This window comes from Castor canadensis, chromosome 6 (assembly GCF_047511655.1).
Source record: "Castor canadensis chromosome 6, mCasCan1.hap1v2, whole genome shotgun sequence".
Classification (NCBI taxonomy): domain Eukaryota; kingdom Metazoa; phylum Chordata; class Mammalia; order Rodentia; family Castoridae; genus Castor; species Castor canadensis.
The window spans coordinates 11,365,152-11,647,613 of record NC_133391.1 but is presented as its reverse complement, the minus strand read 5'-3'; the positions used below and the strand labels follow the sequence as shown (position 1 = coordinate 11,647,613).

The window sequence follows — 282,462 nt, the reverse complement described above, 5'->3', positions numbered from 1 at the left end:
CCCAAAGATGGCAGGACAAGAAAGGGCTCAGGCTGGCTCCCCATGGAAATTCCCTCCTGAGGCTGGGTGGTCTCGTGGTTTGCCTCCCAGGGCCTGGAACTCCCATTAATATTGGGAAATTTTGTTTTGTTTTTTCCGACAGCATCTTCCGGCTAGCCCAGGCTGGCCTCAAACTCCCAATCCTCCTGCTTCAGCCTCCCAAGTGCTGGGATTACAGGTGTGTACCACCACACCCAGCACTGGGAAAGTTATTTGGTCTCGCCTGTATAATAAGCACAGTCAAGTAACCCCCCCTCCCCGCCCCGTGTTGGACTCACGTTTGCATGTGAAATGTGTTAGTCCGTTTTCTGTGGTTATTACAAAAAATATCCGAAACTGGGTACTTATTAAGAAAACATTATTTGGCACAGTTTTGGAGGCTGCTGAAAGTTCAAGGTCAGGCAGCCCCATGTGTTCAGTGTCTGGGGAGCAGCTTTTGGTGGAGGGCATCACAATGACTGTGCACGAGATGCCACGGCAAGACAGAAAGCTAGAGACCTGGGAGGGGCCAGTCTTCCTTTTTAAATTTACTTTTGGCAGTACTGGGGTTTGAAATAACACTTGCTAGGCAGGCGCTCTACCACTTGAGCTACTCCTCCAGTTCTCTCTTTTTGAGATCCAGTCTCATTTTACAGTCAGGGCTGGCCTAGACTGTGGTCCTCCCATGCTGAGGTGACAGGCACTCACCGCCACACCCAGCTATTGAGTGAGATGGGGTCTCTTGAACTTTTTGCCCTGCCTGGCCTTAAGCCGTGATCCTCGTGATCCCTGCCTTCCTAGGAGCTAGGATTACAGGTGTGAGCCACAGCACCTGGCCAATGGCCTCCTCCGCCTTGGGGTGGGAAGAGAGTAGCAGTGAGGTCCTGGGATTGCAAGGGAGGCAGCGGCCAAACTGACAGAACCTCTTCCTTCCAGGGAGTCTTGGAAGGTCCTCTCAATGATTAACCATCTGTTGGGGGCGGGGATGCAAGGCAAAACCTTAATGCCACCACACTGGGGACCAAGCTTGCAACGTATAAACCTTGTGGGGACAAATGACACCCAAAATATAGCAACAAGTAATAAGGACAGCTGCAGAGCCCACCCAAAGGGTGGATGGCCCTTTATGAACGGACATGGGTGAGCCTTGGCTAGCGCTTGTCTCTGGACACCATCCAGATTTGCCCTGGGCCTCCCTCTTCGAGCTCTTTTTAACTCTGAACTCAGGGTTTCCCACTTGAGCCACACCACCAGGCCATTTTACTCTGTTTATTTTGGAGATGGGGGGGGGGTCTCATGAACTATTTGCCTGAGCTGGCCTCAAAGTGCGATCCTCCCCAACTCAGCCTCCAAAGTAGCTAGGATTATAGACATGAGCCACAGGCGCCCAGCTGACAAAGTGTTTGTGAAGCTGCAGGAGGGGTGTGTGTGGGTGTGTTGCTGGGGATGGAAACCAGGGCCTCAGTATGTGAGGCAGGCCCTCTACCTCTGAGCCACACCCCAGTCTGAGAAGGAATCTTAGGAATAGATTGCTCAGAGGTGACAAAGATCTCAGAGGTCTATGGAAAAGCACTTCTTTCTAGAAGAAAGGAGTACTGGACAGTGAGTTAATGGGTCACTTAGGTCTGAGGTCAGTGTGTCCATGGCAGAGTGGTGCTGATGTCCATCAACGGCAAGAGCCACTTAACTGATGCAGAAATTGCCAATGGTGAGTGCAGGCAGCTCAGCCAATGGTCTGGCAAATAAGGGCTTATCAAAAAGGAGGAAGAGGAGCTGGGTGCAGTGGCTCATGCCTGTAATCCCAGCTACTGAGGAGGCAGAGATCAGGAGGATTGAGGTTCGAAGCCAGCCTGGGCAAACAGCTCACAATACCCTATCTCAAAAATATCCAACACAAAAAGAAAGGATGGTGGAGTGGTTCAAGGTGTAGGCCCTGAGTTCAAACTTCAGTACCTCAAAAAAAAAGGAGGAAGAGGGCACCTAACATGTGCGAGTCCCGGGGTTCCAACCCCAGCAACAAAGAGCCAAACAAAAATGAAGACAGAGTGCAAACTACAAAACACAGGAAGAGCTACAGAAGGCTTGTGCTTTAGAGGGTTCAGGTGGTAAAGTGCCTGCTTTGCGACTGTGAAGCCCTGAGTTCAAACCCTGGTCCCACCCCCAAAAATGAGAAAGAGTTTGTTGTACAAATGGGGCTGGGGAACACATACACATGCCAGAGTGAAGCTGGGTCCTTACTGAAGAGCACGCACAAAAATTAACTTGAGAGGCCCAGCAGCCTAAATATAAGAACTAACGTCATGTAACTCTTAGAAGCAAGCCCGGGGACAAAACTTGATGCTTTCTCAGATGTGATGCCAGAAGCAAGGGCAGTAAAAAATAAACTAATCTGGACTTTATCAAAATAGGAAACTTCAAGGCTGGAGTTGTGGCTCAAGTGGTAGAGCACCTGACTAAGCAAGAGTGAGGTCCTGAGTTCAAATCTCAGTACTGCCAAAAAAAAATGCCAGAACTAGATAATTAAAAAAATTTAAAAAAAAATTTGCAACAGTGAGAAGGGAGCAGAGTGGGGTGAGGGGTAAGGACCAAAGGGAGGTTATTTGCTGGACATCGACTTTGAGTCCTGCAAATGGATTACATTTCAAAAGTCAATCAACAAAATAAACTAAAGGGGGGGGGCACAGGCATTGGGAAGGACAGATGTCTCTTGGGTGAGGATGGGGATGGATCAAGAAGGTGGCGCCAGCATCCCTGGAGAACCCAGTGGAGAAGACACAAGCAGGAGAGAGGAAGCCGGCTTTGGCGGGCGGGACGGTCACTTCATGGGCGAAGGTATTGCTGTGCCTTGTGAAGGTGGAGAGGTGCAGCCTCTGGGCAGGCTGGAAGGGGACAGGCTGGAAGATCATGGGCCCGAAATCAAACACGCTGGTGATGCATGAAAGGGCGGCTGAGGACTCCTGAGCTGGGACGCACCATGGTGATGTGCCCATCTGTTCCTTGGAGGTTGAGTGAGGCTCTTTGTGGCTGGGGACATGGGTGCATGTGTGTGTGGGGGGGTTGCCACCAGAACCTATAGACTTGCTTGGAGTTCCATAGTGGGGATGACTTGGCACCACCCGTGGGCTCCAGTGATCTTGGTGGGATACTGTCCCCAGCCCACCCTGCTCTTCATCGCCCAGTCACCCTGTCCATGTGTCTTGCCCAGGGGGCCATGTGTGGACAAAGCTTTGCTGAGGCTCATTTAGGCCTCCAGTGAACCAGGGTGCTGGTCACACTGTGCATTTGCCTAGAGTCAAGGTGCAGTAAAGTATCACCACCACCTGTGAGAAGGGTTTGGCCTGGGGGGAGGGCCAGCCAGTCCATCTGGAACTCACAGTGGTATGGGAATGAGGGCTAAACACCCCAGAGGCTCCAGCATGGCCACAGCTGTGTGGCTGGGGACAGAGGCTACTGGGGGGACCAGGATGTCTGAGCAAAATCTCCAAGGCTTAAGGAGCTGCTAAAGACTGCTGGCCGAGCAGGATGGGGGTGGGGAGGAGCTGGGACAGTGTCGCAGTGGACCCAGGTAGGGCAGGGAGATGGGGAGAATGGGGCTGAGCATGGAGGGGCCAAGGCAGCAGCTGGTTTCGGGAAATGATGGTGCTAAGGTGTCCGTCATACGTGCAGGGTCTCATGAGTGACAGACATAGCATTCCTTCCCAGAAAAGCCAAACAAACAAGATGAGTTGGACAGGCCTATGTTTCAAGAACATTCACTGGCTCCAGCTGCTGACACTCACTGATTCATCTTCAGACTCACTTCAGAATGGTGTTAGAACCAACTTGAGGTAGCTGTGTGGCTTGCCCCTGTAATCCCAGCTACTTAGGAGATGGAGGTCAGGGGGATTGAGGTTTGAAGCCAGCCTGGGTGCAAAGTGCAAGCTCCTACCTGAAAAACGAACTAAAAGCAGGAGGACTGGGTGCCTGCTCAGTGGCAGAGCACCTGCCTGGCAAGTGTGAGGCCCTGAGTTCAAACCCCAGTGCTGCCAAAAAGAAAGAACCAATCAGAAGTTTAGCTTCAGGTATTGTGTACAGAGTTGATCAGGACTGTGTACTGAGCACTGAGTACCATGCCTTCCTGTCAGTAGCTCCTCCTGGCTCTGCCCTCCCCACCACCTCTGCAGAGACTCAGGCAGGGGCAGGAGGGAGCTGGGGTTGTTTCTGGCATGCCTTGAACCCCGCCTCCCAGACTCCATCTTTTCCAAAGGTGGCATTTATCTGGGGCCTGTCTCCTGGGGCTGCTCCTGCCTTCTGGGATTGCTCTGGGAGTTGCCACAAAGTCCCATTACCCCCAAGCTCACTTCCTGTTCAGATGGCGAAGTCCTGGGGCTGGGATCTTTTCCCAACCAGGCAGCTGTTCCTTGGTGCGAGCAGTTGGGGACCTAGCAGAAGGGCAGGATGGGAAGGTCTCAAGCTGACTTGAAGCCTTCCCCAAACCCATCTGCCCTTAACTTGAACAGTTGTGAATTAAGACTATCACATTTGGCTGGGCGTGGTGACCCCAGCCCTCCTGAGGCAGGAGAGCAAAAGTTCACGGCCAGCCTGAGGTGCACAGCAAGACCTTGTGTCAAGATAGCAAAAATCAAGGGACTGGGATGTGCTCACGCGGTAGAGCACTTGCCTAGCAAGCAAAAAAAAAAACCTCCAAAAACAAAAAGAACAAATACCATATGAAAGAAAAAAAGGAAACATTTCTTGGTTTATTATAATATTTATAGCATCTTGCATAATTATGTATTTAATGTCACTTGTTTTTTAACACGTTTGCCTCCTAGGTCAAAAATACATGTGACACACACACACACACACACACACACACACGCACACACGCGCGAGCCGTTTATTTTATGCTCAATCTGTGCTTGAGTTTAACTCTGACACTCGCTGTCACAGGACATTATCACTGAGGTGACCCAAGCAATCTGGGCGGCCAGGCAAACGTCTTAGGTCAGGAGAGAGCCGATGCCAAGGAAGGAAAGTGCTGGGCTCTTTTTGGCAACCATGACCCCCCTCAACCCCCTCTTCCCTAGCTGGGGAAGGAGAGCCACCAGGGCTGCAACCATCCAGAGTCCTGTCCTGTCCTCACCGGCTCTCAGCCTCTGACTCCCCACCACCACCACCACTAGAGTACAATCTTCAGGCCTCTGCTCAGGTACCCTACCGCCAGGCCCTTCCGCAGCTCTGTGCTGGGGACCTGTTCTCTTTGAGCCATCCCAACACCCTTTACTGGGCTGCTGTGTCCAGCAGTCAGTGGTGGCATGGCTGAGGGCTGTTCCCAGGCACAGTCCCCACTTTGGCCACCAGGCTTGCTAGAAAGCATGCAGTGGGTTCTATCGCCATCTGCTGCCTGCCTGCTCAGCAGGAGTCAGCCAGGTCCACATGGGCTGGGACCAAGGGGAAGAGAGCTGGGCCTGCCTAGGTGGAGAGCAAGCCTCATAAGCCGAATCTCCCTCAGTTCCACCTGAGTCACCTGGGGCAAGTCCCAAGCCTCAGCCATCTTCTCTGAAGTGACCACAGAGGTGGGGCTAGGGCAGGGCAGGCCCAGGGAGGGCCCTGTGCCAAGGAGGTCCTGCTGCCATCCAGGGGAGGCTAGAAAGGCAGCTACCAAATGGGCTGACCAGAAAGGAGGCTCTGGAAGTTTCTCTAAGTCAGCCTTTCCTGTCATTGGCTAGTTGGAGGCTTGTTGGTGCCCGTCCACCAGGAAGACTATGAAGGCCATGCGGAGTGAGGGCCCAGTCCCAGGGAGGCCTGAGGAGGGTGGGGAGCCTTGGGGTCCAGGTACAGGAGGGCTACCTAATTTAACTGGCTTTGCATTTCCACTGAGCTTGCCTGGCAACAGCTTCCAAGATGAAGCCCAAGTGCCCAAAACAAGCCTGAGGCCATTCCTTCTGGTCTCTGCAAACAGCTTCCATCCACCTCAACTGTGGCCTCAGAGCTCATCACAGCCGCTCTTGCTAAGACAAAGAAGTGTTTATTCACAACAGAAACATCTGTAACACAATCTGTCTTCAAAACACACAGTACAATCTCCATTTGTACTCACCCAGGGACACGAGGAGCGGGAAAAGTGTGTGGGGACACGGGATGGGGGTTGGGGGGTGACACGAACTGGGAGGAGAGTCAAGGACTAATTCCATCCACAAAACCAAGCTTTTCCAAAAGCTTCACTTTTTCCTGCCAGTGGCTGCCCTCTGCAGCTCCACAAAGGGCTGGGGGACAACACAGGTCAGGGTGGCGTGGGGCGGGGCCAGCTGGGGCAACGGTCCGCACTAGGCAGCCCCGTCAACCCCCACCCAGCAAGGATGCAGAGCCGCTCTTGTTGCAGTAACAGAAGAATCTAGAAGGCAAACAGAACAGTGAGAAGTACCAATGGATCCCAACAGCGTCAGTGCCGAGCACTCACTGGGAGCCACCATGGCGTGGTCACAGCCATGTGGAGAGGGAGCCAGGCCCTGGCTGGGTCTGCAGTCCAGGGGAAGGGCCTGGCCAACAGCTGACCAGAGGAGATGAGTCACACACTGTGCGGCCTACCTGATGGCTTCAGAAACAGTTACCAGTGAACATGGCTCTGAAACTTCAACTCAAGAACGAGGGACCCAATGTCAGAAAATCAGGCCAAGAGGACCCCAAGAGACCATCCTGGTCAACATCCTCACTCTTCAGTGAGGCCCCAAGGTCAGTGTCTGACTTTTGCTACAGTGGAACTCTCATCTGTTTGTCTTTCTCAAATGTTCAAGAAGGCCCATGTCCTTAACCCTCAAGGATGAACGACACCCCAAAGAACCACCCACATGCAGCTGCTGTCAGTGGGAGACCATGAATCTCCGGGTAGGGGCAGGGGTGGTCAGGCCCCTCAGGATGCAACCACACAGATGTCTGGACACTCCCTCTGGTTTGATCCACACCACACAGGTCATCAACATGTGCAGGCCAACCGTAGAAAGCCACACGGCAGAGCTGACCTAGAACCAGGAGGCCCGGCTTCCTCTCCTGGCTCCACTACTTCCTCCTGTCTGACCCCTCTATACAATGTGCACAACAACTACTGAGCTGTTGGGAGCCACGTGACAGCTACCTGAAGGAGGGTACAGGCATGGAAGCTAGAGTTCTGCAGGTACTGCCCGTCCAGTGCCCTCACTTCAACTGTGCTGGAGCACGCACTGGGACGGGAGCCCTGTGAGATGCTGGCATGCTAAGGGAGCAGGCAGATCCTCTGCCCCACACTATGCTCTAGGGTGCATGGCTGTCTGGGCTGTGGTTTGTTCTGGGGGTGATGGGGAGCTCTGAAGTAAGAACACTGCCTTCATTCCCTTCTCGCAAACACAACTGCTGAAGCCAGGAGTTGTGGCCCATCCCTGCGCCTTGGTGCCCAAGCATAAGTGAAGCCATCCTGGACTCTCAGACCAGTTCAGGTCAGCTGAACACACTGAGGTAACCTCAGTTAGTGCCATGGGGAGAACTGCTCACTGAGCTCCACGTGCATTCCTACCCTACAAAACCATGAGAGACAGTTGTTGTCTTAAGCCACTGAGGTGTGGGGTAGGTTACATGGCAATAGTTAATAGAATGGAGGAAATGGAAGTCAGAAGTGAAGTGGAATAACATCATTTGAAAGCAGACTTTATGAAATGAAAGCTGCATATTGTAAAAGTAAATAAATAAAAGCAAAATTAACAAAGATTGTTAATTACTAAATAATAGGAAAAATGAAATATTCAAAACAAAACACAAACCAAAACAACAGTTCAATCAATAATGAAGAAAGAAAAAAAGAATACAAAACACATGTAGACAAACTATAGTACACTAAAAGTAAATGGACTAACCATTTCTAAAAGGCAGAGACTGCCAGACCAGATTAGGAAAACAAGATGCACGTATTTACTGCTTACAAGAGATGCACACTGAAAGTAACATAGGTAGGTTAAAAGCAACTGGATGGCAGGAGATAGGCTACACAAACACCATAAAATGCTCAAGTGACTACTTCAACATCTGGCAAAGTATGACACTCAGGTCACATTTCTGGATAGTGGTATCTCTAGAGACAAAAGGGCATTTATAAAAGGCTCATTTGTTAAGGAGACATGTGTGCCTCTAACGGCAGAACTCCAAAGCTAACAGGACCGAAGGGAGCACAGATGAAATAAAAGCATAATTCCAGCTGACACTGAGCACTCCTCTCTCAGCTGGCAGCATGAGCAGACAGTCAGTGAGGACCAGGACGTGTGCACAGACACAGCCACCTCAGCCTGGCTGACATTACAAGACACACAGCCAGCAGCTACAGAGTACATGGTTTTCAAGTGCACGTGAGAAAACCACTAAGATTTTATGTTGAGACATATGACGAATCTCAGTAAATAAAAAAATTTCAAATCATACAGACTGTATGATCTGACTACGGTGGAATTAGCTATCTACAAAATCTCAAATATTTGGAAATGAAGCAATAAAATTTTAAGTAACCTATGGGAGGAAATTACAAGAGAAACAGTCACAATACAAGGAGAAGAGTCACAGTAAGACAGCAGGAAAAAATAAGTGGCTAGGTACTGTGGTCCACATCTGTAATCCCAGTTACTCAGGAGGCAGAGATCAGGAGGATCACAGTTCAAAGCCTGTCTGGGCAAACAGTTTGCAAGGTCCTATCTTGGAAAAAAAAATCACAAAAAAAGGGTGGTGGAGTGGCTCAAGGTGAAAGCCCTGAGTTCAAGCCTCAGTACCACAAAAAAAAAAAAAGTGTCTTGAATTATCACAAGACCATGCAGATTAACAGGAATTCCACCCATGAATGGTAAGTGGTGAAGATGGGAGAGAGCTCTCTGACATGGCAAAGATAGTGACTGCAATGAGTTACAAAGAAGGCTGCCAGGCAGAAGCACCTTGCCAATATCTGACACTCCCTGAAAATGGAGTAAGTACACCCTCCACCATGTACACCCTCCACCATGCTACCAAGAGTGCATTCACATGCCCCAAGAGAAACAAAGTGGACAGGAACTCATGGAAGGTGCCAGCCACAAGAGCCACTGTGACCAAGAGAGCACTGTGGCCTCACCTAATTGAGAGGGTCCCCTGTGCCCTATCTTCCTCCTCCTCCTATACAGCAGGGAACAGGTGTGGTGTACAGGACAGCCTCCCTCCAGTCAAATATCCAGAGCACTGACAGCGGGACTGAAACACGAAGAGCAGCCCTGAGGCTGAAGCTCTAAAGCCCTGGTTCTTCAGAGATAGAATGGCAGGGTTTAGAAGCCAAAGTGACCAGGATGGAACTTGGCTGAGGTGTCAAGAGTCTACTGCCTGGTGGAGGAGGGTCAACCCACCATGGCCGGGCATCTGTGATGGAAGAAGCACGACTCCATGAGCTGAGGCTTGCAAACTGCTTACAGAAGTACCTGGACCATCAAACTATGTACAGAAAGCTGCAGCCACAGGTGCAAATGTTACTTGCATTCCCAAGCCAGAGTTGGAATTACAACCTGCAATTATTGAAGCACTCTTATCTCTCTGCATGCAGCTTCCTGGAAAGGAAGGCATCAGTGTTCCAGGGATTGTGGAGGAGTGTGAGGGGCACAGGAGTGGCCGTGGCCTGGGGGGCAGTGGGGGGAGGGAATGAGGGCTCACATACAATTTGGAAGATGGGTGTCTAACAGTGCTGGAGACACCTGTAGCCATGTCAAAGGCACCCCACTGAGGCTCTAGGAGCTGGATGGATAACATCTGGGTTACAAAGGAGGCTAACCAAGTTCTGCAAGTACCTGAGATCAGGTCAGTGTAACTGAAGGGTAAGTGGCATCCAGGCCATCTTCAAAGCAGTGACATGTCATGAACTGTCGTAAGCTTCATAACAAGGTCCTGAATACATTTCTATAAACATAAAACTGCTGGATACTGGGTCCTACACCTGAACCACTTCAACACTGAGTCCACAAACGTCCCTGTGCCTTCTAAGAGCCGGGTTCCACCCTACATGCTAGTGATCCAGCAGTGAATAAAAACACAAGACTTCTGCCTGTGTACTTATAGTTCTGAGGAGGCACAGGACACACACACACACCCCCCCCCCCCCACACACACACGAAGCTCCTAAGGGCGAAGTGAAGTTTTCTTTCTCTGCTGGGCCTCCTCTCCTGCCCGACAGACCACACACACCACTCTCTCCCAGCCAAGTCTTTCTGAATGCTGTCTTGGGTTTGTCTGGTTGCTCCTGGTCCTTGATTCATTCATCAAGTCACAGGGGCTTTACTCCAGACCATGGTACTCTGGAGACAATGGCCTCTTCTTCCCTGAGGCCTCACAATCCTTCCTGGTTGACACTGAGAATAGCTGTGGGTCAGGGTTTCTGAGATGAGTAAGTTCTGGCAGAGGCCCTGTGGTGCCCATCAGCGAGGACTGGATGGGAGACAGCAAGAGCTGCCAGGCTCAGCACTTGTCAAGGGTAGGGCCACCCTGATCACAGAAGCTGGGCATAGTCACTGTGCTGCTGGGTGTCCCCAAGAGGATGGTACGTGCAGAGCCACAGTGGCAGGATGGGGATGGCCCACATAGGACACTGAGGGCAAAAACGTCAGCTCTTCCCTGTCTGACCCCCAAGCAGCGTCAGGACACACAGGCTGGCAGCACTCTCTTGACAATCTCTCCGATGCAATCATGCTGAGAACTGGTCAGAGTGAGAATGAATGGATCTATCTTAGGTTGGAGGCATGCCCCTCCAGGGGGTACTGGGACACTTCCCCAACCTTTCTCTCTGCTTCCTGGATGCTATGAAGTGAACAGGCGTCCTCCATCATGGTATATGCCTCATCACAGGCCCAAAAGCAAGGGGGACTTAATATTTCAGAACTGTGAGTCCAAATAAACCTTTCTTCCTTGTAACATGATGACTTCAGGCATTTTGTTACAGTAATGCAAAGCTAAAATACGTTATTACACAACGTATTTTAAGTCAGTAAATGGGATGTTTGGGTACAGTTATTTATATTTGAATAAAATAAAGTTAGACTGCTGCTTCAAATTAAGACTATAAATGAGCTGGGCATGGTGGTATATGTCTATAATTCCAGCTCAGGAAGCTGAGGCAGGAGGATGGTGAGTTCAAGGACAGGCTGGGCTACACAGTGAGACCCTGTATCAGAAAAATAAACAAAAGGCTGTAAATAAACTGATGGCTCAAAGACCTTAACAAAAAAATCAATTGTAAAAGTGTTAGAAGGCAGCAGAAAACACTGCTTTCTGGTGAAGAATGAAGATGAGAAAGATGCCTAGTCTGACCAAGCAAACACAAAGGAAAATTCCCGAAAGGTAGAGCCAGGTCTCTCACATTAGGGGTGTCCCCACCTAAACACTCAAGAGAAGTAGGAGTGCTGGCGAGTGACAGCCTGACCCTGCTAAGGCTCCTGTCCAGGTGCCCTTGGAACCCCAGCCTTGTCCTGCCCCTAGGACTCCCAGGGCACTCCTTTTGCTTTCTCCCCAAGTCTGACAGTCCTTGGAAGCTCTCTACTCTCAAGCACCAAACAGTCCGAGGAACAGAAATCCCTGTTCACATCTGAGGAACAGCCAATCTGCCTCGGTTTCCCCTTCCAGCCTTTCATCATGGAGCACAACATCAACCGTCTGCTTAGCTCTCCTCAGCAACCACATCAAGATGCCCAATATTTTATCCCTGCCACATGGAAGGCTCAAGAGCATAAGCCACAATAAGTCAAAGCACCCCCTTGTCTTTGTGACAAGAATGCATCTCACGATCACCGATATAAACCCTTAGTAAGACCCATTTCCTGGCTGGGATGAGACTCAGTGGTAGAGCACTTGCCTAGCATGTGTGAGGCTGCCCTGGGATCAATCTCCAGCTTACTACAAAGCAAAGCAATGCAAAACAAATACAGTTTAAAGAAAGAATGTATCTCAACCCTGAGCCAGCACCATGGTTAATACTGTGACAAGCAGCCCCTCTATTGCAGTCACCACTACTAATCAACAGAAGCTATGAAAGAGACAAAAGATGCAAACTGTGGGGAGGAGTTAACAAAATTACCCTCATCCAGGCAGGGCTTGGTGGCTCACACCTGTAATCCCAGCTACTCAGGAGGTAGAGATGGGGAGAATCTTGGTTTGAGGCCAGCCTGGGGTAAAAGTTAGCAAGACTCCATCACAACTGATAAGACTGGGCATGGTGGTGCCTGCCATCTCAATTACCTGCAGTTGTGAACAGAATGGAGGTCTGAAAAATCCTACAGCAAAAGTCACAGGGGGTGTGGCTCAGGTGGCAGAGTGCCTGCCTAGCAAGTACAAGGCCCCGAGTTCAAATTCCAGTACTGCCAAAAATAATAAATAAACAAATAAAACAACAAATAATAAAACAAATAAAAAAGGCCCTCATCAGATGCCTGGTGCAACTAGTAGAGCAACTGACACAACCATCAACCAATTAAGAAACAAAACTCAGAAAGGTGTTTAGTTACAGAGCAACAAACAGGCCACTGAGAGGACACTGCATTCTGGACACCATTTCCCACGTGCCAGAATGGTGATCATCACCAAACTGAACATCACAGATGACAGCAAGGCTAGGGGACGGGCTCTCTCAAGCACTACCAATGGGGTGGTGCACTTGTAAAGCCATTAGAGATCAATTTAGCAACACCTGGTTCAGGTACACACAACCCAGGCAGTCCTGTGACCTTTACATACGTGGCACAGGACACTTGGGTGTGGGGAAAGCAAGCACACAGTCTCCTATTATGACTATTAAAAGTATTTGAAGCCAGGTGTGGTGGTGCACACCTGCAGAGGCAGGACGACTGTGAGTCCCAGGTTAGTCTGGGCTACATAGTGAGACCCTGTCTCAGAAAGAAAAATGTCACAGTACTCTCACAGGATGCAACAGTACCTAGTCACTTCTTTGAAAAGTGAGGTAGGTTCTTGCCAGTGTGGTGGTTCATACCTATAATCCCAGATACTCGGGAGGGAGAGGCAGGTGATCACTAGTTCAAGTCCAACCCAGGCAAACAGTGCAAAATCTTCCCTGAAAAATATGCTAAAGCAACAAGGTCATGTGGTGCAGTGTCTGCCCAGCAAGCACAAGACTGAGTTAAATCCCCAGTACCACCAAAAAAGTTTTAAAAAAGAGGTAGCTCTTCTTGTGCCAACTTAGAAATATACAGAGAGCAATGAAGACATATTCTAGTATAGAACATTTAATTCTGTTTGTAGGGAAAATTAACTATACATTCAACATTCTTCAATATCTACCAATAAAACTTCAAAGGGATACACACAAAGCGCCAGCAGGGTGCCTCTGCAGAGCAGGTGTGGGGGCTGGGGAACTTACTGATTGTGTTTGCTGGTTTAAACTAGAAACGTAGCACCTTTATGATTTAATTTAAGTACCACCAAAAAAAAAAAAATCAGAGAATGGGCAGCAGAAACCTGGTAACTGTCAAACAGAGGTCCTGAGTACATGCGAGGCATTTGAAAACATACGCCAGGAAGATTTAGTGATAACCAAGTGACAAGAGAAAAGCAGTTCCAGGCTGGCTGGTGTCCCATGAAATGATCTCATAATAAGCCTTTGTAGTCAGTATGCTCTGAGCGCCAACGAAGGTGGGCAGAGATCACCTCCAGGGTCCCTGAAGACACCAGGCGGTTGAACTGACAAATTGCAAGGAGAATATGTCATAACAGAACAGTTCCCTTTTCACTTGGAAAGCCCAAAGCCTGTAGAGATGCAGAGAGAAAAGCTGCACGTATCTGAGGTTCGAGGAAAGATGAGCCCGAGAGCTCCGAAGATAATCAAGTGCAACTCAGGAGCGCAGGGTGGGGGGCAGGCTCAAGCCAAATGCATCAACATGAACCAAGCTGCTTCTCATGGCTTCAGGAAAAGGTACAGGCATCCAAGCTCAAGTGATGATCCGATCACTGCCCACAGCAATCACACAGAACAATGGGCGGTAACCAGAGAAGAGTGTGAAAATGGAACAGAGAAGGCAGAGCAGTGATGTCATCCTGGAGCCACGAGCTGAGGCTGCAGAGCACAGGGTATTTGTGTCAGAAACCGCAGGACAAAGAGCTGGGGATCAGAGCAGGAGGCAGTGCTGTGTTCCCACGGTGGCTGGGCCCACAACAGCCACTCAGAGTCCACAGTGACACATGAGCACCTGCAGTGAGAACCCTTTGGGACCTCTAAGGTCACATGGATGGCAGCTATGGATCCCTCTCCAAAATCTCCAACACTACAGAATAAATGTGGCAATGACACCATTGACTGGTCCCCTTTCTCACAATGACCTCCCTGGGCAACCCTAAGACCCTGGGCATCTCACATAATCCCAACTTAGGGACAAGAGATGGACCAGGACCTCAGCCCATTCTTGCTCTCTGATGTGATGCTCTGGCTACCCCAAGAGGCTGTGTTCCCAGCCTCTGATCCTGAAGCTGATGCTCACTGTTGGGCCCTCCTCACCCATCCTCCCCAGTATGCCTAACCCTGGTTTTCTGGTGGCTTGCTCTACTCTTACTGTTACAGCCCCCAGTCTCCCTGCTGGTTGTGTGGGGCAGTTCTGTCCCTCCCTTGGCTCCAAATGGATTGCATTGGTGCCCCTCCCTTGAGTCAGGCATCACACTTTGGGCACACGTACCCAGCTGAATGGTCTGCTTGAGCCACCCTTGCCAGGCTGCAGCTTCACAAGCCAGCACTTGCAAGGACTCCCTCCAGCACAGCCCTGCTACACTTCCTCCAGTAACTGCAGCTTCAGGGCAACTGCCACCTGCTTCACAAGGCTGACAAGGATGTTTTTAGTTGCCATTTGGCCATTCTCTCCAATTCCCATGGCATCTTGAGAAAACGGTCCACACTGCTGGCATCCATGGACCAGCTGCATCTGCAGCCAATGAATCAAAAGTGATTCAAGTCTTGTTAGAAATTCTCAATCACTATCCTTGGGGGCATCTTCTGGGACATTCTGCTACAGATGGAGGTCCAGAGGTCCTGCTTACATTCCCTACTTCCCCATGGCACCTAGGCAATGTGGCCTCTCTCCCTGTCACCCCATGGTTACAGTTACGTCCTTATCCCTAGTTGCTTCAAATGCAACTCTGCAAATATTTTTGTTTTTTGGTGGTACTTACACGAGGTAAAGTGTCCGAAAAAGATGAGACACACGAGCAGGAGCCAAGGAGGGGGGTGGAGACAGAGAGAGACTGACAGAAAGACATTTTGAAGACGTCATGGAGATTAGGGGACAGGGCAGTAGTACTCAGGTGGTAGAGCACTTGCCTAGAAAGTGTGAGGTCCTGGGTTCAATTTCCAGTACCAGAAATAATAAAAAAATATGAAGATGCCATGCATCTGTCTTTGACAATGGAGTAAGGGGCACTAGCCAAGGAACACAGGCAGCCTCTCCAGGCTGTGTATGACAAAAGCAATGGGAAACTGGTACAGAGTGATCTGCTCACATTCATGGCCAGCACATTCAGCTCACCAAAAACATGAAGCCCTCAGAAGCCAGGGTGGCAAAAGCATTGCACAGGAAGGCTGCCTTCATGGCTCTCCCTGCCTCTGTTGTTCACACTGCAATCTACACCAAGGCCGGTCACCTCCCTCCCGCCCGGTCAGCACAGTGTCCTCCGCCCCTGACCAAGCTTCTGCTTACACATCTTCATGCTGTTCACCCGCTACATCCAAAAGCCCTTCTGTGGGTCCTGATCCTGGCTCACCTCTGTGACGGCTCTGGGATGCAGAGGAGTGTCAAAAGTAAAAGTTGGGACTAGGGCTGTGGCTCAGCAGCAGAACATGTGCCTAGCATGTGGGAGGCCCTGCATCAGTCCCCAGCACTGCTGAAACAAAACAATCCCAAACAAGAAGCCACTGGACAAAGTTAGAAGGCTGGCTGGGTGCAGTGCTCGCACCTGTCATTCCAGCTAATCAGGAGCGGGAAGGCCAAGATTGCACTGTGAGGCCAGGATGGGTAAAAAGTGACTAAGGCTCCATCTAAACCAAGCTGGGCGGTAGTTGAGCACACCTGTCACCCCACTACAAAGGAGTCATAGGTAGGAGGACTGCAGCCCAAGGCTGGCACTGGGCCAAAACTCAAGACCCTATCTGAAAAATAATTAATGCAAAAAAGACTTCAATTATTGTGGTTTAAGTGGTAGAGCTCCTGCCTAGCAAGCATGAGACCCTGAATTCAAACCTTAGTGTCGACCCTTTCACAAAAAAAAAAAAAGTTAAAAGTCAGTAATAGCTATAACCTGAAGTCATGAGGGCACAATCCACACCCCAGGGAATGGGGGCAGTCAGGAAAACCTGGTGGGGTCTAGGCAGGGACTCCCCGCCAGCCCACTCAGACAGGCTCCCTCCTTCCACTATTCACCTGGATGCTTCTCCATTCAGAAGAAGCATCTGACCTGGTGTCCAGGTCAGTGGCTTGGAGAAAGGGCTTCTGCAGCTAAGAACAAAGCCAAGAAACGAAAACCAGACTAACCCAGTGTCTCATGGCCTCAGTGATGCACAACCTAAAACAGGCACGCATGAGCCTGAACACAGACAGATGCAGCCGAGGCTCAGAGAGCTGCACGACTTGGCCAACATCAGCCAGAGTGCTAAAACCCTGCAATGAATCATAAATTCTGAAGATCAGACAAGAGAGCCTCATCATGTTCTGAAATAACAGATCTCGTTGGTCCCTCGCCCACAAAGAGCACGAAATCACCAAAGCATCACAGTGGGAAGCAGGCTTGGGCCCATCACAGCTGCCAAGGGTGGATGTGCAGAGAGGTGAAGGGCCAAAGAAACCCCAGGGGAAGTGCTTTGTCAGGAAGAGTGTAATGAAAGGGAACAACCTGAGGGGAGGTATTTATAGTCAAACAACAAAGCGATGACTTCAGTGACACCTCCTGTGCCTGGAGGAAAGGCATCTCTTGGTTTTCCAGAAGATCAAGAGCTCTGTCTGGCAGTTTGGCTCAGTGAACACCAGCCTGGCCAGTTACCCTGGAGAAAGTGCAAGCCCAAGTTCTTCAGAGGAGACACAGTAGGGATGTGGAATAAATCAGATATCCTATTACAAAATGCATCCAAACAGTATTATTTGTTCAGGATGCAGATGGCCTAATTGGCTGCATGGACCACTCTCATGGAATCAATTCTAGATTGGGGGCTTCCTCATTTATCTCTGGGCAGAAGCAGATCAAACAGATTCCCTATGTAGATTCACTCACATACCATAAAAGATGATGATCTGCCCTAGGTTTCCTGGCCACAGCCCAGGAGCCTGGACACCGGAAGGCCATTCTGGAATGAGGGATCCCTGCCAAAGGCCTCCGCTGGCCCCAGTGCTGACCCCAGGTACCGAGGCTTTCTGCTCCTGTCATAGGGCCAACTGTGAGCCAGCCCTAAATTCCAGGATCTTGTGGCCTCTCCACGGCCCGGCCTCATTTCTACCTGGGCCTCCTGGGATCTGCTTTGACTTCCCAAAAAATACATTTTTTAAAACGCTCGTTAAGATAGTCTTCCCCCAAAGCCAGCTGAGTGACATGGCTGAGTTCAGAGGCTCCAGCTTCCCCAAAGTATGGGAAACAGAGGTGAGGGAATTCTAAAGATCCGGCCACTTGGTCAGGCTCCGGCGGATGCAGAGCTCAGTTTGTTCAAAGCTCCACATCCATCTCGGATCCAATGAAAACGCTCACTGTGGCTGACACGTATGCATGGACACCTCCACGGGAAGACACCACATCTCTGTGAAAACAATCATTGCTCCCCCACACGAGTGTTGGGTGGGTTAAACAGGTTTCCAGACCTAACATGACATGAAGTCTGGACCCTGGAAGAACTGTGAAGAAGCCTTTCCCTGAAGACAAACCCCAATTCCCTGCCCCAGGACCCCTACTTATTTCTCAGGTCAACCATCAGGAACCGTAGGGGAATCCACGAGAAGATACCTGAACGTTTGTAACTGGGATCCAATTCATACCCCTCACACAGAAGGGGTTCTTCCAACAGCAGACAAAAACAATACAAGAGGGCCAGAGGATTCCCCATGGGCAATCTGCATCAAGAGTACCGATGGCCAGTAAATTCTTGTGTTTATTTCATTAGAATGCGGCATAATAAAGACTAATTACACAGGACTTGCATCCACCCATCTGAAAGAACCTCAGGAAGCTAGACGGGGTTGGTATCCCTCTGGGCCCCGACTCAGGTGAGAAGCCTGCTCAGACCTACAGAGCGGCTAACCAACTTTTCTGATGGTGGATTTTTTTTTTTTTTTTTTTTTTTTTTTGGCAATAGAGGGGTTTGAACTCAGGGCCTCGTACTTGCTAGGCAGGAATTCTACCTCTTGAACCATGTCCCCTCAGCCTAGCCGGGGCCAGTCTCAAGAGCGCAACCCTCCTACCTGTGGCCTCTGGTGTAGCTGAGATCACAGATGTGAACTGCCACACTTGGCCTATTAAGAAAGATGAGGTCTTGATAACTTTTTGCCAAGGCAGTCAGAGATCTTCCCAACCTCTGCTTCCCAGGTAGCTGGGCTTACAGATGTGAGGCACCAAACACAGCTTGCTGATGCATTCTTAAGTATGAAATGGCAACTGAGAAACCAAGCACCCAGGAAAGTCTACTACACAGAGAAGCCAAAGTAAACAGGCAGAAAAATCAGCATTTTGGGCAACAGAAGAAAACACCTAACAATGATCTCTATTTTTCAGAAATGCCTAGGGAAGTACTTGTGGATGAAATGATGTGATTACTGAGATCTGCTTTAAATTCAGCCAGCAGTGGTGCCAGGGGTGGGGGAGTATGGCATAAGATTATGTGGAGTGTAGACAGCCTTTGTATAAAGAGCTGGAGTCTCTTTACCAAAATGTCTTATGGGAGTGGATCTTATGCCTGGCCTGGGATCCCTTCCTCTACCCCATATTATAAAACCAAAACCAAAACCTGCTGTTAAACCCTAAGGAGGACTAAGCTTAGGAATGTAAAGGTGGGTGGAGTTTAGGCAAAAGTTTGTAGAATTGTCTGTTGAGGGACTGGACATGCTGGTACACACCTGTAATCTCAGCTCTCCAGAGGCGGAGATTGGGAAGATGGCAGTTCAAGACCAGCCTGAGCAAAAAGTTAGTAAGACCCACGCCCCCATCTCAACAAGCTGGGTATGTTGCTATACTTCTGTTATCCCAGCTACTCAGGCAGACAAAGGTAGGAGAACTGTGATCCCAGGCTAGCCCCAGGCAAAAATGCCAGACCCTCTCTGGAAAATAAAGAAAAAAGGGCTGGGGATGTGGCTCAAGTGGTGGAGCACCTGCTCAGCAAGTGTGCGTTCAAACTCCAATATCTCTCCCAAAAATAACTCAAGTAAAAGAATTGGCCTGTTCAGCGGCTGAGTGTCTTTTACCTGTGTTGCAGGAATGGACACCAGGTCTGACCTCGGGATGTTTCACCTGCCTGGTACTAAGCCTGCCCTTCCAGGAGCATTAACTGGACACGACAAATGGGAGCTAGTAAGCTTGCCTGATGTCCCCCACAGTGTGGACAGAAGCCTGAGTGTTCATAGGTACAAATTCTCTGTGCAGTCGGTACCCCTACATGGAATGCAGGCTAGGCTAATAGCAAGAGACTGCTGTTTAAGTGGTTCCCAGTGACCACTTTGGGCTAGAGAATTTTACTTTTTTTTTTTGGAGGCACCAGAGTTTGAACTCAGGGCCTCACGCTTGCTAGGCAGGTGCTTTACCACTTGAGCCGCTCTGCCAGCCCTGGGCTAGAGAATTTTAATGACCTACACAGGATCACACTGCCCAGGGAAGGCAAGGAGAGACTCGTGAGCAGGGACCTCTTCTCCCCTAGAACTGGGCTATTGTTACTAGCATCCTGTGAACAGTTCCAGCTCTCACTGGTTGACATAAGACTACTGGTGCAGACACCAGCTCACAGGCAACTGAACATCCTGCTTAAAAGCCATTGCTTCATAAAGCAGGCAACACAAATTGGCCCTGTGGGCTGAGCTACCCTCTGCTTTCCTGGTGGGAATGGAAGACTGGACATGTGGGAAAGTCTAAGTGTGAACTTTTACTGACTTGGGGAGTGGCCAATGGCCTGGCCACATGGAGCGCAGCCCAAGGGAACTGCTAGGGAAGGACAGCACATTTAAACAGGGCGTGTAAGGTCCAGAACCTCTTCCAGGTATGCAGGGTGACTGGGCTCAGAAAGGATACCTCCCTGTGTACTTGCAGGTGGTGGCCAGCTGGCCATGAAATGAGTGGGCCTGGGGGAGCTGCAGCAATGCAGAGACGGGTTGAACCTAGACATACTCCTTCTACACCCACTGTGCCCCAAAACACCAGTAAGATCATTCTATCTGCCAGCAAAAGGACAGGAACTGCTGATGGCAGTAAGGCCCCCAAGCAGACTGATGCTGAGGACTACAAACGGGCCCCGACAGGAGCAGACACTGAGCCTGGACTAGGTTCTACTTACCTGGTGGAAGTTCTGGGTGCCTTAAAAGCAGAGGGAGAAAAAGACACTGTGCTAACCTGGCCACCTTTCATCTCACGACCGCGCGCATGCTGCACTGGTCACATCCAGCCCTGGGCAGACATCCTCCTCAGAGCAACAGTGCGCTGAGAACAGGACCAGCAGTCCAGCAATGGCTGTCTCAAGTGAGGGAGACGAGGCGGAGGGCTGGCTCATATGCCACACTCTGCTCTCCAGCAACCCTGGGCTCTTGGTGATCTGGGGATGAAGGGTGGGATGATGTGGTTTAGGTGTGACTATGCGGTCCTGGCCCAAGGAAGAGCATCTTGGTGTGATGACCATTTTCTTTGTGGCAGTACTGGGATTTGAATTCGAGGCCTTGTGCTTGCTAGGCAGGCGCTCTACCACTTGAGCAACGACCCCACACATTTTCCTCACGTTTGGACAGGGGCTCGTGCTTATGTCTGGGGTTGCCTGGATTGTGACCCTATTTATGCTTTCTGCATAGCTGAGATGACAAGGCACGTGCCACTTCACCCAGTTTTTTATTGGTCAAGTTGGGGTCTTGAGAACTTTTTACCCAGGCTGACCTCAAACCTCAATCCTCCTGAGTAACTAGGATTACAGGTGTGAGCCACTGCGCCCAGCTGTACTTTTTCCTTTCTTCCCCAGTCTCCTCAGCGCACTGACCTGGGGTCACAGGACAATGGCTTCAGCTATAGCATGGGGAGCAGGACGACTCCCCAGCAGGGTGCTGTACTTACATCTGACTCACATCTAAGGGCTGAGGGGGGGCTGGGCCTCTACCCCAACTAGCAGCCCCAAAGTCCAGTGTCAGAGACAGTGAGGCCACGTGAGGCAACACTAGCACTGTCTCCAACAGCAGGCTATGGGGCAGACCAAGCAGCGGTCTGATGAGCCCTGCTGCCAGTGGTGCAGACCCACACAGTGGCAGAACCTATTGCTCCTTCAAAGGTGCAGATGCTGGAGTCTGAAGGAAGAGAAAGACCAGTAGCTGAGGTGATGAAATGAATAAATGAGTTATATAATGAAAAAAATCACATAGCAGCTCAAAGACGCTGAAGGCAAGATATGACAGTGTTTCTTAGCTCAATTGTGCCAAATGTCTGAAAAGGTGACGCTATGTGTGCCAAGAACACTCCTGCTTTTGGAGCCTGACGAAGTGGGTGGCCTCGCCGCAGGAGACACTTTCAATGATGTGAGGACAGACTGGTCTGTCAGTAATAACCAAATGGGATTCTAACAACACTGGTGGGAATTTCATGCTAAGCGTGGGTCTCCATGTTCCTTCTCCACTGGAAGGATCAGAGCTGCTAACTCCGCCCTCAAGGTCCCACGCACCTGACAGCAACATATTTGAGTGGCAGGACCAAGAAGGCTATCCTATCTCAGGTCACACCTCCCAGGTGTCCTCTATCTAGTTCAGTTCAGACAGATGCTCACGAATGCACCAGCACCCCTGCGGAACACAGCAGCAGAGCCTTGGGCAGGTCCCTTCCCACAGCCGTTCTCCAAAAGCAGTCAGACCTGGTGCCCGTCCTCTGTGTTCCTGTGCTGGGAGGACTTGGTGTTACCTATGGTAGGGCATTTCATTAGCCAACCTCCATAGGAAGCTAAAGTCTGTCTTCCTACTATGTCTGCTCACTGGTCCCAGCCTTTTGAAACCACAGAAGCAATCTGCCTGTTTTATGTTATCTAGGAAGGTGACAAGAGCTATAGTGTGCCCCTGGCAAAGGCCTCAGACACTAGCATGTAAGGAAAGAAATGACACAGCATAAACTCCAAGTGAAGACAATGGAGGCTGTCAAGCACCCTTCAAAGAGTCTCCACTGTGAAAGCTCTCTGGCCCCGATCAAGTTAGTGCTGCTGTGTATGGAGCTCTGGGGAAGCATCACTGCTCAGGCAGTTAGCTGTCCACTTGTGAACGTCAATTCAGAACCAATAAGGAAACACTGCCTCTACCACTCTCTACCCACAGGAAACGCAGTTTCTAAACTCTGGCAAATATTCAGTTGGGTCAATGTGTAGGCCTTATGCTTCTAGGTCCTCTTAAGTCCTGAGAAAAATTCCTGGCCTCTGAACGTAACTTTTGCAATTATCCTGAAGTGTGCTCCATCAGGAGGAAAAGGACAAGTGGCAGAACCACAGATTATCTGTTCCTGTCACTGCTCGTCTCCAGCACCAGGAGCTGTATCACAGCCAGACAGTGGTCCCACCAGGAAGAAAAATAAGTCTGGGAACAGCTTAGCACCCTCCATGGGCATCTTTCTGTCCATCTGCTAATCATCTCCATCCTGTCCTACCCAACTCTACGTGGTACTGTGAAGGGTACCGTTTCTGGGGTTCCACGTGGCCCAAACCGGGCCAGAGTCCTGCCAAAGGGTTTTCCAGACAGAAGGGGAGGGAGGTGTGGCATGAAGGAAAGCTATCCATAACGAAGACATGTGGACAGGGTACCTCAGCCCTTCTTTCTGTAGAGAGTGAGGCAGGAAAGAGGCTGCCCCAGGCCCCGAGAATGGCTGCATCTCTACCCACCTGAAGAACGTACACCCTCCTGTGGCTCAGATTCTGAGCTCGTGCCAGGATCAGTCAACCTCTGTTCTGGCTCATGTTAAAGATGGGTTTCTGTCACTTGCGAGGGCACAAATCTTGACAGCCAGCACAGGAGCCTGGAGCCTGCTGCATATGTCTGAAAGAAGGTTGGCCTACTATCTTGGCTGTCTTGTATCTGACACAAACACTATTTACTATTTACTATTTATGTTTCCAGATGCCGGGAAACATAAAGATGAGAGACAGAGTCTCTGACCTCAACTACTCTCCTGTAATCCAAGCCTTAGAGAATATACATCCAAGAGGAGTAACCTTTCAAGTCAGTAGGATCTAACACCTAAGAAGAGAACACGACTGAAAACGGTCCACAGTAGACTGTTCATTCTTTTGAGTGAATGACCAGGCTACAAGCAGAGCAGGAAAAAAGAGAGGCCAGAAGAACCTCAAAGTACTGTACACGCACAACCTTAAGAGCAGTAGAATATGCCAACTGTCACTTTAAACCCAAACAAGTCATTGCTTACAAGCTGAGCACTTGAGCTGAGGCTCCAGTTCTCCCAACCTGGAGAGGCTGGCAGGCACAGGAGACTTTCTGGGCCCTGAAGGACTGAACCCTCAGTGATTTGTCCATCAAGTCCTGCAGTTCAGTTCAGTTCAGAAGGCCTGCAGGCTGGACCACAGTCACATCAGCAGGAAGACGACGTTTACTTCCCATTACTTCCCATACCACCCGGCAGCAAGTGACAGGCAGGCAGTGGTTTACAGAGCATGGGGAGAGCACCTGGGACAAATAAGCTTCTCACTGCCCCCTCCCCTCAAGCCACTTTGTAGTGACAGGGAGGTAGCAACAAAGGAGAGCTTTATTGCCAGGGTCCGGTCAGCAGCTGTTTCTGGTTCCTTGTTTAACTTCTCTCAAGAGAGAGGAGTTATCTGCCCAATGAAGCAGGTGTTTCAGGTGTTAATTTTCTTAATAACAAAGCAGACGGAAGGTTATCTCACGTACTCATGGGGACACCCTGCCCTGCCTGCTCAATCACAAGCTCTGTGTGCCGGGTGGGAATGTTAGATTCTGCTCCCAGTGCTTCCTGCACCTTTCTTCCTCCGATTCTGGGGTTTGGCAGAATTAAAGAGACCCAGCCTGACCCCACCCCTTGACACAGGGACTTTGTCTTCCCATCGATGTGGTGAGAGGTAAAGTAACATTGGAAGTTTTCAAGTTCTCAGGAAAAAACAGATTAATAAAAGCCTGATTCTTCACTTCAAAGTCCAGCTAAACTGTCTCACTAATGATGACAGATGTCCCAAGCTACTGCAAGGAGAGTTTAGTGTCCAACATGAAAATACGTTTTTAAAAATGTTAAAATTCAAGGCTTCCCAAATGTAAATTTAACCTCCAAATCTTTCCAACAGCGTCGTCCTCTGGGAGAAGGTCCTCAGCAGCGCATTTTGTATTACAGTTGTGTCATTAGCCTCAACCACAGAGCACTACAGTCTCTGGTAGCCAAGGGGCACAGCACACTTCTCTACTGGAAAGAATCCTCAAGCCTCCCATAGTACACCAGCCCTCCCGTTACCTTCAGTGTCCTCCCGCCACGGAGCCATTTTCGAAAGGAGCGAACATTCGTTGACACATCTCCTTCTCCTTATCCACGTAGTCCCTATAATAGCTGTGGAGAGAAAGGCGACCTGTAGCTGGTAGGGGTGACATCTGATGGCTGAATTCTCTGCTGGAAATTCAGCAAGAGGGTGGAGGTGGGGCTGGAGAGGCAGAGAGACAGGCAAGTCTCCTAAGCCTGTGCAGAAGGCTCTGGATACAGTGCCATAGTAAAAGATGGTGGCTATTAAGGCTGGGAGCACCATCTACAGGCCCCAGGCCAAGTCCTGCCCAGTGACACCATACACTCAGCAGCCTCTGGCTTCACTGCTAAGGAATGGTCTGATCCCAAAACTTCCACATCTAACTTGAGAGGACAATACTGTCCCACAGTGGAAAGAAAATTCCTGAAAAGCCACGAAAGGCCAGAACTGGATCCAAATAGAAGAGGTGGACATACCTAAGTGGGAAGACACCTTTAACTAGCAATCTGATCCAGTATTTAATGTTAAGGGGAGCAGAGATCACCAGCATGCAAAAACAAAAATATACCTTAAAAACGGTGGCTACCTTACTCCTTATTACTATTAATTTTGTGTGTGTGTGGCAGTACTGAAATCCAGGCCTCAGACTCTGCTAGACAGGCTTTCTATAATGTGAGCCATGCCTCCACAGCCCAAGTGACTCTTATTTATAGGATATTTTCAAAGTTTCCTACAATGAACACATAACCTCTCTGATCAGCGAGGTGAGTCAGACCTGGCAGGCCTGTCTTTGGTCCCAGCAGTACCTATGGGACACCACAGTCTGTGAGAGCAGCAGTAGGTTTTGGGTGGTGGGGTGGGCAAAGTCTGAAGCATAACACCCTTTTAGAGTAGCCTGGGCCTCATCCCCAGGGGCCACGGATCTGCAGGGTGTCGCAGCAGGGAGTGAGGAAATAGAGATGAAATGTGGCAGTCTGTCCCCTCTCCACTGAGAAGTGCTGGTCTAGGGCAGCCACCACTTCAGGAAACCAACTCCCAGCAGGTCTGGGCAGCATCCCAGGCAGCGCTCTACCCAGGTGGATGGACCTCTCAGAGCCTCTGGCCACATTACTGCTGCCAGGTCTCACCTGGCCAGTTTCCTTAGCTCGTTATTGATGTCGTGATTGAAGGGCTGCTCCTTCTGAGCTCGAACCAGAAAATCGCGGGCCTGCTCATACTCGGTGAGGAGGATGCTAGCCTGTCATGAAAAACAGGACTTTAGAGGCTTAGGAATATGGAAGCTGGGCAGTGGCTGAGCTGAGCCCTGCTGCTTCCTCTTTGTGGGGGACTGCCCTCCCCTCACCACCACCACTCACCTGTCCACACCTGAAGAGGGCCTTGGCATTCCTTTGGTCAATGATCAGAGCCTGCTCTCCAAAGCGCAGGGCCATGGCAGGTCGGTCAAGCTTCAGGTATGAAAAGGACAGGTTAAGGAGAACAAGAAGCTTGGCTGACTCCACCAGGTGCTGCTCCTCAGGGGGTGCTAACCGCCGATGGAGAAGCCTCAAGGCCTGAGGAGAGAGGAAAGGCAGAGGGTCAGAGTTACAATCCTACCCTCAGAGAAAGCCCCGAAGAATTCACACACACAACTATCAGAGCAAAAACCAAAGCAAAACAGAAAACAAAAACCAAGGTTACCAGCCGGGAGTTGTAGCACATGCCTATAACCCCAGCACTCAGGAGGCTGAGGCCTAAGGGCTTCAAGTTCCAGTCCAGCCCGGGCCACACAGCCTGACCTTGTCTCCATCAAGAAAAAAAAAAATTAAAAACAGAAAACCAAATTCAGCAGAGCTGCAGGACGCACAATCAATATGTCAAAGTGGTGTCTGACCGGAAGCGGCACACAAGACTCTGGCTGTGTGAGGCGACACTCAGCCTCTACTCCTTCCTGATGAAGGGATGAGGACAGGGGAAATCAGTAACAACTCAGTGTGTAGAGTGATGGCAGCATGACAACCAATGTGGCAGGGCAGAGCAAAGCGTCACAGCAAGCAGGCCTAACCCTAAGCTCAGAGCCCGACTGACCTGGAAGGGGCAGAACCAGGAATGAGTTATTAGCAGGTACAAGGGTGGGAAACTCAGAAGTCTATTTTCTGGAGAAGTGGAACCAAAGAGGCTCTTGACTCAGGGATGGGAGACAAGTGTGTATGATCAGACAGTCTCACCAGCACATAGTGAGACCACTGTCCTGTGTCCCAGCTCGCCACACATCACAGTAGTTAAGCACTGAGGCTGGGCAGAAGATGTGGGGCTATTATTCTACATAGGGAGCTTCACACTCACCAGCCTGGTGAGACCCGAACTGCCCAGAAAGTGAGACCCAACTGTGTCAGAGGGACACAAAAACCCTTCAGATGGCAAACAGGTGGAGAAATCAGGCTTGGAAGATTTTTAGAAAGTAATACTCATTTCTTTCTAGAGCAACGATGGGACAGTCTTAAACATCTAGGCTGGGTATGATGGCTCACACCTGTAATCCCAGGCATTTGGGAAGCAGATATAGGAGGACTGCAGTTCCAGGCCAGCCCAGGGGCGAAAGTTAGCAAAACCCAAAATCCCAACCATACCACAGCAGCGTAACGACATTTTTCTAAATGGGTGCCCACAGAGCGGGAAAGCGAGGAGTCACATCTTAAGCGGGGAATCTCAGGCTCTGCGCTTCCACCTGACCATCAAGCATCCTTACCCGCTTGTACCTCACTTTGGCATCATAGAAGCGGTTCTGGCGGAAAAGGTGGTTACCAAACTCCCTCTCAGTTGCTGCCACTTTGAGGACCTTCTGAAGTGGAAACTGGTCTTGTTGCTCCTGAAGGCCAAAGACAAAGACACCCAGAATGGAAGCCACAGGCACAGCAACGCCATAGCTGTCAATGTCCCCATGTAGACTAGCAGCTTCTGTATACTGCCTGTGCGCAGGGCCACCTGAGCCCCACAGAGGCCAAGGCAGGTTGGAGTTATAACTGGCTCCATTTTTACAGAGTGGGGCTGCTTTAGTCCTCCTGCGCTGTCCCCTGAAGTCTCAGCATCCATGGACTTGGCTAAAAACTGAGGGAGCTGGCCAAGCCCAGAACTCAGGGCTGGCTCACAACCGTTTATGCAACAGGCACTAACAGGCTGTTTGCTCAGAGCCTTAGCGCTCTCTATTGTCTTTGTGCTCTGCCCTGGCTTCACTTTGGAATCCTCTGTGGAACCCCAGGAGTGGGCCCCGAGGAGAAGGTGAGAGGCTCACTTGGGATACTGACAATGTAACTGGAGCGACACTGTGTCATATGGAGCACAACCTGGGACGGCCATCTACAGCACATTCACTCAGTGTGCAACATGACGAAGACAGTGCATATGACTGCTCAGGGTATGAGGGCCTCACGTCTATGGGATGGCACAAGCAAAAGGCCATGAAGATAAGGTAACAGACTCAGATTATGAGGACAGTGACTGCGGATCCCAGTTTTTCTGAGACTGCTCTGGTTTTTACATCAATGTCCTGGGTATCTCATCTGGTTAACAGCCCCTTCCAATCTCCAGGCCTGGGCTGGACCATCAGTTCCACAGTGGCCTTGGTTAAGAACTGTCTCAATGCCTAACTTGCAGGACAACGAATGTTAGCAGTCTTGCAGAGAGAGCTAGGCCAAGGGTGACTGAATACTCAAACTCAGACTGCTTATCTATAACCCACCCACAACCTTGCCTGCCCCTGCATATCTGCCTCAGACAAGACCAGGCCAGGGGGATGCCCCTCACCACCACATCACAGGAGACCTGTGATCATCAGTAAGGCAGGCCATCCAGGACCACCACCCCAAACACAAACCCATCCTCTCTGGAAAGTGCCATTGTCTGCGCTCTGGAACTTACAGCTGAGAGGGCACAGAACTTGTCTGACTCGGCAGAATCAAGGAAGTCAAGCAGCTCAATCTCGAACAGGACAGTGCTGTTGGGAGGGATGAGCGGGGGGCAGCCCAGGGTGCCATAGGCGTAGGTCGGCTTGAACAGGAACCTAGCCAGCTCCCCTCTGCGCATGCTCAGAAGGCCCAGCTCCATGCCCCACAGTGTGATATCTGGCAGGTGGACAGAGAACATGCTTGATGTGTGTCCAGCAGCCTGCTCAATGCTATCAAGGCTCTTCCCCTCCAGGTGCTACCACAGGCCTCCTGAACCGTGGTCCCAACCCTCTTCCCACAGCTCCACCATTCCCAGACTCCAGCTTCCCCAGTGTCTACAGTATAGATGGGCTTCCACATCTCCATCACAAAATCCCTTCCTCCTGCAAGGTCTTCCTCCTCACTCCATGCCTGCCCTCTACCTTGACTGAAATCTCACCTAAACTTCAGGGCTCATTTTGAACCCCGTCTTCCATGAAGCCTTCCATGACCCTCTGAGCTGTAATCAACTGTGACCTCCTTTGAGCGCTCACAACACTGCTTCCACTCCCTGAGTGCAGGCCTTAAAGGCAGGGATGTTCAAATTCCAAGTATTTCACTGTACTTCCTGTTATTTCACTATACATGATGGGGAAACAGCAATCGATCAATATTTACTTCATGAATGATCAGAACTGAGAGCCAGTAGCTCATGCCTGTAATCTCAGCTACTCAGGAGGCAGAGAGCAGAAGGATCGAGGTTTGAAGCCAGCCCCTACCTCAAAAAATACCCAACACAAAACCGGGATGGAGGGGTGGCTCAAGTGGTACAGTGCCTGCCTCGTAAGCCCTGAGTTCAAATTCCAGTGCTGCCAAAAAAAGAAAAATGCCCAAAGAGTAAGTTAGGATGATACCAGGCGGGCCATTTCCCAAACAACCAGGTCTCAAGGGGAAAAGAGAGAGAACACAGATGTGTCCCCAAAACCCAGCCTCAGAAACACCAACCCTGCTTGCTATTCAGGAGGTAAAAACAGGAAGTCTGAGTTCCAGACCCACTTACAGAGACGCTAGCTTAAAAACAAAAACCAAAAGCCCTGGTGGCCTGGCTCAAGTGGCCCTGGGTTCCACCCCAACTCTAAGGATCTGCCAATCTGAAAACACTGTGCCTTAGCAATCTGGCCCAAGCGAACTCTTCTTTTCCAGCTCAGTCTGCACTTACCCTCTCCCAGTTTCATCAGCCGAGGGGTTTTCCTATAGCAATTTGAATCAAAGGGCTTGTCCATGTGCTCCAGGTATCCAGAATATTTCACTAGAACAGAGGAAAGAGACCAGAGTGTGAGAAAAACGGACCCAAAACGCCCCGATTCCACGACACTGGGTCACTACCCAAATCCTACAGAAGCTCCTTGAGTTTAGGTGGCCTGACACCATAGCCACACGGAGACCCTTCTTTTTGTGGATGCCCGCCCTTGGGCCCCGAGGTTCAAGGGCTCTGCGATGCACCTTATATGCAAAAGTGAAGTGGGTCCTCATAAAAATTTTTTTTCTTTTTTCTAAAAAGTGGCCTCCATCACCCCGTGCTATTGCTTATATCCCCTAGGTCACAGGACAGTGAATCTGCGACCGTACCAAGCACCGATGCGTCAGGTGTCACCAAATCTCCAGCTCCCTCTCGGATGACATCCTTCAGCACGCCCCGGTCCCCGGAAATGTCCAGCATCCTCTGACTTAACCGCTCGTAGGGCGACTGGAGAGAAACACAGACCTCAGAACTCCGATTCGGTCACCCCGGCGTCAGCAGACCCCCCTCCCCCCACCCCGAGCCGGGGGTCCTCACCTGGCCGGGGGCGTCGTCCCCTTCCACGACTCTGGAGTTCCGGGCGCTCCCCAAGGCGCGCGCCTTGGGACCGCACAGACCCCCCCTGGGGCTGGGACTCCGGGTGGTTCCGAGACCGCGGCCCAACACCCTCGGCACCCACGAGTCCGCTCCGGACCACGGCATTTCGTTCCGGGGCCTCGAGGACGCACTCATGGTGGCGCTCCAACTGCCACCAACGAGCCCTCACGCTCTACAAACGTGCTCGCGACTCACGAGGACGTGGCAGGCACGTGACCACGGCGGCTGAGCATGGGTCACGTGATGGGGCGCGCTGAGCGGGAGGCACGCGATGGGGCGGGACTGAGCGTGATCACGTGATAGACACGCATGCGCCGTGTGACAGCGGAGGAAGCGCAGTGAGGCACTCGATGAGGGCTTGCTGAGTGTAGGATGCGTGATGGGGACAAGAGTGAGTGTGACCCATGTGTGGGAGAGCTGTTAAGGTGTTGGGGACGTGCTGAGCCCCGAGGGGCATGGGATGGGGGCTGGCCAAACATGGGCACTGTTAGAGTGAAGGAAGCTGGACGAGAGGTGAGGAGACAGCTCACTACATCAGCACAGGCTTTACTGGGAAGAAGAAACCTGCGCATGGGTCCTGAGCAAGAGAGCTAGAGTCCACTGCCACTTATAAACTGGGGCAGTTATAGGATTTTAGTGGGAGGTCACTGGGCAGGAAAATTCTCAATCATCCCTGCTCCTCCTGAGATGGATCAAGGGCGGGTGGGGAATTTCTACTAAAGGGTAAAAGGGGATGTTTGGTATTCTTTAGGGCTGGGTGGGGGGTTTCTAGTAAGGGTAGAAGGTCAGGTTCTAAGGTGGCTGCCCTGTACTCACCTTAACAGGCACATGATGGGGATAGGACTGAGCTGGGCCTGGGGCACATGACGGGGTACACCGAGCCCCCATGGCACACTTGAGGGCAGACTGAGGAGCCATGTGTGACGGGAGCAAGCTGAGCGTGGCGCGTGATATGATAGGCCAAGTAACAGAACCATAGGGGAAGTGACATCAGAACAGACCAAAGAGGGCCACGTGAGTGTGCTGGGCGTGATGGCGTGACGGAGTACAGTGAAGTAGGTTGAGGAAGCTCCAGTGCGGGAAGGTGGTGAGGCACGTGGGGAATCGCTGGCCACATGGCCAGGGAAGCTGGGGAGGACTGCAGAGCTGTGGCGACCCACAGGGTGGCCTCTCAGTGACTCGCATTTTCCCTCCTCCACTGGGCTGTGGAACAATTTAGCCCTGAGAACACTAACATCAATCTGGCCAGTTCTTGAGAGAAAAAGACATTTTTTGTGTTCTCATCAAATGCACCTGTGCTGCACTTCCTCCCACCCCCATCCTGGCACAAAGGAAGGACAGACCTTGATGTGACTGCCTCACTCCCATTCCTGGGGCCCCTTCCCTCCTGCCTGGGCATCAGCTGTATTAAAAGTTCTGGCCTGAAAGCCTCCGCGCCTCCCTTTAGCCCCATCTCCCTCCTGCTGCAGGTGCCCCTTGCTACTCTTCATTAAATAGCTTCTCCAAAGGTGCTTGCAAAACTGTTTTCTATTGTCTCACCCTGTGAGTCCTTTCTACCCCCTTCCCCAGCTCCGTGTCACCAAGAAAAAGAAACTGCTCTGCTGGGCACATCCACCCGCCATCTCTCTGTTCTCAGTTAACAGACTTGTCAGCAGTTGACAAAGCTGACCTCTCTGATCTCTTAAGAGCTTTTTTCTCTTGGCTTCTGTATCAGTGTTCTAGCACGGGTGTGACAAATGACCACAAACTTAGCAACTTGAAGCAACACCTTATCTCAAGGTTGAGGAGGTGAGAGGCTCAGTATTGTTTTCACTGGGCTAAGATCACTTAGTGGACGCCCTGAGAAGAGTCAACTTTGTAAGAAATATGTTCACCTCAAAGAATGGACTCGGAGACAGGTGGAGTACAGTGAAAGTGGGACTGTAATGGCAGTCTTGCAAGATCAGGTGCCCAAGGAACAGAGACCCCAGAAGCTGTTACAATAAGTACTTGTTGCTAGTGTGCAGGTCCCTCCCCCAGTTCCTCGTTGGCTGAGTACTATAGGGTGTACATTCTTTTTATGGACATTGCCTAATTCCTATTGTGTTATTTTAAAATATGCCTCTCTTGGGATTGGTCAAAATTTTAGAAGTGGGATCCATCTCTTCCTGTGGTGGGAAGGCCTCCCTGTGATACCTGCTTTTTTGGGACAGTTTTACCAATTTCCTCACTCCTGATTTACCCCTCCCTGTGTAAGTTCCATTATTAGTTGCCCAGCCCCCAATATCCGCAAGCTGATTCAGAAGTAAGCAGCTAGGCTTCAATGTCTTGAAAATGGAACACCACTGACTTTATTTCTAACAGATTTCATATTGTGGCAGAATTCAGAGCCCTGCAGCTCTAGGTCCGAGGTCCCCATCTCCTTGCTGGCTGCCAGCAACTGTGCAGCTTGGAACCCTCTTGTGTCTTGCATCTCTTCCTGAATAGCTAGAGGAAGTGCTGTGCCTGCTCAGAGCTCCTGTCATCACACTGGGTCCACTCAGATAATTCAGCACCATGACCCCCATTGTATCAAAAAAGTGATCTCTTTGTTAACAGCAGTGGTGCAGTCTGTGATCAGAAGTCTTACAGATTCTTTGTGTCCCACATGGAAGAATCCATGGCAGGACACGTGGGTGTAATGGAGTTTATTAAAAGTTAGGGAGGGGAATTACAAAAGGGGGCATGGTGGGACCAGGTGGAGGCTGGAAACAGAGCAAACCCGTACTGGGGCTTGAATTCAGGGCCTTCACCTTGAGCACTCCGTAGCCCTTTTTTGTGGTTGATTTTTCAAGATAGGGGTTTTTGAACTATTTGCCCAGTCTGGCTTAGAACTGCAGTCCTCCTGATCTCTGCCTCCTGAGTAGCTGGGATTACAGATGTGAGCCACCAGTGCCCAGCCTCCTTTCTTTTTTCCAGGTGCTTTGAAAACTTATGCTAACCTATGGGAAGGGAAGAACCTGGTGCTTCCCAACCAATAATCAGTGAGTGGGGAGGGGCATGGTTGGTCCCTGGGCCAGGTGAGGATGGACTGAGTTGTCCCTGAGCTAGGATGTGAGTAACCTGCACACATTTGCAGCTGAAAAGAAGGCTCAGAGAGAGAGAGGAATGTTCAATCTGAAATGCAATATTAAGTCATATATTTTCTAAGAATCCGGACTTTCCTAATTCTAGCCTGCCTCAACTTTTGCCATGTAGTGTAACCTTCATAGACAGATGAGATGTTTGGGGCCTTTTGCCTCCCACAGTGTTTGGGACGTCACTCTCAGGCTCTTTCTACTTCACTGGCTGGTGGTCCCGGGCATCTTCTTCCTGACCTCTAACCATTAGCAAACTTGCGCTTTGCCCTTGGAGCCTGGCCTCCACCTGCTGCCATCTCATTCCGTTTCGCAGTTCCGGAGAACTCAAAGGTGTAAGTGTGTGATGCACCTAGGAAGATACATTCCTGGCCAGCCGGTAGCCTCCCCTGAGCTCCAGAGCATTGTGGGTGAAGAAGCTAGGTGTGCACACTCTTGGGCCCATCACTGAATTCTTGGAACAGAAACTTGGAGGGAGAGGCCCACAAATCTGTGGGGTTTTAAAAAATATTTCAATGGGTTTCCTTATGATGGTGTCATACATGTATAATGAGCAAATCCATGGGATTTTTTTGGGGGGGTGCAGTAGGGTTTGAACTCAGGGCCTCATGCTTGCTAGAGGCAGGCACTCTACCACTTGAGCCACTCTGGGTTCGCAAGATAGGGTCTTTCAAAACTATTTGCCCTGGCTGGCTTTGAACCTCGATCCTCCCTATCTCTGCCTCCTAAGTAGCTAGGATTACAAATAGGAGCCTGGCCTAAATCTGTGTTTTAACAGGCCCTCCACGTGATTCTGGTGTTTGCTGAAGTCTACAGCCACTCCACCTGCACGTCCTCAGCTGTCTGACCCAGGTTCCTTCATCCAGACTTTTCACCTTGATCTTGATATCAATTGTTAGAGTCACTCTCCATCCACCCAGGAGTTCAAGCCACTATGATTTGTTAATTACTCAACAGCCAGAGTAATCTTTTAAAAAATATTTCTGTGGTTGGAATGTGGTTTGTCCCCATGAGTCATGTATTAGAAGCTCAGTCAGTCCCCAGCATGGGGACGTGAAGAAGTGATAAAACCTTTAAGTGGTGGACGGTCCTTGGGGGTGTGCCCTCAGAAGGGATTAGGTAATTGCTCATGATAGGATTATTATTCAGAAGAGCCAGAGGTGGGCGTGGTGGTGCATGCCTGTAATCCCAACTGCTCAGGAGGTAGAGGCAGGAGGATTAATGAGACTTTATCTCCAAAACAAAGGAAAAACGAACAAACAAGAAAAAGGGCTGAGGGCATGACTCAAGCGGTAGCATGCTTGCCTTGCCTGCCTGGGACCCTGAGGTTCAATCTTCTGTACCGAGGAGGGGTCGGGGGAGGGAAAGCTGGCCCCTCTCCCTGGCTTCCTGTCTTAACTACATTTTCCTTGCTCATAGAACACACTCCTGCCATAATGTTATTCATTTTCGTTCTAAATTATCCAGCCTCAGGTGTTTTGTTACAGGGGCTGAAAAGAAATTACACATTTAAGCTATCCTAGCTACTCAAGAGGCAGAGATCAGGAGGATCTTGGTTCAAGGCCAGTCCTGGGCAAGTTGTTCTTGAAAAAACCCATCACAAGAAAGGGCTGGTGGAGTGGCTCAAGTGGTAGAGCACCTGCCTAGCAAGCATGAGGCTCGGAATTTAAACCCCAGGGCTGCCAGAAAAAAAAAAAGCAAAAATATCAATCAGATGATAGTCCCTTGCACTGCCCTTGAAGTTAAATCCAAACCTTTACTTTGGCATTCAGAGCCATCCCCGCCAGCTCCTCTGCTCTCATCTCCTGAGGCTCCGGCTCCCTTACTATGCTCTTGCTACCCAAGTCCCCTGTCCTGAATATCTCACAGATATCAGCTCTTCCCAGCACAGGGGAAACTGGGAGCTGGAAATCTTCTCCAACTTGATCTTGAGAGCGAGTATACACGTGTAAGAAGTACACCAAACTGGTTAATATCTGCGAGCTTTCTTAAGTTGGACCTCCATCAGAAAATGTCAGTAACTTACAGTACCTTCAAAAGTCTAAAACAGAATTTCAAGAGCAGCGTGTCATAGCACATGTCTGCTCCTGTTTGGGGTTTGATAGGTGTGGAAGTGTCACCCCCTTCCCAGTCTCTGCTCCTCCCCCCATCCTGGCCAAGGCCACCGCCTGCATGCTGAGCTTATCAGAGGGGGCCCAGCCGAGGCTGCCTCCCAGTCTCGTGATGTGACCCAGTTTCCACCTGATTTCTGGATGACCTTGGGGACACAGGTGTTGCTGGGAAAGGGGAAGAAGGTGGGGCCACAGACCAGCAGTGGAGCCGGTGTCCAGTTGTGCTCTCTGGTCTCCCATGTTTGGTGTCCCGTCCTGGGAAGAGGAAAAGGCTGAGTGGTCTGAACAGTGAGGCTGGTTTGAGGCCCCAGTGGGAGGCTGGTGGGACCGTGAAAAACCAGGTAACAGGACGTTGTGGTGTCCCTGGGTCTGCTGCCTCAGTCACCTTGGGGCTGCCCCTTTCTCTGTCAGCTAGTTTCTGTAGAGGATTGGATAGAGCCCTTTTCTGTCCCAGACTTGGGAACGTTGTTCTGGGATATAGCCCTCTGCTTTAGAATTTCCTGGGGGTGTCTATCATAGATGCAGAATTCTGGGTGTCACTAGAGACCCCACCAAAGCAGAATTCCTGAAGGTGGGAAGGTGGAACTCTGGAGGCTTTGGGATTACTCAGCTTTCAACCATTGTCTGAAAGTTCCAGAAGCAACCAAGAGGGTGGAAAACAGCTTAGCTTGTTTTCGCTGTGCAGTTTGAGGTGGACACCTGCTGGGGCTGTGGCCTGCATTCTTAGTATCACTCCCGTGCATGGCCCCTTTCACGTTTATTCCAAATCTGAGCCAAAAATGTAGAGTCACCTTGGACACACTGGTGCACGTCTGTAATCCCAGCTATGTGGGAGATGTAGTTATGAAGATCTTTGTGCAAGGGCTGGGAGACCCCCTAAAAATAACTAAAACAAGAAGAGTGTGTGTGTGTGTGTGGGGGGGTGGCTCACGTAGCAGAGCACCTGCCTAGCAAGTGCAAGGCCCTGGATTCAAAGCCCAGTATTGTCTATCTATCTGTAAAACAAGTGACCTCTGTTTCATTTCTTTTCGTCATTGCTGGGGATCAATTCCAGGGCCACATGCATGCTAGGCAAGACCTCTACCACCAAGCCACATTCTTGAGCCCAAATTTTTACAGATGGGGAAACTGAGGCCAAGGCTACAGTGGGTTAAGACTGGAATCCAGAGCTGGCACCCTTCCCTCTAAGCCCTGAGATGGGGGCGATGGGCAGGTGGGGAACCGGGAGGGGCAGGAGGGGCGGGATCCAGAAGGGACACCCGTGTCGCATCTGTGTTCCAGCGCGCATGGCTTGGCAGGCGAGCGTGCCCGAGCTGCACGACCAGCTTCGGTGCCCCATCTGCCTGGAGGTCTTCCAGGAGCCCCTGATGTTGCAGTGCGGCCACTCCTACTGCAAGGGCTGCCTGCTGTCCCTGTCCCGCCACCTGGACTCGGAGCTGCGCTGCCCCGTGTGCCGCCGCGCGGTGGACGGCAGCAGCTCCCCGCCCAACGTCTCGCTGGCCCGCGTGATCGAAGCCCTGCAGCTCCCAGGGGACCCGGAGCCCACGGTCTGCGCGCATCACCGAAACCCCCTCAGTCTCTTCTGCGAGAAGGACCAGGAGCTCATCTGTGGCCTCTGCGGCCTGCTAGGCTCCCACCAGCACCACCAAGTCACGCCAGTGCCCACTGCCTACAGCCGCATGAAGGTGCGAAGGGAGGGCGGGCGGCTGCGGGAACGACCAGCAGGGGGCGCTGCTGCGGCTCGGCATCAGCTCCTGTGCTCTCTGGCGCCACCACCTGGCAACAAGGGTCCCACAGCTCCATTCCTCTCCAGCTTTGTCCTGGGAGCACTCTCTGGCTTGCTCGCTCAGTCACCCATCCGCCCATCCATCCATCCATCATCCATCTATCCGTCATCCATCCACTCACCCACCCACCCATTCACCCATCATCCCCCCATCTCCCCATCCATGCATCCATCCACCCATCCACTCTTACCACCCATCCCTGTCCATCCACCCATCTATCCATTTGTCATCTATCCGCTCACCCATTATCCATCCATCATCCATCCATCTCCTACCCATCCATCCATCCATCCATCATCCATCCATCCATCCATCCATCATCCATCCATTCCCCATCCATCCATCCATCCAACATTCTGAGCAGCTGCTCAAACCGCAGGGGCAGGCATGATGGGGGGGCCCCAGGTGTCATTGGCCAGCCCCTTCCTCTGCTTTTTCTTTACAGCCCTGGTTTGTTTCTTGTGTGCTCTCCCTGCATGCTCAGGAAAATGAGGGTGGGGACTTTGTTTTGCTCCCTGGTGTATTTCAGTGCCTTAGAGTCCTGCCTGGTATACAGCAAATGCACAGTGCATTTGTTGAATAAGTGAATTCCTGGCCCGCTGGACCCGTACCCTGGATGACCAGGTGGTCATTTAAGATGCACAATCATAATACCATCTAAGAGGCTACATCCATAGAGCAATTCTATTGTATTTTACAAGTGTGGAAACTGAGGCTCAGACAAAGGAAGCCAGAACTGAAAACTGAGGTCTTTGTTACCTTTCTTTCCCTGGCAGTGCTGAGATGGAACCCAGGACCTTGGACATGCTAGGCAAGTGCTCGACAACTAACCTACAGTCATAGCCCGGGAAGCCAGTTTTCTTCCCCCATCAATAGATCAAGAAAGGGCTCCAGGCAGGGAGTGGGGCTCAAGTGGTGGAGCCCCCACCTAGCAAGCTCGAAGCCAAGTTCAAACCCCAGGACTGTCGCCCCCCCCCCCCCCCCGCAAAGAAAAAGAGCAGGAAGGAGGGCACTTGGCAGTGGTACGGTGAGAGATGAAATTGAAGAATGACAAAAACACAGGTGGCAGGGCAGGACAAGTGAGAGCAGAAGGGCCCTTGTTGGTTGTTCCAAGGATGTACTTGCTGGTTGCTCTGGGCAGCCTTCAACCATGGGAGAGAAGTGGGAAGTGTGCACAGGGCTGCCTCTCCTCCCCCACACACTCCCTGGGTTTCTAATATGTGCTGGTCCCTGAGCTACAACAGTATGGCCTGGGGAGCGCACAGACTGGAGTCTAACCAGAGCTCCATGTGTCAGGTGCTGCTGTCAAGGTAACAGTGAGATGGTCTAGAACATAGATCCTGATGGTCTCAGGTGACCCAGGAAGACTTCCTGGAGGAAGTGGACCTTGAGGATAGACAATGACAAGGAAAAGCATTCCAGGAATAAAGGCAGCACATGCAAAAGACCACTGGCCAGACTGCACATTTGAAGACATAGAAGTCATTCCAAAGTGGTGGTTCATGCCTGTAATTGCAGCTACTCAGGAGGCAGAGGTAGGAGAATCTTGAGTTTGAAGCCAGCCCAGGCAAAGTTATCAAAACACTATCTCAAACAATAACAGAAAAACAGCAAAAGGACTGGGGTGTGGCTCAGTGGTAGAGCACCTGGTCCCCAGTACTGGAGTGGAGTGGGGGGAGTTCCATAACCCTGGAGAGAAAGTAAGGTGGGAACAAGAGGAGGAGGTGAGGTAAGCATGAGTGGGAGGCAAGAGAAAGAATCGACAGGGAATGCTGACTGAGTGTGGCCTCCTGAGAATGAGAGGGGCAGACCATCTCAAGGTCAGCTGCCTGAGCCTGGCGTAGTGGTACACACCTTTGGGCTGAGGCAGGAGAACTGTGAATTCCAGGCCAGCCTGGACTACAAAGCAAGACCTGTCTCAAAACTAACTAACTAACTAACTAACTAACTAACTAACTAACTAAGTTGATCACCTACCTTGTGAGATGTCTGGGAAAGCCAATCAGCTACAGGGGTAAGAATTGGCAATGGGGAGGGTTGGGGCATGTGGAAGGAGGAAGCCAGTGCAGGATGAAGACACAGCCTGCATCTTACAGGCACAAGGACTGAGAGAAGAGAACCAGCTGCGTCCTATCCGTGCTTTCTGGCTTGGGGCTGGGCCCAGCTTGGGATTTGGGATTTTCTGATGTCAAGGATCCCTGTGACCCTTGCCCCTTTGCCCTCTTCGGGTGCTCCCGTTTTCTCCTGTTTTTTTGAGCTCTTAAGACACTAGATGGATTGATGGATTTGCATAGCTTCCTTTCCAAGTGACACCTCTAATTGACAGTTGACAGGCTGTAGTCCCCTCTCTCACTACCACAAGAAGTGACCCTTGGGATGCTGTTTTGGGGCTGCTGACAGCTTTCCTGAGGCCTCATTGTCCACAACAAGGATGCTGGGTCTATTTCTCTCTGCACTTTCTTTCTTAAACCCCTTCCTGAAACTCCCACAGCTCTCTTTAGTGCTTGGGACTAGTGTAAGCCAAACAGGGGCTGTGGTCCAGCGGTGGCTGAAGACAGTGGGACAGGGGGTCCCAGTTGGCATCCCGAGGCTGGGTCCAATTTCAGGTCAGAACTGCCCAGAAGTGTGGTTACATCTACCTGGGGAGGCCTGTCTGGGTTCCAGCCTGCCAAGGATGCATGCAGGTTTATTTTTATGAACCAGGGTCAAGTTCATTCTGTGCCACCCTAGCCTCAGTGAGGTCACCCCTTTTTGTCATGACTCGTAACAAGTGCTTACTAATTTGGAACTTGCTTGTAACCAGAGAGTTTCCCTGTGGGTAACATTCAGTGCAAGAAATGTCGGCTTAAGCCCGGTCCCAGTGGCTCATGCCTGTAATCCCAGCTATTCAGGAGGCGGAGATCAGGAGGATCACAGTTCGAAGCCAGCCCTCGGCAAATAGTTCTTGAGAACCTGTCTTGAAAAAACCCATTTCACACACACACACACACACACACACACACACACACACACACACACACATGCAAAAAGGGCTGGTGGAGTGGCTCAAGTGGTAGAGCACCTGCCTAGAGAGCGTGAGGCTCTGAGTTCAAATCCCAGTGCCACCCCAAAAAAAATGTGAGTGTTGGCTTCAGGTTGACAATCAACATCAACATCCTCAGTTATTGTATGGTGGCTCTCACAGTACCTGGCATCTTTCTCCATGTCGTGGAAAGGAATGAATGACGTCAGGATGGATATTGCCATTGATATTAGAATCTAGGGTGGAATATTCTAGAATACTTGTAAGCTATCTAGGAGTCACAGGTACCTCAGAAGCTCTGGTCCCTCCCCCTGGTTACATAGCTTGTGGCCACTGGGATTTCCCAGAAGGGAGAGTCCAGGTCTGCCCATGGTACAGAAGGTGACAGGCCAGCTACTCATGGACGGCGGCATGTTTCCTCAGGAGGACCTTGCAGCCTTCATCTCTGACCTGAAGCAGGAGCAGAAGAAGGTGGACGAACACATGGCTAAGCTGGTGAACAACAGAACCCGAATTGTTGTGAGTGGCCTGCCCTTTGCCCCTCGCCTTGGGACTGGCCACCACCAATTTCCTGCAGAGCCCAGTTCCTTTTTTGATTTCAGTGTATATACATTTGCAGTGCCAGGGATGGAACCGGGGGCCTCATGCATGCTAGGCAAGTGTCTGCCACTCAGCAACTCCAATTCTAATTTGCCCTTTCCAGAGAACTGAGCCTTCCATTCAAAGGGAAGTTCAAAGCATTCCAGGGAGGGTGGGAACGAGCCGAGCCTCCTAGAGGAATTCAGCCCTGGCTCCAAGCTGCCTTTGGTCCTCTGTGTCCTTGGGGTGAGATAACCCACAGATAAACAGCCCAAAGTTTGGGCCTGACTCTCCCTCCCACTGGTGCCACCTGTGCCTGTGTGTGACCTTGACAGCCTGTCATGGTGCCCTCCCAGAACCGGGGAACAGAGGCCTGGAGAGGAAGCCCTCAGTTGTGTCATTTACTTAAATGAGAGGCCCAGTGGGGCTGGAGGTGGGGAGGGAGGGGCAGGAATGGTGCGCCCAGGCTTACTCAGTGGTGGCAGAGCTCTGGTCCTGCCAGGAATCCTGCACTGTCTCCTCCCAAACCTACTGTCCCAGGTCTTTCAGAGTTTTATTCAGTTGGCCACTGTGACAAAACAATACTGTATGTGCACATGGAATAGCCAAAAAAGGTGCTGGGCGTCGGTGGCTCACGCCTGTAATCCTAACTAGTCAGGAGTTGGAGATCAGAAGCACCAAGGTTCAAAGCCAGCCCAGGTAAATAGTTTGTAAGACCCTGTCTCAAACAAAACAAAACAAAAAAAATCACAAAAAAGGGCTGGTGGAGTGGCTCAAGGTGTAGGCCCTGATTCAAACCCCAGTACCACAAAAAATAAATAAATAAAATAATTTAAAAAGACAAAAGCGAGATGGGGTTGTGGCTCAGTGGCAGAGCACTTTCCTAGCATATGTGAAGCCCTGGGTTTCATCCCCAGCACCTTTCTTCAGGCAAAAACAGAGCCTGTTTGAAATGGGAGCTGGGAGGGTGGGCACAGTGGCTCACCCCTGTAATCCTGGCTACTCTGGAGATGGAGATTGGGGGATCACAGTTCGAGGTGAATCTAGGCAAAAAATTAATGAGACCCCATCTCAACAAACAAGCCGGGAATGGTGGCCCGAGTGGAAAGTGTAGGTAGGCGGGTCACAGTTTCCAAGACCAGCCCCAGGGCAAAAATCTGAAACCCTAGCTGAAAAATAACTAAAGCAAAGAAGGGCTGAGGGCGTGACCCAGTGGTAGAGCACCTGCCTGGTAAGTTCAAGGCCCCAAGTTTAAACCCCAGTGCCACCAGAAAGAAAGAAAGGAGGAGAGAGGAGAGAGAGGAGAGAGAGGAGAGAGAGGAGAGAGGAGAGAGGAGAGAGAGAGAGAGAGAGAGAGAGAGAGAGAGAGAGAGAGAGAGAGGAGAGAGAGAGAGAGAGAGAGAGAGAGAGAGAGAGAGAGAGAGAGAAAGAAAGAAAGAGAAAGAGAAAAAGAAAAAGAAATGGGAGCTGGGGGTCCTGTCACTTGCTGTCCACACCCGTGGCCACCCTTAGGGGACCTTCCCAGGGCACACTGTGAACTCCTTGACTGGTGTCAGTCCACATCATGGCCTCTGAGACAGCTCCTGTCAGGAAGGCTCTGGGGATGCTGAGGTCAGCCAGCCAGGCATCTTGGCTGTGACCCTATGACCAGCTCTCCCCCTTGTCCCAGAACGAATCGGATGTCTTCAGCTGGGTGATCCACCAAGAGTTCCAGGAGCTGCACCGCTTGGTGGACGAGGAGAAGGCCCGCTGCCTGGAGGGGGTGGAGGGCCACACCCGCGGCCTGGTGGCCTCCCTGGACATGCAGCTGGAGCAGGCCCAGGGCACTCGCGAGCGGCTGGCCCAGGCTGAGCGCATGCTGCAGCAGTTTGGGGATGAGAGTCACCATGAGTTCATCCGGGTGAGTGGACAGGGAGAGGACCCCGGCCCTCCCATCCCAACAGCATGCAGCTTCCTGAAGCCGTAACCCACCTCTCTCTCTCTTCCAGAAGTACCACTCCATGGCCTCAAGGTATCAACCGCCAACAGCTGCTGGGGGCGAGTAACAGGGCACGGGTAGCTCATCTCCACTGTGCCTTACCCCGGCCCAGGGCGGCCTCCCGGGTCTGGCTGTGGCTCTGTCCCTTCCTGCAGGGGTCTCACAGATTGCCCTGTTAGGAGAATTTCAGTTGTTGGGGAATGAAGTACAGCGTGGGGTGAGTGGGGATAGGAGGAAGGCCAGGCCAGCGATGGCCAGAGTGGCGGCCTTGGAACCGGCTGTGGACTGTGGGGAGATGACCCCACAGCTTCCCTCACACCTCATTTGTGGACTTTCCTGTTTTCTCAGGTTTCCTTTAGTCATAGGGACCATGTGGCTAAGAGGCATGGCTTTAAATGAATGCACAGAGAGCCAGACATGGTTGGGCATACTGTAATCCCAGCTACTTGGGAGGTGGAAGTAGGAGGATCTTGGTTTGAGGCCTGTCCCAGGCAAAAGCACAAGACCCTATGTGGAAAACAAGCTAAAGCAAAAAGGGCTGGCGGAGTGGCTCAAGTGGTAGAGCGCCTGCCTAGCAAGCGTGAGGCCCTGAGTTCAAACCCCAGCATCACTAAAAAAAAGTGGAACAAACAGAGAAGCCACAAGGCTCAGCTTGGAGCAGGAATCCACCCCGGCTGTGGCTGAGCGACAGGGTCACTTGACACAGGATGGGCCTCAGTTTCCACACTGGAGGGTGGGCTTTGCCCAGTGATGAGTTTTAGTTCAGCCCAAAATCTGCATCTCTAGCAAGTTCCCAGGCGATGTCTGGCTCCTGGCCCCTGAGCTCTTACTCTGAGGACAACTGCTGTGGAAGGGCCCCTCTCTAGGAAGGAGGCAGGTCCTCCAGCGGGGCAGCGTGCGGGAGCAGATGGATTTCGTGGCTGCCCACGTGGGCAGCAGGTGCAGCCGTGGGCACATGGTCCTCTCATCACTGTCACCCTCTGCATGCAGAGCAGAGCTCCAGCAGGCCCGGCCCTTGGAAGGTACATTCAGCCCCATCTCCTTCAAGCCAGGCCTCCACCAGGCCGACATCAAGCTGACCGTGTGGAAAAGGCTGTTCCGGAAAGTTCTGCCAGGTGAGGTCTCTTCCTCCCGAGCGCTGCTGCCAGGGCGGGCAGCAGCTCATGGGTCGCACCAGAGAGTGTTTAAGTTCCAAAGACTTGAGGACCCTCCCGGGGTTGTGGTAAGAGGGTGGCGCTGGTCTCCCCACACAGCAGCTCCGTCCGGGATGCTTCCGAGAATGGCCAAGTTGGGGTAAATTTCTGAGCCTCAGTTTCCTCATCTGTTGACATGCACCAGCCTGAGCTGCAGAGTCTGCATACGTACGTACATACGTTTGGCTTCCTGCTTACTGGATGGCAGCCATTTAATCCATCCTGTATTACGAGCATGCTGTTTAACTTGTACCTGGAGTTGAACAGCCAGTAGACTGAGTTCAGCTATCAAAGGCAAAGACATGGTTTCTGTTGGGTGCCACAGCTCACGCCTGTAATCCCAGCTACTCAGGAAGCAGAGATCAGGAGGATGGTGGTTTGAAGTCAGCCCAGGGAAATAGTTCATGAGACCCTATCCTGAAAAAAACCATCACAAAAAAGGGCTGGTGGAGTGGCTCAAGGTGTAGGCCCTGAGTTCAAACCCCAGTACTGCAAAAAAAAACAAAAAAAGGGATATCAACCAGTAGACTGAGTTCAGCCATCAAAGCAAAGAGACAGGGCTTCTGTTGGGTGGCAGAGGCTCACCCCTGTAATCCCAGCTACTACAGAGGCTGAGATTGGGAGGATACAGGTTTGAGGCCAGCCCAAGCAAATAGTTTGTGAGACCCGTTTCTAAAATGACCAGAGCAAAATTGACTGGAGGTGTGTGGCTCAAGCACCTGCTGTGCAATTTCTGGCTTTGCAAGCATGAATCCGAGTTCAAATCTCACTCCCACCAAAAAATGAAGGGGCTGGAGGCATGGTTCAAATAAGAGTGCCTGCCTAGCTTAGCAAGGACGAAACCCTTAGTGCAAACCCCAGTACCACCGAAAAAACAAACAAACAAAAAACCAAAACAAAACAAAAAAGAGACAGGCCAAAAAGAAACTGTAAACAGCAACTCTTGTTTACTCATTTGCACGCTTTGGAGCCGAGCTGTTAGCTTTTAGTTAGCAGAAAGGTAGGCCGGGGTACTTTTCCCATCAGCACACTACTGAGGCCTGCAAATCAGACAGTTGCTGTAGGGCCGGAAAGTGTGGCTCAGTGGTAGAGCCCTTGTCTAGCGTGTGCGAGGCCCTGGGTTCCATCCTGAGCACTGAAAACAACCCTAAAAAAAGTTGACACTATTAGGAATTTCCCAGAACCCCTGGCGGGCTGGGCTGTGCAGCACACCTTCCAGACAGCCTTCCAGCTCATTCCGTCAGCTCCCCACCTGCATCAGGTAGGCAGGCCCGCACCTGTCCCCTCCTAGAACCCCTCGGCTCACAGTGGCCCTGTCACACCCTTTAGGCACCATCCCTGCAATCATCACCCGTACACAGCCCTGTGCCTGCCCCTTCTAAGTCCTAGAGCTACAAAGCTTGGTGGCACAGACCCCCTGCTTCTGTGTGGCTTAACCACAGGCCCCTCTGATGTCCCTCCAGCCCCGGAGTCACTGAAACTGGACCCTGCCACAGCCCACCCCTTGCTGGAACTCTCCAAGGGCAACACGGTGGTGCAGTGTGGGCTCCTGGCTCAGCGCCATGCCAGCCAGCCCGAGCGCTTTGACTACAGCACCTGTGTCCTGGCCAGCCGGGGCTTCTCCTGTGGCCGCCACTACTGGGAGGTGGTGGTGGGCAGCAAGAGTGACTGGCGCCTGGGGGTCATCAAGGGCACGGCCAGCCGCAAGGGTAAGCTCAACAGGTCCCCAGAGCATGGCGTGTGGCTGATCGGCCTGAAGGAGGGCCGGGTGTATGAGGCCTTCAGCTGCCCACGGGTGCCACTGCCAGTGGCGGGCCACCCACACCGCATCGGGGTCTACTTGCACTACGAGCAGGGGGAACTCACTTTCTTCGACGCCGATCGCCCAGATGACCTGCGGCCACTCTACACCTTCCAGGCTGACTTCCAGGGCAAGCTGTACCCCATCCTGGACACGTGCTGGCACGAGAGAGGCAGCAACTCGCTGGCTATGGTGCTGCCACCACCCAGTGGGCCGGGCCACCTCCCACCCCTGCAGCCCACCAAGCTGTAGGCTGCCCATCCCACGGGCAGCGAGGTTTCTTACAGTACTGGAATATTTGTGACAGAGAGAAGGGTCTCAGTCCCTTCCCTACCAGCTAAAATCAGCAGAGCCAGGCCTGACATCCATAGGTCCCCCGTCCCTTTTTTTTTTTTTTTTTTTGCGGTACTGGGGTTTCAACTCAGGGCCTACACCTTGAGCCACTCCACCAGCAGATTTTTTGTGCTTTTTTTTTTTTCGAGATAGAGTCCCATGAACTATTTGCCCAGGATGGCTTCGAACTGCGATCCTCCTGATGTCTGCCTCCTGAGTAGCTGGGATTACAGGCGTGAGCCCCCGGCACCTGGCTAAGTCCTTTCCCTTCTGAACATTCTTTCTGTGCTCCAGCAGAGGGTGGAAACTCCTTATCACTGGGAATGTCAAACAACTATTAAGGATAATAAATTTGACACTTTTTCTCTTTAATGCTTAATGTAGGATCTTTTGTTGCAGCGCTGGGGTGGAACCCAGGGAGTTGCTCATGCTAGGCAAATGCTGTACTGCTAACTCCCAGTGCTAGCACCTGTGCTCAAGCATTTTTTATTTTTTATTGATACTGAGAATTGAACTCGGGGCCTTGAGCTTGCTAGGAAGGTGCTCTACCACTTGAACCACTCCTCTAGCCCTTTTTGCTTTAAGTTTGTTTTTTTCAGATAGGGTCTCATATTTTTGCCCAGGCCAGCCTCAGACCACAATCCTCCTACTTCTGCCTCCTGAGTGGTTGAGATTACAGACGTGAACCACCACACACGGCCCCTATGTCTGAGTTTTTAAAAGCAGCTCAACTGTCTGCTTGTCACTCCATCATTGTCCCATGCTTAAGACTTCTCAACTTCCCCACTCAGGTAGACGAGATGGAAATGATACTACTTCAAAGCCAAGCAGGGACCAGACACGGTATGACTAGATGACAACTGCTAAGCATGCGGAATGGGCCTGGAGGGCAAGGCTGGTTACAGTGACCTGCCCCAGGTTACAGCTGGTGGGCAGGTATCCACCCCAGACCACGGCTGGGACTACTGAATTCTCTTGTAAGAATCTGACAATTGGAAGAGAGAGAATAGCTGGAGCTTAGTCACCTGAGACCTGGTTCCGAGGGAACCCTGGCAGCCCTGAGCCACCCAGTCCCACGGAACAAGCCTGAGTGTCTCTGGGGAGCAGCTCCACCCTGTTGCCCTGGGATGATTCCACACAGACTCCAGGCCAGGGTTGCGAGCAGCCTGGCTCCCTTTTGGTGTGTGAAAAAAGAATCACACTTACCTTTTTCAGAGAGGGTAACATTTATAGGTTCCGGGAAATTAGGACCTGATATGTTTGGGTGACCAACACACTAGATTTTCCTATGGTACTAGAAAGGCATATTGCTGGGGCTGGAGGTCTGGCTAGAGCACCTGTCTAGAAACACAAAGCCCTGAGTTCAAATCTCAGTACCACCAAAAACAAGGCAAAAGGCATACTACCATTATGCTAGTTTCTCTAATCAAAACTTGTGTTACTCTTTTTTTTTTGTTTTTTTCCGGTACTGGGGCTTGAACTCAGGGCCTCTTGAGCCACTCCACCAGCCCTTTTTTTGTGTTGGGTTTTTTCAAGATAAGAGTCTTGTGAACTATTTGCCCAGGGCTGGCTTGGAACCTCGATCCTCCTGATCTCTGCCTCCTGAGTAGCTAGGATTACAGGTGGGAGCCCCTGCTGCCTGGCTCTTCTTGACTTGTCTCCCTCTTCCTTACCCAGTTCTGTGGACTTAATTTTTTTTGTTTTTAGTTTATTGAGACAGGGTCTCACTATGTAGCCCAGCTGGAAGTGAACTCACAATCCTCCTGCGTCAGTCTCTTGGTTGCTGGGATTACAGGTGTGTACCGCCATGCCTTGCTTGAATTTACCCCTTTAAACAGTATTGCCTACTTCAACCTGATCTCTTGCTACCAGCTCACCCCAGGCCACCACATCTGGGACCACTATACATGTGGTTCTTGCTGAGGTGACTGACCTGAGCCCGGAGGGTCCTAGCCCTGCGGCTATCACTGGTACTGGTGGAAAGTGTCACACTCTATGGACCACATCTTCCTGTGGCTGCTGGGGCCTGTCTGCAGCTACATGAAAAATGCTTGTCTGAGAATGGAGCCATCAGAGGACAGACACATGACAGAGGAAGTCAGTAAACAGACACTGATAAGTAAAATAAGTGCAGGTTTTAATTTGAAAGCTTGCTGGTAATGTGTGAACCCCTGGATCCAGCCATGCTTGAAATAAATGCCCTGGTTCTCCAAGTCTAGGATTTCCTGTTTGTGTGAGCAAACGGTAGTCATCCTTCCCTTTTTGTCTGCTTTCGTCAGCTGTGACTCTGTCCCAACCAAGTAGGTGATCACCTAATGCCTGGTGCCAGTGTCTCACACCTGCAATCCCCACTTCTCAGGAGGCAGAGATCAGGAGGATCGTGGTTCGAGGCCAGCCTGGGCAAACAGTATCTCGAAAATACCCAATACAAAGGGCTGGCGGAATGGCTCAGAGTGTAGACCCTAAGTCCAAGCCCCAGTACTACAAAACTCAATCTATCAATAAAGTAAGAGTTTGCCCTCATACAGTGAGCTGGAGAGTCAGACAAGCAAACAAGATAACCACGTATGAAATAGGTGCTAGGTCAAAAACAAAACAAAAAGACATGGGATGGGATTTGATGGGAGATGTCACTTAAAGAGCACCTAGAAGCCTAGCGATTTGGGAGGCTGGGATCAGGAGGATGGCGGATTGAGGCCAGCCCTTGAGACCCCCATCTCCAAAATAACCAGAGCAAAATGAAGTGGAGGTGTGGCGCAAGTGGTAGAGTGTCTGAGGTGCAAATGCAAAGCCCTGAGTTCAAACCCCAGTCCCACCAAAAATACAAAACAGTTATGCTACCAAGCTGGAATTGGTTAATACTTTAAACTACGCAGCCATTTTAATGTAGCCCAGAAGCAATCCTTTTGCAAAATGCCTGCTGACGTGCTGTTAACAACACGCAAAGCTCAGGCTACACGTTTCTTCACTTCTTTCCTTTCTTTTTTGGTGCTGGGGACGAAACCCAGGACCTCCACGATGCTAAGCAGGCTCCCCAACGCTGAGCAACCCGGAAGCCTCATACCCTTTGACCCCGGAAGTCCGGGCGTGCAGAGCGGGCGCAAAGCCGGCTGCGCTTTGCGACAGAGCCGTAAAGGCGCGCGGCAGCATAGGCATGGCGCTGTACATGGCCGCGGCATCCGTGCTGGCGGGCGTGGAGAGCCGCCAGGGTTCCCTCAAGGGGCTGGTGTACTCCAGCAGCTTCCAGGTAGCTGCGTCGGGTTGGAGAAAGGTGCGGGGTGGGGATCCGGGCTGGCGGGGGACGGGCTGCGGTCCGCCCCGGCCCCCCGCCCAGCGTGTGTCCCCCCTCGGTTGCGCAGAACGTGAAGCCACTGTACGCGCTGGTGTGCGAGACGCAGCGCTACGCCGCCGTGCTGGACGCCGTGATCGCCAGCGCCGGCCTCCTCCGCGCCGAGAAGAAGCTGCGGCCGCACCTGGCCCGGGTGAGGGGGGCGGGGCCGTCACCTGCTCCCAGGTGATGCAGTGACCCCGCTGGGGTGCACGTGCTTTGGCTTCAACCTTGCACGGGAGCAGCCTGGGGAAAGGTCCGGGTTTGGCAGCAAGGTAGCAGGTTCTGAACCTGAATCTGCCATTAATTCTTGTGTGATCTTGGCTAGGGAATCGAACTTGACCCATAACCACCTGGACAGTGGTGGTGATGTCATTTATATTATTTAACTCTTCCCGTTCCAGCAGATTTTGGGACGGGGATTGGAGGGCGCTCTTAACACTTGAGCCACACCTCCAGTCCATTTTGCTCTTGTTATTTTGGAGATGGGGGGGGTCTCGAAAACTATTTGCCAGGGCTGGCCTTGAACTGCTATTCTCCTGATCTCAGCCTCCCAAGTAGCTAGGATTTACAGGCATGAGCCACGGCGCCCGGCTCCAAGACTCTCATTCAGAGTTTTATGACTTTTTTTTTTTTTTTTTTCTTTCTCGGTCCCCAGGTGCTAGTTTATGAGCTGTTGCTGGGAAAGGGTTTCCGAGGGGGCGGGGGCCGGTGGAAGGCTCTGCTGGGCCGGCACCAGGCAAGGCTCAAGGCCGAGTTGGCCCGGCTCAAGGTTCAGCGGGGTGTGAGCCGGAATGAGGACCTGTTGGAAGAGGGATCGAGGCCTGGTGCAGGTGAGCCAGGGCAGAATTACGGGGTGGAGGAGGGTGATAGCCTGCAGGTGTCCTGCCCACTCACTGCTGGGGCGTCCTAGCCTCCCAGGTGCCTCGGTATGTGCGTGTGAACACCCTCAAGACCTGTCTTGAAGATGCAATTGACTATTTCAAGAGACAAGGCTTCTCCTACCAGGGCCGGGCTTCCAGGTGAGAGCTGAGCGTCCTGCCTGCTCCCCAGGATGTCAGGGCGTCCTGGGGAGCAGGGATCTGTGGGAAGAGGGGCTGACTACAGTCTTCCCATCTTTTTAGCAGTTTTTTCACTTCCTTCCAAGGCCTGCCTTCCTCCCACACCTTAAACGCCAAAACTGCTGTTAGTCATACCATATTTTGTCCTCCTCCTTAAAAGACGGTCTCACTGTTACTCAGGCTAGACTGGAACTCAGGACCCTGCTGTGTCTGCCTCCGAGCGCTGGAATTACAGGCGTGTGCTTCCTTGCCTGGATACTCTTTTGTCTTTTGGCAGCTCTGGAAGCTGCCTCTGCCTTTTCCCCCTCCCTCAGCCTTTTTAGATGTCTCGAGGCCTATTTTTGAGTTGGTCAAGAGGCGTGGACAGAACTTGCAGAGTTCAAGACACTGCCTCTTCAGTCCCTCATCCACGAGGCATCAGTGCAGCTGCTCCTTTGTCCCCCAAAAGTGACACCTGCCTAAGGTTTTGATAACAGTAGCAGCTAATGTGTAGCAAGTGCTTAATTTGTGCCAAGTGTTCTGAACCTTCTGACGTCTTCATGTTCACCATTATACACGTTATGCCTAAGTGCAAACTCAGGCTTAGATCGCCTCTGGTCGGTGGTAGAGGAGGGTGCCGAACCCAGGAGGCTGACTGCAGATTTAACTGTCCTAACTGCCGATTTGGCTTGCCTCTTATTCTCAATTCACAGCTGGCTTTTCTTTTGTTTCTTTTTTTTGGTGCTGGGGATAGAACCCAGGGCTCTGTGCATGCTAAGCAAGCGCTCTACCATAGGCTCCTCCCCCAGCCCTTCCGAGCTGTTCTATGTAAGTGGGGCCTGGCATGGAGAAGTCAGGCAATACTCAATTACTGGTTCTTCCCTGGAGCCTGGCGGACTTGCAGGCCCTCAAGGGGAAGCACTTCCTTCTGGACCCCCTGCTGCCCGACCTGCTGGTGTTTCCTGCCCAGACAGATCTGCACGAACACCCCTTGTACCACGCCGGCCACCTCGTCCTGCAGGACAAGGTGGGGAGGATGGGTGAGGGAAGGCAAGTGGGAGCGTGGCCTCCCAGGCTCTCTGCTCACAGGGCTGCTATTGTGTCTTCAGGCCAGCTGCCTGCCAGCCATGCTGCTGGCTCCCCCGCCCGGTTCCCAGGTCATCGACGCCTGTGCCGCCCCCGGCAACAAGACGAGTCACTTGGCAGCTCTTCTGAAGAACCAGGGGTGAGTGCAATGTGCTCAAGTGGACGGAGGGGAAGTGGGTCTGGTGCATCTTCATTGCAGTTGATAGTGAAAACTCAAGGACAGCCCCAAGCCATGCTGCCCGTGGGCACCTTGGGACACATCCCCAGGCCAGCTGCCTGTAGCATGCTCCCCCCTACCCCCTGGTGTGTGTCACTGATGGGTGCTCTAGTCTCCCCTCTTCCTAGGAAGATCTTTGCCTTTGACCTGGACGCCAAGCGCCTGGCGTCCATGGCTACGCTGCTAGCCCGGGCTGGAGTCTCCTGCTGCATGTTGGCCGAGCACGACTTCCTGGCGGTCTCTCCGGCAGACCAGCGTTATGCTCGGGTCCAGTACATCTTGCTGGATCCTTCCTGTAGTGGCTCTGGTGAGGGCAAATCCATGGGGCAGGGGGCGGGGTCTGGTAGGAAACACGCAGTCTGGAGCCTCACAGGTAAAATGCTCTCGTCTTCAGGTATGCCGAGCCGGCAGCTGGAGGAGCCCGAGGCAGGTCGGCCTAGCGAGGAGCGCCTGCGCGCCCTAGCGGGGTTCCAGCTGCGGGCTCTGTGCCATGCGCTCACCTTCCCCTCCCTACAGCGCCTCGTCTACTCCACGTGTTCCCTCTGCCAGGAGGAGAATGAAGATGTGGTGAGAGATGCCTTGCAGCAGAGTTCAGGGGCCTTCAGGTAATGGTGTCCCCATGTCCCCCCCCTTGGTCTCAGAGGGGCTGGGGACCCCAAGCTGCCCCCTCCCCAGTGTCTGAGCTCACTCTCCTTGCAGGCTAGCTCCTGTCCTCCCCTCCTGGCCCCACCGAGGCCTAAGCACATTTCCAGGGGCTGAACACTGCCTCCGGGCCTCCCCCGATACTACGCTTACTGGTGGCTTCTTCATTGCTGTAATTGAACGGGCAGAGGTGCCAAGGTGAGCGAGACAGGAGCCTGTTTGGAGGGGCTGCATATGTGGGACCTGCTTGTCACCTGTGTCCTTGTCTTCCAGCTCAGCCCCACAGGACAAAATTCCAGCACCAGATTGTGTTCCCAGCCTGGCCCCGAAGAGAAAGAGGCGACGAAAAGCAGCAGCAAGTCTGCCACCGTGCACCTAGCGGGTGACACCTTTCTCCCTGGGGCCAGCCGCAAACCCTGGCCAAAGCCCCCAGGCAGCAGCGTATGCTGTACAACGCTGTTTTGGTGCTGTAGGAAGCTGGGTGCCTCACTCCTCCAGCCCCAAGGATGGTGATGTCCTAGGCCTCTGGGTCCCTCCCCTGTGAGAAGTGTTGCCTGTACAAATAAAAAGGCAGAGTCTGACAGATCACAGTTTATTCTTAATGACATAAGCAAAGAGGAAAATCTCACATTCATACTAAAAATCCCAACTAGTCTCGACAGGAATGATGTCTGTAGTGGGAAGCCCCAGCGTCCCGCTGCTGTCCTGAGGGTACAATGGCACACACTCCACACACCTGGGCTGTGCCAGGACAAGTGCCAGCTTGTGGAGCTGAGGTAAGGTAGCTCACTGGGCTCAAGGCTCACCTGACCCCAGGTCCGAGTCCCACCCCACTCTCTGATGCCGGCAGCTCCACACAGCCAAGCTCCTGGGGTGGGAGAGGCAGGAGCTATGTCCTGCCAGACACTGCGCCCAAGTCACAGAGGGGCTGCTTACATCACATTGCTTAGAAAGAAAGATTACGCTTTTGTACAACGTGTCCAGAAGGTGCTCCGGCCCTCAGGAAAGCTGCTGGGACGCACTGAGCCCTTCTTTACACAGGCATAACTTAACTATACGGCTAACTCCTAGTCATGGCATTTATACTTAACCACCTCAGTGAACCAAGCTTGAAGGAATCTAAAAGGCAATTTAGCTTAAATACAAAAATAAATTTTTATTTTGTTAAAAAATGTTTAAATATTTTTCTTTTAATTTAGACACACGCATTCATACTTCTCCCAAAGAGGGGGGGCATGGCAGCAAGGCTCTGGGGCCTGGGGTGGTAGCTTAGGGAGAAGGGATGGGAAGGCTGGAGAGGGCCCTGCTTGGGGAAATGTAACTAAGGGACCTGTCTCCTAACACACACTGGGGCACTCGCCTGTAGCAAGGTCAGGTAACAGGTAAGGGGACAGGGTCAGCAGAGGAAGGTCTTTGCTTCCCCAGGGCCCATCCCTAGGCTGCCAGCCCTTAAGTCAAAACACCATTGGAAAATTCAGGAGTCAGCGCTGTGACCCTCAAGCGGTGCCACTTCCACACTCAGCTAGTCAGGCCCAGGAGACTGGAGACAGTGAAGTCCGGCACTAGCAACATGCCGCCACACATACAATTCAATTCTTCCTCCAAACTCGATTCAAAGAGAAACCCACACAAGCATCAGACAGAAACACAGGACACAGCGTGGAACGTATGATCCTGGAGAGGCAGATGTCCCGACCACAGGGTGCGGGCAGGTGAGAGGCAGCAGGAAGCAGCAGTGGGCACTGCCTGTCCCAAGAGCTGCTCTCCTGCAGTGAGGGCCTCGCTCTGGCTCAGCGCGGCTAACAGTCTTGAGCCACCGAGCTTTGAGGGGCCGCACTGGCAGAGGGCTGGAGATGAACCACTCAGACTAGGGAGGAGGAAGTGGGGCAGCACCCACTGGGGTCCAAGGCAAAGCAAGATTCGTGGTGATCTAAAGAGATCAGTCCCACAGAGGACCAGAGAGAGACAAAGCAGCAAGAAATGGGAGAGTCCCCAGAGGAGCCAGAGAGGACCACTTCTTACGGCCAGGCCAAGCGGGCAAGGCGTAGGGATGGGTAACCATTATGACCCCACCCAGTGCACACCAGAACCCATGGCGCACCCCGCCCTCCAGCAGGTGGCTCTTGGAAGGTGGGGAGGGTGCTGTCTGACCGAGTTCCGCACTACACAAGAGTAAGGGGAGCAAGGGCACAGTATGTACAGGTGGTTCTTTAGTTCTCCAGCTTCACCTGTGTGACTGTTCAAGTACAAGTATTGGGTTTCTGCCCCCCTCTCCTGAGACACCTGCCTCCTCCAGAGGGGACAGTGCAGACTGCCACGGCTGCCCAGGGCTGAGGCCAGAGATCTGGGCTAGGCTTGCTTTCTGGAACTCGAAGGGTCAGAGGCTCTTCCTAGCAGGTGCTGAGGTCCAGATTTGGGCAATGGGTGGGAGGGGACAGGACAGGGACAGAGATTATTTCTTGCGGGTGTGCTGCCTTCGAGCCTGCAGTCGCTGTCGAGCCCCTGGGGTCTTGGATCCCGCACCAATGGAAAATGAAGGGGCCGCTGATCCTGGAAAGATCCCACAAGAACGCATCAAGACAGCGGCTGGCACAGAAAATGTCTCTGGGTGCCTAGCTCTGGAGAGGTAAGCCAAAAGAGCAGGAGCTCCAACAGATTTCCCAGCTGCATCAGCAAAATCCAAGACCCCAGGAAAGCCTCAGAGTGGCCCAGGAGCCCACTGTGACTTGTTTAAAGTCTACGCTGAGGGGCAGACAACTCCACATTTGAGTTAGGCTGGACCCCATGAACCTGACCTTCACAGGGCTCACCACATCAGCAACCCCACCCCCACCCCTCCTCACAGAGGAGCTACGCCAGTTTGGCTCCAACAGAGGTGAGCTGCTTACCAAAAGGCCCGACTCCAACGAAGCCTTGGGTGGGTGTTGAGGAGGTGCCAAAGGAGAGGCTGCTGCCCGATGCACCCACTCCAGGGGTAAGGGTGCTCTGCCCAAAGGTGGGTGTGGAGGTGCCTAGAGCAAGAAAGCAGACTTGTAGAGACTGGGCCAGTGAGGGGGGTGGGAGGCACACAGCACACATGAGAACCTTGGTACTGAAGGAGTCGGCCTATGCACGCCCTTGGTCACATACACCACTGCTGCAGAGTCCTCAATGGCCTGAGCAGGGGACCTGTTTCCCATTAGGCTGCATCTCCCTGGCCTCCTGCCCTGCCCTGCCCTCTGGAAGCACCATGGCACACAGCTGGTGCTGATCCCAGTAGCCCCGCTGCTCTCCTGCCTCACCTCCTGTGGCTGCCCTGCATGATGCCCTCCCTCAGGTGGGCCCTTCCCTGCTTCCCAACCAAACCATTTCTCTTCCTCCTTCAAACACCTAACCACTTTGTCTTTTTTTTTTTTTTTTTTGACAGGGTTTCTATTTGTAGCCTCAAACTCATACTCCCACGTGCTGGGCTTACAGACTGCAGCACCATGCCTGGCCCAAGTTCAGATAATCAGACTGTTAGTCAGTCCTTGTCCTTGCCAGTGCTGCCTGTCAACTGTGAGTCATTCCCTTTTTTTGCTGTAGACCCCTGACCTACTGTCACCCATTCCTGGTGACTTCATCTGTGATGACACACAATGCTGACTGGCCTTGCTTGACATTCATGGCCACAATTTTGCAGTCCACAAACCACCTGGCAAACTCCACTTTCTCCTGTCATGCTCCCTTCTCACACCCCTGTCACCTTCACCAAGAGCTCAACCCTGACAGTTCAGAACCACAATTCACCCTCCACACAGCACCCGGAGGTCACTTCACTCTTCTGCTTGACATTCCGCAGGGATCTCCCTCCAGTCAACGAACACAGCCCCAGCCTGACTGTCCTCTCCATGCTGCCTCACGGCCTCCAGGCAGGCTTGCCTGTTTCCAGCTCTCGAGTACAAGCCTGCTCCTGCCTTTGGGCCCTGGGACCAGCCCCTCCCAGAGCCTGCAATGCCTGTGCACACCTGTGTCACCCTAGTACTCGGGAGGTGAGGCCGGAAGACCTCGAGGTCCAGGCTTGCCTGGGCTACATCTCAGGACCCTGTCTCAAAAACCCATCCCCCATCCCAAACTAGCCATGCTCGGCTTCTGTTTCTTCAGAAGGGTGCTCCTTGAAAGCTTCAATCCACAGCAGCTCCTCCTGTCCTCTACATTACTAACACGTTGCTGAGGCGGCAGCCCCAGCTCTTAATACCTCACCAGGCCCACTGGGCCATGCTGCTGCTAAACTCACCTCCAAACACAGGCTTGCTCTCAGGTGTGCTGGCCACGTTGAAGGCAAAGGGTGTGCTCTGGCCAGGTGTCCCCAGGGCATTCTGATTCAAGCCACCCCCAAATGGGGTGGTGGTGCCTGTGGTCCCACTCTGTCCAGCTCCAAAGCTAAACGCTCCAGAGGAACTGGTGCCTGGGGCTGCCACACTGAGCCCAAAGCCCCCACTGCTAGCTGGGGCTGCTGAGCCCCCAAATGTGAAAGGGGATGGAGTAGAGCTGCCAAACACGGAGCTGCTGGTCCCTGTGCTGGTGGTCTGCGTGGTGGCCCCGAAGCCAGAGGTGGTAGATGCCCCAAAGGAGAACACCGCTGTGGTGCTGCCAAAAGTAGGCTGTGTGCTGGCAGGCGTGCCAAAAGTGGAGGTGGTGCCTTTCAGGCCACCAAAAGCAGACTGCACATTGCCACCAAAGGCTGTCTGGGTTGGTGCTGGCACTGGCGCTGGCGCTGCAGATGGGGCTGGGGCTGCAGAGTTTCCAAAAGTGAAGGAGCCACCAAAGCTTGGGGCAAGGGCTGGCTTGCTGGCCCCCTGCGGCTGCCCCTCTGTGGCCCCAAATGTGGGCTGAGTGCCAGCTCCTGGGTAGGAGGGGAGGGTGGGCTTGGCACTGGAGCCAAGGGGAATGTTGAAGGCAGGGCTGGTGCTGAAGGTCAGTGTTGGGTGACTGGTGGTGGCCGTGGCTGTGACTGAGGTGGTAAGGGGGCGGCCAAAGCCACTGAAACCAGTGGTGCTGGTGCTGTTGCCGCTGGTGGCTGGCTGAGCAGCACTGGGAAGGGGCGGGCCAAAGGAGGTGACCGCTGTAGAGGTTGGCAGGGCTGCAGGCTTGCCAAACTGGAACACAGAGCCCACAGCTGTGGGGAAGGGGGTGGCAGAAGTAGAGGGAGCCCCAAAGAGGAAGGGCTGAGAGGTGGAAGTGGTGGTGCTGGCCACAGTGTTTACGCCAAAGCCAAACATGGGCTTTGGAGTGGAGTCTGTGGATGTACTGGTGTTGGTGACAGAAGCTGTTGTGGAGGTGGTGGTGGTCAAGCCAGTGAAGACAGGGGCAATAGTGGCTGCAGTGGTGACTGAAGTAGCTGTCTGCTTGAAGGAGAAGGGTGTCAAGGACAGAGAGGTAGGTGGCCCCATGCTGCCAAAGATGGGCTTGAAAGTCGGGGTGGTGGTGCTGGTCGTGGTGGGGAGGGTAGAGCTGGAAGAGGCTGGGGTTGTGGCTGAGGGGCTAGAAGGCAGGGAACTGTCGCTCTCACTTTTGGGTGGGACCAGAAAAATGGGTTTGAACATGGGAGAGGCAGAAGATACACCAGGAGCAGCGGGGGAGGAAGAAGCAGCGGGGGAGGAAGGGCGGGGAGGCTGGCTGCTGGGCATCCCAAACACCATGCTTGGCTTGGGGGTAGGGGCTAGGGCTGGAGGTTCTTGGGTTTTGTCGGATGTCTCAGTCTGCAGTGTTGGAGGTGACTTGGTGTCAGTGACTGTTGTCATGGAGGAAGCAGGGGCCAGTCCCAGGAAGGTGTCTGTGGACTTTGAGTCTGAAGAAGTGCCTGGCAGAGGTGCTGGCAGTGAAGAGCCAAGAGGGGCCGGAAGGCTGGGTGTCTTTGGAGGTGAAGGGGCTGAAGAGGTTGCCACCTCAGCAGACTCTGGAAGAAGAAAAAGAAAGGTGAGTCCCGCAGACTTCCACACGATGGTACTCAGCATGGGGGTCCTCTACGGTTCTTACTTAGACAGGCCTCATTCACAGAGCAAAGATGCACCATGTTTACTGGCCCAGCTACATGGAGAGCTGTGACCATGAGTTAGCGAGCGTCTGCCCTGGGCCCAAGGACAGGCTGAGTATTACACCCATACTCCTACCTGACCAAGCACAGTACCGCATGTGTGTCACACAGTGCCATGAAGGCAATGAAGCAACACTCACTGACCTTTCAGACCACCAAAGAAAAAAGGGATTCACACATTTCTGGGCCTGTGATCTGGGAAGCTCAGATGGCCACACTCACATGGCAGATACCTCATGAGGAAAGCACTACTGCATTTTACAGATGTCAAAGGCAAGGCTTGGAGCAAGCAGGGAACTGGGCTTCAGGCTTTCAGATCAGAGAACTGTGAAGCTTGGCCACCTGGGCCAGCTCAAATCCAGTAAGCCAGAGGGGTCTGACCTTCAGCCCCATTTCCGGTGACTGCCAGGCACGTTGCTTTCACCTCCTCCCGGGTTTGAGGTGCTACGTGCTCCCTCACAGTGAGGCTCCCACTCACCTGGGAAGGCTGGCGGGCCCGGGGGGCTCTGCATTTTCTTTAAGCTATCCAACAGTGGGTTCACACTGGGGGCCGGGAGGGAGGCTGGAGAGGAAGCAGGCTCTGAGGCAGGTGGGGTGAAAGTAAAGGAAGGCTGAGTTGTGGGTGGGTTCTCAGTGACAGAGCTCGAGGCTGCATCTAAGGAAGAAAGGTAACATCAAGTTTGGCACTCAGGGCCCAGAGAACTTGTCTAGAAACACTTCCTCTCTCACCTGCAACCATCGGCAGCAAAGACACAAGCAGACTTCTCAGAAGGGGACAACAAAGGAAAACAAGGGAGTCTTTTGCCGGGAATGCGTTTAAAATAGCTAAAAAGAGAGCGAAAGGACAAGCTGGGCCCTCCCTGGAGTATGCGCTGGTTTGCACCCCTTACCGGTCTTGTCCTCCAAGGCCTTATTAAACCACTGGAGTGACGCTTTCTTCTCCATGTCCAGGTCTTCGGCAGTGACAGAGTAACCAAGCTGGGGAGGCGGAGGCTGCCAGAAAGAATGAGAGTTCAGTCCAGTTAGAAGCAAAGAAGGAAACCATACCTAGCCTTCTCAAGATGTGGGGGACCTGGGGGGTAAGCAAGCCATACCAAAGTCAGCTGGTCTCCTCGCCTACAGGGCAGCAGCTGAATCTTTCGTTTCCGTTTCCCAGAGCTGCCAGATGTGGGCGAGGAAGTCCATGAACTCTGTTGCTTCCTTGTGGTAGTGTCTGCAACTAAAGAAACAGACTCACTGGCTTCCTTCCCTCTTCCAGGAAAGGACAGTTGTTTCTACCCACTGGGTGTAATACCGAGTTGTCACGGTTATCTTTGAAAACATTCTTCTGTGGTTGGGTGGAGTGAGATTTTTCTCGCTCCTAGTTATTACCGAACCTAACTGGGCCTAACTGGCAGCGACAGCAGATACAGAAAGGACACAGGATAGACAGACAAACAGAAAGTTGGGGCCAGGTGTGTTGGGCACTCGGTGGAGACGCCCAACAGCCTCATTGCTTTTTATTTCTATTAATCTTTTCTCTTTACTCTGCTTCTTTTGTCTGTTTTTTCTTTAAAGCCTTACTCCTTTACAATTCTTTAAAACCTTGCTTCTAAAAGTCTTTTTTCTATTCTTTAAAACCTCACTTCTGAAGTCTTCTTTTAAGACCTTGATTCACTATTCTTTAAAACCTCTCTTAGCTGTTCTTTAGCATAATCTCTTAAAGTCTTTGCCCCCAGACTTGCACTGTCCCATGTTCTCTCTTTAGCTTTCTTTCCCTCGCAAACTTCCAACCAATTCTATCAACCCCTCTTTAGCAAGTCTCCTTCAGCAATTCCTCTCCCTTCAGCCAAAAAACCCCCATCAAAAAGCCTCTTCCATTCAAAAGCCCTTCACCCAAAAGTCTTGCATCCTCTGAGTCTTTTATACCCAGTGGTAAACAAGGAGGTGGAGCAGCAGTTCTTGGGGAGTGGCATGACATTGTAACAAGAGGAACCTGGTTCCTGCTTCTCTGAACATAAACAACTTAGGAAAAGCAGCTGTGCTGCAGCTTGCCTTCTCACTCTTTTCTGCCACTGGGGCTGCGCCAAATTTCAGCCTACAGGTTATTTGACATAAACATCTTAGGAAAAGCAGCTGCTATGCATCTTACAACTGTGCTTATGTCCTCATAGGCTTCTCCTACTCCACTCCCCAGAGTTGGGTTGCCTGGATGGTGTCTGCAAGATTATTTCTAAGTCAAGAGGAAGCAAGAAGAGAACTGCTCCAAATGCAAACACACAACTGCTTTCTGACCGGTCACTACTGCACCTCTTACAGATCCTCAACTGAGCAGATCTCTGGCTACAGATATCACAGGTTACACCTAATGTGCTCGCACACTCTCTGTACCTACCACACCCTCTAGAGAGCAATGTTCAAGCCATCTGTTTCCAGTGGTATTACTCTGTGTTTCTTCTACAAACACTTCTCCAACCAGGCAAGCAGCAGCAGCAGCCACTCCTGCTCAGTCATCAACTTACCACTTTCTCCCTGGGACTCCTTGTCTGTGAGCAGTGGAGTGGAAGAACTGGATTGAAGGCACAGTTCCTCTTCTCTGTGAGGATTTTGAAAAAGCAAAACTTAAATTAGAAGGACTTCCTAAGAGCTGGATAATGCCTCATTCCCTCCTAACTACCAAGAGTGGCCAAAGCCTGGAATGACCATGACTTTAGTATAGCTGGGATTAAAAAATGTCAAAAGAAAAATGTTGTCGAAGTGAAGGGATGCAGCTCATGGAGGCCATGAGAAACCTGTCTTAAACCAACCACAAAACATTCTTTTTCAAAACCTTACTCGTGACCTGCCAAGTGGCGCTCTAGTGACTGCAGAATCTGGGCCGCTGGGGCCAGGGACACGAGGGCTCCCACCCACTGACATGACTGCTCTGCACTGTGCTCCAGTGAGCTCTATGACTGCTGGAGGATGAGGCAGAATGGCGGCCTCGACAGGCGATGTGATGGCCACAGGACAGGAGGGTGAGTCCAGTGGGCACTTTACTGCCACTCCTCTAACACTAGATTCTTTAACTTGCCAAATTGGAGTTGCACAAGGCCCAAGAGCTAAAGCCATTTCTGCCCCTTCCTTCCCTCTCATTTGTCCACAAAATAAATGGTAACTGGAAGACAATGACAATTACCTGGTTTTCTTTTGCAGTACTGAGGTTTGAACTCAAGGGTTACACTTTGAGCCACTCCACCAGTCTTTTTTTTTTTTTTTTGGATATAGGGTTTTGTGAACTATTTGCCCAGGCTGGCTTTGAATCACAATCCTCCTGATCTCTGCCTCCTGAATAGACAGGATTATAGGCATGAACCACTGGCACCCAGCTTACCTGGTTTTCTTAGCTGGCCTCTCTGGTGTCTGGGAACGGGAGGAGGCTGGGCTAGAGAAGGGGGATGAGGTGGGACCACTCTTCTTCCAAAGCTGAAAGTCAAGCAGAGCTATGTGACTGAGCCTACTTATAACATGACTGTACATGAGAAAGCCCTAAAGATTCAGATGAATATCTAAAATTTAGCAAATTTTCTGAATACAAAATTACACCACCAGGACACTCACGTTTAAAGATACAGCAAACACATATACCTAGGAGTAGTCTAACAAAAGAAAAATAAAACCTTTACATAAGATCAGAGGTAATTTAAGTAAATCAGAGGATATGCTACGTTCATTGGGAAGAACAACTAGGATGACTATTTTATTGGAGGACCTTGGCACAGGGATGGAAATATAGAACACCTGGGCAGAACAGGGTCTAGAAATGGATTCACGTTATCTGTGGACATTTATAGGATAACAATGTTGGTGCTTCACAGCAGGAAGAAAAGGATGGAGCTTTCAATAAAAAGATGCTAAGAGAAATGAACATTCCTAGGGTAAAAAATTTTGGACTTTATCATAGAGCTAAATGCAGAAGGCAAAACAATAAAGCTTCCAGAAGGTAGCACAGAAAATCATTGTAACCTTAAGGAGGCAAAGACTTCCTGAACAGTACACACCATATACCACTAGTCACGAGAGAGCAAGAAGGCAAACCACTGAGCAGGCTTGTTTATTGGCACATGGCAACTGATGGAGGGCTTGCATCTAGAAGCTGCAAGAGCAGTACTCTTTTTGCAGTACTCAAGAGTTGAGCGCGGGCCTTGTGCTGGCTAGGGAGGCGTTCTACCACTTCGGCCTTAAGCCACCCTGCCAGCCCTTGAACAGGACCTTTAGGACCTTTTTTTTTTTTTTTCTTTTATTATTCATATGTGCATACAAGGCTTGGGTCATTTCTCCCCCCTGCCCCCACCCCCTCCCTTACCACCCACTCCGCCCCCTCCCTCTCCCCCTACCCCCTCAATACCCAGCAGAAACTAATTTGCCCTTATTTCTAATTTTGTTGTAGAGAGAGTATAAGCTATAATAGGAAGAACAAGGGTTTTTGCTGGTTGAGATAAGGATAGCTATACAGGGCATTAACTCACATTGATTTCCTGTGCGTGTGTGTTACCTTCTAGGTTAATTCTTTTTGATCTCACCTTTTCTCTAGTTCCTGGTCCCCTTCTCCTATTGTCCTCAGTTGCTTTTATGGTATCTGCTTTAGTTTCTCTGCGTTAAGGGCAACAAATGCTAGCTAGTTTTTTGGGTGTCTTACCTATCCTCACCCCTCCCTTGTGTGCTCTCGCTTTTATCATGGGCTCAAAGTCCAATCCCATTGTTGTGTTTGCCCTTGATCTAATGGAACAGGACCTTCTTAAAAGAGGGTATACAAAGAGTCAATAAACAGCTCAAACCACAATAAAATGCTGCTTCGTACCCACCGACAACACTAAATGTTGGTGAGGATATGGAACAGGACAGAATCTTGTGCTGCTGAGAGTATAAATGGAAACACGAAGAAATGGCTCAGCAACATGTGCCTAAACTGAACACACATACTTTGCACGTACACCAAAGACTTGTAAGAATGTCCATAGCAGTACCCCAAATGGACAAAACACCCAAATGGACACAGAAGTGTTTGGTTAAATTGTCATAAACTCAGCTTATGGAGCAGTACAGAACAATGAAAACCATCCGCTGTAACACGCGACGACACTGATGAATCTCACAGGAAATGCTGACGGAAAGAAGTCAAACACAAAAGAATGCATGTTGTTATGTTTCTGTTTATACAAAATTCAGATATATAAAGTGTTAAGATTCAGAAAAGAAAAAAGGAAGGACTAGTGATAGGTGGGAAAGGGAGGCACTTGACTGTTGAAAAATCTTTTACTACTTGATCTGTGGGTGGTGTAGTTCAAATTATTGTATTTTTGTGTGTACTATACTATAATCTTGAGAAGTCATCAGCACTTAATTTTTGTGCTTTTCTTCGGTGGTACTGTAATTTGAACTTAGGGCTTTGTGCCTGCTTGGCACAAAGGTGCTCTACCATTGAGCTTAATGCCTTCAGTCCTTTTCGCCTTGGTTATTTTGGAGATGAGGGCTGCTTTTTGCCTTGGACAGCTTGGACCACAATCCTATTTTAAGCCACTGTCGCTGGGATGACAGGTGCACAACGCTGCACCCAGCTCCGGGCTGACATGGAGTATTATGAACTTTCTACCTAGCTGGCCCTGAACTGTGGTCCTCCCAGTTTCAGCCTCCAAGTAGCTAGGATTCCAGTTGTGAGCTACTGGCATCCAGCTCCTTACTGGAAGATTAAAGATGAGCAGGGGAGAAAGCACTGTGGAATAAAACCACACACAGACACTAAAGACACCAGCAGCTCTGCACCTTGTTTGTATGAATCGTTTTGGATTCACACGAGTCCCTCTCAAGCTGCCTAATGCTTTTGAACAGTTACATGGATTTTAGCTCGTAGAAACAATGAATGAGCCATCTGACCATCGTGCACAAAAGGTTCACTTACACCATTTCCCAAATTCTGCATTATCAGTCTCCTTGCACATGTCTCTGAGTGTGTGCAGGGTAACTTCTGAAAAGCAGAGCTGTTGGTGGACTTTGAACATGGACAATTCCTGCCACAAGCCTCTAAAGCTGGAGACCAACTGACTCCCACAAGCTATGCACAGGAAGCCAGCCTCCACTAATCCTGCTGAGTTTCTATTTTACACTTAAACATTTGCAATAGTTTCTCTAACTATTCCAAATACTCTAAAAAATGAGAAAAGGCCAATAGCCCTTCAGAAAAATAGGCAAAATACATGAACTAACAGTAATAAGAGAATGAAAAATAATCACCCTACATATGAAAACATAATCAAACTCACTTAGGAGAGGAAAATTAGTGTCAACTTGGTGATTAATCTCTCTGTTGGTGAGGCCAAAGGAAGATGGTCACTGTCCTGCAATGTAGCGGGAAAGCTAGCTGGTGTGCAGTCTCTGGAGGGGCCTTTAACAGTATGCAGCAAGATCACACAGGCATTTGACCTCTGACCGGGAGACTGATGACCATGTGGACAGAAGGATTCTTTGCAGCTCTTTAGCAGCAGAAGACTGAACAAACCAACATCTGCCAACAGGGGAAAAGAGTGACTGCACAGTTCTAAGAAAAAAGTGAGCTGCTTTACTCATTTTATTCTTTTTGAAGACAGGTTCTTGTTATGAAACCCAGGGTGGCCTCAAACTGTATCCTCCTGCCTCCACCTCCTGAGTTCTAGGACACACCAAGGTATCATTGCCTTTATTAACACAGGCTTCTGAGGTCAAAAAGACTTACTATGACTCATGTTTTCATCAGGTTTTAGGGATTTCTGTGTTTTCATTTTTGCTTTTGCAGTACTGGGGACTGAACCCACAGCCTCACACTTGCTAGACAAGAGCACTGCCACTGAACTACATCCAGCCCTTTTTTAAGATAGGATCTCGATATGTAGCCCAAACTGGCCTGGAGCTTGGGATCCTCCTGCCTCAATCTTCTTAGTACTAGGATTACAGGTGTGTACCACCATGTCTAGCATGTGTTTTTTGTTAAACCTAGTTTTGTTTTTTATAACGTAAGATACTTAAATTGTTCCAAAGAACATTCACTAGACAAGATACACTGAGAAGCAGTTTCTATCCCTTGTCATTTCCCATTGTTCCCTTCCTCTACAGTTTTATTACTCTTTGATTAACCTTCCAGTGTTGTTTTTTTAAACTTTATCCAAATCTGTACACCCTCACCTTACATTTCAGTTAAACAACATATACAGGTCTGAACTCGTGTATGTCACTTGTTTTGGACTTTTGTCTCAAAACCCAAAAAACACTGACACTGTTATTTTGAAATTGTGTGTGGGCTGGGGGCGTGGCTCAAGTGGCAGAGTCTGCCTACCAAGGGCAAGGCCCCGAGTAACCTACAGTGTCAGGGAGGAAGGAAAAAGAGAAAAAGAGAAGAGAAGCTGGCATGGTGGCTCATGCTTATAAGCTTAGCTACTCAAGAAACTGAGATTGAAGGGAGTGTGAATCAAGCCCAGTCTAGGAAAAGTTCATGATACCCCTCTTAACAATAGCTGGGTGTGGATGGTGCACACCTGGCATCCCCACTATGTGGGAGACACAAATAGGAGGATTGTGATCCAGACCAGTCCAGGCATAAACATGATACCCTATTGCAAAAATAGCTAAAGCAAAAAGGGCTGGGCTGTGGCTCAAGTGGCAGAGCAAGTGCAAGGTGCTGAGTTCAAACCCCAGGTCCACCAAGAAAAAAAGGGGCAGAGGGGATGACAGGGGAAAGGAACACACCATGACGATGTAAACTAAATCCAGACCACGGGAAATTCTGAAGAAAATGATCCATTTTTTTCAGTAGTAGGAAGAAAGGACAGTAGAAGCACAGATTAGTAGGTTATAGATTTATAGAACAGAAGAACCTAAGACACAAAGATAACAAATCAATTTCTTATTCAAAGTAACTGGAATAAGGTAGTTTTGGGGAAAGAGGGCAATGTGACCACTGAGTAACATTAACAACTGAAGAGTTATTATTAAGTGTTTAAGGATAATGGTATTGTGATTACTGATGTTGAAAGTTTTTAACAATCATCTACCTGGAGGTGAAATGACATGCTTGCAAGTAAAAACCCACAAGCAAAGCAAAGCAAACTGGGGGAGCTGAATGAACAGGACAGAAGCAGACAACTACTTCAGTGATGTGGAGGTGCATCATGGTGTTTTCTCCTCTGCACATACTGGAAATGTTGTGACACGGTACAAGGACGCATGCATACTCAGTAGGGCTGCTGCCGGGATTAACAAGGAAATACACACAGAGGGCTGAGGTCGGCCTCTCGGAGAACCAGAGAAACAGTGCTCAGTATAAAGGCCATGGAAGGGCCTCTCTGCTCCATGCACACAGCCACTCTGCCTCAGGCTGCTACCCTCAACTGTAGTACCCTAAGGCCTGCATGATGAACCTGTGGTAAACCAGTCTCCCCTCCACTTGTAGCTACTGACAGGCAGTGGGCGGGTGCTTTCAAACATTACCTTCCATCATCACACCATCCCTCAGAGAGGACAAAGAATACTTCAGTAATTTACCTACCCAAGTCCCTACAGCTACTGAGGGTCAGAGCCAAGATTTGAACCCAACCCTGTCTGCAGCAAAGCCTTCTCTCTCTCCTACACTACACAAATCTCCCGTCTAAACAAGAATGGCAACCACTTACTTAAAAATCTTGTGCCCACTTCTAAATGTCTAAATCCCTTTTATGACCCAGTGCAACCCAGACTCCATTAACCTTTTCCATTTAATTGGTACCATTTTTTGGAACTATTCTTCCTTTGCTCATCTACCTGCATCAATATCAGGTATCAGTTCTACTTTCTGGGTTTTTTGCTCGGTTCCACTGGTCTAGATTTTATTTCCTGTATTAGTTAGTAAGGCTTTATGTCTTCTGTTAGTTTAGAGACATACCAATGTGTGAGACACAGGAGGCCAGTGATCACTTGCTCATCAATTATGTGATGTGGGAAGCCCCACCCTGGCAGCAGAGCTGCCTCTGTACCTGTGAGATGCCCCGGGTAGAGCTGTAGGAACTGGTGATGGCATTGCGGCTGGAGCTAGGGATGCCACCTGTGCACGTGCTTGTCAGGGAGCTCACAGAAGAGGTGCGCGACCGCTTGTTCAAGTGGTCGTCTGAGCTCTGGGAAGTGAGACCTCTCTTCAGGGACCCAGGTCTAGTAAAAGAGAAAATGTTAGGCACATAATGAACGGCAGCATTTTCTAAGACACCTTTCTTAATAAATCTCAAGGGAAGATGATTATGCCCTGAATTTGCAATATTAATGACTTGGCTAAGTATAGCTGACAAAGTCAAGTAGGAGAAGCCATGTATTTAAAACCTTAAATGTGATCCCATTTATGTAATATTCTAGAAAATGAACACTAATTTACAGTAGCAGAACAGCGGCTGCCTGGGGCTGGGGTGGGCCTGGAGTGAAGGATTACAGTGAGGCTATGGGGAATGCTTGGAGGTGATCAATGTTCTCATTACCCTGTGATGGTTTCACAGAGGCAGACATGGCAAAACTTAACCCATCATACTTACACAGGTATAGCTTGTTACATGTCAATTACACCCACTAAATAAAGGTACTTTTAAAAATCAGAGTTCAACTGGGCATGGTGGTGCATGCCTGTAATTCCAGCACTCAAGGAGGAGGATCACGAGTGCTACACAGGGAGACTCTGTCTCAAAAAACAAAACAACACAAAAAATCAGAGTTAAGAGTAACCAACTATTTTTTCTTTGCCTCCAACCAAAACAGAAATTCACCCTCTAGCCTTCCTGTAGGTCAGCCATCTACGCTGTGCTGTCACAATAGTCACCTCACCACCCTACAGAGTAATCCACATCAACCCCCATGCCAGCTCATTCACGGTGCATTAAACTATGTTTCCTTTACCTTTTACCCAGGGATCCTATCTGGAGTCCAAACAGGCAGGCTGTTTGCCTCTTTCGAGGACCACCGGCCTTCCTCCCTGACTTCCTCATTTCCAGCCATCAAAACATCCTCATGCACAGCCACTGCCTTTGGCTGTTTCAGGTTGCCTAATGTCCACATTGCTTATAAAACTCTCTTGTAGTGCTATACTATGAACTAATACAGGCTCTGTGGACAGTCTGAGCAGAACTACAGGAAAATAAACTGCCATTTCCTGGCCCCGTTCCAGTTTCTCCTAACAGCACAGACAAGGAGCACAGGTGCTGTCATGGCAGCTGTATCACTCTGCTGACTCAAGTCAGCAGTCACCTGTCTTCTCATACATGTATGAGCCACTTTCTCTTGCACCCAATTCTTATTCTTCCTCTAACGTATTTTTCAACTCAAACGTAGAAACTTAATGATTACCTTGAATTTCACATTAGTGCGTCTCATCTATTGTACAAACTTTACATTTCTTGTTTGATGACCCAGTCATTAAATATGTTTTTTTTAAGTCTCGCACATTAATGCAAAAATGTGGACTGGAATTGGATAGAAGATTGTGGTAAGTTACTTGAAACTGATTTTAAAGACATGAACTTGGAGGAAAGCAAAGAGGAAAATCTATTGGGCAACAGTCTTGCTAATTATACCCTTCTCCCAAATAGCTGACTCTTGCTTACTTAGGCACAAAAGAAGCAGGGACTCCGTTGGCCACGAGGGGTTCAAATGCTGAATGTCCACTCCCACTGCTATCATGGCGCCTGTGATAAAAACCAAAAATTCTTAAAGAAATGTCACTTTTTTCCCCCTTAAAGCATATTTTCGTGTTCCTGGGACTTTGTGCTACCGCTGTGGTGTGTAAATGTCTAAGCTTCTGAAAGGCAAGTCTGCTCTAAGACTATCCTGGTGACAAAAGACAGCAGAAGGTACTTTAGGAGATTCTGAACTGCAGGTATATCAATTTTTGATTTGCTAACTTCGCAAAATATTACAAGTCATAAATTTAACGCCCCACCATCCATAACTATTAAAAAAAAAAAAGCAACAATATTTTAAGGACCAATTTGCATACCCCAGTGTCCAGTGGTAATACACCAAGTCTGTAAGGACGAACGACACAGCACACCTCAGAAGCATGTACACGTGGTGCACGAGCATGGAGAGAATGCTGAGTCCTCAGCTCTAGGAGCACCAGGGCCAAGAAGAATTGCCTCCTTGGAGACCAGAGAAGCCTATGCGCCCCCTCAGAACAGCTGTTACTTCCTCCCACCTTCGCTATTTCCGCTCAGCTAGCCAATGTGAGCAGACTGCACACTTGCCCTAAATTTGATTTCTACCTGTAGTCATCATCACCTATCTTCTGCATTACATAAACAAACATGCAGGACTAAAATTTCTCTCCCTAATTTTATGATCTAGTGTCAAAGACAGTCAATTTTGAAACTATAGTAGTGTAGGTTAACAGGGACAATGTGACACTTTCCAGGCAGAGGGTCCACTCTCCTCAGAGCTCTTCCTAGACTACTTTATATAAAGAAGCCCCTCACTGCCCTCTAGCACCCTATTTCTTATCCTCCTCTGCTTAGAATCAATTTGTTTATCATTAAAAAACAATTGCTTGTTTTCCTCAAAAAAGTCCCAAGAGGATGGGGATTGTTTTCTTCACCCCTCACCTGGAATAGGGTCTGGCAGAGTGGGTGCTTGCTAAGTATTTGTGGAATTAAAAATGTGATGTGGAGAACTGGGTGGACGCAGCTCAGTGGCAGAGTGTTGTGAGCATGCGTGAGGCCCCGTGGTTCTGCTCTCAGCACCAAGCTGGGGAAAAAGTGGAATCCTTAATTGACTTTCTGAATCCTAACCAACCACTTCAACCTCCTCTGTCCATACTTAGGAAAATGCAGCAGCTATTTTCATGAAGCTATCACGTACAGGAAATGAGATCATTTTACTCATCCCTGGTAAACCTGCTCTGCTCCAACTCTCACTTTTCTTTAATAAGTATTTCCTTCAGCACAGTTATGACATTTAAACTGGTGGTTACCCAAATAACTGAACAACACAAAACTGTGAAAAGACCGAGCAATGTCTCCTGAAAATAAAATTTAACTCCTCTATATTAAAAACTGGAGGCTAGAACAGGTAGGAGCTGTCAGCTTATCTCTATTAGTTATGGAAAATTGCAATTTATCTAATCTGTGCCTTAAGACATGAATCACACTGAAGAGTTATAAACAGTTCTATAAAAACCAAAGGAGGGATTTATTAAGGGTCAAACTGGAGTTGGCCTCTGCAATGTTATGGGAACCACCTATATTCCAGCAAATTCTCAGCAGCCCATGTGGGAGGCCTGGGCAGTATTCTCCTGGGACTACCTTCGCTTGTTTTCCTGGACATCATCTAGTACTTGGTCTTCTTCCTCCACTGCCCTTTTCTTCCTCTCTCTGAGGGCATTTAGCACAGTCTCTTTTGCACACGGGTCCCGGACATCACTTGATGACGAGGACAGTATCGACGTGGTTATCTGCTCTGATCTGTGACGAAAGTCAAAATTCTAGCATCAAGATATTTTAAATACCATGCCACACTGCAAAGACTTAAAGTCACTGGAAACCAAAAGCTGACCAACAAGCAAAGTATACGTTATACCCTCACAGAAACTGCCATTGGCAATGAAAAAAATAAAATCCAGGTTTCCGAGGTTTTCTTTCAAATAAGCAGCTACTTCGTTTGCTTTATCACTGTTTCATTAAAGTAACAGCCACAGAAAAAAAAAGTGAGCACAGAGGCACGTTATTCTTCCAACATTACTCACGCTGGAGAACGCATTGGTTTGCTGTTCGGAGGGGCAATTCTCACGGTCACAGGGCTGCAGACCATCCTCGAGTTACGTGCAGAGAGCACGGCCTTCTTGTGGCAACCATTCCAGCACACTGTGGGCAGCACCCCCAGTAAGGAATACTGGGCCTGCTGGATTGGGTAGCGTCTTCGAGGCGTTATGACAAACCGACTGGATAAAGTCCCAGTATTCCTGCAAAGAATGGAGATACAGCATGGAACCGAAGATTAAAAAAAGGTCAAAACATGTAAATGGATAAAGAATCGCCAGAGTCCAGACATCTTTCCAGAGAGCTAACTCAGAACACAGTATTTTAATAGCTACGTCCCATACTCCATCCAAGGACAGAAAGCGGCAGCTGCCGGACAGCTGTCTTCACCAGGGATTTCAACTATTTGAGAGGGTACTGAAAACCCTGCCCACAGATACTGTGGAAGAAAAACATGTGCTACTGGGGTGTGTTGGAAAGGAAGTTTTAATAATCTTTCAGTTGTTTATATGCTAAACCATCAGAAATACACGCCCAAAGCTGAACACTTTTTAACAGATAGCTTGTCTTTTTTGCAGTACCGGGGCTTGAACTCAGAGTAATACACCTTGAGCCACTCCTCCAGCTCTTTTTTGTGATGGGTTTTTTCAAGATAGGGTCTTGAGAACTATTTGCTCGGGCTGGCTTCAAATCTCAATCCTCCAGATCTCTGCCTCCTGAATAGCTAGAATTACAGGCGTGAGCTGTTGGTGCCCATCTCTGGCTCAGAGTTTTGACAGACATCTAATTAAGAAGACTAGGCCAGGGACCAGTAGCTTACGTCTGTAATCCTAGCTACTCAAGAGGAAGAGATCAGGAGGATCGTGGTTCTAGGCCAGCCCAGGCAAACAGTAAGACCCTATCTCGAAAAACCCTATCACACAAAAACGGGCTGGTAGAGTGGCTCAAGGTGAAGACCCTGAGTTCAAGCCCCAGTACCACAAAAAAAAAAAAAAAAAAAAATCTGAGCTGGGCATAGCAGTACCACCCACCTATGACCCAGATACTCATGATGCCGAAGTATTGCAAGTTCATGGCAAACCTGGGCAAGTTAGCAAGATCCTATCTCAGAAACAAAAACGACGAACAAAAGGGCTGGGGGCATAGGTCAAGCAGGCAAAGTCTTCGGTTTAATTCCTAATACCACAGGGGGAAAAAAAAAGAGAAATTACTTAACATTTTCACCAAAATTTCTTTTGGCAGCACTGGGGTTTGAACTCAGGGCCTCACGCTTTCTAGGCAGGTGCTCTACCTCTTGAGCCGGTCCACCAGCCCTCACCAAAAATTTGTAGCGTACTCTTGCATCGCTCGGCTATTGGGACTCAGCTTTATCAATCAAGTTGTCTGAGCTCTGCTCACACATTTCTCTGAACAGGTCCAAAGGCAAAACTGGAGCCGAACACTGCGACTAACCTGGAAGGAAAGCGCTTTCCACCCGAAGCAAAGCTATTGGGCGGCGCGCCGGAGCCGGCTGCGTCTAACCTGCCCTGACGCGGCCGGCATTGCGAACGGAAGGGAGGGAAGCGGCCGGGCAACGTCTCACCCCGGGCGTTGGGAGAGCTCGAGCCCGCACGCAGTGCCGCCCGGGCTTCTTACCGGCGCGGGGGCCTCCGGGCGGGTCGCAGCAGCGGAGTGGACAGCGAGGGGGGGACGTGATGGACGCGAGGAGCTACGGCGGGGGCGGGCGGGGAGCGCGCGGGCGCGCGGCGGGGCGGCGGCGGGCCAGGCTTGCCCAGGTAGCTGCCCATGAGGAGCAGCTCGGCGGGGTCGGGCCCTTCCAGCAGGGTCCGCGGCTCTAGGAGACTGCCGTTGGCCGCCGCCTTCGCCGGCGGAGAGGCGAGCAACGTGCGCTGGCGCCGCGCGGGGCCAACGAGCGAGGACCAGGCGCGCGAACCTCGGGGCTCGCGGCTCAGTCCCCACCAGGCCGCGGTCGCCCCCACGGCCAGCCAGGCCAGCGCCGCCGCCGCCGGCACCAGGTACAGCACGAGGCCGAGCAGCGACAGGCCGAGCAGCGCCGCCCCGGCCGGCCCACCGCAGCCGCGGCCCCGGCCCTCACGGACGCTCGCAATGGGCCGCCGCCGCTCGCCTCCTCCAGCCGCCGCAGCCGCCGGAGACATCGCGGCTCCGCGCCGCGGAGACGACTTAAATATCCCAGCGTGCACCGCGCCGCGCGCTGCGGCCCCGCGCGCCGGAAACGTCACTGCGCGCGCCGGAAACGTCACTGCGCGCGACGCGGATGCTGGGCCGCGGGGAAACGCCCCTGCCGGCCACGCTCGCAGCTCACCTCCCTCGGACTAGACGTCGCCCGCGGGGCCGCGGAAGAATCCTGCCACAAGTCAGGCCGTGGGAGCGTTGCTGATGGCGTGAGTCTCAGTCCCTGTTTTCTAGGGACCGAATTGCCCCACTGAGACCTGCTAGCAGACACTTGTCACAACGGCCACGAGCTCTTGTGAGCATCCCCAAATATACGCGCTAACGCCAATGGCTAGTTAGGCACCACCGAAATACAGGGCACTCGCTACAGGTGGCTCCGGTGCTACTGAACTGCGGTCCCACGGTCACTACCATTTTGCCCATCGTGGTCCAGCTGCAGGGGCAGATTTTTAGGTTCTGTGATGAACTTGATGTTACAGTTGGCTGCCTTAGAAAGGTTAGTGGTGGTCTAGGGCTGAGAAATGCGGCTGAAGGGTGGATTACTTTTTTGGTGAGGTTACTTCTTTTTTTTTTTTTTTTTTTTGCATTGCTCCAGTACCACAGTAAATAAACAAGTAAATAAAAATAAAAATACATTGTTTTGATGCTTGCGCAACCTTGTGAGTTGTTTGGTATGTGAATTTTATGTGTGTGCACCCCGTTTTAATAGCCTGCCAATACTGACTTTGGCCTAGCTCAGCTTCCTCAGCCAGTCTTTTCTTTCATAAATTTGTTGGTTGCATTGTTGCAGAGATTATGGTGGAAAGGATAGGGTCTCTGATCTTTGGATGTTTCTCATTCAGTAAGGGAAGAAAGAAGTGTAAATAGAAAATTCAGTGTGATAATAGCTCAAAAAGAAAATTACAATTCAGTGTGGTATTAGCGCAAATAGGAGAAAAAGTGATGAAGGAAGGTGTTAGGAGCTATTCCCTCCCCCTTGCTAGCAGCTTACTGGAAACCACCCACCACTTACTGGAAAAAAAATCACATCTGGCCCCAAAGAATGGTAAAACCCCACCTTACATCACTGTAAGCAACCGACTGACTAATCACCACTTATCTCCCTTAGCTACCCCTAGCAACAAGCCAATCACAAAACTTTTCCCCACCTAATGGGTTTCTCACTCCCCTTTAACTATCCGCAATCTATAAGCAACAGTGGGCTCCAGGTCACTCCCCTCCACAGGTTCCTTCTGCCCAGTAAAACCTGTGGTGAGGTCCAGCCAGAAGGTAGGTTGGAAGGTGCTGCTGGATCTGGACAACTGGCTAACAGGTTTGAGGCAAATGAGTACTGTGCAAACATAAGAGAAGGGAAGGAGGAAGGAAGATGGGAGAACAGGTGTAGAGTAGGGTGCGTGAGGAACAGGCAAGGCTCAGCATAGATGCCTCCAGAGAAATTCAAGAGCGGAGAACAGGTCAGGACCAGCTCCTGCCCAGCCAGGTCCCAGAGCAGTTCCGCTCCTATTTGCTTAATACACTAGTTTGACAGAAGTGTTCATTTGAAAAGGAAAGCAGGAAGTCTGTCCTATCAGTGGAACAGTGGCCCAAAAGGCAAGCTGCAGTGGGCCAAGCAGTGAATGGTGAGGAAATGAAGACAGTGACTGCAGACTCCTCATTTGAGAAACTTGAATAAAGAGAGAAGAAAGACAGCATCCAGCTCAGCAGTTCCTTTAAATTATCATATGTGAGAATTTAAGTTCAGTGGAGGAGACACACATAAAAGCCATCAGTGAACAGATGGCAGGGGTCTAAGATTATTGAGAATTAATGAGAGAGTCCAAGGCCTGAGCCCTGGGGCATCCTTGTATGTAGAGGTCAAAGTGATGGACACACGAAATGTACAAATCAGTGTAATACAGGTAAGTATGACATTAAGATTTGGTACTTCTGTAAGGGAAAACACTATGCACATATAAAAGGCAAGCAGAGACTGAGGACAACAACTCTAACACATATCATCAAAAGAAGATTAGTTAGTAGGGTTAAGAAACTCCAGAGGATCATAACAAAAAAGTTACAAAATGGGACAGTTGCCATAAAGAGGAATTTATTGAATGGGAAACCCAAATAGCCAACAATAAGTACATGCGTGTTTATCCTCACCAGTAATCTAGGAAAGGCTTGTTAGGGTAATAAGATGCCATAACATAATTTTGAATCATTTGCATAGTGGAAGAAGTTATGCGTACACATATACTGTGGGGAGCAGCATGACTCCAGGTAAGGCTAAGGACATGTGTATTTCTGCATACAAAGATAGTCCTTAAAGCATCATTTGTATTATTGACAATCTGGACACATCTAAATGTCTAACGTCTCCTAACACGAGATGGATGAGAAATGGTATAGTTCAAGTGAAAACTCAAAGCAGCTGAAAATCAACCACCTTTCTATCTCTGACGAAGCCCAGTTCTCTTGCTATGAATAATGACAAAAGTGGGTATTTATAAGGCAAGTGCTGTCAGGTAGAGGATGACAAAACTATGAACCCTGAGAGAGAGGAGACTCATGGGGTGAGCCCCCAAATCACCTCACTCCTCCATCTAGCTGGGGACAGTTTCCTGGTACCAGTGCAGAGAACTGACATTTGAGCAAAGTAGGGAGATCTCACTGGGCTAAGGAGGCAGATGAGATTGGAGACTGCTGAAATGGCTGGGTGCAGGGCAGAGGAAGGGAAAGGAGGGCACCATGAAGACGGATCCAGGAGTCCGTGGGCATGGTGAATCTGTGGCTGGAGGCTGACATAATGGTTAATTTTACGTGCCAACTTGACTGGGCCATGAGGTGCCCAGATATTTGATTAAACATTACTTCTGGGTGTGTCTGTGAGTGTATACTACCTGAAGTATTCTGGATTTTCATCTAATAAAGATTGCCCTCCCCAGTGTGGGTGTTCTTCATCCAGTCCACTGGAAGAAAGCATGATTAGAGCAAAAAGGCTGGTGAATCTCCCCTCTGCCTGAATGTCTCCAACAGGAATACTGGTTGGCTCTTGCTTTCAGACTAGGACTTGGACCAGAACTCATATCACTGGCTCCTGGTCTCCAGCCTGTTGACTGTGGATCTTAGGACTTTCCAGCCTCCATAATCTGTGAGGCAATTCTTACAGTTGTTTTCCCTCAATATACATTCATCTCCTTCTGGCTTTGTGTCCCTGGAGGAGTGTGACTGCCCACAGCTGACCTGTATATACATGGAGCGAGCTATCCGGAGCTTACAGGGAAGCAGGCACTACAAGGGTATGATTAGAAGGCATTCGAGGTTACAGCAGGCTAGGCCTGGGGTAAGAGCATTGTGGGGGATCAAGCCCTGCCAAAGCAGAGCGATTAGTAAACGTGTCTTTAGCATCTGCAGCATCCACTGACTTAGAGCAAAACCTACATTCCACGTCTGTCCCCAGGTCTGTGGCTCACACATTAGAGCACCTGCTTTGCAAGTGTGAATCTCTGAGCTCAAACCCCAGTCTGAGATCAAACAGAATTCAGAGTATTGTTCACAATGTGCAATAGTAAATAAAAATTAGAATAATACAAAGAAACAAGCAAATGTAATCCACGGTTAAAAAAAAAAAACCACACACACACACATACACTACAACCAGGCATAGTGGTGCACACCTGTAATCCCACACTTGGGAGGCTGAGGCAGGTGGACCATAAATTTGAGGCCAATGTGGGCGGGCTATAGAGAGGGACTCTGTCGCAAAAAACAAGAAACAGCAACAACAACAACAACAAACCCAAAAGTAGCACATATAAATGAATTCCAGACAGCCCAAATGTTACCTTAGCCAACCAAGAGTCTAAAGGGGCTTTTAAAATATGTCCAAACCAAAAAAAAGAAAAAAAATAAATGAATTATGTCCAAAGAAATAAAAATAAGGCAGTCTTGGTAAGTAAACAGATACTGAATATCTGCAGAGAAGTAGAAATTACAAGGCATAAAGAAATAGAAATGCTAAAATTAAAAAATAAATTGAAACCAAACGCTCAGTGGAGAGAGAGCAACACATCGGAGACGGCGGAATAAAACAATTATGCTTTCTCACGTCTCATCATTGAAAGAGCTGATGGTTGCACTGGTGGCATGGCTTAAGTGGCACAGGGCTGCTTAGCAAGTGTGAGGCCCTGACTTCAATCCCCAGTGTTAAAAAAAAAGAACTCATTGTTAAAAAAAAATAAGATTCTGTGATGTGGGGTTTCTAACAAGCAGAAAAGTAAAAGGGCTGGGGGTGGCGGTGGCGGTGGCGGTGGGGCGGATAGATCCTGGCAAAGCCATCACACAGGTGAAGTGGAAGCTGGAAGTGGGACATTTGCAGTGCCAGGTGCGAGGTGAACAGGGGTCTGGTGAAACAGGAAAGGCAGCGACTGTGTCTTGGGTCATAAAACAAGCTTTAATACATGTAAGAAGAAAAACATGTTCTCTGACCGTAGTGGGGTTAAGCCGGAAACCAGTAACAGAAGCATAAAAGGAGAACCTCCAACACTAAGTAATCCATGGTCAGAGACAAGCCTCAGGAAAATCAGAAAGAATTCTGACATGAGCAACAATAAAAGCGTAGTATATCAGGAATCTGTGGAGTGGGACTTCTGCCTCTGACCATGAAGGAAAGACAGGGAGCCCAGTTAATCCTCCTCATACAACACCGTTAACAATGAAACCATAAAATTTATGAAATTGTTTTTCAGGACATTGCATATTGGATGACAATCACTGAGAGTCAGGAAATAAGGCGAGTCCTGCAAACATTACATTAAAAATAAAAATAGCAGATTGGCAGAAATACATATATATATATATTTTTTTCTTCTTTTTGTGATGTCAGGGGTTGAACCCAGAGCTTTGCATACACTGAGCAGCTCTAACCTACATCCCCAGCCCAGAAGACATTTTTTAAATGATCCACCAATGCTATCCACAAAGGCTTACTGTAGATGAAAAGACAGTAGGTTTAAATGAAGAATGTGGTGTAAACTGTAACCAAGGTAGAGAAGGAAAGAGAGAGAGAGAGAGAATTATGCAGGCAGGGCACTACTACTAATAACCAGAAACTTGCCAGCAAGTAAAAGAACGAGACAGCTTCAGTGATGAATTCTACCAGGCATTATACAGAAGAATCAATACTCACCATTTCCAAAAAAACAGAAGCGGAGGGGATACTTAGTAATTCCTTCCATAAGACCAGCATCACACTGATGCCAAAACCAGATAAAGAGACCACAAGAAAACGACAGACCAATATCTCTTACACATGCAAAAAATCCTCAGTAAATTACTATCAAACTGAACCCAGAAGCATTAAAAAGGATTACACTCCGTGGCCAAGTAGGACTTATCTCAGGAATGTACGTTTGACTCAACAATAAGAAAATCAATGTATGGATCACATTAATGAAACAAAAGAAAAAGTTATCTCAACTGATGTGAAAAAGATACCTGAGAAAAACCAGCACCCTTTCATGACAGGAACTCTAAGAAATGCAAAAACTGAGGGAAAATTCAACATACTAAAGGGTATTTAAGAAAATTCCACCGTTAACAGCTACTCGATAATGAATTTATTTTATTTCATTTATTTTTGTTTGAATTCAGGCCTTTGTGCTTGCAAAGCAGGTATTCTACCTCTTGAGCCACACCTCCAGCCCATTTTGCTCTGGCTATTTTTTGAAGAGGGGGTTCTCCAGAAGTAGTTCCCTGGGCTGACCTCAAACAGTGACCCTCCTGATCTCTGCCTCCCAAGAAGGTAGGATTATAGGCATGAGCCACCAGTGCCTAGCTTATTATTTGTTTGTTTGTTTTGCAGTGGGGGTTTGAACTCAGGGCCTACACCTTGAGCCACTCTACCACACCTTTTCTGTAAAGGGTTTTTGCAAGATAGGGTCTCATGAACTATTTGCCCTAACTTGCTTCGAACCCCAATCCTCCTGATCTCTGCCTCCTGAATAGCTGGGATTATAAGCGTGAGCTACCAGTGCCTGGCTTGTTTGTTTATTTATGATGAAAGATTGAAAACTATTTACCTATGCATGGTGGTGTACATACCTATAATCCCAGCACTTGGGAGGGTGAGGTAGGAGGAACATAACAACACAGCAAGATAAGGATGCTGACTCACTTTTATTATGCGGCTCAAGATTGCACTGGAAGTTCTAGCCTGAGTCACTTGACAAAGCGAGGAAATAGTGTCCAAATCCAAAAGAAAGAAACAACACTATGTTTAGAACATGAAAAAAATCCACAAGAACCCACTAGCACTCTAAACACATTCACAAGTTTCAGGGTACAAGACCAGATCACAAAGTTAGTTGTGTTTCTATACACCAGCAATAAAAGATCTGAAAAGGAAACTAAGAAAGCAATTATACTTACACCAATATCTAAGATAAGAATAAAACACCTGGGAATAAATTTTAAAAAAGGAGGTGAAGGATTTGGCTACTGGAAACTAAAAAGCACTGCTGAGAGTAATCAAAGACAACCTAAATTAATGGAAAAACATCTCACATTAATTGGGATTGCAATCTACAAAGCAATCTACAGATCCAACACAATCTCTACCAAACTTCCAGCTGCGCTTTTTTGCAGAAGTGGAAAAGCCAATCCTGAAATTCATATGAAATTGCTAGAAGTCCCAAATAGCCAAAACAATACTGAAAAAGAATGGAGTTGGATGACGCACATTTCCTGACTTCAAAGTTGACATTACACAAGGCTTTCATAATAGAAACAGTGTAGTACTGACCTAAGGACAGGTGCATAGACCAGTGGAAAAGGACTGAAATAAACCTGTATGTCTATGGCTATTTGATTTTCAGCCAGGTTCCAAGTCCACTCAATACAGAAATAAGAGTCTCTTCAACAGCAGTGCTGGAACAATGTATTTCCACATAAAAAGAATAAAGCAGAACCTACCTTCACATACATATAACGCTCAGGGGGTCAGTGATCTAACTGTAAGAGCTAAAACCATAGCACTCCTAGGAGAAAATCTGGGTTAATATTATGGCCTGGGATTGCACACTGAAAGAACAAGCAACAAAATTAAAAAAAAACCAAAACTTGGCTTCTTTGAAATTAAAAAGTCTCATGCCTCAAAGGATATTATCAAGAAAGTGCAAAGAGAGGCCAGGCAAGATGGTGCATAGCTGCATGCTAGCTACTCAGGAGGCAGACATTGGGAGGATTACGGTTCAAGGCTAGTCCAAGAAAAAGTTAGCAAAATCCCACCACAACCAATAAGCCTAGTGTGGTGGCATGTACCTATGTCCCTAGCTACGTGGGAGGCAGAGGTAGGAAAACTGCAGTCTGAAGGTAGTCCTGGGCAAAAGTGTGAGATCTTTCTGAAAAATAACTAAAAGCAAAAAGGGCTAGAGGAATTGCTCAAGTGGTAGAGCAACTGCTTAGCAAGCATGAGGCCCTGAGTTCAAACCCCAGTAAGACTGGAAAAAAAAAAGTGAAAGACTGAAGTTTCCCTCTAAGATCAGGAGCAAAAAAAGCAGAAAGTTAGTCAAAGTGTATGAAAGACCTGTATTTAAAATCTAAAACTATAGATCCTAGAGAAAAGCGGGGAGCGCTTCCTGACGTTGGACTTAGCCGGGATTTCTTGGATGCGACACCAAAACACAGCTGGCAAAAGCACAAACAAATGGGACTGCACAAACTTAAAAACATTTGTGTATCACAGCACACCACAGACAACAGAGTGGGAAAGCACAGTATGGGATGGGATAGAATATTTGCAAGTACCTGGTAAGGAAGAAAGATCTAGAATAGATAAAGAGCCCCAACAAGTCAACAATAACAAAAGACCAGTGAGACAATGGGTAAAGGACCTGAGGAGACATTTCTCCAAGACCATACAGAAGTGGCCAGAGCAGAGGAAGAGACACTTAACATCAGAGGTCACGGAGAGGTCATCTCACACCTGTGACCATGGCTCCTCCCAAACGCCAGGCAGTAACAAGAGTTGACAAGGGTGTGGAGAAACTCGAGCCTGTGTGCATGGGTGGTGGGGTTGTGATATGATACAGCCACTATGGAAAACAGTGCAATGTCCTCAAAACTCAAAAATGAAACCAAGTGAGCCACTAAGCCCAATCTGAGTACATAGGCAAAAGGACGGAAAGCAGGATTTTGAAGAGGTTTTGCACACCCATGTCCACACCATCAAGTAGAGGAAGTGACCGAAATGTCCACTGTGGGGGATGGATGAACAAATGGGGTGCCCTGCAACAGAATATCATTGAGCCTCAAGTGGCAAGCAAGTGTGGGTTTGTGGGTTTGTTTTCTTGCAGTGCTAGGAATTGAACCCAGGACCTTGTGCACACTAGGCAAGTGCCCTGCCATTGAGCTATGACTGTGCTGACCAGATTATTCAGCCTTGATAGGAAAGGAAATCCTGTGTCAGGCTACATACAGCAAGGATGCATCTTATTCGCAAAATAAGCCGTCACAATGAGACAAAGAGGCGGGTTTAGGATTCCACTTACATGACAATCTAAAGTAATCAAACCCATAGAAAAGAAAGTAGAATGGAGGCTAGTGGGCTGTGGAGAGGGAAAAGGGGGGTTTGACTGGCATAGAGTTTCAGTTCTGCAAGATGAAAACTTCTAGAGAGCTGTGTTACACCAGTGTGAACATCCAACACTACTGAAATTCGTGCTTAATCACGGTTAAGATGGCATTACTCTGGTCTTCATCGCTGTGACCAAATACCTGAGAGAAAGCATTTAAAGGAGGAAAGATTTATTTTATTTTATTCAAGGTACTTTATTTTCAAAAGTGGCTGCAGCAGTACTAAGCTTTTGCCCGCTCTGCCATTGCACAGCCATAGTGCTTGCTTGACAGCTGAGGGACACTTGAGCACCGTGTTGGAAGAGTTAATAAAATCCATGTGAACAAACACTAAAATAGTTTCCTCAGGGGCACAGAGAAGTGAGACCCTATCTCCTGGCCTCCACTACTGCTGCACCTGTGCCAGCCCTGCTCTTACAAAGCATTTCCAAGCTAGCAGCAATTAAGTTAAATGGTCTCCCACACCCCTTAGTCCAAGCTGCGCTTGAGGTAGCCGCTATTAGAAGAGCAGGAGCACAGGCTGCTGGAAAGATTCAGTTCAGCTCACCATCGAAGAGGTGTCAGTCCATCCCAGTAGGAGAGCATGGCGTGGCCAGGCAGGAGGCCCAGGAAGCAGAGCGGACAATGCCTGTGTTAGCTGGCTCCCCTTTTCCCCTTTTTATTCCACTTGGGCCCTGGCCTGTGGGATGGAGGGGTTCACATTCAGGGCAGTCTTCCCCCTTAGTTAATCCTCTACAGAAACACCCCCACAGACACACGGGAAGAGAGCTGTACCAACTTCAATGCAATCAACTTGACATCAAGACCGACCCCACACATCATGAGCATTATGTTGTTTTTAAAAGCCGTAACAAAAGCAGTAATGCATTGTGTGGTTCGTCACGTCACATGTAAAAGTGAAGCACTTAACAACAGCACGACAGCTGGGGTCAGAAACGAAAGGAGAGGTACAGAGCTCTTCTGCTACATGTGATGCTATCTACTTACTGCTAAGATAGGCTTCGATGCCTTAAAGATGGACACTGAACCTTAAAGTAACCACTAAAATAACACAGTGAAGAATTGTAATAAATATTTTAATTCAAAGAGAATGCAGGAAATAAAGATCACAGGAATAAAAATGTAGGGCAAATTCAAAACAAAGAGTAAGACAGTGAAATAATGACACTGGTGGTGGTGATTTTTTTGATGGTACTGGGGTGGAATTTGTCTTGCTCTATCACTTGAGCCACCCCCAACCCTGAAATAGCAATATTGATAATCACATCAAAAGTGAATATTGTAAACACTGGCTTAAAGGACAGAGGATATACTGAAAGACATTTGACAAAATCCAACACTCATTCACAATCAAGTAAAAACTTCCCAGCAGACCAGGAGAAGAGACTCCTCAGCTTGGGAGAGGGCATGTTGGAAAGTTCAGAGCTAACATTGGACTTAGTGAGGAAAGATGCCTGGTATAAGGTGAGATGGTCACTCAGTTCTAGTTAATATAACCATGGCAAGAAAGGCAAGAAAAAGCGTTAAATGACGTATGGGTTAGAAAGGAAGAGCAAAAATGTTCTGTATTCATTGATGACGTGATTATGGTCACAGAAAATCTAAGTAAGATTCAACAAACAAGAACAACCTACTGGAACTACAGAGTTTAGCAAGGTGCCAGAAAGTCAATATATAAATGTCTGTTGTATTTCTGTATCTAGTAACAATTAGACTTTCATATTTAAAACTACAAATTATGAAGCATAAAAACATGAACTACAGATACATTTCATAAAATAACTAAGATCTATATGCTAAAACACTAAATCTATGAAACATTTTTGAGGGAAATGGAAGAAAAGATTTAGCTAAACAGAGAGCTACACCATGTTTGTGGATTGGTACACTCAGTATTGTTCAGAGAACCATTGTTCTCATTTTCATCGATAGAGTCAATGTAATTCCAATAAAAATCCCAGCAGGTATTTTGTGTTGAGAGAGGCTCTGCTCTGTAGTCTAGGCTGGTCCCAAACTCTTTATGTAGCCCAGGCTGGGCTACATCTATAACCCTCCTTCCTCAGCCTCTTGAGTGCTAGCATTACAGGCACATGCCACCATGTCTGGCCCAGAAGCTGTTTTTGGTAGAAACTGACAAGTTGATTTAAAATTCATATGGGTAGCCAAAGAATCCAGAATGGCCAAATCAATTTTGAAAGACAAAATAACCAAGTTGACTTCAAAACTATAGTACAAGTTACAGTAACGAAGACAGTATGTTGTCATGATCAAAGTCAGAGCTCAATGGATACAAGAGTCCTGAGAAAGACTAGCATGTGTGTGGCCAACTGATTTCCGTACTGGTGCCAGTGTAACTCCTGGGGAAAGGCACTGGGACACCAGATTAGTTATCTAACACTGTATAACAAGTTATTCCACACAGTGGCTTAAGTAAAAAACAATTATCTCACACTTTCTGTGAGGAGTAGCTTAGGTGATTCTGGCTCAAGATCTTTCATGAAGTGATAGTTAAGACATCAGCCAGGGCTCAACTGGCTTCCAAAGATAGTTCATTCAAACCCTGACATGGTGGCACACGCCTGTAATCCCAGAAACGCAAGAGGCTCCGGTGGGAGGACTGTGAGTTCTAGGCCAGGCTGGGCTACATAGGAAGACCATCTCAAAACCAACCACCACCAAAACCAAAAGCAACAGCTCATGAACATCACTGGAAGGCCTGGTTTCCTTGCCAGCTGGTGGCAAGGTGCTATGTTCCTTACCTTATGGACCTCTCCAATGAGCTGTGTGGAGGGTCCTCGCCATGTGGTAGTTGGCCTTCCCATGGGAAGTGACCCAAGGGAAAGAGACTGCAAATGGAAGCCACATGCCTTTTATGCCTTCATCTCAGATGTCACACACCATCGCTATCACATGTCCTAGTCATTAAAATGAAGCCTTTAAGTACAGCACATACTTAGAAGGAAAGGAACCAGGCTCTATCTTTTAAAGGGATGATATTAAACAATTTTTGGACAGTGGTCAAATGCCCACACTACATATTCAATTGGATAAACAACCCCAACCCCTACCTCACACTATACATGAGAAATTAATTCAAAACAACCACGCAACTACACGTAAAAGCTAAAATCATAAAATTCTAGAAGAAATCGCAGGAGATGATCTTTGTGACTGTGGAGTAGGAAAAGATTTCTCACTATGTAAAAAGCACTTGCCATTAAAAAGAAACCCTCAGTGTTGTGTGCATAATCAGTAAGGGTAAATCTCAAAAAACAGTGTTGAGAACAAGGCAAAGTAGCATAATGACACACACCAAATTAAAGAATTCTAAGTGGGGTGGGGCCTGATGGGATGCACCTGAGGCCTTAGGTAGGAGGATCATGGCTTGAGCTCAGCTCCAGGCAAAAATGAGACCCTACTTGAAAAGCAAAAGCAAAGGCAAAAGTGGTGGCGCACTTGCTTAGTAAATGGGAGGTCCTGAGTTCAAATCCTAGCATCACAAAAATTCTAATTAAGAATATAGCTAACTGTGGACATCTATAAACTCATTAAGAGTATAAAAGTATGTGTGGGAAGAAAACACACAACTTCAATATCGCGTCTATCTCTGGGGAGGAAGGGAAAGAGGAATGGCCCACAAACAGCACACACAAAGGCACTTTGTTGTAGCTAGAATGTACTGTTTTAAAGATCTGAGCAAGGCATGCTGGTACACACCCATAATCTCAGCTACTCAGGAGGCAGACATGGGAGGATCAAGAATTCAAGGCTAGCCTGGGTAAAGTTAGCAGGGCCCTAACTTAGAAACAAAAATACAAACCAAAGGGCTAGGGGTGTGGCTCAAGAAGTAGAGCAATCATCTTGAGGCCCTGGGTTCAATCGTTAGTACTGCATGAATCAATGCCTCCATTTCTGGAACGTGATAAATCATAAACATTTGGTAAACGGGAGTTTACCATTATATCAGTCACTAGGTTTAAAATATTGATACATTTTTTTGGGATTTGAACTCAGAGCCTTGTGCTTTTTGCCATACAGAGATTGAACCCTGGGCCTTAAGTGCTCTACCAGTCTTATGTTGTTTTTGAGATAGGGTTATGCTAACTTTGCCTGGGCTGGACTCAAACTCTTAACTCTCCTGACTCAACCTTCAAAGTGCTGGGATTACAGGTATATACCACCACACTCAGTTTAAAACATTTAATGGGGGGGCCTATACTGGGGTTTGTGATTAGGGCCTTGTACTTGCTAAGCAAGTGCTCTACCGGTTAAGACATGCCCCCAACCCTTTTTGCTGTCTTAGGTTAGTTTTCAGATAAGGTCTCCAGAGCCAGTCTTGCACTGCAGTCCTCCTACCTATAGCCTCCCACGTAAGTGGGATGACAGGCACACACCACCATGAGACTTTTTGTCTGGGCTGGCCTTCAACTTTGGTCCTCCTGATCTCTGCCTCCCCAGTAGTTAGGCTTACAGGTGTGTGCCACTGTGACCAGCTAAAAAATTTTTTTATTAGCCAGGCAGGCATAGGAGAGCACACCTATAATCCCAGCTACTTGGAGACTGAGGCAGGAATGTGAGTTTCAGGCCAGCCTGGGCCACACAGTCATACGGTATCAGAAAAACAATAAACAAACAAACAAGGACTCATTGGATTTGAACTGGGAGGTCACTGATGAACCTGGGTAGAAAAGTCCCTATTGTTATTTGTATCAGGGGTTACATGGCTGTCAATCCAGCCACCTATTTCTATAAATGAAGTCAAGGAACATAGGCACGTTCTATTATGCCCAACTGTGATACTTTCCACTACACCAGCAGACTTGAGTGGTTGTGATGGAGACTATCTAGCCTCCAACATTAAAAAGTTCACTGACTAGCTCTTTAAGGAAGTTTACCAATGTCTGAGTTACACCATCTGCAGTCCTTGGCTCACTGTCTCAAACACAGCAGGCTCTCAGGATATGTGCTGGAGCTTGTAGACAGCGTACATTGGTAAGTCTGTCTGATAAGTACTGGTCAAACTCCTAATAAGTGGCAGATAAAAGCCAGGAATAGTGGTACATGACTGTATTCAGGCATGGAGCAATTAGGAGGTTGACGTAGGTAGATCACCATGAGTTTGAGGCCAGCCTGGGCTACACAGCAAGACCCTGTCTGAGGTTCTGGGTTCCTGAAATCCAGGTTGCCTGGTGTAATACAGGACTGTGTTGAGTCACCTCCCACTAGAGGGCAGCCTGAAGCTTGTCTAGAATGGAAAGCAGGCACAGTGATACCTGTAATGTCGATCTAATGCAACTAGTCCCCAACGACAGAAGACCAAACTACCTAAGGTATGTATTGGTCCTCTCAAGACTGTCGTTATCAAAGCCATGAAGTGAATCAAACATGAGTTTGGAACTCCCAGGCTACTGTTTCTTCACCGTCTACCCTTTGCCCTGCAGAGGTGGAGTGAACCATCAGAGGCACTGCCTCTTAGTAAAATGTGGCCGAGACAATCAGGTGCATCTCTGACAACAGATTGGCCATGGCGAGGAGGGAGAGGAGATACGGTGGGGGGGGGTGTCGAGCTACTAAGCATCTCTATCCCTCTCTTTTCTGGTACTGGAGACTGAACTCAGGGCCTCATGATTGCTAGGCAAGCACTCTACCACTTGAGCCACACCTTCAGCCCATCCGCTTTCAGTTTGTCTTTCAGAGAGGGACTTGGGATTTTGCCTTGGCTGGTCTCAAACCATGATCTTCCTATCTCTGCCTCTTGAGTAGCTGCAATTACAGGTGTGTGCCACCATGCCCTGCCCCTGCTAAGCATTTTTGAAGGTCGAAACAGGTTGTGCTTCCCTGCTTGTAGACACCAACTGCACGTCACCCATATCAACAGAAGAAACATGTAACTTGCATTCATTCATTATTTGGTGTGCACGTACACATAGATGGTATGTGCCACACAGGATATAAACACAACAGATACATGATCAATCTTCAAAGAACATGCTGTTAACACCAAAATCAGTCATTAAATAATTAGAAGTGTACTGAATGTCCAGAAGAAGTAAAGACTTTCCATTACTAATTGCACAAGAAACCAAATAAAAACTTAGGGGCTCAACACAATCATTTTATTATTACCAGGGATGTTCCAGCAGGACTGGCTTGTTTCTGCTTCACACGCTCAGAGCTCAGCTAGGAAGCCCTGAAGGCTAGGAGCGGAGCCACTGAGAGCATCTTTATTCATAACTAAATGCTGATGCTGGCTGTTGGTGGGACCTCGGTGAACTGCGGGCTGGAACATACACACGCGGTCTCTCTGTGCAGCCTGTGCACCCGGGTTGGTTTGTCTTCCTCACAGTATGGCTGCTTAGTTCTAAGCACAAGCTTTCCAACAGCAAAAGGTGGAAGTGTACAGCATCTCTATGATCCAGTCTGAGAACTTCTGAACATTGCTTCTGTGCTACTTTATCAGTCAAGGCAACCACAGAGTTCTGCCCAGGTTCAAGGGGAAGGAACGGACCTTGTACCATGGGATGGAGGAAGTGTCAAGGTCATATGATAAGAACAGGTGGGATGGCCACCTTTGGGAAACACAGTGGGCCACAGGCTGTCATAGTGCCATAGGATGGGGATTCAACAGAGTCAGCAAAGGCGTCTGGGTGGAAATGATGTCTTCAGCTGAGGGCTGGGGTCTAAAAGGAGAATTAACAGGAAGAGGAATCAACAGGTACAAGGGCTGGAGCCAAGGGGGGACTTGTGTGTTTGTGTGGTGCAAGAGGAGGGAGGGAGGGAAGGTGCAATGTGCTCTGGGTCACCATGCCCTCAGTGCTGCACCCCGAGACATAGCTCAGTCAGTGATATTTCAGGAGCAGACTGTCTGGAGGGGACAGGGCAACCAATTGCCACTGCCAAACTGGTGAAAATGGGGAAACGCTGCCAGCTTTCTTTGTCACTTGCCCCAGGGGCCCCAGCACAGAGGAGAAAACCAAATCTTCCCAATCTTACGCAGGTAAAGTAAGGGAAGGTGGGGAAGTGATGGTGCATCCTGCAGATGGGGCAGCAGCTCTGCGTAGAGAGTCTGGCAGGCCCACGACACAACACTGAAGCTGCTTTTGCTAAGAAATTGTACCCTGCCCCAATCCATGATTTAGATCAATGAGTGAGGAGATTCTTTCTCACTTCATACCTTGGATTGAATGTGTCACAAAAGTCACATCCAAGAGGTTTCTTTAAAATCAATTTTGAGTGTCAGGGTGCAGGTAGTAACAGGTATTGGACAAAATTATAAATATGACAAGAAACTAGAGAGTTAAGAAACAGATCATGGAGGACCTTGCAAATCAGGCTTCTTTGGATATGTGACTTCAATCCATCTTTAGACACTAAGGTACCTGCCATGCTGGTTTATACCTCATGGTTTTTCTTTTTTGTTGTTTTTGGCACTACTGGGGTTTGAACTCAAGACCTATACCCTGAGCCACTCTATCAGCTCTGTTTTTGTGTTGGGTATTTTGAGATAGGATCTTATGAACTATTTCCCTGGGCTGGCTTTGAACCACAATCCTCCTGATCTCTGCCTCCTGAGTAGCTGGGATTACACAGATAATCTGTGAGCCACAGGTACCCAGCACCAAATGGCCCTTGCCTTGGCAAAACTGACTCATCTTTTAAGACACAATCTAACTGTTGTCCTCAGTCCCAAACACAAGATGACCACTTTCACTTTGGTGTCTCCAATATACCTTGTACTGGCTAGTCCTGTACAAGGACTAAATCAATTTATTGTGCTCATTTGCATGGATATCAATCTTCACTGTATTCTGTGGGTGCTCTGGAGAAATGGACTGTCTTACTTATCTTCTGACCCTACATAGAGAATGGTTCATAGTGAGCAGTCGGTAATCTGTAGACTACTGTGGGAATGGAACTTTTTCTTTCTCTTTTTTTTGTTGGCAACATTGGGGTTTGAACTCAGGTCCTTGAACTTGCAAGGCAGGTGCTCTACCACTTGAGCCACACATCCAGCCCTTTCCTGCCCTGGTTATTTTGGAGATAGGGTCTTGCTTTTTGCCTGGGCCAGCCTTGACAATGATCCTCTTCTTTATGCTTCCTGCCTTTACTAGGATGGCAGGTGTACACTGTCACACCCAGTTTCTTCCACTGAGATGGAGTCTCAAGACCTTTTTTTTGGCCTGGGCTTGCCTGGAACTCTGTGACCCTCTCAATCTCAGCTTCCCAAGTGGCTGGGATGACAGGCACGTACCACTGAGCCCAACTTTTTATTTCTTCTTCTTCTTCTTCTTTTTTTAATGTGTCAAAGTCAGTTTGCAAATATATTATTTGAGAAGTTTTATCTCTACGTTCATCAAAGATATTGGTTTGTAAACTTTCTTCTTCTCCTTTTTTGTTTTTTTTTTTTTTTGTCATGTCCTGATCTGGTTTTGGTATCAGGGTAACTTGACTTCATAGAATGAGTTTGGTAGCATTCTATTTGTTTCCTTTTGAGATGGTCTCACCATGTCGCTTAGGCTGTCTTCTAGCTCACTATCCAGCCTCAGCTTCCTGAGTGCTGGGATTATAGGTATGTACCACCATGCCCAGCTGGACAAATAGAAATTTTATATTCAAACTGAAGCTAACCAGAATCTGACTCCCCTACTTGGTACTTTGGTATCCCAGTTTGGGTTATCTTCTACCCAAGCTGAGGCCAAAATTTAGTGTATCACAAGCACCACTACCACCTTACAGTGAGGGCTTCTTCTGTGCTGGAGGCTCTGCTACATGCTTCTCTTATCTTGTCTTAGTCCATTCAATCCTCCCAATAATCCCACTGCAAGTCCAGCAAGAAGTGAAAAGGCTGAGGCTGGTCACATGGAGAGGAAGACCACACGAGCAGACAAAATGAGGATGATCTAGAGAGGTCCCAGCGTCAGCCTGCAAAGGAGGAGGAGCTAGGGAGCAGGGGTCTTTGGGAAGATGGCTTGGGCTGTGCATGGAGGTCGATTTTCACTGCCTGTTGCCGGATGGGGCAGGGAGGCATCAATCCACGAAGTGGGTAAGATTTCCCATTATGCGGGAGCAAACACTGCTGCTTAAGTGAGGCGTAACACTCTTAAACTTACCATGCAACAATTGAGAATGTCACATGTTGTTTGATGGAGGAAGCATGTTCACCCTATTCCTCTGACTCAGTGCAACCAAAGCCTTGTGCAACACACATGACACAGCTATTAAACTCTTGGGTTGGGGAACGTACCCTAACATGGTGTGGCCCTGGATTTGAACCTGGCACTGCAAAACAACAACAGTAACAAAACAAAGCAAATCTGTAAAACTCTTGAGATATGGAGAAGAGATGGAATGTGCCAGTGGAGCTCAGGCGGTTCACTTTACTTACAAACTGCAGCTTATGTGTTAGAGCAGTGTACAACTAGCGGGAGTTGGGGTTGGAGGAGTCTATTCTCTTTAGTCAAATGAAGGGGAGGGGGGCAGCTCTACAGGATGATACCCTTTGACTATGCTCACCCATGAAAGAAACCTTTCTCCCTCCCCAAAGGTATGGTGGAAGGCTGATGGAATGACTCAAGTAGTAGAGTGCCTTCCTAGTAAGCATGAGGCTCTGAGTTCAAATCCCAATACCATCAAAGTAAAAAAAAATCACCCAAAGGTACGGTGGAGGCAGAAGACTTTCCCCATCTTGTGCCAAGGCAGTACCTCTCCCCTCTCACTAAGCTGCCAGGAAGAGCACTGTTGACTACCCAACCTGATATTACTGAATAGTAGGTAAAAGGGTGGCACCCATCCTCTTTCAAATAGAGTGAGGAGCTGGGAAAGGATGTGTCAAGTACATGTATGAAGTCCTAGCCAGGCCCTCCAAGTGGCCCAAGTGTGAAAACATCTGAATCAACACAGCAAAAGTTTTGAGAACTGAAGTACAGTGTGGAGTGTTCTGTGGTTTCAAACTGGCCTCTGGGTAGCACACAGGGGCTGGCCAGGGCAGCTCTGCAAAAATGTTGTAAACTAAACTGATCTTCCAGCCAGACCCTACAAAGTTGATCCAGAAGGTGCATTTTGGCTCAGGCTGCCTGTCCATGAAAACTGAAGATTTAAGTAGGAACCAGAGCGTTGTAACTAGCACTTAAAGTATCCATGATAAAATTAGGAATTATCCCTTTCACTAAGAACCAGGGAAATCTGAGCCCATACAAGAAAGGACAAGCAACAGATACCAAAATCAATGGCAAAGATGTTAGCATTATTAGGTAAGGACTTTAGAGTTATCATAAAAATGTCCCAAGAAGTAATTATGAACACTCTTGAAACTAACTGAAAAAACAGAACATGTCATCAAAGATATAAGGAAGAATGTAAGTGAAAATTCAGAACTAAAAACTATAGTAACTAAGTAGAAAACTCAACAGATGGGCTCAAAAGTAGAATGGAAATCCACCAGAAGAGTCAGTGAACCTAAAGGTAGATAGATGTACAGAAATTATCCAAATAAACAATAGAGAAAAGGCAATGCACGGTGACCACTTTCACCTGTTGCTACTTCTCTCTTCTAAACTGCTCCCAATGGAAGCACTGCCTTATAACTAGCCTCCTGTCTTTTTAATAACAATAACAACAACAATTATTAATGTTTAAGACAGGGTCTCACTATGTAGCCCAGACTAACTTTGAACTCAGGATCCTCCTTCCTCAGACTCCCAGGTGCTGGAATTACAGGCATGCAACACCATGCCCAGTTTAAACTCTTTTCTTTAAAAAAAAACCAAAAAAACCCCACAAAGTGAAAAAAAAAAAAAGATAAAGTCAAAGATTCTGGAAAACCAGAAATCCCAAATTCAGTTCTTCCCTCTATTCTCTCAATTCATGATATGTTGCAAAGCCCAACTTGAATCTAGAACTTGAGTGACATTCCAATGAGTTGGGTCTCTATCTGACTCTAATGAGGAACCACTGAAAGCTTTTCAGCAGGTAGAAGATGTATTTAGATCTAAATTTAGGAAGATTAATCTCTTAAGAATGGATAGACTGAAACCTGGGGTAGTGGGGTGCACCTGTGGCCCCAGTTTTAGGGAGGTGGCATCATGAGGATCTCCAGTTTGAGGCCAGCCCAAGCAAAGTTAGTGGGATATTGTTTAAAAACAAAACACACCAGGTGCTGGTGGCTCATGTCTGTAATCCTAGGTACTCAGGAGGCAGAGATCAGGAGGATCACCGTTTGAAGCCAGTCCACACAAGTAGTTCTCGAGACCCTGTTTTGAAAAAAATCCATCACCAAAAAAGGGTTGGTGGAGTGACTCAAGTGGTAGAGCACCTGTCTAGCAAGTATGAGGCCCTAAGTTCAAACCCAGTGGCACCAAAACAAAAAAAAAAAAAAAGGAGGGGGGGTCTGGGGACATGACTCAAGTGGTAGAGAACTTGCCTAGCATTCTTGAGGCCCTAGGTTCCACTCCCAGTACTGAAATGCAATGAAAAATTAAATTAAGTGAAACATAAAATAAATGGATGGACCGAATGATAGAAGAGATGGCAAGCAGGAAGACCAAAGAGAAGACTGTTGCAGTAGATAAACTATGAAAATACAGATGAAGGAGCAGGGAGAGACAAGGAGCTTCTGATAGAGACAGCTTGGTAGCATCTTGTTATGTCCCATAATGATGGACTGGTGGTTAAGAGTCAAACCTGTCACCCTCAAGTCTCAGTGACCGGGGAGTTTAGTGAGTGAACACATAGGAGGGCGAGGGTGGGGAGAGGAAGTCAGTGTCATGTCTTCAGATTCTGACAAGGTCTACGGAATGAAAACGGGTACATAACGCTGTGTTCAGGAACCAGGAGCACAGCCCTTGGGAATCATCCGAACCACCCGAAAACGAGGCTGCTGACCAACGTCCACCTAAGCGTGCCACAAACACAAACAGAACCTTGGTTGTGCAGGAGCCAGGGACGGCCCATGAGGCATCGAGGGAAGAAACTATCACGGAAGGGTGTCATCCTGGGACCCAAGAGAGCCAGAGCACCAGAACCAAGGGCCCCAAAGGCCAATTCATTTGCTTGCCACCTCCACGCGCTGCAAGTGCCTTTCCACTGTGACGCGTTTCCTTACGAAAGGCTGCCTGCCCCACGACACTTGGCGTCTATGGACCTGTCCAGAGCCGAACCTGGGGGACCCGAAGGCCTAGATGATCCGAGGGCGCAGCAGGGACTTACCGGACCACGCCACATCCAGGCGGGCCCCGGACTTGGCCGGTCCCAAACGCGAGGACCTGTCCTCAGCCTCCCTGGCCAACCCAGGCCGCAGCTTCTGGTGGGCCACGAAGGGCCCAAGTCAGGCTGGAACCCTGCGGTCCCGACGTGCACCGCGCGCGTGTTATGTCACTGCGGGGCGACTCACGCGAGAGAGGCTGGTTGCCTAGCAACAAGGCTAGCCCGCCCCCCAATCAGCTGCCAGAGCGCGTCCCAGGGCGGGAAGAGCAGCACGTGGTTTCTGTCCTTTGCTCCTGCACCTCAGACTGGGGAAGCCCCATCTTATTTTCTTCCTCCCCCCCCCCGCCTCCCTCCCTTTGTCTCTGGCTCTCCCCCTCCCTCCCTCTTTTTTCTTTTGCAGTACTGAGGTTTGAACTCAGGGCCTTCACCTCGAGCCACTCCACCAACCCTATTTTTGTGAAGGGTTTTTCCAGATAGGGGTTCCTGAACTATTTGCCCAGGATGGTTTTGAACCGCGATCTCCTAATCTCTGCTTCCTGAGTAGCTAGGATTACAGGAGTGAGCCGCTGGCACCTGGCTTGCTTACTCTTTTCCATAGGACAGGGCTTTAATTCTGCCACAAGGAACCCAGGCCTCCTAGGGTAGTAAGCTTCTCCAGGGCTTTTTCTCCTTGAGAGCCCCAGTCCTGCTCAGAACAGACCCTGGCAGGTGCCAAAGTTTTCTGGGACTTCCAGGAACAGAGCACCCGAACACAGTTGGAAAATTTCTGTTGATTTTTCATTTTTTTTGCGATATGAGGTGTTGAACTCAGAACCTTGGGCTTGCTAGCCAAGTGCGCTGCCACTTGTCCCATGCCCCTTGCTCTTTTTGCTTTCGTCCGTTTTTCAGATAGGATCTTGTGGTTTTGCCTGGGCAACCTCAGCTTGGAGAGTTTCCTACATCTGCCTTCCATCTAGCTGGGATTACAGTGCACCAACACATCTGGCCCTGTTTTTTTGTTTGTTTTTTGTTTTTTTACCAATCTCCACCCTTGCTAAACTAGGCTTTGTGTTTTCTGTCTGGCTGCAGATTCCAGACATAGCTGGTGAAAAGAACTGTGCTATTACCCCTGGCAAATGCATGCTTTCTAGCAGAATTATGCCCAAAGTATGGATTAAAAACTCATTTATTCATCCTTGTGGACTTACTACCTATAAATTTCCCCCAAACAACCTACAGACTGTGCTACTGTTCAGATGTGGTTTGTCCTTGCCAAAACTCAAGTTGAAGTTTGGTTGCCAATGTAGCAGTGTTGGGAGGTGGGGGCTTTTAAAAATCATTAATATCTTTCTTGAAAGACTGGATTAGTTCTTGCAGGAATGGACTGGTTCTCATAAGAGTGGGTTATTACAAAATGAGTAGGCCCTTTTGTTCCCCCCGCTTACTCTTCTGCTTTTTTCACCATGCATAGATCAGCATGAGATCCTCACCAGAAGCCAAGCAAATGAAGCTAACTGATCTTGAACTTCCAGTCTCCAAAACAGTAAGATAAAGAAACCTTTGGTCTTTATAAATTACCTAGTCTCAGGTATTCTATTGTTGCAACTGAGACAGAACAAGTCTGCTGCAACTTTCTACTCAACCGCACTTTTAGTAAGTGATCTCACCTACATCTGTTTTTACAAGTATATTTTATATATAGCTTTTGAGGAAAAATGTGAAATACAGAAAAGTATGAATAACAGATACAAAAGAATCCAGCACCTAGAATAAACAAATGATGACATTTTGTTAAATACTTTTGACACTTTTTAAACCATTTTTTTTTTTGGTGGTAATGGGGGTTCAATTCAGGGCCTCCCTCTTGCTAGGTAGGCACTCTACACTTGAGCTAGGTCTCCAGCCCCCCAAATCTTTTTTAAATGAACAAAAATAAATAAAGCAGTTCAGATAAAAACAAAATTTTCTTTGGGGTATATATTCTAGTGCCGTGCCTTTCAATTATGTTGTAAATTTTTTGTGCACACCTAAATATGGATATATTCATAAAAATGTAACATTACAGCTTTAAATATTCCATAGTTCCTCTGTGGTTTATAATTCTGTCTCTAATGTATTGTTTCATAGAGAAAGAGAAGAAGGGATTACTAGTTGCTGGGGAGGGGGTAGAGGGTGAAGAATGAGTATTTTAATGGGTGAAAGGTGGGTTCTTTTAGGGTGCTGAAAGTGTTTTGTAAGTAGAGGCGGTGGTAGCACGATGTGCTAAATACCTGAACTGCACACTTTTAACATGGCTGACTTCATAATATGTGATCTCTCACCTCCATTTTATCATTTTTTTTAATTTTTAAAGTTTTTTATGGGGGATTGAACTCACGGACTTGTGCTTGCAAGTGCTCTACCACTTAAGCCACAATCCCAGCCCAACTTTTATCTCAATTTTATTTTATTTTATTTCATTATTTTGGGCAGTACTGGGGTTTGAACTCAGGGCTTCATACTTGCTAAGCAGGCGTTCTACCACTTGAGCCACTCCACCAGCCCTTTTTTTTTTTTTTTTCCTACCAGCCCTTTTTTGTGATAGGTTTTTTCAAGATAGGGTCCCGTGAACTATTTGCCCAGGCTGGCTTCAATCCATGATCCTCCTGATCTCTGCCTCCTGAGTAGCTGGGATTACAGGTGGGAGCCACTGGCACCTGTCACTTCAGTTTTAAAAAGCAGTGGAAAACTATTAAAAGTCAAGGGAAGGAGGTGACAGGGTCAGATACAACTTTGGAAACAATGGTCACAGGAATGGTTGAGCAAGGATAAAAAAAAATTCTGAAAGGAAAGAGAATGACAGCATCAGTTATATCGTAAAACATAGCATCTGTGGAGGTGGAGGACGTAAGGATGTGCACTGAAAGCTGGTGAAATGGGGGTGGGAGGTGAAGGGGTGAGGGAGAGCAATGGGAGGGGCTGAATGGACCAAAGTAAAGTAGGCTCACAGCGGGGTCACACTGGGAAACCCCTTTGAACACCGGCTTATATATTAATAGTGAAAGACAGGGCTGTGACACAGGCACAGTGAGGGGGGAGTAGAGGGGGAGTAGTGGAGACGAGGTGAATGAAGGAGGAGAAGGTGAGGAATATGGTAGATGGAGTTCTTATAGCTATAAGAAACAGAACTAAGTGGGGAGGGGGCTGAGGGGGAGAGACGATGGGGCAATGTAAATAATGTACACTGTAAGTCTAATTGAAATTGTCTCTGAATCGCCCCATATAATGAATATATCTTAATAAAAATTCATAAAAATTATTAAATAAATTGGAGAAACATTAAAAAAAAAAAAACCCACCTAGCCGACCTATTATCAAAACCAGAATGAAAACAAAGTGAAAAAAACGGGATCAGGTGAAGAGCTGTTCTGAGTGCATGAGACAGGTGGATGCTGTGGGAGCCGCTGGCATCATTCCCAGAAGGAATTGTCAGGAAAAACTACTTGGGCCAAGATCCTCCAACCTCCTCCTCCCAATTGGCTGGGATTACAGGTATGGACCACCATGTTTGGCTTGTGATTGCAAATTTTCAGGAAACAAGTCAGTGTTTACACAATGGATGGATGCATAAAACGTGCATGAAGTGTCGTAAGAATGCCGTGTGAAAGAGAACTCACTTATTCACTCCAAAGTAATCTTCACAGATCCACCTTACATGGGGTAGCATGTTGAGAGCCTGGGCTGACAAGCAGAGGCTCAGCTGGGTTGTGTTCCACTTGCCCATCTTAACCCTCCGTGTCTTTTCACTTTAGAGGGACCCTCCTCAAGTCCCTGGGCAAATTTGGTCCCCACCCTAACTTCCTATCCCCCTTTAGTGGCAGGGCAGCATCACTCTGGTGACCTGGTCTCACAACTCCTAAGAATATTACACTGGCCTGAGTGACCAGCTAGCTGTGTTGCCCTCCTAGAATTGGGGCTTGGCTGCAGGTGTGAGTACCAGCCTCTGGGGCACCATGAGGCCGTACCATGGTCAGGGCCAGGTGGATAATATCCAGGGCTGGAGGGCATCTGAGAGGGAAGAAAGAACTGGCTGGATAGTCCTGCTGGGGAGACCTGACAATATCGTCACTTTGGAACACAGTGCCCCCCAGGGAAGTCAGTCTTGCCCCCTCAGCTCAGCATTGAAGCCCCAGGAGTGACCTGTGGTCTACCGTGGCCAAGAGTGTTCTATCAGAAGTGCTTCCAAAAGGGCAGGCATACCCCAGCATCCGCTACAGGGAACAGAGAGGCCCAGCTTCAGGAGAGTCCCCACCCGCCATATTTATCCAGCCCACCCTCCCTGGGGCAGCTCCAGCTTGATTGCTGTGCATTCTAGCTTCTGAGTGTTTTTTTTTTTTTTTTCTGGTACTGGGAACTGACTGAAGGGCCTTACACTTGCTAGGCAAGCACACTCTACCAGTCCTTTTGCTTTTGTTTTTCAGACAGAATCTTGCTTTCACCTGGGCTGATCTCAGACTGAGCTACTCCTACCTCTGCCTCCCTAGTAGCTGGGATTACAGGTATGCACCATCAGGCCCTCTCCTTTCTTTCATTTTTTTTGGTGATACTGATGTTTGAACTCAGGGCTTCCTATGTGCTAAGCAGGCACTCTCCCACTTGAGCCACTCCACCACCCTACCTCTCCTTTCTTGATGAGCCATTTGGAGCATGTTATGGTTTGAATCTAAAATGCCCCCTGCAGGCTCAGATGTTAAGGGCTTCATTGCCTGCTGATGGGCTTTTGAGAGGCAGCTGGATCATGAGGACTCTGGTTTCATCAAGGTATTTTTTTTTTTTTTGCAGTACTGGGGTTTGAACTCAGGGCCTATGCCTTGAGCCACTTCACCAGCCCTTTTTTGTGATGGGTTTTCTGCTTTTTTTTTTTTTAGTGAGTGGTTTTTCAAGATAGGGTCTCCTGAACTATTTGCCCAGGCTGGCTTTGAACAGTGATCCTCCTGATCTCTGCCTCCTGAATAGCTGAGATTACGGGCGTGAGCCACCAGCGCCTAACTTAATGGATTAATTCATGATGAATTCATACCTGAGCTATTAGGAGGTGGGGCTTGGGTGGAGGAAATGGGTCCCTTGAAGGATGCATCTTGTCCCCCATCCTTGCTCTCTATTCAACAGTATTTTGTCACAGCAATAAAAATTAACACAGTTCACCAACCCCTCCCCACCTGTCTCTCTCCTTGGCTTTGTACACTGGCAGCACGAGGTTGCACCCAATCCCGCTATGCGAAGGTCACCATGCAGCCTAGACCCATCTGGCAGCCCCTCCACAAGTCCTGTGGTGGCTGTGGCCAGTTGGGCCTTGAGGTTAGCAGCTTCTGTTCCTGAGGGGAATTGTGACAGCCAACATCAAGACAGCAGGTTTGATTTGCATGTAGAGCTGAGCCTCTGCCTTCATGCGGAGAAGAGGCCTTCTAGATAAATTCCAGTATTGACTACTTTGGCCCTTTCAGGCCCATCGTTCCCACAGGACAGTGTACAAAGACACGGTATGCAAACTCATGTTTCTATGCTAGATTTCCCAGGGTGCAGAGTTAACAGGATCCTATAAATCTCATGATCTTCAGAGGCCTTCACGGGAACCCAGAATTCAGAGCCATCTCGTCAGTTATCACCCCCATTGTCCACGGCCAGGCTGAAATATTTATTTGAAAAAGTTGAAAACACAGATGCAATGAATTATACAAAGAAAGGTCTCAATACCATAATAAAAGTAGTGTTGGGAAGAAATGAGGCAGCGGCTACCTGCCCTGGGAAGGCAGGCACTCCGTGAACAATGAAATTTATTTAATAGTGCCTGTCCTATTGCAGACATGGGGAAGAAGTTAAAAACGGAAGAAAAACAAACCCAACCCCATCCCTGCAAATCTAAATGCGAGAAGTTAGAAGTCTGAGACATTGTGTTATCACCAAGTTTTAACCGAACCTCCTTGGTTTGTCCCTTGAGTGGTAATCAGCTTGATTTAGGGCCTCCAAACCTGAGGTAGTTAAGGGTCACCTGAAAAAAACACATGCCTTGGAAGATCTACTCTCAGAACTGAATCCAACCAGCCAGTTGTTTCCCATTACCTTGCCTCTTGGAGTGGGAAGGCAGTGTGACCACTGTGTCACTGGTTCCATATCTGGTCTGGACCTGGGAGACTGAGTGGAGCAGCTGGCCTGGGTCATTGTTGGTGCTGGCAGACTCCATGGTTTCCTATGCTACAGGCAGTGTGTGGTCTCTGGAGGACCAAGGTGGTGGAAACAGGGCAAAGTTGCTCTCCTTGGAAGGCCAACATTGGGACTTCCTCCCAGCGTGAATTTCCAGAGACTTGGAAAGGTGGTAGAAGGTATCAAGACGTTTTGCCACCTTATTAAAGACGTGGGTGAATGTAGCCAGGAGACCTGTCTACTTTAAGGAGCTGACCAAGAAGTGAGAAAGTTCCAGATGCAAGCTGAGAGCCAACTGTTCCTAAGAGGAGGCCAAAGCAAACTAACCTGACCATAACGACATGCACTTGTGATCCCCGTGTCACTTGGTGTTAACTTTGGTGGCCAGAACAATTCCAAGTCAGGACACTCTCAATAGTATTGGGTTCTTCCAGCCTCTGGGTTAAGGATTCATAATCAGGTGAGATCCTGGTGATTCCGCCATGAGCATGAATCAGCAAATTCAATTATAGTCTAATTTAAATTCCTTGCTCAGATATAAAATAACCCCTTGAAGGTAGGCCTTTTCTTCTATTTTCCCCCCCGTATTATGTACACAAATATTCTTATTCTAGTTAGAGCACTGTATTAGAAAATACCAGCTGGATTTGGAGTCTTTTTCAATCCTCAGTCATGATTGTGCTGCCTGGTTAGGATCTGTCTATGCTCATCATGACTTTAGGCTGTCAGGAGGCCCGGCGACTCATTTAAAAGGCTGTGAGGTGTATTTTTAGCTTTAGGGTGCGATTCTTGTTTTTAATCACAGGTGTTTCACACCCACTAGCACACTCAGTTTTTAGAAGTGCTGAGGTGGGGGGGAGTTTGATTTGGGTTCGAGAATGACATAGGTTCTAATCTGTGCTATTATAAGAGTAATTATATCACATCTGCCAGGTAGGGACATTCACCTGACAATTCAATTAGCCTGTGCTCTAGCTCTTGACTGTTTTATTACTCAGGCTGAGCTCATGAGGATTTATTTATTTTCTTTTGGCAGTACTGGAGTTTTGAACTCAGGGCCTCACGCTTATGTGAGGCAAGCATTCTGCCACTTGAGCCCTCCCCCAGCCCTGCTCAGAGGCTCCTTTTTTAAGAGGGGGTGTTATTCATAGATTCCTAATCTGTTCCAATACGATTGGTCCCCCAATTGGTAATCTGGGGTACCAATTTGGATGGTTTAAGATACTCCAGATGGCCACCTTTGGGAAAGCTGACCTACACCAAGAACGAACTGGCTGTATTTGCACACGTGGGCCAGGAGCGCCACACGCTGCGGTTCTGAGCCTCGGAATAACTCTAAGCACAGAGGAACATTCAACATGAGCCTGTCCAATTTCTACCTTGGACACCCGGGCCCAGGATGCAGGGCACCCATCTGACAATGCTCATATGACTTTCTGGGACAGTGTGAGTGGGTGGGGTGGGTGAGACAGGAGGAGGGTGATTCACAGTGACCAATCAGAGCCTTGGAACCCATCACACAGCAGAACACAGCCACAGAGCCACATCCTGTAGTGACAGGTCCAAGGAGCTGCTTGCTGGCTCCCACCTATGAGTTGCTACAGAGAAAGAAGGAAGACGCTGTTTATCCAAGATCGGAAGGTCACTTAACGTGGGGGGGGGTCCATTTAAGAAGTGGAAAGTGTTGTTAGGCTGCCCATCTGTAAAGGGCTGTGATCTCTGTCCCCATCCTGTCCACAGGGCAGCGAGAGCCAGGATCGTGTGGCTGGGGGGGCGGTCACAGCCAGTGGTCCCCATTACTTGTTCTCCCTGCCTGCCTTGGGATCCAAGCCTAGCACTGCCCAGGGATGGCCTTGTTTGTGATCTGTGAAGACACGATGGAGGGCACAGTGAGCCTGGCCCATTGTCACCTGCTGTCCTGATTGCTCTGAGTGTCCCTGTAGGCTGCTGTTGCTTGACAGAAGTTAGAAAATAAGGGCCCCACACAGAGCCAGGGTGCTTTCAGATGGGACAAGTGGGTCTGATCGGCTGGGTCTGTGGATTTAGTAGCACGTAGAACTATCTTCAGGTTCAAGGGGACATCGAGGCAGGAGGTGGGAGAAGCAACTGAAAGGCCCCACACGCTCCCTCTGAAGGGTGGCGGCCTGTGTGACTCTGGGGAAGTAGTGTTGGTGTTCTCACCAGCTTACATGGTAAGGGTGGACAGGTGTCTCCTGCACACCTGGGCCCCGTGCATCCTCCGTTACTCTCGGGTGCCCTGTGGCTCATGGAGGTGGACAGAGGTGTTCAGCTGGCGTCCAGCGTGAGGAAGGCAAGGCACTCGCTCTGCTGAGGCCTTTGGAGGACTGCTGTCACCTGCCCGTGGGGAATGGCCTCAGCTGACCGGCCCTCGCCAGCTCAGTGGGGAGGCTGAGCTGGAGCACCAGGGCGGAGCCGGAGTGGCACCATGGCATGGGGACCCCCCCACCCCCCGGAATGTTCACACTCCAGGGTGTGCCCTCTGCAGAGAGTTGGCTACATGAGTGAAACTTTGAAACTAAGAAACCAAAAGACCCAAACGAGCACTCTTAAGAAGCAGCGAGAATCTGTGGACCAGCCAGAGGACAGGGAGAGCCGAGGTGGCCTGCTCGGTTAGGACCGTCGCTCTTCTGACCACGGGTTCAGGCAGCTCCAGGTTTAGAGTCCACCAGCGCCCAATGTTGGAAAGTTTGTGCAAATGATGAAACGGGAAATACTGAGAAGGAAAAAGAAAAGAACAGGCATAAGGTGTTTCCCCTCCAAGCTCTCACCAAGAAGCTGATCCCAGAAGGACAGCGATGGCTGTGCTGGCTTGTCCCCTGTTTGGACCTAGGCTCGCACATGGGCGACACAGGCCAGCCTGGACCCTAGGGACATGGGGAGGAACCCAGATCATGGGTTCAAACTGAGGAGGTCTCACTGGAGTAGTGTGGCTGCCACTGTGACCCCAGGATCACCGGGGTGGGGGGTGGAGGGGGGGAATCACAAACACACAGATAGGTAACAAGGATTTACACTGACATAGGGGCCGCTGGCTTGGTTCTATTCTTTCTCGGGTTCTGCTTCTTGAAGTGAAGGTGAGGTTGATTCTGTTCCTAAAAGACAAGGGGAATTTGTCACATGGCAGGCACTGAATGCGCGCATGCATTCATCAAACCAACCAAAACTGCTACCATGTCGGGCTCTAAAATCCCAACCACAATCACAGTGTAATCGCGTGCTCCCCAGGTTCAGTGTCTCCATCACTCTGCTGTATCTATGGCTGGTTCCCAGAGTTGGTCAAGTCCAACAAGACTCAACAAGTTAGCCATTTTATTTTTGGTGGGACTGGGGTTTGAACTCAGGGCTTCACGCTTGCAAGGCAGGTGCCCTACCATTCGAGCCACACCTCCAGTGTAAGTTAGCCAGCTGGATGTGCAGAGGAGTGGTGCGCACAAGCACAGTTTCCATACAGTGCTGGGCCTCTGGCCTGGAGGCCTCAGCCTTCCTATCTCTTGGCCATTTTCTGTCTTTTTAGCTCTAGATAGTTACAACCTTGTAATTGTTTTGCCCCGACTGCTGGGTCTCCACTGACCACTATTTGACTCTGCTGACCAGATAAAACTCCCGGGGTGGTAACAAGGCTGGTGGCCTGAGAGGGCATGGTGGTGAGTGAGTGAAAAGTTTATTGGTCAATGTTGAGGCTTTTTTTTTTTTTTTTTTTTTTTTTGGTGGTACTGGGGGTTGAACTCAGGGCTTTGTGACCACTTGAGCCTCGCAACCCATTTTATTTTTTTGGATAGGGTCTTGCGCTTTTGCCCAGAGCCTGTCTCAGACAGTGATCTTCCTACCTCCGCCTCCCAAGTAGCAGGGATGACAGGTGTGCACCACACCTTCAGGTCTTAAAGGGTGACACGAAAGCTTTCAGTTCACCAGTCTACTGCAGCTTAAGGCTACTGATAAATGAAAACAGGCTCTATGAAGGGAGAAGAGGAGGAAGAAGTGGGGAACGTGAGGGTTCCTTGTTCAGTTAGAGGGCAAGGCCCTGGCCACACTGTTTCCTTCCCTGCTGTGGCACTACCAGTCCTCAGGGCAGCTTACCTTCTTCCCAGCCCTCAGCAACACCAGCGAGCTCATAGTGTTTTTTCCGAAGCTCCCCTAGTTTCTGCCGCTCCTTCTGTAGTTGACTTTCTAGCTCCAGTACCCTAACCTGTTGGGAAAGGAAGTAGAATTTCCTTTTTGTTTTACTGACATAGGATCTCACTGTGAAGCCCAGGTTGGCCTCGAATTCATGACCTTCCTGCCTCCACCTCCCCAATCCAGGGATTACAAGCTTGTGCCACCATGCTTTTGATCAACTCTGACATCTGCATTCTTCTAACTGAACCCTGTTCATGTGTTCAGCTTTCTTCCATCCTGTGCACCCCACTTCCATAGTCCACTCAGTCCTCAATTTCAACTCTGCTCTGATCAATGCTCGGTCAGTCTTGAGGTTCTTTTTCTGGGAGAGGTCCTGCGACTTGAACTTGGGGCCTTGTGACCACTTGAGCCATGTCCCTAGCCCTTTTGCCTGGGGCTGGTGTCAGACTGCGATCTTCCTACCGTTATTTTGACACTGCTGGCCAGACTCAACTCCTGGGGTGCTGGCAGGCTAGTGACCTGGGAGGGCATGGCAGTGACTGGTGAGTTCCTGGGTCAATACCGAGGTTCCTTCGTTCTCTCACTCACCCACTTGCCCCCACACTTACACTTCTCACTGAGACCCTCTACTGGAAAGATGCCTAGCTGGGGGGTGGGCCCAGCTTCATTTCCTGGGTAAGTCGCCATCTTTTGACACCTCTGTTTTGCTTCCCGGCACGTGTGGTGGGCTCTAATGTTGCTGTGACCCTGTCCTCAACCCCAGCTCCCTGGAGACCAGGGAGGAACCAAATATGATTGCTCTGCTATTGCTGAGACGTCACTCAACTTAGGGTTATCATTGCCATAGGGAAAGGCAAGGACAGTGTCACGAAAGGAAGGTTCTTGGCAAGCCCTTTTCAATCGATTCAAGAAATAAATACTCATCACCATACACCCCAGGCTTGCTCAGAGGGTGGAGTCACAGCAGAGAACACACAGATGAAGTCTCTGTTTATCAAGCAGGGGGAAGGGACACACAAATGAACAAGACAAGCTAAGAAGAAATGCAAGACGATGAGGGAGACCAAGGCCGCCAGCAAAGGCAACTGTCAGGAAGTCACTTTTGAGCTGGAACCTAGATGGCTGAAGGGGCCGAGCTGTTGAGAGAACAGGCAGGCAAAGGCACAGCAAGTGCAAAGGCCCGGGGGCAGGAAGGAGCTCTGGTGTGGGGAGAATGGCAGGAGTCCTGTGCTAGACATGAGAGAGGAGAGGGTGGGGAGATGAAATTGAGACTTGGACCAGGATCGCCATCGGGGCCCATGGCTGGGTAAGAAGCCCAGATGTCGTTCTGTGTGCAAAGGGAAGCCACTGGAAGGGTTAAGCATGGAAGTGGCATGTTCTCCATGTTTTGAAAGTATGATGTGAAGAATGGATGGACCTCAGAGGGCTGAGCCCTAGCAAGGTGGTTCCCCTTCTCTTTAATCATGGGGGGCCAGGACACTCTTGCACGTGGGAGGCAGGAGCTAGCAGGTGTGTGCAGCCCTTTGTGCTTTTAGTTACTTTTCATATAGGCTCTTGTGTTTTTGTCTGGGCTGTCTTCAGGCTGCAATCCTTCTACTTTTGCCTCCCACATAGTTGGGAATCACAGGTGTATGTCACCATACCCGGTTTATTGGTTGAGATGGGGTCTCACTGACTTTTTGCCCAGGTTGGCCTCAAATTGTGAGATACTCCTCATCTCTGCCTCCTGGGTAGCTGGATTACAGGTGTGTACCACTGTGTCCAGCTGTATAGGTTTTTTTTTGAGATGGGGTCTTGTTATGTATCTCAGGGCTGTCCTCAAACTCACAGTCCTTCTGCCTCAGCCTCCCAAGTGCTCGGATTACAAGTATGCGCCAGCATGACCAGTTTTTTTTTAAACTAAAATTTATTACAGAAAATGTGAAACACCCACAGGAGGATGGAGACAAGGAGAGTGTCTTTCACCCACCTCTACCAACTACCCACTCACGACTGGACCTGTCTCAGTAAACTCCCTTTCTTCCCCCACCACCCGGCCATGCAGGGGATGGCTTTGAAACAAAACAGCTGCTCTTGCTGCGGGTTGAAGACAGACAATGGAGGCTCAAAATAGCAAGGAGACAGAAAGAAGTGGACAGACTGAGGCTCAGTTTCGGAGACTGGGTTGGCAGGACTTGCTGACGGATGGGATGTAGACAGAGGGTGAGGGAAAGAGGAACCACTGGTGACTCCCAGGTTTGAGGCTCAGCACCCAGGTGGGCGGCTGGCAGTGCCATTTGGAGGGCAGGGAAGACGTTGACAGGGATGTCCTTTGGCTGTGTTGTTTGAGATGCTTGCTGGGTATCCCGTGGTGATTAACAAGCAGATGGGTGGATAAGTATGGAGTCAAGGGCCCAAGGAGGCGAGCTAGGCCAGAGAGAAGATCTGGGATTATCATGGAGTTAAGTCAGAGGCCTGGGTGAGGCCATCAGCAAGGGTGCTTTCTGTATTTGGATAGAATTTGGCCACATGACTTTTTAAAAACATGCTGAATAACCATCTGTAGGATTTTAACAACCCCAATCTAGGTTTCACCCCTACTCCACTTTTTTTTTCCCAGAATTCCACTGAGTTCTGTGTTGCCTGGTAAAACTTTACTTAACCACAGGAAGAAATAGCATTGCCTTGGATAAGTTAAGAGAGAATTTATTTATTTATTTATTCTTTGAAACAGGATCTTGCTATGTAGCCCAGGTTGGGCTAAAACTTGAGATTCTCCTGCCTCAGCCTCCCAAGGGCTGGGATTATAGGCATGCATCACCATGCTTGGTGAATAAATTTTTTTTAAACTAAAAGTTACCTACAATTAATTTATATCAGAAGATTTAAAACAATTCTAAAGAAAGACTATCAAATACTAACTTGGTGGTTACTAGATCACCTCTGGTCATGGTTAGAGCATCATCAGTCCTTACTATCTGCCTCTCCGCATCTCCCTCCCTCTGGTTCCTTCCAGCATCACTTTCTTCCAGTCTGGGACTAGCAGATGCAACTCTGTTTATTTTCCCCAGCCTCTCTGGCTTCTCTCCATGGGAGCAGTCTGTGGGGTTGGCATCTAGGCAACAGAGACAGTCTAAAGATGGCCTCAGTGTTCTTTTTCTTTTTTCTTTTCTTCTGCAGCACCGGGGTTTGAACTCAGGGCCTTATGCTTGCTAGGGCAGGTGCTCTACCATTTGAGCCACTCCACCAACCCTTTTTGTGTTGGTTATTTTTTTGAGCTAGGGTCTCACTTTATGCCTGGGCTGGCCTGGATCTATAACAGGCACATAGCACCACACCAAGCTTTAATTGGTTGAGATAAGATCTTACTAACTTTTCTGGCTGGCCTTGAACTGAGATCCTTTTGATCTCTGCCTCTCATGTAGCTGGGATTACAGGAATAAGCCACTGCACCAGGAGGCCTTGGCTTTCTTACCTGGGAATCCATCTCTTGACGTTTGATTTGGGTCAATGTCATGCTTGAGAAATCCATATTGTCTGCAAGGACAGAAATAAGGTCTTGTCAACTAATGTCCCTGGTTAATGCTCACCTGGGAAGTGGCAGTGCCAATGCACCACTGGAATGCCTGGCTTACCATCTGCCAACACACACAGGAATGTAACTGAAGGAGGAAGAGGAAGGAAGGATCAAGAGCTTCTGGGGCTACCAGGATCTGACCTCTCCAGGGGTGTGGGAATCAGCTTAGGTTGGGGCTTTTCTGTCAAAGGATCTGCTCAGTAACCACCGCTGTTACGAATGTTAGTCTCACTAACTCGCTTCCCATACGCACGCTTCATGGACTCTGCTCAGCCTGATGAAAGCTTCTATTAAGAACAAAGGGTCGTTATCCTCAGCCGGACAAAATCCTGCTAGATGCCCTGGTTCTCATTCTGATAAACTAAAACAATTGTTGCTTCCCTGAGCTTTTAAACTTCTGTGTCCTCAAAGTCCCTCCCGATGTCCCCTGTCCAATTAGCCAACTGAGTAGACTGTGAACCCGAAACCTGCCCAATCCAGGGGAGGGGCAGCACTGCGTTAGAACAAAACCCAAGTGGACTTCCCGACCCGGTGTGCTTGCTCTTTGTCTGTGGTGCATCCTTCTGCAGAAGTACATTTTTCCTGGCCTGTTGACTTCTGAATTGTGTCGTCTCTCTCTTGTGACACCCCAAAATCTTAAAGATATTTCTAACAGGGGCAACCAGGTCTGCAGAGCCATTTCTCTGAATTGAGAGAAATCTGTTTAAGGGCCCAGCACTGTGGCAATCTAAGCAGTATGCAGAAGTGGTGACCCATGTTACAAGATCAGTGTGGACATCAAAAAGATGAACAGTAAGAGAGAACGTAGAACCAGAACCATGAGAAGCTGAGATCGAAGGGAAAATGCAGAGAACAGCTGAAAGGTTACCTGTCTCCTCAATCTGTGATTTTCCAGAAATGGTTGAGGCCACCACCCCAGCCGTGGCCTGGTTCACCCCCCGAGAGGCCTGCTGCAGCTGGGCCAGGTTGGGGCTGTCCTTATCAGCTTTCACCTGTCAGGACACAGCAAATTTAGGTTCACAGCACACCTGGTGCACACCTGGCTTGAATGCATGGCCTAATGGTTCTTGACAAATACATACAAGGCACTGATGTCACAGATCCCTGTGAAGCTGGCTTCTGCAACGTCTATAATATAAACAATGATTCCTGGCTTATTGGCTCAGTGACTGCAATTTCTCCCTTATTTAGATAGACTGTTCCAGTTCTGCAAAATTATTTGGAACAGTAAGAAATGAGGAATGAAGAACCCATGGGTTCCTGGGAACGAGGATTCTCAGGGAGAGTTAACTTGGGCAAAGATTTTAGTTACAAGCTTTGCACAAAGATACTTGGGGTCTGGGTTCAAGTCTGAAGACTAATGAGGGGCAGATATTGGTTATATGGAATCTTACAGCCACGCAGGTGGCCCATTGACTACACCAACCAGTTTCTTCTTTGAATGCTGGGGTTACACCTTGGAGGCTGGCATGGCTGGGACCCTCACTTAACAAAGTGAGGAGAACACAAACTGCACACGTGGCAAGCTGGGTGGAGGGTCTCTGTGCTCAGAGAAATTAGGAATTAGAAGAGGATGACACTGGAGTCTTGACAGGAAGAATTTTTATTTGGGACAAACTGACCTGGGTTGTGGATAAATGAACTGGTCTTTGGGTTCAGTTTCATGGCCCAAATACTCTTTTTTTCTTTCTTTCTTCTTCTTCTTTTTTTTTTTTTTAACAGTACTAGAGTTTGAATTCAGGGCCTACACCTTGAGCTACTCCACCAGCTTTTTTTTTTGTGATGGGTTTTTGAGATTGGGTCTTGTGAACTATTTGCCCGGGCTGGCTTTGAACCATGATCCCCCTGATCTCTACCTCCTGAGAAGCTGAGATTAAAGGTGTGGGCCCCTGGCACCTGGCTTCTTTTTTCTTTCTTTGAGACAGGGTTTTGCTATGTTGCCCAGGCCAGCAGTGAATTTGAGATCCTCCTATCTTAGCCTCCCCAGAGCTGGGATTATAGGCATTCACCACATGCCTGGTTGGCCCAAGTACTCTCTAACCTAGCCAGGCCTTACAGTGTCCTGGGGAGTCCAGTGCAGGACGTACCTTGGATGCAGCCACAAGCTGGGCTGTGCTAGCAGCAATTTCATGTGAACACACCATGAGCTCCTCAAATTTCCCTTTGCCTTGCACCACAAGATCAGCAGCGTCCCTGACAGCCAGGAAAGGACACGAGGGACGAGGTCACACATAGCAGAAATCCTCACAATCCCACCACCAGCACAGTCCTGTGGCCCTGGCTGGGTGGGTAAGGAGGACAGCCTGCTGCCCTGCCCCTGTCATCCCAGGAGACCCCAAGGCAATTTCAAACTTTTAGTCCTTTTGACTTCCCTGTCAGCTGTTTTCAGGGACAGATTTCTTTTTGGCAGCACTAGGGATCAAACCCAGGATCTCAAGTACGCTTGGCAAGCGCTCTATCACTGAGCAACACCCCCAGCCTCCCCGCCTTTTTTTTCCTTTGCAATACTTAGGGCCTACACCTTGAACCACTCCACCAGCCCTTTTTTGTGATTTTTTTTTTTTTTTTTGAGATAGGTTCTCACAAACTATTTGCCTGGGCTGGCTTCAAACTCCAATCCTCCTGATCTCTGCCTCTTGAGTAGCTAGGATTACAGGCGTGAGCCACCGGCACCCAGCCTCCCAACCTTCTTAAGCCAGGGTCTCACTCACTCTGTAGCCCAGGCTGGCCTTGAACCCATGATTCTCCTGTCTCAGCTTCCTGAGTGCTAGAATTACAAATGTGTGCTTCCACACTCAGCTATGATATGAGACAGGTATTTTTTTCTCCCTTAGTCACTGTTGGAGTGTATCAGTGGAATGAGGGTTGGGAGGGGCTGTGGACACAGACACTTACACCATGACGGTGGCTCCCCAGCCCACTGCTTTGGAGGCTGAGATAAGTCCTTCTGTCCATCGAGAGTTCTTGGCATAAAATTCCTTAGGGGAGGCGGTACCCTACAGAAGTAAGAAATAGTAAGAGCTACGTTCAGGTAGGGCTTACCACGCGCCAAGTGCTTACGCACACGTAAGCTTCACTGTAATTCCAAGAAAGAACATTCTTCTTCCCATTTTACAGATAAGAAAACTAAGATTCTGAGAGGCAAAAATAACTTCCCAGAGATTACAGAGGAAATTAATAGGCTTTTCTGGCTGCAAAGCCAGTCACGTTTCTATTATATCACTATTATTTTTTTTCTGTGGTACTGGGGTTTGACCTCAGGGCCTTCACCTTGAGCCACTCAATCAGCCCTTTTTTATGAAGGGTTTTTTTGAGATAGGGTCTCATGAACTATTTGCCCAGGCTGGCTTTGAACCATGATCCTCCTGATTGCTGCCTCCTGCGTAGCTGGGATTACAGGCGTGAGCCACAGGAGCCCGTCTCTATTATAACACTATTTCCACAGTTGCCCACCGTGCCCAAGGATTCCACACTTACAGAATCCATCAACTGCAGATCCAAAATATTTGGGAAAAAATTACTTATGTATTGAACACAGAACACATGGGCTCCTGTGCAGTTACGCTGTATGGGGAATTATAAGTAAGCTGCAGATGACTTAAGGTGTACAGGAGAAATGTGTGCAGGTCACACTCCAGTACTCTGCCATTTTACATAGCGCACTTGGGCCTCAAAGGTTTTTGGATCGGTAGTGGATACTGAACTACTTCCCTGTGGACACGGAGGGATGACTGCACATAGTGGAAATATTGTGAGTGATTTATGACCCAAGAGTGGAGCTGCTTTCTGTGCTTTGCCAAAAGGAGACAATACCCACTAAATGATTCTTTTCTTTTCTTTTTTTGTGATACTAGGTATTGAACTCAGAGCCCAAGTGCTCTACCACTGGAGCCACACCTCTGGTCTTTTTGCCTTTAGTTTATTTTTCAGAAAGCATTTCTCACTTTTGTTCCAGGCTGGCCTTGAATTCTGATCCTCTTACCTCCATGTCCCGGGTGTCTGGGATTATAGGTATGTATCACATGCCTGGTCACAGTGGAAAATTTTAAAGAAATTTTTTTTGGTGGTACTGGGGCTTGAACACAGGGCTTCAGCACTTGCTAGGCAGGTGCTCTACCACTTGAGCCCCTCCACCAGCCCAACAGTGGAAAATTTTAAAAAATGATTTTGACTTGGATTTAAAAAATGTGCTTATGCTGGGGAAATGTCTGAGTCTGAGGGCCTGCAGTTTCCTGTTTGGCCTGTCTTTCTATTTTAGGAATAGAAATATTGCCCTGACTGTAAAAAAATACCTCAGAGGCAGATCTGCCTGCTTTCTCTCCAGGACTTGGTCCAGGCTCCAACCCCGCCCTGGACACACAGCTCCCACACTGCAGCTGCACATGGGACAGGGGAGGAACCCAGCTGGCGCAGGCTGGGCATGTGGCTGTTTACACAGCAGTTACGCTGTAGCACGTATTATCAGTCATCACTGAACAACTTCCAAGTGGTTTTTTTGTTGTTGTTTAAGGTTTTGTGAGACAGGGTCTTGCTATGTAGTGCAGGTTGACCTTGAACTCATTCTGCAGCCTAGGCTATAATCCTCCTGCCTCAGCCTCCGAAGTGCTGGGATTATAGGCATGCATCACCATGCCTGGCCCTACATCATTTTATAAAAGGAACTTGAGCCTCTGGATTTTGGTATCCGATAAGGTCCTGGAACCCATCCCTCACAATCTCAAGGGAAGATTATACTAGATTTGCTCTTGGGATCCACCTAGTTTCACAGACCCACACCTGCAAGATAAATGGGGTTGCAAAGCAAGCCTGTTTGGGGTACGCACATGGGAGCTGGAAGCTGTGCTGACTCCCCTCTGAGGGCTGCCAGGACCCTGCTTTGACATCTATGGGCCTTCGATGGACCCAGGACGAGCTGGCCCCCAGCCACACTTCAGTGAATGCCCATGGTCCCCGGCCCGGGGTCACAGCCACGCTCACCCTGCCACTCTCCACAATCTCCCTCTGGAGGTCCTTCGAAGCCACAATCAGGACCTGGATGGCTTGCATTAGGCTGGTACAGGAGCCAAGGATCCTGTTAGAAATAAAAAGAACCAAGTCAGAGACCCTGAGATCCAGAGCACAGAGACTGTCTCTTTCTCCCTCCCAAGTCAAGGGAGCTCAGCATGGGAATGAGGGTCAGGGAAGGTGCCAGACCACTCTGGGGGAAGGACAGCCCTCCGTGAAGGTTTGACCACGATCTTCTTCCCAGGGAAGCGAAGTCTGCTCCAGAGGGCTTCGTTTCCCCCATAATGCACCAGCAACTCCCTATGGCGGCTAAGTTCTGTTTCCATCCCCCTCCTGGCACACAGGGTCGCCTCCAACAGAGGAAGATGGGTCCCCGAGGTTCAGACTGACCTCTCGTTCACCTCCAACTTGACTCCTGTGTCTCCTGCTCGGGATTTGCTGAGCATTTCCTGTTAAAGAGAACCATGGTTTCTATACGTGTCACAAGTACAAAAAAGCCACCAAAGCCCATGGTGGCTGAGCAGCTTCAATCTAGAAGTCCCCAAGCACATATGTCCTTTGTGAGAGTTAGGAAGAGGTCAGCCTCCCGGCTATCTGGGTGGAAGACAGCTGCAGGTGGCCTTGTCTTTGGGGACACCCAGCTGATGTGCACCGAGCACTGAGAGCTACGACCCCAGATCAAAGGGGGCGATGCTACCAGGTCAGGTCCCAGAGGCAGGCGCTCACACCACGGTGGTGGCTGGAGTGATATGTCACCTTACAATGGTGGCTGTTCAGATTTCCTGAGACTTATTACCACTGGTTAGGGCTACCACTTGGGTACCTATTGCTATTACTGCCACCTCATAGAAATGGAATCCAAATCTGACCTAGGTGGATGGAACTTAGAGAAGTCATTACTAATAGGCAGTCATTCTGGAGCGTGAACCAGATGGTTCTAAAGGATCAAGCCCTTGAAAAGACTCACCCTCCTTTAGTGACAACCTTCTTGTTTTCTACCCGTCACGGAAGCACTGAGTCTGTTTTTCGGCAATAGTGGGATTTGAACTCAGGGCCTCATGCTTGCTAGGCAGGTGCTCTACCACTTGGGCCACACCCTCAGCCCTTTTGTGCTTAGTTTGTTTTTCAAAAAAGCATCTCCTGCTTTTTGTCTGGCTTGGCCCCAGACCTTGATCCTCCTCCTACTGCCTCCCGAGTAGCTGGGATTACAGGCAAGCACCACCATGCCCCAGCCTCCTTGTTTCTTTTATAAGGGCCTCTGTAGCACTCATAAATGTCTAAGATTCTGCTAAGGGGCAAAGTCGTCCGAAGGCAGCCGGCACAAGAATGTAGCTTCAGGAGATCCTGCTGAATCCTCCTACCTCGATCCGGGCCGTGGCAGTTTCAATGGCAGCTGACGTGGCAGCCATCTCCTTGTCCACCAGGTCCCCCAGCTCCTCCTGTTTGATGTCCAGGCCCCTGGGCAGCAGCTCCTAGGAACAGCATGGCGAAGGTTCTTTCTTTCTTTCTTTTTTTTTTGGTGGTACTAGGGATTGAACCCAGAGACTCACACATGCTAGGCAAGCGTTCTATCACTTGAGCCATACCCCCAGCCCTTCCGTTTGTATGTCTGTCTTTGAGACAGGGTCTCAGTAACTTTGCCTGGGCTGGCTGGGACTGGAGCTCTTCCTACCTCGCCTCCCGAGTAGCTGGGATTATGGGTGTGCCCATCATGCCCTGCTTACATGGGAATTTCATAAAAATGGTTCAAAATGTAGGTGGCATTGTCCCAAAAGTCTGAGTCTGATTTAAATTTGCTTCTACTGACGCAGTGTCAGTTTCTGCTGTGTAGATGGGAAGCCAAGGCTCAGAGAGCAAAAACTCTCAGTCACAGTTACATTGCTAATCAAAGGCAGAGCAGGGATTTGAACTTAGATCTGACTGATGGAAAGCCTGTGATTTTTAAAAACACGTGTTACTCGTACTAGAGCATAAAGAATAGAAAAATGCAATGTATTATATAATGCATACACGTATGGAACTATTATTTAGTATTCCAGTAATATGCACAACGCTTATGTTTTTATGCAGTGTTAACTAAATTCAGAACAGAGATTAAAGACTCACGTTGTCCACCCGTCAACTTCAGGAAAAACCTAAGAAGCGTTAGCATTTGAAACTCGTTGCCTTTGAATTTTCCTTCTATCCTACCTGGATTCTCTCCCTTTACCCCTCCACCCTCTCAGGTAAAACAGAGAATTCAGAAGTGAAATTATCGTGTTTCTTTTTTGACCCTTTAAGGATGCATCCCTAAGTAATATATTGTTAAGTTTGAATATTTTGGTCTTTATAAAAGGAATCATATTAAATGTATTTATCCACGACTTGAGTTTTTCTTTAATGTTCTACGCGTGAAATTTATCCTATAACCTCGTAATTATACCTCTAGGTGTATACTCCAGGTGAAGTCATACAAACAGGCATCAGGAGATTGTGTACAACGACCACAGGGATGTATTCAAAATAGACTAAACCAGAAATAACGCAATCTCTCAACAAAAGAACAGCGAGGTAATGTAATCTATGGTCACAATGGAATATTACAGAGCACTGAAAATGAATGTGTACTCATGGTTGAATCTCAAATACAAAATGTTGTGGGAAAAGCAAGTGTTAGACATACACATGACTTCATTTATATAAAGACCTTAACACACAAAGCCAATACTGTACTATTTAGGGAGGAAAATCAGGATGGATAGAAAGACTTTTCTGTCATCTTCCTCTGGAAGTTGATCAGACATGTCATTCTCCATGTCTTGTATGTTAGTCCAGGGCTGCAGCTGCTAGAATTCCTGTAATCCAGTTTATTAATCCTGCTTCAGCTTTGTTGACGGTGCTGTGTACTTGAACTTGTGAACTTTTGTTCTTCAGATGTATCTTACTATTTTTGAAAATATCATTCCTTTGTTACATTAAAAAAATTTTTTAATTTTTGAACTTGGGGCCCTGCACTTGCTAAGCAGATGCTCTATACAGTTAAGATACACTCTCGTCCCCCAGTTTTTGAGACAGGCCCTCAATATGCAGCCCAGGCTGGTCTGCGCATCGAGACCCTACTGCCTCAATTTCTCAAGGGCTGAGAGTACGGGGCACAGGACCACACCTGGCCTTTGTCATACTTTTTTTTTTCTGTTTTGATGGGACTGGGATTTGAACTCAGGACTCTGTACTTCCAAAGCAGGCTCTCTAGTGCCTGAGTCACACCTGCAGTCCATTTTGCTGTGGTTAATTTTGGAGATGGGGTCTTGTGAACTATTTGCCTGGGCTGGCCTCAAACTTCTATCCTCCCAGTCAGCCTCCCAAGTGGCTGGGATTACAGGTGTGAGCCGCATGGTGCCTAGTGGCAACCTGACTACTTTGAATTTATCTTTCTCTTTGGGTTTTTCAAGCCACGTGGATAGCATGAAATTTGAATCCTGAACCCACGGTAGCTTGCGCTTAGAAATTCCCCAGGGACCTGTGTTTTCTATTCTCAGCGCCAAGGATGGTAAGTCATTCCTGTAGTGCAGGCTTTTTTTTTTCCAGCACTGTCGCTGCCTTGCATTGACATGCGAAGTTATTATTAGTTTGTACTTAGAGGATATCCCAGACTCAGGGTACAATCCCTCAGGGCTCTGTTTTGGGGAGGAAGGACCTCCATTTCAATCTCGTACCTTCTTCATCTTAGGTTTTCTTTCTTATTCTTCTGCTCATTAAAATCCAGAGACGCGAAAAAAACTATCGGACAAGCAGTGATGCTACTAGCCTGTGGCCGCCAATCCCAAGAATTTCCTTAGTTTTTAGCCAGTTCAGCCACTCAGTTTTTAAACATTTTTTAAAAGTACGACTCTTAGCCATAGAATGAAAAAAATTTAATTTTTTTTTTTTGATGGTACTGGGGTTTGAACTCAGGCCTTCATGCTCACCAGGCAGGCGTTCTACCACTTGAGCCACTCCGCCAACCCCCTTTTCAAATTTTACCCGGCAGTTTCCGTGACCTCTGATGGAAAAATTCTCTGAACACCCGGGCAGCCCTACTACCAGGGAGGACATCCGCCCGTCACCTTTCTACCACGCTGCTTTCATTCATTTAATTTTCTTTGTTGGGTTTTGAGGTAGGGCCTCACTGCACAGCCCAGGCTGGACTTGAACCTGAGATCCTTCTGGAATCAAGCTATACTGGCAGAAGGAACAGGGCACAGCCCCAGTGACCGCTGGAAATTCACCAGCCTCCCTCCTCGCAGGAGAAACACTGGAAATACCTCGCCAATGGCCTTGATCTTGTGAAGACAGGTCCTCAGGGCCGTGCTGTCGGCCTTCTCCACGGCTCCCTCTTCCTCCAGGGAGGACAGGAAGGCCAGGGTTTCCCTGCCACACTGCTTACAGGCCTCGGTCAGAGCTGGGGACGCAAGGAGACGGCCGGTTAAAGACTGTCCACCCTGCTTTTAGGAGCGCCCCCTTGACCCTGGTACTTACAGTCAGCGGGCTCCGGAGGGGCTCGGAGGCTGGTGGCGCTCCCATGGGCAATGGTGTCACTGGTCAAGTGGGCGAGCAAGGTGACCGAGTGCAAAAGCCCACCGATGTCTGCAGGGAGCGGGAAGAAGTGTCTCAGGCTTGGTGGAGGGTGCCATGTTCTCACCTCCTCTGCTTTCCGGTTACACACACTTTCCCTCAGGACACAGGAACTTGTCACTGTTTCCATATTTTAGCTACTTCTTTTGTCTTTTTGAGACAGGGACTCACTATGTATCTCAAGCTGGCTTCAAATTCACAAGCCTCCTATATCAAACTCCTGAATGCAGGGATTACAGGCGTGTATCACCGCACCCAGCTCATTTCAGCATTTCTGAACCCTGCCTGGTGGCCACCACTCATAGAGTCTATCCTCTGCCTTCTTACCTTCTGGGCAGGCCAGATACTGGCTGTGGTTCTTTTCCAGTTGCTCGAGGCAGCTGGAAACAGACTTGACCTTGGAAAGTAGGTGATCTGTGAGAGGGAAGAGGGCAAAGTTAGACAAGAGTTCTCATCGCTTGCTTCACCTCCTTGCTGAGGCGCTGATGGGTGAGCTGACCCAGTAAGGGGCCCCCACCCACAGGCGGGGTGGGTAGATGGGAAGAGCACCTGCAGATCCCGCACAGCTGACAAGGGTGGGCTCCTCCAGCCAGCTCAGGGCCTCCTGGATCACACGCTCCGCAGCCTTCCGGGACCCCAACAGGAGTGCTCTCCGCTGGTCTTTTGCGAGCTGGCAGACAGATTCCTAGAAATGACCCAGAAAATGAGTCTGCCAGGGAGCCCCGAGTAGCGTCCACCCAGGATTCCTGGCTCCTTAGCTCAGGTTGCCAGTAATGAGGTCGAAGCAGGTTAGTTTAATTCCGAAAGCTTTGACCTGAGATGTGCATGACTGAGCGTGGGAGGCTCTGGGATGGACAGCTGTGACAGGCCATCCTCTACTCCTAGGGTAGAATGCTAAGTGTGATGCTGAGTTTTGAACTCAGGTCTTGTGCTTGCTAGGCAAGTGCTCCACCAAATGAGTCCCCAGCCCTTTTTTGCTTTAATTATTTTTCAAATAGGGTCTCACGCTGTTTGCTTACATCAGTCTTGTACCACAATCCTCCTACCTGCATAGCTGGGATTACAGTCTGCACCACCAAGCTTGGCTTGTTTGAAATGGGGGTCTTGCTAATGTTTTGCCCAAGCTGGTCTCAGACTACCTCCCAAGCAGCTGGGATTACAGGCGTGAGCTACCATGCCTAGCTAAGTGCTTCCCTTCTTATATTACAAAGAGGGCACTTGTCTTCTGCTCCCTGACTAGCGTTAGGAGTTGCGCCTATGGAATGAGGGCATCTTCTTGCTAGCTCCCATGTGCATGCCAAGGCCTGTGGGTATAAGTCTGTAGTTGTTTGGCCCAAATGGGTGTCCACCACTTGCCTGGGCACCTGCCAGCTTGACCTGGGTGGATTCCAGCTGCTCTCGGAGGGCTGACAGCTCCTCCTCCCGATGAGCCACGGTGCTCACCAGGCTGCCCCGCTCCTCCTCCAGTTCTGCGATCTGTGTCGCCTGCTTTGCCTCTGACTGCAGATGTAGCCATGTGGGAAGAAAAGACATTTGAAAATTAAACCGTCCCCTTCCCAGAGGTCCAAGCCCCCGGCCTGGCCCTCAGGAACAGAAGGCAATGTCTCTTCCATCTGTGCCTGAATTCACTCGGATCATAGCTGGGGTCAGTCTGACCGCAGGCAGGGATGCTAGGGGCTGAGAGCGGGGAGGAGCCTGGGGTTCACCTGGGCAGAGGTTTCCAGGCTGCCATGGAGGACGTGCAGCTCTTGTCTGCTGGTAGCAAGTTCTTGCTTCAAGCTCTCTACAACTTCCTGCTGCTCTTGAGTCTGAAAGACGAGCAAAGCAGGAGGACCCTGAGCTGGGTAGTGGTTAGAGAGGAGATATAAATGCACAGGTATGGTGGCACACACCTGTAATCCCAGTTACTCAGGAGACAGAGCTCAGGAGCATCAAGGCTTGAAGCCAGCCTGGGAAAATAGTTCAGAGACCCCCATCTCAAAAATACCCAACACAGAAAAAGGCTGGCAGAGTGGCTCAAGTGGTAGAGTGCCTGCCTAGCAACTGTAAGGCCCTGAGTTCAAACCCCAGTACCGCCCAAAAAACCCCAAACAAAACAAAAAGCACACATGTGGTGGGGGGCAGAGTGAAAGGAGGTGATATTCCAGCCTGTATCAGCAGCTTTGCTTCTGGCTACAGGGAATGTCAACAGAGGGCTCTTAGGGACATTTCCCATGTCATCCGTGAGTGAGCCCTTTATACTGTGATTCAGGTTGAGCTGGATCTTTAATTGACACATCCCAACACCTGGATGCAGCATCTCGCCATCTTGAAATGACTCCCTTTCTTTGACTTTTAGGTAGCAATTCCCATTTTCTTCCCTTCTTTCTTTTTCTTTTTTGGCAGAATGGGATTTGAACTCAGGTCTTTGCACTTGCTAGGCAGGTGTTCTACCACTTGAGCCTCCAGTCCTCTTTCCTCTGGTTGTTTTGGAGATGGGGTCTCAGATTTTGCCCAGGCCAGCCTGGACCACGATCCTCCTTTTTTAAGCTTCCTGTCATCACTGGGACGACAAGTGTACACCACTGCCACCCCATTCCTGTTGAGATGGGGTCTCATGAACTACTTGCCAGGGTTGGCCTGGCACTGAGATCCTCGTGATCTCAGCCTCTCAAGTAGCTGGGATTACAGGCGGGAGCCAATGGCGCCCAGATCTCTAAGTGATAATTTTCGAAGAGCATTTGCTACCTTAGGAGAATTTACAGCTAACATTAAAAATATGGATTAAATACAATAGATTTTATCCAAATGCCCCACACGGGACGAGTACAGTATGTCTTGGTGAAACTACTTTATTTCCATTAGATAAGACTTTTTTTTGTTTCTTTATTCTTCTCTTTTCTTTTTTTTTTATTTTTATTTTTTGAGACAGGGTTTGCTGTATAACCCAGCCTGGCCTCAAACTCACAATCCTCCTGCCTCATCTTCCAAGTGCTGGGATTACAGGCGTGAACCACCACGCCTCACCAGACGGATATGAGTTTTACTTTGGATCACATATCCCTCTAAGTCCTAGGCTCTGGGTTTCATTCCTCTGGCATCTCGTCTTCCGCCCCTGAGCCCTGATCACAAAACAACGGCGTCCTTCTATCTGCAAGTCTTGGTGAACGCGTGTCCCTTTCTCAAACTCTCCTGAGCCTTGACTTTGGGAAGATTTTGCTGATGAGCCCATGTGGCTTAGGTCCCTTATTGCTTTGGACCCTAAGCCATGCATGCATTGGTGACTGTGTCCTTCTATGTGGCCTCCAAAGACACTCTCGGAGCCATCCAAGGGGGCAGGTGACAAAGTCCTTTCATCTGTGAGGCTCTCAAGGCCCACCTGGGACAGATAGCCCCCTCCCCCAGTGCTGGGCCTTCCACTCACCTTCCGCTGGGCCTGGTCACTCACGCGCTTGAAGGAACTCTCCAGCTCCTCTTTCTCTCTTTCCAAATCCACCTGGGCTTGCCTGGCCACAGACACCTGTTTGGTCACCTCTGCGTTCTGTAAGGGAAGAACCAAAGGTTCCCTTGACACTGAAGTCGGACTTCAGTGTCACTTCCTACCCAGAGGGAAGCCACAATCAAGCAATGCCTCCAGATGTTAGACTCTCAAGTATTTACAAAACTAACAAATATGGGGGTAACTCTATTTTTTGCGGTCCTGGAGTTTGAACACAAGGCCTACACCTTGAGCTACTACGCCAGCCCTACTTTTGTGTTGGGTTTTTCAAGATAGGGTCTTGTGAACTATTTGCCTGGGCTGGCTTCGAACCTCAATCCTGCTGATCTCTGCCTCCTGAATGGCTGGGATTATAGGCAGGAGCCACCAGTGCCCGGGTTGGGGTAACTCTTAAGTGGGGCTGGCATTCAGGCCAGAGGTCAAGACAGGGGAGACAAGGGGCTTGAGAGCTGGGGTTCCCATGAAATGCAGGCCCTTACTGCCTCTCCAGGTGGTGTGGGTGTGGGGGATGGACGAGGCCTGGCTGTCCCACCTTGCGCAGCAGGTCGGCATGGCTCTGAACCAGTTCTGTGTACTTCTCCTTTAGTTTACTGTACCGCTGCTCGTTGGCCTGGGCCTTCCCTGCAAGGTAGTAAAGGACCAACGTGTGGCAGCTCCCTGGCCACCGGGGTCCTAGAGGACGCACTTACTGACCTTCTGCTACCTCAAACTCCCTCCTGACGGGCCAGAGGAGTGGCTCAAGTGGTGTAGCACTTCCCTGGCATGCTCAAGCCCTGAGTTCAAACCCCAGTAGCACCAGAAATCAATCCTATGCAGCCAAGGCCGGCATGGAAGTTGTGGTCATATTGAGTACTGGGATCACAGGTGTCACCATGCCTGGCCCAATTTGTTTTTGTTTTTTTTGGGGGTAGGGGGGTTTGAACTCAGAGCCTCTTGAGTGCTAGGCAGGCTCTACCACTTGAGCCATGCCCCCAGCCCATTTTGCTTTGTTTTTTGGACGGGGTCAGCTTTGGACCTTGATTCTCCTACCAACATTGACTGCGCAGCTGGGATCACGGGCATGCATGACCACAGCCAGTTTGTTCGTGGAGATGGGGGGGGGGTCTCACTAACTTTTTACCCTGGCTGGTCTCAAACCATGATCCTCCTGATCTTTGCTTTCCTTGTAGCTGGGATTATAGGTATGAACCACCACACCTGGCTGGATGTTAGCCTTTCCTGTTGATTCTTTCTCTTAGGCTTTGTCCTGCTTTCCCCTCCTGTGGAAGTCTCCTCTCCCAGGGCAGGCACCCCATTGTCACTGCCTGTGTTCCCCACTGCTGTGGGTCCAGCAGTGCATCCTGCAGGGCTCTGTCCTCAAGTCTGGCCCTCTGCCAGATGGCAAGAGCTAGTACCCCTGGCAGCGATTCCACAAAGAGGCAGCAACCTTGGCCCTTGGTCCTGAGTTAGCCTAGGCTGAGTCCTCCTGCACCTTCCCCTGCCTCCCCCGACCAGGCCCCTCACTCTCGATCTCTGTCAGGCTCCGCTGCGCCTTCTCGGTGTCCTCGCGCTGTTTCTTGAGCTCGTCCAGCTCTGTGCGCAGGAACTCGCAGTCGTCGGTCGCCTGCCGCCCCAGGTGCTGCTGCTCAGCCAGCTCGGCCTCCAGCTCGCTCACCTGGCCCTTCAGCTGCAGCGTGGCCCGCTGGCTCTGCGGGACAGACCACGTGAGGAGCCCGCACTGCCACCACACGGGGGGTGCTGGGCAGGACAATGGTCCTACCATGTGCCCAGCACTGACCAGGTCTGTGGACTTCCATATCCGCGGCTCCCCATCCACAGATCCAACCAACCACAGGTGGGAAACAATTGCACCTGTACTGAACATGTAAAGACTTTCTTTTCTTGTCTTTGTTTCCTCATTGATACAGTGTAGCACGTCTTTACCTGGCATTGACATTGAACTTGAATCAGGTATTATACTCAGGTAATGTAGATATGACTTAAAGGACACAGGAAGACATGTGCAGGTTCCATGCAAGCACCACGCCATTTTATCTAAGGGACTTGAGCATCTGTGGGTTTTGGTACCCACAGGAGCTCCTGGTTCCCATCCACTGTGGATACCCAGGTCTCCCTGAGCTCCCAAGGTCTCGTGGGAGTTGTCTTCTGGTCATTACAAGCCAGCTGCCCACCACAACAGGGAGTGATGGCGTGGAGACTGTGGCCCTACTTACAGTGCCCTGGGGACAGCAGTGGGCCAGCTGCACAGAGAAAGGAGAGGACGCTGGGCCTGTTCCTGTGAGTCAAGTCTGCTGATGAGCTACAGCTTTGAGGGGCAGGCGCATATTCAACACCAGGGACCACAAACAGCCAGAGTTTCAAACTAAACTTCTTTTTTTTTTGGTGGTGGTGGTCCTGGAGTTTGAACTCAGGGTTTCCTGCTTGCTAGGCAAGCACTCTACCACTTGAGCCACTCCCCCAAGTCCTTTTGCTTTTAGTTTTTCAGATAGGATCTTGCACTTTTGCTGGGACTTCAATCCTACTACTTTGTCCTCCTGCTTAGCTGACATTATAGCAATGTACCATCATGCCTGACTTATTGGTTGAGATGGGGTCTCACTAACTTTTTGCCTGAACTGGCCTCAAACTATGATCCTCACAAATAGCTGGGACTCTTAGTTATGCACCACCATGACTGGACTTCCCACCAAACTCTTCTTAAGGCCATGTGGAAAGAAAAGGTCTTTCTCATTACAGCCTCCCAGCCAGGTACTGACCACAGCTACCTCTAGGTCACATGGGAAAATTCCATCCTGGTGTAACTCTGCCCTTAAAGGCTGGGCTACAGATATGCCTGTAATGGAAGCCAGGTTCACTGGCTTTGGCACGTCCACTAATTCACCTGCCTTAGGATGTGGGCCAACCAGAGTCACGAGCCATGAGTTTACAATTGAAACCTGGAAGAGAAGCCGACCAGAGGTCAGCGCACACCTCGGCCTTCACGTTCTCCAGCTGCTCTGTGAGTCCACTGATCTCTCTGTACAGCCGCTGGATCAGGTGGTCCCTGGGGAGAGGAGGAGAACAGGTTTGCCTCCACCGTGCTCTGTCCCTTTCCTTCTACGCGTGAGCCGGAAGATCAGGGATGCAGCAAAGGCTGAGGTTAATTTGGAGAGAGTTCTTTGACACTATAAATTTATACAGTCAACCTTTTGCATCTGTGGGCTGGGCCTCTGGGGGTTCAACCAACCACAGACAGAAAATACTGGGGAAAATAAACTGTATCTATACTGAAAATGGCCAATCTTTTCTTTTCCTGCCATACTACAGTGTAGGATTCCCATTGTATGACACATTTTTAAGTTACCTGGAGGTAAGCATGAGGGGGCTCTGGTGGGTTTTATGTAAACACTTCCCAACCTCATAAAGAGAGTTTGCACCCTTTGCTGATCTGATATTCACAGAGCGGGGGAGAGATCCTGGAGCCAATCCCCAGGTGTTTTGGGGACACCCATGTATCCAGCTACTAAGCTTCTGAGAATAAAGGGGCCCCCAGCTGAGGGTCAAGATGGGGTGGGGGCTGCCGCCATGTGCACGAACCCAGCTTACACTCACTTCTCATCCTTGTTCACACCGTTTTGATTGTTGAAATTGAAGGGGTCGCTGCTGATGGAGCTGCCAAAGATGTCATCAAACTTGTTGTCGAACAAACTCTACAGTGACCAAGGGGTGTGGAAGAGAACAAGTCAGAGACTCCATCCTCCCTTTGTGATTTCGTTCAGGCCCAGTGTGCTCCCTCCAGGACCCCCAGGGCACGATGCTCAGTCTAGGTTCCTGTTTGCTTAAGAAAATGCTGAAGAAAGCCCCAGCCACTCAGGACACAGAGGCAGGAAGATCTCAAGGTCGAGGTTAGCCTGGGCAATTACTGAAACCCTATCTCAGGAACAAGATACAAATAAAAGGGCTGAGTGTGGCTCAAGTGGTAGAACAGTTACCTGGCATTTGTGAGGCCCTGGGTTTCATCCCACAATTGAAAAAAAAAAGTTGAACGCAATCGAATATGGTAGCATACACCTGTAGTTTTAGCTACTTGGGAGGTAGAGGCAGAAGGACCTCTAAGCCCAGGAGTTTGAAACTCGCCTGGGTGACATAACAAGACGTCCTATCCTCCTGTGAGGTTTTTTTCTTTTTGTGGTACTAGGGTTTGAACTCAGGGCCTCATGCTTGTGAAGCAGGTGCTCTACCACTGAGTGCCAATGCACCCGGCAGAGGGCCCACACCTGCTGAGAGGCATCCATGTCCATGAGGTCGTCTTTCTCTGAGACTGCCTCGCTGTCAGGGGATGAGGCCTCTGCCGGGATCACCACCACCGGGCTGATGTGTTCCGACAGGGCTGAGGCTCGCAGGAAGTTGGGTGGATTCTGGAGAGGGGAGACACAGCCTCAGATGGGTGCCTGTCCACCTGCCAGTCTCTAGAAGGAGGACCTCGGGTCCCCCTGCAGTGCCCAGGGTCTGGCCAGGCGTGCTCACCTCGGGCAGCTGGGGGATCTGAATGAGCCGCTTGAAGTACTGCAGGTTGCTGGACCGGTGGAACAGGTCTCTCAGCCTGCAGAGGGAGAAGGACCTCAGGGGTGCCGGGGGACAGGGTGGCCCCTCAGTTTTCCCCACCCTTCACCCGAAGGCACGGGCTGGCAAGGGGCTGGACCTCCAGGGTTCCAGACTTCAATTATGATGCTATGGACCAGCATCATTTACAGCCAGTCCCCAGTTAGCCCAGGATTGAGAAAAGTAATTCCTGCTAAAGATCCCCAAACTAACTTCCTCATCTCTGCAGAATATATGCTACCATTGGCAGATCTGACATTCTTAGGAATGTCTGGCTGAGAGTAACCACAAAAGGAAGTGACTGGACCAGGCATGGTGGTGCACGCCTGTAATCCCAGCTACTCAGGAGGTAGAAGTATAAGGGATCAGGAGTTCCACGCCAGCCTGTGTCAAAAACAAAACAAAACAAACAGGCCACAGGTGTAGCTTAGTGGTAAAACACTTTCCTAGCACGTGTGAGGCCTTGGGGTCCATTCAAGCATGGGAGGTAGGGTTGGGGGAAGGAAGTGACTTTCTGGAAGGGTAAACCAACAGCCATAGGAAAATGGAAGGGAGCTTAATAATTAAGGCAGAATCTCTTTTCACTTATTTCACCTTGGTTTTTTGTTTTGTTTTTGATATGGGATTTGAACTCAGGCCCTCATGCTCGCTAGGCAGGTGATCTACACTTGAGCCACGCTCCCCCTTCACCTCGATTTTGACCTGTATCCTATATGTCATCTCCTTGGACCAAGAGCTTCTAGAAGGCAGGGGCTGAGCGGCGTTTACCGCAGGCCTGGGCACAGAGGGGTCACTCACAAATTCGCTCTGGAGAAGAATGATTTGGCCTAATTTAAATGAATGTGAGGGACAACAGTGTCCCCAGGTGCTGGGGATAAACCGGGGCCTCTGCGTAGCAGGCAGATGCTCTAGCTCCGAGCCCCACCCCCAGCCCCAAGTCTCTATTTAGAATCAAAGCACCTGAGAACACCTAGAATTGCCTCCTGTGGGACAGGACTGTGGGTCTCCGCAGCCTCTGGTTGACAAATTTCCTTAAGCTGAGCCCAGAAACTAACTCCCCGCCCACCATCCAATCCTCTCTCAATGGCACCCCCGAACTCAGGTGTCCGTGGGACACTGATGCTGCCTCCATGAGGAAGAGGCGAGGGGCTGCCCATGGGGACGTGATTAGAAAAAGATGAGAGCACCACGCGTGTCCGTGCTTCTGGACTGCAGCCAATGCTAAGAGGCTACTGGTTTGTCAGCTTCCGGAACTGAGGGCCAGGCTTGTCTCCTGGGATAACAAGTCACTTATTATAGAACATTTACTAAGCTTCCATGACAGAACCCAGGAGCTAAGAGGCTGGTGCAGCCCTCCACTTGTCCTTTGTCTGCCCCTGGTGACTGCGATTTGTTTTACAAGGCTGTTCTAGGTGAGGACTGCATCACAGGGGCAGGGGTGAAGTTCACAGGTCTGGGAACATTGCAGGGTCCTGGGGTGGGCAGTTAAAGGAGCTGAAAGATGGAAATGTGGACAAGAAGACGTATCTGCAAATGCACGGAACATGTGGTGTGGAAAAAATGGCGTTCCAGGTCTCTGGCCTACGTGGAGGGTGGCAGTGTTTATTGGGGAAATTAGGGAGAGGGCCAAGAGTGGTGGCTCACTCCTGTAATCCCAACTACTCAGGAGTCAGAGATTGAGAAGACTGCAGTTCAAAGCCAGCTGGGGGAAAAAATTTAGCAAGATCCCATACGAACAGACAAGCTGGGCATGGCGGTTCACACATATAATGTCAGCTACACGATCACAGCCGGGCTGGCTCAGGGCAAAAAGCGCAAGACCCTATTAGAAAAGTAACTGAAGGGCTGGGGTGTGGCTCCAGGGGCAGTTCAGACACCAGCACCCCTCCCCCACCTAGAGGTCGCCCTGAGATTAAAATCTGGTAGATGTGCACTTGGGTCGCTGAGCCTGGAATTAAAAGAGCAGTCTGCAACTCTGGGAGAGGGAGGGGCGTGAAGTCCGGCACAAAGCAGGGGCTTCGTAAATGGGGGCAGGCTCTTTTCCTCCGCTTCTATGGGATTTCACATGGACCCAGGTAGCTTCTCCTGCCACTGGCTAGTGTGCCACCATCCTAACTGCTTCCTGCCATTTGCGTGTTTTATCAATTTATTTCATTTATTTATTTTTGAGACAGGGTCTCCCTTTGTAGCCCCAGCTGGCCTGGAACTCACAACCTTCCTGCCTCAGCTTCCCGAGTGCTGGGATTACAGGCGTGAGTCACCACGTTTGGCTCAATGGTCTGTAATTTTACTACCTTCAGAACCAGTATTCCCACCCCTTGAGTATTTCAAAGCTCGGGCTCTTGTGTGGATTAACTGACTTTCGAGCACTGTTTTTTTGGTGGTGCTGGGGATGGAACCCAGGGCCTTGAGCACATGCGGCAAGCTCTCTACCACCAAGCCAAGTCCCGGTCCTTGTAGCACTTGTGACTGGCCCTTATCCCCTTCCCATGACCACTTACTTTGTGAACTGCTCCATGAATCGGTCCCGGTGGCCCTGCAGGGTGTCAGCTGGGAGACCTGGAGGAAACTGGAGTGAGTGTGAGGGGCAGGAGGACCGGGGACAGGCAGGCCACACCTGGCCGCGATGCCCCCCGAGGTCTGGTAGGCAAGGGAGTCCAGCAGGAGTGCAAGGAGCTCGTCCTCCAAACTCCTTTCTGGTCCTTGACCACAGATACGATAGTAGCCTGACCTTGATGCCGGGTGGACCCGGGCAGGCCCTGGGGACGGGAGGAAGGGCGGTTCTCTCTCAGGTGTGGGACTCACTCTAGACTTTAGGGCTTGGTCCCTGTCTACGGTGGGACACGGATGGTCTCAGGCCCCATGGCTATAAAATTGGTTCTCTGGGGAGTTCCTTCACCTCCCAGACTGCAAATGTGTATTTCAGCTATGAATCATGACTCAGTTTACATTTTATTTTTAAAATCTCTTCTTGCTTCCCCCCACACACCCCTTTCTCTCAACAAAGCCTTGCTATGTCACCCAGGGAAATAGTTTGACACCCTATCTCAAAAAATACACCACACAAAAAAAGCTGATGGAGTGACTCAAGTGGTAGAGCACCTGTCTAGCAAGCCTAAGGCCCTGAGTTCAAATTCCAGTACTGCAAAAGAAAGAAAGAAAGAAAGGTAAAAGTGGACAGGAAATGGGAGTGACACTTTACCTCTGTGATTTGTCTCTCAGGAACCCTTAACCCTCGTGACACCACGAGGAAAACCTCAGAAAAAGCTGAATCGAGGGACACTGTAGAAAAACCTGAGTTCTCAAAACTGCCAAGGTCATTAAAACCAAGGAAAGTCTGAGAAGCTGTGACAGCCAAGGAGACTAAGCGACACAATGACTAAGTGTTATGGGGTAGAGTCGAGGGTCAGAAAAAGGATGTTGAGTAACAACTGTGGCAACCTTGAGCTGGGTGTGGTGGTACAAGCCTGTAATCCCAGCACTTGGGAGGTTGAGGCAGGGGGATGGAGACTGCATGGCCAGGCTGGGCTAAAAAGGAAGATCCTGTGTTAAGAAACAAAACAAAATAAGAAGTTTCTTGTAGCTGGGTGCAGTGGTACACACCTGTAGTCCCCGCTACTTGAGAGGCGGAGGCAGGAGAAATGCTTGCACCCAGGAATTTGAGTCCAGTCTGGACAACACAGTGAGACCCTATCTCAAATAAATAAAAAGTGTTTAATTTTAGAGATGCATATATGGGTTGGACTTCTATAACCTAAAGATGCCAGGTGCAAAATGCCCCAACAGTGAACTGTTCTGAAACTCGAGACTTTTTGAGCATCACTGAATTTTTGGATTAAGAATGCCAAATCACTGAAGTGTACTCAAATATCCCAAAATCTAAGAAATTCTGAAATAATTTTGGTTCCCAAGCACATTTTTTTTTTGTGTGTGTGTGGGTTGGGGGTTGCGGTGCTGGGGATTGAACTCAGGCCCTGGTGTATGCCAAGCAAGCAAGCGCTCTACCACTGAGCCACCTTCCCAGTCCTTGGTTTTGAGACCTGGTCTTGCTCTGTAGTCCAGGCTGACTTTGAACTTTCAGTCTTTCTGCCTCCGCCTCCTGAGTGCTGGGATTACAGGTGTGCACCACCACACCCAGCTTGACTAGAAAGTTGTGAATGAGGGATACTCGACCTTACTGTCTGGTGTCCCCGTACACTGTCCCCAGCTCCCCTGCCCAGAGGTCATCAGTGTGGGCTGTGCGACTGCCATGCCAGTAGAGAAAGTCTTTACATCCACATAGTTACAATTGGCGTCTGTCCATCTCCCTCCGCCTTACGGGACCCTAGTGACACCCTCCTGCATCCTGTAGCTTTTTAACGTTACCAAATGTCCTCTTGTACTCGGGGCTTCAAATGGCAGCCGCCCTCCTCTCTGGGGATCTGGACCACCCTCTTGGCTCCCTCCACTCCCGCGCACTGCCTTCTGATCCTGAACCCTAAATCCCAAGCTCCCCACCCCGAAGGCACCCAGGGCTAAGCAGAGCGATGCCGCCTCTCTTCCCATCTAAGTAGCCACATTCACCACTTGTCACCCCACAGCTATGGAGTCACCCTTGGCCACACTCCTGAAACGCGTCCTGTTCCTTCTGTGCTGTAAAACCTCCCAGCAGCCGCTCGTGTCTAGGTTTCTCTTGGTTTTTCCACCACCCCCATCCTCTGCTGTGTACAATAGTGGCCGCCCTGGTGTGTGGCCCAAGTGCCACCCACGTCAGATGTCGCTGGAGGTCAGCGTTAAATGATGAAGACCCTGAACCCTGGCAGAAAACTCCCAAGGCCAGTCTGAGGTGGCTCACGCACACCACTTCAACAAGGTCACCAAGGTGTCAGAGCTCCTGCCAGTCGCGCAGGCCCTCAACTCTGCTGTGCGGGGCGCTGTGGCCAGACAAGCGTGTGCGGTGTGTGTGTCATGTGTGGTGTGTGTGCGGTGTGTGTGTGTGGTGTGTGTAGGTGGTGTGTGTGTGTGTGTGTGTGTGGTGTGTGATGTGTGTGTGTGGTGTGTGTGTGTGTGTGGTGTGTGTGCGGTGTGTGTGTGTGTGTGTGTGTGGTGTGTGTGTGTGGTGTGTGTGTGTGTGTGTGGTGTGTGTGGTGTGTGGTGTGTGTGGTGTGTGTGTGTGTGTGTGGTGTGTGTGTGTGGTGTGTGTGTGTGTGTGTGTGTGTGGTGTGTGTGTGTGTGGTGTGTGTGTGTGGTGTGTGTGTGTGTGTGTGTGTGGTGTGTGGTGTGTGTGTGTGTGGTGTGTGTGTGTGTGTGTGTGTGTGTGGTGTGTGGTGTGTGTGTGTGTGTGTGTGTGTGTGGTGTGTGGTGTGTGTGGTGTGTGGTGTGTGTGGTGTGTGTGTGTGTGTGGTGTGTGTGTGTGTGTGTGTGTGTGTGGTGTGGTGTGTGTGTGTGTGTGTGTGTGTGTGGTGTGTGGTGTGTGTGTGTGTGTGTGTGTGGTGTGTGGTGTGTGTGGTGTGTGTGTGTGTGTGGTGTGTGTGTGTGTGTGTGTGTGTGTGTGTGGTGTGTGGTGTGTGTGGTGTGTGTGTGTGTGTGTGTGTGTGTGGTGTGTGTGTGTGGTGTGTGTGTGTGTGTGTGTGTGTGGTGTGTGGTGTGTGTGGTGTGTGATGTGTGTGTGTGGTGTGTGTGTGGTGTGTGTGTGTGTGTGGTGTGTGTGGTGTGTGTGTGGTGTGTGTGTGTGTGGTGTGTGTGGTGTGTGGTGTGTGTGGTGTATGTGTGTGTGGTGTGTGTGTGTGTGTGTGTGTGTGTGTGTGGTGTGTGGTGTGTGTGTGTGTGTGTGTGGTGTGTGGTGTGTGTGGTGTGTGATGTGTGTGTGTGGTGTGTGTGTGGTGTGTGGTGTGTGTGTGTGTGTGTGTGTGTGTGTGTGGTGTGTAATGTATGTGGTGTGCGTGGTGTGTGATGTGTGTGGTGTGTGGTGTGTTTGTGTGTGTGTGTGTGGTGTGTGTGGTGTGTGTGTGGTGTGTGTGGTATGTGTGATGTGTGTGGTGTGCGTGGTGTGTGATGTGTGTGGTATGTGTGTGTGGTGTGTGTGGTGCGTGGTGTGTGATGTGTGTGGTGTGTGGTGTGCGTGGTGTGTGATGTGTGTGGTGCGTGGTGTGTGATGTGTGTGGTGTGTGGTGTGTTTGTGTGTGTGTGTGTGTGCATGTGGGGTGTGGTACGCGGGAGGTGGACAGAGAGGGCCACCATGCCACACGGCCATGGCAGGCCAGGAAGTGGACTGGGACCCTCAAAGTTTGGCCTGCTGTTCCCCAGGGGCCAGGAGCCCCAGGGCCTTCTGGGACAGAGCCCAGGCAGGGGCCATGAGCAGCTGCATTCTTGGGGATATCCTGAGGCAGTGACACCGCGCCCGAGCGTGGTACTCACAGGCGTGGAGCTTGAACAGGAGCTTGACGGTGTAGTCGTAGAGGTGGCTACAGTCCAGGATGACCTGGATGAGCGGGGCGAGGCGGCACTGCCCAGCCGTTGTCACTGACACAGAGCGGGACATGTCCAAAGAGCTGAACACTGGGAAGTAAGAGCAGGAGAAAGGTGACAGAGTGAGGAGGTCATAGGCAGCCTCTCAGAGGCGCAGAGGCTGAGGCCCAACACACACCAAGGACCTACTGGGGACACGGTCACTTCATCTAATTCACTTCGGCCTTATGACACTCCTACAAGGCGGGAAACGGAAACCCATCACTTTTTGGTTTTTGTTTTGCGGTGCTGGGGTTTGAACTCAGGGCCTACACCTTGAGCCACTCCACCAGCCCTTTTTTGTGATGGGTTTTTTGAGATAGGGTCTCTTGAACTATTTCCCCTGGGCTGGCTTCAAACCGCGAACCTCCTGATCCCTGCCTCCTGAGTAGCTGGGATTACAGGTGTGAGCCATCAGCACCCGACCACATTGGGTCACTTGAGGGTGGTCACAAAGCTGAGAAGTGGCTATGCTGAGATCACGTGGCTAGACCAGGCACCTCTGATGCTAACAGCCAGATGTCCGGGCCATCACAAACAGGCGACAGAGGCTCTACTTTGTGCAGAGCCCTGTGTGCACCCAGAGGTTTGCTTGCAATCTGAGACTCCTAGAACAGAGGAGAATTCCCTCCTATCTCTGTGTAGCCCAGGCTTCTCTTTGCAACCCAGGTTGACCTAGAACTCATGCCCCACCCTGCCTCACCCTTCTGAGTGCTGGGATTACAGGCATGCACCACCACGCCCAGCCATGTGCTGCCTTCTTACACCAGCTGCTCACTGTTCCTGGAGACCCTTACATGGCTAGCAACAGCGTGACTGCCCCTGCTGTCCCCTGTGCGTGGGCTGTGTGGGGGAAGCCCAAAGCCTTGTGCATCTGCCTCCTCTGACTGCATGGATCCCCATAACTGGGTTAATCTAGTGACTGCAAAAAAAAGAAAAGAACCAAACTGTTCTAATGAAAAGGTAGCTTTTCTTCTTGAGTCAAATTAAAAGCAGCTGTCACTGCGAGGCTGCCATCCTCTGCTCTGGCAATGAACCATAGCTGGCCATCTCCCAGGCTGCCTGCTTTCCCAAAGCCTTCCAGGAATAACCCTTGGCACCCAGTACGGCGACGGCAGTGTGACTGTGCACGGTGTCTCAACCTCTCTGTGTCTGAGGATGTGAGGGCACCGGGTAGTGCCTCTCAGTTTGGCTTTGAGGTTGATTAGTTCACACCCAGGGACACAGCAATAAATGTCTACCTCCAACTCACTGCACTCCCACTCTGTTTTAATTGGTGTGGCGTAAAGATGGGGCATCAGCATCACCCAGGTGACTCAAATATGCAACCAGGTTGAAAACTGTATTTGCTCAGTAGCTGTGCAAAGCCCCCAGAGTAGTGCCATCCCCTCTCATTGGGGAATATTCTTGATGCATGACCCAATATGCTCCCACAAGAGGCTGCTTGAAGTATGCCTGAGAGCTGGGCGTGGTAGTGCACACCTGTAATCCCAGCACTTAGGAGGCAGAGCCCAGAGGCTTGAGGGGTTGAGGCCAGCCTAGATTACGTAGCAAGACCCTGTGTCTAAAATAAGTAAAATAAATAAAATAAGCCTAAAATGTTATGGCTAGTGCAACTGAGGACCTGACTTTAAGTTTTATTTAACTATAATTTAAATACAGATGTGCCAGGCATATGGTACACACTTGTAATTCCAGCTACTCAGGAGGTGGAGACAGAAGGACTGCGACTTGAGGCCAGCCTAGGCAAAAAGTTAATGAGACCCTATCTCAAAAAATAAGCCGGGTGTGGTGGTATGTGCCTGTAATTCAGCTACTCGGGACGTAAATATAGAAGATCACAGTCTGAGGTCACCGTGGCAAAGTTACCTTGAGACTCTATCTGGAAAGTAAAATAAAAGCAAAAAGGGTGGGGGTGGCTCAAGTGGGTGGAGCACTTGCCTGGGCCCCGAGTTCAACCCAAGCTCAATAGAAGCTGAAATATCAGAGTAAGCTGTTACACACACGTGGTGGGGTGAACAGCACAGCTCAGGGATGCTCACCCGCACAGTCTGCCCTCTGCTCCAGTGCTGAGCGCCTCACGCCATTTACTGGACACAAGTGAAGGTGAAAAACAGTGTCTGCGCGGGTCCGCCCGCCAGCAGGTCTGGGGTGGGGCCTGGGAACCTGCATTTCTTCTTTCTCTTGACATTTGTACTCAGGGGCTCACACTTCCTGCACAAGCACTCTGTCACTTGAGGCAGAGATTTAGTTTTTTTTTAATGCTTTTTTTGTAATATAGGGTCCGTGCTTTTGCCCAGGCTGGCCTCGAACCCTGATTCTCCCATCTCTGCCTGGAGCTGGGAGCTAGGATTACAGGCATGCACCACCACACCTGGCCCCATGAATCTGCACTGCTGACAAGTTCTCACGTGACACTGATGCTGCTGGTCTATGGACAGCACTTTGAAAACCAGTTGCTTGTGTGACAGTGCTTGCACTGCAGAGCATGCTCCTTCACAGTCAGACCCTGACCCTTGTCACAAGTGCCTCGAGCAGGGCATCAGTCGGCTCACACCTGTAATCCCAGCCACTTGGGAGGCTGAGATCAGCAGAATCGTGGTTCAAGGCCAGAATGGGCAAAAAGTTCGTGAGACCCTATCTCATCCAATAGCTGGGCATGGTAGCTCACACCTGTCATCCCAAGCTACATGGGAGGCCAAGATCGGGAGGATTGTGGTTGGGGACCAGCCTGGGCAAAAATGTTTTTGAGACCCCATCTCAATGGAAAAAAACTGGTGGTGTGCACCTGTCATCCCAGCTGCAAAGGAAAATGTAATGTGGTCCAGGCTGGCCTGGGCAAAAAGTGAGACCCCCATCTCTAAAATAACCAGAACAAAAAGGGCTAGGGGCGTGGCTCAAGCAGCATGGGTGTGAAGCCCTGAGTTCAAACCCTAGTTTGAAATGCCTTGAGTCTTAAAACACAGTTCTTACATTCCCCCAGAAAACAAGGGGAGCCTGGCCAGGAAGTGAGAGGAGAACACCCTGGAGAGAAGGGGGTGACAGAGTCTTGTCAGGGAGGTGTTAGTGGCTAAGATCTGGAGACACCAGAACCCTCCAGAAGGGAGCCCAGTAGGGTGGGCAGCCCAGCTCTGATTCAGAGCACAAGACTGAATGGTCACCAGAGAGGTAAGTCCTGCTTGTGGGCTTCCAGCCCAATACGAGGCCACCGGCTTAGGAGACAGACAGACGCCTCAGCCCTCAGCAGAGACGGGGCAGGAGTGGTTCCACTCTCCTGGCCCTGTGCTGGGCAGCTGCGGGAGCCAGGCTGGGATCCTGGCAAATCCCCGAGGTCCTGGCTTGGTCGGGAGGGGACACTCACCGGTTTGGAAGAGGTCCAGCTCACACTCCAGGTAGTCAAACATCTCCACCGTGAGCTGGAAACTGGACCCAAGAGAACAGAGACTTTGAATTCCCCAGGCTGAGGCTGGGCTGCTTTGAGCTGTTGTTTTTGCAGGGGTGGGAACGAAACCCAGGGCCTCGTGCATGCTAGGTGAGCGCTCTACCACCAAGCCACACCCAGGTCCCCAAGGCCAGGTTTTCGCCTGTGCCACCCTCATGCCCTGACCTGTTTCCATCCCCCAGTGCCCACACGTGAGCACAATTACACGCACGCAGGCACACACACCCCAGCTTCAATCCTCAGCCCCCACACAATGGTACAATTAAGACCGTTTAAAGATCTAGCAGGGCAAAGAGGCCACAGTGACAGTGGCTAAGGGAGAGGACAGGTACCCCTGTCAGGATGGAAGGCAGAGGGTGACACAGAAGTGAGGGCACAAGATGGCAGGACAGGGGTTACTGATGTATCCCTGGCAATAAGTGGTCCAAGGTCACGTCACCCATCCCAGCCTCTGCTCTGATCTTTGGGCCTCCGTGACCCTAATGGGGAATGACAAGACACAAAAGCTCCCTTCCTGCCCGTCCAGAGCATAAGGCTCACCACTTACAAGTTGTTAACGTCACTCTCTCCGGCCTCATCCAGCTGACGGTCACTCATCTGAAGGTTGCCTGGGAACCTGGGATTCTGGAAGGGAGGCAGAGAGAGAGAGTCAGGGCAAGGCACGAGACGTCTCTCAGCAGTCCCAGGAAAGGACAGGTCACTGACACTGAGTGTGCACGGCAGGACTCTTTTCAGGACAACCTCATCAGTCCACACGACCTCACACACACAGACCCCAGCAGAGGCTCACAGCAAAAGCCACCACTACCTGTCATCAGAACAGAAGTCCCTCCCTTCCAGTGGCACCCTGGAACATTCTTCTGTGTGGGCAGTACTGGGGCTTGAACTCAGGGCTTTGGGCTTGCTAGGCAGGCGCTCTATCACCTGAGCTACGCCCCCAGCCCTTTTTTGCTTTAGCTAGTTTTCAAGTAGCATCTTGTGCTTTTGCACGGGCTGGCCTGGCCCTCCCTCTGGCATCCAGACCAGAGTCTCCCTTTGAGCCAGTGGGGTCCAGCACCAGCAATCACCACCCTCGACCCCAGTTCTGGTACCTTTGCCTCCGCTCTACGTTGGGCCACTGACACCTGTTGGGGACCCTGACACTCCACTTGGCCTTCCACCTCGGCCCCTCACTCTGGCTGCAACATCCAACCTCACTCCTTCATGTATGGCCGGTCCCTCTTGTGTTCACCTTTTTGGCCCTTTCTGGTCACTTCCTGTTCCATCTGGCCACCACGATCGGAGCCCTGCTCCCACACTCTCACGCCCTTCCCTGCTGTCTTCCTACCACACTGCTACTAAAAGTGGCTAAGCCTGGATGGTTGTCACACTGTGCACCTAGGGCCAGCTGCAAATGTCCCTGAAGAAGGACTCACAGCTGGAGTCACTTCATTCAAGTGCTCCATCCTCAGCAGGCAACGTAGTCAGCTCAGGCTGTACAGACGGGTGGCTTTAGTCACAGACATTGACTGCTCATAGTTCCAGGAAAGTCAAGATCAAGGTCAAGGTGCTGACCCTCACATGGCAGCCAGGACAGGAGCTCTCTCCTGTCTCTAATCCCCTCATGAGGACTCCACCTCCCAAAGGCCCCAACACCACCTTCTTGGGGGTTGGGACTTCAATGTAAGAATTTGGGGCTGGGTACTGGTGGCTCTCGCCTGTAATCCCAGCTACTCAGCAGGCAGAGATCAGGAGGATGGTGGCTCAAAGCCAGCCTGGGCAAATAGCTCACAAGACCCCATTTTGAAAAAACCCATCACAAAAAAGGGCTAGGGGAGCGGCTCAAGGTGTAGGCTCTGAGTTCAAACCCCAGTACCACAAAAAAGAAAAAAAAAAGAAAAAGAATTTTGGGGAATGGGCACCAACATTCAGCCACTGCAGTGCCACTCAACGTTCCCGTTCCCGTTCCCGGGAGGTCTTCCACTCTCATCCCTGGTGCCACATTCTCTCAGCAATGACTAACTTTCTCCTTTTTTTTTTTTTTTTTTTCTGCTGCAGTAGTAGAGATGGAACTCAGGGACTCACCCTTCCCAGGCAAGCCCACTGCCCCTTTTTTACTTTTAGTCAAAAAGCGCCAGCTTCAGACCTCAATCCTCCTACCTATGCCTTCCGAGTATCTGGGATGACAGGTGAGAACCACCATGCCTGGCTTACTGATTGAGATGGGGTCTAACTTTTTACCTGGGCTGGCCTTGAACCGAGATCCTCCTGACCTCCACCTCCTGACTGGCTAGGATTACAGGTGTGAGCCACCACACCAGGCTGTGATCTTCCCTCTTAAACTGCCTAGTAATGTCTCAGCTCCTGCAGTCTACTCCCCTCCTGGGAAGTCCTTCCTTTTTTCTACCTTACCCAGGCCCGCTTCTCCTGTGTGATCAGATTTCACCCCGGTTCTCATTCATCCCATCACTCATTCAGCAAACCCTGATCAAGCACCCGTTTGGGGCTGGGCAGCCGCACAGGACACCAGGGAACAAGAGCACATGCTCTGGGCCTCTCAGAGTCCAGGCCAGGGCCTCCCTATCCTGCTCTTCTCAGTGCCTAACCTTGTTCTCTGGAGGCTTTTCTGTCTCCCCATGACCCCGGCCCCTCTCACCAGCCCCCATCCTCCCTTTCCTGCCAGTCCTCAGGCAGTCCCCATCCCGTGTCTGTCCCACAGACCACTGTCCTAATTCTGGTCCTCAACCTGGGGCACACTGACTGTAAAATCTCTCAAGTCCACCCTCCGTAATGCCCCAGGAAGGGTACCCCAAACTACAGATGGGCCTGTATCACTCTTATCTTGCAGTACTAGGAGTCGAACTCAGGGCTTTGTGCTTGCTACACAGGAGGTAAACTGCTCGACACACACTCCCAGCCTTTTTAGCTTTTGTGATTTTTTGGATTGGGTTTCACACATTTCGCCCAGACAGGCCTGGACTGCAATCCTGTTTAAATTTCCCAAGTAGCTGGGATAATGGGTGTGTGCCATCACACCCAGATTTTATTGGTTGAGATGGGGTCTTTTGATGTTTTTGCCCAGGCTGGCCTCAAATTGTGATCCTCTCGATCTCTGCCTCCCATGTAGCTAGGATGACAGGCTTGAGTCACCACACCTGGCCCTGCATTTTGTCTTTAAGATGGGGGTCTTGCTAACTTTGCTTGGGCTGGCCTTGAACTTGGGATTCTTCTAACTTCACCTCCCAAGTCGCTGGGATTACAGACACACTAGCTTTGAGTCACTCTTCACAGCGCAATCCCCAATGGGTGCAGAGTGGTCCAAGGAGCTGAGGGTGGGCACTGGGGCCTCTGAGATGGGCTGAAGGTGTCACACATCTCCTGGGTCGCCCACGGCACTCCATGTGGCCTGCACCCTGCCCAAGTGCAGACTTGATGCTGGTACTAAAGGAACATCCAACTGTACTGGGCCTCATGCCCTTGGGTCCCCACTGTCCCCTTTGCCTGAAATGCCCACCTGCCCTTTTTCTGGCCACATCCTCGCTATCCACAGTGTGGCTGGGGTCTTGGGGGCCGGGCGAGTGGATGGTGCAGGAAGGGAGCTCGCAGCAGCCCCTAGCCCTCTGTTCTAGCCCCAGTCCCCTCTGACAGCAAAACCACTGGAGAGGCCTCTGGCCCCAAGTGCCAGCCACGCCCTCCCGGAATTCCTCACCCACAGGGACCATGGAAGCTCATGGCAGGCTGTTCACTGTGTCCTCTCTTGCCACAACCTTGTCACTGCAGGATGTCTCTGGTATTTTCTGCCAGCACCAGTAATGGTTCCCCACTGTTACGGTGAGTGAGTGGTCTTCCCTGCCCCCGGGGCTGCGTGAAGACCTCCAGAACTTACCTGCTGCACCCTCTGGTCCCTGGCACACAATGTCACGTATATCGAGAGGCACGAGAAACACTCACCGTCCAAAGTCAGGTAGATTAAAAGGTTCTGTTACGGACACTCCCTAGGGAGTGTTTTTAAGAGACAGTAAGTTTTTGGACAGGATCTCGCTTTGTAGTGCAGGCTGGCCTGGAGCTGGCAGTCCTCCTGCCTCAGCCTCCTGGGTGCTGGGATTACAGGCACACCCTGCCACATCTGGCCACTGGAAGTGTTTTGCTTCTGGAACATTTTACAAGGCAACCAGTGGGTGTGGGTCCTCTATTTGTGACATGTGGGAATGGCCCAGAACCCCTGTCACACCCCAAGGTCCTGAGCGCAGTTTTGCTCCTCCACAGCTAGTATGTGGACCCCCAACTCCCTGAAGGGCCTGGGCCACGGAGGGGGTATGGCAGTAGGGCACAGGCACTCACTTTGGCGTGGTACTCCATCTTGGTCCTCAGCAGTTTGAGGTAGGTACTACACAGCTGCCCATACCCTTCGCTCAGGTGGCCCTGTGGGAACAGAAAGAAACTGAGGACACTGGGGGCGGGCTTCCTGCAGCTGGGGTGTCTTTTGTAAAGAACCTTTTTCTCATTCTTCTTTTTTTTTTTTTTGGAGGTACTGGGATTTGAACTCAGGGCCTCACGCTTGCTAGCCAGGCGCTCTACCACTTGAGCCATTCTGCCAGCACTTTTGCTTCATTTTTAGATAGAGTCTCATGCTGACTTCGCCCAGGTTGGCCTTGAACTGCAATTCTCCTGCTTCTGCCTCCTGAGTAGCTGAGATTACAGGTGTGCATGACCACGCATAGCCCCTCTTTATTTCAGTTTTTTTCAATTTAAATAGATTACTTTAAGAGCAGTTTGAGTACAAAGTGTACAGTGCCATATACCATGTGCCCCCAACACATCCAGCAGTCTCCAGTGACATGTTCTCACATCCAAAGCTCACACTTTCCATCAGGTTCATTCCTGGCGTCATCCATCCATAGGTTTTGACGTATAGATCATATGACCCTCAATAAGCATCGTATAGAAAAATCTCACACTGCTCCTTGTATATAAAATGGGAATTTTTTTTTTTTTTTTTTGCTGGTACTCAGGGCTTTCCATGGTTGCTGGGGTGACAAGCATGTGCCTCCACGCCCAGCTACAGGCTGGGTCGAGCTAGGATTTTGTGATCTTTTGCCTGGATGGGCCTAGAACCAAAATCCTCCCAATCTCAGCTTCCAAGTAGCTGGGAGGCAGGAGGATCTAGATTTTGAGGCCAACCTGGGCTACATGGTAGAGAAGGGGAGAGGAAGAGGGGGTGGGAGAGGGAAGAGGGAGAGACAGACAGAGAAGGGGAGAGGGAGAGAGACCAATAGAGACAGAGAGAGAGAAAGACAGAATGAAAAAGAAAGAATGAATGAATGAATGAACGAATGAACAAACGAATAAGAAGTCATCAGGCCAGGTACTGAGTAAACTCAGACCCTCAGGTAACTGGGGTGCTGGGGTGAGAGAGGAGGGGCGGGGGGCTTGGCTATGGCAGGTGAACCTGAGTTCTGGGCCTCAAGGGCCAGGTGGTGAACAGGAAGTGGGGCTCCAGCCTGGCCACAGTGAAGTGCCTCCCAGGTGCAGAGAAGTAAGGGTGAGCTGAAAATCACACAGCCAGCACTCGTGCTCCCCGGGGACCGCCGAGCAAACCTATGGCCTCAAACCATTGTTGTGATCAGAGGCAGGGGGAATCTGCAGCTGAGAAATGGGCCCGAGAGCCGGTTCCCAAGGGGGTTGTCCCAGAATTCATAACCCTCCAGCTGAGACTTTAGCTTAGAGCAATGTCTGTGTAGACAAATACCAGATCTCCCTGGAGAACCTGCCTCTGTGAGAGGCTTCAAAGAATCTCCACGAACCAAGTCCCAAGGAAAGCTCACAGTGAAAAACTTCACTCCACCAAAGAAAAATAAAAAGCATGAGAGACACATCTCTAAGGACTTCAGATTATACAAAGGCATGCATGCTTCAAAGGACGGTATAATGTGACAATTAAATGTGATCAGTGCTTCAAAAAGAAATGACACTTCTAAAATACTTGTAAGACACAAGAAACTGTGACGGAAGCTGGGTGTGGTGGCACACACCTATAATCCTAACACTTGGGAGGCTGAGATAGGAGGGTTGTGAGTTCCAGGCCAGCCTGAGTGACATGGCAAGACCTTGTCTCAAAAAAAACAAACAAAAAAAACCAAGCCAGGTGCCAGTGGTTCCCACCTGTAATCCCATCTACACAGGAGGCAGAGATCGGGAGGATCACAGTTCGAAGCCAGCCCGGGAAAAAAGTTCAAGAGACCCTATCTCAAAAAAACCATCATGAAAAAGGGCTGGCGGAGTGGCTCAAGGTGTAGCCCCAGGAAAAAAGGGAGAGGTGACATTTGGGCGAGGAGGGACCAGCAGGAGGAGGAGGGTGAAAGAGGGGGTGATGGGGGAGGGGTAAATATGATTGCAGTACTATTTATATGAAAATAGAAAATTAAACCCAAGGGCCATGAGGCCCTGACTTCAACCTCCATTACTGCCGAAGACATAAAGTGTAAATTAAGAATGCTAATTTTCAGGCTACTGTGACCCTTAAAGGGACAGATGGAAGGGCAGAAGTAGGGGCAGTGGTGATGTCCCTGCCGAGGGATCCCGACGCCCGGACAGCTTTGAGAAGTGAAGTTCCACTGTCGTGACAGACGCCCAGGCCCAGACCTGCTCTGCAGCGCTGAGGGACTGAGGTGAGGCCCGGGCCTCCCGGTCCTCTCTGAGGACGTTCTTAGCCGCTCCCCGAGGCTCACGGGAGAAACCCTAACCACGCTGCAGGACAGGACTTGTTCTACCCACAATCCCCGTTGCGGGGCGTCTGGGGCCCCACACTCACCCACATCCTGCTCATGTCACTCAGCTCATTCTTGTATCTCAAAGAGTCCTTCAGGACCTGCGGAGGGGACAGCAGAACCGTGAGAGAAGAGAAGGCCGGGCCTGGGTGGGACAGGGAGGTGGACTCAGAGGGGCTGACCCCCCCATTAGAAATCAAGAGGTGGGGGTGGACATGGTGGCTCACGTCAGTTACTCAGGTGGCAGAGATCTGGACGATCTCGGTTCAAGGCCAGCCTGGGTAAAAAGTTAGCAAGACCCCCATCTCAAAAAACAAGCCAAGCATGGTGCTCATGCCTGTCATCCCAGCTATGTGGGAGGCGTAAATAGGAAAATCATGGTGAGACCCTATCCAAAAAATAAGCTAAAGTCAAAAAGGGCTGGGGGTGTGACTCAAGCAGGAGAGAACCTGCTTAGCAAGTGTGAGGCCCGAGTTCAAATCCCACACCCACCAAAAAAAGGCAAGAGGTGGGCAGAAGAGGTGAGGCCTGGGACTCACGTTTGGGTGTCCATCACGGAGGAGCTTGTGGAACACGTAGCAGAACTTCCAACACAGCATGGCGTTGCTGGACAGAGGCAGCCGGTGGACCACAGACCAAAAGGTCTGCGCCCCCTTCTCATGGTGGGTGCCCAGGATGCATGGTGCGGGGGTCAGGGAAAATAGAGGCGCAGAGGTGCTGCCCAGGGGACCTCATCCTGGTGACTTGGGGTTGATGGCACTAGAAAACCTTGCTCTGATAAGATGTTTATGACATGATTTCCCCAGAAATGGAAGCATCTTGGGAGATGGGGTCTTTTTCCCTGGCCAGGAGTGGCACTGGCTTGTCCTCCTCAGGGTGTGCCAAGTGAGCAGTGGACCTCTGGGGAACAACCACAGCTCACATACTAACACGTGACGGCCTCTCAGACTTGTTTCTTATGCATTATTAAAAGGTGAGGGTGAGCGCCAGGTGTGGTGGCGCACCTCTGTAATCCCAGCCTCGGAGAGGCTGAAGGCAGGAGGAGCTCAAGTTTAATACTAGCCTGGGCTACAGAGACCCGATCTCAAAAGTAACAGTCTAGTGCCCGGAAAGCAGCAGGGTGTGTCTAAAACGTCCTTCCCAAAAACCGCAAATGGTTCCAGCACCCCATCTCTTTTTCTGTCAACTGCCCTGGTGTCACTCAGGGTGGTCTTTGTCTCCTGACACCTTGAACTCTGTACTCAAGGGGCAGGGACAGAGGGTCATGCTCTGAAGCCAGCCTGGGAAAAGCACAAAACTCTATCTGAAAAACAAAGTGAAGTAAAAAGGACTTGGGGGCGTGGCTCAAAAGGTAGGGTGCTTGCCCGGTGCTGTGGCTCACACCTGTAATCCCAGCTACTCAGGAGGCAGAGATCAGGAGGATAGAGGTTCAAAGCCAGCCCAGACAAATAGTTCACAAGACCCTAGCTTGAAAAAAGAAAAACTGCAAAAAAAAAAAAAAAAGGGCTGGCAGAGTGGCTCACGGTGTATGTAGGCTCTAAGATCAAGCCCAGTCCTGGGGAAAAATTTTTTCAAAAATTTAAAAGTCAATAAAAAATTTTTAAAAAGCCTGCAGCAGGCTTTTGCTCCAGTCTGCAGACACCAGGCCCAGGTGGGGGTTCCCTTTGCTGTCACCCTGACCTCAGTCCCCACTGCTCGACCCCCGTCAGGGTCAGTCTTCCAAGCCACACATCCAAAAGGATATTTCTGGCGTGTTTCTCCTTCACGGCCACTTCTTGGGTGTTGATGGCCTTATTGATGCTGACGGTCTGCAAAACAAGATGGGGAGGGGTGGGGGACAGAAAAATAAAAGTCTCCCTCGGTGCCCGCCCCTTGTCCCCGCCTCTAATGGTCCTCAGGCCCCTGACACCCGGCTGGCTCTAGGCGCCCAGCTGGGGCACAGCAGAGGTGGGTGGCGGTCCCCCTGGTCCCCCCAGTCCCCTCTGGCCCCAGCTGGCCCAGGCTGGCCTTTGGGAGCGGGTTTTGCTGCCTGGCATTGGCTGTGCCCAGTTGTCGCACCCGCCTGCACTCACTGACTTGGCATGGCAGCGTGACAATTAAAGCCGCACAAAGAAAGGCTTTTCATTCCCAGGGGACAGGAGGAAGGGGCTCTGGTGGCAGGGTGACTGTGGCCCAGAGAGTAAGCACCCCGCTGCCCCTGTCACCTCCAAACCTTCCATCCTGGCCTCCCCCAGCCAGCCACCCTGGGCCACTGTGCGAGTCCAGAGCAATTCTCTTTTCCTTCCTTAAGGACACGAAGGAGATGGCCTTCCAGATGGTTTTATAATGCTGGCTCTTTTTTTTATTTTTAGCTTACTTTTTGGTGAGACCGGACTTTGAACTCAGGGCAAAGCGGGTGCTCTACCGCTTGAGCCACACCTCCAGTCCATTTTGCTCTGGTTATTTTTAGAGATGGGGGTCTCAGCCTTAAACTGTGATCCTCCTGATCTCAGCCTCCCTAGTAGCTGGGATTATAGGCGTGAGCCACTGCACCGCACCCAATGGCTGTTTGCTTAAGTGGAATTTCTTTCTGGGTACATCATTCATCCCCAGACCACGTGGACAACCCATCAAGGATCCTGGGCACACTCCCACGCCTACACGCTGAAGGGTAACTTTCCCACTGTTCTGTCAACATGGGACTACCATGCTTTCTACATGCTTCTCCACCTTGCTGTTTTCATTAGAAAAGATCTCGTGGAGTCTTCTCCCAGTGCAGCATTAAACTCTGGTTCGTCCTTTTAAGAGCAGCATACTATTCCACGCTGTGTGGGGAATGATTTATGCAAGCATTTCTGTACTGGTAGACAGTCATTTATTTCCCGTGTTTTCTCCCACTGTAAACTCTTTAGGAAGCTTTCGTACCTGCATCTTTTTTTTTTTTGAGACAGCATCTGGCTGTGTAGCCTAGGCTGGACTGGAACTCACCTCCTGTCTGTTGGGATTACAGGTGTGCACTACCATGCTTGGCTCAATATCTTTTTATTAACTGATCAGTGTTGCTAGGTCAAGCATGTTATAATTTTTATTATGGAAAAACCCAAATATCTACAAATATGAGGGCTGGTCTTACAAGTTCACGCATTGAGTATTACAAACTTGCAGGCAAACACTTTCTGTGGATAGCCAGTTATAAATTCACAAGTCTTTGTTGGTCACATGGTCTCCAATGCTGTCACTCAACTCTGCCACTGAAGACCCATGTAAACAAGTGAGCGTGGCTGTGTCCCAATAAAACTTTATTTTCAAAACCAGGTGGTAAGGCTGAGCCTGGTGGTTCATGCCTGTAATCCCAGCACTCAAGAGGCTGAGGCAGGAGACTTGAGAGGTGGAGGCCAGGCTGGGCTGCAGAGTAAGAGCCTGTCTCAACCAAACCAAACAAAAAACAAAAAGCCAAACACCCCACCAAAATCAAAACCAATTACAACCACAGGAGGTGGCCCAGGGCTCTGTCCAGCTGTGTTGCAGACACCCCCCCACCCCCACCCCCGCTCTATGCCATCATTCCATGGATATTCTGAAGTCAATAAACCCTGGATGGCAGATCACTCCATTGGTAAGTCCCCACTTGGGTGACTTCGAAAAAGACTGATAGACTCAAGCTTGGTTAGGTGACTTGTAGGTCCCTCTCTCGTTTTACACTGCATTGGCCGAATGTCAGGGCAAGGAGTCATGATATGATGGGAACTGGGGATCCACAGAAGGCTCCTGAGCAGGGGAGGAGCCTGATAAAATGCCCTTCCATCCTCCTGAATGAGGACTTGCTTATTTCGACAGGCCAGGGTGTACGTACCTGTAATCCCAGCCATGTGGGAAGTGGACATAGAAAGAGCTCTTGGCTTGAAGACAGCCCACCCTCTGTTCTCAGACATCCTCTGAGAACAGGCTTTCGATCCTCTTGCCTCTAGCAAGATCCTTTCTCAAAGAACAAGACAGACATGGGGCTGCACATCTGCAATCCCAGCTATTTGGGAGGTGGAAGTCGAACGATCAGGTCTGAAGCTGGCTCAGGCAAAAAACATGAGACCCTATCTAAAAAACAAGCTAAAAGCAAAAGGACTGGGGGTGTGGCTCAGGTGGCACAGTGCCCGCCTATAAGTGTGGGCTTCAGTCACGGCCTCCCAGATGGCTCCAACGCAACTGACCAGGCCTGGCCCACCACTCAATTACGGGCAGAATTTGCTTCCTAAACCACAGGCACTGCAGGCCCCACTGACCCTGCCTGTTGCCCTCGACCCTTGACCCTGACCCATTCTGCAGCTGGGGAGGCTTCCAAGGGCTGTCGTTTGTACAGCCAACATCCTTTCAGCGGCCCTCCCGGAGGGGATGTATGTGTGCAGGAAGCAGAGGCCACGCTGTGGCTGAAGGCTGAAGCCTGGCTGTGTGTCACAGCTCTCAGGGCTTAGGGGCACCATGTGGGCCTGGGCCCAGGGCCTTACGTGCTAGGCAGGTGCTCTGCCACTTGAACCCTTCTGTTTTCTTAGTTTATATTTGAGACAGGGTCTCACTAAACTAGAACTGGGCTGGCCTAGAACTCTTGATCCTCCTGTCCCTGCTGGGATTACAGGCGTGAGCCATCACGCCCTGCTGAGTGCTTATTTCTCTTAGTGTGTCTGACACTGAGTTCACTGCCTTTCTGCTTACCAAAATTGAAAGCCTTCTGTGGGCCGAGCTGGGCCAGGGTGGAGCCTTAATAAATGTCAGGCCTCACTGGTTCCCAGCTCCCCGTGAGGTCGCAGGTGCACAAGTCACAGCCGCTCAGAAGCAGCTGCTCCTCCCCGTCCTGGCAGCCCAGCCTCTGACGGCACTCTCTCGTCTGAGCCCGATGCCAAGTGGGGTGTCCCGGGGAAAGGGTGGGAACTGGGGTTCTGTGTCTCACCTCGGGAGAGGGTTCTGGCTTAGCAAACATCCTCTGAGAACAGCCTGTTCTCCAGCTTTGTCTGGAGTCACACGGGACCTAAGATCAGCAGTGGGTCCCCTGAATGAGTGGCATTGTATACCACTTCCTGCCCCAGCTGGCCCTCGTGTCCCCACCAGTCCCAGAGAGCCAATTATCAGTAGGCACCACAGGAAGGGCGGCTTTCTCCCGGCCTCTCTCTCCCTCCCCACCCTCCCTGGCCTTGGCTTCCTTGGGACAGCCCTGCCAGGCTGGGACCAATGGCAGCCTTTGGTGTCTTGCTCCTGGGAGGAGCAAGGCCTGCACTGGCCTGTGGGACCAGCTGGGCACTGTCCGGTCATGCACACAGCGCTGGACAGGAGCCCAGCCCTGGGGCTGCCAAGGCCAGGCTGGCTTGCAAAGGTTCCACAGCAGGAGTGGGCAAGGAGGAGGTGCCCCAGGTGGAGGCAATGGTCCGGAGGCAAGGGGTCCGAGGACAGCCCACCACTGAGGCAAAAGAAAAACCTGAGGCCAGGCAGGCAGGGCAGAGAGCAGTGGGGAAAACAAGACAGAAGGAAGAGAAATGCAGAGAGCGAGAACCATGCTATGCTTTCAATATGGCTTCTTTCCTCCCCAAGTTCATGTTGAAATTTAATCACCATTGGCAGTGTTGGGAGTGCTTTAAGAGGTAATCGGGGGGCTGGTGGAGTGGCTCAAGTGGTAGAGCACCTGCCTAGCAAGTGTGAGGCCCTGAGTTCAAACCCCAGTACTGCTAAATAAACAAATAAATAAATTATAATAGGTGCTGGACATCGTGGTGCACACCTGTAATCCCAGCACTTGGGAGGCAGAGGCAGGAGGATCACGAATTTGAGGTCAGCCTGGGCTACACGGCAAGACCCTGTCTCAAAAATAATAGTAGTAATAGTGAGTAATAAGAGTGTACAGATGCTCCTCTGCTTATGACAGGGTCACATCCCAATAAATCCACTCTAGGTTGAAAATATCATTGAATACACCTAACCCACCGAACCTCACAGCTCAGCCTCGCCTCCTTTAAAGAGGCTCCAACCACTAATGTTAGCGGCTGGGTGTGGTGACACAAGCCTGTAATCCCAGCTATTTGGGAGGCAGAAATAGGAGGATCACGGTTCAAGTCAGCCTGGGCTAAAGCATGAGACCCTATCTGAAACACAAACAAAAAAGCAAAGTGGTTGAGTGCGAGGCCGCTGAGTTTAAACCCCAGTACCGCAAAACGAACAAACAAAAAACCCCTCTGACATCACTCCACAGGGGCACGAAAACCATCGCACACAAAGCCTATTTTATACTAAAGTGTTGACTGCCTCGTGTCATTTATCCAAACTGCACTGGAACTGAAAACAGGACAGCTATATGAGTACGCTTCTGTGCCACCAGTAAGTTGGAAAATCCCAAGCTGAGCCACCCTCAGTCAGGAGCCATCTGCAGTTGTCACTGTCACCACACTAGTCGCAGCCACAGGCATCACACTTGTGATTTGCTTCTGATCTCCTGTGGGCTGGAGGACAGGAGACCTGAACCCAGCTTGTCCAGGTCAAGCAGGCCAACGTGGAACAGGCAGCAAAAAGTGGGGTGACGGGGGGCTGGGGTACATGTGCATAGTCTGCACGAGGCCCTGGGCTCCATCTCCAGCACCAAAGACAACCCAGGTCCACCCAAGAGCATCCCTTCTCCCCGCACTGTGCAGCCATCAGAAGCTTCCAGAAACTTCACCCAAACCTGTGCACGTCTTCTCCAAGACAGCTGGCTGCCTTGGAGTCTTCAACCCTCGTCCCCAGGTCTCTGGGCCTTCATTTGCTCCGTGGGGACCTGCTCTAGGTCCATGCTTTGAACCCTTCTCTCCAGGTCGTGAGCGGTACAGGGCTGGCCAGCTAAACCCCTAGGAGAGGACACTTCCAGAAGACACGTGGGGTACCCAAGATGGTTACCCCAAAGCGTTACTCCACTGCACAAAAGGGGAAAAGCAAGGGGAAGGGGTGGGCGTTTGGATTTGAAGTGACCCCCAGCTCATGTGTCATTACATTCAGAGGTGGGGCCTTCGGGAGGTGACCAGGCCACAAGGGCTTTGACCTTATCAGTGGATCAATTCATTATCTGATGGGGACATCCTGGAAGCAGATATCTTGACTCCACTCTTGACTGCACTCTCTCTCTCTCTCTCTCTCTCTCTCTCTCTCTCTCTCTCTCTCTGCATCCTGGCCACCATCACGTTCAGCCTCACCTCAGGCCCAAAGCGATGGGACCAGCCAACCATGGACTGAAACCTAGGCAACCATGAACCAAAATAAACTCTTTCTCTTTTGAAGAACAACTCGGGTCCTATTTGTTACAGCAACAAAAAATGACTTAGACGCTCAGATTTTGCTTCTGTCTGTTCTGTTCAGAATGACCTTTGAAGTGAGAAGGGCAAAAAGAGCAAGGAAAGAGAAAAGTCAAGGCCAAGGTGGGTGGGGAGAGGGCAGAAGGTCCGGTGCTGAGGAAATGGCCCGGGCGTGCCAGACTCCCATCAGGGATCATGGCAGGGTCACGGGGAAAGGCAAGGGACCCAAAGACCAGACATGGTGGAGGCAACTGGGACCTCCCCGAGCGAGAGGGTGAAACTCCGCACAGCACCCGCAGGGAGCCGGAAAGAGGGGAGGCTCCGATCAGCAGCAGCCAAGTGTGTTCACTGAAACAGGTTGTGTGACAATGACCTCGGTAAGAGTCAAGATCAGTGCTCACGAAAATGAAACAGACATGGTGTGCGTGAGTGCCCATCATCAAGACATTGAACAAAGTACGTCACGACGTCTTCTGGACAAGGATGGCCACAGGGCATGGTGTGCCAGCACTCCAGGTCCTCCTCGGGTTTACCAGAGAGGTTGATGGGTGACAGAAGGCCAGGAGCAAGGGCAAGTGACAGAACAGCTGTGGGCAAAACCCAGGATGGGACACACTGTGCCAGTATCCAAGGACACAGTGGACAAGAAGGGCTGAGGGTGGAATGTGTAGGCCCCCCAAAAGTTTGTTGCATCGAAAGCCTCCTACTTCTACCTCCCAAGTAACTAGGATGGCAGGCGTGCTCCACAACACCCTGCTTGTTTCTTTGGGATGGGGTCTTGCTAACTTTTTTTGCCCAGTCTGGCCTCGAACCCCCATGATCTATCCATCTCTGCAATGGGTCAGAGGTTTGGCTGGGCACCGAATACAGCTGTCCCTCGGTATCTCGGGGGCCTCCTTCCAAGACTCCACATGGACACCCAAATCGGAGTCCTCAAGCTGTTTATGTCTAATGGTGCAAGGTTTGCCCAGAACCTGGGCCTGTTCTTCTGTCTCCTTCAGTCATCTCTGGATTAACCCAACACTCCGCTCCTGCTATGGAAACAGGTGGCATGCTGGACTATTTAGGGAGGAGTGACAAGGACAAATTACACTTTCAGCCTGCAGCGGTTGAATCCGCGGATACGGAACCCACAGACAGAACCGAGGAATGCGAGGCCGACTAATGGGGCCAGTTCCGAGACCCCAGTCCAAGGGGAATGTGACAGGGTGGGAGTGTACAGAAAACCGAGTGGGATGGTGGACGGCTGAGGTCAGGGAAGAGAGAAGGGTTCAGGCTGGGCTGTGGCCCTGCACTGTGGGAAAAGAGGGAGGGGAGGGAGAGAAAGGGAAGGGGAGGAAGAGGAAGGTGGTGGAGAAGAAAGGGCTTCCCACCTCTCCACCCCCACCGCCTGGAAAACGCGCAGCCTCCAGGACTAGGTCGGGGCCCCTTGCGTGAGATGAGCAGCCAGGTTCTGTACTCCCCGTGTCCCCACGGTGGACATGGCCTCATGTCCTACAAGCCTTTAACACATTGAGGCAGGGCAGTCACGCCATAGAGCCCAACTCAGCAATAATAATGGAACAAGCTGCTGGGCACCGTGGCTCACGCCTATAATCTCAGCTACTCAGATGGCAGAGATCAGGAGGATTGGCGTTTAAAGCCAGCCAGGCAAATAGTTCACGAGATCCTATCTCAAAAAAATAAAAATCACAAAAAAGGGCTGATGGAGTGGCTCAAGGTGTAGACCCTGAGTTCAAACCCCAGCACCACAAATAAACACATAATAAAGGAACAAGCTCTCCACCCTTGCGACGGTGGGGCTCTCAGATACATCATGTCAAGTGAAAGAAGGCCACAGATGACACAAGTCCATTTATGTGACACTGTGGAGAAGTGGGAAATACAGACATAGACCAGAGAGAAAAGGGGGCCGGTGGAGGCGGGGGAAGGCTGGCCACAAAAGAAACAGAGGGTATTTGAGGCGGTGGGACTGTGCTAAATCTTGATTGTGTGCAGGCCACCTGTCACTGTCAAAAGTCACGGTGGGCAGGTGTGGTGGAGCACACGTGTAATCCCAGCCCTCAGGAGGCTGAGGCAGGTGGACCATGAGTTTGAGGCTAGCCTGGACAACATTTGTTTTGAACTCTGTCTCAAAACAAAACAAACTGCTGGGCTTGGTGGCTCATACCTGTAGTCCCAGCTACTTGGAGGTGGAGCCTGGGAAGATCACAATTCAAGGTTTGCTCAGGCAAAAAGTTAGTGAGACCCCATCTCAGACAACAAGCCAAGTGGGTGGTGCCAGCCTGTGATCCCAGCTCCTCGGGAGGCATAGGTAGGAGTACTGCAGCAAAAACAGGAGACACTGTCTGAAAAGTAACTAAACCAAGCAAGGGTGGGGGCGTGGCTCAAGTGGTAGAGCATCTGCCTAGCACACTGGAGGCCCTGAGTTCAAATCCCAGCACCACCACCAAAAAACAAAAAACCACACACCAAAAAAACTCATGGTGAATTTTGCTGAGTGTAAATTATATCTCAATAAACCTGGCACTCAAGAGAAAGAATCCAGGTTTGGTGACAGGTGGGCAGGGAGCGTTGGGAAGCAGGCCTGGATGTGTGGCCTGGGCCGGAGGTGTTTGGCCACTGCCGTGTTACACGAGGGGGTTCTACGGCCCCTACACCCTCGGATCCCACGACTCTGGGACCTCCGTGTCCTTATCTTAATCAGTGTCTTCCGGTGCCTTCGATGCACCAAACAGACGTGTTTCAGGCACTGGGCAGTGACGCAGAGACAAAGACGGCAGAGCAGATGGAGATACACGCTGTAGAGAAAAAGGAGGCATAAAAGGGAACGACAGGGAGGGTGGGGACAGGACAGCTGCAGTTGTGTATGTGATGGTCTGGATGACCTCTCCAGAGGGGTCACAGTGAAGCGGAGCCCTGAGGAAGTGAAGAAGGAGCCACTGGGGAGAGCAGGGCACAGCATTTAGAAGAGAGGGAATGGTAAGCCAGAGAAGTGAGGCTGGGGTGCACTTGGCATGCATGAGGACCAGCACGAACACAGCAGGGCTAGCGCACAGGGAAAAGAGGGTGGGGAGCAGCCAGACTGTGTGGACCTCACGGGTAAAAAAAATCAACTCATGGTTTTTTTTTTTTTTTTGGATACAGCCCAGACTGGGCTTGAACTCAAGATCCTCCTGCTTCAATCTCCCAAGGGCTGGGATTATAGGCATGCACCACCACACTTGGCTTTCATGTTTGAAATTTTCTCCCTAATGTCACAGTGCTGAAAGGTGCTGGGACCCTTTAGAGGTAATTAAGTCATTAAGCGAGATTGGTGCTTTTCCCCTGGACTGGGTTAATTTTCTAGATGAGCGGCATAGAGTGAGAAGGTTATTATAAAAGCTGAGGCTGCCTGTGTTTTCTCTCTTCTACTCCCCCCACCCCACCCTTCTGCTGCCCTCCATGAGGAGAAGCAGCACAACTGAGCATGTAGCGCGAGGCTTCTCAACCTCCAGAACTCTGAGCCAAAGGAAACCTCTGTTCTTCATAAGTTTTCCAGACTCAGGTATTATGCTATAGACCAGAAAACAGACTTATGATCAGATTTTTTGTTTTTAAGGATTACTCTGGCTGCTGTACTGAGAGCAGGCAATAGGGGCGATCAGCAGGACACTATGACAATAACCCAGGCTGGGCGCACTCAGCGCTGGCCCAGGCCGGTGTGCGGGGGCGGGGGGGGGGGTGAGAAACAGAGAGAGACAGGATGCATCCTGAAGGCAGCACAGCTGGGATTTGCTGATGGCTTGGGTGTGAGGTGTGAGAAAAAGCCAGGAACCGAAGGTGAAATCCAGGAATGGAAAGGTTTCTGCTTTAGTAAGTGAAGAAGGAAGCTGCTAGTCACCAAGCAAGACACCTGTGTCCCCCCGACACTGCCCCCACATCCCTACGTGGAAACCTAAGCCCCAATGCAACAGTACTAAGAGGTGAGGTCTTTAGGATTTTCCCTCGTTACGTCCTGGGGGGTCACAGTGCCATTAGTGACTTAAGAGCAGCCTCATAAAGGAAATGGGAGACAACTTGTCCCTTCTCCCGTGAGATGGCGCCATCTATATGGAGTGAGCCCTTGCCAGCCCTGATCTGCTGGCACCTTCATCTTGGACTTCCAGCCTCCAGAACTGTGAACAAAAAACTTCTGTTGTTTATAAATTACCCAGTCTACAGTATTTTGTTATAGCATCAGGGACAGATTAGCAGTGTCCCTTTATGTTGGCAACTGGAACCTTTTTTTCCTACTGAGGTGCTGGGGATGGAAGCCAACGCCTCCTCTGTGCTGGGCACGTAAGTCCTTTACCACTGAGCTACAACCTCGGCCAGTGGGCAGGTGGAAAGGCAGGGAAAGGGTCACGCTGGATGTGGAGATTTGGGAGTTAGCTATTTAGGGATGGCATTCGAAGTCATCAGCAGAATGAGACCATCTTGGAAGCCTGAGTCGTTGAAAGAGAGAAGAGAGGTTGGGTGTGGTGGCTCACGCCTATAATCCCAGCTACTTGGGAGGTGGAGGTACAAGGATCAGAGTCCTAGGTGGATCCAGTGCAAAAGCACAAGACCCTATATGAGAAATAAACCAGAAGCAAAAGGACTAGGGGTGTGACTCAAGTGTAGAGCAAGTGCCTAGCATGTGTGAGGCCCTGGGTTCAATCCCCAGTGCCAGAAGAGGAAAAAAAAAAAAAAACACAGAGAGAGAGAAGAGGCCCAGATGGAGCCCAGGGACATCCCCACCAACTCAGGGAACCAAGGATGATCCAGAAGAGACTGTGAGGCAGGAGGGGAACTGAGGCAGGAGTGGGGGCAGAAGCAAGTTGGCCGATGGGTCAAATGGTACAGAAGGGCAGGAGAGGTGGGGACCGAGAGCCACTGCCTGTGACAAGGATGTCATTGGCGCATGCCAGGCAAGAGATGGAGGCAAATGCCCGAGAGGGGTCAGGAGAGAATGGTCAGAAAGGAACTGGCCAATGTGGACGTCCCGGGCTCTTGGGGCACACGGCTGGGGCTTTGGGGACCCTGGAGTAGCTCTGCATCCCTCTCCTCCTTCCCAGCCCTCGTGGGGGTTTCCCCTGGGAAAGGCAGCGTGGGGTGGGTGGTCTCTTTCCCGAGACAGAGCCACGCACAGGCACTGGGGGACAGAAGGGCAATTGTCACACTGCCTGTTACGCTTGCTGTGTACTGAAGCCAGGGCCCTGAACGAGCTAGCTTTGCTTTGGTTTGTTTTTTGTTTTTGAGACAGGGTCTCACTATGTAGCCCAGGCTGGCCTTGAACTTGGGATTCTCCTGCCTCAGCCTCCTGGGTGCTGGGATTACAGGCGTGCACCACCATGCCAGGATCACAACAGCCTCTTTTGTTAGAGACAATCCAGGGTGCTTATAAACTCCTAGGACAGCGATCTCCCTTTTACACCAGGCCCCTCATCCTCTGCCCCCTCCGTTTCAGTCTTGAGTCTCCCCTTCAGCCACGGGGTTTGACCTCTGTGAGGGGAAAAGGAAAGCAGCCTTCTCTTGGAGAAGGGGACTAGGCCCTTCCGACATCTTCACAGCTCCCTTACCACCATGGCCCAGGAGTCTCCTTCTGGGAATGGGACTCAGGATACGATAGAGGCACCTGCACACCCATGTTTATTGCGCACTATTCACAATAGCCAAGTTATGGAAACAGCCAAGATGCCCAGCACTGACGAATGGATTAAGAAAATGTGGTATTTACACAATGGAGTATTACTCAGCTATAAAAAGGAAATTGTGTCATTTATGGGTAAATAGATGGAACTGGAGATCATTTAAAGTGTGAAGTAAGCCAGACTTAGAAGGAAGGACAAAGGTCACATGTTTTCCCTCATATGCAAGGTAGACCTAAAAGACAAATATATATAATTGCATATTGATCTCACACACACACAAACAAACACAGCAAACCATGACTGTCACAGCGGTGTGTCTGAGGTACTGGGGGAAGCAGGAGAGGAAGAGCATGGGACAGTGAGTAGTACGGAAATAGATTACTCTGTGTAGAGAGTCAGCATAGTGAAATGAAAGCCGTTAACAGGGAGCAGGGCGACAGAAAAAGTGTCAGTAATATGGGGTTAACGTGATTACAAGTACAAGCCACACATGTGTGAAACACCGTGGTGACCCCTCCCTGCAACACTCAGTAAGCACAGAGACAGCGAAGGGCCGGCTGGGCACGTGGCTCAAGTGGCAGAGAGCCTGTCCAGCAAATGCAAGGCCCTAAGTTCAAACCCCAGTACAATTAGAAAAAATGAGCCGGGCACTGTGACTCATGCCTGTAATCCCAGCTGCTCAGGAGGCAGAGATCAGGAAGATTGCAGTTCGAAGCCAGCCTGGGCAAATAGTTCACAAGACCCTATCTCAAAAAAACCCATCACAAAATAAAAAGGCTGGTGGAGTGGCTCAAGGTGTAGGCCCTGAGTTCAAATCTCAGTACCACAAAGAAAAAAAAATGAAGGACAGAAAGGTGAAACGGCTCCTGTATGGGAGAGCCAGAGGGAGGATGGAGGGCAAATGCGAGGGGGGGGATGGTCCATTTGTACATAGAAGAATGGAACCTGCTGGAATTGTTCTAGGAAGGATGAGGGAGAATGCTGGAGAGGGTGAACTTAACTAAGCCCCCATAAGCCGAATGGAAATGTCACCACGAAAGCCCCTATACAACTCACATATGCAAATCAATTTTTAAAAACTGTCCTTCTGCCTGAAGGGCCGCCCTGTCACAGCCCGAGGGTCACTTTTGTCCCCCAACCTTGAACTCACGGCCCAGGCTGCCCACAGACTTGAGCACCCTGGCTTCTCACGGGGCCTTAGAGCTACTCCTGGTCCCTGCATGGCTTCCTCTTCCCAGCACAGAACTAGTGTGACAACCTCAAGGGACCATCAGGCCATCAGAAGGCCCCAGAACACAGGGCACAGTGACAGCTGCCGGGGTACCACATCTCGGGGCGGAGGGGAAGCAGGCCCCTCTGCCCAGCTCCACCCACAGGGCTGCTTCTCTCCTCACTTCTCTCCACTTCCCCAGCCCCAACCACAAGGTCAAGTCCACAGGTGTTGCACCAAGGGAATCACCACTGGGGTCTCTGTTTGGATGAATCCCCTGCCTAGGAAGCCAGGCCTGGGGTAAGGCCACTGGCCACAGCCCAGTCCTTCAGTACCTTCTGAGCTGCCTCGAGTGGCTTCCGTAGAAAGCCTTCCAGCTGAACAGCTAAACCACAAAAGTGGCAAACCCTGGGTTGTGTCACCCTAAACCAGAGTGATGGCCCAACTTCCTCTCTGCCCCACCACACCCCTCCACCCCGTTTCCCCAGCTGTCCGTCTAGCTGGGGACTTAGTGTCGTCCCTCCCCTGTGGGACCGTACAGCAGCTTTGCTCTGGCGAGCCACACAGGGGGTAGCAGGTGAGTGACGGGTGGTCCCGAGCTGGGTTTGTACAGAGCTGACCCACCAGTGACCCATCTGTCCTATGACTGAGTCAGAAAGTACTGACCACATCCTGGCAATTCTGTGGCCCCCCAAAGTCCTCTCTTTCTGACAACTTGATATAGTTCAACAGCCAGCCCCTCCATCCACCCCAGTACTCACACACATCCTGCCCCCAGCCCTGCTTTCCAGCACGGTGACCCCAATACCGGGGTTAGAGCAAGACTCCTGAGGATGGGGGTGGGGCTCAGTGGTCAGCGCTTGCCTAGCAGGTGCAAAGCCCTGGGTTCCATCCCCAGCACTACGAGGAGAGGAGAGGAGAGGGGAAGGGAGGGGAAGGAGGAGGAAAAAAGAAAAGTAAAGTAGAAAAAAGAAAAAAAAAAGTCTAATCTGTCCTGCTTGGAGGTTTATGACTTTTTTTCCTTTTGGTGGCAGTGGGATTTGAACTCAAGACCTCACACTTTGTAGGCAGGTGCTCTCCCACTTGAGCCACAGCCCTTTACCTTGTTTTGTTTTTCAGATAGCGTCTCATGCTTTTGCCCAGCATGGCTTCATTCAGACCTGCGATTCTACCTCCCACCTCCTGAGTAGCTGGGATTACAGGTGTGAAATGCCAGGCCCAGATCAGATGTTACAATCTTTTGGTCCAATAAAAACCAGAAAGAGAGAGCTGGATGCCTGTGGCTCACATCTGTAATCCTAGCTACTTGGGAGGCAGAGATCAGGAGGATTGTGTTTCAAAGCCAGCCCAAACAAATACTTCATGAGACCCTATCTTGAAAAAAAATCCATCACACATACAAAAAAAGGGCTGGTGGAGTGGCTCAAAGTGTAGGCCCCGGGTTCAAACCCAAGTACCACAAAAAAAGTTGGGGGAGGAGAGAACGCTTGTCAGAAAACCTAGAGCAACTGCCTTAAGAAAGCAGACCTAAGGCCAAACAAGTTGACTTGCTTGTGTCTTCAGGGACACTGGTGTGGTTCTGCCTGACCCCTACTCTGCACACTGTGTGCTCTGGGAGGCCCATCCCAGTGTGACAGCAGGCAGAGACTGGCTAGTGGCCTGTGAAGCCGAAGTTCACTGCAGACAGCCACAAAACTCCATCAGGGAGTGAAGACAGGACCTTGTTTTCATCCAGGATGTCGCCAGGGCAGGTGATTACCAAGAGGGGATATTCCAGAGGCCCGAGTTCCAGCCCCCATATGCCAGCCAGTCCCGTGACAGTCCACAGCACCCACATTTGCAGAGCCCTGAAGGGGAGTGTTTGCCAGGCCTGCCGAGTTCAAGGCAAGCTGCCCCTTGGGTCAGGAGTGGTCCGGGAACATGGCTGCGTCTACCTACTACCTGGTACTTACTCTATTCCCATACACACAGCCCCCGCTGCGGCCCGGACCGCGCTCGCGAGGGGCCAGCACACGGTGCTCCCGGTTCTGAAGGTCACGGTGCACAAGAACATCTCAGGCTCATGTATGAGGGCAGGCAAAGCAGGACCCAAGAGGGGAAGAATGGCGGCTGATGACAGAGAAAGCACACAGACCCGAGTCCATCAGGTCAGACCATCAGCACTTACAACGCATTTGGGGCTTTTTCCTTTTTTTTTTTTTTTTTGAAAATATGAATTGATACCAAGGACAAATTAAGGCGAGTTTCATTCACTTTACAAAAGAAACTGGCACCAGGTCCCTGAAATAGCAGCCTCCGTTAGTACACCTCAAATAGGATCTGGTTTACAGAAGTGTGATTTACCCAAAACCACATCTGTTACGTAAAGCACACAAAAACAGCTCTCTTCCCAAGTACCTCCAGCTGTAGAGTGGCCCAGTGTGGATGGTCACTTGGGCTTCTTCCACAGGACACTCTGCCTGGCTCTCTGTCACCCACTTCCATGTCACACCCCATTGTGGATGAATTTCTGAGAGGTCGCCCACATCGCTTCTCATATCCAGCCCTGAATTCTTTTCCTGCTGAACACGTATTTATTTTATTTATTCAACACAGATTTCTTTCTTTTTGCTGGTACTGGGGCTTGAACTCAGGGCCTCACATTGCTAGGCAGGCGCTCTACCACTTGAGCCACTCCGCCAGCCCTTGTTTATGTGGCAGTGGAGGAGGTGAGAAGATATGGCCAGATTCAGAATTTTAGTTTTGCAGTGCTGGGGGCTGAACCCAGGGTATTGCACGTGGTAGGTAAGTGCTCTGCCACTTGAGCTCTGCCCCCAGTCCTTTTGTGTTTATTTTTATTGCCTCACTAAATTTGCCTGGGCTGGCCTTGGGAAACTACACCTTCCTGTCTCTTCCTCCCAAGTAGCTGGGATTACAGTTGTGTGCACCTCCACACCCAGCTGCTAGTAGATTCTAATTTGAAGGTAGATGGATGTGGGATTTACCGACGGGATATGTTTTGGATGTGGGGTGTGAGGAAGGATGCAGTCAAAGTGACACCATGATTATTTCAACTAGAGGAACCAAGTTGCCATTAACAAGACAGAGAGGATCATGGGAGGAGCAGGTTTGGGCAGGTCTCCTTGGATAGCTGCCTAACAGCTATCCAAGGAGACCTGCAAAGGAGCACCATGCTGTATTACATGGACTTCAGAAGAGTTCTGAGCTAGATTTACAAATCTGATAGAATTAGCATGTAGACGGGATGTCAGAATGGATAAAGAGCTGGGTATGGTTGTGCACTCCTGTAATCCCAGCTGCTCAATGGAGGTAGAAGGACTGCAGTCTGAGACTGCAAAAGGACTGGGGATTGCACAAGTGGTAGAACACTCGCCGACAAGCTCATGACCCTGAGTTCAATCCCCAGTACTGCCAAGAAAGGAGTAACAGCTAAAGGAATGACCACAGCCTGAGGCCACCCGAACATTTAAGACAGAGGCAGGCAGGGATGACTGATGGGAACGGAGAAGAGACGGGTTCCAAGGTGGGGACACTGGGGTCTTCTGGAAGCCACGGGGAGAAATGCCTTTCACCCAGGAGTGACCAGTGTGCAGGACGCCTTAGAGGGGTCAGCTGAGCCCAGAATTGAAAGCTGACCATCGTGTTGGGCGTCCAGGCGACCCTTCCTGGGGAAGAAGTGAAAGCCTTGTCTCTAAGGGGGTCCTGGAGAGAAAGGGAAACTGAGGCAGCCAGTGCTTTATAACACTTCTGCTGTTTGGGGGAGTGGGAGGACAGCGGCTGGAAGGACATGGGCAGAAGTTTTCTCATTTCAAACGCGACACGTTTGGACCTGTGTGAGGGGCGAGGCTCAGTCTCCCTCTCCTAGTCCGTAACAGGCCTCACACTCATTCCCACACGTGGCTTCATTTAGCCCTGACAGCAACAGTAGGACTCACCCCATTGAGTAGATGGGGAAACTGAGGCCCAGCATGGCTAAGTGTCTTGCCAGCTGGGCACAACACCTGGTGAGCTAGACAGCCCAGCTAGGAAGTAGCAAGAGCCAGAATCTGAACCCAGGCCTCGCTACAGGCCCTTCAGTCCCCGCCACACCCTTCGTGGCCTGGCAAGGGTAATTCAGAGTCACTTCTACCCAGGAGCCCACACGGGCAGTGTCAGGTTCTCCATCCCAGGGCCTGACACCCTTGTGAGCAGAACACAGCAGCACATGCCTCACTGGTCTCAGAGCCAAAGGGAGGACAGCAAGAGAAGGGTGCTGGCTCTGGTCACCCTGGGGAGGCCAGGGGATGTCCCTCTGGCCTGCAGGGCCCTGCTGGCTCTCCTGGCTGACCCCATGGGTGAGCGAAACTGGGCTGGACTTGCTAGAGTTTTCCCAGGCAGGGGAAGGCTGTTGCTAATTCTGGAGGTGAATTTCATCAGCAGGAGTTACAGGCCTGCGAAGTGACTTCCTCAGAGACGAAAGCCATCAGGAACTCACTTCTGTTTCCTGAGCGCTGAAGACGTTGTCCTTCCTTAGGGGAAGAGACATGCAAGATTCCATGGCAGTGCAGGGCATAGAGGATGGGAGCCACCCGAGGCTCTGGGCAGAGAAACCCTCACACAGGACTCCAGGCCTGATGACATGAAGGTCCCCTGGCTACCAGCTCCTGGTGTCCACAACACCACCTGACCCACACCACATGCTATGACCTGGACAATGGCCCTCAAAGGCCCTCAGAGACCCATGGGTCGAAGGCTAGGTCTGAACCTTTAAGAGTTGGGGCCTAGTGAGAAGGCTTTCCCTTATGGCAGCTTGCTGGCTACCATGAGGAAAAGAGCTTCCTCTGCCTCGCCACAGGCCCAAGAGCAGCGGGCTAACCAACCATAGACTGAAACCTCCAAAAGTGTGAGCCAAAACAACCTTTCCTCTTTTTTAAGTTGATTCTCTCAGGTGTTTTGTTATAGTAGCAGACAACTGACAAACACAGATACATCCAATCCTAGCTGTCATTCCTGCCCCCTAGGGACATCTTCACAGACATCCCTTGCATCAAATGACACCCCTGCCTAGGCTTCCTGTCACCCTATAACCTAGACTGGCCACCCTCCTAAACCATCTCTGTTTAGGAGCTCCAATATTCAGTCAATTACCCATGGTATTTTCACTCACTAAATTCTCCCATCTGATGAATACTGAGTGCCTGTGTTTCAAGTGCTCAACTTGGTCAGCCCCGAGATGAGGAAGGCACAGTCCTGTGTCAGACACTGTGGTCTAGACGGGAAAGAGGAGGCCTCATGGCCATGCCATGCTAGCAGGGGGATGCCCACTGATCTAGCACAAGGGTCTGGGATGGTCAATGCCTAGAGGAACAACTATCACCAAAGGAGAAGGGCCTGGGGCAGCCACAGGGTATGCAGCCTGCAGCCAACACGGCCAGGCATAAAGTGGGCACTACCCAGTGTAAGGACTGGTGGGTTGTCAGTGTCCCAAGGGGAGAAAGCAAACAGGGGCAGACATGTCTGAGTATTTGTGTCCATTCAAAGTCACGTTGAAACTTTATCCCCACAGTATGAAGAGTGGGGACTTTGGAGCGGTAACTAGGTCATGGGGGCTCTGCACCTGTGAATGGAATTAATTCCCTTATAAAAGTGGCTAAGATTAAGTATAAAAGAGGCTTCCGAGCCGAGTGTGGTGGTGCACACCTGTAATCCCAGCTACTCAGGAGGCAGAGGTAGGAGGATCGAGGTCCCGGGCCAGGCCCAGGAAAAAGTGCAAGAACCAATCTGAAAAACAAACTAAAAGTAAAAGGGCTGGAGGAATGGTTCAAGTGGGAGAGCACCTGCCTAGCAAGCATAAGGCCCTGGGTTCAAACCCCCGTACTACCAAAACCAAACAAAACAAAAGGCTTCAGAGGGCAGCCTGGTCCTTCCATCTCCTCCGCCATGTGAGGACCCAGCATTTGTCACCTCCACCTTTCCTGCCAGGAGAGGACACTATGGAGGTAATGTCACATATGGAAGATAGCTGACCCTTACCCAACACCAAATCTGCTATTTTGTTATAGCAGCAGGAATGGGCTAAGCCTAACTGGAAAGGCTAGTTTATAGAGTTATAGGGCAAAGTCTGAGGAACTTCCTCTTGACCCTCTCTACTCAGTTCAGAAAGGAGCATAAAAAGAATTCTTAAAAGCTAAAACCTTGGTACCTGAATCCCTAACGTATAAAGAGGCGAATTCTAGCTTGGTGCACGCTTGTAATCCCAACACTCGGGAAGCTGAGGCAGGAAGATTTCACAGTTCAAAGCCAGCCTGGGCTATACAGTGAGACTGTGTCTCAAAAAACCCAAAATTGAACCCAAAGCAAACAATGCCAGGCATGGTGGTACACACCTGCAATCCCAGCTACACAGGGAGCTAAAGCAGGAGAATCACAGCCCAAGGCCAGCCCAGGCAAAAATGCAAGAGCATATCTGAAAAAGAAACGAAACTCCTCGGGACTGGGGGTGTAGACTCAGGCAAACACAAGGCCCTGAGTTCAAATCCCAGTATTTCCCCCCAAAGCAAATGGAGTATTACTCTTAGACACGCGTACAAGGATGGTCCCGCCACGCATCTGGAAAAACCGTGGGACCTGCTAACGCTTACCCGGTGCCTGGTCTGACCTGAGCCCTTGCCAGACATCTGTTCTGGAAGGTGCGATGGCGGTCTCAAAGGGCACAGGGAGCCTTGGAAAGCTGTCTAGGTGAGTGAACAGTGCAGACAGATTCTGAACCTCAGAACCCAAGCTCTTGACCCCTCGCAGACTGTTCTCGACCAGGGGGCACAGTGAAAGCTTGAATCAATCCACAGAACCCTATCACAGCACGGCCCCGCGTGGGTACGTGCGGGTGTACTTGTCCATGTGTTCAGGCTCGCCTGAACAAATGAAAATGCGGCTGTTTTCAGTCCATCAGCGGCTCACTCCAGCGCCCAGAGACAGGCAGTATACGTGCAGAGAAAGGTCTGTAAGATCTGCACCAGGCTGTCAGCAGCTGTGTCAGATGGTGGTGGCTTCTTTCTTTGTATCTTTTTGAATTTTCTGAAGAACAGCAGAAGTTTAAAGTTTCCTCACCACTGCCACTGGTGACCACAGCTATGCGATATGAAGATATACCCAGCTCCCCACACTGCAGCATCCAGGGACAGCACGCTCACAGCCGTCTCTCCTCAGTAGGTGAGAAGCTGGGGCGGGGGGGTGCAAGGCCACCCAGACAGAGCCCTCCTTAAAGACATCATCATCAAACTAGCACGTTCTCTTATACGCTCTGAGTCTGGCTTAGGGCCTCCGGTGTCCCTAGCGTCCGCTGGCTTGGGACAATCCCTACATATCTACAAGGCCACCAGGTCACCGGCTGCACCCCTGCCCAACACCAGGCATGGAGCTCACAGGATCTGAGAGACAGATATTTCCCCAGATTTCCTTCTGGCCCAGGAAGAATCCAGAAAGAAAAAGCTATTATAGGTGCCACAACACGAGGCTGAACAGAATGATCTGAAGAGAGGTCACGATCAGAAGCTATTGAAATGCTGGTTCCAAAGTTCGCTCCAACCCACGGTTTGCAGTTCCCACACTGACCCTGGTCCCAGCAAGGGCACTGGGACCAGAAGGTGGTGTGAACCTGTCAGCAGGCCAGCCGCCAGTCACTCACTAGTTCTACTGAAGACTTAGCTATTTTATTTTTTTTTTGGTAGGACTGGGATTTGAACTCAGGGCTTTGCACTTAGAAAGTAGATGTTTTACTGCTTGAGCCACACCTCCAGTCCATTTTGCTCTGGTTATTTTGGAGATGGGGGGGGGTCTCACGAACTATTTACCTGGGCTGGCCTTGAACCTGGATCCTCCTGATTTCAGCCTCCCAAGCAGCTGGTATTATAGGCGTGAGTCCTGGCGCTCGGCAAGACTTGATTGTTTCACCACAGGCCTCCTGTGCCCATCTGGCCTCTCCCATTCCTTCGACCTTGCTCTCTGAAGTCCTGCTCAGCACCCACTCCTTGGAGTTGTGTGTCCTGCCCTGCCACGGTGCAACTCTCTCAGCTGAAACAGCCTGTCCTTGCATCACTGAATCGCTAATTCATTCAACACCTGCTGTATCTGTGTTTCCATAAGCGAACCTGCTGCTCCTTGAGGCGGCAACGGACACTGAAGGTGACCTTACTGGTCTCGCAGAGACAGAGGCTATGTCTGCTCCTCTAACATAAACCACACGTGGTTCCTAAACAAACATCAGGATGGTTTTATGACCTTGGGCTTTTACTGTGTGTGGATCGCCCTGACCTTCCTCTCTGCCTGGGGGAACGGGGGATTTCCTTCCCCTGTCCCGTGTCCTCAGTGATCTCTTTCTCACATTGCCAGCTGGATAATCCCACCTGCTCCATGCTGGCACATGGCTCAAAGATTCTCTGTGCATTCTGTCACATGTATTACAATTGCTGACTAACAAGTTCACAAGAATGAGCTCCATCAGCACAGTGGTGGTATTAGTTGGTTTTGCATTACTGTTACACAATACCTAAGTCTGGATAACTTTATAGAGAAAAGAGGTTCGTCTAGCTTACAGTGGTTCAAGAGTCCACATATATGGTGACATCACATATGGTGATGGCCTTCTTGCCGGCAGTCCCAACATGATACAGGGCAGCACATGGCAAAAGACAGGGAGTGTGTCTGTGTGTGTGTACGTCTAGATCCTCTGGTCTCAGTCAGTGTGTTTTTCTCTCTCTTCTATGCTGAGGACCGAATCCAGGACCTCATGCATGCTAGGCAATGTCACACTGAGCTGTATCTCTCTGGCCCCCACTTGGGAAGCCACCAGGAATCCATCACACAGGCTCCCAATCACCCCCCACAACCCCATCCTGCACCTCGGATCAAACTTCTTCCCTCTCATCACCATTATGTTGGGAATCAAATCTAAACACAAGAACCTTGGAAACCCACTCAAACCAAATCCACGCCACCGCAGTGACCAGTGTGAAAGGAGCAGCGTTCTACCCGTTCACTTGAAGGTTTACTGACACAGTCTCAGATGGAGCCCAGGCTGGCCTCAAATTTGTGATCTTCCTCCCTCGGCCTCCTGAGTGCTGAGATTACAGGTATGTAAAACCATGCCTCCTCTTTGCCCTTGAGTTTTAGGATTTTATTTGTTGGCTGAATTAATGAGCAAAACTATTAATTATTGTAGCCTTGCCTGTCCTGTATTTTAAAGGGGTCTCACAAGGCTGTAGTCACCAAGCCATGAGCTACTTTATCCTTGGCCCTGGATCTGCCAGGTGGTAGCATTGGGATTTGGCCTCTGGTCTTGTGTTTCCAAGGCCCAAGTTTGGCACCTAGAACATTCTCAAGACACACAAGAAGCTCCCTAGTCCTTCACATACAGAGGACAGATCTGTGGGTTCCAGCTGGGTTCTCACTCGTGCTTACAAATCTGCCTTTCACACAACCCTCCTCCTGTCTGCACAAAGTCAAGGGTGCATTAGGGTTGCAGGAAATCTAAAGGAGACAGGGATACTTTTTCTTGAAAGACTTATGGCTTCATTTCTTTGGGGCCCAGGAATGCACGGAATCCTTTGGCTCAGGACCAGCTGCTGGACCGTGTCTGGCTTTGGACTGGGGCCTTTGCAGGCCAGAAAGGAGACAAAGTTGGACAGGAAACGGTCCATGGACCTCTGTACTTTACGCACTCCACTGTGTATGCCAGGACACGGGAAGAGGGAGGGAGGGGGGTGACAGGGCTACAGGGACTTCAAACCCGGGTTTGTATCTGGACTTAGCCCAGCTGACGGTGGAATGTGGGGGGGACTTCTGAGTCCAGGTCCTCACAGGTGAAGTTGGAACACTAAATCCCACTTGTCAAGGCTGTCGTGAGGGCAAATAGTCCAGGTGAGACTCTCTCTCTCCCTCTCTCTCTCGATGTCTCTTTCTCTCTCCCTCTTTTCTCTTTCACTATAAACTTTTCATCTCTGGATCCACAATAACCTAACACCTTACCAGGCACCTGTGCATAAAGCAGGTGTTCAGCTGAGCGCTGGTGGCTCACACCTATAATCCAGCTACTCAGGAGGCAGAGATCAGGAGGATCCCGGTTCAAAGCCAGCCAGGGAAAATAGTCTGTTGGACCTTATCTCGAAAATGCTTAACACCAAACAGAACTGATGGAGTGGCTCAAGTGGTAGAGCACTAGCCTAGCAAGGGTGAGGCCCTGAGTTCAAACCCCAGTGCCACAAAATAAAAAAAATTCATGTTGCAACTTAGTTTCTGATGCAGCAGTATTTATAGGAAGTGATTAAGTCATAGGGCTCCACCCTCATGAATGGGACCAGTACCCTTAAAAAATGGCTAGAGAAGCTGGGTGTGGTGGCTTATGCCTGTAAATCACAAGCTACTCAGGAAGCGAAGATTGGGAGGATCAATGACATCGAGGTTACAGCCAGACCAGGCTCATGAGACCCCATCCCAACCAATAAAAAGCTGGACATGGTGGCAGGCACCTGTGTGTCAGCTACAAGAGAGGCATAAAGAGGGGAATGACAGTTTAGGCCAGCCTGAAATAAACAATCGATGCAAAAAGGACTTGGGGCATGGCTCAAGTGGTAGCGTGCCAGCCTAGCCCTCAATTCACCCCCCAAAAAGTTCTCCATTAAAGGGAGTACCCTCCTGCCCCGTGGAGCCAAAGCTAGTCTTTATACAGTGCCATATTTGCAGACAGCAGCCCTCACTAGACAGACACCAAACCTGCAGGTGCTTTGATCTGGGTGCTTCCCAAACTATGGTAAACAAACTTCTCTTCTTTATAAATTACCCAGTCTTGGGCATTTTGTTACAGCACCACCAACGGACTAAGAAACTGACCCATAGGAAAGGACAGCCAGTACTTACTTTGTATACATGAATACACAACCAACACCAGTCTTAGGACCTAAGCTGACCTGTGTACGTGAACTACACCTGGGGGTTTTCCAATCTGTGTTGACCTTTCAAATGCTGGCTGCAACCCACTAAACTGATTTCATGACTCAGAGCAGAAAACCCTGCTTTGGTGTGGCTGAGCCAGCCATCTGCCCCCTACTGCCAACTCTGAATGGCTCCTTAGCTCAGCCCTCCAAGACAGGCAGCCTCCCAGCCACACAGCTAGTAGAGGACGCCAGCAGCCAGCACAGTTGCTGCACAGGGCCCTCAATACTCCTCCCTACACATCCCATCCCCAGCAGGGACGGTGGGTTGACTCACAGTGTCCTCCTGTCCCCCCATCCGTATCAGTTATTGGGAATACATTGACCACCCTTTCTCTGCCCTTCCCATCTTCCTGCTGGGTAGGCCAGGAATCTCCTGAGGACACAGGAATCCCCCAAGTTTAAAAACACCTGGAGCTAGTGTATGAGGCGCAGAGACACCGAATATAGACAAGATAATCCTGTCCTGAGCCTTCTGCCCCCAGGGGATTCAGAGGTCAACGACCACCACCTCCTGCTTCTCTTTTAAGACTACGTTGGAGCTGGGCGTCAGTGGCTCATGCCTGTAATCCCAGCTACTCAGAAGGCAGGGATCAGGAGAATCACAGCAAACAGTTCACAAGACCCTATCTTGAAAATACCCATTACAAACAAGGGCTGGTGGAGTGGCTCAAGGTGTAAGCCCTGAGTTCAAACCCCAGTGCTGGGAAAAAAAAGACTACCTCGGGTGCATCCTGGTCCAGGCACTACACTTTTTCTTCGCCTGTCATTTACTTTGCTGCCATATGTGTTTTTGGTTAGCGAGAGAACTGGGCACAAAACCTGGTTCTGCCCTTTGTATGGAACCCTAGGTTTCACTTTTCATAACTCTAGCTTTGTGTTTCGTTTTGGGAAGCACTGGGGTTTGAACTCAGGGCATCACACTTGCTAGGCAGGCACTCTACCAACTGAGCCATGCGTGCAGACATTTTTGCTTTGGTTTGTTTTGCAGATAAGGTCTCACACTTTTGCCGTGACCCTCTTGTCTCCACTTCCCAAGTAGCTGGGATTATAAGCATGCACCACTATGCCTGGCTTGTTTGGTTTTGCTTTTTGTTTTTGAGACAGGGTCTTACTATGTAGCCCAGGCTGGCCTGGAATTCGCCACCCTCCTGCCTCTGCCTCCAGATCCTGGATTTAAGCTGGGATTACAGACATTCACCACCATGCCCAGTAGAACTCCAGTTCTGTTTTTAATCTGTAAAATGCAGGTAATGATTTTTGCCCTGCCCTTCTCAGACAGTTGTGGTGAGACCACAAATGAAAATGCTTCGTGTGCTATAGAGTACATGAAAATATAAACTGTTCTATAAATCAATGTGGTTTTTGTATGGACAATAGTGTTGACTGGTCTCAAAGTACCAAACTGTGCGTCCTCTGTATGAAGGCAGGCTCTGTCACCAGTCCGTAAAAGGCACCAGCATTTTATCCCTGAGTGCATGGTTAACAGGTCCTGCCATGGGCTGATATCTGTTGTCATCAAAAATTCATTAGTAGCAACACCTGGCGAACCCACTCTCTCTGGTCATTTGTACCCTTATTCAGGAAGATAACTAGCCTGGGAGACTTGGTCCCAAGAGCAGTCAACTAACACACAGCCTACACTCAGCAACTCAGGGGTATGGGGTAGAGCGGGGTGGTGCACAGCTGTAATCCCAGCTTCTTGGAAGGCCGAGGTAGGAGAAGCATGGTCCAAGGCTGGCCCAGGTAAAAACTCAAGACCCTCTCTGAAAAACAAACTAAAAAGCAAAATGACTGGAGGTGTGGCTCAAGTGGCAGAGCGCTTGCCTAGCAAGTGCAAGGCCCTGGGTTCCATCCCCAGTACTGGGGAAAAAATAAATAAATCATACAGGAGTTGGCTTAACTACAATCTTCTCATTCAGCGAGGGAAACAAACTCCTCCATGCCAATGTTGGGCTCTGTCTGTCAAGGATGTGGTTGAAATTCTGGATTTGAAGTCAACTGTGGAGCCCAAGGCCCCCTGGGTAAGGCCCTCAAACCAGAGCCTGTGCAGGGGGACAGAAAGGACAGGGGAGAAAGCACATGGGCCTGCTGCAGAATGGGAGGCAGGAGGGGGTGATTCCGGGGCGGGGTGGGGAAGGGGAGGTTCTTTCAGGCTACACAGCCCAGAGTCTGTGCTCTTCACAAAGAGCTGGGGACAATGGTTTCTGGGCTGGGCTCTGGGCTACTCAATGATTAATGAGAATCGAATATCACTTTTGTTTGGACTCCAAGCTAAGAGAGGGAAAAGGACATAAATACCCCTTTCCTAGGCTGAAAATTCCCAGGGGGTTACCCAGTGCCTACAGGCCAGGGTCCAAGCACCTTGGCCACCATTCAAAGCCTTCCTGGTCTGGCTGCAACCGACCAGCCGATCTCGAACTTCTGCCCTACCAGGCAGTGCCCCTAGCTGCTCTGCTAGAGCCAGCCTCATCCTTGTGCTCCATCTGGATCCTGCGGTCCTTCTCAGACCCCCCATGTCCCCTGGAGCTGTGGCCTTCTGTACGGACAGCTAACTGGCCTGCGACTCTATGGTGTCCTCACTTAGACGCCAACAGCCCCCAAGGAGTAGAGGGCCTTCGGTCACGTTTCCTTGTGGCTTCATCCAGAACTCACTACAGAAAAGATGGGAATTAAATAACTGCTGAATTAATGAGGAATGGATGGAGATGGAAGTGTCAAAGACAGAGAGGTCCCTGGCTGTTCCTGGCAGGCCAGGCTCAGGGTGACCTCAGTGGCAGCTGTCAGATCCCTAACCACAGCCAGCCAGGTGACTGGCAGGTATTTTGCCCAGACACCTGCAGGCCAGGGTCAGCCACTGCTCAGCTTCCCACAATGTCACCCTTCAGCCATGGGGAGGGGTGGGGGCGGTTCTAACAGCAGCCCAGGTGTCCAGGCAGGGAATGGTGTTCCAGCCTCTGAGCACTGGCCAACCTCAGACAGGATGGCATTGAGACTGGTCTTCTGCCAGAGGAAGAGAGCTCTTGACTGTCACCTGTGCCACACCACTGTCCCACAACCTAAACAGAGTGCCAAAACTAGGCAGGGCCAAGAATGGGGACAGGGAGAAAATTCACCTCAAATTCCAGCATCTTCTCACATCTAAACTACACGTAACCCCAGACGGTGTAGTGTCTCACACAGACACACCCCAAGCCATTCCTTTCCTCTGCTGCGCTGGGGGGGGCCGCCAGGAGAGGGGGGGCCTCTCAGCCTGGTGGGGAGCGCTGCCCTGGTCTAGTCAGGTGGCCTGGCCCTGATTTCAAGGACACCCTCAGTCTCCAATTCATGTGGGAGCCACTGCCACCACTGGGGCCACTTGCGGTGCCAGGCCTCAGTGGTCTCTGGGACCCCCTTCCACCAGAACCCCCCAATCCCACACGCAGACAACTGGGACTGCTTCAATCAATGAACAGCTGCTGTAGTATTTGGGGTCCCCAAGGATCTGGGGAGTCAGATGCTTCACAGACACACAGGGTGTCGCTCCCCCAGGCCGACAAGTGCCAATGGACAACATGCCTGTGGTGGCGGGACTCCATTCCTGCCCCACTCTGGCTAAAACCCTATCCACCCAGGGCCACCTGTGCCTCCCGCCCTCTGGCTGGGCCCTAGGAACCTTCCGGCAGATCTGGGGACTTAGGGAGTGGGGGGACTTGGGGGTGGGGAGGCTTGGGGGGGGGTCTCCGCAGCAGCCCTGCCCTCCCCCCCAGGCCGCCCCGGAGCAGGGCCAGCGTGCAGGACCAACAATTCAGAAACTTTGAATGGACGGCGGCGGGGAGGGGAGAGGGGCTCGGGAGGGGTGGGGGCGGGGAGCGCACTCACCATCTTGCTCACATCCATGACCGAGGCTGCGGGCGCCCCCCGCCCCCCGCGATCCCGCGTCCCCCGCGCGCGCTGGCGGCTACTGCAGCCCCGGGGGGGCCATGCTGCGGGCGGGCGGGCGGCGGGGACCCCGCGGCCGGTGGCACCGCGCTGTACCGAGGACGCCGGGGGCGGGGCGGGCAGGGGCGGGAGGGAGGGAGGAGGGAGGGAGGCGCGGCCCCGCGCACACTGAGCGCGCGCACGGGAGCCCACCCCCCACCCCTGCTCCCGGGAAGCCCCGAGATCCACTGCAGGGGGGACCCCAGTCGGATTCCCGGGCGAGGATGTGACTTGAGTAACAAAAGGTCGCCTCTGCCCCGAGCCCCGGCGGGTGGGATCATGAGCGGGGAGGGGGCCGCCCGCCCGCCAGGAAGTGTGTGTGCGCGCGCGCTTGTGTTTTGGTGGGGGGATCACTGGGGACTCAGGAAGTGCGCGGGGGAGGCGGGGGACACGGACATTCCAGCGGGGGCAGGGGGTCCGCTCTGCCCCTCCCCACTTTGGCTTCCCCGGACAAAGAGGGGATTGAGAGTCTGAGGTTTGCCTCCCGCGGTGAATCCCCACGAGCCTCCCAAATGAGTCTGGGGTCTCCAAACGGCTGGGTGGGGAGAAGGAAATGGCACATGTATCCCCAGGAGGGCTCTCGGCACACCACCCCCAGGTGAACCCCCAGCTCCCTAGCTTCTAAATGAGGTGTGCAGCGGGAGCACCTCCACCCCAGCCAGTTCCTCAAAGAAGCAGGAGGCACAGCTGGTGGGGAGCAACCTATGCTCCTTTGGAGTAAGGTCTGCAGACAAAGCCCGGCATCTTCCCCCCACATCGGAGGAGCAGCAAGGATTGGGGGGCAGTAGAAACAGCAGGGACCTAGAGTCCACTTAGACCAAATCTGCATTACACAGAGGGGAAACTGAGGCTCAGGAGGACAGTGATCTGCCATGTCACACACCTGGCAGGAGAGACCCCAATAAGGGCAGCATAGCCCCAGCCCCAAAGGACTTCCCATGCTGCCAGGAGGCAGCCCTGCAGGTGGAGTGTCCAGCTTTTCTTGCTTTTTGTCCTTCTTTTGTGACTGGAACTCCCAATCCTCCTGAAGCTAAGTTTTCGGTGTTGGGATTCTGTAATAGCAGCCAGCTTTTAAGATCCTTTCAGATGAACAGGTGGCAGGCTTTATCCACGGCTAGAAAGCCAGGCCCTGGCGCTCTCTGTACGCCTCTTCCAAGCTGAGTTCTTATCTGTGAAATTGGGACTGTTTCTCTGCTTCCTGGGGGGATGTGAGCCTCCCATGACATCAAAAGAGATTTAACAGCAGAAGTGTGGCATGGTGTGGTGGGAATGTCAGGGGCTTTTTGAAGTCATGGCTATTTTTGTTTGGTGGCTCTGTCTGGAGGCCCAGGCCAGGGTCCTTTAGCTATCTGGGCCCAGGTTTCTCTGTCCCACCCCAAGCCTGGCCTGAGCATCCCCAGGCTGCCCCTGCAAGCCTGGCTCTACCAGTGCTGTGCCTCAATGAAGCCAAGAAGACTGTTCTGGTTTGTCTGGGTGGGCTAGGCTCTCCCCCCCTAACCCATGCCTGCTAAAGTGAACCCCAAGATAGCAGAAGAGCTTGCCTCTGTTTCCTGTCCTCCAGTGCTGACATCCATGGGAGATCCCAGCTATGGGGGTCCCACATGAGTCATTCCATGCGGAAACAAGGAGTTTTGGATCACCTGCTGCTTTCAGTGACTTGGCATCTTTTCTTTTTCTTAAAAAGGAGGAGGAGGGGGAGAGAAGGGGGGAAGAGAAGAAGTTTTATATGCTTAAAAGAGGTTATGAACCCTTAGACCTTATCACTAGATCGAGGTTTCCCAACAGATCTTGGTGACAATATCTGGAATGGTGGGACATGCCTGTAATCCCAGCTACTTAAGAGGCAGAGGGCAAGGAGGATCTCCAGTCTGAGGCCAGCCAGGAAAACTGTTTGCGAGCCCCTATCTCAAAAACAAAACCCAGATCAAACACAAAAACAAACCCCTAAAGGGCTGGGGGCACAGCTCAAGTGGTAGAGTGCCTGCCCCATAAGCACGAGGCATCGGTCCCCAGTACCACAATTAATTAATTAACTGATATAGGATAGCGTCACCTGCCACCCAGGTGGGCCCTAAGAGTCAAATAAGAATATCCTTCTATAGGAGACTGGATAACAGATTGCAGGTCCTACTCCCTGGCACCTATAAATGAGACCTATAGGGCAAAGACTTCGCAAGTGTATTAAAGATGCTGAGATGTGAAGATGATCCTACCATAATCTGTGTAGAACCTAAATGTGATCACCTGTGTCCTTAAACAGAAGAGGCAAAGCCAGAGAGATGCGGCCACAAGCCAAGAACTGCCAGCAGCCACCAGAAGCCGGAAGAGGCAAGGTCCAGATTCTTCATGGGAGCCTGTGCGGGGAGCTTAACCCTATGGACACCTTTGATTGCCACCCAGTGATGATGGCTTCCTGCTTCTGGCCTCCCGAGCAGTGAGTATACAGTTTTGTTGTTTCAGCCACTGAGTTTATAATCAAGTTTGTTGTAGGGGCCACAGGAAACAAATATACTGCTCAAAGATGAGAAATACAGGTCTCAGCTGTAGAAAGACACCTGCCTCGGGGCTGTCCTCTCAGTAGGGCTGCCTGCTCCTGAGCTGCCCATGTGACAGCAGATCAGGCCAGCCAGGGGCAGGGCTAGTCCCCTGTTCTGTGCTGTGCCAGCAGCCCCTGGAAAATAACCAAATACCTACCCATAAGCAAGGGTGCGTGCACACAATAGCCTCACACGTTGGGCCACCCTGCTCAGCAAAGCAGAGGCCTCTTTCAAATAGACACAAAGAAGAACAACGGGTCCAGGACAGCACTGCAGACCTGGGGTGACTGCTGTGTCCCTTCTTTAGTGGCTCTAGGCCACTCTCCCCAGCTGCCCACTGGACATCTCCCCCGGAGGTATCAATCTCACAGGCACCTGCATGCTCACAAGTAAGTTTTTCTCTCCCCTCTGTCTTCACAGTCTGCAACTTCTGTTTTCTCTCAACTAATGGTTCTAGATTTATCTAGCTTCTCAAGCTAAAAACTTCCACATTAGCTTTAGTCTCTCATCCCCATCCCAGTGAGTCAGGTCCACGTCCTACAGTTCTTCCTTGCTGCTGTCGGTCCATGTCTTGCCTCCCTATACTGACTGCTTCTGCCCTGAGGCTGGCCTCAAACTCATCCTCCTGCCTCAGCCTCCTGAGTGCTGGGATTATAGATATGCACCACCATGCCCGGCCTGGCTAGGACTTTCAACAATGGTCTTCTAAACTGGCCTTGGTGCTGCCAATCTCTTCCTAAGTCATTGTCTGTACATTTAACTGTGACTCCTCATCAGCTGCCTCAGTGGTGCTCGTGGTTCATTTGGTACTCAGGGGCCTTGATGCTATGTCCTCATCTCCTTCCACTGTAATCCACCTTGTCCTTTCCTCCCGCCTTCCCTCTCCATCAACCTCCCCTCATCCATGTTCAGGACTGGACAGCCCCTGGGCACAGCCTGCATCGGCCAGGATGGGATGGTTTGTACCCTCGGCTCAGCCCCACCAACCTCAGCATCCTGATTGTCTGTCCCTTACTTCCCAGCTGCAGGGCTCCCTCCTGCCCCTGTTTCATGCCCATAGCATCAGTGCACACTTGACATCAGCTAACAGTACAGAAAATGCCAGGCACAGTGGTGCACACCTGTAATCCCAGCACTCAGGAGGTAGAGGCAGGAGGCTCACAAGTTCCAGACCAGCCTGAGCTACATAGTGAGACCCTGTTTCAGGAAAGCAATGTTTGGGACTGTGGCTCAGTAGTTAGCGTTTGCCCAGCGTGTGCAGGGTCCTGGCTTCCATCCACAGAACCAAAAAGGGGAAAAAAAAAGAAAAAGAAAGAAAGAAAGGACCCAGGAAGCTCCAGTGCCATCATCTACACAGAAGGCGAGTGGCTGTGTGGCTATCCTGGTGGGGCCGACACCTACTGGTCATCAGGGTTCTGTAGCCTAGCCCTAAATTGCCACGGATGACCCAGAGGACAGGCAGGGCAGGGCCCATCAGACAGCTCTGGGCTTTGGATGTGAATTCCGGTAATAAAGTTACTTATTAATAACTGAACAATACTCTGTCCAAAAGGACCCAGTAACTACACAGTCACACTGCTACTAAAAATATACCCGTGCAGGAGGCGGTGATATTTACAAAGTGCCTTTTTCTTCGGCTTGGGCCACATGGAGGGACCTGCCTCAAAGAAAGAAAGGAGGAAGGAAGGAAGGAGGGAGAGAGGGAGGGAAAGTGGGCTGGAGATGTGGCTCAAGCAGTAGAGCACTTACCTAGCAAATGTAAGGCCCTGAGTTCAAATCCCAGTACCATTTTAAAAAAGAAAGAAAAATCTAACAAGAAGAGTGATCTGCAAGGTGGCACTAAAACGGTGTCCTGAAGTGCTGGTTAGGTTACAAGGTGCCTCAGCCTCTACCTCACCACTTCCTCAGACCCCTTCCGATGGGGCCTCTAGGTCGTCCCCCTTAACCTCTGGAAGTGCACCCGCAGTTTCATATGGAGTCCTAGTTGTTCTTCTTCAGTAAGGAAAATGTGCGTTACAGGAACCTCTCTGACGTTGGAGCTGGTGACGGTGGTGACAGAGAGTGCTGCGAAGCACAAATTCAGCTTTCTGAGAGGTCACAGCTGTCCCTGCATGTGTCATGCCCATCCCCCACCCTCTCCCCCCCCTCCCCCATCCTCCCCCTCCCCCTACCCCCCCCTCCCGTGGTCCTGAATGGTCAGGACTGAGGTGACCTGAAGCCACATGCTGGGCCTGCAGGAGCCCTCAGCATCCCTGGTGACTGGGCCAGGCCAGCCACACGATGGCCCAAACAGGAGTTCCGGCAGAATCTCCATTGAAGGATGGTGCTCCCGGGTCGTAGATGACCCAGACCTGGCAAGCACCACTCAATAAAGACCTAGTTGCTGTCACAGGGACAAAATGAAGGTGGCCAAGCATGCATTAAAGCTGAGATGAACATCAGCACAGTGTGTGCTCTGCAGACCATGGGGTCCCCAGGAGCGAGCGCTACCTGCCACACATGAGGGCACAGGCTCTGTCCTGTCTGGTCCCCGCCCAGCAGCACACACAGCATGGACACCAAGCCCCAGGAAGGTTGGCTACTCCCCTGAACTCCCATGGGTGGTAACTAATCCAGGCTCGTCCATCCCCATAGCCCCTGCCCACCTCTCCAGGGTCAGCTCAGCCCGGCAAGGGCTCTGATCACTTTCAGCTAATGGCCTTTTAGGAGCCAGACCATCAGCCAAGATGTGTCAGCCCCAAGGCAATCTTGGTACCAGCTGGGGATGTCAGAGCTGCTCCTGAGAAGCCCTGAAAGCTGCAGTGTAAATGAGTAATAAAATACCACTTAAGCCAGGAAAGGCCAAGTGCTCTGCAATGATCAGAGCCAAGGTCAGTCTGGGGACACACCCACTACATAAGGTGTCTGGAGTGGGCCCTTCCGGTACAGCAAAGTGCTAGTAGGAGGAAGGGCTGAGGGGGCTTAAGCACCTTTCTTGTTCTGGCACCAGCACAAGTGTGCACAAGGAGCTGGGCATGGTGACACACACCTCTAAACCCAGCTACACAGCAATCAGAGATTAGGAGGATCTCAGTTCAAGGCTAACCCAGGCATGGTGGCATAGCCTATAATGCCAGCTACTGAGGAGGCACAGGTGTAGGAGGATCACTGTCCCAGCAGGCCCTAGGCAAAAGAAAAAAAAAAACAAAAACTTGACACCCTACCTGAAAAAAATAAGCCAAAAAGGACTGTGGCTAAAGTGGTAGAGCGCTTAGCAAGCACAAGACCAAGTTCAAACCCAGTGTGTGTGTGTGTTCTGTGACTCCTCAAATGCTACCCAGTGGCTGACCTTGGGAACTTCCGCCCCATGGCGGCTGGGCTGTGTCAGACATGAACTGCACCAGTCTCCCATTTAAGGAGGCCCTTCACATGCCACCTTACTCCTAGGGGATCCCAAGAGAGAGTGTGGACGGAGCTGTGAAGAGGGAGCAGCAGAGCCAAATCCAAGTAACCAAACGTGGCAATAGTAGGCCGAGACTGCTGTGACATCAGAGGTGGGACACACGGGAGGGCCAGGGAGTTCCAACCAGATCGCTTAAGGGCCCCTGTGTGGTCACAGAAAGCCAGCTGTGCACAGGGTGGGAAGGGGGACTCACAAGCCAGCTGCACAGCCTCAAGGGTAACAAGGGGGCTGGGCACCCCTGGGCTGTGTCAGCCACTGGAGAGACTCCAAAGAGGGCTGGGAGGGAATCTGCCGACTGCAGGGGGACCATGGATTCAAGAAGGGAACAGGGACTGTGTAGTGGCATGCACCTGTAATCTCATCACTTGGAAGGTTGACGCAGGAGGATCGTGAGTTCCAGACCAGCCTGGGCTACATAGCAAAACCCTGTCTCAAAAAAAAAAAAAAAGAAAGAAAGAACACCATAGGGATGGAGGTCAGATCAGCCTGAGCGCAGAACTGACCCTGGGGCCTGGGAGGAGGTGGGGCTGGCAGGGGGAGTCCCAGGAAATCAGCACTAAAGCCCTGTCTTCCAGGGCGGGGGTGTGGGGTGACACTCCCGAAGGAAGCACAGAGGACTGCCCTTATGTTGACAAGATTTAGAGTCCCTTGTGTCAAGGGCTAGGGAAGGCACTTGGGAGACTTGGGAGTCACCCAGGCAGGTCAGGTGGAGCAGGAGGGGCTGGCTGTAGGTTACGGGTGGTTTGTGTTTAACCCTTTTGGACCTAAGTATGGCTACCAACTGATCCTCTCTCTACTGTTTTTCTTTCCAGTACTGGGGTTTGAACTCAGGGCCTCATACTTCCTAGGCAGACACTCTACCACTTGAGCCACACCCCCAGCTCTTTTGTTTTAGTTATTGTTTAGATAGGGTCTCCCTTTTGCCTGGACTGTGATCCCTGCCTTCCAAGTAGGGATTACAGGCATGCATCATCACGCCCAGCCCTGTTTTTTGGTTTCTGAGACAGGGTCTTGCTATGTAGCCCAGTCTGGCCTCAGACTCTTGACCTCCTGTCTCAGCATCCCATGTGCTGGGATTACAGATGTGAACACCACACCCGGTCCCCCTTAGTATTTTTAAGAACCTTTCAAAAATGAAACCACAGAAAAGCGCTTTGCTCCGAGCCCTTGGAGTGTAGTCTAAATGATCACTATCAGCCTGGCAGTGGTGACAACCCACATTCTTTACTCTGCTTGGCTGGGCCTCCCTCTGATTTGGAAACTCAGAAGATAAGGGGAAAGATGAGGTGTTTTTGCTAGCCATGCCCCCCAGCCCTTCCCCAGAGATTGTGATGTAACCCATCTAGGGAAATCAGAACTTTAAAGCTTCCCAGGACATTGTGATTTTTCAGTCAAGACTAGGACCAACCCAACAACCATATCCAGGACTCTAAGGAACTCCTGCCCAGGCCCTGGCTGAAGGGGAAGGGCCCAGGAGACTGGGAGTGTAGGACTTTCCTCCCCACCTGTTATGCTGGACTTTTCCATCCCTTGGTCAAAGGCCTGGTGTAGGCAGAGCCCTCTGACCACTTTGTCCTGGAAGATTTTTTTTCCCCTCTTTATTCTGTCATTCCCCCCACATCAGACACGGACACCCAGCAGCCTCTGCAGTTAACATCCCAGGGGAAAGAGACTCAGATGGCCAGGCCCTTTGGAAATGTCTACACAACCCCAGACCTATTGTGTAAGACAGACCCTGGGTCCTACAACACCCTCTTTTTTGCTGGCTCTGGACAGCAAAGCTCTGTTGGACTTGAAAATCTCCCAGGCGGGCTGTGGTGGCCGGCAGGGTCTGTTAGAGGCATCAAAACAGACAGCAGCCACTCAGCCAAGTCCCTGAGTCAGCAGACAGCCTAGTAGTCTGGGGAAGGGAGGGAGGTGGCTGCTGGGGCTCTCTGCCCCTGCCCAGAGCTGGGCTCCTCCTTGGAAACAGCCATCTGGGGACACCCTCCGTGGCCCAGCCAGAAGGGGCCAGCCTCATATTCCAAGACTCTTTTTTTTTTTTTTCACTGCTTCTTGCAGAAGGACAAGCCCAGATTTCTATCTCCATCCAGTTATCTCTGAAGCAAAGATGTGTCGCACAGTGTGGACGAGGCGGAGGACAGGAAGTATCAGCTCAGAGATGCCTGTGGGGACCAAATGCCAGTATCCCCGCCCTGGGGCAGAGGCAGCCTGGCTAATTCCATGTCATTACAGTGTACAGGAAGCCAGCCTGGCCCAGCTGTCAACCAGTAGCAATTTACTGGCCCTGGGGGGTGGTGGCAGGAGGGAGGAGAGGGAAGAGAGAGGAAAACACAGTGCCCCCTCCCCAGCCCGGATCGATCCTGGGTTATTTTTAGGCTCGTTTCCCTCCCACATAGTTCCCAAGAGTCACAATGCAGGTTCAGTACAAAGCAACCCAGAGGAGGCAGCTGCTCACTCAGGTGGGCCACACGGGACACCTGTGAGCGCTTGGCTGCGTGAAGTGGAGGATGGGTGACAGGATCTCCAAGTTCAAGTCCTTCCTCCAGCTCCTACTTGCTGACTGGCCTCTCAGAAGCGGGCCTGCCCTTCAAGACTTATCCTATGTGTGGTGTTGGGCAAGTCTCTCATACCTCTCTGTGACTCAGTTTCCCCATCTACGAAACAGGGCTAATCGTGATGGCTACCTCTGAGGGTTACTGCCTGAGCTGATATTCTTAAAGTACTTGGAAAACCGCCTGGTATATCTAACATAACGAGTTAACATTTTGACTAAAATGCTACCCATGGTAATTATTACCGTCACTAACAGCCATTTACTGCCATTGAGCTGGGCGCAGTGGCACATGCTACAGTCTCAGGTACATGGGAGTTATAGCAAGAAGGTCATGTGAGATCAGGAGTTTGCTTTTGTTTCTGTTTTGGAGGCACTGGGGTTTGAACTCAGGGCTCACACTTGCTAGGCAGGCCCTCTACCACTTGAGCCACTCTGCCAGCCTTTTTTTTTTGTGATGGGTTTTGAACTTTCGGTTCAAAGCCAGCCCAGACAAATACTTCGAGAGACCCTATCTTGAAAAACCCCTTCACAAAAAAGGGCTGGTGGAGTGGTTCAAGGTGTAAGCCCTGAGTTTAAACTCCAGTACTGCAAAAGAAAAAAAAAGAAAGGTAAGCCGTGACCAAGGTCACAGTGACCAACACAATCACAGCCAGGCACAAGGTCAGACCTGGGCCTCACACACTTCCCATGAGGTGATGCTGCTGAGGAAGCACGCATTGAGCACCTACTGTACGCAAGGATCCCTGCCATCAGCTCCAGGCATTGTATCTCAAGACACCTCGATCTAGGGCTGCGGTCGCTCAGCCGACTGGTGACAGAAGCTCTGCCAGAATACCTCAGAGGCTGCAGGTGCCACAGGTTGAGATGATCAGCCCCAGCCCATGAAGACAAAGAGGTTTAGGGCCCCAGAAAGGACTCCTTCTAGCTCCTCCACTGTCTTAAAACTAAACAAGAAGGAAAATCCAGCAGTGCCACCAAAGCAACACAAAAGACCCCTTTTGTCCCCCGAGGTCATCTGGGCACCCTCTCTTTTATTGTCACAGACTTTGGAAAGTGTAAAGAAGAAAAATGAGCAAAGGGACCAGGGGCGGGGGGCTCAGTGGTAGAGGACGTGTCTAGCATACATGAGGACCTGGGTTCAAACCCCAGTGCCACCAAAAAAACAAATTAATGGAACCAATGAGAGGGTCATGGGGACCCTGGCTGATGGCTACTTGGTCAGAAACACAGGTAGAGGGCTGGGGAGGACATGGCTCAAGTGGTAGAGTGCCTGTCTAGCAAGTATGAGGCCCTGAGTTCAAATCCCAGTACCACCACCAAAAAAAAAAAAAAAGAAAACTAACACTTTTAGGTCTGGTGGCCCAAAGCAGAGGCCACCTCCATCTTCTGACCTTAGCTTTCTCTGTGAAGTAGGGGACAAATGAGCAAGGAGGGGTGAGTAGAGCCCTGAGGAGCAGGAAGGTCTGAAAACCAGGATCTGTTCAAACCTAGGCTTACATTTCATGGTTCTAGTTACTTGTGGTCAATGGTGGTCAGTAACTATTACATTGAAAATTCTAGAAATAAACAACTCATAAACTTTAAATAACTTTAATTACAGCATGCTGATATAATTGTCCTGCTTGACTTTTAGTTACTGTTAATCTTTCACTCTGCCTAATTTATAAGTTAAATTTTATTTAGGAACAGGAAAATACATAGCATCCATAGGGCTCAGGCATCCGAAAATGATCCGGAATGTGTAAGGATACACAGGAGTACTGGGGGGCATGGAGGCCATTTTGTCTTTTGTCTTTTGCTTATGGTATTATTTCTTGTGTGAAAGCTTTTAATTCTTACATAGAAATTTATCAACTCTTCCTTTTTCATGGCAAGCATTAAAAGCCTCCCATAGCCAGATATGGTGGCTCATGTCTGTAATCTCAGCTCCTTGGGAGGTGCAGGTCGGAGGATCATAGTTCAAAGCCAGCCTGGACAAAGTTAACTTGAAGACCCTATCTCAAACATAAGCTGGGCCTGGTGGGGCATGTCTGCCATCCCAGCTACTTAGGAGACAGAATCAAGAAGATTGAGAGTTCAAGGCCAGCCCAGGCACAAACATGAGCCCCTCCCTATCTGAAAAACAAACTAAAAGCAAAAACAGAACTAGGGGGTGGCTCAGGTGGTAGGGTACCTGCCTAGCAAGTGTGCAGCCATGAGTCCAATCCCTAGTACCCCCCCCCCAAAAAAAAAGCCTTCCCCTAAGTGGGCCACATATACTAATGATACAGTTAATACCCACGGTGCATACTGTTAGGGGAAATGTCACTGCAGGTCCCCCGGCCAGCCCATGTGCAACCACACAGACTGTCACAGAAAGAACACAGAGACTGAAAGGGGCGCTGCCTCTGGGGAGGGCACCAGAGATTGGGGGATAAGGGTTGAGATGTTTTCTCTTCACTGGTTATCCTTCTGGATGGGATACTTCTGTCAAACATCATTTTCTTTCATTACCTATTTTTAAAACATATACAACCCAACAGAGGAATATTATAAAGAGAAGAAAAAGACCAAGAAAGGCACGAGTCAACGGAGACACCGATATTCACTGCTGTGTGGTTTTGCCCAGCAGTCTTCAGCAACAGGGCCTGGCTGGAGGGAGGTGGGACCACAGTCAGCCCTTTTTAGATTTTTTTTTTTTTTTGAGATAGGGTCTCACCAACTATTTGTCCTGGCTGGCTTTGAACCACAATCCTCTTTATCTCAACCTCTTACTCAGCTACTCAGTTGGGATTGCAGGTGTGAGCCACAGGCACCTGGCTTATTCTACATTCTTGGTGTTTTGAAGCATAAATAATTTTTATAAAGCACAGTATATTTTTTCTTTGCTTATGCTATTAATATCAGATCTAAAACACCATTACCTAAGCAAAGGTCAGGAAGAATTACACCTATGCTTCCTTTAAGAGTTTCACAGAGCCAGGCTCTTGTCTCTTGTGGCTCACGCCTGTAATCCAGCTACTCAGGAAGCAGAGATCAGGAGGATCATGGTTCAAAGCCAGCCTGGGCAAATTTTCACTAGACCCTATCTCGAAAAACCCTTCACAGAAAAGGTGGGGGGCGGGGGTCAGGCTGGTAGAGTGGCTCAAGGTATAGACCCTGAGTTCAAACCCTAGCTCCAAAAAAAAAAAAAAAAAAGTTTCACAAGTGTGGCTTCTCCATGTAGTTTTTTGATCCACTTACAGTAAATTTTTGTGTACTGGATGAGGTAGGGCCAATTTAACTCTTGTATACAGGTGTCCAGCTGTCTAAGCACCATTTGTGGAAAAGAGGATTCCTTTCCATTGAATTGGTGTCCTTGGTGAAAATCAGTTGTCCAAAGACTTATGGGTGATTTCTAGACAATTCTGTCCCATGAATGTGTGTATCTGTCTCCATGGCAGTGCCACAGTATCTCGGTTGCTGTACGTTTACAGTAAGTTTTGAAATAGGGACATATATATTCACCAGCTCTGTTCTTTGTTAAGATTATTTTGGAGGTCTGGCTTTCAGAATTGCACTGGCAATTGAACCTGACATACCCCGCTCCCCTATAGCTACAACTTCTCCCCATTAGTTTATGTCCATGTGGTTTTTAAAAAGGTTTTCTGACTTCCAGGGTAAGCTTCCACTCCTCCTAGGTTAACAACAAACTGCCATCTGTAAAATCTGAACTTTTTTTTGCTAGTTCCCGTCTATCTCGGGCTGTGTCTGCAGCTTCCCCTGCGTCCCCACTCCAACCTTTATTGCACTCTCTTCCCTTGACCTCCACAGTGCCAGGCTTCTTGCTACATTTCTGATTCCTTGCTCACCTTCTTCTCCTCTTGTTAAGTGTTGGGGTCCTCGGGCCAATGTGGACCCCTCAGTCCTCTGCACTCGCTCCCCCCAGTCATGCCACCAACTGCCACCCACTCTCCAGCATCCCTTCTTGTCTCTGGCTTCCAGATCTGCTTAGTAATGTCTCACAGTGACCTCAGACTTAACATGACTGTCCCAGCAAATATGACAAAACTGTCGTCCTGCCCACGGTGGCCAGAGCACATCCTGAAAGTCATGCTTTACCCTTCCCTCCCTGTCACACCTAGATGCTGGCTGCATCCTCACAACCCCACCTTTTTCTTCTTTGAGACAGTGTCACTGTAGAGCCCAAGCTGGCCTCTTAACTCAAGATCCTCTTGCCTCAGTCTCCTGAGTGCTGGGATTATAGGCATGCACAACTGTGACTGAATGTCTCCCCGCCCATCAGACACGAGAAAGTGACACCTGGTTCAGTCTTGTGCACCACGTCTTCACGGGGTCTGCTCCTGGGAAGATAGGTGATACATACCAGCCACGCAAACCAACGGAAAAGGTTTGGAAACCAGCCAGGTGCCGGGGCTCACATCTGTAATCCTAGCTTCTTGAGGGGCAGAGTCAGGGAGATGGAAGTTCAAGGCCAGCTCAGGCAAATAGTTCATAGACCCCCATCTCCAAAATAACCAGAGCAAAATTGGCTCAAGCAGTGCCTGCTTTGGAAGTATGAAGCCCTGAGTTCAAGACCCCACATCTTGAACAAAAGGTTGGAAACACTTATTTTACAGACTTAAAACAAAACCCTGTGGCCAGAGGCAATTAACATTCTTGACCCCTGGAGTGAATGTATGAAGGTCTTTGTTTGACCTTCGAGAGCTTAGGTAGGCATTGATAGACAGATACAGATAAACACACATGCGTGAATGCTCCAAAACACACCTGCTGAACAACCTGGAAACAGGAGCAAATACCTTTCACCCTCTTGCCTCTTCTCCTTGCGACTGTGACCCCCAGCTGATGCCCTAGAGGAAACTGTGCAAGCCTCTTCCTGCTCCACTGGTCAGGCAAGGTCATGGTGCTGGAGGCTGGGCAGCTATCCAAGTACTTTGGGAGTGAGGCTGGGGGATCTGGATCCTGGCAGGAGGGTTTTCATCACTTGCTTGCTGGCCAGGGACCCTACAGAGAGGCCTTGAGCTCTGTTAAATGGGGCTGCTTGACCAAATGGGCTGTAATGGTCTCTTTTGCCCCCGAAGGCTATCCTGTGGGGCTCTGGTGTAGGGACTGGTCTACAAGCAAAAGAATGAGGAAGATGGGTTTGGTCATTGGAGGAGGGGAGGCCCTCCAGGAAGTCACTCACTGAGGCCCAGGACCGCAAGGCACCTGTGTAACCATGCGTGAATAGATGCAGGGGTGCATTCGTGCGCACGAATTTTTGCACACACAGGGGTAGGGGAAGCTGGAGGGGCAGTAGGAAACCCAGCTCCAACAAGAACACGGGCTCTCCTTTTTCACCTGGCGTGGAGAAGAAAGGGTTCTCTAAGCTTCTGAAGTGTCCCGTGTGGAGGTGGAAGGTCACGGGCATCTGTGAGCCTCCATCTCCTCCCCACCTGGCTTTGGAGAAGGACAGAACACTGTGCTGTTCTGGTCTCTGAAGTCACCAGGTGGCCACACATCCACAGTTTACAAAACACCATCCCATGCTTGTTCAACAAAGGGAGGCAGTGCGGCCTGGGTCAAATCCTAGCTCTGCAGCCATCCAGGGACCTGAACCTGAACAAAGCACGGACTTCTCTGAGATTACGTCCCCACCTCTACGGCAGGGCTGGGGGAGCTCTAAGTGGCTGGGGCCACTCCACACCTGTCTGCAATTGACTTGCTTAGCCCTCGGACAGCTTGGCCAACAGGTAGTCTCCCCATACTTCACCGGAGGAAACTGAGGCAGGAGAAGCTACATGACTCACTGGGAGCGTCACAGCTACACGCTAGAATGTCACTCCTTCCAGAGCACCACGGGGACATCGTGGGAACAGGACGGAATGACCACGGGTGTCCTAGTTCCTAGGGCCAGTGACTCTGAGTTGACCTTGGAGGCAGAGGCCCGAGGTGATCAGCCCGATGCATTGGGGTCTGGTCTCCTCTCCTTAGCTGTCACTCTCCTTGCCTTCCTTTAACCCTGATGTCACCAAGAAGTTTCTAGCACCAGGCAACTCCAAACCCTCTGTGTGCCTGCTGCCTTGTCCACCGCCATTACGCTCTTCTGAGGCTGCGCACCTCCACACCGTCCTGTCTGTCTCCACCATTTGCCGGCCCATGGTAGAGGGACCCCTCAATTGGAGGAGCTCCCCAAGGGCTGGCCTTGGCCTCACCCCTTGCCAGTTCTCTCTGCTTCAAGCCCCTTCTTCCTCTTTTTCCTTTCCCTTTAATCATACACAGAAGTAAAGAAAAACTCCAGGTACTTTTTTTTTTTTTTTTTTGGTGGTACTGGGAGTCAAACTCAGGGTCTGACACTTGCCAGGAAGGCACTGTAGCACTTGAGCCAGGCTCCCAGTCCTTTTGCTTTTAGTTTGTTTTTCAGATAGGGTCTTGCACTAACTTTGGTCCTCCTACCTCTGCCTTCCGAGTGGCTGGGATTACAGGAGTGTACTACCACACCCAGCACATCAGTAAATCTTAACATCCTGCTACATTTGGCAGAGCAGAGCACCCTTTGGGTCCTCTTCCATGTCTCCCTAAACATGACCTTAATCTTGAATGTGGTTTATCATCCCGCATGTGCTTATGATACGACTCCAATGTGTGTATCCAAACCAACACGCAGGGTTGTTTTTGTTTTCATTCTATATATAAACCGTATACAAACGGGAGTGCTGTTTCTGCCGCTTGCTTTTTTCCCTCCCATTCTTAGCAGAAGCTGAGCTCCCACCTGCTCTTTTTGTGAGCAGAGTGAAGCATGTCGACAGGATAGAAACCACTGATTAGTATTCTGCCATGCCAATTTATTTCGCCATTCTCATATAGATGAATACTTGGGTTGTTTCTACTTATTATTGTTTTCTTAAACAGGATCTTTCTATGTAGCCTAGGCTGGCCTACAACCCACAATCCTCCTGCCTCCCAAATGCTGGGATTATAGGTATGAACCAGCACACCCAGCTGCTTTTAGCTAAATATAATTGCAAATGGATTATTTAGTGCTACCTGGCACGTGATCTGCTTTTTCTCCTCAGGGCAGCACTGGGGCTTGAACTCAAGGCCTCGTACTTGCTAGCCAGGCACTTATCACTATACCTCCAGACCTTTTTTGCTTTAGTTATTTTTCAGGTAGGATCTCACTTGTGTTTTTTGCCCCAACTGGCCTGGACTGCACTACTCCCACTTACATCTCCAGTGTAGCTGGGCTGACAGACATGCACCACCATGCCCAGCTTTGTTGAATAAGATGGGGTCCCACTAACCTTTTACACAGACTGGCCTCAAACTTTGATTCGCCCAATCTTCACCTCCCAAATAGCAAGGATTATAGGGTTGAGCCACCCTTTTGTTTTCTGAGATGGGGTCCCATTATGTAATCCAGGCTGGCCTTGAACTCTGTTCTCTTGCTGTGTTGGGGATGGAACCCAGGGCCTTGCACATGCTAGGCCAGTGTTCTACCACTGAGCTACATCCGCAGTCCTGGCCTTGAATTCTGGGTGCCCCTGCCTCTACCTCCTCAGTGGGGTGATTACAGGCAGCACCACCATGCCTGACTCTGAGTCTAGACTCATAATGGCCTCCAAATGGATTTCCTTGTACATCTCCCCTGCCCCACCTCTTCTTTGTCCTGCTGAGAAAATCTATCTTTCTGAAACACAAAGCTGACCTCCCCAGGTTGTCACACACTTACATAATCTGGCAACATACACAGTCTAGGTCATGCTTCCTCCCCAGCCCCTATTCCCTATGGCTTGGCTTCCTCTCTTCCCAGCCTGAACCCCAAAACCTTCACTGTGTGGGGAACCCAGCCCTCCTTCATGCCTCTGGGCCTTTGCACAGGATCTATTTGTCACCAAGTTTTCTCTCTCATGCCCTGGGCTGTGGAAATCCTCCCAGGCGGAGTCCCAGGCACCTGGGCACCACCTCTGCAGGCCTATCCTCCACAACCAGAAAGAGTCCCTGTGCCCTTCTAGAGGTCCTTAGTGTCCCTACACACCTCCATCAGGACACTCACTAAGCTGAGGAAAAACTGGGGTCTCTGCCACAGTCTGGACACAATAACAGCTGCCTCTGCTTCCTGTGACTGTGCGACACTATCTGGGAGGGGGATCCTCCCCTGTGAAGCCATCCAGGGCAAGAGCCACAGGGCCTGCAGCACAGGGACCCTGCCGCCACACATGGGCAGAAGATCCTCAGTCAAGAGAACAGGAGCTCACCTGTAGAGCCCACCGAGCAAGGTCCTGGTGGGGCCCCTGAAGGGAGAGTGGCTGGAAGGTGGCCAAGGGCAGCCTGGATGACAGGAAGCTGAGTTTAGGAGCGATGTGCTGAGAAAGAGGGCACAGGGACGCAAACCCCTGTCTGTACTCCATCCTCCATGAAGACTTTCCACCCTGTCCCAGGCCTGGCCTGTGCCTCCACCAACAGAGCTCTTACTCTCTCTCTCCCTCTTCACTCTCTCTCTCTCTCCCTCTTCTCTCTCTCTCTCTCCCTCTTCTCTCTCTCCCTCTTCACTCTCTCTCTCCCTCTCTCTTCTCTCTCTCTCTTCCTCTCTCTTCTCTCTTTTCTCTCTCTCCGTGTCTCTCTCCCCCTCTCTCTCTTTCTCCCTCTCTCTCTCTTCTCTCTCTCTCTCTCTTCCTCCCTCCCTTCATCCCTCCCTCCCTTCATCCCTCCCTTCTTCCCTTGGAGGCCTTTTTCTCCTCAAGACAGCTGCACCAAACCAGCAGGTGGACAGAGATGCACAGAGGTCCCTAGGTTCTGGCTCCCAACAGTAAACTTCAGCTCACAGGAGCCTCCTGGGAGTGGCAGCAGAGTGGCCTCGTGGCACCTGGGTGTCTGTGACTTGGGTGACAAGCAGAGGACAAGGGCTGTGTGCTGACCAGCTGGCCATGGCTCTCTTCAAGGCCCCTTTTGTCCTCCATGCTCAGGACCCAGCTGACCCTCCAGAGAACCTTCTGGTAGCCTTTGTTTTGTTTTGTTTTGCCGTACTGGGATTGAACTCAAGGGTCTTTAGCTTGCCAACCAACCACTCTACCACTGAGTCCCAGTCCTTCTGCGTTTTGAAACAGGGCCTCCCTAACTTTGCCTAGGCTGGTCTTGAACTTGTGATCCTCCTACCTCTGCCTCCCGAGTAGCTGGGATTACAGGCGTTGCTGCCATACTCGGTGGTATTTATGTACATATATAATTGTGTGTCTCTACACACATATGCATATATATTATAAATACAAATTTTGGCTGTGCCTCTGTACTCCGGGGAAGTCTCCAGGCAGGATGGCCAGTGACTACGTGTGAGTTTCCATGAGAGTGGCCCTCAGGTGTGGTAGGACCGCCTGTCCGTAAGGGCAATCAGCTGAGTGGGGTGTGTCTGGTGTCCTGAGGACACTGACAGGAACGACTGGAAATTCGTAAACACCCTTCACAGTGCACACGTGCACACAGATGTATGTGCCCAGGCTCCAGGTGTGCAGCCTGGGGTAGGGATTTTATTTGCTCTTGAAAATGTGCTTCCTAGGGAAGGGGAGCCTGGAACTCTGTCCTTGATTGCTGGTGCAGAAAACAGTTAGTCACCCAGCCCTAATAAAGGCAGATTTTTTACTTAAGGAATCCCACAGGGTCCACAGGAGTTGTGGCCTCACCTGCCCTCACTTTGCCCTGCTAGGAAAACTGGCCTGGCTGAGCTGGGTTGGAAAATGGCACAGCCACAAAACAGATTTTATACTTTTACTCCCCAAAGGTACTGCATAATACTTGTGTTTATCTCCTTCCTTTTCCTGTGCTTTCTTTTTCTTGTCTTTTTTTTTTTTTGTGGTACTGGAGCTTAAATTTAAATTCAGGACCTACACCTTCAGCCACTCCACCAGCCCTGTTTTGTGATGGGTTTTTTCAAGATAGGAGCTCTCAAACTATTTGCCTGGGCTGGCTTTGAACCTCAATCCTCCTGATCTTTGCTCCCTGAGTAGCTGGGATTACAGGCATGAGCCACCATGTTTGGCTCTTTTTGTCTTTATACCACTAAGTAAAGTCTCTAAAAAAAAAAAAAGAAGGTGGTAGACCATACCCCAGATAAGATTTTTAACATCACTTTTTTCTCCAGACGTGAAGCGTGAAGTACTGCATGTCATTAAAACGCTTCATAAGCCAGACATGGTGGCTCACACTTTTAATCCTTGCTACTTGGAGTGTGGAGATCAGGAGGACCTTGTTTGAAGGCCAGTCCAGGGAAAAAGTTAGTGAGACCCCCAACTCAACCAACAGCTGGGTGTGGTGGCCCACACCTGTCACCCCAAATACAAAGAAAGCATAAATAAGAGCATCAAGGTCTAAGCCAGCCTGATCTCACAAAACACAACAACAACAACAAAAACCAAGACTCTATCTCAAAAATAACTAAAAGAAAAGTGGACTTGTTGTGGTGGGGGGGAGGCCCAAGTGGTTGAGTGCCTCTCTAGCAAGGGCAAGGCCCTGAGGTTCAAACTTTGGTTATCACACACACAAAAAAAAAAACCCAAAAGACCCCAACATAAATATAATTTCACATGACTACGTAACGTTGTGTCCTAAGGTGCTCACGCACGCACGCACACACTCAGCAACTGCTTGTTTTGTGTGCAGAACATGCTAGACGTTTTCCAATGTCTGGGCGTACTGAGAAAGGTGCACCTGCCCTGCTGTACGCTTAGGTACAGCTGAAGGCGCACAGTGGCAAATATCCGGGTATGTAATATCCGGGTATGTAAGAGGGTTCTGTTTCAGCTTATGATGGGCTGTGGGTGTAGCTTAGTGGTGGAGCACTTGCCTAGCATGCATAAAGCCTGGGTTCAATCCTCAGCACCACAAAAACCACATTTTAAGTGCTTATCAAGTTATTTTCTGAGGAGAAATTCTTAGAAGTTGAAATACGAGGTCAAAGAGTAACAATACTTTTAAAAATTCACACAATGAGCCAAATAGCTTTCTAAAAAGTCATACCTAAGCTGGGTGTGGTGGTGCACCCCTGTAATCCCTGCCCTCTGCAGATTGAAGTGGGAGCATTGTTGAGTTGCAAGCCAGCCTGAGCTACAAGGTGAGACCATGTCTCAAAAAACAAAATAAATAGAACAATAAAATAAAATAAAAATTTTAAATATTTTAAAATTTTTAAGTCACACCCATTCATACTTTCATTATCAGAAGATCGCCTATTTTGTATATTCTGTCATTTTTCAATTTTTAAAACCTAACCTTGTTATATTAACTTGTGTTTTTATTTACTAATTTTTCTGCTGATTATGAATTTTTGCCTTACTTTGTGAGTTATTCTTCTCCTGCGGTCTGCGTCTTTCTTAGAGGTTATATAAGTTCTTTGCATGCTAAGATATTTACTTTATTCCTTTTAAGACATATTACATTTTAAATCTCTGGTTTTATCCTTTACCAATTTTAAATTATCTAATGAAACTCATCAAAATCATATATGAATTCAGTTTAACAATCAAGAAGTTTCACCATCAAGAAAGTGAAAACCTACAGAATCAGAGAAAATACTGATATAATAGATATGAAAGAGTCTAGTATCCAGAATGTACTAAGAACATTTGTGCTCAATGACAAGAAGAAAAACGGTTCAATTTAAAAATGGGTACAATCAGGCACTGGTGGCACACACCTGTAATCCCAGCTATTTGGGAGGCTGAGATGGGGAGGGATTGAGGTTTGAGGCCAGTCTGGGCACACAGTTCATGAAACCCCATCTCCAAAATAACCAGAGCAAAATGGACTGGAGGTATGAGCAGTAGAGCCCCAGCTTTACAAGCACAAAGTCCTGAGTTCAAATCCCAGTCCTACTAAAAAAGTCTTAAATAGACAGTTGTCTGAAAAAGATACATGAATGGCCAATGAACACATAAGAAACTGCTAAATGTCATTAGTTATCAGGGCATGCAAAACAAAGCCATAAGGGGACACTACCTCTCAGCCACCAGGATTGCCATTAAAAGAAAAAAATAGAGAATAACACTGTCTGCCAGGGTGCAGAGAACCTGGAACCTTGCTGCAGCCATGGCAGAAAGAAACTGGGTAATTCTCCTGGTGGCTCACGCCTGTAATCCCAGCTACTCGGGAGGCAGAGATCAGGAGGATCAAGGTTCGAAGTCAGTCCAGGCAAATAGTTCGAGAGACCCTATCTCAAAAACCCTTCACAAAAAGTGTTGGTGGAGTGGCTCAAGGTATAGGCCCTGCGTTTAAGTCCCAGTATCACAAAAAAAAAAAGAGTTAAACACAGAATTTCGTTTTCAATTAGCGTATATTAATTGCACAGAAGAGTTTCACCACAGCACTTCCTAGAGGCATACATTGTACATTGATCAGATTAGACTGACCCCTTTATTGCTCTTTCTTTTCCTGCCCCACCCCAATTTAAACAGATTTTAGTGGGTTTCATTATGCAGGGGTTTTTTGGGGGGTTTTTTTGGTGGTATTGGGGTTTTGAATTCAAGGCCTCACGCTCGCTAGGTAGGCGCTGCTCTTACCGTCTGAACCATTCCACCAGCCGTTTTGTTGTGGGTTTTTTCAAGACAGGGTCTCAAAAGGTCCGGCCTGGCTTTGAACCATGATCCTCCTGATCTCAGCCTCCAGAGTAGCTGGGATTACAGACGTGAGCCATGGCACCTGGCATTATGCGGTCTTATACACAGACATAATGTACTTCAGTATTCAACCCCATCGTTCTCTTTCTCTCTCCTCCCCCACTCGACTCCCCAAACTGTGCCACAGTTATATCCACAAACACAGTTGTCAAATGACCAGCAATTCTGCTCCTGAATATGTGCCAAAAAGAACTGAAAACAGGCTTCTGAACCCGTGTATTTACAGACACGTTCAGAGTAGCACTGTTCTGGTTTCTGGCCCAAACCAGAAATGACCCAAAAGTCCAAAACTGATGAATAAGTGAACAAAGGTGGTTATTATCCATGAAAGGGAAACAGAATATTACTTGATGTGGAAAAGGAATGGCGTTCCAGTCCACGTTATCACGCGGACCAACCTTGAAACCATTACGGGAAGTGAAAGAAAACTGAAAAGCTTACAGAGTGCGTGATTCCATTCAGAGAAAACCTCCGCGCAGGCAAACCAGGGACACGGAAAGGAGACCACTGGTCACCAGAGACTAGGGAGGGGGAAGAGACCACAGTGTGACTGTATGAAATGTCACTGAATTGTACCCTTTGAAAAATGGTTAATGCTCACCTTTATGTTACCTGGATGTTACCTCCATTAAAAGAAAAATTGCTGCTGGGTGCTGGTGGCTCACGCCTGTAATCCTAGCTACTCAGGAGGCAGACATCAGGAGGATTACAGTTTAAGCCAGCCCTGGGGAAATAGTTCTGACACCCCACCTTGAAAAAACCCATCACAAAAGGGCTGGTGGAGTGGCTCAAGGTGTAGATCCTGAGTTCAAACCCCACTACTGCTAATAATAATAGTAATAGTAAAAAGTGGTATAGCTACTGAGGAGGTGGAGACTGGAAGGACCCTGGTTCAAGGCCAGCCCAAGCAAAAAGATAGTAAGACCCCATCTCAACCAACAGCTGGGTATGGTGGCTCACAGCTGTCATCCCAGTTATGCAAAAAGCATAAACAGCAGGAGGACTACAGTCCAGGCCAGCCAGGGCATAAACACAAGACCTTGTCTTAAAAATAACTAAAGCAAAGAAGGCTGGCAGAGTGGCTCAAGTGGTAGAGCATCTGCCTAGCAAGCACGAGACCCTGAGTTCAAATCCCAGTACCACCAAAAAAATGGTAATGAACAACCAACAGTTGTCCATTCTCCTGTCCCATCCCCCAACTCCACTCCTCCAGGCAGTTTTCATTTTTACCTTTTCCCTTCAATTAAGAAATAATAAACTGGTTATTTCCAAATCTACCTACCGTGCTATTTCTCTACCAAGCATAAATGTTACCCACGGATTCCCTACCATGACAGCTAAGACACTCTTTTGGCTGTTCCCCTGCCTCTCTTTCCCATCTTCTCACACATGCACAAATAATTTTAATAAATTATCAGTCTGGAAGTGACTATAGGAGTGCCAGTGAACCCAGAGGCAAGTACAAAACTATGGTGACATTTCCACGCTTGTTCAGTTTTTTGTGGTTGTTTTCCTTTGAGTCAAGGGCTCCTTTGTTGTTTTCTCTGCACAATATTCTTTGTGTGGTACATTCTCTGTCCAAAGCCTCTATTGTACCAGACACTCTGTGGGGGGCCTTGTTTCCAGAGGCCACCCCTCTCCCACTGTGCCCTCTGCCCACTTTTCCTGCTCTCCTTTCTCCTCTTCCTCTTGTCCGGATCAAGTGCATCCTCCAATAAAAAAGGCCTCATGGAGGTAATTTTTTCTTGTACTCTAGATTCTGTGAAAGTATCTTTGATCTGCATTCACCCTTTACTGTTGTCCTCTCCTCCTAGAGTGCACAGATGCTTCCATGAACACCTCTGGCCATTTGCTCTGCTCCCAGCATCTCTTCGTGAAACTCCTTCTATTCTTCTCTATTTTTTAAAATTGTGATTTTACAGTACTGGGGTTTGAACTCAGGCTCTCACCCTTGCTAGGCAGGTGCTCTACCACTTGAGCCACTTCACTAGCATCCCCCTCCCTCTTTTGTGGTACTGGGGCTTGAACTCAGGGCCTGCACCTTGAGCCACTCCACCAGCCCTTTTTGTGTGATGGGTTTTTTGAGACAGGGTCTTTCAAACTATTTGTCCAGGCTGGCTTCAAGCCACGATCCTCCTGATCTCTGCCTCCTGAGTAGCTGGGATTACAGGCATGAGCCACTGGCACCCAGCTTAAATTATTTTCTCAAGCAGAGTCTCACTACATAGCCCAAGCTGGTCTATAATTCTAAATCCTCCTGCCTTTGCCTCCCAAGTGCTGGGATTACAGGTGTGTACCACCATATCTGATATGAAACCCTTTCTTATGTTTTGACAAATGAAGCCTGATGTAAGTTGAATTTTATCCCCTCCAGAAAGGTACATAGAGGACTGGTAGAGTGGTTCAAGGTGAAGGCCCTGAGTTTAAGCCCCAGTACCGTAAGAAAAAAAAGAAAAATTAGGGCTGGCAGAATGGCTCAAGTTGTATAGAGCACCTGCCTACCAAACACAAGGTCCTGAGTTCAAATCCCAGTGCTGCCAAAAAAATGTTCTCATTTACCTTTTCAAATTTTACAATTTAAGTTACAAAACAGCACAAGTCCAAACTATGCTAAAGAGAACTGACATATTTACAAATCCCAGAGTTTCGTTTTAGAATGTTTTTCTCTTCACAAATTCTTGTTCTATTTCCAGTAAACATTATAATTTTCATCAGACCCACTGTATCTAAAATATGCCCCCAACCCATTCTTTACCTGAATTTGCATTTATAGTAATTATTATTAATAGACTAAGAAAAGCAGCAAATAAAATAGAGTACTAGCCTAGGACACACGAGGCACTGGGTTCCACCCCAGCACCAATAAATACATGTAACTTTTCCTAATTTAAAATGAAATACATAGCAGATACTCAGTAGGTATGACAGAAGATTTCAAAGATACATATATACATTTTTTGGTGGGACTGGGGTTTAAACTCAGGGCTTCCAGCTTGCAAAGCTGTCTTCGATGAGCTGGTCTGTTTGCCCCCCTTACTTGGGGGAAACAACCTTGAGAGTGTTTTGCTTATCAGCCCTGTGGTAGATTTATGACCCTTCTCAGGGTGCTGGGCCCACAGTGCTGTCTGTGGGGGATGGGATACTCACTCACTCGCCTGTCCTTTAGGTCCCCAGACTCAACAGTACATCTATGAGGTCTGTGGTCAGAGCCAATTGCTAAATCAGCCAAGTGTGCAGCAGCATCCACACTAAATGGACAGCGGGCTTTTCTTTTCTTTTATTTTAAAATTAATTTAATTTTTTTTTTTTGGTGATATTAGGGTTTGAACTCAGGCAGGCACTCTACCACTTGAGCCACTCCACAAGCCCTTACTTTTATCACCAGCCCTTACTTTATTTTTAAAATTAATTGATCAATCTTTTGGTGCTGGGAATGGAACCCCACCAATTAGCTGTACCCCTGGCCCCAAGAGTTTGATTTTAAAAACGTAAAGACCCCATTTTGGACACATGCAATTCCATGGGTTTGCTTAGGGCCTGGAAATAGGTATGTGTAGAAATTTTTTCCAGGTGATGCTCTTAAGAACATTTCCAGGTCTAAGTGATTAATTCATCTATAAAATGCACCAGGGAGAAAAGGAAAAACTGTACATATCCCACTCCAGCCTGGGCTGGTGGGGTCCCTGGGAAGGGGCTAGCTGTCTTAGCTTGCTGGGTTTCCATTTTCCTTTCCTTCACCACTTGAGCCACACCTTCAGTCCATTTTGGAGATGGGTCTTGAGAATTATTTGCCCAGCTGGCCTCAAGCCAAGATCCTCCTGATCTCAGCCTCCTCCCAGGTAGCTGGGATTACAGATGTGAGCCACCGTGTCTGGCTCAGGCTTAGAGTTCTGTTACACATTGAGGCTGTTATCTATACACAGGAAAGTTACACGCATTTTTATACTCTTGCTCACAGCACTTTTACTCCTTATATTAAACCCACTTATTAAGTCTGAGGCTTTTTTCCCGGTGTTTTCTCCTGGGTTTTCACTGGATACAGTTGAGTCTGGGCTGGTTCCCTAAGTGAGTGCAGGCAAGTTGGGGAAGGAAACAGGGATGCAGAGGGATGTGGTGAAAGGGCAGAGTGAGTTCTCCATATAAAGACATTAAATTCCAATTCAAAAAAAAAATGGAATGGGCCAAAGCAAACAAGCCCACAAAAGAATCTAGGCCTTGGGATGCCGGTCTGTGACCTCTGCTCTGGCATGGCCGTGGTCTCTATTCAGTCTCGCCTCATTTTATCCCTTCAGCTCCCCACCCCCATCCCACCTGCCCCCACCATAGGTTCCTCCTTGGCTGGAGCCCCCTAGCTTCTGTCCTGTCCTCTCCATGCTATCAGGGTCGCAATGATTTTAGCAACAGGGCAGCTCTGAGTTCTTTCCCAACCAACAAGCCAACAAGGCCAGCCTTGCAGGGCTCTTTCTACCCATTTTGGCATCCTCTGCTGCTGTGGTTACAAAGTGCCCAGCAGTGAACACTCAGCCCCCAGGCGCTTCCTGGGGTCTAGGAGCAACTTGAACTTGGCAATCTAGTCTGATTCATTCCTGACTCCTGGCGCCTGGCTCTGCGGTGCTTGGGAAACAAATCTGGCTGAAGGACGAGTGCTGATGAGGGCACAGTGACATTCCAGTGAGCCCACTCATCCCAAACCCTGGCAGAGCTCTGAACAGCAAGCAAAGAAAATGGCAGGTCCCCACCAGCGAGGGAACAGGCAGAGCCCCCAAAAAAGAACTCTCAGACTTCATACCTGATTCAATAAGCCTCCCAAAACATAGTTGATGGTTGACTGACATGGATTTTACTGTCTAAACAGTCACCCAGAGCACAGTCACAGAAGAGACAAAGCCAACACGTGAGAAAAAACAGCAAGGAGGGGTGAAAAAGCTGGGCGCAGTGGCTCATGCCTATAATCCTAGCCAGTTGGGAGGCAGAAATCAGGAGGATCACAATTCAAGGCCAGCCCAGGCAAATAGTTCAGGAGACCCCATCTCAATCAATAACTAGATACAATGGTGTACTCCTGTACCCCCAGCTACGTGGCAAGCAAAAGTAAGGGACACACCAGGCTGACCCTAGCAAAAGGTGAGACCCTATCTCAAAAGTAACCAAAGCAAAAAGGGCTGTGGGTGTGGTTCAAGCACTACAGTATCTGCCTAGCAAGTAGGAAGCACTGAGTTCAAATATCAGTGTCAATAAGAAAAGAAAGGATGAAAAGGCTCAAAGGGTTACAGGGACCCTGGCAGGGAGAACCTGGGTGGCCCCTCAGTGAGGCCATGAATGCCCACCCCTAAATAAGGATGACTACTGTCACCTCTCCCAAAGAACCCAAAGGTTCCCCTGGAACCCAGTACCTCACACATGCTGAAAAAAAGCAGCAGTACAACTGAGCTACAGCCCCTACCCACGCTGTCATAAGACTCCACCATCTACAGCTGTCCTTATGTTAGAAGTGACCAAATGAAGACCGAGAGCAGTAAAATCGGCTGCCCAAGATAAGACAGGGGATTGACCTGCAGATAGACTGGGACACTGCTGTCTGACTCCAACGCAGTGTTCACTCCTCGGAGACTCAAAGCAGGAAGTCTGAAGAGGGTGGCTGAACACTCTAATCCACTCAGCAGGAAGCCTGCAGGTGAATTTCTGCCCTCATTACACCATGCTGGAGGCCAAAGATATAGTAGCAAATTAAACAGATTCTAAAGTGGGCAGGGTAGTACACGTCTGTAATCCCAGCACTTGGGAGGCAGAGGCAGAAGGACAGAGTTCCAAGCCAATTTGGGCTGCATAGCCAGACCCTGTCTCACACAAAAAAAAGGTTCTTACAGCACTGAGGGAGCTGATGTCCTGGCACTGAAAATGGAAGATGACACAATCCTACCCAGTGACAAGTGTTGTGAAGACGATTCAAGGAGCTGATGAACCAGGCGCTCATGGCTCACACCGGTAATCCCAGCTACTTGGGAAGCAGACATCAGGAGGATCGTGGTTCGAAGCCAGCCCAGGCAAATAGTTTCAGAGACCCCATCTCAAAAAAACCCATCACAAAAAAAAAAGGGCTGGTGGAGTGGCTCAAGGATGTAGGCCCTGAGTTCAAACCCCAGTACTGGAAAAAAAAAAAGATGAGTTGGGGGAGTCAGAAGAAGCCCCTTTGAAGAGGCTGAGCAAACAGCAGGATGAGAAGGTTCTAGAATGGGAGCAAGAAGGGAAGAAAGACCAAAGAGGGTAAAGCACAGACTGAGCAAGAGGAGGTGGCGAGGGCGGCAGGGGCAGCGTGTGGAGGGCCGCAGCTCACTTAATGAAGGTGGTGCTCACTCTAAGCTATCAGGAAGACACCAGCAAGTTTAAAGCACAGCAGTGTAAAGATTTAATTTAATGTTTCTTTGTTTGGTTGGGGTTTTTTTGGTGGTACTGGGATTTGAACTCAGGGCCTTGTGCTCCCTAGGCAGATGCTCTACCTTGAGCCATGCCCTCAGTGCTTTTTGCTTTTAGTTATTTTTCAAATAGGGTCTCATGCTTTTGCCCTAGGCCAGCCTGGACCGTGATTCTATTTCCATCTCCTTCATACCTGGGATGACACGTGTGTGCCACCTCACCTTGTCTTATCGGTTGAGATGGGGTCTTGCTAACTTTTAGCTCAGGCTGATTTCAACTCTTGATACTCCTGATCTCTGCCTCTTGTATAGCTGGGATTACAGGCAGAAGCCACTGTGCCTGGCCTGGTTTATGTTTTTAAAAAGTTTTCTCTGGCTGCTTTGCAGAAGACAAGCACACTGATGAGCACAGGAGCCACTCCAGGACCAGAGCGCAACTGCAGCATGTGAGAGTCAAAGCTACCTAGTTGATAAACAAACCAGATACGTGCTGTAAAGGACCAATGCTGAGGCCACCTGACTGCATGTGTATCTGGGAGCCTCCAGACAGAACCACCAGCTCGAGACCCTTGGTGGGCCTCTAGAGGAGCTCAAGACCCTTGGTGGGCCTCTAGAGGAGCTGGAGCTCTGTGTTGGGCTGCACAGGTGGGCCAGATCCCCACTTCTCAAGCAGCGTGGAAGCCCTATCCTAGAGAACCAATGAAGACTGACCTGGAACTACTGGACTCAGTAGAACCAGCAGAGACAAGTACAGAAGAGTCCATTGCCAGGAGCTTGTGGCTCACGCCTATAATCCTAGCTACTTGGGAGGCTGAGATCAGGAGGACTGCAGTTAGAAGCCAGCCTGGGCAAATAGTCCCCAAGACCCTATCTTGAAAATAACCAGAGCAAAATGAACTGGAAGTGTGTCTCAAGTGGTAGAGTGCTTGCTTTGCAAGTGTGAAGCCCTGGGCTGGTGGAGTGGCTCAAGTGGTAGAGTGCAGGCCTAGCAAGCATAAGGCCTTGAGTTTAAACCCCAGTGTTGCCCAAAAAAAACCCCAACCCCCCTCCCACATTTCTGCCTAGCAAGTGTAAAGCCCTGAGTTCAAATTCCAGTCCCACCAAAATAAAAAATGTCCCAAGAGACACCTCCATGATACACATACAGAACCCTGCAGACCATAATTTATACCAAAGATGATCCCACAGACAAGAATAACAAAAGACATGGGGAAAATCAAAGATTATTTCACAGAGAGTGAAATTGTGTTCCAAGAACTATAAACAACGATCTCCAGAAAGAGACATTTGAAAAAGGGTGTTTTATTTTTTATATTAAAGATAAAGGAAGGAACAGAAACCATAAAGTGAGGAAGAAAAAAAAAAGACACTGTAAGCCAAGCCAGGCACAGTGGCTCACATCTATAATCCCACCTACTCTGGAGGCAGAGGAGGGTCAAATTCAAGGTCAACCCAGGCAAAAAGTTCACAAGACCCTCCCGCTCCCCCAATCAATAAAATGCTTGGCATGGTGGCACCAGCCTGTCATCCCAGCTACACAGGAAGCACAGATACAAAGATCACGGTCAAGGCAGCCCCAGCATAAATGCAAGACTCCATTCAAAAAATAATTAAAGCAAAATGGCTTGTGGCCTACCTCAAGCAAGTACAAGGCCATGAGTTCAAACCCCAGTACAGTCAAAGGGGGAAAAAAGACATTACAGAAAAAGAGCAATTTGGTTTTACAAAGAACCCCTACAGAAAACCGGGTGTGATGGTACACATTTGTAATCCCAGTATGCAGGAGGATTGAGGGTTTAAGATTAGCCAGGGCTACATAGTGAGTTCTAGGCCACCACAGACTGCATAATTGCAACCCTGTCTCAAAGAAATGAAAATCAAGAAAGAACCAAATAGAAATTCTAGAAACCAGAGTAAATTCAGATACAACTAAAGAGAGAATCAGTAAATAGGAAGATGAATCTAAGGAAATTACCCAGAATGAAAACAGAGAAAGAAAATTAGACAGGAAAGCGAAATCAAAATGTGAAGTCCCACCATAAACTTAGTGGGAGTGAATAAAGAAATAATCAAAGAGATAAGGACTGAGAATTTTTCAGAATTGGGGTAAAAGTTTAAAAAGTTCAGTGCACAAAGTACCTGCCAGTACAATAAATTTTTTTGTAGTAAAAGAATCTTAGCTGGGCACCAGTGGCTCATGCCTATAACCCCAGCTACTCAGGAGGCAGAGATCAGGAGGATTGCAGTTTGAAGCCAGCCTAGGCAAATAGTTCCACAAGACTCTATCTTGAAAAGCCCTTCACAAAAATAGGGTTGGTGGAGTGGCTCAAGGTGAAGGCCCTGAGTTTAAGCCCCAGTACAGCACAAAAAAAAAGAAAGAAAGAAAAGAAAAATTTGAAAGCCATCCAGGAGCAGAGGTCACTATTCCACAGGAAGCAATGATTAGATGATTCAGTGCCTGAAGATAATGGGACAAAGATGTCAATATCATGAAGAAACAGGCCTAAGTGTGCAATGGAGGCATGGGATGCCAATATTGTCCCAGTACTATGCCATCTTCACCTGTGTCCCATCAGTCACAGTGAAAGACGCTAACACAGAGGGAAACCACCTCAGCACAATAAAAGCCACAAATGAAAAACCCACAATGGAACCTGGCATGGTAGCACAACCCTGTAATCCCAGCACATGGGAAACAAGGCAGGAGAATCGCTTGGGAAGCCCAGGCTATATAGTAAGACTCTGTCTCCAAACAAACAAAACAACAAGGACAACAAAAATCCCACAAGGAACACCATACTCAATGATGAAGGACCAAAAGAGTTCAGGATGCCCACTTTGGCTTCTTCCAATCAACATAATCCCAGAAGCCTTAGTCAGAGCAATTAGGCAATAAAAGGAAATAAAAGCCATCAAAATTGAAAGGGAAGAACTAAAATCATTCCTCTGCACTGATGATCCTAAGTGGTATAATCCTAAAGATTCCACAACAAAATGGTTAGAAACCACAAAAAATTGAGCAAAGTAGAGAGATACAAAGTCAGCATACAGCAATCAATCGTTCCATACACCAACAATGAGCAATGTGAAAAGGAAATTAAGACAGATTCCCCATGCAATAGCACCAAAAAGAGCAAAATACTTAGGAACTAAGGAGGTAAAAGACCTGTACAATGCAAACTACAAAAAAATTTCTGAAAAAAGAAATCAATTAAAACACATTTATGGGTTGGAGGATTTAACACTGTAAAGTTACCAATACTACCAAAGTAATCTACATACAGATTCAATCCAATTCCTATCAAAGTTCAATAGTAATTTTTACAGAAATAGAGAAACTCATCTTCAAAACCATAAGGAATTGCTAGACCAATGAGTAGCCTAACAATTCTTAAAAAGAAGAACAAAGCTGGAGAACGCTCAATTTTAAAGCTTATTACAAAGCTATGGTAACCCTAACAGCATGGTCCTTTAAAGACAGACATCTAGAACAATGATAAATAGAGAGCCCAGACTATATAAAGTCCAGTATATACGATTAAATGATTTTCAACAAGTGTCAAGACCATTCAATGGGGGAAATGACAATGTTTCAACAAATAGTGCTATGAAAAGCAAATATCCACATGCAAAAGAATAAAATTACACTTTAACACTATAGATAAAAATTAACTCAACCAAAAATTCAATGATAATTTCAGAGGCTTCAGCCCATGGTTGCTGGTTCCATTGCTTTTACACCCAAAACAAGGCAGAAACCATCATGGCGGAAAAGCAGCTCCCTTTATGGCACCCAGGAAGTAGAGAGCTAGAGAGACAGGAAATGACCTTCAAGCCCCGCCTCCCAATGACGCACTTCCTCCCACCAAGCCCCGCCTCCTGACCGCCCATTCAGCCAGGAAAGCGCCAATGGATTACCCCATCCAAAAGTCACCGCCTTCACAAGCCAATCAATCCCAACAGCACCGCCTGCTGGGGACCACGCCTTGACACATGCGCTTTTCAGGGGGACGCTTCACAGCCACACCCGTCCCCTCCTGTTCCTTGTTTAAGGATTTTCATCATGAAAGGGCCTTCCATTTTCTCAAGTCCTTTTTTTTCTGAGACAACTATCGGTGTCCATGTTAAAACATCCTTGCATGCTGGTAATAAATCCCACTCGGTCGTGGTGTCTTAAATCTTTCAACATGCTCCTGAATTCCGTTTACTAGTGTTTTGCTGAAGATCTGTTCACCGGTTTTTTTTTGGATATCAGGGTAATGCTGGCCTCATAGAATGACTCTGATTTTGTGGCAAAGTTTGAGAACGTTTGGAGTTACCAATCTAAGATTTACTTCCTTTTTTAGAGGTAAAAGGCATCCTGATTATTTAATTTTGTTAAAACCAGAAATTAATGAAATACTTGGTGAAGGGAGGTATTTAATGACTGTAAAAGCCATTCTTAATTTTTTTATCCTCTAAAATGACACATACGCAAATGTCAGTGTCATTCCCCTACTATCTGACATCTGTGCCTTCTGTCTTCCCATCAGAAAGGGACACCACGTGTGGCAATTCAGGAGGGCACTGGACCCAGTGGTTCCCAGGAGCCCACGTGGAGGAAAGCTAGTGGCTCAAGAGGTAGAGCACCTGCATAGCAAGTGTGAAGTTCAAACCCCAGTGCTGCCACAAAAAGACACATCTTCAACAAAGCTCACATTTTCACTTGATCACATCGCTTTCACCCTGCTTTTGGGAGCACCCTTTGCTTTTGGGGGACATACAAAATTTTCACAGAATGGAGGGCAGGAAACACTCGGCAGATCACACAAGGATTTCAACACAATTGATGACACGTTGGGACTGACTGAGAGCTCCTTCACCCCCACTGAGCTGTGAATGTGTGCGTGGCAATTCCTATTTTTTGGTTTTGAAATTTCTTTTGATTTTTAAAAATTTGTTATTGTTTTTGACACAGCTTGGTCAAAACTGCGTGTAGTAAACCCACCAATAAGGTGGACTTGCTGTATCCTGCTAGGAAGGTCCTGAATGTTCCCAAACTGTACACTGTGCCTTGGGTACAACATACAGCAGGGAAGATTATACCTCAGGACTGCCAATCACAAATAATCATGTTAGCAATATTTTACAGCTCTCACTCCTCACATCCTCTGTGGATCAACGGTCTCCAAATTTTTGTTTTGGTACTGGGGCTTGAACTCATCACCTACACCTTGAGCCACTCCACTAGCCCTTTTTTGTGAAGGGTTTTTTTCGAGATAGGGTCTCGAGAATTATTTTGCCCAGGCTAGCTTCAAACCATGATGCCTCCTGAATGGCTAGGATTATAGGGGAGAGCACTGCCACCTGGCTATCTCCAAATTTTAAGTGGGAACAGCACTGAACTGATTCGTTGGCACAGTATTACGACTGTATTGCTTAGGGGTTTTGCTACTATCATTAGTCATTCATGATGTTTGTATTCTGATCATAAAACAAGTTCAAATAAAATCTCCGTGATCGGAGAGAGGGGAGAAAAGATGGAGACAACTTCAGGTACACAAAGACTAACAGGGTCCACTGCACAAGCCAAGTATAGAAAAAGCTACTTGGTTTCTCTCCCAAAAGACACAAATCCACCCCAAAGGAAGTTAAGGACACTAGCATGTCCTATTTATAGTAGAAGGGACATTGGAGATACAAAAGCCCCTCATCCCAAAGGTTTTCTATTCTCCATGTCATCCTGAGCCAAGCTGTCCAGGATAGAGCCCAGAGGGGAGACAGCAGGGGAGCCATCTGCCCCCACTGGAGGCCCCGATGTCAGGGGAGCAGCAGGAGTGGAATTTTGGTCCTGACCTCTCTCTGAGACATGAGCTGTTTCCTGACCTCTGCAGCTGAGGTTGGCTGTTAACCATGAAGGATCCCAGGGCCTGTCCTTCATCACCTGCTGCTTGTCAACCTATACAAGGGGAGGGAGGGAGGGAGAGAGAGAGAGAAAGAGAGAGAGGGAGGGAAGGAGGGAGGGAAGGAGGGAGGGAGAAAGACAGAAAGGAAGGGAGGGAAGAAAGGAGGGAGAGAAACTCAGAAAGAGGGAGAGAAGGAGGGAGAAAGAGAGACACAGAGAAAGGGAGGGAGGGAAGGAAGGAGAGAAGGAAGGAGGGAGAGAGAGGAACGGGGTGGGGGGGGGGCGGCATGCTTAGCACCTGCTGGCCCTGGGGTCCGGAGGCAGAAACACCTCCTGAGCACAGCTCTCGTGGGTGTGGCAGGGAGGACAAGTGTGTGTCCCTCTGATGTCATCATGCAGGCAGCAGGTTTTTCTGTTTGTTTATTTTTCTAATGGTACTGGGGGTGGAACCCAGGGCCTCCTGCATGCTAGACAAACACTCCATCCTTTGAGCTATGCCAAGCCCCTTTTTTATTTGTGGTTTGGTTTTGTTTTTTGGTTTTTATTTGGTACTGGGGTTTGAACTCAGGGCCTACACCTTGAGCCACTCCACCAGCCCTTTTTGTGAAGAGTTTTTTCAAGATAGGGTCTTGCGAACTGTTTGCCCAAGCTGGCTTCAAACCATGATTCTCCTGATCTCTGCTTCCTGAGTAGATGGGATTACAGGCATGAGCCACCGGAACCCAGCTTTATTTTAGTTTAGTTTAGTTTTGAACAAGGTATCACTGTGTAGTCCAGACTGGCCTTAAACTCATGATTCTCCTGCCTCAGTCTCCTGAGTACTGGGATTACAGGCAGGTCCACCACACCCAGCTCAAGGAGGTATTTTTAAACTGACACTAGAAGAAATTATCAAAAAATGAAGGGCTGGGGGTATAGTCAAGGGGTAGAACACTTGCCTAGAAAATACAAGGCCCTGAGTTCCATGCCTGGCACCACAAGAAAATATTTCCTGGCAAGAGAAATTTAAACTCCAAGCCCCAAGCTAGTGATCATCCCAGGATGGCATTCCATAATGAAAACATTGACACTGCACTGTAGCTCTGTGTCCTGTGGCCCCAAGAAAACCTCGTGTGACTATGCTGTTCCTTACAGGAAAATTAAAGTTATTTTTCCCCTTCTCTGTTCAGACATAACATCACCAGCTCAGCTCTTTAAATATCTGGACTGGGAGGCTATATTTAGAGACTATTTGGCCCTCCAAACGAGCCTGATTTCCTGTGGCAAGAAGTTCTCAGCCACAGGAAAGAGGCCAGGGGACTCCAGGGCCTGACAGGCAGCTGGAGAGTCTGAGACATTCAAGACTGCCTGGCTACAGAAACTTAAACTCGAGCCCAAGCTGGTGACAGGCCTAGGATGAGCAGGAGTGTGAGAACAGGAGTGAACTGGCTTTTCTGTGTAAGTGATGCACACCCAAGATGGTGGGGAAATGACAAGGCCAAGTGTGTCCTGAACATTTCTAGAGTCACGCTGGAGAAGACGGATGTGGGCCAACCATGTGGGCCAATGTCCTTTGTGGACAGGACAGACATTCACCTGCTCATTCGTTCATTCATTCATTCATTCAACCATTTCATCGTTCATCCATCCAATCACTCCCTCCTTCATTCATCTCATGCCTTGCTCATTAAGTCAATCATTATTCATTCACAGAAAACATGTGCTCAGTGGGCCTAAGTCCTGTGACCTATAGGAGCTCCAGGTCATAGGGCAGGCAAGACATGAAGCCATGGGACTAGGAGACCATCCCTAGAAATGGCTTTCTGTTGGATACAAAGTCAGTCAACCCTGGGGAACCTGGAGAGCAGTGGACATGTCCACTTGAGGCACTAGCCAGGCTTTTGGGGTGCTACCCACAGGACATGGGCCTGTGATGGTGAATCTTGGTTGTTACCTTGATGGGACTGAGAGACACCTAGAGGATTGGTACAGCACACTTCTGGGTGTGTCTCTGAGGGTGTCCCCAGGCATGATTGGCATGTGGTCAGCAAACTGAGTAAAGTGGGTGGGACTGTCTATAACACACACCATTGGATGCTGCTCTGGACCCTCTCGTTTGATCCACTCAGTGATGCCAGTGCAAAATCCCGTATTTCAGTGAGGAACTTTCTCTGGGGCTGCACGAGATAAGAAGGAACAAAACTGGAGCTGGGCTACTGGGCATGGTAGTGTCCACCTGTAATGCCAGCACTCGGGAAGCTGAGGTGGGAGGATCAGCCTGGGCTTCGCAGTAAGACCCTGTCTCTAAAAAGGAAGGGAGGAAGGGAGGGAGGGAGGGAGGGAGAAAGTGGTCTGTCTGGTGCCTCTGAGCATGGTCTCTGTCCCCAGGGCTGAAGGACCCATGGGGACGAGGGAGCACACACTTACTCAGCTCTCACAAAGGGTTTGCTGTGCCATGCGCCTTTCTTTTTAACATTTTAGTTTGAGATAATTTTAGATCCCCAAAAGAGGTGCAAAAATAGTACACAGTCCCCATACGCCCTCCCCCCAGCATCCCCTTCTGTAGTAACTAAAATCTTATATAACCGCAGAACAGTCAGCCCAGCTAGCAAATTCACCTGGGGGGGGGGGGGGGCGGACACTACTATGTCACCGAATTCACGTCACCAGTTTTTCACTACTGCTCTCTTTGCTTTCCAGGGTCCAAGCAGGATCCCACCTTGCACTAACTGTCCCATCTCCTTCATCTCCTCCAGTCTACAAACAGTTCCTTAAGCCCTTCTTGGTCTTTTATGATCTTAAAACATTTTTTTTGGCCTTTACTTTTTTTTTTTTTGGCAGTAATGAAGCTTGAACTCAAGACCTTCACCTTGAGCCACTCCACCATCTCTTTTTTGTGATGGTTTTTTTGAGATAGGGTCTCCCAAACTATTTCCCCAGGCTGGCTTTGAACCGCGCTCCTCCTGATCTCTGCCTCCTGAGTAGCTGGGATTATAGGCGGGAGCCACTGGTAGCCAGTTGACTTTGACACTTTTAAAGATGTGTTTGTCAGGTGCTTTCTCATTATTAGTAAGGTGATTCACTTTGAGCAAAAAAACCACAGAGGTGACAGCTCTGTGTGACAGTCCATCTCGGTGGTCAACTTGTCAGGACTGAGAGAGCTAGAGGACTGTACAGCACACCCCTGGTGTCTGTGACGGTGATCCCAGACACGAGCGGGAGAGCCCCACCCAGAATGTGGGTGCACCGTCCCATAGCCTGGGGTCTGTAGGGACCAACAGCAGAAGGGCAAGTTCCCACATGTGCACATGGCTGACGTCCTGAGTGGGTATGCTTTTCACTGCTGCTGTCACCAGTGGACATCAGACTCCTGTTTCTTTAGTGTTTCAATGGGGTGTCACACTAGCGACTCTCTAGGGGGCTTCCCAGCCTTCAGCCTCGGGGAGGGGACTGCACCATTGATGCCCCTTGTTCTGATGCTTCCAGCTTGTTAGACTGAGCAGAGTTGGACTGGTTTTTCTGGCTTTCCAACCTGCAGGTGACCATCGTGGGACTATGCAGCCCCAATCATATAGGCCAATCTAATAAATCCATATATAAAAATATGTACATTTATGACCCAAATTCTATGTGTACTGAGTATATATAGACTATAGTATACCAACAAAATATATATATACACACACATAATTGGCTCTGTTCTTCTGGAGAACTCTGCTTAACACAGCCCACTCAGCACCACACTGATGGCAGTCAGTCATTTCAATACACTGCCTTCCTGCATCTTGGCCAGCCTGTGAGACTCGGGTGTCATCTCCCTTACACAGGTGGGAATTAAAGGGATTTGCCCAAGGTAGCAGCAGTGGGAACTGGCACCCACAGACTTTGAACCTGGTTCTGTCTTTGGGTCTTTCTATTGACACCAAGGTGGTACTTGAACTCTGTCTCGTTTAAAGTCATTCATCACAACCTCGATTGAGCACAGGAAGTGGGATTGATATGGTTCATCCCTCTGATCATTCCTGATTCTATGAGTGAATCTAAATGAAGGCCAGGCGTGGTGGTCACACCTGTAATCCCAGCACTTGGGAGGCTCAGACAGGAGGATGGAGCATTTCAGGCTAGCCCGGTCTACATAACAAGTTCCAGGCTAGCATGGGCTACAGAAAGACCCTGTCCCCAAAACAAACAAACAAAGAAATAAACAAGCCAGTGAACAGGGAGGACAACAGCCAATGCTATCAAGCCCTGAGTTGTGTGTCGTCTTTTACATAAAACGGATCTCATTCCAACCCCTGTGCCTAGTCTCTGGGACAAAATATGTTGGGGAATTTAGAATGTTGGGGTCTGGGCAGCACCCTCAAGCTGAGCACAGAAATATTCTTACAGTAGAGGCCCCTGAGCATGCAGACTGGGATGGGACCATGACAAGACAACAAACGGTGCGGTCGAGCGCTGGTCTGATCCAAACTGTGAGAAGAACTATGGGTTTTTAGAGCTTCGGGGATTTCAGAAGCTCTCTCTCTCTCTCTCTCTCTCTCTCTCTCTCTCTCTCTCTTTCACAGGCTCACGCCTGTAATTCCAGCTACTCAGGAGGCAGAGATCAGGAGGATTGCAGTTCAAAGCCAGCCCGGGAAAATAGGTCACAAGACCCTAACACGAAACACCCATCACAAAAAAGGGCTGGTGGAGTGGCTCAAGGTGTAGGTCCTGAGTTCGAGCCCTAGCACTGGGTGGGTGGGGGGATGGGCTGGTAGCCTGGGAGAGGCAGGATGTGGTTGGAGGATGGAGACAGCTGGTTTTGGTAGTGTAACTCTGACTCCTGTAACTATATATGTCTACGCCAATGAAAATAAAATCTAAACCACGAAACCAAGACCCCACCATCAGTAAAGGGCAGGGCGGGGCTTGAACCCCAGACTTTGGCCTCGGAGCCAACATTCTTCCAGCCCCCCTGACCCCTAGGTACCAGGCTGGGTAACTCGCTCTGCCTCCCTCCATCACTTTGCTGTCATCTCTGAGCTGACTTGTACCAGAGTGTCTTGTCCCGGGGCCACAGACATGAAGTACACAGCTTCCTCTGAGCAAGCAGTCTTCCCAAGATCACAGAAGAGGTGGCCCTGGAGCCCAGATGACAGCTCAGGTCCACGCTCTCTGGGGTCATGTGATCACTCTGAAACAGCACACTGCAAACTCAGGACTTCCCAGCACACATCCTCGTCCAAACAAGGATGGGAGCACACAGGAAGCCAGGACCTGTGTGTTCATGTATCTGACATGTGTTCCCCTGCTCCACAAATGACACTACATGAGCCCCCAAACTCACATGGAGCTGAGTGCTAGAGAAAGACAGTAAGAAAGCTGGAATTTCTGAATGGAGGGCATCACGTCAAACACTTTTTTGGTGGTACTGGGGATTGAACTCAAGATCTTACGAGCTCTACCACTTGAACCATGCCCCCCCAGCCCATTTGCTTTTAGTTTGTCAGATGAGGTCTTTGCCCAGGCTAGCCTTGAACTGCGATCCTCCTACCTCCACCTCCTGAGTAGCTGGGATTACAGATGTGCAGTACCACACTCAGCTTGAACACTTTTCATGCATGATATTATTTAATCTTTCTGTAACCCTATGAGTTAGAGATTTTAGTACTGTTGATGCTCTTTGAGGGGTTTCTGTGTAGCTGGTTTGGACCAAGCTATCTCTGCATCATCCCTATGGGATGGTCTGCCGGGCACCCACTCAGAGCCTCTAGAAAGTCTTGGGACTCAATCTGGAGCCAGGCACAAGGCTTGTCTTCAGATTTGGGCACTGACTTGTGGTATAGATACTGGGCAGGGTATTTTTCTTTTCTAGTGTGTATTGGGCAACTGGATGAAATCAGAGATCGCACTTCAGGTAATGCCAGGAATGGGGGAGATAACGTCAATGCGTGAAACAGGTAGAAAACAGCAGGGGGTGTGATAGAAATGCTGGTGAACCAGAGTGTTTACATTTAAGTTTGTTTCGAAAAGTAAAAAAGACTGAGTACATGGCTTGAGTGGCAGAGCGCTTGTCTAGCAAGAGTAAGGCCCTGAGTTCAAACCTAGTACCCTCTGATTTAGTGTCAAAAGGTTTTACAAAGCTATTTTTGTTATACATTACAAGCCAGACTAGCAGGTGAACACTGGGAAGACCAGAGTTGAAGACACCTCCAAACTTGTGTCCTGTGCAGTGCTCAGCCTGTGCACCCATGCCTGGAAGCCCTAAACGGAAGACAGAAGACATGCATAAATAGATGTGCCCAACTGCACCCAGCATCTTCTGTGGGTAAGCTCCCAGTGAGAACACAGGGAGGTCACTTCCTGTGGGGACACAGGCCCATGCGACCAATACAGAAGCTACCCATGGAACTACCTGCAGCCAAGCTTGCCCAGGAGGAGAATAGAAAAGGGACACGGAGCTGGAATCACAAGAGCAAGGTTGTCAAGAAGCAGGGGACTCAGGTCTGCTACATCAACACCTGCTTCACAGAGTCGCCAGTTCGATAAGTGTTTTGGGTAATGTGGTCCAAGTCCCCTCACTTCAGGATGGAGAGTAACCGAGGACCACAGTGTGAACAGAGGACCCCAGTGTACAGTTTGGACCTGGATGCCCCCAAAGGCCCAATGTTAGAGGCAGGGTCCCCAGTGTAGGGAGTGATGGAGCCTAAGGAGAGGTCTTCAGGTCACTGGGGGCATGGCTTTGAAGGGGGCTATGAAACCCCTGTTCTCTTCCTCTCTCTTTTTCACTTCCTGGTCCTGAGGTGAGTGACTTTGCTCTGCCACCTGCTCCCACCATAATGGGCTGCCTTGCTACAAGCCCAAAAGTCATGGGGCCAAAACTGTGAGCCCAAATAAACCTTTCCTCTTTCTGAAGTTCATTACTCCTTGGACGTGTACAGTGGCAGAGATGACTCCCACACACATCTTGGAGAAGCAAGGCTTCCTAATTCCTAGCCCGCTGCCCTGACAGTGGCTGCCCGCTGCTAAGCCCAGGAAAAATGGGGCATTCCAGGCCCCCACCACCAGCCTGAGCAGCAAGCCAAGGCTGGGGGACACCACTCCTGGACCCCCTCTGCTTCCCATGTCTCAGGCAGCTCTCTTCCTGGCTGAGACACCATCTGGGTCCTGTCACTGCCCTGGACTTTCCTACCCTCCTCTTTCAACAGCATAGCGCTTCACCAAAAACCATCTTTTAAGGTGAAGTAAATTACATCTGTGATCTCAGACTTGGAATTCCATGAAGAACTCTGTGGCCAGTGAGAAAGAAAGGACGGAACAGGCTGCTGTATTGTCGTGGCCGGGTAAAGCGTCTGTGAACGAGTGCCAAGTGTGGTGTGCGGCGTGTGATCCACAGCCACAAGGAGCACACGTGAGGCAGCAAGGGCACCGTCGCAGCCAGGCATGGAGCCCAGGCCTCGTGCCAGAGCGTGAGTGCCTGTTAGGCTGTTGGTGTTCTGTCGCTCCTGAGAGAACAGGTGTCACCTTCGCAGCTCCAAGTAGCAGTGTCCCGGGCAAGCTTTCATCCAAAGCCATGCTGAGAGCGACCTCAAGGAGGCAGGTTCCTCCCCACTGTCAGCTACTCCCCGGGAGTTCTTTTTCGCTTTTTTCCCTAACCTTTTGCATTTTGAAATACAATATAAATACAGATAACTGCACAAAAGTGTACAGATTACTGAATTATAAGCCACCACCCCTGCTAATAAACAGTGTGCTGGTCAGAGCTCAGACACGCCTCTACCCACTCTCCCAATCACTGAACTGCCCTGCACCCAAGAATAACTTGTACTATCTAAACAATCACCTCTGAGAAACAGTTATATTTTGCCTGTTTTTTCTCTTTAACCTAATATAAAGGGGAGCATACAGAGGTCTCCTTTTGTGTTTGCCTTTTCTTCACCAAACAGTATGTGTCCAGGAATCATCTGTGCTGTTGAATGTAACTAGAGTGTATCCATTGTCGTGGGTGCATAGTAGTCCAATGAAAACTACCATGTAATTTATATATCCATCTACAGTAATAGAGTTTGGGGCTATTTCCAGGTTAGGACTATTACAAAATATGATTATGTATGTTTCCTGGCCATTTGTTTATCAGTTCTGAATTACCTTGCGTCTTAAATTTTTTTTTCTTTTAAGTTTTCTTACATATCCTGGATGCTTGCTCTTTTTTTTTTTTGCTATTCTGGGGATTGAACCCAGGGCCTTACACTTGCTAGGCCACACTCTACCACTTGAGCTACATCCCAGCCCTTTTGCTTTTATTTTGTTTGGAGACATGGTGTTGCCCAGGCTGCCCTCCAAGTTGCAATCTTCCTGCCTCTGCCTCCCTAGTCACTAGAATTACAGGTGTGCACTGCCACACCTGGCTATTTTCTGTTTTTTTGAGACAGGGTCTCGCTATGATGCCCAGGCTGGCCTTGAACTCCTGGGCTCAAGCCATTCTCCAGCCTCAGCCTCTTGACTGGTTAGGACTACAGAGAGACCTGTGTGCCTGGCTAAAGGCAGATACTTTGACAGTTTTGTGCATTGAAAAACTTTTCTTCTGGGAGGAATTTTAAACATCCAAGTGAGTCAATCAGAAAAAACAACAACTCTATACTGTTCTAAGTTATCGTCTTTAAAGGGGACACATGGAAAGTAGGACGTATGGGGTCAGATATGCTGGGTTCAAAGCTTCGCCCTGCACTGCTGAATGCTCTTAGGCAGGTCACTTGCCCTCTCTGATTCTCAAAGTCTGTATTTTTTTGGGGGGGGGGTACTAGGATTTGAACTCAGGACCTTCACCTTGAACCACTCCACCAGCTCTATTTTTGTGACAGGTTTTTTTGAGATAGGATCGCATGAACTATTTGCCTGGGCTGGCTTTGAACCATGATCCTCCTGAGCTCTACCTCCTGAGTAGCTGGGATTATAGGTATGAGCACTGCCGCCTGGCTTCAATGTCTGTATTTGAACTGAGCCAATCACAGACTGCACGGTTGTTCTCAGGCTCACAGAACACGTTGTTCTGAGGCTCACGTTGTGTATAAACGAGCTTTAAGCTGCTCAGTGTTGGCCATAGTTAAACCAGAAGCAGCACCGGCTTCCTGAGTGGTGTGGACCAGCTTCCTCAGAACTTCAAAGCACCATTAGCAACACTTGCAGCAGCAACTTTTCCTCTGTCCCACTGTCTGAGCCACAGGCACTTTGAACCCTGGTCCCTCTCCCCTCCCATGTGTCAGCCTGTGCTGCCCCAGGCTGGGAACAGGGCCCCTCCCCGCCTGCCCAGGCAGGAAAACAGGAAGCTGCCTCCACCCTGCTAGGAGGTGGGCCTGGCAAGCTCCCTTGCTAGGTGGGCACCTCTCCAGGCCTCAGCCCTTCTGAATGCAGCAGCAGCCTGGCCACTGGCCCAGGGCACCGTGCCACGCCCAGGACTACTCCACACTGCGTCCCAAAGGAGTGGAAAAAGCAAATCGGGATGGATGCATGCACAGCGCAGTCCTCATCAGTGCCTTGCAGACAAGCCAGGCAAGGAGCCCCTTCAGTGTCCACGTGGACCACACAAGCATGCCCCATCCCTTCCTAGGGCAGGACACCAGCCTTCTGAGAACCCTGCATCCCTGATTCCTGATCCCCATCCCACTATGGGGAAACTCCTTTTAAGAGAGCACTTGAGACCATAAATGTGTGTTCTTTCTCCCCCACACTTTGATGGGACTGGGATTTGAACTCAGGACTTTGTGCTTGCAAAGCAGGCACTCTACAGCTTGAGCCACACCTCCAGTCCATTTTGCCCTGGTTATTTTGGAAATGGGAGTCTCTCGAACTATCTGCCCAGACTGGCCTCAAACCAAGATCCTCCTGATCTTTGCCTCCCAAGTAGCTAGGATTACAGGTGTGAGCCACCATCCCTGGCTATTTCACAGTGTGGAAGGCAGCTTACAGGAGTTTCAGAAACTAAAGTGTTTGAGAGCTACAAGGACCTCTGGAATTTTTTTCCAGCCGCTCATTTTGAAGCAGGGAAATTCAGGAGTACAGCCAGACTTTGTTACTGTCTGAAGGGGGCTCTCAGATTATGATTGAAATTCCTCATTCAAAATGCATGAGACCAGAACCATCTCAGGTGTGGAACTTTTTCTAGATTTTGAAATGTTTGGATGCACATAACGATCTATTTTGTGGATGAGAGTTGAGTCTAAACACAAATCTATATATATATATATATTTTTTTTTTTTTTTGCAGTACTGGGGTTTGAACTCAGGTTAACCCACTCCACCAGCCCCTCCCCCCTTTTTTATACATTTACTTACATTGTTTGTGCCACATTCCCCCTTATCCAGTCCTTTTTTTGTGTGTATGTGAAGGGTTTTTTCAAGATAGGGTCTTTTGAACTATTTGCCTGGGCTGGCTTCGAACGATGATCTTCCTGATCTCTGTCCCCTGAATAGCTGGGATTACAGGCATGAGCACCGGTCCCCAGGTGTTATATTTCATATGAACCTTATGCACAGGCTGGGGGTGATTTTACACAATTATCTGTAGCAATTTTGTAGGTGAAACAAAGTCTCATGGTATTCTGGTTTGGATCTGAAGTGTTCCCCAAAAATGGCACGCATGTAGAAAGCTGGGTCCCCTGCTGGTCCTGGAGCCACTGTCTAGAGGTGGGGGCTGTAACTGATTGGTGGATTCGTCCACAATGGACTCACAATTGGCGGCATTATGGAGGAGGTGAGAAGTTTTGGGATGGGGCTTCACTGGAGGAAGGACATGGCTTGCAGGTGTGTCATGGGGCAATGCCTTGTCTCAGGCCCCGCTCTGGCTGTCTCTGCTGCCTGGCCATGGTGAGGTGTCCTCCACATGCTTCTGCCCCACCATGGCCACAGTGGAGCCAGCCAACCATGGCCTGAAACCTCTGAAACCATGAGCCTAATAAATCCTTTTCCCTTTTAAGTGGTTTGTGTCAGGCATTCAGTCACAGAGATGAAAAGTCTGAATAAGCTACAGGATGAGGAATTTCCTCCTTGTGGTGACAGGTTGGCATTCCCAGGTTTCAGATTTTGGAGCATTTTGGATTTTGGATTCTTGGACTAGTGATGTTCAACTTGTTCTTTGCACTCAGCCTGACATCTATTACTCCAGCCGCAAATTCTTCCATCTGCACACAGGCAGTCGCTACATATGGGTGCCCAGCACACAAGGCCTGTCCTTTTCCCTCCCTGGGGGTATCTTCCAGCACAGAAAGGCCCTGTCTTCATCAGAAAGAAGTGCTGGGAAGGCCAAGAGCAGGTTTTAGGAATGTTTGTGAAAAACCAGGCATGGTGGCACATGCCTGTAATCCCAGCACTGGGGAGGCTCAGGCAGGAGGATCATGAGTTCGAAGCTATCCTAGGCTACACAGCAAGACCTATTTCAAAAAAAGGGGGCAGGGGAGAGTAATGAGGACAGACACAGTGAAGCATGGACAGAGGGACATAGCAGAGCAGTCGACAGAAGGTGACTATGTGAGCAGGAGGGAGGGATGGCTGACACAGAGAGAGAGGAAGGGGCCTGATGGCCGGCCACAGGGCACTGAGAGGTGTGGGGATGCAGGTGTCCTGGGGGAAATGGTGAGGTCAGCCAGGAACTCAGGAAGGACACGAGAGGAGTGTCATCATGGAGGGGAAGAGAAGCCATGGTGAGACGTGAGGACAGAGGAAGTGGGAGGAGGTAGAGCAGAAGTTGGGGCGAGTCTGGTGCCTTGTGGACTCCAAACAAGGAGGAAGAGAGCTGGCAGGTGCCAGGCAGAGGCAGAGGAGAGCAACTGAAAACCAGGCTCTCGAGGGCTTTCATGGTTTGGGTCCCAGTTCTGTCACTTAGTCAAGAACCTGACTAGTTATTAAACCTAAAAATTCAGTTTTCCTTCTCTGTGAAATAGGAATTACAGGTTGGACATCCCTAATCATAAAAGTTCAAAATCTGAAACTTCTTTTTATTGCCATGTTGAGGATTTGAACTCAGGACCTTATACTAGCTAGATAAGCTCTCTACCCCTTGAGCCACATCCCAGTCCTTATGCTTTAGTTTGTTTTTCAGATAGGGTCTTACACACTTATTTGCTGGGACTGACCTAAAACCAAGATCTTCCTCCCTCCACCTCTTGGTAGCTGGGATTACAGGCTTGCACCACCATATCCAGCCCCAAAATCTGAAACTTCTGGAAGAATTAACAGGAATCACAGTAGGAAATTCCACACCTGACCTCCAGGGATGGGTCACAGACAAAATGCAGAGGCACTAAAAATACTGCATAAAGTTATTTATACCCTAGTCAGACCTGCCTGTAATCCCAGCACTCAGGAGGCTGAGATGGGAGGATCAAGAGTTTGAGGCCATCCTGGGCTATATATAATGAAATCCTATCTCAAAAAAAAAGTCCAAAATAGAAATAAATAAAATTACCTGTACCCTATGTGTATATAAGAGTTTTGTGTTTGATTTGAATGCCTTCCCCAAGAGAGTTCATTATGTATATGCAAATATTTCAAAGTAAAAAAAAATTGAATACACTTCTGGTTTCCAAGTATTTTGGATGACGGGTGCTCCATGAATATAATTCAGAAACTTGTCACAGAGACGGCAATAATTAAAGGAGCAATGCTGACCCCTGTCCGGTGTGCTCAGTCCTGCAGGACTCTGGCTAGCAGACAGGTTCTGATGCAGTGGTCCTGGCCGAGCCCTGATCCTGTCAAATTCTATATGATTTTCTGTTGTAGCTGCAGTGCTGGGGATGGAACCCAGGGCCTTACACGTGCTAGGCAAGCACAGACCGCAGAGCCACACCGCCCAGCCCTTTGGCCGTTGGTTCTAGCACCCTGGTGATTCTGGCACAGCAGATCCTCTGATAATATAAGAGCCCCCACCCCTGCCCCCAGCCAGCCACCTCCTTGTGAACTCACAGCTCCTCTGGGGCTGGTCTCTTCATCTTACTGAGTCCCCTCTGCGGCATGTGCTCCCCAAATGGATGTTGAAAGAATACTGCAAACCATTTTCTAGCTAAGTAAATGCCATCAGGTATGTGTTGGTCTGTGACTGACAGACTTCCTGGCTCACTCCAGAATTGCCCTCTTGGCCAACCAGAAAGTTGTGGGGTTTTTTGTCTTATGGTACTGGGGATTGAACTCAAGGCCGTGGCTGTATTGTTTGAGCCACACACACAATCCTTTTGCTTTTTTTAGTTTGCTTCTTAGATAAGGTCTCATATTTTTGCCTCGGATGCATATTTTGCATCCTCCTAACTCCACCTCCTGAGTAGCTGACATTACAGGTATGTACCGCCACACCTGGCTTTTTTGTTGAGATAGTCTGGTAATTTTTTCAAGGCTGGCCTTGAAACACGATCCTCCAAATCCACACCTTCCGAGTAGCTGGGATTACAGGCATGAGCCACCTTGCCTGCCCCACAAACCTCCACCCTTTTGCTTACCAGTGGGATGACCTTAACCAAGCTGCCAAGATCTGAGTCACAATTATAAAACTTACAATGATCAGCTCTAATCATTGTGCAGTTCCAGTGATGCTGAAATCATTTATTATAAACTGTAAAGTGCTCCTCCCACAAGGTATCATTACAGCAGCTTTTGGGAAGTAAATTCTTCCTGCCTTCCAATTCCTGCCCCCTGACAGTTAGGATGCGCTGTATGGGAAATGGGTGGAGATGGGAGTGACAGCGTTTGCAGGGCCAGGGGAAAGCCTGTGGAACACAGGAACTTGGGCAAGGCGATCAGAGTCCATTGATGGATAGCGGCGTTCCTGACTGAGCAAGGGGGGGGACGGACAAGGATAGACCTGGAAGCAATTTGAGGCCACCAGGAAAAAACAAGTAGTTAGTGATGGCTCCTGTGGCCCAGGGCTGAGCTAACCACCCAGCCTCGCTAGTGTTAAGCTGTAATTTTCCATCCTGGACTACAACCCATTCATTAGTCACTTATTTATCACAAGCCTCAGGCATCACTGGATGCAGGTGAGCACAAGGCCCAGCGCCCCCTTCAGGAAGCTCATGGTTTTCCTGAGGGCCACACAGAGAGCACTGATGGCCATACGGGGGACTGGGAGGGGCTCATTTTGCCCCTGCCTCTACCTCAGCCATTAGTCTCAGCCAATTAGTCTCCACTGTACCCAGGTCAGATGTTTTTCTTCCACCAGCTGTTTCTTTCAGCCTTTCTCCCTTCTCTGGAACACCCCATTCGTACCTCCTGCCAGGCCGGTGCTAACTCACACTAAAAGGCTTGGGCCCTCCTGGTAAGGGCTCCCCAACTTTTCCTACTCCCACAAATTATTATTTTTTTTTTTTAAAGAATCTTGCTATGTAGTCCAAGCTTACCTGGAACTCTCCATCCTCCTGCCTCAGCCTCCCAAGTGCTGGAACTACAGGTGTGCATCACCACACCTGAGGTAGCTATTATCTTTATTTTAAGAGAAGAAGGATAAAGAGCTTGCCTGAGACTATGAAACCCTCACAGCTGGCACCTGCCCATTTGCTGTACAACTGAAATGTCTTCTAACTCCAGTGTCAAGGATATGACTGGAACACAGAGGTGGGCAAAAGGCAATGGAAGTTCACTGGGACCACTTGCAGCTGTGTGGCCTCTGGAAAGTTACAGAACCTCCCTGGGCCTCAATTTCATCAGACATTCACCTCATAGCTTCCTGTGAGAATTGAAGGTAATCAAACGTAACAATTAATCACAATTATTATTATACCTTGGTTGTTTCTCTTGGTTTCTGAACTCATTACAAATTTTTTTTTCAGGCTGGTGGAGTGCCTGCCTAGCAAGTGTGAGGCCCTGAGTTCAAATCCCAGTATGCCAAAAAATTTTTTTTCTAACTCATTTTTTTATATCTCATGATGCATTTGATAAGTAGCTATGAAACAAAATAACTTTCCATATTGACTAATGCTAGGTTTGGGGAGGGGGCTTTTTGTTTCGTTTTGTCTTGTTTTGTGTGAGACAGTTTCACTGTGTAGCCCAGGCTGGCCTGGAGCTCCATGATCTTCCTGCTTTAGCCTCCCAAGTGCTGGGATTATAGTTGTGCACCACCACACCCAGTTAAACAGTTTCAATGATAGAAAAACTCTTCTCCTGGTGAAGTCAATACCTGCTCCACACACACACACACACACACACACACACACAGAATCAAATCTGTCCAATTACAACTGTTCCATAGAATGTAAAATTCCAGAAAACACTGACCTCCACTCTCCTTGTTGGGGTGTCCCTGGACAGCTAGAGGACATGCCAGCCATAGCTGGAAACTTTCCCACACCTAATTTCTATCATAGTGGGTCAAACTCTTAGACATATCTCTCTATTGCTCCAGTTTTTACTCATCTGTGACTCTTTACTTATCTTGTGACTCTTACAGATTGTTATAAAATAACACCTATTTCTTTTCCTCTTTCAAGTAAAGGGAAGAAAAAAAGGAATATGCCATTTTGTGGAGGAAGTAGTCTCATGTGACAAGTGAATGCCCCAGGCGACCAGAAAACTTCCTTTTTAATCAGGGATAGGTCCCCAAAGTGAGAGAACAAATCCCAAACACAGCTGCATCCTGGGAGACACGGACTTCACTCCCACCCATTCCCGGGTAGGGCCGGCTTAGTTCTCACCCTCCAGACACACATGGCTGGGGCCGGGGTTCAGGAATAAGAAGTCTCTTAGAGTTTAAAGCTTTATTCTCTGGAAGGTTCCATTTATAGAACACTCAGGCCCTGGTTATCTTTTCCATTTGCAGAACACAACAGGAGATCAGCCTTTGGCAGCAAAGTCCTAACAAGATCTTCAAAGTGGAACTCAGAGAACGAATGGAGACCAAATCTGTCCACACGGCTTTGACACTGGGATTAAAAGGGTTGGACTCTGGAAACGGACCTTATATACAAACGAATGGATGAATACCAGAAGCGTGCCGGTTTTACGCAGTCCGATCAATACACCAAGCATTAAAAACTCGGGAGTTAAAAGTGGATTGTGGCTTTTTGTTGATAACACTGAGGAATTTTGGCCTCTAGCCCTGCTCAGGCCAGACAGGGCGGTCTGCCGGTGAGCTATCACGCACTGTCTAAGGGGGATGAAATCAAAACCCCAAGTCATGGCTCTGGGTATCAGTGAGCTGTCAGGCTATGCGCCCAAATTGCAGCTTCTGACTGTGCCCCCCCTTCTTCCCCACTCTCCAGCCCTCGGGTCATTTTCCAAGCTCGGCCACACTTTGGCATTTCCTAACATTGCTTGTCACAGCTCAGACCCCTTCGGCCCGGCCAGAGGGACGACAGCTGGGGCTGGTGACAGCCAAGCAAGAGGCACCAGGAAAGGGAAAAGTGAACTAAGCAGTGATCGAGATAGGAAGAAGGGTCCTCCCATCCTTCAACGTGTCCAGGCCAGAAAACCCACACTTGAAAATCCAAGTGCCCCCCCAAAAGCTCTTCCCAATTTAGGGGCGTCCCCTTTTCGATGCCTTCCCCTCCCGCCTCCTCCTTGTGACCCCTGAGTCTGCCGATCCGGTCCAGCCCCTGTCTCCTGGCCAGCAGGGATGCCCGGGGTCCCCAACCTCCCAGGTCTGCGCTCCCAGATGCCCCTACTCATGGATCCCCAGATCCCGTCCTCTCCAGGGCCTGCAAGACCCCAACTCCCTTCAAAGCCCCTCCCGGACACTGCGTCTCTCCGGGCGCCCCAGAGATGCCCCGAGGTCTTCCCTCCCCAGGTCCTCACCTGAGTCCTCTCGAAGCTCTCACGCTCCGCCGCCTCCAGCCCCCCGCCGACCCCACGCCGGCTCAACACCTTGGGCAGCGGGTTGGGCACCTGCTTCATGGAGCTGGCCATCCGGTCCATGTTGCCTCGCCGAACCGAGTCAGTGGCCCTCAGCCGCCCCGGGATCCCCGCGGCGCCGCCTGCCCCGCCCTACCTGCGGGGATCCGGCGCTAACGGGACGGCTCCCGCCTCTCATTGGCTGGAATTGTTGTCCATCCCTTCAAGGCCCCGCCTCCCCGTCCAGAGGCTTCCCCGCCCCCTCCGGAGCCGCTCTGCTCGCTTCGCTGAGCTGGCCCCTCAGGGTCTCAGGAGTGCCATGAGTGGTCCAAAGGCCTGTCCGTCACCACGGCGGGGGCGGGAAGGGGCGTGGTCTTGTGGGCAACGCTGACCTGCCTTGACTGGCCCCGCCCCACGCCGGCGCACCACCTCCCCTCCCCCGCCCGCTGAACCGGAGCTCTGCTCTCTCCCTTTACCAGCTACCCACAGGGTCCAGCTGTGTTGGACAGCGAGCTGGGGACATCGGGCCTTCCCCCAGGGAATCCTGACATGCCTAGGAATAGCCAGTTCGTTCCTTTCCGGCCTGGGATGGGCGAGCGCGGGAAGCGCGGGTTGCGCGCCCGGGAAGCGGAGCCCCAGACCGGTCACTCTCAGCGTCCACGTCCCACGGTGATCCCCCTGCATCCTGACCCTGCCGGTCTCTCTGTAACGATCGCAGAGCCCCGACGACTGTCGCCTTTCCCGAGCGCCGGACATGGTCCATGGGAACCTCCTGGGACCCCTACTTCCAAAGCCCACATCGCCTGGACCTGGCCAGAATTTGTTGGTGGGTGGCACTTTTTGCTTCTCCATGGCTTTGGGGGGCACCCCTCCCATCCTGCTCAGGTGCCAGCCGTGCACCCCATAAGCAGGAGAACTGTGCTGCTTAGGGAGTCTAAGAAAAGTTACAAGTTTTCTGCTGAATGCCAATTTGGATGCTTTAAAAAAAGAAGAAGAAGAAGAATGAATGACACCTTTAAGCATTAAACAGTTTGGTGATACGATCCTATTTTTAATTTTTTTTTCCTGTGCTGGGCCTCGCGCATGGCAGGCAATAGTACAAAAAAAATCACATTTAATAGAGAAGCGAAAAGAGGGGGCGGGCATTTGCAAGCAGGAGGGAGCGACTGATGGCTTTTGATCTACTGTGTGTGCATTTTGGCTCTGCCATGGTGGGGACCGAATTATGGGGGCGAGATGGAAGGGAAGGAACCAAGTGGGGGAAGACGACAGCAGTAGGTGACAGACAATGAGGGCCTAGAATAGAAGAGAGAGGAGAAAGTTATGTCTGCCTCTTGGGAAATTACGTGAATAAATTTGGGCAAAGGGGGTGGGGAAGATCAGGCAGGGATGGGGTCCTAATCTTTGCCACAGAGGAAGGATTTGGGGGGGGCGGTATGATGGAGGGGAGCAGACTGCCTTGAAGTTATATTTGCATAACAAGGAGGAGCATCTGTAAATGATCCCCTTGGGAGATAATGCTGAAAGTGTATCCGTCAGAGTTGGAACCAGAAAGGGATTGCACTTTCAAAGGGCCCAGAATTAAAAAGATAAAATAAAATAACTATGCCAGGTGCCGGTGGCACACCCTGTAACCCTAGCTACTCAGGAGGCAGAGATCGGGAGGATCACGGTTTGAAGCCAGCCTGGGCAAATGGTTCACTAGACCCTATCTCAAAAATATCCTTCACAAAAATAGAGCTGGTGGAGTGACTCGAGGGGAAGGCCCTGAGTTCAAGCCCCAGTACCGCAAGTAAAATAAAATGGCTGTGAGGATTAGGGGCGTGGCTCTAGCGGGAGATCGCTAGCCTAGCAGGTACCAAGGCCCTGGGTTCCATTCCCAGTACCGCCAAAAACTAAAAATAACAACGTAAGTGTGAAGACAACTATGAACAAAGGTATGTCCTGGGTTAAAGGAAGCCACCTGAGAACACTGCAACGGGGGAAGGTGTTCCAATCTCTAGACTGAAGGGACAAGGGAGGGGAGGGAGCTGTTTTGGAGCCACTAGAAGTGACAGAGAAATGTGGCCTTAGGAAACCATAGTGATGCTGGGCATGCCTGTAATCCCAGCTAATCAGGAGGCAGAGATCAGGAGGATCAAGGTTTGAAGCCAGCTGGGGCAAATAGTTCTGGAGACCCCCATCTCGAAAAAAAAAAATCACAAAAAAGTGCTGGTGGAGTGGTTCAAGGTGTAGACCCTGAGTTCAAACCTCAGTACCAAAACAACAGAAACAAAAACAGTGACTGCAGGAACTTAGTAAACTCTCTACCTCTCTTCTCTGATTTCCTTCTACTGCCTCCATTGACCAAACCCAGCTGGAAGTCAAGAGCAAGACTGATGGCCAGGGTTGCCCCCACCCCTCCTTCCAAGTACCAAGCCAGGTGCAGAGTACAGAGCCAGGTGTGCAGGGGCAAAGTGAGATTCCCAGCACAGGGATGGGAGGGTCGGGGGACAGTGCCTTCCATGGAAAACTCCAGGGACACAACAAGACTCTTAACCCTTACCTCCATGTCCCCATTCTGGGTCCTGCTTTTGCCTCACATTCCAGACCCAGCTAAAGACTGATTTATGACCCTTTGCCCAGATTTTATGGCATCAATAAACACGGGCTCTTTAAACAAGGATTAAGGGATCAGCCTAGTTCTTTATTACAATAAACCAGAGGAGGAATCAGGAATTTGTGGTTAGAGGGACCCTGTAGGGAAAAATAAGGAGAGTCACTTCTCCTGGGAGAGTCAGAGCAAGTTAAAAAGAAGGATGTCACACTTGCCTGAGCTGCAAAACCCCATGCCAAGGGTTCAAGGCAGCCCTCCCTAGGGTATAAACTGCAGGACTGTGTAGTCTGAGGACTTTTTTTTTTTTTGGCAGTACTGGGCTTTGAACTCAGGGCCTCACAGTTACTAGGCAGGCGCTCTACCACTTAAGTCACACACCCCATCCTGATTTATTCCTTTTTATTTCTGAATAGCATTGTAGTGTGTGGATCTCCCACAACTATTTTATTTGTTAACCTGCTGAGGATCTTTTGGGTTGTTCCCAGTTTTTAATTATTACTCAAAAAAAATTGCTATGAACAGTCTGGCACAAGGAATATATTCTTTCATGTCTCCTGGGTATATACCTAAGATTGTAATGTGAGGGCTGTATGATAGATACACATGTAAGTTTTTTAAGAAACTGCCAAGCTTGTGGCTCACATCTGTAATCCCAGCTACTCTGGAGGAAGAGATCAGGAGGATCGAGGTTTGAAGCCAACCTAGGTAAACAGTTTGTGAGACCCTATCTTGAGAATACCCAACACAAAAAAGGACTGGCAGAGTGACTCCAGTGGTAGAGCACCTGCCTAGCAAGTGTGAGGCCCTGAGTTCAAATCCTGGTATTGCCAAAAAAAAAAAAAGCCACCTCCCACCTTATTATGTGCTCCAACACTGCGAATTGTATTATGGAAAATTTTTGTCAGCTCTTGAGATTTTTATGCTAATACTTGAAGTGCTATGTGTGTGTATCTACACTGGGGAAGGTATAGAGGGGTCAGGAGGAAAGGCAGTAGCCAGTAAAGGGGGATGTGGAGACCTGCCAGGAGTGGTCAGGGGCCCCACACCTGACCAGGACAGGGAAACTAAGAAAACCAGAAGCTAAGGCAGAATTTGAAACTGGGGCCAGGGAATTAGGTGGGAGCCAAAGTCAAAGCCAGACAGGAGCAGGGTGACAGCTCGGAGTGACCAGGGGCTGACCCAGGGTCAAGTGTCTGTAGGACAAGTTGATCTAATTGTATCCTTGCAAAACAATGCCACCGGCCTAGATGAAGAACCCTTTGAGAAAGAGATAATGAGTTTGTTTGTGGGCACAATGAATCTCAAATCACACAGCGCCATCCACCCGGCAATCAGAACATCAGGACAGTCACAGCTGCAGACGTCAGTGAGTGTCCCCATCATGGAGATGACCAGGGCAGCTGTGAGCCTGGATTAAAGAGAGGACGACCCAGGATACAGACGTGGTGCAAACCATAGAGCAGGAGAAAAATATTTGCAAAATATGCAGCTAACAGAGCACCTGAGTCCACCAGGTATGCATGCTCCATTTGCCTGGTTTTAAATTAATCGTCCCGGTCAGGCTGACAAATGGGGACCAGGTCAGGGATTTACAAGGACAGGAATCTGTGTTTAGGTTTGCCTCGGGCAAAGAGAAGAAGCATATGCAAGAAAATGATTCAGAAAGAGAGAAAGTGGAGTCAAAGAGACAGGAGGGAGGCCCGCAGAGTTCAATGCCATGAATGCGGACTGAGCAGTGTGAGATAGAATGGGCTGACGACAGCATCCAAGGCCACCGAGAGGTCAGGGGAGGGTGACTGAGGCCAGGACCTGGAAAGCGGATATCTTGAACAGCTGGGGGGCTGATGGGGTGGCTCAAGTGGCAGAGTACTTGCCTAGGAAGCCTGAGGTCCTGGGTTCAATCCCCAGTACAGGAGAAAGAGGAAGAGGAGGAGGAGGAGGGAGAGGAGGAGGAGGAGAAAGAACAGTTTGGGTAAATGCTTAGATTCTGAAAGGTCCAAGGATGCAAAAGGGAAAATGCCTGAAACAGAGGCCGGGGGTGGGGGGTCCACGTGGAACTTCAGTCGTGCCCTCCCAGAGCAGAGTATTGACAACCAAGAAAGTTCTCCAGAACCCGAACGCTAGTGCCCATCACACAGACACGGCGGTCCCTGTGTGCCTGACCTTCTGTCTCCATCACCTCCACAGGTCCAGTTGATACTGCATGGTCCAAAGTCCCATCACCAATCACATTATCAGACTAACTGATGTAGCTGATGGCCCCCAGGCAAGCAAAGACACTCTTATCAGGCAGGTCACTCCAAGGGCTTAGCGATCATCCTCCCAGAGCCAAGGGCAAAGGCAAGACCTCTTTAGGGTAAGATTAATCTTTACTACAGAGATACAAATTGCAGTGAGTTAAGAGATGAGTTAAATCTGAGCAGAACAACAAATGACTATGTCACTTTGTCACTACTCCAAAGGAAAAAGAAGGTAGAAGGATCTAAGGGGAAGTGGGGAGGACTAGAGAAATGGAACAAGAAGGAGGGGTGAAGAGGTGTAGGCTGCAGGGAGAGCCAAGAATCCAGGACCAGAGGACAGAGGCAGTTGTGTCCTGCAGCAAAGGTGAGGCTCACCTGGCAGTGAGATTCTGAAGTGCAATAAAGAGACGAGGAAGCCAGGAGCTGTGTGGTCAGTGTTGACAGAGACATCAAAACTGGATGCAAAGCCGGGCATGGTGGTACATGCCTGTAATCCCAGCACTTGGGAGGCTAAGGCAGGAGGACTGTGAATTCCAGGCCAGCCTGGGCTACAGAGTAAGATCCTGTCTTTAAAAAAAGCTGGGTACTGGTGGCTCACACCTGTAATCCCAGCTACTCAGGCAGAGACCAGGAGGATTGCAGTTTGAAGTTAGCCTGGACAAATAGTTTGTGAAGCTCCATCTCAAAAAAAAAAAAAAACCCATCATAAAAAAGGACTGGCGGAGTGGCTCAGGCAGCAAGGGCACCTCCTCAAACCCCAGTGCCACCAAAAATAAATAAATAATTCCCCATGGGGGAAATCACCTGACTCCAATATGACAGGTGTCCTTATAGGAAGAGGGAGGGCAGGTGCAAGTGGCTCACACAGGTAATCCTAGCTGCTTGAGAGGGTGAGTTTGGTAAGACTGTGGTTCAAGGCCAGCCTAAGCAAATACTTCATGGGACCCTGTCTCCAAAATAACCAGAGCAAAATGGACTTGAGATGTGACTCAAGTTACAGGGCGCCTGCTTTGTAAGTGCAAAGCCCTGAGTTCAAATCCCGGTCCCATAAAAAAAGAGGAGGTTAAGACCCAGACATGCACAAAGGTCAACCAGCAAGGACGCAGGGAGAAGGCAGCATCTGCAAGCCAAGGAGAGGGGACTCAGGAGAAACCACCCTGCCAAGACCTTGACCTAGGACTTCCACTCCAGGAGAGCTAGACCATTAATGCCCGCTGTTTAGCACAATCTTTATTCTTACCCTTCTTTCTCTAATACATGGGTTTAGCCTCATCTTGCAGTGACTTCTAGTATTTCTAGTGGAGAAACAGGAGAGCAAAAAGTGTCACATCTCCATCTTGTCACTTAGCCTGTGACTCTGAGCCCATCTACCTTCCCTTTGACTGACAAAATGTTGTGTCAGGGACGAGGACCACATGGGCAGTGGACATACACTGTCCTAGCTTGCATGGGGCTACCAATGTGATGGCAGGACACTGTCAACCTGATGGAATAATTCAGGTTCAGAGACACACAAATGCTAAGGATTCAACTCACTAGGAGCCAGGCATAGTAGTGTATGTCTGTAATCTCAGCTCTGGGGAGGCTGAGACAGTATTTACAAGTTTGAGGCCAGCCAGAGCCAAATATAGTGAGTTTGAGACCCTGTCTCAAGAAAACAAAACAAGCCAGGCTCTGGTGGCTCACACCTGTAATCCTAGCTACCCAGGAGGCGGAGATCAGGAGGATTGAAGTTTGAAGCCAGCCCAGACAAATAGCTCGAGAGACCCTATCTCAAAAATACCCAAAACAAAACAGGGTGGTGGAGTGGCTCAAGTGGGACAGCGCCTGCCTAGCAAGTGTGAGGCCTATAATCACTGCTAGGAAGCAGTGGGGAGACTGAGACAGGAGGATTGTGAGTTCAAGTCTTGTTATAAAATAAAATAGGCTGTGCACAGTAGCTAACAACTGTTATCTTAGCTGCTCAGGAGGTGGAGATTAGGAGGATGGAGATTTGAGGCCAGCCCAGGCAAAAAGTTAGAGAGACCCCATCTCAACAACAACAAAAAAGCTGGGAGTGGTGGCTTGTGCATGTAATCATAGCTACACAGGAGGCATGTATAGGAAGATTGTGGTGCAGGCCAGCTGGGTATAAAAGGAAGACCCTATCCTAAAAATAACTGAAGAAAAGGACTGGGGATGTGGTTCAATAGCAAGGCCCTGAGTTCAGTCTTCCAAACATAAATAAATAAAAAGAAACTTAAAGACAACAGCAAGGCAGTCAACCAAGTGCGGGAGCCCCTCTGAGCGCACAGCTTCCTGCAATTGCGCACCCAAGTCCCTTGCCCAGGAAGCAAGCCAGATGGGAGGAGAGGCTTGTCCCCGGGGGAGTCACGGAAGCCCCAAAGACTCACGTGACGATTTTAAAGTATGCTCACAAATCTTTGCTTCTCCTCGGGTGGAGAGGTGGAGCCTCGCTGGGGATGTGGCTCAGAGGTGGAGCCCTTGCCTAAGCGAGTGGGAGGCCCTGGGTTTGGATCCCTGGCTCTGCTAGATAAATAGATCAGAGAGAGAGAGAGAGAGAGAGAGAGAGAGAGAGAGAGAGAGAGAGAGAGAGAGAAGGAAAGAAGGAAGGAAAGAAGAGGGAGGGAGGGAGGGAAAAGAAAAGCCAGGTGCAGTGGCTCACACCTGTAATCCTAGCTACTCTGGAGGCAAAGATCAGGAGGATCGCAGTTTGAGGACACTTCGGCAAACAGTTAGCAAAACCCCATCTCAACCAACAGAAGCCGGGCTGTGTTGACACGTGCCTGTGGTCCCAGCTACACAGGAAGCATAAACAGGAAGATGAGGTCCAGGCTGACCCAGGCATAAACAGGAGGCCCTATTTGAAAAATAACTAAAGCAGAAAGGGCTGGGGGTAGGTGTGTGGCTCGATTGGTAGATCACCCACCTAGCAAGCACAGGGCCCTGAGTTCAAACCCCAGCACTGCCCCCACCAAAAAAAAAAGAAAAAGAAAAAGAAAAGGAAGCAAAAAACAGAGTGAAATAAACAGGTGAGTTTTAAGGGGCATAATAGACGTTCCCTCTGCTTTAAATACTGTTAATAAGCCTTTTTTTTTTTTTCAGTACTGGGGTTTGAACTCTAGGCCTTCACCTTGAGCCACTCCACCAGCCTTTTTTGTGTTGGGTTTTTTCAAAACAAGGTCTTGAGAACTATTTGTCCCAGCTGGTTTTGAACCACGATCCTCCTGATCTCTGCCTCCTGAGTAGCTGGGATTACAGGCGTGAGCCACCGGCCCCTGGCAATGGTAAGTCCTTATTGCAAGCTCCCCTTTTAACATTCCTTTAAGTAAGATAAGATATTAGGGATCTAGGTGCTTTGCATCCTTAAGTGACAGTGGCTAGACCCTTTCCTGATGCCCCAGCTGCTAGAGTGAAGGGCCATCAGCCAGGGGGACTGCCTTCCTGCCAGCTCATCCACAGACCCCTTGAGGAAGGTCCCCAGCAACCACAGCTGCCCAAGCACAACTCTGGCTCCTGAAGACTCCGCCTCAGCCACATCTGTTTCAAACAGCTGGCGCCATCAGGACTCTAGAAAACCCTGCAGTCATTTCCCACCCTGGGCAGAGGGGGCGCACTTCCCCTGGTGCCCACCAGAAAGCTTGTGATTGGTGCAAACACAATCCCTCATTTGCATAAGAGAGTGCTATGATTGGTGCAGACACCCTGGCCACACCTCTCCCCCTTTCTGGCTATATAAGCCGGCTGCTCAACTCGCCTTTGGAGTCAGTCAGGAGACCCTCTCCGTTGCTGGCCGCCTGGTCTTATGAGAGGAGGCCCAAGAAAGGCTTTTCTCAACCTTTTCTTATCTCCTTTGGATCTTCATCACAAGTAAAGCAGGCTGAGCTGGTCACACAAGGAAAGAGGCAGCAGAACCAGTGGCAGTGGCAGCAGAGGATTTTGCGGGTTTTGTCTCCGCAGGAGGAAGGTCCTACCACGCAAGGCCTGTACCAGAGCTGTAACGCTAGAGGGCGCCACCCACTCGTGCTTGCTGCTGTCTGCCGCCGAAGCCGGGACTGCAAAGCCACCAAGGGCCCCATTATCAGCACTGGGAGAGCTTCCTGCCTGCACAGGGGCCTGTCTGGGTGAAGGGCCCCAGCCAGCCAGCAGCAAAGGAATGCAAGTGGCCCGGCTGAGAGGGACTGGAAGCTGGCTGCTAACAGGGGTCTGGTGGACTTGTCCCCAGCTGTACATCGGTCCAGGTGGAGTTTATGGGTCACTTGGAATTCCCAGTCTTTCTGGTCCATCCTGTGTCATTGACAGCCCCCACTTGCTTCTTTTAGGTCCCCAAGGTTCTGTTCTGCTTGTAGGAGATTTCTGATTCCATCAGACTCTCAAGGTCATTTTAGGTCAGGTCCTAGGGTTCTGTCCCTGTGTCCTGAATAACAGCTTGCACAGAAACAGGGAAGGTGACGTTTTATGGCCTGATTTCAATGGAAACACATCCTGTTTTATGGAATGAAGTACCTTGCACAATTCTAGATTTGAAAATAAAGCCAATGAAACTAAATCTTTGTAACTTTGTGCTTTGGGAAGCTCCTGAAACCACTTTCAAGCTTCAAATGATTGCTTCTCCTGAAACAGGAGAAATAAGCTATCCCCAAATTCCTGACCCACAGAAACTGAGGTAATCAGTGCTCACCGCTTAGACACTTAAGTTTTGGGGCAATTTGTTACACAGCAGTAAGTGACCAGTGCAGGTCAGAAGCAGGTCTAATGGCAGAAACTGCCCAATGGATCCACCCAATACTATTCACTTGCTGAAGATGAAAAATTTTGGGAAAAAAAATCAGGCATGGTGGTGCATGTCTATAATCCCAGCACTTGGGAGGTTGAAGCAGAATTGTGAGTTCAAGACCAGCCTGGGCTACATAGAGAGACCTGTCTCACAGAAACAACCAACCAACCAATCAAAAATGAAATGCAAATTTTTCCTCCCTCCCTCCTTCCTTCTCTCCTTCCTTCCTTTTCTTTCTTGAGACAAGGTCTTGCTGGCCTTAAACTCCTGGGTTCAAGTGATCCTCCTGCCTCAGCCTCCCAAGTAGCTGGGACTACAGGTGGGCACCACTGCACCCAACAGAAATGCAGATTCTCAACATCTGAAAGAATTCACAATACAAGTGACAAGTTGGTGCAAAGGAGTTGGCCTTACTGATCTCTGTGGGTTGGAATGGAGAATTCTAGCCTCTCTTCAAGGGATTTCAGGCATCAGCAGCAGACAAGAAAGAGGTCGTTCTGGAACCTTCCCAGGGCATAGTGCGCTGGGCAGCTGGCCATGCCTTCCTGGTGTGAGTGAATACAGACTTTGAAATGGGCTGACCTGGGGCCCAGTGCCAGAACCACTTGTCAGCTCTGTACTAACCACTTAACCTTGGTGGCACTCAACTTCCTCATCTGTGAAATGGAATTTTAACTAATTCCTACCTCAGTCAACTGGTGGACTAAAGGAAATAGCGTTTTAGTATCTGTCTTAGTCTATTTGCTGCTGATGTAACAGAATACCACAGGCTGGGTGATTTACAAAGCAAAGACGTTTATTTCTCAAAGTTCTGGAGGTGCCAGTCTCTTGTGAGGGCCTCCTGCTGTGTCATAGCACAGTGAGAGATCAGGTGGTGTGCTCGGGTCTGTCTCCTCTTCCTCCCCCTCCTCCTCTTCCTCCTTCCTCCCACCCTTTCTTCTTTCCTTCCTTCCCTCTGTCTCCATCCCTCCTTCCTTCCCTCTTTCTTTTCTTCCTTCCTCCCTCCCTCCCTTCCTCCCTTCCTCCCTTCCTCCCTTCCTCCCTTCCTCCCTTCCAAACCTTCCCTCCTTCCTCCTTCCTCCCTTCCCTCCTTCCCACCTTTCTTCCCTCCCTCCTTCTCTCCCTTCCTCCCTTCCCTCCTTCCCTCCTTCTCTCCCTCCACACCCGGGCCTTTGCGCAGGCCAGGCAAGCACTCTAATCACTAAACCACATCCCAGCCCCTATGTTTCTTTATTTATTGTGGTTTTTGCTTCCCCCACTAAACTGTGACTTCCATGAGGACAGGGATTTTTCTCTGAGACTTGGGGACCCTACTGGGAGGTGATAGAACCTTTAAGAGCTGGGGCTAGTGTGCTGGGGGACTGCCCTAGAAGAGGATTTGGGGCCCCAGACCCTGTCTTCCTGCCATCATGGGGGAGGGCTTCCTCTGCCATGCACTCCTGGCGGAGGGATGGTCTGCAGCTTGGTCAGCCCGAGGATCTGAATCCTCACCATCTAATTTGCACGTAACAAACGCTCAATGTATGTTTACTGAGCAGAGAACAGAGTATTCGCACTGGGAGGAGCCTAGGGTCCTCTTGTCCAACTGATGGTGACACTGAACCCAAATGTCGTCGCAGCAGCAATGGGTCCTGTCAATCCCTCACTCACTTTGGACCAGGCTCCATGCAGTGACTGTCACTGTGTCATCTCCCCTAGTCTGGCAGCAAGCGGGTGAACTTGGCAGCATTACAATCTCCCTTTGGCTGGTAAGGAAGCTGGGTTAATGACCGGTCAGGTTCAGGGGCTTATCACAGATTACACGACTGACCCGTGGTGATCCAAGCCCAGACGCCTGCAGAGGCTCAGCGGAAGAGGGCCGCTTGTACAGTGTGTGCAGGACACAGAGGTGACCTGCGTGGCACAGAGACACCCTGTAGATGTGCTGGGGTGGCTGATTGGGAGGAGGAAGGGGAAGAGATGAAGTCTCAGCCCAGCTCCTCCTGGGCAGGTGGCCACCAGGCTGAGCCAGCAGCCAGGGCTTCCCGCCGCCCTGTCTCACGTCTAATGCACTTGGCGGACGCCTGTCTGTCCCACGGGAGCCTTAATGGACCCATGGAGTCACGGCTTCGGCTGATGAGGAGACAAGGTCATTATCAAGTAGAGCAGGAAGTGAAGGACAGAAACAGAGGGATTGCCGTCTACAGAAGCAAACACATCATAGCAAATCCTTCATCTTTTTGGGGAGGCAGTACTGGGCTTTGAACTCAGGATTTTTAGGCAAGTGCTCTACCCCCAGCCATTTTTGCTCTGCTTATTTTGGAGATAGGGTCTTGCTTTTTTTTTTTTTTTCACCCAGGCCAGCCTGGACTGAGATCCTCCTGTTTAAAATTTCCCACCGTGGTTGGGATCTCAGGCACGCACCACTACACACAACTTTTTTCTGCTGAGATGGGGTCTCACAAACTTTTTGCCCAGGTTGATCTGGAACCACAATCCTCCCCATCTCAGCCTCCTGAGTAGTTGGGGTGGCAGGTGTGTACTACCATGCCCCACTACTGGTTGAGATGGGGGCCTTGCACAGTCCCTGCCCAGGCTGCCCTCAAACTGTGATCTTCTGATCTCAGCCTCTCAAATAGCTAGGATTACAGGTGTGAGCCACTGCACACAGCTGCCAATCCTTGATCTTAAGTTCTCAACGATAGATTCTTTCTTTTTGGGGATCCCTGAATCCACAGAGGTCAAAGTCCATTTACATTTTGGGGTTCCTCACTGCCAGGGACCCGCCTCAACTGTGTTCCTCACCTTTGCCTTCCACCATATCTTGGAACAGATTTGGAGTATGGGGTCAGTTCACGGGAGGAGCAGGTTTCTTTAGGAAAAGCTTCCGAGAGATTCCTAGATGCCCCATTCTCCCTGGGCCCTTTGAGAGCTGCCATGTATGGTTCTGTTTGGTTTTTTTTTTAAATTTCTTCCTTTCTTCATCCAGTGCACTGGGATCAAGAAGTTAGTCTGAGGCTTGTGGAGCAGCTCAAGCAGTAGAGCGTCTGCCTACCAAGCACAAGGTCCTGAGTTCAAACCCCAGCGCCACCAAAACAAACGATGGTGAACAGCTGAGCTGATGGTGCCTGTAGTCCCAGCACTTGGGAGGCTGAGGCAGGAGGATGGGGAGTTCCAGTCCAGCCTGGGCTGTAGAGGGAGAACCTGCCTCAAGCCCTGCACTCCCACAGAAAGGAGTTTGCTGAGTGTCAGGCTTTGGCTTCCGTGATTCCTGGAGGCCCAGCAGGAGCAGAGGATTTCGGGATACCACCAAAGCCTTCGAGCCTGGGGAGGCAGCCTCCGGGTTCGAGTGCTACAGGACTCTCCTCATCTCTCCTGGCCCTGCCTAGCTGGGAACCTGTATTTTTTCCCCATGACTGTATAGTGCTCTCCCGCTTTTCTTTAAAAAAAATAAAACCTTTTTGTTATGGTAAATATGTATTAAAGTTGACCTTTTCTTTGAGACAGGGTTTCGCTATGCAGTTCAGGCCTCAAATTCATGAGCCTCCTGAATGCTGGGATTACAGGCGTGAACCACCACCCGTGGCTGAAAATTTACCGTTTGAACTATCAAGTGCATTCAGAATGATGTGCAACCGTCAGCAGTGTCCATTTTCAGAACTTTCGTCTCGTCCCCCACAGAAACTCTACCCATTCTGTCCATATAATAATTATTATTATAATAATACTTGTTAATATAATAATCAATACTGATAATACCTATTAGTGTCAATAGCCATACCAGAAATACCTCAAACTCCTCACTGCCCTCCCTCCCAGCCCCTGATAATTACTGGTACCAGGGTGGCCTGGGGATTTGAACTCAGGGCTTTGTGCTTTCAAGGCAGTTGCTCTACCACTCAAGCCACACCCCTAGCCATCCTTGCTGTGGCTTTTTTTGAGACAGGGTCTCACTTACTGTCCAGGCCAGCCTGGACCACAGTATTCCTATTTTAAGCTTCCAGCTGGGATGACAGGTGTATGCCACCATGCCCAGCTTTTTTCTGTTGAGATGGGGTCTCACGATTTTTTTTTCACCCAGGCTGACTTAGAACTGTGATCCTCCTGATCTCAGTCTCCTTCCTGTGTAGCTGGAATTATGGGTGTGAGCCATCAGCTCCTGGCTTGGTAATGGCTATGCTTTCTTGCTATGAATTTGCCTATTATGGATGGCGTGTATAAGTAGAATTAAACTTAACATTTGTCCTTTTGTGACTGTCCTATTTCACTAGGTATCACACCTTCAGACTTCATCCATGTCATAGCATGTATTAGCTGATGTCATTTTCAGGGCTGACTAATATTCCACTGTATGGATATACCACACTGTACTGATGCATTTGTTGGTTGATAGACATTTGGTTATTTCCACGTTTGGACTATTAGGCCTAACACTTCCATGAACATGGCTTTGGGCAAGTTTCTTACTCTCTCAGAATCACTTTTTCCATCTACAAAATATATCATTACAGGAGAATTTCCAGAAAAAAAGCAAAACTGTGACACACATCTAAAAATGGGCGCATGTGGGAGAATTTGCTGATAATGAGTGGCACAGGAATCTGTGGAAAAAAAAGAAACAGGAATGTTGAAATGACAGCAAATAGAGGTAAAATCGCATTTTGCAGAAAGAAGAGAGCAGACTCAATCCAGACAGTACAGTCCTCCACTGCTTACAGCTTAGAGTTACAATGTCGTGCCTGTGGAATCAGAATGTGATAAGGCTGTGCAACGTCTTATAGACAAAGGGCGGCTTTTTCTTGGCGGTACTGGGCCTTGAACTCAGCACCTCATGTTTACCACGCTTTCTAGGTAGGCGCTCTGCCACTCGAGCCACTCCACCGACCCCAGGCACAGCTCTGTATTGAGTTCAAGTATTTCTCCACTTGCCTTCAACGCGCTCTGGGCGCAAGAAAGATTGCACTTCCTCGCCCCCTTGTGGTGGAATGAGGCATTGCAGCTGAATCCGTCCATAGAACCGCAGGTGCCACTTAGGGGCATCCCCTTGACTTGCCGCTTGAGTTCTTATGTTACTGATGACGTCATGAATCTGTGACTGGGAGGGATCCCTGCGTGACCGTGCGAGCAAAACTCCCCGCCCACCTCATTGGACGTGGAGCGTGACTTCAGCAGAAAGTAAAATCTGGGCTTTTTTGGTTGTTTTGTAGTATAACTTATCCTGATCTCAAAGCAGTGGTGACAAAGGCTCTATGGAAGTCACTCAATCATCATTCTTTCCTTTCCCAATAGTTTGTTATTTATTTATTTGTAGCACTGGGGATCGAACCCAGAACCGTGTACATGCTAGGCAAGCCCAGTCTACTAAGAGCTACACCCAGTCCCTGGTTCCCTAATATTTTAATGTAGTGCTTGGTTTTGATAGAATTGGGATTTGAACTCAGGGCCTCACGCTTGCTAGGCCAGCGCTCTAACATTTGAGCCACACCACCAGTCCTTGATTGCATCCTAAGAATGTGTTACTGCGGTGTCTCATGCCTGTAATCCCAGCTACTCAGGAGGCAGAGATCAGGAGGATCGAGATTCAAAGCCAGCCCAGACAAATAGTTCTCAAGCCCCTATCTCAAAAAAAAAAAAAAAAGCCACAAAAAAGGGCTGGTGGAGTGGCTCAAGGTGTAGGCCCTGAGTTCAAACCCCAGCACCACACACACCCCCACAAAAACAGAATGTGCCACTGTTTGCATTTCTCACTAGAATGTGATTGTCTCAAGGCAAAGGGCTGTGACTTGTTGGTCTTACATTCTCAAGTAGCGTCTGGCCCGTTCAGTGGTTGTAACAGTCATTTTCCATGACTATAACAAACGTCTGGAGCAATCAACTTGAAGAGAGGAAAGGTGATTTTGGTGGTTTCAGTCCACGATTGTCTCTGTTGCTTTGGTGCTTGAGGTGAGGTGAAAGGACACAGCGGAACCAAACTGCTGAGAAGTGACAGAGAGAAAGGGCTGAGCTCTCACTGTCCCTTCAAGAGTAACCCCAATAACCAGAAGACCTCCCACCAGGCCCCAAACCTGTCACAGGGACACGAACTGGGAAGCAAGCCTTACCCCATAAGACTTTGGGGCATGGTCCACATGGAAATGGTGACAGTGGCTTTCAATCAGTGTTTACTAGTTAAAAGCTTCTGGCTCACACCTGTAATCCTGCTGCGTAGGAGGCTGAGATCAGGAGGATCACGGTTCGAGGCCATCCCAGGCAAGTAGCTCGTGAGACCCCCATCTTCAAAATAACTACAGCAAAATGGACTGGAGGTGTGGCTCAAGCAGTAGGGTGCCTGCTTTGCAAGGGGGAAACCCTGAGTTCAAACTCCAGTCATATCAAAAAAAAAATGTTTGCTGAATGAATGAGTTATTTACTGAAATGGAGCTCTGTCATTTGAGCAAATTTTATTTTTGGAGTCTTACAGTTTGTTGTTGTTGTTTTGTTTTGATATAGGATCTTGAGTGTAGCCCAGGCTGGCCTTGAACTTGTAATCTTCGTGCCTCAGCCTCTTGGATACTGGCATTAGAGGTGTGCACCACCATGCCCAGCTGGAGCCTTAGGTTTTTTTTTTTTAATCTGTAATTTAGAGGGGGAAAAATTTCCTCGTGGAATTGTAAAGAGGGAAAACAGTCACGGGGACGTGTGCAGTGGCCCCCTGCAGTCTGCATGTTGGAGACAGTTCTCTGTGCAGCATCGTGGGAGGTGGGAGGTCTTTAATCCCTCATAATGGATTAGTACACACTAACACAGGCCATAGAGGGGTTCACTCCCACTCCCCCTCCACCCTCTGCCACCCCAGGCACTGGCACCTCGATCTTGAGTTTCCCAGATGCAGGACTGTGAGAAATAACTTTCTGTTCTTCATAAATTATCCTGCCTGTGGTGTCCTGTTATAGCATCGTCAGTGACTAAGGCAATGTGAAAGAACTTTTTAAAATCCCGCACACGTGCCAGAGATTATTGTAAGTGATGGAAACCAGGAACCCTGGAGTGCCTGAGCTCTGGCCAGGATTAAAACTTGAGATTTGTAGAGTTATAGGGCAGAGCCAAGGAGGCGCTAAGAACCCCATCTGGAGGCTTCCGTGGGGACACTGGCCGCATCTGTGTGCAGCTGTTTTGTTGATTGAGTGCTCTGATGACCCCGGTGATTGACATTCAGTAGTGTCTCGAGGGACTCCCCAATAGCTCCGATATGTCCCAGAGGACGTGGAGAGTCAGCCACGTGAGACAGAGCAAGGATGCCAGGCCTGGATGTCACCTCCAGGAGCAGCGCTACCCAAGGACCAAGATTTCCTTCAAAGGACCAAGAAATGTGTTTCTTTCCTAAAGCAGGATGTTTTGGTGCTCTGATCTGAGGACCACAATTTTCAATTTTGTAACTGCCCGGTGGAGCCATGTTGCTATGAGGAAGTAGACAAATGTAGGGGATGAATGAAAAGAAACTGGCTATTGCCACAGGCATGTGACTTCAAACCCAAGCGTTCTTGTCACTGTGTTTCCTTGAAAATAGGATTAATTCAGCCAAGTGTGGTGGGACACACCTGTAATCCCAGCACTCAGAAGGCAGGGAGATGGTGAGTTCAAGCTCAGCCAGAGTTACATAGCGAGATCTTGTCTCAAAAAACAAGTAAAACAACAAAAAAATAAAAACAAGGAAAAAAGGAAGAGAACTAATTCTTGTCTTACTTTACAAAGTTGAGGCACGTTATAGATGTGTTTTTAAGTGACAAGACAAGATTGGAAATGTTAGTTGGGTGCTGGTGCTTATGCATGTAATGCCAGCTACTCAGGAAGCAGAGATTAAGAGGATCACAGTTCAAAGCCAGCCCAGACAAATAGTTCCCAAGACCCTATCTCAAAAAAACCATCACAAAAAATGGCTGGTGGAGTGGCTCAAGGTGTAGATCCTGAGTTCAAACCCCAGTACAACAAAAAAAGAGATTATTAAATGTTAATTAAATAATTAACATTTATTTTGACAATCCTCACTCATCCACTGTACTGCACACATCACACGGGAATCACATGTTAGCATGGTGGCTTCTTCATGAACTTGCAAGAATTATGGGAAGTCCTTGACATTTTTATGTCATCACTCAAGCAAGAGCGAGTGGAAATGACTGGTTGTCCCATGCATGAGAAGAAAAAGATGATGAATTGGAAGAGGGAGGGAGGGAGGAGGAGGAGGAGGAGATGGAGGTGGAGGAGGAGATGGAGGAGGAGATGGAGGAGGAGATGGAGGAGGAGATGGAGGTGGAGGAGGAGATGGAGGAAGGAGGAGGAGATGGAGGAAGGAGGAGGAGATGGAGGTGGAGGAGGAGATGGAGGAGGAGATGGAGGAGGAGATGGAGGAGGAGATGGAGGTGGAGGAGGAGATGGAGGTGGAGGAGGAGATGGAGGTGGAGGAGGAGATGGAGGAAGGAGGAGGAGATGGAGGAAGGAGGAGGAGATGGAGGTGGAGGAGGAGATGGAGGAGGAGATGGAGGAGGAGATGGAGGTGGAGGAGGAGATGGAGGTGGAGGAGGAGATGGAGGAAGGAGGAGGAGATGGAGGAAGGAGGAGGAGATGGAGGTGGAGGAGGAGATGGAGGAGGAGATGGAGGAGGAGATGGAGGAGGAGATGGAGGTGGAGGAGGAGATGGAGGTGGAGGAGGAGATGGAGGTGGAGGAGGAGATGGAGGAAGGAGGAGGAGATGGAGGTGGAGGAGGAGATGGAGGAGGAGGAGATTGAGGAGGAGATGGAGGAGGAGGAGATGGAGGAGGAGATGGAGGAGGAGGAGGAGATGGAGGTGGAGGAGATGGAGGAGGAGGAGATGGAGGAGGAGGAGGAGATGGAGGAGAGAGGAGGAGATGGAGGAGGGAGGAGGAGATGGAGGAGGAGGAGGAGATGGAGGAGGAGGAGATGGAGGTGGAGGAGGAGATGGAGGTGGAGGAGGAGATGGAGGAAGGAGGAGGAGATGGAGGTGGAGGAGATGGAGGAGGAGGAGATTGAGGAGGAGATGGAGGAGGAGGAGATGGAGGAGGAGGAGGAGGAGATGGAGGTGGAGGAGATGGAGGAGGAGGAGATGGAGGAGGAGGAGGAGATGGAGGAGAGAGGAGGAGATGGAGGAGGGAGGAGGAGATGGAGGAGGAGGAGGAGGAGGAGATGGAGGTGGGAGGAGATGGAGGAGGAGGAGGAGATGGAGGTGGGAGGAGATAGAGGAGGAGGAGGAGATGGAGGTGGAGGAGGAGATGGAGGTGGAGGAGGAGATGGAGGAGGAGGAGGAGATGGAGGATGAGGAGATGGAGGAGAGAGGAGGAGATGGAGGAGGGAGGAGGAGATGGAGGTGGGAGGAGATAGAGGAGGAGGAGGAGATGGAGGAGGAGGAGATTGAGGAGGGAGGAGGAGATGGAGGAGGAGGAGGAGATGGAGGTGGGAGGAGATGGAGGAGGAGGAGGAGATGGAGGTGGAGGAGGAGATGGAGGTGGAGGAGGAGATGGAGGTGGAGGAGGAGATGGAGGTAGAGGAGGAGATGGAGTTGGAGGAGGAGATGGAGGAGAGAGGAGGAGATGGAGGAGGGAGGAGGAGATGGAGGATGAGGAGGAGATGGAGGAGGAGGAGATGGAGGAGGGAGGAGGAGGAGGATCAGAAGAAACAGATACAATAGTGGGCACAATTGCCTCTGTCTTACCAAACCCTGGTCTCCTTTCTGGCCCAGCCCTGGCCTCCATCCCAAAGCCCTTCGTGGCTCTCTGCACACGTGGCATTTCTGTTAGCTGGTTGTCACCGTGCTTTTACACATGGACAAAATTTAGGAGCTTTGAAGAACTCCAAAATTTTTTTCTTTTTTTTTTTTTAACATGACAAAAGAAACCACTCAGACGACACCCCCACCCTCTTCCTCTCCAAGAGGGGAAGAACAATCATCAATGGCAAATAGCAGCTGCCACACAGCAGCACCCAGAGCCAGCTTCACGCTCAGATGAGGACATCACGTCTCCTCCCCGTGGTTTCCGGTACTCTACACGATCAGAGGAACCTCTCTAGTAACAAACTATAGAAATGATCCCTGAAAGTATAGTCTTTTTTCTTTTTCTTTCTTTCTTTTTTTTTTTTTTTTTGGCAGTACTGAGGTTTGAACTCAGGGCCTACACCTTTAGCCACTCCACCAGCCCTTTTTTGTGTTGGGTTTTTTTGAAATAGTGTCTCGTGAACTATTTGCCTGGGCTGGCTTTGAACCATGATTCTTCTTATCTCTCCTCCTGAGTAGCTGGCGTGAGCACTGGCACCTGACTAGGTTTTTTTTGTTCGTTTGTTTTTGTTTTTTGGAGGAACTGGGATTTGAACTCATGGCTTCACGCTTGCAAAGCAGGTGCTCTAAACTCTGAACACCTTGCATTCCAACCTCCTTGGCTTTTGTAATTGTTTATGGGACTAAGATTTTGAACTCAGGGCCTCGGGGAAGCAGTGCACCACTTAAGCCCATCCCCAGCCGTTTTGCTTTACTTTGCAGGCAGGGTCTTGCAGCCTGGGCCAGCCTCAGACTGCAATGATCTCACCTCCACCTTCTGTGCAGCTGGGATAACAGGTGTGCACCACCCCACTTGGCTTGTTCTTTGAGATAGGGCCTCTCTAGCTTTTTGCCTGAGCTGGCCTGGAACTGAGATCCTCCTATCTTTGCCTCCCAAGTTGCTGGGATTATAAGCATAAGTCACCCTGCCCAGCCAACACCCTTGTCTTTCATGAGTGAAGAAACTGAAGCTCAAAGACATGGTGTCTCCAGTCAGACTCACCCAAGTGCATTGTCTTGCACAAGATCTTTTGTTTTTGGTGGTGGGGAGGTGGGACTGGGGTTTGAACTCAGGCCTTCACACTTGCAAAGCAGGAGCTCTACCACTTGAGCTACACCTCCAGTCCATTTTGCTCTGGTTATTTTGGAGCTGGAGTCTCAAACCTCGATCTTGCCCAGGCTGGCCTCCAACCTCAATCCTCCCAATCTCAGCCTCCGGAGTAGCTGGGATTACAGGAATGAGCCATGGACACCCGGCTATGGAGGACTTAACAGCTCTCCACTCCCACCCCCGAACTGTCTTCCTTTTCTCACCTCTCTCCCCGCCCTTCCCCGAGGACTACACTTAACCTTGACCTTGGTAGATTCGTAGTGGACTCTGGGAGTGGATTTTTCTGTGAGTTGACGGTTGTCAGGGGAACCGCCAGCACGAGTCCTGAGAAGATGGCAGGAGACTGTTGCCCTCTGCTGGTGAGAACGTGGAACTACACCTGCTGCGGGACCCATCAACCCAGGACCTGGCCCTGCAGGCGGCCTCCCCCTTACCACTCTGCGCAGGTGAACTTGGCAGAGTGTCTGCAGCGTTTGTCTATGGTGGATGTGTCAGCCAGCTTTCTTGTTGCTGAGACAAAACACCTGGCATAACAAATGTCACGACTTAAAGGACAGGTGTGGTTTGGCTCAGGTTCTGGGGCGGGGAGAGGAAGAGTGTGATTGGGGAGGGGGGGCACGTGGTGGAGCAAGGCTGCCCACCGCATGGAGGATGGGGGGGAGAGAGAAGGATGGGGGGGAGAGAGAGGGAGAGAGAGGAGAGGGAGAAGGAGAAAGGGGGAGAGAGAGTGGGGAGAGAGAGAGGGGGAGAGGGGGGAGAGAGAGACAGGGAGAAATGGAGAGGGAAGGAGGGAGAGGGAAAGAAAGAGAGAGGGTCAGAGGAAAGGGGAGAGCGAGAGAGTGGGAGAAAGAGAGAGAGCGAGGGAGGGAGAGGAAGAGGGAGAAAAAGGGAAAGGGGAGAGGGAAGGAGAGGGGAAAAAAGAGAGAGGAAGAAAGGGAGAGGGAGCGAGGGAAGGAGAGGAAGGGGGGGGAGAGAGAGGGAGGGAGAGATGGGGGACAGAGACAGACAGAGTGAGGGAGGGAGAGAGAAACAGAGAGAGAGATAAACAGAGAGGGAGGGAGAGAGAGAGGGAGAGGGAAGGAAAGAGAGAGAGAAAGGGAGGGAAAGGGAAGGAAGGAGACAGAGAGAGAGAGAGAGAGAGAGAACAACATATACCCTGTTGACCTAATTCCTCCGACCAGGCCCCACCATCTCCAATAGCTCGGTCAGATAGGTCGTCCATGGATTAGTGCATGGATGAGCTCAGAGGCCTCATGGTCCTCTCACCTCCCCAGAGCTGCACCTCAGAGCCCTGCTCGCCTTGGGGACCAAGTCTTCAGTACATGGGGAGGCTCTTCGAATCCAACCCCCAACACTGGGGTCCAGGGTCCCTCATGTGTGCAGAGGTAGGCTCTCCCTGGCCTTAGGGAGTCTGCGGTCCGGTGTCTAGATCTATATTACAATCAAGAGGAAGTACCACGGGAAGAGGGGACAGAGACAGGACAGGGTTATGGTTGTTTGGGGGACATGGCAGAAATCACCGTGGCCTCATGGAAAATAAGACCTTGACAGTTCTTTTTTTTTTCTTGTGGTCCTGGGGTTTGAACTCAGTGTCTACACATTGAGCCACTCCACCAGTCCTTTTTTTGTAATGGGTTTTTTCAAGGTGGGGGTCTTGCAAAAGGTTGGCTTTGAACCGAGGTCCTCCTGATCTTTGCCTCCTGAGTAGCCAGGATTACAGGGGGGAGCCACCAGCGCCCAGCTGACCTTGACAGTCTTGCTAAGGAGAAGGTGCTGCCATTTGTGGTCTACTTTGGCAGGAAGAACTTTAGCGAGAGATTCTGGAAGGGGCCGTGTTCAAGCTGTAGAGGTCCAGCCATGGCAGGAAGTTATCATCCGGAGGCCTTCGTGAGCTAGGAGTTGTCCTGTCTCATTCAGGAAAGCAGAGTGGCCTGCTGTGACTTGGGTTACCGGCTGGTGTCCTGTCCAGTGGAGCAGATGTCATCAGTGTCCCAAACATTTGACCTCAGACCTTGCCACTGTATCCCCACACCCTGCAAATTCTGCTGATCTGGTGGCCACCTATGCCCCCAGCAGACAGGAAGTGCTCCTTGTCCCAGTGACTCTCTCTGGAGTAGGGGTAACAATACCCTGACTCCCTCGTCCCTAGGGTTGAATGAACTCCAAGGCATGGTTTCTACCTCAGTCCCTGAATTCCTGACATCCTTAAACTCAGTTGCCTCCAGTGGTAACTTGGGTGTTAACACACACTTACTGGCTTCTTTCCCTCCCTTGTCTCACTTCTCCATTCCCTGCTTATTTTCTGAGACTCACTTCTAAAATATGTCACATGCAAATTTGTATCTCAAGGGCCTTTTCTGAGGAAAGTCAATCTGAGGTATCCTGTAAGGTTTAGGATCATAAAATAAGATTAGCCGGGTGCTGGTGCTCATGCCTGTAATCCCAGCACTTGGGAAACTCAGGAAGGAGGATCACAAGCTTAAAGACAGCTTGGGCTACATATAGTGAGACCCCGTCTCAAACAACAATGAAAACAAGGCCAGGCACTGGTGGCTCACACCTGTAATCCCAGCTACTCAGGAGGCAGAGATCAGGAGGATCAAGGATTAAATCCAGCCCAGGAAAACAGTTCGAGAGACCCTATCTCAAAAAAAAAAAAAAAAAATCACAAAAAATGGCTGCTGAAGTGGCTCACGTAGCAGAGTGCCTGCCTAGCAAGCATGAGGCCCTGGGTTCAAAACCCAGTCTCACCAAAGAGAAAAGAAACTCAGATCAATATCAAGAAAAATCAGTATCAAGATTTAAAATCAGGCAAATAAGTCACCTGTGGTGGCCACGTGGGTGTCTGAGGCAGGAAGATTGGGAATTCCAGGTCCAGTCTGGGCTACACAGGGGTACAGCTCAGGGCTGGAGCATTTGCCTAGCATGTGCAAGGCCCTGGATTTGACCCGTAGCCCTGCGAAAACTAAATAAATTAATTAAGTTAAAAACAAGCAAAGGACCTTAGTGGACATTTAGAGAGAGAAGAGAGAAGGAAGGAAGGAAAGAAGGAAGGAAGGAAGGATAGATAGATACTTAGAGTGGTACAGCGCCTGCCTAGCAAGTGTGAGGCCCTGAGTTCAAATCCCAGTACTGCCAAAAAAAAAAGACTTGGTAACAAATGTTGGTGAGATGTGGAGAAACGAGAACCCCTGTACACGGTTGGAAATGTAAATTGATATGGGAATTTCTCAAAAATCCAAACTATAACTTCTACAGCAAGCCAGCAATCCCACTCCAGCTATGTAGCCAAAGGAAGAACTAGCTCAGAGAGAAAGCTGCCATCCGTGTTTACTGTAGGATCCTTCACAACAGCCAAGGTCTCAGGACCAGCGTCTGTATTGATGGATGAGTGTGCGAGTTGTCCCTCTGTGCCTGTGGGTTCCCCATCTGCAGATTCAACTAACTACGGCCCAAGAATATTCCAAAAAACCCCTACAGCTCTACTGAAGATCTGCAGATTCAACTAACTACGGCCCAAGAATATTCCAAAAAACCCCTACAGCTCTACTGAAGACGTACAGACTTGTTCCCTGTCATTATCCCCTGAGTGGTATTTAAGTTATATCAGGTACTAAAGACGTCAGAGTGTTGTTTTTGGAGACAGGGTCTTGCAACACAGCCCAGGCTGGCCTCGAACTCACGATCCTCCTGCCTCTGCTTCCTGAGTGCTGGGATCACAGGTGTGTGACATCATGTCTGACTCAAGTGCAGGGATTATTTATTTACTTACTAACTTATTTATTTATCTTTTTGGCAGTACTGGGATTTGAACTCAGGACCTGGTGCTTGCTGGGCAGGTGCTCTACCACTTGAACCCCTCCCCCAACCCAACAGGATTTTTTTTCCCGAATAACCTAAACTTATCTCAACCATATTAAAATATTTACCTAATATCTTGCTAAAATGTATGAAAATTTGTCCTTGCTTTTTCCCACCCACGAAACAAACAGAAATACACAGCAGGAATTAAATACCAGGCTTATTTCAGGGGTTGGGGACCTGCGTCTGGTCAACAGAGAGTGACTTGGTTTCCTTTCTTAGAAGAAATCCCAGATTTTATTGACTGAGAAGTGACCAGCAAGTCAAACCTTTATGAAAAGCATCTATTTAAAAACCAACAAGCAAACATTGGTGGGGGAACACGCGCTGCTCCCTTCCCGGATCTTTCAGACCCTTCAGCCTCCTCTGGAGGCTCCAAGTGTGTCTTGGGCTGAAAATTCCCAGGGTCACAATTGTTTCTGAGTTTTCAATAAAGAAATGTATCTCTGCACCCATTTTTCCATTGGTTGGGCACAGATCTTCTTGCCTCTTTTCGTAGTGAATCTGTGAAAAAGAGACAAGGAGTGGTGAATTCTGAGACTTCCCAGAAGGGGTAGAAGAGCAGGCCTCACCCACACCCCTGCCCCATTCTGTTCTCATCCCTTTGTCCTCTGGTCCTCAGCCTTCTTCCCGTCTGCTTCCACTGGAAACCTCACTCCCAGGCCCACCTCCCGTAGGAGTCACGTTCCAGCCTGTGCTGTGTCACTAAACTCTTTCGGTTTTTTTCTGCAGTGCTGAGGTTGGAACCCAGGGCCTTGCACACACTGGGCAAGCTCCCTAGCTCTAAGTTCTACCTCCAGGCCTTGTATTTTTGAGACAGAGTCTTGCTATGTAGCCCAGGTTGGCCTTGAATTCAAGATCCCCCTGTCTTGGCCTCCCCGGTGCTGGGATTACAGGTGTGAACCACCATGCCTGGCTTAATGCTTTTGGCTTTGTCTAACAGCTTTATGGAGATATAATTCACACACATATCATCTAAAGTGAGTAATGACGATTCAACAGGTGTCAGTATGTTCAGAGATGATGCAAGCATTGTCACAATAAGTTTTAGATCATTTCCACAAAGGAAGGCCATACCATCTTGCCACTTTGTTTTTTTTTCTTTTTGCTGTACTGGAATTTGAACTCAGGGCCTCATGCAGTCATTCTACTACTTAACCATGGCCTCAGCTCTCTGTCACTTCTTAACCAGGCTCCCTGGGTATTCATCAAAGCAGGCTTATATTCCATTCCTGCATTCCTTACCATGATGTGAACTTAACAAAAAGTGAGGACCTTGACTGATGTCTAGTGTCGTGTGTGGGTGTGCATGTGTGGTGCAGGGGATCAAAGCCAGGGCCCCGTGCATGCTATAGTTAAATGTTCTCCACTAAGCCACACCCCCAGCCTTTGTTTCTTTTTGAGACAGGGTCTCTCTATGTAGCCAAGACTGGCCTTGAACTTGAGATCTTCCTGCCTTCACCTCCCAGGTGCTGGGATTACAGATGTGCACCACCTCGTCCAGCTCCCAAATCTCCAACTTTGAGCATCCTGACAGCACTCAAAAGTGACAAGAGCTGAGCTCGGGGACCCTGTAGCTCAGGTCACCCTTGCAGGGACAAGCAGTGTCACGAGGCTCTCAAGCTGGCCCCCAGCACATGCAGAAGAAAAGAGCCAACACAGAGGAAAGTCACAGCTAGGAAGGGCTTCGTGGCAATTTGGAAGCATGACTGCAAAGGACTTTGATGTTGCTCACTGACAGGTGGAGAGCTATATCCCCCTCCCCTTGGGGCTAGGCCAGCCTTAGGGACTGGCTGGCTAAGGGAACATGGAGGAAGCAATGCTGTGTGAAGTCCAAATCTAAGTCATAGCAGGTGGCAAAGCACTGCACCAATATCTTGAACATCCTTGTAAGAAGTCACTCTAGTGGCACCAGTGACTCACGCCTGTAATCCCAGCTACTCAGGAGGCAGAGATAGTAGTTCGAAGCCAGCCAAGGCAAATAGTTCATGAGACTCTATCTCAAAAAAAAAAAAAAATCACAAAGAAAGGGCTGGTGGAGTGGCTCAAAGTGTAGGTCCTGAGTTCAAACCCCAGTACCACAAAAAAAAAAAGTCACTCTACCCCGCACTGTGAGGCCACCCCCTCAGCCTGGCATAGAGAGAGAGGTGCCCCATCAGGTGGCTTACAGCGAGGGGCTCATCCTAGCACCTGGTGTCCTGTCCGCCTGGAGGGCCCATGCTCCTCCCCCTCCCTGCCCTGCCCAGCTGGGCCTGGCCGTCTTATCCTGGAGGGGGTCTTAGTGTAAATGTCCCTTCCTAGGGAGACCTTCGGAGCAAGTGCGCTTCCCCGGACTGTCACAGGCTCCCTTCTCTGTCTCCTCCAAGGGCTGGTCACCATGACTGTGGTGGACAATTTTGTGCAAATAGCTTTGATGGTTCCAGTGTCCCCTCCCCGCCCCCCTCCCTCCTTTCATGGTAGGAGACTGAACTCAGGGTTTCTCACTTGCTGAGTCGCTGAGTCCATGACCCCTCCTGTCCTTTTGCTTTCACTCTTTTGGGTCTTGTGCTCACCTCCGAGCTTGATTCTCCTACCTTCTCTTCCTGAGTAGCTGGGACTACAGACATGCTCTACTGCACCTGACAACTGCCCCGTTTTCTTATTCAAGTCGGGAAGGTCTAGAAGAGCCAGATTGTTCTTTCTTTCTTTTTTTTTTTTTTTTTCAGTTCTGGGGTTTGAACTCAGGGTCTACACCTTGAACCACTCCACCAGCCCTATTTTGTGAAGGGTTTTTAGAGATAGGGTCTTGAGAACTATTTGCCCAGGGTGGCTTCAAACCTCGATCCTCCTGATCTCTGCCTCCTGAGTAGCTGGGATTACAGGCGTGAGCCACTGGTGCCCAGCTTGCTCTTTCTTTTACACTCAGCTATTACACAGGGCCTGACCCTTGGTGTGATTCAGACTCTAACTTTAGCTCGGAATCACGTGTAGGTGCAGAGGCATTGCCTACAACCAGCTCCCTAGGTTCCCATACTGAAGTCCATTTTGCCACCACTGTAGTGGTGGGGGCGTGGGGTCGGCCCAGTACCCATCCAGTGACATGGAAGATGTAGGGACCCCCACAATCATGGCAGAGAGAAATACTCACATCACAGCGGGCTGGGAGCAGCTGCTCTGGGTGAACTCGTAGGTGTGCACCCAGTTCCAGGGAAGCACCTTGTGGCTATACTGGAAGCAGCAAGACTTGGCCACATCACTGCCACCTAAGAAACGAGGAAAAGAAGGATCTTGAGGTGCCCCTTTCTGGGAAGGAGCCCCAGGATGGAAAGGCATGGGACAGCTACGTACGGGTAGCAGCTCCACGGGGAACGCTCAAAAGGAAGGCCAGGAGAGTCAGAGGAAGAAGGGGGAAAGTCTTCATGGTGCTTCCAGCTGGGCCTTCCTCAGTCCCACACTGAACCTCTCCTGTCTGACACCCTTTTATGAGACCAGCCACTGCTGAAGATCATTCCTGAGAAATCTGTGGTTGAAACCAAAACAAAAAAATAGCTCATTTGAGTAAAAACAGAGCAGCAACCGGCCCCCCGCCAAGGAATGACTTCGGCAGAGAGGAGAGGCAGGCACACCCACCATTGGGCTGACTCAAAACTTTCTTGTCTAAAAAGAAATAGAAAAAAAAAGGAAATTAAGTAATATTCCAGTGAACTGACTCGGGTTACTTTATAATACGATTAGTTGAACAAGAGAAGTTCTTGGCCCTTGCACAAAGGTTTGTCTTCTTTCTCAGTATCTCTTGGCAAAGACTGAGTGGGTTCAGGATGTCTTGACTGTGACCATGGTCCCCTCCACCGTGTGCTGTCCCCACCGTCTTAGTGCCAGAGCTGGTTGGAGACACTCGAGACACCTCTCTTACTTTAAAGTGTCCCTCAGCTGATAGATCATAACACCACCTGGAGTTTTTAAAAATATATATCTAAGCCAGTGCCAGTGGCTCACGCCTGTAATCCAAGCTACCTGGGAGGCAGGGGTCAGGAGGATGAGGTTCTAAGCCAGCCCTGGGCAACTAGATCTGCTGTCGTGGGAGGTTGCTGGCTGAGATACAGGACGCTGAGGCAATTAGCAGGAAGCAAAGTTTTATTGTGCCAGCACAGACTCAGCAGACTCGTGTGCAAAGGCTGAGCCCCGAGAGCAAAGGGGTCTCACCTTGTATACCCTTGCAAGCAGGTTACAGAAGCAAAAAGCAAGGTCTAATCCATAGATGGTTATATTTAACTTTATTAGGCTACTTTACCCTAGTGCTATGGGACTTTCCCCTCCTGGTGCTACGTGACCTTCCTCAAGTTCATATTCCCCAGGTTTTATCTCTCTCCTATGCCATCCTTACCTCCCTGCTACTTTCTCAGGACTCAGGCCTAGACTGTTTTCTGCTGATCCTCCTCCCTGCTACATTATTCCTCCCTTTGATGCTCAGACCCACTTAGGGTCAAAGAGCATCATCTTAATTTAGGGCTTTGTATTTTTATAGCATTATTACATGTGTGGCCTTTTATAACAGCCTTTAAAAGAGTTTTGAAAAACCACGGCACCAGGGGAGCAGGGCAGGGCAGTGTTAAGCATGTTTTTAGAATTAGGCCCATTGCCCCTGTCAGGTTTTGAATCCACCTAAGGCAGAAAACCATCCTTTAACAGGTCATTGGGATACCATCTTCTTCAAGTCTGGACAGGGACGTGGGCAAGTTTTTTTTATGTTGTCTGTGATCCCTTTTATAACTTTTTTTTTTAATCATTAATTTGTAAGTAGCAGTTGTTTAGGTTAAATTTTTTTATAAACTTTTTTTCTCAGAAGCAAGCAAATAGTCTAAAGCCAAACGGTTCTGATAGCTGGCATTGCACATCTTAGTGCTTTGTATTGTCAGCAAATTGAGGGCTCTTGCAGTTCCGTTAGTTAAAATTCTAGAACAGCCTGCAGCGTGATGATGGGTTGAGCACGCATATAGGGGTGCAAGAGCCCCAGGACCATCTTCTGCCCAGGTGGCAGGAGCATAGCACTGGATGGTTCACTCAGGAGGCCATTTGTCATCTTTTTTTTTGTCATCTTTTTAATTGCCAATTTATAAGGCACCCCGTTTTTGTCTACTTAATCTTTTATATATATATATATATATATATATATATATATATGGGGACTCTCACCTTGGTCTCCCCACAAACATAGCATGAAGTGACATTTAGTGTCTGGGCTGTAGACTCAGCCAGTGAGAGGAACAAGTTTTTAGCTTTGGCAGAGATGGAAAATTCACTTTTTATCTCCTTATAAAAGGAGTGAAAGCTTGGTTTGAGGACCTCTCTGAGGCGGATCAGACTGTCAGGATCAAACCCCTTTTTATCTATTTTTACACTAGTTACTTTTCTCCGTGTTTAACCAGATGGCTTAAGAACAGTGAAGTTTACAGGGTTATAGGTGCCAGGGGTGTAGTTAGGGGCAGCTTTCCCTTGTGGGGGACAGCTGTATATTTAGCTCTCTGTTAAACCAGGTCAGTAATAATAAACAGTAAATATGCAGCCTGCTCAACAGAGATAGAAGAGAGCAAATAAAAACCTTTCACAGTGAGGTCAATCAGAGCGGTGATTTCTGCCAAGCCTGTGATGAAGACTAGGGTGAGAACTACAGCAGCAGATACAGACAAGGGGTGACAGTGCATTACAGTGACATAACTGGTGTGGAAAACATGGCCCGTTTGTCCTGTTGGAGCGTGGAATCCTCAAGCTTCTGCTGTGCGTAGACTAGTCAGCTTGCAGGGCTATCATTCCGTTGTCCTGGTCCCCTGTTGCTTCCTGGGAAGCGGAGTCCTGCCGAGGGAGGGAGCTCAGGTTCCAGAGGGTGACCCTACACAGTGAGCTGATCAGGGCCGCACTCCCATTGGAGAGAAGCTGGCTTGACTGACTGTGGTGGATGCTAGGAACAATCTCTGCTACTTTACCTGTGGAGGGAGTAGACAAGATAACAAAAGGGCCCCTCCAATGGGGTTTTAATGGTTGGACATTTTAGTTTTGTTTTTTTTTAATCCAGACAAGCATTTTTTTTAACTGAGTAGAATTTCCTGGGAAAATACACTGTTAGTGTATATGTCCAAGAAAACTCATTGTTTAAAAACCAGTTAAAACCATCATCTTTAAGTATTAAAGCACATGTCTAGAGCCAGTAAAAATAGTTATTTTTTCTCTATTTAAGTAGAAGACCCTGTCTAAAAATAAGAGTTTGTGTCTGGAAGGGCTTTAATGCCAGATAGCCACACATGTATAAGAACCATTTCCTCAATCCTCTCGGCCTTGGTTATTTTTGAGAGGTCTGGCACAAGTGACTCCATTTGAACTTTGATGGCATTCCCCCCTTGTCTCCAAACTGCTTGTCTCTGAGCAGTCTCCTCTGAAGAGCTGCCTCCCATCCAAGGCCTAACCAGGCCCGACCCTGCTTAGCTTTCCATACCAGACGAGATGGGGCACATTCAGGGTGATATGGCCTCAGACTGAAGATCTTTCTTGATGGGTCATTTTTCTCTCATCATCAGGATTTGCTCTTTCCTGGATTTTGTCTGTTTGGTTGGTTTTAGTCCCACGTCAGGTTGTGGGGGGAAAATAACAAACAGATCAGGTGGGAGTCAGTGCCAACTAGACCCTTTTGGTCAAATCTAAGCAACAAAGAGGCTTAGGAGTGGCCCTTAGGCCAAGGGCTTCTAGATGAGAACAATATAAAACAAAATCTAACAAAAGCAGATGTCTAAAAAGCTAACCTAGGTGACACATAAGTAGTTATTAGAGTCATTTTTTTATGAACTTGATTGTAAATGTCCCAGAATGATCAGAACTGTGATGACAAAAACTTAAGAGTCATGGTTAAAATTCTGATGGGCAATTTAGCAACTAACAGAACACTATATCAGTACCACTAACTTTTTGTTACCGTGTTTATCTAAATTTTGTATTTTAGAAATCTTGATATACTTGAAAAACATAAATATATTTAGCATAAGGGACCAGCAACAGCATCACAGCTCTTTAGAGGTTATATATACATATTAGTTTAGTTGTTCTTGAAGTAAAACCTTAGATTTTTATCAGTTGTAGGGGGAAAGAACAGTTTTAGTAAACCCAAATAGCCCAGGCACAGACACATATAGGGTGCCGTCTGTATTAGAATCACCTAAGACAACAGTTGTTTAGCCATGAGGTCATCTAGAAAGTTTTATATAAACTGTTAGAAAATAAGAGGCATGGAAGAGGCAGAGAGATGCTCAAACACCAGAACAGGGTTTATTGTTTAGGCAGGAGACCCCAGCAAGAGAGCTGGAGCCCACTGCCATACACAGGCTTGGGCTACATATAGGGGGCTAGTGGAAAAGTACCAGGAAGGTCACTAAGGGATATTGTTGCTGGGCAACCAAGAAAGATAAATTGTAGTTAGGTCACTGTCTGCCCAACTGTCCTTGGCATCCATCCAGGGAGATAAAGGTAAGCCATCTGCAAGGGTGGATGTCCTCATTGTTAACGCCAACATAAACAAACTCCTAAATGAAAACGACTCAGTTACCTCAGTAGTCAAAACCCTGACAAGAATCACCAGAGATCACAGGGAAATATTTATGGGGACTAAGTGTGGAGTTAGGAAACCTAGTGGCCGAGAACCATGGCTCAGAGGTTGATAAGGGCTCACAGCCCAGATTGCTGACATTAACACATGGCTTAGGACATACAGCAGGATCCCACCAACCTGGAGACAATGGAGCCCCCTAAAATAACAGGCCCGATCTGGCCATCCCAGGGCAAAACTTCCTTCTGCCTGCCATGTGGAAGGAGTAGGACTGACATCCCCACTCTGCCGACTCTAATAAAAACTGGAGATCTTGACTTCCAGGGTAGTGTTCCTTTTTTGAGTTTTTTTTTTTAATCCTATCTGGAGGGTGTACTTTGGCTTTGCATAAGTGAATCTGTCTCAACCCTTCTATCAGTGCAGCAGTACTCCCTGTGCTCAGCTGCCTCTTGTTTTTCTGTGTTTTAATAAACTCTTGTTGTCTTGACAAATTTGTGGATTAACCTGTTGCATCAAAAATTCCCTGATGGTTATCTTGACAAAACAAAAACCATTTTAAGACAATTTTTTTTTGTAAATGTTATCAAGAACAATACAATATTTTAAAGATAGCCTTGTTGTTATGAACTCAGAGAATTAAGTTTCAGTTTAACATCAGTACTTTAAATTTTGACCTTACAAAATCTTTAATGTAATGCTTAGATTTTAGTTAATCACTTACACACGCATCTATATCGTTGTGACAACTTAGTATGTCCCCTCTGCGGGAGCTTGTCTTTATTCTTTTTTTATTCAAAAGTATTTTCTTTACCTTTTATTTTTTAAAAACCATATCCTTAATATCTTTTATATATTTTTGTTACTTGTCAAAAAAAACTCATAAAATCTTTTAACTTAGAGCCTTACATTTATATGAAAAAACAGGAAAGAAAGCAACCTTGATATTATTTTTGTATAAAAGCAATTTATAGAAAGCCCGTTTGTTAATAAACCCATGTATTATAAAACAGAATTAAATTTTCTATTGTATTTATGGCAGAATAAAACATTCGAAGGTCATTTTCTTAACTACCCAAATTCCAAGATTCCTGCTGCAGGCTGTGGTCCCCCTTTTCTTTTCTTTTTTTTCCCCCCTCTGGTCTGAGCTGGAGTGTTAACCCCTGAATGCCTGCATCTTAGTGAGACCTGATTGAAATAAGTTTGCAAACCTGTTCTCTTAAAAAGTAGCAGCAGAACAGAGTAATAATTTTTATATTGACTCTGTAATAAGAACCGCTGTCAAGATGTTTATATATACATACGTGTGAAAAGCCTAAGCAGTTTATAACAGAGATCTTTAAAATAAATACCCTGCTTTTTTTTTGTTACCTTGAGTAGAATATTAACCTTGTAGCAGCATTTTAAGGACCATTTTGAAGATGCTTACACACTGTGAACGCCCCATCAGATGGATGCATATGTGACCAGCCATTAGCAAGGGACACATAAGCACCTCATGACTCTCTCAATATCAGACCGAGCTTACTGCACCAACCTTTGGAACAGTTTTTTTTTTTTTTTTTTACCAGCAACAAAGTTGCTCCTTTTTTTCCTCACACTTTTAGGTAGGTTCTCCCTGTTTATGCTCCCTAGAAGTAAGGTGCCAGCTGGCATATTTTAATAATCCTAAATTGTTTTTTATTTACTTTTTATTTTTAAGACATAAAAACTCAGAGTGTATTAAACCTTTCATCCTTCATGTGTTAATTTTTGTAAGAGCTCAGTTAGTGCTGAGTCGCAGTCCTCCTTCAGGATGTCCATTTTGGGTGAAGATGTGCAAAGTGGGGCACCAGAGCTACCCGTCAAGACTGAAAGACTCTGATTCCTCCTCAGTCTGCCCAATAAATTGCTACCTGAACTTAAATAAACAACAAAGTCTGGTTTTTGAAGATCAGTTTTAGCCTCTTGGCTTTTCCTATTCTTCTGGGTGTTAGGGTTTTTTGGTTTTTTTTTTTTTTACAATTACTCTGTAAACTTCATTAACCACAGTTTTATCCAGTGACCCTTCCGGAGGCCACCCTACACCAAAACAGGCCAATCTACTTCACAAAGGACCTTTAGCTTGTGAGGAGTTAACTCTGTAGTCTCCATTAAATCCCTTTTTAAAGTTATTAATCATACACTCCAAGAGAGTGTGATTTCCACGCATCTCCTCCTGTTACCAGACTGCCAGACAGACACAAGAGGGAGGGAATTCTTCACTCACTTTGCACACACTCTCACACAGCACAGTACTTCTGTCCCTTGGCACCTGGTGGGGTCTCCTCCTGGCAGTCTGGGGGGACGCACCCCAGTGACAAGGGAGGTGATAACTCACCATCTCCACAATCCCAGATAACGAGCTCCCAAGAAATGTGGGAGGTTGCTGGCTGAGATACGGGACTTTTGAGGCAATTTAGCAGGAAGCAAAGTTTTATTGTGCTGGCACAGACTCAGTGAACTTGTGTGCAAAGGCTGAGCCCCGAGAACAAAGGGGTCTCACCTTATATACCCTTGTAAGCAGGTTACAGAAGCAGAAAGCAAAGTCTAATCCATAGATGGTTATGTTTAACTTTATTAGGCTACTTTACCCTAGTGCCATGTGACTTTCCCCTCCCTGGTGCAACGTGACCTTCCTCAAGTTCATATTCCTCAGGTTTTATCTCTCTGCTATGCCATCCCTACTTCCCTGATGCTTTATCAGGACTCAGGCCTAGTCAGTTTTCTTCTGATCCTCCTCCTTGCTACTCTGTGAGACCCTATCTTGAAAAAAATCCATCCCAAAAAAGGGCTGGTGGAATGGTTCAAGGTATAGGCCTATATCCGTCTAGCTACTTTTAGTGTAAGTTCTCACGTTTGTGCCTGGGCCAGTGTAGACTGTATTCCTCCTGTTTATGCTTCCTGCCATAGCTGGAATTACAGGCATGAAACCATCACTCTCAGCTTTTATTGGCTGAGTTGGGTGGTCTTGTAAGAGGCACTCAGGTTGTTTTTGCTGAAAAGCACTGATTCCTTACTTGAGCCCACAAGTTAACTACACACAGGAGAAGCTTGGCACCCCTGCCTCCATTTTGTATCTGTCTTTGCTGTAATCCATTCTCTTTACAGTCACTTTACAATCACCTTGGATTCCAGAAAGGACAAGACTGATATCATTATAACAATGAACTGGAGCCACCTGGAGCTGCCACCCTCCAAATGAGGACAATTATCCCAAGAATCCTCTCAAACAGGAACCAGATTACTCTCTCCAGGTGATAACTTTCCAAAACTGGACAATACCACCTGCCTGACCAAGACTGCTCTGCCAGTCACAACTACACCTGTGACTGGGCTGTTTACCTATGCAGACCTTTGTCTCCTGCTCCAGCTCTTTGTCTACTTAAACCTATAGCTCATGTCTGTACCCCGAAGATGGCTGAAGATGGGCTGAGTGCTAATTCTGCCCGTTCTCCCAGTGTGTCCCGAGCCGTGTAATAAACCTCCTTTCCCTGCCTCCACCAGGCCTCGTTATTCGGCATTTAGGGATGGGTGGCCGGACCTGCATATGGAATCTCAGGAGTGTGGGTCTTGGGTCCAAAATAACATTTTCAGTCTCACTAACTTTTTGTCCAGGCTGGCCTTGAACCACAATCCTCTTGAGTAGCTAGGATTACAGGCGTGAGCGCCACACCTGTGTTCAGATTGCTTTGACTACTCTGAGTGATGGGGGAACTCACCACCTAACGCATCCCAAACCAATAGCTGCAACAACATCCTTTCAGGATTTTTTTTCTTTAAATCTGGCCAAAATCTGTATTTCCATTGCTTCTACTTGTTGACTGAGTTCTATGCAAGATGCATCAAATTTTCCTCTTTGGGAAACCGAAGTAGAGTTCAACACTGTGGTTTTAATCTCATCTCTGCTAGGCCTTGAGATAAGGATTTCAGTGCAAGTGAGTTACTTGGGATTTGCTTTTATTTGATTTGAGAAGTTGCCAGTAAAGGAAGTGGAGCCGGGTGTAGTAGTGCCTGTAATCCCAGCACTCAGGAGGCTGGAGCGGGAAGATCTCCAGTTCCAGGCCAGTGTGGACTATGTAGCAAGACCTTGTTTCACAAAAATAAAGAGGAAGTAGAGGCAGGGCAGAGAAGGTGCTGATGCAAGTCAGGATATCAACTTGAGGTGCACCCCAGCTTTTTGATTGTCATGGGTGAGGGCCACAACCCATGCCACTGGCTCAGCCTGTGGGCGGGCTGGAGGGCTCTGTGACCAGAAACTGTGGACGCATCAGTTTCTGTTACAATAAACAGCTGCAGTGTGAGAGCGACACGGTGTGTCCTCAGCAGAGTGTGACAGGCCCTTAAATGCTGCTTTTACTGAAGCACTCCCTCCCTGAAGGCAGCCAGCGTTGTGGCATCTCTGTCTGTATTTTATATGCTCCTTCCCTGAGTCTGTCTCCCCTGCAATCACCTGGGGTTCCAGGAAGGACAGGACTGGCCCGATGACATCTTCACAATCAAAGCTGCCCCCAAGGAAAGGAACAGCAGAGCCTTGGAGGACAGACCACGGCTCATTGTAAGGTGGTCCTGCCTGGCCAATCCTGAGTCCGTGAGCAACCTGAGCAACCGACCTGGGACACACCTGTGCCTGGGACTGTTTATTATGTATACCTGTCTCCCTTGTCCCCCAGTTCTTCTTCTATTTCAATCTAAAGCAAATATGTGTGCCCCTCAGATGGACTGAAGGCCTTTCTTTGCCTCTTCCCACACAGTGCCCACACCTCACCAATGCTAGGCAAACACTCCACCATTGAGCCACAACCCCAGTCCTTGGAAGAAAACAATTTCAACACCTCTGTACTGGACTGAATAATACCCTTCACCACCACATTCACATCCACCCAGAACCGAAGACTGTGATTTTATTTGGAAATAGGGTCTTTTTTTTTTTTTGGCAGTACTGGGGCTTGAACTCAGGGCTTCGTGCTTGCTAGGCAGGTGCTCTGTCACTTGAGCCACTCCATCAGCCCTGTTTTGTACTGGGTTTTTTTTTTTTTTTTCAAGATAGGGTCTCAGGAACTATTTGCCCAGGCTGGCTTCGAACCATGATCCTCCTGATCTCTGCCTCCTGAGTAGCTGGGATTACAGGTGGGAGCCACGGTGCCCAGCATAGGGTCTTAATTGTTAAGAAGGAGGTCATACTGGATTAGGGAGGGCTCTATATCCAATGGCTGGTGTCCCTATAAGATGGTCATGTGCAGAGACAAAGGAAGTCAGAAACAGAGACTGGAGTTAAAGATGTTTTCCAACCTTGGGATGTCAAGCTAGATTTCTAGAGGGCACCGGAAGCCAGGAAGAGGCAAGGAAGGATGTTCTGTGTCACCTGCAGAGGGGGCGCAGCCCTGCTGTCACCTCGATGTTGTACTCAGGCTTCCAGAACCGGGAGAGAATGAATTTCTGCTGAGTCACACTGCCCACCCTGTGGAGGCCCTCGGAAATAAATATGACATTCATCTGTAACAGGATTAGAGTCCCACACCTTATAAATCAATAGGAAATAAAACAGCATAATAGAAAAACAGTGGGGACTCAAACACTTCTTGAAAGACGACACCCACGTGACGAGTTAAAATCCACCTTTGTAGCGTTAGTCATTTGAGAAAAGCAAACTGGAACCACCTTGCGCTAGTACTTGCCAGCATGTACACAATGAAAAAAAGACAGGAAATATGAGTTATAATTAGGATATGACTCCCAGGGAGCCCGTGGTAACTGGGATTGTGTTTGTGCGTTGATGAACGAGATAAAGTCTGAGAAATACCTCACTGCTTAATTTTATGTTGTGAAAATATTCAGTGGGGTTTTTGTTTTGTTTTGTTTTGGGTGGACTGGGGTTTGAACTCAGGGACTTGGACTTGGTAGGCAAGCGCTCTGCCACGTGAGCCACTCTGCCAGTCCTCAGAGTGGTCTTAAACTCAGATGGTCACAATGTCACTGGATGATAATCACATGGAGCCAACACAGATATGGCCATCACTGATCAACAATCATGAGTACAGCATGACTGCATTTCATAAGATGATCACATGTGTACTCTGTAATCCAGAAGCCCATCCAAAATCTGTCCACCAAAAGACATGTGTGTAGCCAGGCACCAGAGGCTCACGCCTATAATCCCAGCTACTCAGGAGGCAGAGATCAGGAGGACCACGGTTCAAAGACAGCTTGGGCAGATACTTCTCGAGACCCTATCTGAAAAACAAACTAAAGAAAAAAGGACTGGTGGAGTGGCTCAAGAGGTAGCATGCCTGCCCAGCAAGCGTGAGGCCCTGAATTCAAACTCCAGTATTGTCAAAAAAAAAAAAAAATAAGGATTGTGGTGGAACTGAAAAACACAGACATCATGGCATGATGTCCTACTCATGCTTCAACAAACTCTGGTGTGAACGAACCTGCTGTGCTGCCAATTCTCTTCCATAAAGGTCATATTAGAAGGTTCTGGATGAGTTTGGGAAGACATTATTCAACCTAGTGCAGACACACTGCAGGGACCCCCAGCCCACCAATGGCCTTTGTCTTCTCTTATGGGTGGCGTCACAACTACACCTGTGACCGGGACTGTTTTGTCCCCTGCCCCCAGTTCTTTGTCTGCTTAAACCTACAGCTCATGTCTGTACCCCGAAGATGGCTGAAGATGGGCTGAGTGTAACCCTGCCTCTTCCCATGGATGTCCCGAGCCGTGTCCTAAACCTCCTTTCCCTGCCTCCACCAGGCCTCGTTATTTGGCGTTTAGGGGCAGGTGGCAGACCTGGCATATGGAGTCTCAGGAGTTTGGGCCTCGAAAATCCGGTTTCACATTGTGTCCCCTTGGCCATGACCTTCAGCTTGGCTTTTTTAGTTTGTTTGCTTGCATGTTTTGGTGCTGGGCATGGAACCCAGGCCCTTGTCCCTGCTGGGCAAGCACATCCAGTAGGCTACACATCCAGTCTTGTTTACCTCCCTGATGTCAGCCCCCCACCTGGGTCCTGCTCTGTTCCCAACAGCCCCAGACCCTAGGGCTGACACCCTTGTCCTCACTCCCCTCGTTGCTGGCTGGGATCCAGCTGCATACGTGTGGATGTCCCCAGGGCCTGCCACCCATATGGTTTCAAGGTCTGGACTGCCATGAGACTTCCTGCTGCTGTCGACCCCCTTCTAGAATCAAGCCAACTGTTTTTCTGTTGTCATGGACACTGGGCTTGCACTGACCAACTGGTCTTACATCTCCCCAGTTCACCCCCAAATTCACATGCAACCCTCAATGTGGCTTCATGGAGATAAGACCTTTAAAGAGTTAGGTAAGATTAAAGTAAGGTTATAAGGGTGTCATAAGTCTGATCCAGTAAGACTGGTTCATAGAAAGAGGAAGAGCTGACAGAGTGGCTCAAGTGGTAGAGCAAGTGCCTAGCAAGTGTGAAGTCCTGAGTTCAAATCCCAGTACTGCAAAAAAAGGAGGAGGCACTGAGAACATGTGGGCACAGAGGAAAGGCCGCATAAGGACACAGTGGGAAGGTGGCTGCCTGTGAGCAACAGAGAGAGGCCTCAGCAGAAGCCAGTTCTGCTGACACCTTGATCGTGAACTTCCAGCCTTCAGAGGTGTGAGGAAACACACATCTGTGAATGAGCCGTGGTCTGGGGCAGCCCAGGCAGAAAACTCCACTCACCCCCAGGGAGCAAGATTGTCTCCTCCTCCTTTGTGTCTAGGGCCAACCCCGTCACAATACTGAGTCAAGAACTTGGATGCAAATAGTTTATTTATGAGATGATCACAGGAGGGAAGGGGCGGCCACGATGGAGCCGCCACCATGTCTGCAATCTCCCAGGTGCAACAACACAAGCCCATTTCCTCCCTGACAAATCAGTCAGCCCTGTGGGCAATAACGGCCTGAGCCCATTGCGTAGGGACACGGAGTTATGCAAATGAGAAGTAAGCTGGGCCATTCGCCATTGGGTGAGGGCACTGAGGCTGCCTGGAATTGGCTGAGACAGAGCCCTGAGATACATGTGGATGGAGGTGCAGAGTGAGAATGGAAGGCAGGTGTCATCTCCAATAGACCCTTGTACTGCCACAGAACATCCTGCTGGGGGCAAAAGGCCCCCTTCTGAGTGCACGGTGTCATAATCAGGTTTCTCTAGAGGGCAGAACCAACAGAACGCTTACATCCTTATAAGGGGATTTACCAGATTGGCTTACAAATGGAAGGCTGGGTAGACCTGCATGACGCCAATAATGTCAGAGTCAGAGAACCTAGGGACACCAACTGGGTGTCCTCCAATTTCATTCAATTCTGACACTACCTGGAATTGGCCCATACTCTATAGGTTAAGGGTTCAACCCATAAGACGGTCCTTAATTTAGATGTCAGCCCAGGGTTTTGGCTCCAAAACTGTGTCCTCTGACCTGCTGCTCAGTTTGATCATTCAGTTTAATGGCATGACGAATTCAGGACACTTTGCTCAGATGAACTGGTATATTACAAGGATGTGTGCGTGCGTGTGTGTGGTGCTGGCTAGAACCCAGGAGCCTTATGCATGCGAGGCAAGTGTTCTACCACTGAGCCACACTCCCATCCCTAGGATAAAGGATGCCATAAGGCATGCAAATGAGCAGGCAGAAGCCACGCCCCCAGCCTTATTATTAAAGCTCAGTTCAAGAAACTGGAAGTCTCAGAATGAGGGGCACCAGTGGTGCACCCCCAGGCCGAGGCTGAAGGCCTCGAAGGTCCTGGAGAGTCACCGGTGTGAGGTCACCCTGAAGGCTGAAGCCTGAGGTCCTCCGCCAGAGACACGCTCACTCGGAACTCAGTTTGCACGCATGGGTAGCTTTTGGTTCATCTGGGCCCTCAGCCTATTGGACGATATCACCCACATTCAGGGCGGGTCCTCCTCCTCGGTTGGCTGACCTACATGTCAATCATCTCTGACAGACTCCACAGATACACCCAGAAGTGTGGCTCCCCGGACAGGTGTTGTCATTCATTCCTCGTCATCCTATCACCATCTTTTTGTGCTCTTTGTACCATGCTAGATGGTGAGACCCAGAGGTAGCCAAGACAGTATGGTCCCTGCTTTTTTGAAAGTGTTTATTTTTAAGTAGAAGACACAGACCGCAAGTAGAAAATAATTACTCAATAAAGTATTAATTACACCTAGGACAGGTGCTTTTTTTTTGTATTGGGGTTTGAACTCAGGACCTCACATATGCTAGGCAAATGCTCTACCACTTGAGCCCCTCCCCCAGCCCTCCAACTTTTTTAGTTAGAGCCTTGAGCTAAATTTCCCTGGGCTGACCTTGGATTGCGATCCTCCTACCTCTGCCTCCCGAGTAGCTGAGACCACAGGCATGTACCACTATGTCTGGCTTGTTTTCGGGAGAGGACCTTGCTAACTTTTGTCCAGGTGTCCCTCAAACCATGATCCTCCTATCTCCACCTCCTGAACAGCTGGGATTATAGGTGTGCACCACCATGCCCGACTGGGGCATGTGTTTGATGGAGTCACGCAGACTGTATAGTGGTGGAATCTGAAATAGGCTATGGTCAGAATAGTCTTCCTTCAACAATTGTGACCTTGATCTTAGCCTTGAAGATCAAGGGAAGGGAGAGAGGAAAGGGAGAGAGGAAAGAGAGAGGGAGAGAGGAAAGGAAGGAAGGGAAGGGAGGGAGGATGGAAGGAGTTGAGGGAGGGAAGGAAGGAAGGAAAGAAGGAAGGAAGGAAGGAAGGAAGGAAGGAAAGAAGGAAGGAAGGAAGGAAGGAAAAGACAAACAAAGAAGGGGACAGAGCATGGCGGTGCACATCTGGGGACAGAGCGTGGTGTTGCACGTCTGTGCTATCAGCTACTCAGGAGGCAGAGGTAAGAGAATCACAGTCCAGGGCCATCCAGGGGAAAAGCATGAGACCTTACCTGAAAACCAAACTAAGAGCAAAACAGGCTGGATCTATAGCTCAAGTAGTAAAAGCTTGCCTAGTGAGGCCCTGAGTTCGATCCCCAGTACTGCCTTCCCTCCAAAAAAAGAACACTAAGCTACTAACACAAATGGAAGTGCTGAGTTTTGGCAGGGAGTGTGCAAGTGTGGGCCCCTCAGGCCGACACCTCCTGACCTTTGTGGTGGCTCCCCCTCTACCTCTGCTCCCCTGGGGAGGGGGGTCAAGCATTTTTTCCCTTAGTCTGCAGCAGCAGGGAGGCAATATGGAGTTTTAGCAGGGCAGTGTGAATTAGATGTCATTTAGAAGGTTCCCTGGATGTTGTAAAAAGACCAGCATGAAGGCTCCTTGTGACCTCTGTCACCCTCAGCACAGTGCTTGCAGTTTCTTTCACAAATGTGTGTTGAGCTCTTATGAGGTACTGGGGTACATCCAGGGTCAGAAACAAATGTCCCACCTGCTATCCAGTGAGACCTAAACATGGAGGAACTGGCGGGAGGACAAAGAGGCACAGTGTGGTAGGAGGGGATCTCCAGGACTGGGCAGCTCCCCTGGGAGCAGGAAGTGTTCTGGTTTGGGTCCAACAGAAACAGAGTGGAATCAAGAGAAGAAATATATAGTTTCCGGGTGAGAAAAAAAAACAAAACATTTGAACTGGGTGTGGTGGTATGTGTTACTCGGAAAGTGGAGGCAGGAGGATTGTGAGTTGGGAGGCCAGACAGGGCAAAGTTAGTGAGACCCTGCCTCAAAACTAAAAGGAGGGGGGGGTGACTTTAGTGGCAAGGAGTTTGCTTAGTGTGTGTGAAGACCTGGGTTCAAGCTCTGATACCTAAAAAGGAGAGAGAGAGAGAGAGAGAGAGAGAGAGTCACAGCACACCCTGCCAGGGAGGCGTTACTATCATTTCTCTTTGACAGCCAAGACAGCTGAGGTCCAGAGGGAGAAGTGCTTTGTGCAAGGTCACAGTCACATAGCTCATAAGTAGCAAAGCCAGGTCTGTCTTCTTATCCCATCTCTGGGAGTCTCAGAGTCCTATACCTCCCCCTACAGACAGAATGGTACCCACAAGGTTAGGTGTGGTAGCTCACACCTGTAATCCCAGCTACTTGGGAGGCTAAGATTGGGAAGATCAAAATTCAAATCCAGCTGGTCCAAGTCATTTGTGAGACCCCTCCATCTCCAAAATAACCAGAGCAAAATAGACTGGAGGTGTGGCTCAAGCAGTAGAATACCCGTTTTGCAAACTTGGAGCCCTGAGTTCAAATCCCAGTCCCACCAAACAAAAGCAAAACAAAATTTAAAAAACCCACTCACTTCATGACCAGGAAGCAAAAGCGAGGAAGAGGAATGGCTGGAGGCTGGAGTCCCACAATCCTCTTTAACAACCCCCCACCCCATGACCTAAAGACCTCTCGCCAGGCTGGACTTTGAAGTTTTCTGCCATTTCCCAAAAGACCAAACCTTTAACACATGGGCCTTTGGGGAAAGGCCACTCACCTAAATTGTATCAGAACCATTCCCTTTAAGTCCTGCCAGGTCCCAGGCTGAGCCACACCGCAGAAGGACCTGGAGAACAGATTTCTTAGGAAGAACAGTCAGGCCTGTAATTTGGACAATTATCCTTTGGACAAATAGATTCCACCTGCAAAAATAAGTTCCTGGAATTCTTTGCACTCAGTAGTTGTGCAAGGGTCTAGAAGTAGAGCCAAGATGGAACTTTAGCCACCCCAATAGCAACTCAGCCAAGCAAGACTTCTTCGGAAACTTCTTCCAGCTGTATGCTTGCCCAAGACAGGGATTGGGAAAGAGAAAGACAGGCTGCCTCCCCAAAGGCCTGATGGGCTGGGGGAAACTGGGCAGGGACCTCCATTACCACTTGGGCAATCTATTTTTTGTGTGTGTGGTTCTGGGGTTTGCACTCACGTCCTTCACCTTGAGCCACTCCACCAGCCCTTTTTTTGTGAAGGGATTTTTTGAGATAGGGTTTCATGAACTGTTTGCCAGGGCTGGCTTTGAACTGTGATTCTCCTGATCTCTGCCTCCTGAGTAGCTGGGGTTATAGTGTGAGCTAGTGCTCCCAGCTAAGGATTCTATGATCAGATGCTTAACCCGTCACTTCCCAGCTGAGTATGGAAGCCAGGACCTCAAATGTGCTAGGCAAGTGCTCTACACATGAGCCACCCCCACCCTTTCCCCAGTCCCCCCTACCACAAGCTTTTTTCATTTCATTTTTTTGTTGTTGTTTGTTTGTTTGTTTGGAGACGGGATCTCACCGTGTAGCCCAGGCTGGCCTTAAACTTAGCTGTGGAGCCCAGGCTGGCCTGGGACTCTCGATCCTCCTGCCTCAGCCTCCCAATTGCTGGGATTACAGGTGTAAGCAAAAAAGGCTGAGGCATGGCCCAAGTGATAGAACAACTTCCTAGCAAGCACAGGTCCTGAGTTCAAGCCCCAGTACCACCAAAGAAGAAAAGAAAAAACTACATATCTTGCTTGAAGCCAGGTGTGGTGGCATGCACCTATAGTCCCAGTTGCTTGGGAAGCTGAGGCAGGAACCAGAAGTTTGAGACCAACTTGGGCAACATAGCAAAACCTCATCTCCACAAAAGAAAATCGAAGAAATGAAAAATAACGGCCAGGCATGGTGGTGCACACCTTTAATCCCAGCAGAAGCAGGAGGATCACAAGCATGAGGTCAGCCCGGGCTACATAACGGGGTAAGAATTATAGGTATAAATATCTTGATTATGTCCCCTGCAAATGGATTAACTAGGCTGTCATCAATTTTTTTTTTATAATGACAGATGGCGCAGCTGCAAATATGGCCGCCTGCACACCTCCCTCCCTCCGTGTAGGGTGCATTCTGGGAAGTGGAGTCATTGGGCCATTGGGTATATGCGGTCAGTATTTGAACAGAGACTTCCAGGCCATTCTCCAAAGACTTTGGCTCAGAGGACATCCTCTCTCTACCCTGGTCTCCACCACCTGCTTCAGTTCCTTTATCCCCGTGGCTGCAGCTGCACCACACTCACCAGCTTCTCCATGGAGATGAATAAAGGCCACATAAACGGGAACAGCCACACTCTGCATTCAGGATTTACTAGATCAAGGAGACAGGGAGCATAGCCTGCATTTGGCAGAGGCTCACAGCCCACAGGGGACAGGGCTTCACAGTGGCACAAAGAGGAAGCTGAGGTTTGCTTTTGAGACAGGCTCTTCCTGTGTAGCCCAGGCTGGCTTTGAACTCTTGATCCTCCTACCTCAGCCTCCCGAGTGCTGGGATTACAGGCATGAACCACCATGCCCGACTCCAGTTTTGAACCCTCCTCCCCAAGCTGCTGTTACTCCCTGTACCTCCCAAATACAGTATTTGCATTCTTTTTTTTTTTTTTTTTGCAAGGTCTGTGTCAGGCTAAATGCTAAAACTGAAAGGTCTTATTATCCCACTTTACAGGAAAGGAAAACAGGTTCAGAGAGCTTAAGTGGCTTATTTCAGGGTGTACATACATGATAAGATGTATGCACTTGGTCTCTGACCCCAGTTTCTGACACAGAGTTCCTAAAACCCTTGCGATTTCCTGAGAAATAGGTTCGAAGTCAGGCAAGGCAAGTAGTTCAAGAGACCCCATCTTGAAAATACCCACCACATAAAAGGGCTGGGAGAGTGGCCCAAGTGGTAGAGCTCCTGCCTAGCACAGAATATGCATCCAAGTGCCAGTAGCTTACTCCTATAATCCCAGCTACTTGGGAGGCTGAAATTGGGAGGATCAGGGTTCAAGGCCAGCTTGGGCAAATAGTTCAGGAGACCTATGGACTGGAGGTGTGGCTTAAGTGGTGAGTGCCTGCTTTGCAAGCATGAGTGTAAACCCCTGCCCCACCAAAAAATATGAAATACTCTGAGATATGGGATTTCAGATTATAAAAGCTTGAGCAGGTAAAGTCTGTGCAAATATTCAAAAATCAGATAAACTCCAAGCTCTAAAACAAGCATTTCGGATGAGGGATATACAGTCAGAGTTGAATAAAATTTTGTGGGGGGTGCTAGATTTGACCTGGGCACCTGTGCTGGGCCCAGCAGATCAAACCAATGTAGCGCTTAGTCCTGGCAACTGATTGGTTGGTGGCAGGAGGCCCTGTAGCCAGCTAACTAATTAAGCCAAAAACAGTAAACTTGCTAAGCTGGTTGCTTGATTAACCATAGACAATTAAGTTTAATCTCAAAATCTCCTCTGGTTTGCAAATCATTTCGCATTGCTTTGCTCAAAAAAGTATTTAATTGGTGCAAGAAATGTTCCTTTAATTTATTTTGGTGGTGCTGGGATTGAACCCAGGGCCTGGCACATGCTGGGCAAGCGCTCTCCCACTGAGCCACACCTTCAGCCCTGATATCCGGACGCCCAAGGGCCAGGAGTGAGATGCCCTGGGCTCCCCTGCTGTCCCCTGCTCCTGGGCTTGGATAGGGACTCAGGAGACTGGAGGGCGTCTCCACTGTTCCCACCCAACTCTGCTCCCAAGAGAGATGACAGACAAGACTCTTTCAAAGGAGAAATCACTTTTTACTTAACTTGTGATTTTACACTAATGACAAGAAGTGTCACTGTGCCTCATGAATAATTAAAAAAACCCTCCTCCCCTGCTCCCACCCTATCTCCCCTTCACCCAAATGTGGGGAAAGCCCAGTATTAAAGGCAGAGCAAGACTTTGTCCCCAAAGAAGCAAGGAGCAAGCCATGTCACCAAGCAGGACATATTTTTACAAAGGGATTAAACTACCCAGGCTGACCCCTCAACTTGGTCCTCTGTGTCTTTTTCTTTCCTTTTTTCCCTCCCTCCCTCCCTCCCTTCCTTCTTTTCCTCCTTTCCTTCCTTCCCTCCCTCCTTCTTTCCTTTCTTTCTTCTTCATTTTGAGATAGGTTCTCACTATGTAGCCCAGGTTGGTCTCAAACTCTTAATCCTCCTGCCTCAGCCTCCTGAGTGCTGGGATTATAGGCATGAAACACCTCACCTGGCTTCACGTCCTTTCTTTTACAAAAGCCAATTTGTTCCCAGAGATTTTAGAAGGAGGACCAGGATCGGGTAGTGAAAAGGAGCCGTTCACTTTTTCTTGTTTTTTCTTTATTCAAAGTGCTGGAAGTTGGGACATTTTGAGCCACTGCTGACATACAACATCCCCAGATGGACAGATAGCAAGCCTTAGAGGGCGCTTCAAAGTCAGAGGCAAGCAAGGGACACCAGGGCTCTGACAGACTTGCCAGTCACAGACAGGCCAGCTCCAGGTCAGGGGGAATAGGCCACAGGGCTGCCACTGCTCTCCTTTGGAGCCTCTCACCCAACTCAGGGAGGTCCAGAATGCTGGGAGCTGATGCCCGGCCCCCAGACTGGGTTTTTAATAGGATAGACACATTCCCTGAGAGCAATGCTAAGAAGAGGAAAATTAGCTCTGATTCTACCCAGGCTGGCTTTCCCAGGCCCTAGGCCGCCTGGTGAAAGACCAAGGCCATGTCCAAGTTCCAGGATGGAGGCAGGTGTTGGTTAGAACGCGGTGTTGTTGCCACAGTGTCTCTGGATGACGCCCTTCACGCCCACTGGCCTGGGGCCTGAGGAAGACCGCTTCCGCTTGGCATCTAGGTTCCTTATGTACTTCTGGACCCATGCCTGCTTGGGGTCACCACAGAACTTAAGGCCCTTCTTGGTGGTGAAACTGTGAGAGAGAGAACAGTGTTTTCACCTGAGGTCTGGCAAGACCCTGGGCCGCTCACTTTGTGGGGAGGTGGCTGTGGAGCTCAGGAGGACCAACTGCTTGACCTGGCCCTCACAAGTTCCTGCCACGATGTCATCTCTTGGTGTGTCCTGGTTTATAGCATTTGGGGAAGAAGGGTGGGCTGGAGGGATGTGGGATCCTTCGGGGATCTCCCTGGCAGACAGAAGAGGCCCAGGACTGCTGGATCTGAGGGAAGGGACACAATCGCTGTGCACAGAGAAGACTAGAAGATGCAATGACCACCACACACCAAACCAGCATGATGGCGCACGCCAGTAATCCCAGCACTTAGGAGGGTAAAGCAGGAGGGTCATGAGAGCCAGGCTAGCCTGGGCTACAAGTGAGATCCTGCCTCAGTAAATAAGAGACAAACACCTCCTTCAAAGTAAAAGGCAGAGAGCTGTGAGTAGTAAGGGTCTGGGGCATCTGGGTGCCAGGCCACGAGTCTAAGTCTGGTGTCAGTTGGGGAAAAGTCATAATAAATACTAGCACATCTCCACCGCAGACCACTGTTGACAATGTGAGTTCACACCTGTTACCCTGGTGAGAGGCATCTGTGAAGTTATTTGGAGTCCAGATGTCTGGCTAATTGTGTGACTTTGAGCAAGTCACCTTTCTGAGCCACAGCTGCCCTTCATAAAAAAGGGAACAAAAATCGTATCTCTCCCACAGAATTGGTGCTTTGTCTTGTTTTGAAACAGGCTCTCACTATGTAGCCCAGGCTGGCCTCGAACTCACAATTCCCCTGTCTCAGTCTTCAGCATGCTGGGATTATAGGTGTGAGCCACCATGCCCAGTCTTCCCCTATAGAACTGTTAAGATTAGTTAAGATGATATGCTATGTCCTTGATAAATATTTGACACTTCCTAGATGACTGGTGAGTCTAATTCTCCCTCTAGCTTTATGGGTGAGAAAGCCGAGACTTCCACAGGGTGCATAGCACTGACTTGACTCCACATGGACTTTGGAGGTTGATTGTTCCCTGGGGAAGTACTTACATCACCCCTGCCTTGGGGCAGACGCTCCTGTTAGCCACCTGGTAGCTTACCACTCGGTTCTCCTGAATTTTCTTGGAAGTAAATGACATACAGCAAGAAGAGGGGATGATCACAGAGCCTGAACGGGGATGGAGAGAAGAACTGTGCCTTATCCCAGCCTGACATTGGCTTGACCTCAGACGCAGACCCATTCTCTGCTCCGAACACCCCCAGTCCATTCACTGGTCACCCCCTCTCACCACTCCCCCAGCCCCAGGCTGGTCCATCCTCCTCCCCCAACTGTGCCAACTCAGCCATTCCCGTGGAACTGTGTCCTGTGGAGGGCTCCGGGCTGGGGATGGAAGTCTCACCTGTGGGGCTGATGCAGTGTGCACAGAAGGCCAGGAGAAGGAGGCCAAGTACAATCATCCTGGGACCTGCCATGTTCTGCAGAGCAGAGGCTGCAGCTCAGAGCACAAAGCCGGGGCGCTGGGAAAAGAATCTGGGGTATTGAGATGGTTCCTGCAGAGCACCCCAGCTTGCTCCCCCTACCCTTTATAGGGGCAGCTAAAGAGAACCGTGCTGATTCACCCCTCCCTGCCACCATCCACACTTCCTTGAAATCTTGGCCTCTGCGGTCCAGAATAGGGAAGTTGTTGCCTGCTATTGTCCAGCTGAGTCAGGGATTACTTGGGGCACCCCATGAAAGAGCTGGGGGAGGGGCCATTGCACTGCCCAGGCCAAGTGCAAATGCTGTGGGTGCATAGACAGAGGCCGATGGGGATCCTGGCTCTGCTGTTTGCTCCCTATGGAATCCTGGGTAAGTCACTTTCCACTCTAGCCTCAGTTTATTCAGCTGGCAATGGGTAGTCATCCCTATTGCCTTCCTTGCATTCATCTATCCATCCATCCATCCATCCATGCATCCATCCATCCATGCATCCACCCACCTATCCACTCATCCATCCACCCATCCATCCACCCATCCATCTATCCACCCATCCATTCATGCATCTATTCACTCATCCATCCATCCATACATAGACCCATCCGTCTATCTACCCATCCATTCATCTATCCATCAATCCATCCATCCATCCATCCACCAAAATTTTATCGAGCCAGGGTCTCACTATGTAGCCTAGACTAGCCTCAGCTTCCTGAATGCTGGGATTACAGGCATGAACCACCTCGCTCTTTTCTTTTTGGTACTGGGGTTTGAACGCAGGGCCTTGTACTTGCAAGCAGGCTCTCTACCAATTGGGCCATGCCCCCAACCCACTCACCAAACTCTTATTAGGTGTGTGCCATGTGCCCAGTCCCAGCAGCTTCAAATGAGAAATATGTGACCAAGTGTGTGCATAAAGGATGAAGGATCCCCTCGATCCCTTCCCGTGTTGGTGCCTGTGAGATCTGTCTGGGTGTCTTGGATCCCCGACAGACAGTAGCTGAGGTCCCAGAATGTGGAATCACTTAACCTGCAGGTTCCAAGAAAGGGGAATTCTGGGTTGTCTTTGGGTTCTGGGAAAAGCATCCCTGGATGACGGCCATTTGTATCTACATCTCCCACTTGAACTGAGATCAATGCCTTAGCTGAACATGGTGGTTCCCGCTTATCATCCCAGCACTCAGGAGACTGAGGCAGGAGGTGTGTGAATTTGAGGACAGCCTAGGCTACATAGTAAGACCCTGCCTCAAAAAAAATCAGTGTCTCGTTTCTGCACCCACCAAGTCCCAAGTAGACCCTCTGTCCCATGGCCAGTGTTTGCAGAATTAATATAGGTTGGATCAACTCTGAGATAATTTCTGCTGGACCAATGACACCTACGAGGTTTCTGCCCAGCATGACTGGGGCCAGTGTGTACACAGCAGTGTGGGGAGGCATTGGATCCCCAAAGGAGACAGAACTGAAGATGCTGAAGTCAGTAACACCTGGTATCATTGCCTTTTTGTTTCTGGTACTGGGATTTGAGCTCAGGGCCTCACATTTGGAAGGCAAAGGCTCTGCCACTTGAGCCACACCCCCAGTTCTTTGTTTTTGGTTTGTGTTTTCAGACAGGGGCTCTCACTTTTGCCCAGGCTGCATTTGGACCTCAATTCTCCTACCTTTGCCTCCTGAGTAGCTGGGATTACAGACATGAGCCACCACACCCATCCTTCATTGCCCTTCCTTATAGAGTGAGAAATACCCACTGAGTGCTTCCCTAGCTCCTCACCTGTCCCCTCTTTGCCTCATAGCCTTATCAACCGGCAGTGACAATCCTCACCAGGCACAGTGACTGGGGAGGATGAAATGAGAGAAGTCACAGGAAATTTCTTACTACTCAAAGAGGCTTTTTATAGCTGCCCCTTGACAACTCAGAACGGACAGCCCATTGTCTGTCTGGGTTTTATGACAAAGAGGGAAAGGAGAAGAAACCATGAGGGGCAAAGAAGCGTGGCCTGGCAGTGAGCAGGAGGGACTGTCGCTGCCCCAGTGGTGCATCGAGAGGGGGCTGGCAGAGGTCACAAGGAAGGAAGGTTTGGGGTGCGGTGCTGCACCCATACTAGTGACACCCGGAAAGGGATTTCCCAAGACCTATTAAAAACAACACCCGATCTTCATGCTCTCTCTAAGGAAGCAGTGAAGGCTTTTTTTTAATTTATTTTTTTGGTGGTACTAGGATTTGAACTCAGAGCTTTGCACTTATTAGGCCTCAGCCTAGGGGCCCTCAGCCCTTTTTGCATTGATTATTTTTTAGATAGGGCCTCGCGTTTATGCTCTGGCCAGCCTGGATCTCAATCCTCTTATTTATACTTCCCAAGTAACAGGTGACGGGCATGCCGCCAAGCCCAGCTTTGTGTGTGTGGGTGTTTTCTTTATTGTTGCGGAGGATTGAACCCACGGCCTGTGCATGCTAGGCAAGTGCCACTGAGCTACATTCCAGCCCCTAAATCCAGCTCTTTATTGGTTGAGAAGGGGTCTCACTAATTGTTTTCCCAGGCTGGCCTCAAACTGCAATCTTCCTGATCTCTGCCTCCTAGACACTTAGGGTTGCAGGTGTGAGCCATGGTGCCTGGACCTCCAACCTCTTTTATTACAAGGAGGAAAAATGGAAGTGTTACAAAGGGAAAGGGACCAGACACCATTACAGGGCCACTTCACCTGACTTCCAAAATGGGGCTCTGAGCTGGGAATGGTGGCTCATGCCTGTAATCCCAGATTCTCAGGAGGAGATAGTGAGACCCCATCTCAACCAAGGTGCCAGGCGTGCTGGTGTACACTTGTGATCTCAAGTACATAGGAGGCTGTAGATAGAAGGGCTACAATCTAAGGACAGCCCCAGGCAAAAACTCCAGACTCTACTTGAAAAATAACTAAAACAGAAAAGGACTGGAGGCGTGGCTCAATTGGTAGAGCACCTGCCTAGCAAACACAAGGCCCTGAGTTCAAGTCCCAATACTGCTTTAAAAGAGGGTTGGTGGAGCAGGTTCTAGAAGAGCAAGAGAGAGGGAGGGTAGATAGAGAAAGGGAAGGAAGAGGAGCAGGAAGACAGAAGGGCAGGGAAGTAGGCAGCCCTCTTTTTCTGGTGGGTTTTTTAGAGATAAGGTCTCTTAAACTATTTGCCTGGGCTGGGTTTGAACCATGATTCTCCTGATCTCTGTGTCCTGAGTAGCTGGGATTACAGGCAGGAGCACCAGCACCCAACTCGATACTTGAGACTTTTTCAGGGACATTTTATATTCAAATGACAACAGACACCAACCTCATCTGCAGTCCAGGTTGTGGGTAAAAGGCACAAGCCGGTTTCCTAACATTGGCTTCTAAAAGTCAGCCCAGAAGCACCAGTGGGAGCCCCTTCTCTAAATCCGATGGGCCAGCTACTCACTGTGCCCAACAGGACCGTCCTCTGGATGTGAGACCCTTGCCAGTGTGGACATCTTAGCTTAGGTCTTTGGTGACCACGGTGAACGTTGCTATGCCTTTGTGTCCACCTCACAGGTACGTGGGGACAAATAAGATTTGTGCCATGCTCCCCGTCCTCCTTCAATCAAATGCCGCCAGAAAGGCGACCATTCTTGTCACTGTTGCTTTCATCATGACAGCTGTTTACCAGCTGATCGACAGTCAGGTTCTCCAGAACCCTTCAAATATTACCACACTTAGCTGAGCATGGTGGCGCACGCCTGAAGTCTCAGCACTCAGACAGCCGAGGCAAGAGGAAGGTGAGTCTAAAGCCAGCCACGCTACATAGCGAGTTCAAGGCCAGCGTGGGCGACATAGTGACATCCTGCATTTAATTCAAGTTTTGTGGTGACCCTTAGAGGATTCCTGTTGCTGAGTGAGGTAAAGTAAGTCCGTCGAAGATGACAGTCCCCGGTTCCTCCTCTGGTTTGAAGTCACCCTGGGCAAATAGTTTGCGAGACCCTACTCCCCAAAACCCATCACAAAACAGGGCTGGCGGAGTGGCTGGAGTGTTAGAGTGTCTGCCTAGCAAGCACGAGGCCCTGAGCTCAAACCCCAGTGCTGCCCCAAAAAAGAAAAGAAGAGTTAGGAGTCCAGAAATAAACCCACACGTGTATGATTTTCTGACCTTCAACGAGGGCTCCAAAACCAGTCAATGGGGAAAGAACAGTCTTTTCAATGGCGTTAGGACAGTGAATGAGGGAGGATGAATCTCCCTGCCTCACACCACACACCAACACCAGCTCAATGTGGGTCAGAGACTTACAGGTGAGCGCTAAATCTGTACAAGTCTTAGAAGGATAGAGATGTATTCAGAACCTTTCTTAAATATGACGCCAAAAGCACATGAAAGCAAATAAGCTGGAATTCATCACAATTTAAAAAAAACTTTTGGCCATGTGTAGTGAGGCACGCCTGTAATCCCAGCTTCTCAGGAGGCAGAGATAGGAAGAGCTTGGTCCGAAGCCAGCCTGGGAAAAAGGTGCAAGACCTTATCTGAAAAACAAACTAGAAGCAAAAAGGAACTGGGAATGTGGCTCAAGTATTGGCGTGTTTACCTAGCAAGTGTGAGGCTCTGAGTTCAAATCCCCCAATACCATGAAAACATAAATATCAAAAATAGGTAAGGCATTTGAGTATGTATTTATCCAAAGAAGATGTAAAAAGATCATTAGTCATTAGGGAAATTCAAACCCAAACCACCATGAGTTGCCATCTCACACCCACCAGGATGGTCACTGTGGGACAAACAGGAAATTGCCAGCACTGCTGGTGAGGAGGTGGAAAAACTGCACACAAAATGGTGCAGCCACCACGGAGGTTCCTCAAAAGCTAAAAATAGATTGCCATTAGATCCAGAAATCCACTTCTGGGTCATCGCGTTCATTTTTTTTCCTCTCTTGATGGAACCGGGATTTGAACTCAGGGCCTCGCACTGGCTGGGCAGGTGCTCTATGACTTGAGCCACTCCCACGGCACAATAGATCCAAATGCATCCAAAGCGGACGTGTGCACACCAGTGTTGATGGCAGAATTGATCGCGTTAGGATGAGGGCGTGGCTCACGTGGTACAGTGCCTGCCTAGCAAGCGCGAGGCCCTGAGTTCAAATCCCAGTACTGCAGAAAAAAAAAGAATTGTTCACATTAGAAGAGGGAGAAGCAGTGAAATGCTCACCATCTAACAAATGATAAGGCCGGGCACTGGTGGTCATGCCTTTAATCCCAGCTGCTCGGAAGGCAGAGTTCAGGAGGATTGCAGTTCAAAGCCAGCCTGGGAAAATGGTTCTCAAGATCATATCTCAAAAAAAAAAAAAGAACATCACAAAAAAGAGCTGGTGGAGTGGCTCCAGGTGAGGGTCCTGAGTTCAAATCCCCAGCACCACACCCCCCCCCCCAGAGAATGGTTGGAGGTTGATTGCATGTGATGTGGAGGGGTTTGCTTTTTAGTATGATTTAAAAGAAGTGCTGGGCAGGAAGTGGGAACCCACCATTCATTACTGACGGGAGTATAAATGGGGCAGCCATGGGGCAAACGTCAGCACTTTCTCAAAAATATTAAACACAATTATAATCTAACTCAGAGAATTCACTTCTAGGTGCATATTCAATGGATTCAGAGACATATGCTCACACAAAAACTGGGCACTGATATTCATAGCCATTCACAGCAGCTGAAAAAGCAGAAATAACCCAAGTGTGTACCAGCTGATGAATGGGTAAACACACTGTGGTATATCTATGCAATGGAATACTATTTGGCCATAAAAAAGGAATCGAGCCCTGGTCCACGAACCTTGAAAGCACATCACAGTAGGTGACAGAACTCAGACACCAAAGCTGTTTGCTGTGAAACTCCATTTGTGAGAAATGACCAGGGTAGTTGCTTCTTGGTCTTTTGATCAAGTTGAAGAGGAGAAACAATCTGGCCAGGTAAATCCACGGAGAGTTAAAGTGGATTAGTGTTTGCCAATGCCTGGGCGGTGGGCAGAACTGGGGACAAGTGTCACTTTGGGGGTGAAGCCCATTGTCTAGAATTAGACCATGACAGATGACATACTCACTAATCGTGAATATCACTCAGCTACTGTTTATTATTTGAGGACTGGGATTCAAACTCAGGGCTTTGCACTTGTAAAGCAGGCACTCTACTGCTTGAGCCACTCCTCCAGTCTATTTTGCTCTGTTTACTTTTCGAGATGGGATCTCACAAACTGTTTGCCTGAGCCGGCCTCCATCCAGAATCCTCCTGATCTCAGCCTCCCAAATAGCTAGGATTACAGGTATGAGCACCAGCACCAGGCTAACTTCGACTTTAAAGGGGATCAAATGGTGATTTTTATTTGTGGATTTTATCTCAATTAACAAAAACTAGGAAAAATTAAAAATAAAAAAGTAAACAGAAGGAGGGAGCCAAGGAGATGTTCAAATATTTGTTCCTTACTGGCTTTTATACAGGCCACACCCAATGTCAGAGACCTGGCCTTGTGTCCTGGCTTCCATCCAACAGTCTGGTTTATCAGATTGGAATCTAGAATGATGCAGGAAGGTGAAGGATGGGGATTTTCCCCTCCTCCTGGTCCCCGGGGCACGGGCTCGCTCTGCTGGTGAGCAGGTGGAGGAGGAAGCTGTTGGCAGGGGATCCCACGGCACAGTCCTTGGGGGACCCGTGTCCCCAGAGTCCCTTCTCTGTCCTCTGAGTCCCTGGTGATCTTCCTCGGGGCCCTCTTATTCTCTCTGGCCCTTCTTGTATCAAAACCCACTGCATCATAATCTCAGCTACTCAGGAGGCAGAGGTCAGGAGGATCACAGTTCAAGGCCAGCCTAGGCAACTAGTTCTCGAGACCCTATCTTGAAAACACACACACATCACAAGAAGGGGCTAGTGGAGTGGCTCAGGGTGGAGACCCTGAGTTCAACCCCAGTGCAGGGAAAAAAAAAAAGCAACGGAAGGCATTCATTCTTCACAAGAGATGAATAATAGCTCAAAATCCCCCTTCTCCTCTCTTCCTTTTTCTTGTTTCTTGTTTTGTTTTTCTGGGTTTTTTTGGGGGTAGGGGACAGGATCTTGCTATGTTGCCCACATTGGCCTTGAACTCACAATTCTGCCTCTGGTGCAGGGATTACAGGCATGCACCATCACGCCCAGAATAACATCACAGCTGTTTGAGTTTTTCCTCTCTGTTTGCAGAGTGGGTCTGGGGATAATGACCCCTGCCACCGGGTCATTCCTAGTGGACGTTTCTCCACAAAGAAATGACAGCTCCAGGGCTGGCAGAGTGGCTCAAGTGGTGGAGCACCTGCCTAGCAAGTGTGAGGCCCTGAGTTCAAATCCCAGTGCCACACACACACACACAGTCATCACTAAGAAATGACTGCTCCAGTCCAAGGCAGGAAAAGTAGAGGCTGGGACATTTGTGTCCCCAAAAATAAGAAAGCGCTCACGGAGTCACAGGGCTATGTTAAGGGAGGACACGGGCGCTAGGTTGCAGCAGCTCACACTGATCAAATCTGGGGACAATTTGACCAATAATGGTAATAGTGATGGATTGAACGAAGCGGGAAACGAAGTCCACAAATCATCAGTCCACCATACAGAAAGGCGTCTGTGTACCTTGGGATGGGACCTAATTTGGAGATCGAGTCTTTGTAGAGGTGACCAAGTGGACATGAAGGTAACAGAGTGGCCCTAACCCAACATGACTCGTCTTCTTAGAGAAGGGGGAGTTTTTGTTTCGTTTCGTTACTTTGACATAGAGTTTTACTATGCAGCTCAGACTGGCCTCGAATTTGCAATCCTCCTGCCTCAGCCGCCTGAGTGCCGGGATTACAGATGGGCACCACCACTCCCAACTTTTACAAAGGGAGATTTGAACCTGGAGACAGACACAGACAGAGGGAAGATGACATGAAAACGCAGGGCCAGCTGTAAACCCAGGAGACAAGGGTCCTGCTGCAGACTCTTCTGCTCAGATCTCAGAAGGATCCATTCCAGACCCAGCCTTGAGCTCAGCCTCCAGCCCCCAGGACAGCGAAAGGATAAACTTTTGTTGTCACAGGAAGAAAGAAAGAGCTGTGCCCTCAGTAGAATGGCAGCTACTAGGCAGGGAAGAAATAAGTTTGGAGCCCATCCGTGCATGCTAAAGTTAGTCTGATGGTGAGTACAGTTTTTTTTTGGCTGTACTGAGATTTAAACTCAGAACTTTGAGCTTGCTAGGCAGGTGCTCTACCACTCCACCAGCACTTTTAGTGTTTGTTATTTCTGAGATAGGATCTCGCTTTATGCCTGGGCTGGCCTGGACCACCACGACCTGTTTGTGCTTCCCTGTGTAGCTGGGATAACAGGTTCATGTCACTGTGTCCAGCCATTGGTTGAGATGGGGTCTCACCAACTTTTTGCCAGGGTTGGGCAGAGTGGATATTTACAAATGTGTCTTCCTGTGAGGTTGGGAACTGTACTGTAGGCCAATCCACATACAACCCCATACAGAGGGCAGAATGTTCTAGTCCTGCACCTGCTAAAGTCCAGTCATATCCATAACGAAATGGCAGGGGTGGGTGGCACCTGTTTCACGGGGTCCCACGTGGTTGGGAGTCCACAGAAATGACAGCTGTGAGAGCTTTTGGTGACCTGCGAAGCAAGGCGCACAGGACACATGCACAGGCAAATCTTCATGGTCTAGCCGGGGTCGAAGCCGTAGGCTGGAAGACTCGAGTCCAGAGAGGGTTCTCAGGCCACCCAGAATACTGGGGCCAAACTTGAACCTCAAGTTAACCGCTGCAAAACCGCTGGGAGTGCAAAGCCCTGAGTTCAATTCCCAGTACCGTGACAAAAAACGAAACAAAGCAAAACAAAACAAGAAAGCATGGCTTGGAAGACAGATGAAAGTGGATGTTTTGAGGAGTGGCTCAAGTGACAGAGCACCTGCCTAGCAAGCGTGAGGCCCTGAGTTCAAACCCCAGTACTGCCAAAAAAAAAAAAAGATTAAAAAGAAAATTAACAATCACTGCTTGAATAATCAAATGCCCCTTTGTTGAAATGCAAACATAAGAGTAACAAGTTCCCTGCCACAAGCCCACTAATGAAATTTGATCCAGGAGCTGGGCGTGTGGCTCAGTGCTAGAGTGCTTACCTAGCATGCCTAAGGCCACGGGTTTGATTCCCAGCACCGCAAAACAAAACAAAAACCAAAACAAAAGGAAACCGACCGCTCATCACTCCACTGAACCTGACCCTTAGCTACCCTCCAAGTCCACCTGATTCCCTTGTACCCTCACCTGACCCCGTGACAACCCCTCTTCCTCAGGGAGGAATGGGGGTCCAGAAGCCCAGTGGAGCAGGCTGGCCCTACACCTTCCCTGGGGAAAGAGCGTGGTCATGGCGCTGGGTGGGTGCGCTCTGCTGGGGAGGGGCGCCCACTCGGCTTCCTGGGTTGTTTTCCAATCCATCTCTTCCTTTTGATGCCCACGGCTGCCATGTCACCGGGCCTCTTTCAGGTCCCCCGGTTCCTGCCCTGGCCTCCTAACTGGAGACGGACAGAAAGTCTGGAGTTCAAACTCCCCAAGGAGGTGGGGCCGGAGGCATCCACAGGAAGGTGGATGGGGTTGGTGTGAACATAGGGGGTTCAGGAGGGCAGACTTGGGGTGTCCTGTGGTAGCTACTAATCTCTCTCTCTCTCTCTCTCTCACACACACACATACACACACACAGTCCCAGGGTGCTGAGCACAGGGCCAGACCTGGGAATCACTTACCTAAAGGTGACCCAGTACAGTGTCAGCACCAAGACAAGCAGGAATGTCTCCCCTATCGGATCTGGGGTGTCCGGAAGTGCCAGGGGAGAGGAGGGGCCTCCGGGAGAGAAGGGAACCTGCTGTGTATTTCACTTTGCTTGGCTTTGAACTCAGGAGTTCAAGTTCGTGGACTTTTGAGGAGCCGGCTTCCTAGCAACGTGGGCAAGGACAGACACACCAGGCAGGGTTTCGTGTCCCTGGGGACTTCACAGTGAGCCATGATGGGGATGGACTTCTTCCCACATACCCCAAGCCAGGTCCTAGAATAGGTGTGGCTCCAGGTGGTGGCTGTGGAGTGTCTTGCCCTTTGATCTCTGCATAGGAGGACTTTTAAGAACACCATTGGAACAGGACTAGGAAACACTGCTAACCAGCTAGGTGAACCAAGACGTCCAACAGGGACAGCTGCAGCCTTAAGGGACCCATGGGATGCTTTTGTGTGTCTCAGTGTCATTGCTCAGCTCTTGGAAGCACAAGTGGAACAGAAGCAAATTTCAAGAGGTAAAGCTCTGACTGGGCATGGTGGATCACGTCTGTAATCCCAGCTACTCTGGAGGCAGAGATAGGAGGATCGAGATATGAGGCCAGCTGGGAAAAAATTTTGGGAGATTCTATCTCAAAGAATAAGCCAGGTATGATGGTTCATGCTTGTAATCCCAATCATGAGGGAGGCAGATGGAGGAGAATGGCAGTCTGTGGCTGGCTGGCATGGACAAAAGTCCAAAGCCCTACCTAAAGCAAAAAGGGATGGAGGTGTGACTTGAGTGGTAGAGCACCTGCCTAGCAAGCATGAGGCCCTGAGTTCAAATCCCCACCCCCCCAGAAAACGAGGCCAAGCTCAAAGGAGAGAAAAGGAAGACATCGGTGGTGGACAAAGCCATCAGAGACAGAACTGACCACTTAGGATGATGGTGGGAACCCAGCCAATGGAGATATGCCAGTTGCCATTGGTGGAGTTCCAGGAGAGTGAGTGAAACCCAGATGAGGGACCCAGCTGTCCCTGGCCTCCTGGAACCCAGTAAGGAACCCACTGCAGACTCGATGTCAGTAGAGCTTGGAGTCCACTGGGAAAACAGACACACAGACAAGCAATGTCAACCTAGTACCACAAAGTCCAGGAGCAGAGGTTCTGAGGGCTGGACTCAGATCCGGCCTCTGCCAGCCTTGGCACTGTCACCCGGGAAGTGAAGACGAAGCCCGTCCTTCCCTGGGGTGTTAAGAGGACATCTGCTCTTTGGTGTACAGTGGCCGCTGTACTTCGTGTTCCTGGCACAGCGCCTGGAGGCAGTAAATGCTGAGCTAGACAGTCCTTGCTCCTCCCAGGAGCCTCCAGGTACAAAGGAGTCTTCAGGTCAGAGAGTGACACAGGAGATCCCAGGTGGGGAAGGGGTCAGGGGTCTCCCAGCCAAGGGGAAGAGCGTGGGCAGAGAGAGGTCTGGGAAGGGGTGAGGGTGGAGGGTTGGGGGCAAGGAACTTGGAATATCTACACAACGTATTCCATGCTTTCCTGCCCCAAGTGCAAGTGGCCTGTTATCTTTAAGCCAACTTCAACTTCAAGGTCAGCCATACCAGAGTTGATTAGCAAATGCCTTGGCAGAGAGACTAACATGGGGCCAGTGGTGTGCAGATAATGTTTAA

General features: G+C 49.6%; 7 protein-coding genes, 1 long non-coding RNA gene and 1 other non-coding gene across 19 annotated transcripts; 3 read left to right on the top strand and 6 right to left on the bottom strand.

The window, feature by feature from the left end:
• Positions 1-24,671: 24,671 nt before the first annotated feature.
• On the bottom strand, positions 24,672-30,595 carry Fkbp6 (FKBP prolyl isomerase family member 6 (inactive)). Its single transcript, XM_020161869.2, has 8 exons — positions 30,410-30,595; positions 30,202-30,319; positions 29,792-29,881; positions 28,568-28,770; positions 27,399-27,518; positions 26,029-26,223; positions 25,801-25,910; positions 24,672-24,762 (listed from the first exon to the last, which is right to left on the bottom strand). Exons 1-8 carry the CDS (start codon positions 30,572-30,574, stop codon positions 24,672-24,674), a joined length of 1,092 nt encoding a protein of 363 aa, XP_020017458.2. The 5' UTR covers positions 30,575-30,595.
• Positions 30,596-35,876: 5,281 nt separating this feature from the next.
• Trim50 (tripartite motif containing 50) lies at positions 35,877-46,740 on the top strand. The gene is made up of 7 exons (XM_020161867.2): positions 35,877-36,016; positions 36,957-37,360; positions 40,908-41,003; positions 42,733-42,963; positions 43,052-43,074; positions 44,032-44,156; positions 45,698-46,740. The coding sequence occupies exons 2-7, from the start codon at positions 36,962-36,964 to the stop codon at positions 46,285-46,287; spliced, it is 1,464 nt and encodes a 487-aa protein (XP_020017456.1). The 5' UTR covers positions 35,877-36,016; positions 36,957-36,961; the 3' UTR covers positions 46,288-46,740.
• A 2,720-nt stretch (positions 46,741-49,460) lies between these two features.
• Positions 49,461-53,267, top strand: Nsun5 (NOP2/Sun RNA methyltransferase 5). 3 transcript variants are annotated; one of them, XM_074075711.1, is made up of 11 exons: positions 49,461-49,615; positions 49,728-49,850; positions 50,355-50,529; positions 50,610-50,718; positions 51,625-51,763; positions 51,846-51,961; positions 52,168-52,346; positions 52,434-52,644; positions 52,739-52,879; positions 52,955-53,000; positions 53,090-53,267. In XM_074075711.1, exons 1-11 carry the CDS (start codon positions 49,523-49,525, stop codon positions 53,192-53,194), a joined length of 1,437 nt encoding a protein of 478 aa, XP_073931812.1. In that variant the 5' UTR covers positions 49,461-49,522; the 3' UTR covers positions 53,195-53,267. The 3 variants fall into 3 exon arrangements, with proteins under 3 accessions (XP_073931812.1, XP_073931813.1, XP_020017460.1); XM_074075712.1 differs by having other exon boundaries at positions 52,960-53,267; XM_020161871.2 differs by having other exon boundaries at positions 52,955-53,267.
• Pom121c (POM121 transmembrane nucleoporin C) lies at positions 53,258-73,660 on the bottom strand. 2 transcript variants are annotated; one of them, XM_074075710.1, is made up of 13 exons: positions 73,118-73,660; positions 71,470-71,685; positions 71,030-71,188; positions 69,338-69,418; positions 67,733-67,904; positions 62,089-62,180; positions 61,238-61,311; positions 59,831-59,955; positions 59,627-59,729; positions 59,215-59,316; positions 56,937-58,598; positions 55,570-55,692; positions 53,258-55,231 (listed from the first exon to the last, which is right to left on the bottom strand). In XM_074075710.1, exons 1-13 carry the CDS (start codon positions 73,636-73,638, stop codon positions 55,134-55,136), a joined length of 3,528 nt encoding a protein of 1,175 aa, XP_073931811.1. In that variant the 5' UTR covers positions 73,639-73,660; the 3' UTR covers positions 53,258-55,133. The 2 variants fall into 2 exon arrangements, with proteins under 2 accessions (XP_073931811.1, XP_020017459.2); XM_020161870.2 differs by having other exon boundaries at positions 59,215-59,391; positions 73,118-73,653.
• A 26,458-nt stretch (positions 73,661-100,118) lies between these two features.
• Positions 100,119-222,120, bottom strand: Hip1 (huntingtin interacting protein 1). 3 transcript variants are annotated; one of them, XM_020161872.2, is made up of 32 exons: positions 221,924-222,120; positions 144,416-144,479; positions 143,211-143,353; positions 142,716-142,772; positions 140,246-140,326; positions 136,473-136,549; positions 135,845-135,906; positions 132,394-132,534; positions 128,499-128,556; positions 125,923-125,998; positions 125,673-125,813; positions 125,008-125,105; positions 124,387-124,459; positions 122,920-123,103; positions 121,949-122,037; positions 121,342-121,458; positions 119,645-119,746; positions 119,295-119,438; positions 118,488-118,623; positions 118,266-118,352; positions 117,843-117,950; positions 117,629-117,765; positions 114,707-114,817; positions 113,736-113,794; positions 113,319-113,412; positions 111,237-111,337; positions 110,429-110,534; positions 109,210-109,333; positions 108,240-108,301; positions 104,747-104,855; positions 103,688-103,761; positions 100,119-103,382 (listed from the first exon to the last, which is right to left on the bottom strand). In XM_020161872.2, the coding sequence occupies exons 1-31, from the start codon at positions 222,041-222,043 to the stop codon at positions 103,709-103,711; spliced, it is 3,114 nt and encodes a 1,037-aa protein (XP_020017461.1). In that variant the 5' UTR covers positions 222,044-222,120; the 3' UTR covers positions 100,119-103,382; positions 103,688-103,708. The 3 variants fall into 3 exon arrangements, with proteins under 3 accessions (XP_020017461.1, XP_073931810.1, XP_073931809.1); XM_074075709.1 differs by lacking the exon at positions 221,924-222,120 and adding an exon at positions 171,638-171,732; XM_074075708.1 differs by lacking the exon at positions 221,924-222,120 and adding an exon at positions 147,590-147,745.
• A 3,041-nt stretch (positions 222,121-225,161) lies between these two features.
• LOC141423847 (uncharacterized) lies at positions 225,162-231,329 on the top strand. Its single transcript, XR_012448618.1, has 3 exons — positions 225,162-226,069; positions 229,901-230,082; positions 230,756-231,329. It is a non-coding gene; the product is annotated as an uncharacterized lncRNA (long non-coding RNA).
• A 10,109-nt stretch (positions 231,330-241,438) lies between these two features.
• LOC141424373 (small nucleolar RNA U3) lies at positions 241,439-241,651 on the bottom strand. The gene has a single exon (XR_012449314.1). It is a non-coding gene; the product is annotated as a small nucleolar RNA U3 (small nucleolar RNA).
• Positions 241,652-246,563: 4,912 nt separating this feature from the next.
• Positions 246,564-256,380, bottom strand: Ccl26 (C-C motif chemokine ligand 26). Of its 4 annotated transcripts, none has more exons than XM_074075706.1 (6): positions 256,252-256,380; positions 252,013-252,288; positions 249,938-249,964; positions 249,656-249,827; positions 249,456-249,570; positions 246,564-246,832 (listed from the first exon to the last, which is right to left on the bottom strand). In XM_074075706.1, the coding sequence occupies exons 4-6, from the start codon at positions 249,726-249,728 to the stop codon at positions 246,736-246,738; spliced, it is 285 nt and encodes a 94-aa protein (XP_073931807.1). In that variant the 5' UTR covers positions 249,729-249,827; positions 249,938-249,964; positions 252,013-252,288; positions 256,252-256,380; the 3' UTR covers positions 246,564-246,735. The 4 variants fall into 4 exon arrangements, with proteins under 4 accessions (XP_073931807.1, XP_073931806.1, XP_073931808.1 ...); XM_074075705.1 differs by having other exon boundaries at positions 256,141-256,376; XM_074075707.1 differs by lacking the exons at positions 249,938-249,964; positions 252,013-252,288.
• A 12,567-nt stretch (positions 256,381-268,947) lies between these two features.
• Ccl24 (C-C motif chemokine ligand 24) lies at positions 268,948-281,870 on the bottom strand. Of its 3 annotated transcripts, none has more exons than XM_074075703.1 (4): positions 281,722-281,870; positions 270,960-271,077; positions 270,610-270,727; positions 268,948-269,550 (listed from the first exon to the last, which is right to left on the bottom strand). In XM_074075703.1, the coding sequence occupies exons 2-4, from the start codon at positions 271,030-271,032 to the stop codon at positions 269,382-269,384; spliced, it is 360 nt and encodes a 119-aa protein (XP_073931804.1). In that variant the 5' UTR covers positions 271,033-271,077; positions 281,722-281,870; the 3' UTR covers positions 268,948-269,381. The 3 variants fall into 3 exon arrangements, with proteins under 3 accessions (XP_073931804.1, XP_020017452.1, XP_073931805.1); XM_020161863.2 differs by lacking the exon at positions 281,722-281,870 and adding an exon at positions 280,786-281,070; XM_074075704.1 differs by lacking the exon at positions 281,722-281,870 and adding an exon at positions 271,875-272,063.
• Positions 281,871-282,462: the final 592 nt, after the last annotated feature.

Coding starts and splice junctions, on each gene's coding strand:
- Fkbp6 (XM_020161869.2), bottom strand. CDS start 30,574: ATGCCGTGGTCCGGAGCGGACTCGTGGGTGCCGAGGGTGTTGGGCCGC. Junction 26,224..27,398: donor CCAAAGTGAGGTACAAGCGG/GTAAGGATGCTT, acceptor CTCTCTCCTCAG/GCCTTGAGGCTTCTCCATCG. Junction 24,763..25,800: donor GAGCTAAGGAAACTGGCCAG/GTGAGACCTGGC, acceptor TTCTCTCCACAG/CTATTATAGGGACTACGTGG.
- Trim50 (XM_020161867.2), top strand. CDS start 36,962: ATGGCTTGGCAGGCGAGCGTGCCCGAGCTGCACGACCAGCTTCGGTGC. Junction 41,004..42,732: donor ACAACAGAACCCGAATTGTT/GTGAGTGGCCTG, acceptor CCCTTGTCCCAG/AACGAATCGGATGTCTTCAG. Junction 43,075..44,031: donor TACCACTCCATGGCCTCAAG/GTATCAACCGCC, acceptor CTCTGCATGCAG/AGCAGAGCTCCAGCAGGCCC.
- Nsun5 (XM_074075712.1), top strand. CDS start 49,523: ATGGCGCTGTACATGGCCGCGGCATCCGTGCTGGCGGGCGTGGAGAGC. Junction 50,719..51,624: donor TACCAGGGCCGGGCTTCCAG/GTGAGAGCTGAG, acceptor TCTTCCCTGGAG/CCTGGCGGACTTGCAGGCCC. Junction 51,962..52,167: donor GCTCTTCTGAAGAACCAGGG/GTGAGTGCAATG, acceptor CCCTCTTCCTAG/GAAGATCTTTGCCTTTGACC.
- Pom121c (XM_020161870.2), bottom strand. CDS start 73,638: ATGTCTCCGGCGGCTGCGGCGGCTGGAGGAGGCGAGCGGCGGCGGCCC. Junction 71,686..73,117: donor GCCCGGAGGCCCCCGCGCCG/GTAAGAAGCCCG, acceptor CATTCTTTGCAG/GAATACTGGGACTTTATCCA. Junction 58,599..59,214: donor GGGCCCGCCAGCCTTCCCAG/GTGAGTGGGAGC, acceptor TTCTTCTTCCAG/AGTCTGCTGAGGTGGCAACC.
- Hip1 (XM_020161872.2), bottom strand. CDS start 222,043: ATGGACCGGATGGCCAGCTCCATGAAGCAGGTGCCCAACCCGCTGCCC. Junction 113,795..114,706: donor CTGCCACGGCCCGGATCGAG/GTAGGAGGATTC, acceptor TCTCTTTAACAG/GAAATGCTCAGCAAATCCCG. Junction 113,413..113,735: donor AAGTTGGAGGTGAACGAGAG/GTCAGTCTGAAC, acceptor TATTTCTAACAG/GATCCTTGGCTCCTGTACCA.
- Ccl26 (XM_074075706.1), bottom strand. CDS start 249,728: ATGAAGACTTTCCCCCTTCTTCCTCTGACTCTCCTGGCCTTCCTTTTG. Junction 249,571..249,655: donor TCCCCGTGGAGCTGCTACCC/GTACGTAGCTGT, acceptor CTCGTTTCTTAG/GTGGCAGTGATGTGGCCAAG. Junction 246,833..249,455: donor TGCTCCCAGCCCGCTGTGAT/GTGAGTATTTCT, acceptor TCTTTTTCACAG/ATTCACTACGAAAAGAGGCA.
- Ccl24 (XM_074075703.1), bottom strand. CDS start 271,032: ATGGCAGGTCCCAGGATGATTGTACTTGGCCTCCTTCTCCTGGCCTTC. Junction 270,728..270,959: donor ACACTGCATCAGCCCCACAG/GTGAGACTTCCA, acceptor ATCCCCGTTCAG/GCTCTGTGATCATCCCCTCT. Junction 269,551..270,609: donor TGCCCCAAGGCAGGGGTGAT/GTAAGTACTTCC, acceptor TCTCTCTCACAG/TTTCACCACCAAGAAGGGCC.